The following is a 248,936-nucleotide window of genomic DNA, read 5'->3' as shown; positions in this document are numbered from 1 at the left end:
TGTGTTGTCCCAAACTGTCCTTTCTTAATACCAGAAGATAAGGAAAACATGTGGGGAGTAATAGGAAGAAAAGCTGACAGAGCAGCTCTGATTTCGCAGATGGTTTTTATAATGGATTTTATCTAAGCTAAGATTTTGAAGGGATCTAAGCAACTATGGATGCCTGATCCTCTTGTATTTTCAGAGCTTCAGGTGTTCCACACTTCCTGTTTTTCATTCCATCAAGTCCTTTGTCCTTCACTTGTAGTTTGAGAAAATGAGACCTGTTTTGCCTGTCAAAGTTTGCCTTACCTGGATTCCCAAAGCTTATTGCTGCATCCGTACTGGGACTGATACTATTTAATGTCTTCATCAGTGACATGGACAGTGGGATTGAGTGCACCCTTAGCAAGTTTGTGGATGACACCAAGCAGTGTGGTGTGGTTGACACACTGGAGGGAAGGGATGCCATCCAGAGGGACCTGGACAGGCTGAAGAGGTGGGCCTGTGTGAACCCCATGAAGTTCAACAAGGCCAAGTGCAAGGTCCTGCACATGGGTCGGGGCAGTCCCAGCACAAATACAGGCTGGGCCATGAGTGCATTGAGAGCAGCCCTGCGGAGAACAACTCAGGGATAGTGGTGGTTGTTAAATTGGACGTTAGCTGGCAACGTGTGCTTGCAGCCCGGAAAGCCAATCCGGAAGGCTACATCAAGAGAAGCATGGCTGCTACGCATCTTGGAGGGGGCATGCCGTATATTGATTTTAGAGTAATATTTAATATGCTCATACTTGTTACGGAGGCTTCCAAATAAGCAACACACCACCAATTTAAAAAAATAAATAAATTTATTTTTTTCTAAAACCACCAATCAGCCCTCCGTAGATTACAGATCCAGATGTCCGCAAGAGGAGGACAGAATAACTTTCTGGGGTTTAACAATAACCCCAGAGACTTTACAAAACCCCACTCCCCAGAGGTTTAACAAGAACCCCAAACGCAAATTTCACTTCCTGGGGTTTAACGGGAACCCGAAACGTAAACAAAACCTCACACCCCAGGGGTTTAACAACAACCCCAAGCGCAAACTTCACTTGGTGGGTTTAACGAGAACCCAAAATGTAAAACAAAGCCTCACAGCCTAGGGGTTTAACGACAACCCCAAACGTAAACAAAACTTCACTACCTAGGGTTTAAGGACAACCCAAAATGCTCTATCACTCACCTGGAAAGTGAGGGCTCTCAACCTCGAGGACCTGCTCAGGGCAGTGTCCCAACCCAAGGCACCTTGAGGAGTTTCCCTGGGCGGCGTCCCGAACCCAAGGGGAGAGTCCTCTGACCGCAGCGTGCAGCTCCAGGGGGACAAACTCAAAATGGCTCCCCCAAGGGACTCCGTTTATACCCAGACCGAATCTGACCTGTAGTCAATAGCGGCTCCCATTGGTCAAAGGTCTCAACTACCGTGAGACACTGAAAACAAAGCCAAAAGCTGCCACGTTTCAACAACCAGGAAGCTCTGTTTTCACTGGGCGGATGCACCTGCCACAATACTTGAGACAGCCTCTTGTTGTGGTAGGTAGGGGTTTTTTTGCTCAAAAAGGTTTTGCCAAAGACACGTTTTCCTGATTAAAACCAAGGACCAGAAGAACTCCAGAGGTCCTGTCCAACCTATATCATTTTGTGCTTCCAAATGATTCAGCAATGTTTCAAGACTATTTTAAAGTGTAAGTACATGCTTGTGTTCATCCCAGTTCAGCAAATCGTTCAAAAAAAATTACTCAAAATGAGTGCAAAGATGACATAAAAATGCCCTGAAGTGTTTGGCTCAAGCCGGTGATTCTCAAGACATACTTCACATTTCACTGCAGAACAAGAATACTGAAGTACAAGCCATCAGATGGTTTGCCTTCACTAGATGCTGGCCTGTGCTAATGCAAAAATTATGTTTGTAAGACAATTTCAAAATTAAATAGTTCTGCTTTTTAAAAACTGAGTTTCAGAACATTCTCTGAATGCCACCCCAAAAAACAAACCCCACCGTGACTGATCTGTAACTATCTGTAACACAAAATGTAAAAAAAAATTTTAAAAATTATTTTAAAAAGCAACATTTCATTCTGGAAACACTGTCTGATGTAGCAATTGGCCTTTGTAGAAGAAACTGAAGGGACACTGATGAAAGGAAAAGAAAATTCTATAGGCTGACAGGATTTCATGAAGTATTTCAATTTTCTTAGGAGTACACATTCTAGTTGGACACACAGCTATCAACATTTTCCCATTTGTCCTACATAAAAGGCACATTCGTAACCCAGCATCAGTGAACACAGCTTGTCATCTGGATTCCTGACAATCCTTGCCACAATTAGATAATTATTTCACATACTGCTTTTTCTTTTAGGGTGATTCCAGTAGCACTAATGAAAAGTCAACATGTTTGGTTGTGTGATTCACAACCACACAGCCATTTAGACATCACTGCACTTTCAATAGGTAGCTGAGAGTTTAATCATATAAATCCAAGATTAACCAAACTGAGTTGTTTTCAAGAGATGCTCTCATTTCATGAGAACAGAACAACTCACACTAGATGCACTTTTGGATTATTCTAATACCCTATCAGCCTTAACCATCTCCAAGTGTCTCCTTTACATCTATTAAAGTCACAACATTCTCTAACAACTGATTTATTTCATAAAAGCAGGAGCAGGCCCAGATGTCTAGTAAGGGTTCTAATAATCATGCCCAGGGTGTTCACGAGTAGGCTTTTAAGACATACCTAAATGACTTTTTCAGCAGCACTGACTGATTCAAAAACTAGAGTATCTGATAATTCATTAGACACTTATTTTTACTATAGGATCTGTACAGAGAACTTAATGCCACTTGCTTGTCCTCAGGACCAGCAGTGTTCATGAGGTACAACCCATGCCTCAGAGCACAACAGATCCAGTTATCATTTATCAGCAAAAGCACAAACAAGAAACGTATGCCTTCCACTCTCAAATGGAATTAGAATCAAACATCCTTTGCCACAAGTAAGGTACTAAGTTTCCAGAGTCTCATGCTTTACAAGCTGCCTGGTCACATTACTCCTAAATGCTCATAATTCCCACACATCAAGCATCCTCGTTAGCCTAAACGCCATTGATTCATCTTCTTGTACTGCTCTGCTTTTAGACAAATACCTCAAATTATTGCTCAATAACATGGAAATCCAAGTCAACAAATCGTTAACTGAAATTTGTAAACATATTTCTTTATCTACATTTGGGCCTGATAGCATTTTAAAAATAGACTCTGAATGCAAATAGACTGAGTTTTCCAAATGGACAGCACTTTTTAATTATTATGAGTACTTTTCTATTTTTTGTGCTTTACTGGACACTTATACTGCCTACAGATGTAATACAGCAGAGCAAGCCAGCTATACAACACTGTTGTCACCAAATTTGATACTGCCATACAGGCTCTAGAAGCTGAGGTTATTAAGTTTCTTTCTGCTCCTCCCTTCCCCTGCCAGCATTGCCATTTAGGTAGAATAGTAAATTGCTGGCATCTGTACTCTAAATCCCTGCAGTGGCAGTCCTCTCACAAAACATACATTTGGACTGTATTCAGGATCAAGAAAACTTCAACAAATGCATGGAACTGGATGAATACCTCTTTGGAAAAATACAAGATTAAAGAAGTATAGGGAAGTTGGTAGTTACTGGAAGACACAAGAGTCTCAAAAGCAAGCTTTCCCTATGACAAAGAATAATATGAAACCAATACTCGTTGTGTCAAGAGCTCTTTATTGACATCAAAAAGAAACTGCCTGGAATAGGAAAAAGATCATGTTAAAAATCGAGATTGGTTGGGAATTTGAGACATGTTACTAAATAGGGAAGTAAAGTACATAGATGACAATGATATGGCTAAAATCCTCAATATATTGTGTTGCCTCAGTTTCTCTTTTAAAGAAAAAGATTAAGTGTGTTCTCAGGCAGGACACAATGGACATGAAGAGATAAAGATCATTACGCAGCCATTATCACCTGCAGCTTGCTGTCTCCCGCAGCCAAAATACTCACATATTGATTGTCTGGCAGCCTCTTCGGTATCCACTAACTTTTGGTGACAGCAAAGACTAAACTCCCAAACTGAGAGGTATAAATACATCAGCTTATTCAAAAGATTTTTGAAGCAGATCTAACAGCAGACAAACTGCTAAGGCCTTCATACTTCCCAGTATGATATAGGGAACACCATCAGCTAGAGTACCATGAGACCACCTCCCATCATTCTTCTTCCTCTGTGGATTGAGTCACTTGTGTACTTTTTAACATCAGTGTCTAAATTATGATTATTTTATTGCATGCTGATTATTAAGCATTTGACCTAATCTGCAGAGGGTCCAGGTGACTGAAAAGTCTGGGTAACTGAAATTTTATGTAATAGGAAAGCTATACTAATTGCTAGAAGGTCTGTGTAATGATAAGATACATTTCTTGTTAAAATCTTTATATAGTAATAAAACTCTAATTATAACTACAGCCCTGTGGTCAGTTGTTCTCATTCTACCAAGGATCCTTAAAAGAACCTGCCTGTTCCCATAACATCGGGTTACAAAACCCCAGAAAACCATCCTCCCAAAAAGCTAATGGGGATTTGTGAAGTACGAATCACCTCAAACTAATCCCACTGAAACAACATTTAAACACAGGTCCCGGCCCTTGCCTGAGTGATGCTGTGGGTGTGCTATATCGTACTTGGCCTTACTGACCTTGCTTGGCTTCAGACCTTCCTCAGCTACAGTTACGTATAAACTCTATTAAGAAGAGTATGCATTTTACAGTGTTTTCTGTTTACTGTAATGAACTAAGGAACAGTAGTATGAAGGAAGTAACTTTAAAATCAGTGACACTGGACATTGACTCAAAAGTTGTATTCCAAACTTACTTATCAGTTGTTCATACTCAGTGGAAAATGTTTCAGTTTCTGATCACACAAAGGTCTGCCCAAGGTCAAATCTACTAAAATATTTTTACAAATTACATTGATCATGAAAAATATCCTCTTCATTATAGATGTGATTTAGTCCTGAAATCATTTGACAGTTTATAAGAGCAAGGAATAAAAATTATTTTAGACAACAAAGCTTTAGAAGATGGTACAATATCCCCATTCAAATATAGAAATTGTTCAAAATCAGCAAAGATTAAGTGTTGCATAGACGATGGCCAAACAAAATGTAAAAATACAAAATGGGATTACTCTATATAACAATATTGCAAAAATAGTTCTGGGCATTTTGGTGGGCTAAACTGGAGAGTGGTGAAAACGTAGTAACAGTAATGGTGTTGCAAAAAGAAAGGTTAATATTAACAGTTGGGAATGTTATCAGGACTGCCATTCTACTCTTTCCAGCACCAGTACGATTTGAGTTGGGCACTGCAACTTCAGAAAGCTGAGAACAGACTCAAAAGAAGTCAAAAAGACAGCAAGAGGGAGGAGAGACTTGGAGAATATCATTGTAAGGGAAGTCCTTAATCATGGAAATCTTTGACTTCAAAGACTTGTGCTTTCTAAGAGAGAGAAGATGGAAGATGGGTAAAGGACAAAATAAGGCATTCTTCCAATATTTAAAGATTGTTGTAGAGGAAATAGCAAACAGTTACCTTTTCTTTGCATGGGGGGTACAAAAAGACAGAATATACTTAAATATGGAACAATTTAAACTTTAAACATGGTTCAGATCTGGACCTGATTGCTTAGAAAAAAATCTATAGATCACTTACTGTATCTCCCACCCCCCACCGAAAAAACATCGAAAACCAAAAAGCCCCAAACAGATAAAAAGTTACATCTATTTCATAGAGGGGCAATAGTTCCAGAAAACATTACAATATCAGCTTTCAAGGTCAGTGTAAACCCTGTTGGGTTTTTTTTGTTTTTTTAAGAAAAGAGGGTATAGAAAGGGAGAGGCTGAGCTAACCCTAAAGTTCTGCCTATGTGCACAGAGATACATCACAAGAGGCAGAAAGCTGAGACCAGTCTAAATGAATGTATACACACTCTTAGAGTCTAGTGTCTGTGCCAAGTGGGTACGGGGGGCAAACCTTCCTTTGCCCAAGTAGGAGAAGCTGGTGGTTTTGGAACCGATGGATTTTAGCTCTCCTGTTAGTAGTGACGCACCTCTGTTGGGACATAAACCACAAAATGAAGGCAGAATGAAGAATAAAGAGCAGGAAACAATGCAGAAGATAACACAGGTTATCTGACATTAAGGATAAAGAAAGGAAGCAGTTTGAGAGAAAAGGTTTTGTGGAGGGAAGGCATTTGGCAGCTGTTCATGTTTGCAAAGAGCAAACCAGAGTTTGACAATATGAAGGAGGCACAAGAGGTGGGGCTGGAAGCACTGAGATAACTGGAGTAATGACACAGACCTGTGACAAGAGAGGCTGCAGTTAGAGGTCCTGGAACTGCAAATAAAAACTCTATTTGATTATGGAAAAAGTAAAAAAGCCAGGAAGGACTTTGAAGAGGAGAGACAGGCAAACTGGGAGGCGAAGTCAGCTAGACAGCAAGTGGATTCAATAGTCCAAGCAAGTAAAAATGTTTTTAAAGAAAATAAAAAGATCTTGTCAAAATCTTTTTCCATTCCCATCCAAAAATAAAATTGCAGGCAGTCTCCATGAACCTCAGGAACCCAAGATCCAAAAGCAGTCCATTTCTCCCTTCACTGTCTACCTGTCTCCGGGCAATTATTCTTTTGCTATTACAACTTCTCAAAATTCAAATGAAGAACTAGTGTCGGTAGATTTACTACTAGTTTTGATCCCACACCAGGGAAAACTAAGCAAGACTGAACTGTACTTACTGGATCAAACCTAACATTCTTCATAATCCATTAGCTCACAGAAAATAAAGTTACTTCCTGCCTAAAGCCTCAGTTCTGCAGGTCAGATGACACAGCATATTACTGTAGAATAAGTCCTAAATTCCACCAAAAATATGAAGGATTTCCTGCCACATAACTAGAAAACTGCCCAAGTCAAACAGGATGGAGAAGAAATCTCTTTGCACCCACTAAAGACACTGCTCTGGAATTGCCAAGTTCTGGGTCCAGTCATGAATTCTTTATAACTTCACCGACATGAATCATGCTGGAGAACTCCATGTCCATGACAGTGCACCCACAAGGATTTCTTCAAGTGATAAAAATGTTTGGGTGCTTTGTTCCTTGGGCATTTGAGACTCTCAGCAGGCTCCAAAAGTGTGGAGGCAGCCTAGCCACAACTCAGTTTTGAAAAATCTTGGCATGAATTCACAACCACTGCCCTTCACAGGAACAGAAGTCCAGTGTCACTGTCACTGAAGCCAGAAGAGCCAGAAGAGCTCTGCTATGCCACTTCTGCACTGGCAGGATTGGCAGCCTGCAAATCTATAACCAGTTACAGTATCCCTCCTTTTCTTGCCTTCTTCAGCAAGAGCAAATTGGTTCTGGGTCATTGTATTTCCTGCAGTTTTCACTTGCCTGTAGTGGTAAGAGAGATAGCATGGAACCTTTCCTCAAAATCCCAGGCAGACACATCTTTGGAAGGCTCCTCTGATGCAGAAAATTTCTTTATTTCAGCATTCCTTTGGGAGACAATTCATTTAATGTGTTCCCCGTTCATCAGAGCCCCAAACCACAGTATGGTAATACTGCAAGGCTATAGCAGAATCCTCCTGGCCTACCTTTTGGTTCAGATCTTTTTTTACTGTGGCTTTGCTGCTGTCTTTACATACAGCTGCCAGTTTGACTGAGATGTTAAACTATTTGTGAACTGTTCCTCAGAAAAGGAACTGATACTGAGGCAGGGGGGTACTCAGTATCCCCCACATACTGCTGTAGGGTCACAGCAAGGCTTGCAGGTGCTCAGCCCCACTGAGTGTGTTGGTGCTGATGCCTCACACAAGTAGTCATACAGTATTTGCCAAAGATGAGGAGATCCAAGCCAACAGCTTCCATGAGAATAAAAATGCTGGTCCACCACCTTCCGTATTTTAAATGCTAATTATAGAAATCACTCTCTCTCAAGAGGAAGAAAAAAGTCCCAAGTGATTGGGAAAAGATACACAGCTATCGACACGTGACTTCTCCGATGAACAGGGCATGGAAGTAACAGCTGTATTTGCATTTCTCTAACCTCCTGCTTTCTCACCACAGGTGCATTTTAGACTTGGCATCAGGTAAGCTTCAGTTTCCAGGGATGAATCAATATGTTTATTACATCAGCTTGGACTAAACTGAACTAAACACTGTATATACATTCTGGCATTATACACTGTATAGCACTCCAGTCTGAATTTGCAGCACTAGCTGATAACCAGAAAGAACTGCCTGAAAACTATAAAAACTATACGCCCCACCATGGGCAAGGAGTTTTCTTAGAATCTTCCGTTTCAAAGATGACCACAGACACGTTTTCTATGAAAGGAGTGAATAAAAAAAGGAAGAAAGAGGAAGAAAAATTTCCTACAGCTATGCTATCTCTTCACAATTTTAATAAAGACATTTTTGAAAGCCAGGGAGCATATGTGGTTTACCCACACTGTAAAACTTCCTGTGCTGTGGTTTAATAAACATTCTCAGTTTGCAAATACTGAGCTTTCCAACAGCTGCCAGACAGAATCATTGGTTGTTCCAGGGATTGGAGTAACAGCAACCACCTTCTAAAAATATGAATTAATTTGGGTGTCACCAAACATCCAGTGGCATGGTACACATCCTTCTCTTACTCAGCACTGCCTTGAAATAATTTGTATTTGCTAACAGTTCTGAGCTTTGATTTCATCACCAGCTGCCACACAACCCCACTTCCCCAACAAAAACACACTCCTCCTGTTCTCCCGGTATGTTGTAGCAGGGGCCAGCAGAGGTGGAATAGAGAGTTCAGCAGAGGAAGAGCACCCTGTGTTTCCTCACCATGTCTCACTCCCACATTGTTGCTCTGTCATAGTCAAGGGACTGTCATAGTCAAGACAGACCTTTAGAAGAGCTGGAAAACACTTGCCAGTTCTGTAGACAGAGAAAAAGCCTCCAGATAGGTATTTTTACTCTAATCTGGTAGACAATGCTTACAGGTGTTAAAAACCTGGTAACTGCTGTCAATCATTTCTGGCTATTCAATTAACAAGAAATCAAGTCTTCAGCCATTTGTGCCAGACTAGCAGATGCCACATAGAAATAATTCTCTAATCTCCCCTTTGCAGTGCTCAGCGGCATGCTTTTTTTTCCACTGACAAAATAATGAATATTTCATCTTCTTGGACACATGTCTCCAAAGTTGTTGGCACCCTGGCTCCATAAATGGAAGGGAAACATCTGTCCCCATAGCTTGGCCAGGGGCTCAGGCTGCATTTCTGTCCCTTTACTTCAGTCCTCATGTCTAACCAACTGTTTCATCCAGTAATAGAAATATTATTCTATCCCATGCTCTAGACCTTCCACGAACAGTCAAGACAGGCAGTAATGGACAAAGATTCCACAAAGCCAGTACTGCCCGCTTTCTTTAGCTTACAAGGTACAGTGGTACGCAGACTGATGGCAGAGTTCTGCTGGTAGAATGGCTTTCATTTCATTTGTCAAAGGGACCGCAGGAGCACCAGGCATCAGCGGACACCACAGATGGCAAACCATACTCTTTGCCACTTGTTTGGCATGTGCCTGCACATGTGTTTGCTCTGTGGCACTGTCACTGCTCTACCCTAACAGCCAAGTTACATGGAGAGATGTAGGAGGAAGACTTAAGGAATGGACATGGCATTTGCAGAAGATAAATTATTTCCAATCCACTGTAAGGGTCTCTCTCAAAGTGGTGGAAAACACTACTCCCTACGTTCATTCACTGAACCATATCCTTCTGTGCTGTGCTGGAGTTCTAGGCTCAGGATACTTGCCTGGAAAGCATCACTTGCTTAGAAACAGAAGTGCAAATTGCAGCAAACACACAGCTGGTTACAAAGCTAAAATATCTCTACGAAGGGACAGCAAAGCAAACCTACACTGAGAAAGGCCCTGCATCTTGCTGCAGCATTTCAACGTTGTCAGAAAACTGCTTTCCTCTCTCTGCTTTCTGCTACTTATCAGCAAAAATCTCTCCTGCACCAAGTCTGAAGCTGGAATTTTATAGTTACACACCCTGTTCCTAATACCTCATTCAGGGCCCTGGGGATACTGCTATCAGCAGTAACTTCCAGGACACTCTTCTACAGATGCTATCTTTGACCTACCCTGCTGTCCCATCACTGCAGATCTCTAGGACCAAGCTGTCTCTCTTTACTATGGAAATGAGCTGTCTGGAATTCTCCTTCTCTTTCCTAAGGTTTTCTTCTTCTCACTTTCACAAGCAGCTCTCTTCTGAGGACTTGTACTCACTTGTCATCATTTTCTATTTAAACCCATGCCATAAAAATAATGTTCAGCTTTCATATGTACTCGAAACAAGATTCCACCTCGACTTTTCAAACTTATCACAACCTCTGCTGCCTTTATCTCACTGCCACTGTTCAGCAATTTTCTTCATGACTTGAGGCTAAACCGGGTGAGGCAATTCCTTTCCCCATGCTCTTTAATTGCTGATAAAAGGTAATCTCTTCAGGAAATGCTCGGTACTTTGTTTTTTCCTTGCAGAGTTTTTAGATCTGCAGATTAGGGCTGTTAGTACCAATGGTTTCTTTTATAGTTATCCTAAGAGGCGTCTCTGAATTCTGCCTCTCTGAAGAAGAGAACTGCGTTGCTCCTCTTGGGTCAAGAGACTGAACCTGGTGGCATCCAGCCAAGAACCATATAACTTAAGTCAGGCCCTCCGGTGGGGTGGGGAGCTGCCTGTTAGCTGGCAGAAAAGTGGAACAACCTGGAGAGAGTCTCATACCATTCACAGGTGTTTTAATGACAGTAGATCAACAGCAAGCTCTAGAAACCACACTGTGCCTTACTACTACTGGATGGAGGGAGACAACATATAGACCTGAGATGATAAAGGATGAAAACTTCCCTCTTTCATGGAAAAATCATATTAGGACTCTGGCTTAGACTCTGAGATACACTTGGATTCTCCTTACCAAAGCTCTTGAAGCACAGCAAGGGCTTCCCAGTGCAAACATGATGTCTCTGAAGCTTCTATTCTGTAGCACTTAAACTGAATCTCTAAGTTGGAGCAGTTTCAACAGGGCAGGTGCTCTTCTTCTGAGCTGAGCAGGACCTGTAACAAGAGCAGCAGCAGGTATCACAATGAAGGGGCTGCAGCACATAGATTACAACACCACAGGCGCTTGTGGCATCAAGTAGGGATACTGCAGGGCATTCAAACTAAAAGATGTACGTGGACAAACCCACGACTGAAGGGGTCATGTGACCAGGACGCATTTGCTGACCACCAAAAATGACTTGAGTCCACATATTGTATCTCTTAATATGTGATGTCTCTGGGACTCTTATTAAAAAGTGTCCTGCTTTCCACTTGTCCCAGTGCTAGAAGGAGTTCCAAAGCGAGTGTACTTTTAAGAGCTCAGAATCCAAAAGGCAAATAAAAAGGACTCAATGCTTCTTTGGTTTTTAGAGAGAAACAAACTGAGGATTTCTCAACATTTGTCCTGCCCTCTGCACACTCTCAACTGATGCTAATGTGCTGTTCTGGGCTTTCTCTCTCAGGTACTGCATTCATTACTTACCTGGGGCCTTTCCATTGCAAGCTTTTGGGTGCAAGGACTTTCTTATTAGTCATCTCTATGTTGCCTAGTGAAAGAGGTCCTCTTTCACACGTCATTTGTAGTCATACTGTTAATATTAACAACTGACTTGTTACTATACTGCTAGGAAATAAGGGACAATTTTCCCATCTTCCAAAAACTGAATATTTCATTGCCCTTCCCATTTGAAAAATAAACAGAATCTGTCTTAGGCATTAATACTAAAATAATTCAAAAACCACTTAGCAAACACCCTGCAAATCTGAAAACCTTAACAAGGAATTCATGGTCCTCCACGCAGACACTTATTGCTCTCCCATTCTGCTGAGAATAAGAAGGAAACAGCTACAGTTTCTGCCATAAGGTAAAGGCAACATTATAAAAAACTAAGTTGATGTTAAAAAAAAAAAAGGATGCTAATTGGCAGAATAACACTGACAAGGAAAGTAAACATTGTTTCTGGATAGTGAAAAAACCAGTTCATTATAATGAAATCATCCAAAGCCAGCAGAATATCAAGGGAGTAAAGCAAATTATGCAGTAATAAATGTGTCAGAATCCTTAGCAATGATGCCACTGTGTTCTGTTTCCCTTTCCATTGCTTGCTTTTGTTTACCAAATTAAAATAAAATAGTTTTCCTCTAAATTACTATTAGACAACATCAATTTCTTTACTGCTTAACTTCAAAAGAAAAACATATTTCACTGAAGTCTGGCTTTGTAAGCTGCTCTTATTGATTTTTAAACTCCTTTCTAAACCTAAAAAAAAAAAAAGGCATTAAAAATCTTCAGAACCAACAATGTATGCATTGTCAAGTAATTCCTGCAGAGAAGGTGAAGAGAAAAATCAGATACAAGCCATGTCACTTAATGTACCCAGATAATACTTAAGTGAGAGCAGCAATGAGAAAATTGTAAAAGGGAGGTAATGGAACTGCTAATTGCAGTACAGACTGTTTGAATTTACACTGGTGTATTGGAAATCCTGTGCTTCAAGATAAATTTAAGTTTCTCCCTTACCACCAACACGTTACCTATAAGTTTGAAAAATCTAATCCATACTTTTTTGTGGGAGTGAGGGGGTAGGGGTGGTACAGTTGGAAGGAGAATGTATTTTTCACTGAGAAAAATAGCTTTTAGAAAAATTTAGCCCCTTTCATCAAATGAAGATTAATATTATGACAGCTCTCCTAACACCCCTGTCAAGATTCAGCTATATGCTGTACCAATGACAGATTACTATCTACCATCCTACCTCCAAAAAACATTTGGGAGAGAGGACATCTGTGTATTTATGTAGGTCCTTTAATGCTAGAGGAATCTAACAGTTGAATTTACATACTGATCATGCCATCTGGGGACAGAAGAACAAACAGGTGCTCTGTCCTGGCTAGCAACCCTTCACATCAAGTCCCTGGAAAAAGGCTGATAAGAAGCTCTGTGCTGTCTCAGCTGGACAAGCACTGTCTGAGCATTTCTAGCTGTCTTGCAGTCATCTGTCATTGCAATAATTTATTAAAAACTAAACACCAAGCAGTTACTCATTATAGTCAGTTACCAACATAATAACATACGTGCACATCCATGTCCAAGTGGATGTCCTGCTACAAAAGGACCTCATGTGTGCGTCTGGATGCAAACAACATTGCGTGGATGCAAAATGAGTCCTCCTAGCTGCAAATAAAACTCATTAACTGACACTAGTCCTCTCTTCAGACATTACATTTCAAAGGCCAAAGAGGCCTCAGCAAAGTCTCAACTGAGCACGGAAAAAGTGTTGTCAGCTTTCAGCTCACCCTAGTAAAGGTTCACAGTATTGGTGCTAGCTGGAAATGTCAACAGCATCGGGAGAGAGTAGACTGAAAATACTCATCAAGGCAAATTTTCATAGCAAAGGAGATTTTTAGTAAATAAAATATTTGCTTCGTAAAAGTTGACTTCATTTTGCAGACACTGCTACCTACACCCCATCCGCAGTCAAAAGTGATCATTCCCACTGGCTCAACAAGGGCAGAGACAACTTCTGCGCTGTGGGAGATGCACCCGTGTAGGAACCTGGCCTCAAGAAGAAATCGAGGTCAAGGAGAGTCCTGCATTGCAGTTCTCATGACATGCCATGGGGACATTTCCCAATGGAAAATTTCCATTTTGGAAGTTTTCAGATAATAATTTGAAGCCCTTTGAATTTTGCTCAGCTGCTTACTGCTCCAAACACATAGAATAATATTTGCTACCCTGACTACCCCACACCACTTCTGGGTGTGAGAGAGCGCTTAACCTGTTTGTGAATCTCTGCTCTTTCATAGCTAAACAGGCTGGAAATTTGTGGACCAACAATCTGACACAGTAAGTGCCAGATGGGGGCACTCACTGATATCTGATACAGACCAATACACTGCACTGAGGAACAGAATTACAACCTCAGAAAACATCTCTCAATAACATCTGAGAGGAAAAAAACCCAGAACTTTTACAGAAAAATGTTTCACAGCCTGGATGACCTTCATGCAGATGACAAAACATTCATGAGCTTCATGTACTGAAGCCCAGACACATGCTGGAGATGTCACTGGTTTTATTACACCTGTTTCAAAAAGCAAACAGGAAAGAAGTAGATAGTTGAGACTCACTTACAGACACTGGACTAGATATCCAACAGCACAAGTCTATTTTCAGAAAGAAAGTCACCCTGGCTATAAATAATTGGCTTGCTATAACATGCATTAAACAAACAGAAGAGGAAAGTCCATCTTAATACTAACCTTAAGCTAGGAGCTGTAAGGAATTCATGCAGCAAGTGAAATGACATAAGGGAATATCTGTAAATTCAAAGACAGAAATAAAAGCTCTATCAGCAGAAAGGCAGAAAAAGGGAAAGTTTTCAAAAAACATTTCTGCAGTCTAATTAAGAATTGCTTCCAATCTTCCAAGTAAGAAGAAAACTAACTGGCAGCTATTAAGTCTTTACTTTTTTAAGATCCAAATAATTTATACTAATGTGTTTTAGGAGAGATGAAGTGCTCTCTGAATTGCAAAGAATGCTGCTCAATTACATATTAGAGAAGTAGAGCAGGAGCCAAGCACCAGTTTGAGGAGAGCATACCTGAGAAGGCTCTTTGTCTGAAGGAGGAGTGATGTTGTGGGCTGCTGTACTTGGCAAGGCACCAGCTACAACGGAGAAAGCATCAGGCTCCGGCACAGACTCTGACCTCATTACAGGAGTTTATTCTCTGACTTAGCACAATTGTCTCTATGGCCACACTCTTACCCAACAACTCCACTCTTTCTGTGAAGTGTACTCCCATCAGCTGTATTCAGGTCTTAGCCTAGTCCTGATTCTACTCTAAATTTCTTTTATTTTCTGTTGCTTTTCTAGTCACTTTTACTTCATACTTTATGGGTTTGATGCTTCTTGGAAATGTGAGAACAATTTGCACTGGCAAGGAAAGAAAATGTCGTTCCTCGAAGAAGGGAGACAGAAGGAGCTGGTGGTCTGTGCAACAGGCATCTCAGCACACCTCTAGCCAGCAGTGCCCAGAAAACTACTAAGGGACCTAGGTGATCAAGAGGACAAAAATATTAATAGAATTGTGTCTTGGAGGTTTTTTATGCCTTTTTCAGTGGCGAGGAGGTAGTTGAGTTGGCTCTGCACCCAAAACCAGCCAGCTCAGTTTCTGTATTGCCTGCCCACTGCACCTCTTTATGTCACAAAGTAAGCAGAAATAACTACATGCAGGGAAGATGCTGGAACTATCAGCCCCAAATCACAGTAGCCCTCTAACTGCTAGTTAAACTAGTTTTATACCTGGGAGTGAAACTACCACATGCATCAACTATCACAGATATTTGTGCTGAAAGGAATAAACACATGCATATGGATGCTTATGGATACTGTCTCTTGAAAATGTGATCTAGTACTATCAGAGCAAGTAGAAAAAATTCCTCGCCTAGTACTTCCTTGCCTGCTTTCTTTTGCCAAATAGCTGTCAGATGGAAAGAAACAATCAGAAATAGGAATGAGCCAGTCATCACACTCTGCCAGGACTTAATTTTTTTAACTGCAACCCATCTGATTGATACCCAATGTGATTCTTAGCATCCTATGGCAGTTTTAAGAACCACAGTTGAGCAGATTGACAGTCCATTGCAGCAAGAACTCAGCACGCTTCCAGAGAGGCAATTTCATTATCTAAAAAAGAAAGAAAAATTGAAGGAAAAGGGGATTTTTTAAAATTTTAAAGTTATTTCAAGTTATTCAATCCAGAACAACATTTGCTTTTGATTTTTGTTATGGGAATAATGAGTAGTGGGCACAGGTCATATCATATTCGGTTGCTGAATTTAGCACTGATAAGCAAGTATATGCCACCAGAACGACAGGTAAAGTCCTTAAGTTTATGGGGAACTTAAAATAAGACCCATCTGCCCAGCTAATGCCTCAAGCTCGGAGCTGAGTTACTGGGTGATTTTACCCAGGGCCTGGTTGCCTCCAGCTCCCCAGCGTCACACACTGCCTTATGTGTTTGTCCTGCTTTACTTCAGCCTCTTCGGAGAGGCAGCTCCCCCACAGCTTGTCACGCCACACTCCACTCTAGCTCAATCAGACAGCATTAGGGTTGATAAATAAGTTATGCAGCCTGTGTAATTCCACAGGAAGACAGACTGCATGGTCAAAAGGGTTTCTCAGAATGTGAAAATTTCTTCTAATCTTTGCAATTACTGTCTAGAATAAGAACTGAAGTGTATGAAGTTCTGAATGAATTTTTTTGTCTGTGAACTAAATCAAGAGTTTAACATGCTCATCATAATGTATAAGTAGAAAGTTAATACACTAGCTCTGCTGACAGTAGTTAATTTTGTGACTCGATATGAAAAGGAAATGTCTCAGGTTAAAAAGTGTAGTCATACTCAGAAAAGAGTTTCTTTGTGCACAGCAAGATATTGCCAGAATAATGGGGAAAAATTAAAAAGACAATATGCTTGTACTGAGGTGAATTATCTAAAACTCAGAAACTCCACAGCTTTCTTCTTTAATAGATTCTCTATTCCTAGAGCTAGGCAGTATTTTTGCCTAAATTTACTGTACATGTTCTGTTAAGGTATTTCATTTAAAAAAAATGCTGATTTGAAGGATGCTTTTTAGGGGAAGACTAACTGATTTTCTAAGTGGTTTGCCTACCCAATTTCTGAAAAGTAAATATTTTGACATTAATTCATTTCATTAAGTACTGAAAATAACATTTTTCATTCTGATAAAATTCAAAAGCAGATTACAAAAATTAAGAATTTGGGAAGTAGAAAATTTAGCCTTGAACCAGCCTGGTCCATGGGTGTGTTACTGACCTGCTGATCTTAAAAGCATTTGCAAATAACAGTCATGGGTTTTTCTCCCCATTTTCCCACTTATCACTCTATAAAAATTTAAAACACCAGTTAGAAAAAGCCAGCTATTTATACTTTCAAAGTAATCCAAACAATCATCAGAAAACCGTGAAAAGATTTGAAGCAAAACTCTGGTATTTGGTGACTGATTTGCAAATCAGAAAACCTCTTCAATGAATTAATTTCATTTCATCTAATAATATTTGACTAGTCTTCTCGTAGGCTATGCAGTTATTGCAATATTTAGGTTGCACAGGCAGACTAATCTGTCAGCACTATCTTCTCAAAATGGAATTATAGTCTTCTTTTCAAATTGCCCATGTAATTTGGTTTTCTCAAAGAGAAATTAAGAAATTGCTCATGGCAGTTTGGAGATTAAGCTATCAGAAAGGAAAGTAAAGAATAAATATTCATGTAATAGCCTTTGTGATCTGCTAAGCTGAATTTAGAATGTTAAATTATCTGTACTACAAACAAATGAGAACCTCAAAGAGAAAACAAAGACTGTCAAGTGGTGTATGAAAGCACCAGTTTGACAACCTTAAAGTTATCTTTTTTAGTGACTTTTCAAATCAAACTTTTAAGCTGACAAGCCTAAACTTTCATCCTGCCAGTGTGGAACAGTAAGAATATTCACACAGATGATGCATTTAAAGCACACTTCCAGAAAACACTCAGAGGCAGTATAGAAGGCACAAAGGTATGTTGTGTTTCAGGCTGTAAATAGCTGCAAGAAGCACACGACTTCCCAGATGAGGTGGCATTTGCAGTGACAGCAGCTCAGCTTGTCTCCAGGCATGAAGTATGAAGCAGCACGAGCAGAGCACACAGAGCATTTACATTTTCCGTGGCCTTAAATGTCAGGCTTACAAAGCAAGAATTCCAGGCTGGAAGGGTAACACCAGGGGCTGTTTTGCTACTCTTCAAAATAACCACTGCCAGACTTGTGAACAGAAAATCACCCCTCTTCAGCTGAATAAATGGGTACTGGATGCAACTAATCAAATTAGACTGATGCACTTACTTCCTTGTGAAATAAAAGGTTATATTCATCTTATAAAGTTTTGCCAGCAGAATAGTAGAGAAGACCTTAATAATAAGTGAGAGCATTTGTAAAACTGTAGCGTAATTACCTTAATTTTAGTACGGGCAATGACAAAGGCTTTAATCTATGTCTAATACACAGTATGACCTTCACTTTTTAAATCTCTGTGCAAGCAATCAGCTAAGTGACTGTGTACACAGTACACTCAATTGATCCATGAGATTTGAGTTTGACGATTAACCTATTGACTTCTTGAACTCGAACTCCAGAAGGAGAAGGGAATATTTACACCATGTTGGTCCAGCTCACCTGAAGGTGCAAAGCAGCTCAGAAATAGTTTGTGTGTTTTAGATTCACAAGGCAGTGAAAAAATGATCGGAAAAAAAGTCCTATGTGCTAAGGTAATGTTTCAGTGACTAAATAGGTTCTCCACGTTCCCTAAGACAGACTTTCAGTTGTAAACATTTGTTACAGGTTAGTATTGTTTCAGAAGTTACTTTTAAACTGGGCAAGTTGGGAGTTTCAAGGGTGATGGTTGCTGCTTTTGCATATATGCAGCAAAAAAAGGTCTTATTTTGGACAACCATCATGACAGCCTTCAAGCATTGATTCTGTTTCAAAACACAGGGTCCTTCAACACCAGAAGACAGTGTGACCCATATTGACCCCCATGCAGGATACACACCAAGGAACAGCCAATTCAGCACCGCTGGCATGGGTATGGGAGAGCTCCCTCACCTGATCCCCAAGCTAGCCTCCACCTGCACACGCAGGGCACCCCCTCCCTCACTCCTTGTCCACTCTTCAACCTACTTCAACTGTTCTGCTTGAATTTCCAAAGCACTAGACAGACCCAGGGCAGGCCAGGCTGCTCAGACTTCATGGTGTCAGTAAGGGTCACAGACACAGCATACTAAGATGCTCCAAGACATCTAGGGAATAGTGTTGCCAACTTTTCTGCAATTACACAGAATTGTACTTGGAGTAAGTATTTTCTGCCGGTTCAAGAGCCAGGAGGGAATGCAGGACACTGGACTTGTGACTGGATAAGCACTGTTTAAGATTAGGCTATAAAATACATACTAAATTCTTCCACAGAAATAACATACATGGAATCTTTCTGCCTATATTGTGCTGTGCTGTTCACATCCACAGAAACAATGATGCCACGAAATAAAGTGGCATAGATGGAAGTATTTTTCAGAGAAGAAAACCAAAGACACTGGAACTGTATACATATTTTAAAGTGCTTCACCACATAATCCAATTTATCATTGGACTGTTGACCTCCTACCTCCTTTAAAATAGTGGGAGTCCAACTAATTCCTGCTTTAAATCTACAGATATTGGTGAAGTCCTGCCAGAGATTAATTGTGTTTCACACAAGTTTCTCAATAGCAGAATATCTTGTTGCTAAAGTTATCATGAAGCCTAAAATTAAGTCCATCTCATTTCTGACAAAGCTGCAAGTTATCTGGAAAAAGATAATAATTGCACAGGAGGACAGTTCTCTTCTGGATGCAGTTAGCTTATTTTTTTTATACATTTAAACTGTTTAGGAATGCACAATTAAAATCAATCACAGACTGTATCTATAATCATGAAGTAGATATATATCAATATGGTCCATTCTACTTTACCCTTTTGTCCCACAAGGACAAAGTACAGAGATGGCAAAAGCAGCTTTGCCTTGTAGGAAGCTTTTGGAAGCCTCAAGTAATTTGGGAAGGCTGGTTTAAAAAACAATTCCTTGGCTATGAGCTTTTGCATCCAAAGGTTTAATTCTTCCTTCTCAACTGGAAAACCTTGCTAAGTTCTTGGAGGGGAAAAAAAAAAGCTAAATATTCACAGTCATAAAGATGTCTGAAGAGAAAGTACTTCATAATATTTGTACCAAGCCAGATTGTTAAGTGGTACTCGCTCTCAAATGCCTTGAGTCAGAGCAAAGAGAGAAAAAATCCCAACACAGGCTGTAACAGCAGCCGCTGCCCAGACGCCCTCCACAAGGAGAACACGGCTCTTACCTACCAATGACCTAAGGCACATAGCAAGAGTAGTACTTTACCTGAGGTGACAAGTAGCCTAACCACTGAAGAAAGTACATTTACTGTTCCCTACAACTGGCTGTACAGTACCAGGAGGACTACAACAAAAATTACATTTATTATGACATTGTTTATACTTCTCATGTTTATTACACATCCACATGAACAATACAGCTATTTCACAGGAGGAAGGGAAATTGCTTTCCCTGGGTTTTTTTTCAATATATATACTTCAGCAGCTGCAACAGAACTTGGCAAAAGAGAACTGCCCCAGCATTTCCAGCCTTATTTTGCAAGGAGTTATCAGCCCTCTGTAAACTCAATGAAATGAAGACCGAAGCAGCTCTTGGACATGAGCCAGCCATGTGCCACAGAACAACCAGGGTATTTTGGCACTTTCAAAATAGATCAATAATCATGCATTCAAGTCAAAGTGCCTTGATACAGTAATCAAAAATAAACCACAAAATGCAATACATGTTGTTGCTCTGCAGGCTTAGCAGCGGATGCTAAGCCTCTAAGAAACAGTTGAGCCTCCCCCATTGCCTCACTTAAGGCTTTGGAAGAGGTCTTCATCTGCCTCACAGGTACCTCTTCCTTGTATTAGCAAATCCAAGAGATTTCTCTGGTAAAAGCTGCAGCACTTGTTGTCTCTGCATTTATAGTTGCTACTGTTACAAGGCAAAGTTAAGCAGATAGGATTATATGACACAGCACCTTTTTTTTTTTTTTTAAGTGAAGAACACAGAAAAAAAAAGATACCACCCTTTCAGCTTAAGACATTGAGAAAATTATGGTTCTTCCCTTTTCCCTGCTCTCACACACCAGTATATTGGATAAACTGTATATTGTTTCCAATGGCACCTGATATGTCATACTGTGTTGCCAGCCAAACAGTCTGGAAAAAAGGAGAAAGACAGGAACAGAGAGATACAGACTGGCAAAGCACAAGATTCTTCTTCTCAGGTGAAAGAAGATGCCATCAAGCTCTAAAACTAGTTCTCAACTCAGCTTTCACCAGTGTACTAAGCAATCGGAGCCTTAGGAAATGAGCTGTGCAGGCAGGAATTGGTATTCATTGCAGTGCTGGGAAGCAGCACAGTATTAGCAACAATGTAATTTCTAGAGGTTGCTGTGACATCCCGATATGACAGGCAAGCAACTGGGTACCATGACACACCAGGAGTGCAAAGGGACTGTGGAAGACTATGCCATGCACCTTGCTCCTCACCAGTAAAAGCAAGCATGCCCCCACGCTTCATTGCGCCACACAAACTCCTGCTAGGAATGAGGCCGTGTCCTCCTGGATGCAAGAAGTCTTTTGCATCTGCGAGAGCCACTTCGCCAATGCCCATGTGAACACAGCCCTGAGACTTGCCCATCCCATCCTGCCACTGCTGGAGCTACACATCAGGAGAAGTTCAACCCTCCTCTCCTCACCATCTGCAATTTTTCCTCTGCTTTTTCCACACTGTTCAGTATGCCCTGCAGCAGTCTATAGGCTCATGGCACAGCCTCCTCTTTACACTAATTTTATCAGCTGACACAGCTCGCTGCACATAGCAAAAGGTACCCAAGACCATTTCCTAACAAAGAGAAAAACACATAATCTAACAAGCCCCACAAGCCCACAGAGCCCTTTCAAGACACGATAATAAAGGAGCCAATGCCTATCAGCAGCCTGTGGGTGGTTAACAAACCTGTCATGCAGATGGTGGGCAAATAAGAATCTAAATACAGCTAAGAAGAAAGAAAAAAAAAAAGAAAATTCATTAACAAGAAACATGCTGAGCACGTTAACAGTGCAAAGTAGAAAACCAAACCAATGCTGTTATTCAGAACTGCACACTACAATACCAGTGTGAATGTAACAGCTCCTGAACAGTTAATACTCCTTCTAAAATACTGAATAAATGGCATATAATTTTTCACAAAGATTGTTTTGCAGCTAAGGGTCACATTCCTCACCTCAAGAGCTATACTCGGTTCTTCATGGGAGTCAGTGAGAATTGGTCCTGAATGCTGAAATTGTGAGCCAAGTCAGGGACATAACTAACACATCTGAGCAAGCCCCCTACCCAGCTAACAGCTCATGCACTAATTCCCGTCTGGACTTTCCATTTCTAAAGACATACAGAAAACATTATTAAACCATGCATTGCTTTTTACTCAGTGCTTACTTTGGCAATCTAGCCCCACTGGAACTCCTGGTACTTGATATTCAAACTATTACAATACTGATGGCACCGAGCAATACTGTTGCACAGACACCATTCCGAAATGAGCAGTCTAATCCACAGCATAGCAATCGCCTTAGCAAGGAGCAGAGCCAGCTCTGCTAAGCATTTCATCACACAAGTTGACTTTGCATGTTTAACCTTCCCAGCATTCTGTGAAGACAGAAGATCATGCTGTTGTGGGAAGGTTGCCTATGTTTTACTGCAGTAAGGTTTACAGGCTCTCCGCTCCAGCAAGTGGAACTAGCCACTACCAGACACAGAGTATGGGGCTGAAAGGGTCATTCCATGCTCAGGTATGGGACCTGGCTGTAGACAGCTCCTTTATTGTCTTCCCAAAGGCAAAGAGACACACACGCACTTGGCAAAGCACTTTGGCTTATGCAGTCCAAGGGGAGCCTAAACACCCTGTCCCATGGGCAGAAACCTTGAGGGTTCGGAACCCATCTGACTCCATCTGTTCCTGGCTTTGTGCATAGCTCTCTTCCTCTCTGACTCATCTTTTATTCTTTCTTTGTCTGTAAAATCCTGTGATTCTCATTGGGCAAAATTTCCACTATAACCTGTGAGCAATCACCAAAACCTTATTAATACAACAATTATTCTGTAGCAGACATTACTAAAGACAGAAATATGAGAAAGAGTAATCCTCATACATACAAATGAACACAAGATATGTAATGATTGAATTCAAAGATGGTTCATCCATGAGTAAGTCTAAACACTTTAAAATTTCTTGGTGGAGGTCTCTATCTCATAACATCAGACTGAACCTACTGACAAGTTACCTTTCACAAAGCATGTGATCACAAAGCAAGGATCTCACAAACCTCCAGAGACCGCAGGCTACAAGTCAATGCTGTGCTCTTTAAATACTTATCTTTACTGCAAGGTGCATTTGAAATCTCAAAAGTTGTTTAGAATCACACTTTGAAAAGGCAGAAATAATCACCATCTCAGTTTTACTGATGGAGTACTCAAGTGCTGAATGTGGACACACTGACATCCACACCAGAGCAAGAACAAAAGCTACACAACACCCGACTTCCATGACAAACCTTTCTCAGAAGGACAGGAAAAAGGAGAAGCGACAGGAGAGCAGAAAGACTGTTTCAGGGGAAAAAGGTCCAAAGTAGTATTTGTCACCTCTGCGGTCCCTGCCAAACTCTACGGGTGCTCATTTAAAAATGTCTTTGCCTGACTCAGGCTGTTCGACTGTAGCCTGGCAGTATCACAGAGGAGTCTGGTACCACACAGGCACACAGCACATGAGATAGGACTCAACATATTGCACTTCTGTGCACAAAGGCAGCTCAGTCTGACTCCATGCACAAAATCCAGAACCTTCTCCCAGCCCAAGGGAGAGGTTTAGCCAGAGCTGACATGCTTTGACATCAGCAATGCGATTTTGAGTTTAGGGCCTTTATCATCTAGGGAACAGATTTCAAGCTCATTTGGTCTGAAAAAAAGCTGAATATTTCCCCAATCTGACAGCTGTGAAAAGCTTGACTTGTCTCAGTCCTGTTTCCACTGAAATTCATAGCATGTGAGACACGCTCATAGGTGACAATCCCCTGATCATCACAAGGTGGACAGTGATGGACAGGCAAGCTAAGACAGCTTGCTTCAACTCCCAGCCTTCCAGGCTTGCCTGTGTGAGCCTGGGACAGCAATTCACAAGATTGTCCCATTTCGTTTATTTGAACTGCGGGGTCCTCCAAACAGGGGCTGTTTTCAAGTTGACAAACATGCAGTGCCTACACAATTCCTCTCAAATGTGAGAATATGCAAAGACACCACTGATCTCAGTTGGAGTTTTTGCCTCGGCTGGAAATGTAATTACCCTCCCACAGCCTGGGAAGTGGTTTCTGTGACTCAGCCAGGGCATTGCAGAGTAGCTGAGCTGCAGGTGTTCCTGTAATGACAGCCAGGGCTGAGCAGCAAGACTGATCTCTTCCATAGTGTCTTCCCAAATATTTCAGAAAAATTCATTTGCAAAGAATAAGCACGCACATAAATCAGCACAGTTTTAACATGCCTACTTTCGTACTCTGCTAATCAAATATATATTCTGTACACTTTTTTCCGACTTTCCTTACAAATGATGTAAATATTTATCTCCTCAGTAAGACTCCCTGAAGAAAGCCTATACTTTGAATAATGACATTCTTATTGGCTTCAAACGCCTTCTAATGCTTTTGCGCTTCTTTGTGCTCAATAGCCCAAAGGTTCAGATGTTTGCGAGATGCTAATTATTTTCTACTTTGACATCAAGCATTTAAAAGAAAGGCGATCTGCATGTAATGTATTTTTCAAACTGACAGATATGATGTTGTATTCTCTTAATGACACTCTACATTAGACCTTAAGGTAACAGTTTAAGAAAAAAAAAACACATTAGTGGGCATGAATTTCAGACAACTTGATGAGAGCTAGCTTTATTCAAAAGAAACCTTAATGACACTCTGCTTCCAACAGGAAATTACTGAGTCCATAAATCTCACTCTGGGCAATAGTGGCCGAAGGAACGCTAAGAAGGGGGGCTGAAGAAGGACTTGTCCCCAAGTTTCACAGTAGCAACGAACTCCAGAACTAGTTATTGTGGCATTTTTTCAACTCCTGACAAAGTTTCTAGGAAGAGTTTACCTTGAACTCATCTAAAGACTGCCTTCAAGATTTCAATGCTTAAGTCATCAATTTTCCTTCCAAAGAAAATGGAAACATTCTACTACCCTCCAAACAGACCATGGGTTGCAGGGTTCACTGTATGGCATCATGGTCCTTTCAAGAGTGCTGACCTACACTCAGGGCTGCTCTTCCACCCCATTTGAGGTTATGGAAGTTGGGCTTCCCTGTCCTCCCGAATAATGGTGGTAAGAGTTTCTGTTTAAGCCTCGGGCTTACTTAGATATCAGGGATGGGCTTTGGCTTATTCTGCCAACGAACAGAGGGATTGTCCTGCAGCGAAAGGACTGCTTCCTGGATGCGTTCAGAAAGAAGGAGAAGAAAATAGGCCCACGCACCTGACTATGGCAAAGCCTTCTACCTCCTGACACATGGACTCATGCACATAAAGTCTCTTCAGCCAAAACCAGGGTGAAAGGCAAAGGGAAAGGAAATACACCTAGAATTTATGAGCAGGTCTGGGATTAAAAAGAAGATGCATCACAATTTGTAGCCAAGACTGTTACAGGGTGCACCTAACCACATTTATTATCCTGCACTTCAGCCAAAAGCTTTCAGTTGCTCCCACCTAACCGGCACTCACGGCACAGACTGCTCTTCCCTGTTTTGTTGGAAGGACACTAAGTCAGAAAAGTCAGGGAGGTGACAAGGGCACAGACAACCCCTAATAACTCCACACAGTCTCCCTTTAGCTATACATGTCATAACCCTGCCTACTGACACAAATCAAACTTATTTTCTCTATCATTTTTGCTGCACTGAATAATTCTCCATTAATATCTAATTATTCATTTTTTTCTGATTGGCCTTTTTGCAGTACATGCGATCAACTTTTCTGCCCACCATTAAAATTCTGCTTTGAATATGGATGCATCCATTTTTCTGCCAGCTTTCTGACAGTGTGAGCACCACACCATCCAACTGGTCCACAAGCATTAATCATTTCATGCTCACAGAAGTATTTCGTAGCTTAGGAGCCAAAGCACAGCGATAGCAGTTTTACATATGCACACTAGTTGAAGCATCCAGAGTGAAGCACCTGTGCTCTTTTTTCTTTAGAGGACTCTTTATTATTCTTTTAGCAGCTTAAAGTGTATCCACTGACTTTTAGCTGTGACTGCTCTTCACAGCCATCAATCAGACCCCAGAATAGTCACTCAGACACCTAGCAAATAACAAACGTGTTGCCACCAAATATCTACAAAATTAGCAAGACTTGCCCAACATCAGACAAAGACCACAGCAAGAACAGGTCTGTTTTTTCATCCTGATCAGCTTCTGCTTTCCATAAGAACAAGGCATCCCTAGCTTCAGAACACCCTTTTACCCAAAATGAGCAAACGCCAAGTTTTGCACGGCTGCCTTCATATCATTTAGGCTTTTTCTCTCCATAGCTTGCTCTCTCTCACTCAGATTTTTAACATCTTTTTTCTGTTAAGACATTCTCTACTGGCATTTATTTTTAACATAGGCAGCATTAGGTTCTTGTGCTTACAGGCATACACACACACATTAAGAAACATAAGTGGTTTCATGAAAGTAATTGCACTAAGTCTTCAAAGTGCTATCCTGAAAGATGCCCTGAGAAAAAGTGTTAGCTCTTGAAAAGCAGATCATCAGCTGGTTTTTGGTAACCTCAGCTGACACAGTAATTGTCATACCATCTACTGCACTCATTCCCATAGAGCAGACATTTGACTTCCAACACGATAGCCAAGAGGAACCTGGCAGCTTTCAGACCACAAATATTTTCTTCTTCTCTACTTGCACAATTACAATTGAAAAGTTGTAAGGGAAAAACATAGTGATTCAAAGCATCTTCACTCATCATTACTAGCCGCATCAACTGCAAAACAGTATTTTCCTTGTGACATAAAAATGCACACTGCTGCCTGTCGGAGTCACCATTAGCTGGGGTCCTTATTTCTCCGTGCGGGAACAGAAACGACGCAACACCAATGTGATGATCAGGTCGTCCATCTTTTTATTATATATTATTGTTCTCTTCTATTCCTTTTCTGGTTACATTTATACTCTACTAAGTTCCGTACACGCACTCATCTATCTTCTAATAGGCTACAGGTCATCTACACGCGCTGTTCATGCACCTCTACAAGCATTTGCATTGGTTAATTGCAATTAGCACGTAAAGCCCAAAACTTGCCAAAACTCCCTTATCTCATACCCTGTTTTGCTCAGACTTGTGTGCTTTTGCTGACCACAGGTGTTTCTCACTTATCTGCTGTCTTGTGTGTTTTTGCCAGCCTTATTTTGCTGGCCTTGTCTTCGTCCTTGCATTCTTCTGTCTGCACTAACTTTCTCCCAGCGTGGCCCAGACTCCTACAGCTGCCTTGCACTGACCAAAGCTATGCGATACATAGATGTCTTAACCACATTTACCAATACTAGTGTGTGCCTTGCGCTCTGTCACGACAGGAGCTATCTCTCCACATTCACCACTTCCTTACTAGTCACATCTGCAGAGGTTTCTCTAATGGAACATGAAGAGATGTCAGCATCTGGATTTCCCAGTGTGTTTCACTTAACTTTACTGTGTCAGCCGATGCACTGAAGAGCATCCCTTAAATATGTGCCTAAGATATCCGGACCTTCAGATGCAGAAAGAGAAGCCCTGGCTGTGTCATTGCTCACACCAGAGCTGGCTCAGCGGCAGACAGAGGTGCAGTATATCAGATAGTTCTGCTCTGACCCCTTTGCCCTGGACAAAGGTCTCCGCTTCTGAAACCGCAAGCATAACAGGCAAGCCTAGAATTACATAGTTCAACAGGAAAGGGCTTGTTTGTCAGTCTGAGCTAGGGAGAAGACACACACACCTACAGCAGGGCTGGAGCGTATCTTGCCACACTGCCCAGATGCCTGATGTAACTATCATTAGGAAAATAAAGGGCTGGTTGCAGGCCAGTGCAGTCAATGACTGACCCAGTTAAATCACATTAAATCCTCCAATGGTGCCTCTACTGGGAGAGTGAAAATGTACATTCTAAGCATGTTTCCCTTTCCCTGTTTATCAAGCATAGGACAACTGGGATTTGCTTTCTTCACATGTGTAACTGGACATAACAAGATCTCCTCTGCCATCTTTAGAATCATAGAACAGTTTGGGTTGGAAAAGACCTTAAGGATCATCTAGTGCCAACCCCCAAGTCTAGTTCTTTCCCCCATATTGTTTAAACCCCATTAAGCTGATGAGAGTTAAAAGCAAATCTCATGGTACTTAAGGAATATGCCAACTTCCAATTTTCTTTTGCTAATAATAAAGCATTGTTATTTCCACATCTTTTTTAGAGTTTCAAAGGCTTCTTTAAAGCAAACTGCCGCACATGGATGCTAAACGGGACAACAGTAAATCCCAAAGTCTCCAATTTATTGGCAAGGGAAACTTTACGATTTGTCCTTTAAATCTTCCTAGCAAGGGAAAAGAAGAGATTTGTTCTCTTCATCCCCTGTAGAATTTTACTAGGAGCTTTTCCGATGGAGGAATTATAGATTAGAAAAGACACAGACTCTTTCTAGGGCATTTTGTTCTGCCCGTCAGTGACCCCAGCTCACAATTAAGAAGTACAACTTCCCTGCAAAGCTGTCACTTGCTAGAAGCTAAAGTCTGATTGCATTGCCTGACCCTTGCATCTTCCATAAAGCCCAAAAAACTTGTGGGTGCTGGGGCTGGACAATGTAATTTGAAACTGCATTTGGAAGAGGATTTGAGTGCTGAGAAAGTTGCCCAAATCCCTTGCTCTGTAGCAGAGATTTTTTTACCTGGCAGCCAGTCCTTCCCAGTCCTCCTTAACACAGACCAACCTGAAACTGGCCTCTCACGTGGATGTATCATGTTAAAGATTTCCATACAGGGGAAAGAATTTTCTTTGTTTCAGACTGGTTTGATTTTCCTCTAAAAATAGCATTATTTCTTTTGATAGCTGTTTTTAACTTCTTTGTTTTTCAGCAGTACTTGTTGCAATTTTTTCCAGACCAAATTGCCTACAGATGGCAAAACACAAAACAAACACACCAGCAAGCCCTGGGTCTCTGTTCTGTTCACTTAGATGCAGACATCATCCTCCACAAGAGCTATATACCGGGAGGAAATCTCAAGGTGAGACATAAAATCTCAGGATGCAACAAAATGCAGCTGTTCATCTTTGACTCAGCTTCTCCATTAAAAAACAGCCCCCAAACTCATCCAGCAGATGAAACAAATTCCCATTCTTAGTCTCAACAGCATAAGATGGAAAACAAAAAGAGAGAGGGAGGAAACATACCTTTATAAAACCTAAAGTTTGGAAAGCATGTAAATAACAGCCTGACTGGTAAGGCATACCACGCAATGCCCTTGCACCACTGCAATCCAAACCAAGGGAACCTTGCTGAAACCTTGCAGGGCAAGGAGCCGACCCCTCTGTGCCAGTGTGCTATCACATGTTAGTTGGAGTCTAGTCTATGAACTACACATTTACTACATGCTAAGTCAAACGAGAAGCAGTGTCTGACCTTGGCTCCTGATGTTGAAAATGTTTATTTCCTGATTCATGATTTCCTAATTTACAAAGCAATTATTTGGTTAATAGCATTTATCCTAATACTGTTTCAAATCAGCGTGTGGACCCAAAGCTTAAACCTAAACATTGACCCTTAGCCTGAATCAATCTTAAACACAGCACAGTAATTTCCATCAACACAAACCTTTACATATATATAAGCACAAAACCCACAAGTGCCACATATTTCTTCTAGTACCAGCATTAGGTAGTCCTCATGTGTCTAAACATGGTACCTCAATTCCTGCTCAAGTAAAACCTAGACCTATCCCTTAAACTAATCCTGGACTTAAAACCTGGCCAGTCTGCACGCAGCTCACCAGAAACCACTCAGTTCCATCCCAATCCAGAAAGAGGAAAAACCCAACATACCAATCCCTTACCATAATTCCAGCCCTAATTCTGATCTTAAAGATGGTCCAAGGCATTACACCAAATTAATCAGAAGGCAGTAAAGGCCACTTTGGTAAGCGCTATCCTTTCTCTGTAGGCTTTACGGACTGCAGCAACCAAAGCACTTCAGCATGTATAGCCCAAAACCAGAACATATCTCTAAAGTGAAACTCTGTATTAGCAATATGCCAGTTATAACTGGAAAAAAAAAATTATCAGAATCCATCAGCCTCTGTGGCTGCTACTTCATTTAAATCACACAGAACATGCAAAACTTAAGAATGCAGCTCCTCAGTCCCTCTTATCATAAAGCCTAGTTCTGACCCCAAGTGTGATCCTAGAATTTAATCCAAATAAGAACCGTGCCCAAATACCCACAGCAAAGCTAGAAGAAAAGGGAGTCCATAGCTTGGAAAGCTCTATGACTACAGGACAAATGTTCTCCTTTAGGAACAGCAGACCCCACCAACAACCTTGTTGCACATCCATCACAAGGACTAACATGTACTCATCAAGAAACACAATAATAATTTTGTTCTACTTTTACAAGCTTTCATCTCAGTTTTGCAAAAAGTAGTAACTGCACAGTCCCTGCTTTCCATAACGCCAGCCACAGTATGTGACAGTTACAGCCACAGCTAGGCTGAGCAGAAGGCAATAGGCCTTACTAGTAAGAGCCCTCACCTGATTGCTGCAATTTGAGCGAGATCCAGCTACAAATGGAGAGCTTGAAATATCCTTGAAAACCTTCCATAATCATACCTTTAAAATAACAAGACTGCTCAAAATTGCAACAACTCCAGTAACTCAAGAGTCAAGCTCAGTAACTGCAAGAGTCCTTGTCCCAATCCTGGAAGACTTACATACACACTTATAAATAAATAAGTCACACAGTCCTTGCTTTCAGAATTCCTAACCCAAAGCCTTGTCTTTCCTGCCCATAGCTGCAGGAAAATCTGACATAATATTAACAAATAACCTTTGCTGAGAGCAGTCATTACTCCAGTTCTTAAGGCTTTGCAAGATTTTGTAGTGAACAGCCCCAAATTTCCAAGCCCCAAATTCTAATCCTAAATCTAAATTTCTACCACATTTAGCAATAGACATATACCCTGCAGTTTGACATGAATTACATAACATCACAAAAATAGGCACTCATTTTAGTGACACAGATGATGCCTTGAGCAACAAGTAGAAAGAAATGTTCTGTTACACCTTTTGAGGTCACACTGATATGATTGGTCCGTGTTTGCTTAACATGTATCAAACCTTCAGAACAAGCAGACACTGGGCTCAGAGAACCCTGCAGTCAGAACCAGCCAAAACAAGCCAACTGTATAGAAGAAAAATAAGTGTTTAGATTAGCCCACAAAGCACATGCTCCAGAGGAGAGGTCAACTAAAGGACACCCCTGAAGACCACCAAAGACCACCAGGAAAGACCCTAAGAGACTCAAAGTGCGTGTGTAATTAGGATGTGTATATTGCAATTAGTTCCAGGAAAAAGAATGAATATGTGTAACTATTCTGGGAAATCTAATGCATGTGTAAATCTTTGTGCAATATAAACTCTGCATGTTGCAACTTGCATCATGCACATTGGGCAGAGCGATCCCCTGTGCATGTGGCCCTGTAATAAAGAATGCCTGCCTTCTAAAACTTCAAACTAAGTCTTAAAGGGTTCTTTTGCAACCGAATTTACGGTAACACAGACTTTGCATCAGGTACCGCAAGAGAGGGCTCCCGTGTTCTAGGACTCTCAGTCTCTAACTCCAATTCTAAAACAAGATCCAATGATGGCAGAGCAGACGGGACTTTGGCACAGCCCAGAGTCCCCCTAGCACTACAGGCATTACATGATGCACCAGTAAATAGAGATCTTCACTTGTTGGTTTGACAAAATCTAGCCCTAGGTCAAGCTTTCTGTAGAGTCTGGAGATACAGGGAGAGATCAGATTTTGCTTTGAGCCGGAGATCTTTGTGGGGACTAGTCTTTATTGAAGGGTTACAGACCTTGGAAACAAACCTCACAATCCCACTTTCCCTTGGCCTCCTCAGCAGTGTAGGTGAGCACAAATACACCAAACCCCAATATGAAAATTTTTCCCATCATTAATGAGAGTCATTGCTAAGAACAAATTCTTCATCAGAGTCCTGAAGTTTGCGAAGATGTAGCAAAGAAGAGACCGTCATTCCCAAATCTTCATCCACAGCAATAATCATTCACTCATTCTAAAACTTACTCTGTTAGCATCTGTCAGGTCTTTAAAAGGCTGTGTAGTTAGAGCTCATCTTTTCTTTCCTTACCATATTCTAACTCTAATCCTTGCTTTCTGCAAAGCTTGCAATAACTCTTATCATTACCAGAGGTGTATCTTCCTTTTGCTGCCATAATTGATATATAAAGAAATAACTGTGCTCTTTAGGCCTCTTTATCTGTACTCTGACCATATCCATTAGCTGTGCACAGCACCAGATCTCATCCTACCCACCTAAGGCATGATATTTTCAGTAATAAGCAATAATCATCCATTGCCCCCACAAACCAACCCTGAACTCTAGTTTTTAGCTTGCCACAGAGCCTCTAATTCACAGTTCTACAATATGTTAGTAGCTAACACAAGATCAGCCCTTCCTCTAGATCTCTATCCCTGCATCAGCTCTAGTTCACTTTTTCCCAGCTTCTGAGTTTGGCTTTAACAGGGACCACAGAACTGTGATGAATCAATACCATGAAACATGTCAGTCTTCTACGTCACAGCATGCCTTCATCTTAGTCCTGAGAATCTTGCAGCCTTTCAAGACACACTGCTCCCTTTCTAGTCCTAAAATGTTTGAATGTTGGTGGGTATTTTTTATATGGTTAAACAAAGCATGCTTGCAATAGTGTTTCAACTGTTCTTTTGTAAGACTTCAAAATAAGTTGAAACAATTAATAAAGCATTTCACATCAACATTCAGGTTAATTTAATTTTTCCTTCCCCACTATTTTAATGTTACTTCAATTAAGTGCAACAAATCAAGAAGCAGCAGCTATTGTGAGAGTTTTTGGCCAGAAACAGATTTCTTACCATGCTACCAGAGACATATGCCAAAGACAGCTTAAAAAGAAAACAAGAACATATTAACAAAAGAATCTTGACAGTAAATCATACAACATAATTAAAAGACTGAACAATGAATAACTGCAGTTCTTCCACGGCAATTAGTTGGCTTACCTGAAAAAAGAAAAAATAGAGATGTTGAATATGAGAATAACAGTAGTTCTCTAATAGGTAGTGTTACCATGTTGTGTATAAGAGAGCCAGGACATATTTGTTGCCCCAGGAAATATACAGATTTAACATATTACATTTTTGACAATACATTCCTAAATTTTACAGCCTTCTGAGCTTTGGAGCTGTTACTGTCTTGGTGAATGCAAAAGTGAAAGGCACTAAACCAGCTATCTTTCCCACACAGTCAGTGTCCTATTGCTATTTTTCTAAGTGCAAGGGGAGCAGAAATTGCACTGGAGCCTGTGAACAAATACTCATCTCAAACTCAAGCAGGAGAAAAGGAAGAAATAAGCTTTGTTCAAATAATTCACAAGACATTTCACCAGGTTTCTGCTTCAGACTTAACAATTTCAGAAGAATTAACAAACCCTCAGGTGCTCAAGAGCACCACTGGCTATATTGAATTAACAGGACTACTGGACTACCGCCATGAAACTAGACATAACTAAAGCTCCCCGCGTCGTTTACAAATGCTTTGGTGTGTGAGTATGAGGGTCACAAAATCACGGGAAGTGGAGAAGTGGCCAACTAGTGAAAAATTCTTCCTTTCCTTCACAACCTCTAAAAGATACTAAGAGACAATTTTTTTTCCTGCTGAAAGGAAGCAGGTGGCAATATTACAAATAGAACAGCAGTTCCAAGAGGCTGGCAGGAGGTAATTGACAATTTTAATGAGCTAGATTTGCTATTTTGTGTCTTATTAGAGCCCTAGCTGCACATCTCCTCTCACAGTTTCAGTTCATTCATTTTCTTTCTTCCTCAGTCAGCTTCTGTCCGTCCTTTCCTCACAAGCCTCAAACTATAGGACTGAATCTTTGCAATCAAGTGACAATAGAGTTGTTATTAATACCTATGTCTCTCAAACTTTATCAGAGAACTGTGCTAGCACTGAGCTACTCACATATGCCTTGAGTGATTATTGGAAGGCAATTACTAGCAATTTCCTCTTTTTAAAAAAATTGATGACTTTGTTCGCTGTTGAAATATTTGACACATCCGTTTAGGTTTCGGGGGGGGGGGGGGGGGGGGGGGGGGGCACGCTGATACTGACAAACCTAGACCAAATCCAACTGCCAACATCACTGCTCCACAGAAAATTTGGACAAAATATTTATATAGCTTTATAAATACTCCCCTTTCATGCTACTCAGCCCTTATTGCACAAATTCATTTTTTTATTTCTCATCTTGACTTTATACATTGTTTATTGTCAGACCTTTACAAGCTTTGTTTTTGTCTTTCGCAGTTCTTGCTTATACCTACAACTGAGCACATGAGATATTCCATAGTTGGCTGTTCAGGGCTTTGTTACTATTCCCTGGGCTCCCAGCCTTCAATGCAGGAGACCCCCACTTGACTCCTTTGCAGAAGTGGTTCAGTTCAGGTGGCTGCTGCTAAAGCAAGTGGTTTGGCTCCTGCACACCTCCTCACACTGGAGCTCTGGGCAGGAGCTGCACACAGTTCAACTGCGCCAAAGCCAACAGACAGGAAAAGCAGAGAAGCTGGTTCATCAGGAGGATGGGCCTCACCTGACAACAGCAGGTTCTCAGTAGAGCCCCTACTAAGTCATTCATCAGGGAAGCACCTACACCAGACAGCTGGGTAACAAAACTGTGTTTGTTGCCTCTCTAGAGGCAGCCTACTTCCCTAGCACTGAAAGTGTTAAGGGATAATGGTTCTCATTTACCTGTGCTTGTGACCCTGTCAGGAAAGAAGCTTCACCAGGAAAATTAAAAATTAAGAGAAAACTAAGCTGTAAAGCTTCTGAAACACACTTGGAGTGTCAGTCCCTCCAGTGCGTCACTGCAATGCTGCTGCATAGCCAACGTCTTCACATACTTACAGACTCAGTGATAAGTAATTGATCAAAGTAGATCTGATAAAACACAACTCTATAGTTAACAACAAAAAATTAATCCTAAAATACCCCTAGCTCTAATGCGCTCAGATCCATGTGTGCAACGAAACTAATTGCAGCCAGGCTCTCCTTCAAATAACTCTCATCTTCACCATACATACGTCAGAAGCCGAGGCAGTTGCAGACATCCTGAGTACCCGCCATTCAAGAATGAAATTGCAACACCAGTTTTACATTTAATACCAACTGTAATTGGTGAAGTGAATGCTACGGAGTTACAAGCCAGTTGCTTGAGATGACCAGCGCTATTCTTCTCCCAGAGGCATTGCAAAGTCAGGGAGCAGATTTACTCCATCCTTTGTTCTCAAACAACCTCTCTCCAGCCCAAATCCAACTTCTCACAGACACAAACTAAGCTAACCTAAGGCAATTGTTCCAATCAGCACCTGGAATGAAGAGTTCCCTGTTAACTTGATTGCTCATCAAAAAACTCATAGAAATCTTGACAACTGTCCCAAGACCTCTATCTTCAAAGGAAAATGCAACTTGATATGACACAGTTCTAGCACCAAATTTTCCTTATTTCTGGGGTCATGGACACACAGAAGTAAATATAATCCCTCAGACCTTGCATCCCTGAACACAGCTGCTAAACACAAGGCTAACTTGAGTATTGATGAGATCCCAAAAACCTGTAAGTCTGTGTTAAAATGAGCACAAGTCAATCACTTCATCCAGCACTATCACTCCTTTTCAGTGGTCTAACAATAGTATTCTTCTGTCCTGCTTCTCTTCCCAAACCTTAACTAAATCTGTTTTCCCATGACCACTGCTTGCACCAAGCCCAACTTAGAGGCTGTCAACTATTCTTCCATTCGCTATCACCCTTGTAAAATCTGAAAATAAACAGAGAACTTGGGTTCGTGCTGTCCTAAACCTTCAAACCAATTCTTAGACTTTCTTTCACAAATAATTAGCAACCTATACCTCTTAGCACAGCTAAACAGAAGGCAGTTATCCCTGTCTGACCAGGCCTATAGTCTACTCCTGGAGGCTTTGCAAGATTCATTTCCATCTGACTGTAACCCTAATCTCAGCCCTCACCCTTCATTGCTGCTCAGTGATCAGCACTTGCCTCAAAACTAATGCCCGCCTTGCCAGCAGCAGGGGATATCTGCAGGTTCAGCCAGCCTGGTCTGCCCCTCAGAAAGGTTTGGCTGGAGGACAGACAGAGTAGGTTCAGTGAGCAACTTCTAAGTATACCTGTCAGCAATGGACATGTCAGGGAAATGCTGGAAGTTCTGAGTATGACAGAGCATGAAAAGGGAGTATCTTCTGAGCCAGGAAGGTTGTACACGAGCTGTAGACTCTTGACCTGATCGAAGAAGGTATCACAGAACATAATTATCACCACTGGGGAGAAAGGTAGTGTGATGCTACCACTAATTTCAGCAAGACCCTTCACCATCTCATGACTAGTGACCTGTGTTGCTGAATTTGACTTAAGCATCCACCAAGAAACCAAAAAGAATGAGTCATCCTGCAAGACTGGTGCAGAGCAGACTGTGTCTCAGGCCAAAAGGGGTCTGCAGAACTGAAAAGGCAGAAAAGCAATTAGCTAAAGTTCCTACATTGCCCCAGTAGGTAAAGTTCCATTATAGATAGGTACAGATATATGGAATGCTGTTAAAGTAGGCACATGCTAAGTGTACATAAAGAGGAAGCATATTCCTGATGTTTCACAAACAAGTACTATTTATTGATAGTAAGAACAAAGACTGCTTCTTAACGTGTTGGGCAGATAAATCCATGTAATGTTAATTAAATTTAAGTTTTATCTCATGTAAAATACACACAAAAGCTCTAAAAGTATTTTGCTCTTGAAAGCTTCCCACCCAGAGTCATCCTCTGGACAGACGTGATACAGTCAGGCAAGCTATAATGCAAATTCTGTTGCTATTGAATCCTTCATCCATAAATGACCAGCCTCTATTAACCCAAAATTAACTTGGTCATATGACTCTTAATTTCAACCATTTTTCAGAAAACACATGTAGGACCAGACTGCAGTCTTTAAAATGTCATCTTCATATTGAGTTAATCCCAAGCAAAAAAGGAAAATAGACATGTACCCAGTAAAAGCTTCCCTCTAAGTTAACCTATACCATCGTTAGAACTAGATGCCATTTCAGCACAGGCAGTCAGGGCATGGAGGATGTTGGGTTTGATCAAACACCAAAGTATTTGGCATAGCTATGTTGACTTCACTGATTTTTCCTGTCTGGAAAGAGAGGGGAAAAAGAAAAATAAAATTAAGTACACTGTGGAAGTCAAAAGATCCTGGTTTTCACACTTTTGTTCTGATTTCTCACTATAGGAGTTTTTTTCCATAAAAAAATAGAAATGACAGCCAAATAAAATACAAAAGTGACCTATTTCAACATATTTATGCATACCTCCTTCAGGCATAAAATTATGCTAAATTTTCTTATTGTATTTTTAGCCTAATTTTAACAGAACTATTTTCATTATATACCCCACCTTGTTAGTTATCCATTCCTTCACCATTTCAGTTTGGACAAAGTAAGATATCTAGTATGCTGCACCACAAGAAAAGCTTAATGAGAACTGAGCCAGCAACAAAGAGGAACAAGCGCACCCACCAGGTGAGGTGCCTGGGCAGCACGCGGCAATAACCTAAGCTGTCAGAAACAAAGGAAGACAAAATCAATGAGCAAAACATGAGTTAAAAGTTATCCCTCTGACAAGAGATGACAAAAACTTCCTGCAAATGCTTTCAAGTCCTTTAAAACACCCATATTTGAAAGCTGTGTGGTTGGTCACATAGCTGTGCTACTAGAATCACAGTCAAAGCATTTTCCCATCCTTCTGCAGAGATTGTTCAGTCAGGGAGTTTCCACATCATATGCCAGCAAGGGAACAAAAGCACTTTCTCAGTGAAACTGATGACAACACCTCTCTTTACAATCAACTCAATTTAATAAACATCCCAGACTTTGGTGTCTGAACCTTTTCTGTCTGAACCATTCAAGATCGCAAGGCTGAGAAAAAAAAAACACAAAAAAATCCATGTTAGAATCCACCAACATAGATTATACAGAGAAATCATGATGAGAAATACCTCAAAAATATGACAAAAAAACATTTCAAGACATTTCAGAAAACAGAAATATGTTCATGCCTTGCCAGTCCACATCTGCTGTGTCAAATACATCCGACGTGTGCAGATAAGGCTCAGCTTCCTCTAGTGTAAATACTGTGTAACCACTTGGATGCTAATCCTGGACAGCACCTATAAAGAATGGTTAAAATGTAAAATTAAAATGACCTTTCCTGTTAAAAAAAATGAGTGCTTAAATTTTGGAAAATTTAATAACATAACTTTCAGATGATAACCAGAGGCTACGCATGTCTCTCCAGCCGAGCTGATAACAGGAAGGATAACTAAAGGGAAATGCATGCAAACATAGTTATTTCCACTTATTTCCTAGAGACTTCTCTACAGTTGTATGCTCTTTTTGCACTTTTCCCCTCATCTAATTGATTCATCACCGGATGGTGATCAAATTAGCTATTATACTGAAGCAGTTCTTTGCTTCTCTCAAAAAAGGATGGTACTAAGGCCTACGTACAAATGCAAAAATGATTAATTAAGGACAGTGATCATGCACTAGATACATTCAGCATTGCATGTTCTCAAAGTTCACATAACTAATGAAAGTGGACAAGTAGTACATTTTTGCTTTCTTCTTATGCCAACATAGAGCAGTCTGGAAAAAACAATACCGATTCAATAACATTCTCCAACTCTCCCCTCATACCTCTCCTAACGTTATGCATAATGCACTAAGGCACTGTATCTACCTTGCTGTTACCCTTTTGGCTCATGATCTGTTTCCCATCTTATGTGGGTTGCATCTAATAAAATATGAGCCTGAGACTTTTAGTGGAGAACCTTAGCAGCTACCACACCATTCTTTTAAAGAAAAAAAAAAAAAGAGAAAAACCACCCCACACCCCTATCCCCAGAATCAGTTAAACAGCACAGAAATGAAGGTATAAGCTGTGAACACACTGGCTTGTAAACACCTTTAATTCTGTGAACAGTTTCAGAGTTCAGTGAGGACATGGACCAAAAGAGAATTATGTGCCTTGATGTTACAGAATTAAGCCTTAAATGTACCAATTAAAAAGCAGCACCAAAAGTAACAACTGTGGGCCAAGGTGGCAGCTGGCAAGCTGCACATTTCCATCCTTACATGTTCTTCCTTAGTGCTTAAGGAACAGTCCAAGTCCCAGCCTCCCAGACAGCACTTGAGACAGGTGAGCATGTCCTAACCCAACTCTGCTGATGGCTGCTGTGGTGGTGCAGTACTGCAGTTTGCTGCAGCACAGTTTCTCTCCACACATAGATACTACTACACAGCAAAAAATAACATTTAATCATCCTTTAATTTTCACTTGTTTATAAAAACATAACTAATCATTTTAATCTCTTCCTTGTGAAATGTTTCAAATACAGGGTCATTTGCCAAGCTGCTGGCTGGTCATGTGAAACAGTCCTTCTATTTTTCTTCTCACAGTGGGCATTAGTGTGGTATAGAACTAGTTATACACTTAAAAATTCCTCATCCTGTGCCTTAGCCCTTTAGATAAACTAGACAAACACTATGCTCTACCCATTTTAGTAATTAGAATCAAGATTACAGTAAACAGCCTGTTATATAACGGGTATCTGATGTAGATACACTTATTCTGCAGTAAGTAGGAAGAGTTACCATTTAATCTCATTTTTGACCAAAGCAAAGTAACTGAAAGCAAAGTATATTCAGGGAATAGTTTAGAGCAATTGACACAGTAGGGAAGCAGTTTTATTACATACAAAAAAAAAAAAATCACACACTGTGAACACTGGAATTGACTTTATTGAGCTGCAACACAAAGATATCCACACTAGGCAATTGCAAGAGTTGAGCACAGGACTATAGAAATAGCATCTGGGGCTTGGAAGAGTAAAATGTTATCAGGTTACAGAGACAGGGGACGATGTTTGGGAACAAGGCCTTGCTGACTGGAAAGGATTCATGCGTCAGGGCTAATGAAGTCTGCAACAAGAAGTCCTGCTCAGCCAGCAAGTGAATTCAGACAGTTTATCAGCAGGAGTGGGATCTTCCACCTCTTACTCAGTTATCATGGAGTTAAACACCAAGTCTTGCATCACTACCATCAGAGGGTGGTCCCTCTGCTCCAAGCCCATCAATGAAGACTCTTTACTCAACCTTTTAGCAAACCCAACACATGCCCATCTGGCTACCAGCCAGGCTGAACAGTGAAAAACAGGCCATCCACAGCAGCAAAGAGCCCTCTAGACAGAACCAGCCCTCTGGAGAACAAACACCAAGAAGCAACTACTCTGCTTGGCATAGGCATACTTGCATCCTAGTCAAGGCTATTTTCTTCATTTTTATTCTTTCACCACAATTATTCTAGCAAGGGAACTTTCCAACAAGTCTATACAATAGGAAAATGTGTCCTGCAACAGATACTCCAGATAGATTTGAACTACAGAAAACCTTAAGCAAGGACCTAGAAGATGCAAGTGTGATGTATTATTATTTGGAGTACAAACAACTGAGGTTAAGGTTGTAAACATAAGTGCCATAAACAGCTTCAGCTGCTTCTCACTCTTGCCACTGCAGCAACTGGAGCTTTCCTGGAATTTCATGCCAAGTATGTCTCTTTCAAGCTAAGTGACAAGTGAACAAACAGGTAGTCCAAGATTTATTTTCTTTGTACTTCAAGTAGCACAGACCCGCCAGGGGGAATTGGAATCAAAGGGTAGATCTAAAAAAACTGTTTTCCTGCCTGCTGCTCTCTCCACATTTTCTTCAGGTAGTATGTATGTGCCATTCACCAGAGACAGGAAAACTACCCTTTGAGTTCATTACAAAACCTGTCTTAAAAGACAAGGATGCCAGGGTCCAGCAGCAAGTTCTTTCTATTTCTGCTTACATGAGTTTTAGTTTTGTTCCACAGACTCTTTTCTGCCAAGCTCATTTCAGTATTTTTTTCATCTTCAAAAGTGTTCTAGCAAAGCTGACTTTGTGCTAACTGTAACCACCATCTAAAGAAACAGAAATCATTCTAAACCATTAAACGTTCAATACAACTTAGGTCTGATCTGTGGAAATACCCACAACATAAATAGGGATTACTTCAATGACACTTGCAATTTACAACAGGACTTCTATGTTTGAGGTGTTAAAAATTACATTTGTTAATATTTTAAACATAACTCATGTAAGCAAGGCTGCTTCTCTTAAGTTTAGGGGAGAGAAGTTAGATCCTTGGTAATTCCTTCAGAAAAAGAGCAGAACAAACCACCCCACTGCACAGCTAAGTTTACTGTTCATCCATACAGGTTCCAGAGAAGAACATGAAGGGCAAGTGCTTCAAAATGAATGGAAAACCTTCTGGCCACCAAAAGGTCAGCCTCCTTCCACTGTTTCATTTCAGACTACAGAACTCAACTAGCTCTCAGAAGCTAAGCATGAAAACAACTCAGTGACTGTGCCAACCAACTAAATTATTCAAGATTCATTTCTCCCCTCCCAAAGGCATAGTGTTCACAGACAAGGTGGAGGTAGCAGTGACCAGCAGTCAGATCATACTTGCAGACATGAAGAGCAAACTACTTCTTGAACTCAAGTGTATTTAACTGGAAGTTGAAGCCAGGGTACACTTACAGACCTGTGAGATGCTAAGGGACTCTGCAGAGTCCCATAAGGCCTCAGAAGGAGGACCACAAAGTACCCAGTGAAGAATACACAGCCAGGCAGGAATGAACCAACCTTCTCCACTGCAGTAGTCACTTCTGAGCCATCCGCATGCTGACAACACCACAGCAGTCTCATCACCACTGAGGAGCAGATTGGAAGTGTGAGGACAACGTTCTATAAAATCACTCTGCATCAGCCTTGAAATGCAGGCTTACATAGAGTATGGACTCTGATTCAGGGTAGAAGTGCTAAGATTAAAGCAATATAGAATAATTTTAACTAGACACTAGTAGGCTAAAAAAAGGCAATAGTCCCTTATGTTCTTGTAGGGACGCTGACATTTTGGCATTGCAAGTGTTAAAAGGACCAGGAATTTATGGTTTTCTGATGTTTTTGAAGTCATTGGTTAATATCAAATTATTCCTCTGAAGCCAAAGCCTATTTATTTTCCTCAAAAAGGCATATTCAAATTCAGTTATTGAACTACACTACAATTGCACGAGCAAAGCCTTCCAAGTACAGCTCATGAACACAGATTACAACTTCACATTTATACCATGTGGCTAAGTGAAGGGTTAAAACAAAATCATGCAGGATTTCTTGGTAGCCAGCTTTTCTAAACATTGATATTCTGCACATAAAGCCCCACAGTCATCATTACTTTATAAATGTAGAGGGCAGGAGACATGCTTAGTTATATGCTGGATGCAATACTTGGAATTTAACAAGCAGAGAGGAATGGAAAGCTTTTCAGCACTAGTTAGTAATGGCAGTGTATTAGTAGATCCAATACCAGGCAGAGTCAGGGTATGTGTTGAAAGCATACTTAAGCTAGCAGCTGTGCTCCCTCAAAACATTGAATTACACACACACCTATTTCACTGGTCTCTACTGAGGCAGAAAGAGCACCAAGCATGTAAACAGCCCAAAACTTAAACTCTCTGGGGAAGATACCACCCTGTGCTGAATTTTTTAACCCATCCCTTCCTCTTCCAAACACCTGGTAAAAACACATGGAAACTGGCACTGTCACAAGCTGACCCAGTCCAGGAGTCACGCTCATTTGGCACCAAGAGGAAGAGTTGAAATAGCAGGCATAGCACCACAGCAGAAGATCTGTGTAGCTCCAGGACTTCAGCCAGCTTGACTCAACCAGACAGCAAGCACAGGCAATAAGCCTGAATTCAACTGTACCTGCTCTGTTGGCACAACTGTACAACTCACACTAGGCCTTCTGCTACAGGAATGGCTGTACTTTCTGGCCAACAAGTTCACAAGTTAACAAATTTTTTTCTACTATTGCCCTTGTTACATCACCTTTGCTTCTTCCCATGCCTCTCATTGTCAGGAGAAAAGATTAATTATTCATGTTAAGGCCTGCAACATTTAATCTCAACCAAACATAACTGTAGTTGCATCTGTTGTGCAGCTGTGTATCAAAGTGTCATTCAGCAAGTACTAATGCTGAAGACTTCACTGCACTGGTGCCTCAGAAAGGATGAATTAAAACATCTAGAACAGCTGAAGCAACCAACCCTCTGCCCCCACGAATAGCCTTTGCTCCACTGAACTAAGGTTGCTTTTTTCATAAGAACTGGTTCATTTTTCTTCTCACACTTGGAATATTCTGATGCTACACTTGCCATGCTCCTTTTGGCAAGTAGAATCTTACAAACTGCCCCAAGCCTTTGCATCCAATTTTTACTTTTCTATACAAGTTAGACTATTTCACTATCCTTTCAGAAAAAGCAATGTAACAACCTGAGCACTATGGCCTATTGTGCAAGCTCAGCATACCATATAACGAAAAGGATTACTATTATCTTTCTGAAGCCAGAACACGCCTGGCCTTTGCTTTTCCATTAAATATTCTGTTACCTATGCAACTAAGGGCCTTCCAGTATTTTGCAAGTGTCAACCAGGAAATTAAAAATAATCCTGTCAGTGAGGGTTGTCTGTACAACATGAAGAGGATTCCAAGCCTGTCACTGTTAATAATTTGCTTCTGAAAAAGAGGTCAGACCACGAGATGCGTTGTGTAAGAGGACAATGCCAGGCAGACCAGCAATATCACTTAAGCACAGTCATGGATAGCCCAGTTGAAGGCTCTGCCTTGTGGAGGTTACAGAGCTGAGAAATTGCTTGCCACAGAACACATTTTAAACACTGCATCCACCAGTGAACTGTCGTTGCAGGAAGAAACGCTAATTTTAGGAACACCACAAGTCATCTATAAGTTATCACTGGAATTGCATCTACAGTACAAGTTGTGAGAAGCAGTTAACAAAACTATGACCTTATAGGTAAATAGCCATAAATCCATAATGCCAGTATCAAATTTGTCTGCCCACCAGGTCCTACACCAAGGACATCCCAAACAGGAGGAATATCTGCCACTCTCCAAACAGCAAGACCTCCTCACTTCAGCATCCAGTTCAGGTAATAAGGACTTAGTCCTGGACTGTGAAACAAGAGATTGGCAAGAACCACTTAAAAATCACCCCATCTCAAGGGTGTCCAGGCCTGGAAGAAAGTCCTTCCCACCACGGTCTTTGCATTTCCCCTCCGAGTCATTTGTCTCTGCTTCCGTTTTTGGAAGCATCTAGCTCAAGCTGCATTACATTTCTGCTCAGTGCAGACATCTAGTGGTCAAGTTGGTGACGGCAACTGAACAAATAGTAATGCTGTCAAAGAAGTGACCAGTAGACTTAGGTTCACTGTCCACTTGAAAAACAGCTTGTGCAGTTTGTCAGCTCATCTCAGCAGGGGTGCAAAGTCTCTTCCCCTCACAGTGGCAGCTAGTGGTAGAAAAAGAGATTTAGGCAGTAATGATGTGTTGCCTCATCTTTCCCCTTCTACCTCAACTCATTTCTTCTCTTCAAGGTTCAGGGACTTGCTGGCCCTGGGTCTTCAGGAGATTAAGCGTTGAGCATGTGGTATACCCAGACTGAATTACTCCTGCAAACACTTACCAAGCCCAGGAGAAATCAGGCTGTGATTTTATCTGCAAACTGAACAGCACCTCCCCAAGCAACATCAGCTTCATAGATGTTCTCTATTGCAATTAACACCCTCAGTCAATCTTGCACAGTAAAGCAAAGTGTTTTTTAATTCCTCCTTCTAAGAGAGGAAAATCAGCTGTCAGCAAGTACTGTTTCCAGCTGACCTGGCCCTCATGGGCAGATGCCATCCCTGAAAGGGATAAAACATAATGCCTTACTCTATTACTGTAGGCTACTGCAAGCCCTGTGGTATTAGGATTTAAAACTACATTTAGGTCAGCAAAAAGGTCACTAGCTGGTACAATTAACCAGTAGATCCTGGAATATATTTCTAAGTGCATAAAAACCTAAAGGAAAAGGTGTTGAACACACTGCAGTTAAAGGTACTTAAAACACAGGTTACCTAAACCACTGAGAAATGGTCTTCAGTCCGGTTTTTGACTGCTGCCACCCCCCCTTCCCCACACCTTTTTGTTCTTTCCAGAACAGCTATCATTTCTGGTAGGTCAGGAAGAAGGGGTGTTAGACCTGATCTGGGAACCCCTAGTCCCATTTTGTGACTTGTAGCATCTGCAGCCACCACCTGAACTCATGTCACTCAGATTGTTTCACGAGACATCTAGTTAATGACCTAGCTACACAGACAAGCACAGAAAGCTCTAGTACACAGACATTATATTGGCATTAGCCTTAGTACTTAAGTACATAATTGAGAGAATGCAGATAGCATGGAAAAAAACAAAATTATACCAATTATCTTGCTAAGTGGTTTTCAAGTGGTACTTGAGCACTATTTCATTGTAATCTTGAGAGCTTCAAGGAAAAATCTTTTAAGCTACCAACCAAGATGTCAATTTTATTACACTCCTGTCATAGAACTATTCCCAAGCAGGTTTTCTGTGGTAACCTTAAATATTTGCGCATTTCAGAAGCTACACACTTACAAAGCAGTCACTTAGTAATGTAAAACTTAACACATGTTGGTCTGTTAGTTTCTAATTCATACTATCAAGACATTTAAAACATTTTAAATCAGAATGAAGTTACTTGGTAACAGGACAGCATTAGCTCAGGAACACTGAGATACTCCAGAAAATATTCACTATGGACTATCCATTCTCATCACTCGACCATCTTTAGCATCCTCTCATTTTTTTAATATACTGACTTCTATTTCAAGGATTTCCATCAGAAAAAATGCTGTTCCTTTCACTGCTGTTAGCAGAAGCAAATCACCAAGTTGATTTTTACCACCTGCAAATAGGTAAGACTTAAAAAGGACAGCTGCTTTAACAAAAAAAAAAAATCAATAGCATTATGATGATCAGACATCTTTAACTGCAAGTGTTTGATTTTTTAATTTCCATTTGTTAAAAGAAGTCTAAAACCTCAAAAATATATGTCCTCCATGAGCACATATGCAAGACCAGTGATAGCTCCTTTAAAGGAAGCAGACCTTCTGAACTCCTGTTCCAAACAAAATCAAACAAGATCCACATTCCTAATTTAAGATAAGCTTGAGTGCATTTCTCATGAAGAGAAATTATCAATTTGTTTTAGATGACTGTGCGGTAAACAAGTGGTGTTATTTGGACAGGCCTAGGAAATTAAGCTCTCTCATCACCCTTGGAAGAATAGCACCATGTACATCACAATTCTACATACATCATCAGCTTTCCTGAAAATCTGGTTGCTCATATTGCACAGCATTCACAGCTCAGCTCCACAGTGAAACACAAAGGACAAAAGAGTGAAATAAAGCAAAAATGTATACGGGTGACTCAGATCCAAAAGCATCACTGACAGCTATACACAAGACAAAACTTAACTGACAAAAAAAAGGAGTAGCAGCTCTTGGTCTTTTGGTTTATTTTTCAGCTACACTGCTTAGCAAGTGAATGATGTACTCACACTCTCAGCCACAATTTGTTTGAAGAGCACCACACAAGACAAGTATCCTACAGAACATTTTTACAAGTGTTTAAGCAGTCCACTGGAAGACAGACAGGAAGCATCTGCTCTGAAATGCCTCCAGGCAGCTTCACCACAGCTTTTTATTTTTGTCCATCTCCACTTCTGACAGGCAGCACTAATACTACATCTGTTGAACACCCTGAGTATTTAGGGTTAGAGTCAGACCAAGGCCTACCATTTTCTGCAGAATAGCTTACTATGTTTTAGGACTTAGTTTTCACTTCTTGAGGAATAACTTCATTTCTTCATAACTTCAAGTGATAATCATCTGGTAATACTTAATATTAACCCAAAAGTTACAGTTCATCTGTTTAATATCTCAAGAAGATCAGTTAGTCTTTGTGTAAGAAAAACTGTACTGCATCTGAAAACTGACTCTAATTAGTGTTACCTGAATTATCTAGGTATTAGACAAAAGTTCAAAACAAAACATGTGTTCCTAAGTGAGTCATCTGATGTGGATCTGGACAACGATAAGAAGCTCTGCTATGAGCTTTGTAGAGTTCATTGATGAAACCAGTAATTCTAACCCAACACTCTTCATCAGCATCTGGTCCCACACTGTTGACAAACAGGAATTCAACCATCAACCTCAGAAAGCAAGGAACAAGCTCTGCATAGCACATGATATATAGAGACTTTAACACAGCTCAGACAAGAGAAAACCAGCTGCAAGTGTTGCACCCAATACCTGCATGTTTTACTGCATGTCATTGTGCGTCTGTATTTACATGTACCTGTTAGAGATAAGGTACATAACTGCACCTTATCCTCATTGCCAGCCAGCTGACTCAGACAAGCTTTGGGCAGTCATTTAAACCAAAGCTTAATTGGAACTCCTGGGCCAATGAGCAGAACAAGTGGGTCAAGGTACCAGGTGAGACTGGACAAGACACCTACTAGTGCCCTCAGGTCTCCAGCACACTCCTAAGCTTTTCTGCCTCCTGTGGTGATACCTAGGGCATGAATCAGCAGCAGGACAAAGACTGCTACATCACATCACTCAACAAAAAGCTATCAAGTGCCCTCTTAAAGGACTCCTTTAAGAGAGGAGTTTTTCACTATGTTTTGAGACAAAGAGGAGAAGAATCCTCAAAAGGCAGTTCTTCATGCCTCACAGCACCTTCTGCTAAAGACATTTCACAGAAGTCCATGATGAAACAACTGAGTGGGTACTTGAACTTGGTGTCAAGCCAGGGCTGCTCCTGCTTAAAGACAGCTCAAAGCTGAACAAGAGAGCCACAACTCATCCTACCTTGACACAGCCAATCCAATTCTAGCAATTATGTACAGCTCACATTCCAGTTACTAACTTAAATAACAAAAAATAGCAGCTATATGTGCAAACCAGTATAGAAAGGCAACTACCAAGTATAATAGCATTTTTACAGGCTAAGCACATTTTATCGTTTGAAATTAAATCCAGGATTTCATCTACAGGCCTTAAACACCCTGTCTCTGCCCAAAAAAACATTCTGTGGGCCAGATACAACAGAAGAGAAGCCTCAGAGCAGAGAAGCTGAGAGCAGGACTAAGAACTAGTCTCATAACTGAAGCACAGCAGCACCAGACAGGGGGCAAAAAACCACTTTACTGAAGCTTGTGGAGACCATGACCACTTGTAAAAAACATAGAGCTCACAAGCTGCACTACGTCTCTCACAGAGCCTCTACAAAGCACAACACAGCCCTTGCCAGTTAATCCCTGTCAGCACTGAGCAAGCTAACCCAGTCATACAGGCGATACTGCCATATGAGTAACTGCAACAAGGGTTAGAGCGCCCCACTGAGAAAGCTCAGCACAGTATCTTCCTAAAAGAAAAGCTTATTCCCTAAACAGCACCCCACAGCATTTAAGCTTAGCATTACATCTCATAGGTCAGTCTGCACCAGGCAATTAAACATGCCCTACACAATTAGGACAAGATGATGGTTTAACAGAGTGATTTGGAATTACTCTGCAATCAGAGCAGTTTCAAAGAGAGTTCATCAGTATGGTGATAGACACTTTATTTGAATGAAGACAAGTTTATCTACATACTTATAAAGCATTTTTAAAAATACTATGTTTCCAAACATTTTTAGTTTTTGTGTTTAAATCAGCTTGAACTCAATACACAAATTCTCTTCCCAGTTGTACTACCAAACTTAAAGAATAGCTCAGTTATTATCATCATTACTAAGGGTAAGACACCTTGAATTTATGAAGTTATTAGTACAGATGAATGGAAATAAATGGTTAGTGAAATTAGAGCAAGATAACCTCTCTGGCTCCTACTACCTGCCAAAAAAACCCTCCAGTTCCTTATTACAGGGAGTCCTGCTCTTAACAGTTACTTCCCCCCCACAACAACTACAGTCAGCACACTACCTTACCAAAAGAAAAACTATAGCCACACATAACACCAGAACTTTTAATATTCTCACACAAAATAACTTCCATGTCCAACTAAGACTAGAAATTGAAACATAGTAAGAAAAAGGCCTTAACAAAGTCCCAAAAAAGCAAAAACTTAAGTAAGAAAAAAGTAAAATAAGCCTTAGTTCATATCATGCTAACAACCTTCAGGGCAAAAAAATAACACCTTACTAGTAAACAAACTCAGAAAGCAAATACCCCCTCAGCCCTACTACAAGTGCACCTGGGGTCACCCAGTACCTGCTACTTCATATGTTACTCATTTTAATGTATCTATAATCAATGTATTTTAAAAAATATAAAATACTATTACTATATTAAATGAAACAAACAAACAAACAAACAAAAATCTTAAAAAAATTACAAAAATCATCTGAACTAACCTTCATGCGACAACGACCATTATGTACTCCCGCCCTGGGTCACGATTGGCGGTTCCCTTGTGACGTTCGCAGCGTTGATTGGACAAAGGGATCCAGTCCCCGCCTCCTTCCCCCCCTTGCGGCAGGGGCGGGGCGGCCCCCCCGAGGCTTTAAGAAGTCCCGTGAGGCGCGGGAGCTGCTGCAGTACCCGCCGCCGCCGCCAGGGGGCCTCACCGCGGGGCACAGCAGGAGGGGCCCAGCGGCACGGGAGGCTGCGACGGGAGCAGGTACAGGGGAGCTGGGCGGGGAGGGGTGTCCCGGTTACTGTTGGAGTGTCCTCTGACTGCAGGGGGGAGCCCTACCGCACCCAAGCACCGTTTCCGGATGACTGAGGGCCCCGCCGTGCCCCTCGCGAACCCTGGGCCCGGCCACAGTGAGCTGTGACGGGGCCCAAGCAGGGCTGGGGGGTCGTTGGGCCCGGCCGAGGCTTAGGGGTGGTGTCTGGGCCTAGGTGGGGCATGAGGGGGTGTCCGGGGTGGGGGGTGGTTGGTTGCCCCCTGGTTGGGGCATGCGTGTGTCAGGGCCTGGCTGGGATGTGGGGGCAGTGAGGCTCGGGGCTGGGGGCGGTGGGGCCCGCCGGGCTGTGGGGGGGCAGCTCCGTCCCGGAGCAGCCCCGTGGGGCTCAGCCCGGGGGTACAGGGCCTCCGTGCGCAGATGCCGCCTCGCAGGGAGCCGCTGCAGTTGCACGTCCCTGCTGGGGCCATGGGCCCGGACACGGGTGTCCCCCCCGTGCGGGATCAGGGATGGGGGCTTTGAGGTGTGGGCCATGGCTGTGGGTGCTGCCATGGCGGGGGGACTCTCGGGGGCTGGCGGATGCGGGTGGGTGCAGGCTCTGCAGTAATGCCCTGTCTGAGGTTTCCCTTGGTGAGTTAATGCATTTTTGGTGCAGGTTTTCTGGTCCCCGTGTAATGGCGGTACTGCTGGATTTGCCACGATCCCAGAGTGAGACGTTTGACCTCGACTGCTCTGGGCTGCACCCATTTCCAGCCCCGGCCAGGCCAGGATGGTTTGGGCTGCACCGGCGGGGCGTTCCCTGGACACCAGGGCATGGTCTTGGCATCCAAACCCCCAGACTGGATGGCTGGTGGACTGCCTGAATTTCCTGGGGTTCTCCAAAGAGGGGAAACCGAGACAAGATGCTTGTTACTACCCTGATCACTGTGAGTAACAGGAGGCAGGAGGAGCTGGAGGCACCTGTATTGGCTCCACCTGCCTTCTGCTGCCTGGGTTTGTCTGCAGTTTCTTCTGGTTCTCAGCTTCAGGTGTTGGCAGTTACTTGGAAGAAGAGTTTTTGTTTCTTCCTTCAAAACCCCAAGAGCTGCAGCTGGTTCTGGGCAGGGCTGGAGGGGGTCAGGTCCCCTGAGCTGCTGGGGGCAGTGGGGCTGGGACCAGAACTGCTGCAGTGGTTCTTCAGGTCACCCAAATGAGAACAGCCTTTCTGCAGGAGTTCTGGTGAGTTTCAGGGTGTCGTTATGTGCATTTTTATTTCCTTTTTTTTAATGCAGTTTATTAGCTGATGTGTTTGAACAGCAGTTTACCAGTCCCCTGTGTGTGGTTGCTAGGCACGGGTTAAGGTTAAGATGTGAAGTTAAAACTTAATCTTAAAGGTTAAAGTTTTGACTTGGTGCAGCAGTTGTTGTATTTGTGCATTGATTTTTTACCATGCTTTTCTTTCTTCCCCCTGAAAACAGAGTGTTTTATTGTCCCATGTCCTTCTCTGAGCCCTTCCCGTCCATCTGCCTGGCCCTGCATTCTCTCAGCTGCTGGGTTTCTGCCAGGAGCCCATGAGTGACCGTGGCCAGGCGCAGCGCTGGCTGTTGGCCGTGCTGTCTCCTGGCTGCCATCGCCATGCTGCCTGTGCTCTGGCAGCTCTGTGGGACTCTGTTGTGTGCTGGGCACGAGGGCTTCTCGCTCACAGGGCCACCAGCGTCGGGGCAGCTGTGGCTCAGGGGAACTGGCTGACGCCATGGCTGCTCCCACTACTGGTAAGTGGGGACTTTGGTGGCTGCTGCGGTGACTTTCCTCGGGGCATGGGAGAGGGGAGTGGAGCTCCTGGGGGCCTGGGGCTACCACAGGTCCCTGGGCCAAAGTCCCAGGGGCTGACATCTCCCTGCAGGACTCGCTTGGAGCGGCCTTGGGGGCAGCCATGGGGGCGGCTCTGGCAGTGGCGTGTGCTGCCCGTGCCCCCTGCCCAGGGGGTGTTAAGAAAACACCCTTCCCTAGTGATGGCATCAGTTGGGTTTTATCATATGAAAACTTATTAACTTTGCTGCTCTGTACTAGTTCCCGTTCTGCACCGCAACGTGATGGGGTGGTGGAGTTCACTGGAGGTGCAGGCAGTGTTCACACTGAAGAAAACAACCTAAAGGACAACCCGGCCCTGGACATAAGGACTTGGCTTCGTGGAAGCTGAGAGCTGTCCCTGAAGGATAAGGGATGCCAAGAGGTAATGCTGGTATCCCAGCCCCTCTGATGTGGTTTGAACCCCTCCCAGTGCCTGGCTGGGGCCCAGTGACTTTCCTGGTGGGTTTCAGCACCAGCCCTCTGGAATCCTCTCTCGGGGGGGCAGTGGCTGCAGCTCGGCCTGTGGGGCTGGGGGTCCCTGGCAGCTCCCCATTTCCCCATGGGATCAATCCCTGCTCTAGGATGCCGGCGGCTCCTGGGCCTGGCTGCCAGCCGTGTGTGCTGGGGGAGAAGGGGACTCTGCAGCGCTGGGGATCTCCTGGGGTGCCCCCTCCTGCCGCTGGGTTCCCTCCTCCTGCTGCAGGCACCGGCTGGTTTCTTCTCCACAGCTCTTTCTCGGAGCAACTGCCGGCAGGACAGGCCCCTCCAGCCTGGCACTGGCTCTGCCAGAGCTGGGGAGAGCTCAGACCAGCGGGGACTGGTTTCCACTGGGTCTCAGCCCTTCAGCCCTGCCCGGCATCATCTGCACAGGCAGATGCCCAAGGACTGGAGCTGGCAGCATTAGGTCGATCCCGTGGCAGGGCCTTGGGGCGGCTCTGAGCTCTGTTTGAAGCTGTGGTTTTACCTAAAAACTTCTTTTTCAGCTAAAAACGTGCTGCAGTGCGAGCAGAGGCCTCTCCAGGGACCCGCAGTGTCTCCTGCAGCCCCATCAGTGAGAGGGCAAAGCTGGCCTGGCCAGGCACAGGGAGCAGCAGCTGTCCTGGTGCTGCCGGTCCCTTGGGAGGTGTTGGTGGCCCCGGCGATGCTGCGTGGCCGTGCCTGTGCCAACAATGTGTGGGGAAGGCTCATCCTGGCACCAGGCGAGGTGCATGTGCCTGGTGGGGTGAGTGTCCCTGGGCGGTGGCCGAGTGGTGGGACCGGGATGCTCAGCTCCCAGGGCTGGCTGAGGGATGGGGAAGGGGGGTGCCATCCCCTGGCAGAGCTCCCCATGGGGCCCATGGCAGGAAGGCCGCATGTTTTGCGGGACCATGGCTGTGAGGGGCGTTGGGAGCGGGCACTGTTGGGGTTTGGCCCAGACCCTGCTGGCACTGGTGTGGTGCCAGCCCTGTTCCCAGTCTGGGGCTGCTGTGGTTGGTCTGTGCAGCCGCTGCTGCTGCGCAGGGCAGGTGGGTTTTTAGCCAGATCCTGGCTCTTGCCCGCTCTTCCGAGGAGAAGTGGGACGTTTCTGGTGTCCTGTCCCCGTTTCACCCTCCCCTCCCATCTTAGGTGTGCAGTACTGGGTTGCTGCTTCTGAGGGGTCGGGCAGAGCTGCCAGTGCCCAAGAAATAGCAGGGTTTGCAGTGCAGCAGCTCTGGGGGCTCTTTGGGCCGGGCTGCGCTGCCAGGAGCTGATTGTCCAACATCCCCCTGCTCAGGGATGGATGGACGGACAGACAGAGGAGCCCCAGGAAGAAGCCAGGCTGCCTGCACCTGCCTGGAGATGCTGCAGGGACTGCACAGCTCCAGCACAGCACGGCTTCAGGTTGGTTGTTTGGGCCCCATTTGTTTGGCTGGTTTCTTGTTTTGGGCTCCTGGACAGCTCCAGCTCATTCACAGGTTGGTTGTTTCTGGTCCAGCCTGTGAACAGCTCCAGTTTGTTTGTAGCTTCAGGTCATTGTTTCTCTACCTGTTTTTTTCAGGTCTGGCTGCAGCTCGTTTTCATCTCCAGTGCAATTGAGTCTCCAGCTTGTCTTCAGTTCCAGTTTGGTTGTGGCCCCAGCTGGTTTCCATCTCCAGCCATGACAGCTTGTGCTTGTTAAAACAACCTTGGCTTTTGGCAAGGTCGTAAATCAATCACTGTCATGACTGTACACATGTTGACTAATTAGTTTGTGTTTATTGTTCAATGACTATTCTGGTGCTTGTACACCCCTTGAATAAAGAGTTGGACACACAAAGATGGTGTGAAAAGTGCCTTTTGCCCCAGAGACTATCTCAGACATTTAATTCTGCCTGGTGCATGCCAGCCTCCCTGGCTTTGGGGACCAATGTGACCCGACCCCCACCTCCGGTGGGGGCCTATGCACCCTGCCCACGCCCCTTCCTGCCCCCCACCCCAAACCCAGGCGTTACCCTCCCTCTGGAGCCCCCTGAGCTCGTTCCCATCTCCCCAGCCCAGCTCCTGCTCTGGGAAAACCCACGACTGGGCCCAGCCCTGAGCCCCAAACCACCCCCCTGGGCCTGCTCCGAGCCCCAGGACAGGCCCGAGCCGGCGGCCACCTCTTCCAGCAGCCCCCGCTCAGTCTCTGCTGCTGTCACCCCGAACTGGCCCAAGGGTTCGAGTCCCCAATACCCCGCGGCTGATCCCCGACCCCCCCCAGACCCACGTGTGGCGGCGGGACGGGCCCGGGAGCCCCGGCGGGGGCGGGCGGTGCTTGGGAACGGGCCGGGGGGACCCGCGGGGCGGGCCCGGCCCCGGGTGACCGCGAGCGGCTCTGCTGAGGCCGGGCGGCGCCGGGCTCCGGCCCTCCGGGCTTTATTCCCCGGCGCCCCGAGACCCGCCGGCTCCTCCGTGGAGCCGCCGGCAGCGCGGCCGGCAACCGGCAGCTGCCCTCGGGCCTCCGCTCCGGTGTCGCGGCCCCGGCCCCGCCTGCCGGCCCCGTGCTCCCGGCCCGGGCTCCCCTCGTCTCACCTGGCCCCACCGGGGGAAGCCCGGAGCGGACGCCGCCGCCACGGGCAGGAACCCACTGAGGGCTCAGACGCGGCCGCGGGGACTCAAATGAGGTCGGGCCCGCCCCGCGCACGCGCGCTGGGGACGCGCCCACTCGCCGCACCTGTCTCGGGCCCCGCCCCGCGCACGCGCATTGGGACACGCCCCTCACACCTGTGCCAGGCCCCGCCCCGCGCACGCGCACTGGGGACACGCCCCTTCGCGCCCCGCCCCGCGCACGCACCGCCTCTTCTGCCGCCAGAAGGACGCCAGCACCGGCTGCGGCGGCGGCTGATGTTGCCGGTACGCGGGGCTGCAGCGTTGTGTGCAGCCTGGGGGCCTCTGCTGGGGTCATGCAGAGCCCCGGGGCGGTGAGGCGGGGGCTGGGGGTTGGGTCGGTGCCCGCCCTCGCGGGCGTGGGGGCCTCTCGGCGCTGCTGGGAGCGGACTGGGTGGTGTCCGCGCCTCCCCGGGTGAGTGGGGCCCGGCCCGGAGAAATGCGGCAGCGCCGGGACCGGGACCGGCCTCACGCGCGGTTCCCGAGTCCGGCCTCGCTGCCTCTGTCCCGGTGCCGCAGGCAGGAGGAGCCGCGCTCCGGGGCCGGGTCCCGGGACCCAAGTCCCGCGCTGCCCGCTCCTGCCCGCGGCTGCTGCCTGCCCGGGCGGGGGCTGCCCCGCTGGGGCTCCGGGCACGGCCTCGCCTTGGCGGCGGCGGTGGGGGGAGCCGGGGCTCTGCCGGTGCCGCGGCCACGGAATAACGGCGGCGCCTCCGAGCAGGCGCAGGGTGAAGGCGGCGATGGCCGGCGGGGTGGGGGGTGGCAGCCCAGCCTCGCCCCGGGACCCAGCGAAACAGCCCGGGAAGCCCTCTCTGTGCCTGAGCACGTCGGGTGTGGGCTCTGCTTCAAGGTCCCAAGCATATGACTTGGTGTCTGTTTCTGAGGCTTAAACTGGCCTATAAACCTAGTTTCAAGCGCCAAAACACAGCACTTAAGCTCTTTCTTAGTTCTACATTGGCCACAGGAGCCTTGTTTTGAACCCCAAAACACAGGACTTAGTCTCTGAGCCCAAACACCCAGGACTTGGTCTCTGTTTCAAGCCGCCCAAATGCAACATTTAGTCTTGCTTGGTGACCCTGCTTTCAAGACCCTCAACACACATGACTTAGACTCTGTTTCTGAGCCCTAAATCTGGGCAAAGGAGCTTTGTTTTGAGTCCCCAAAACACAGCACTTAGTCTCTGTTTCCAGACTTGAACATGTGTAACTGTCTCAACTCCTGTGTGCTTGAGCCCTAGACTTACTTTCTCTTCTTAAACTCTAAACCTGGCCAAATGAGCCTAGTTTCAAGCCCCGCAAAAACAGGACTTTCAGTTTCTGGTTTTGTGCTGCAAAACAAAACTTTTAGTCTTTCTTTCCAAGACCTCAGCATGTGAAATGGGGTCAAGTCCATGTGCCTGAGCCCAAACCCCATGGGATTCACTCACTATGAGCCCAGTTCTGCATCTGCAAAATGCAGGATTCAATCCCTGTTTTTAAACTCTAAATGTGGCCAAATGAGCCTGGTTTCAAGCCCCCAAAATGCAGCACTTAGTCTGTTTCCAGACTTGAACATGTGTAACTGTCTCAACTCTGTGTGCCTAATCCCCAGACCAGCCACTAAGCACAGTTCTGAGTCTGCAAAACGCAGGACTGCTTTAGGCTCTGTTTCTGAGCCTTAAACTGACCAAATGAGCCTGGTTTCAAGCCCCAAACACGCAGGACTTAGTCTCTGTTTCCAAGACCTGAGCATGTGTAACTAACTGCCTCAACTCTGTGCCTGAGCCCCAGACCCCACGGGATTCACTGTTTATGAGTCCCAAACCAGCCACTGAGCCCAGGTCTGAGTCTGCCAAACGCAGGACTTGGGCTCTGTACACCAGAACTGGCTCAGTGAGCCTGGTTTCAAGCTCCACCACACAGGACCTGGGCTCTGTCTCAAGGCCTCAAGGCTTGCTCTTGGCACCACAGCACCCATCTGGGGCTGGATCCCTCCTCCCAGGCCCAGCCCTGGCTCCACTGAGCCCCAGCCCCTGTGGGCCAGTCTTGGAGCCCCAAACCATCCCCTGGCCAGTGCCCACAGACCCAACACGACCCACAGCCCCGGCTCACCAGCCCCTTGCCCACACTGACCCAGGCAGCCCGGGGCTCACGCTCTGCTCTGCACCCCCCACAGCAACCCTGAGCCCAGCCTGGCGCCCGGCACGGCTTCTGTCTGAGCCCAAAGCTGCTCCTGTGGTACAGGGTCAGCAGCACCTGAGGGGGGGGAAAAATAAGCAGCTTATTCATGACACCACAACGCACATGGGCTTTGGGTTGAGGTGCTGATTTTCTCAAACAGCTTTCTCCACATCTAATCATGTATAAGGGACAGTACTGAGACTCTAAATCACATTTATGGCGTCATTCTTGACACTGACAGCTCAGGTCTGGAATAGAATAGAATAGAATAGAATAGAATAGAAATAGAAATAGAATAGAATAGAAATAGAATAGAATAGAATAGAATAGAATAGAATAGAATAGAATAGAATAGAATAGAATAGAATAGAATAGAATAGAATAGAATAGAATACCATCCAATACAATACAATAGTTGTGATGCTTTCCTTTATCCAGCACATCAGCGGCTTGAGTCACCGTCCCCACTCTCATTTCCACTTCTCTTTCCTTGCTCTTCAGGCAAAACACATAAAGCAGGGGGGGTCAGTGGGGACGTGCCAAGTCCAAAAAACCCCCAAAACTGGTTTTTACATTGGTTTCAATCAGGGCTACTCAGTTGTTCTCATTTAAACTCAGCTGTAGCACTTAGGAGAGGCTTCTCCTCTGCACCAATTTCAAGTATAATTAATTGCTTTCTCTTCAACTCCCTGCTCTCTTTGCAACTCGATGGCTGCTTCCAGCTTTAGCAAAGACTCTGCCTCCCTTTTTTGGGAGATCTCCTCCCGATGAGGTGAGCCCCCACCAACTCGGGCCACAGGCTGAATGTGACCAAATCTCATGGCAGCCAGCACCCGGCAGTGAGGGCCGTGGGGCTCTTGTGGCCCTGTGCTGCGGGCTCCTGTCCTGGGGCCTCGGGGAGCCACTGTCCCTTGCTGGGCAATGACAGGCCGAGCAAAGCCAGGGCTGGTGGCACCAAGAGCAAGGGATGCCCCAGCCTGGCACTGGCACTGCAAAAACCCACATGACAAGAGCTCAGCCAGGAGGGGAGTCTGTGTCCCTTGAGCAGATGCCCATAAGCACAAAATCTTGGAATGGACTGGAAAAAACCAAGCTGGGAAGTGCTCAGCTGCAGCTCTGGCTGGGGGTTGCTGCTGGTTCAGCTCAGCCATCAGCCAGGCAGGTTACAGCTCCTGCCCATTTGGAAATGCAGGTGTATGCAGAAAACAGCAATTATTCCAGGTTTCCGTCGGAAAAGCAACACCGAAGGCAGCAAGGATGTGGGTAAATACTCTGGGTCTGTTCTTCTCCCTCAGCCTGGGGGAGACCCCGACCCTGTGGCCAGCCGAGCTGGAGGCCAGATCCACACGGCAACAGAGGCCAACGCGTTACAGAGGTGCAAGGCACAGAGCTGGACCTTCCGGAGCCTCCTGCAGCCAGAGCCTCATCTCACAGGCACCTCGGGGATGCTCCTGCCCACGGTCCAGCCAGAGCCTCATCTCATGGGCAGGGCCAGGACCAAAGCCAAGTGTTTTGCCATGCATAAGCCCTGCATCGCCTGCTGCAAAGCCCAGCCTGCCTTCTGCCCGTCCCCTCCCGCCCTACAGCGCAGGGCACGGGGGTGTCTGGCCAAACAGCTGTGCAGGCACAACCCTGTTGCTCATCTCTCCATCTCCCCATCAGCAGGGACTGACACCTGGGGACACAGCAGCAAGAATGACGCCGCTTTTCTGTGCGTCACCCTTGAAGAAATGAGGCTGAGCTGGCGCGAGCATCACTGCTGTCTGCCGGGGGCATTGCCCGGTTTTACAGGCGCGCGTGGCAAAGCAGGCGCCGTTCAATTCGGATGCTCTTTTCACTGCAGGAGCCACAAAACAGCTCTCATCTCTACCTGCGTCAAGGAGAAATTCTACCCTGCACAAAACACCTATAGATTAATGCCTGTGTTGCATGTTGGAGCTATAGAAAAGCTGCCATTACAGGTGAGCAGTATGATGACGCAGCTTTGAACACACATCACATGTGTCACCTCTGGCTCCGAAAGACTCAGCAGAGGCTGCTACCTGCTGCTTTACAATGGAGGTTGAAATGGCTGCCTAAAGGAGGCTGAAAGTCTGGAAACCAGAGGAGGAGGAGATGCTCCGGGGATCAGGGAGGATGCTGTCGTGGCACAGAGCACTCCCAGCAGCACCGGGAGTCGGGGCTGAGCGCAGTTTAGCTGTGCTGCATGGCCATGGGATTTTCCATAGGCTCAGCCTAAACCAGCTTGCTGGGAGAAACCGCTTCACCTTGTTTCAGCCTGAGCCTGGTGAGATAAATCCCACCAGTGCAGCCACTGGGGAGGGGGAAAGGGGAACTTGAGCGTGGGGAGAGAAAGGTTTGGACCTTGAGCAAAGCCCCTGAGTGGGACGATACACCCCCAGCTATTTACTTTTATGAGGAACATGCCTGGAAGGGGCTTTGGGGGTTTCTCTGCCGGGACACCCCCCTGGGAGCTGGGAGGCTGCCCATTGCCCTGCCGGCTCTGCCCTCCCACTGCCCCCACAGCACCCAGGCAAGTGAACAGCAGCACCCCGAAATCAGAGCGATGCTCTGGTCAGGAGGGGTCTCTGCTGGCACCAGCTTCAGAGTTGCTGTTTGTGGGAGCCAACCAGTTGCAAAGGCAGTGGCATCCACTGGAACTGGGAAATGGTGACCAGCTCCCCCCGACTGCCCCTCTGCCGGCTGCTTTGCTGCTTCTGGCAGCGACACGCACCGAGGGGCACGATTTAAGCAGCCCCCTGCAAGGGGGACATGTCTGCCTCTTCCCTGTTGTTCTTTATCACTGTTCAATTATTTTTTAAATCCATCTGAGTGTGTCAGTGTCAGAATCCCAGCTACCAGAAGCAATCCTTTCCCAGAAGGGAGAGCAACAAAACGTCCCAAAGCCCAGCCCATAACGGGGTGGCAGCACTGCAGGCGCTGCCTCAAAACCCTCTCCGGGAGCAGAAGTCGCTCCTGTTTCTCCCTGCTCCATCGTGGCCCACAGCTCCATATCCCTGCTGAGGGTGGGGAGGCATTTCCCGGGGTCAGGAGCAACCGGGCTGATCCCCACCCATGGGTGCCGGGCGGGCGAGGGGGAGATTGACACCAGCCCAGACGGGCTGAGGGAGAGGTTGGAGATGAGGGCGTAACATGGAAAAGGACAGAGGAAAGAAAGCCCCAGGTTGTACCCCATGCCAGGCTGGGCAGGGAGATCACAGGGGGCTTTTGCTGCCCTTTAGCCCTTTGTGCCATAAACCTCCCCCCCATCCAGCTTGATTTCCCAAACAGGGGCACACACACCTCTGGGCTTTCCATGGAAAACCCACATGCAATCGCCGGCAGGCAAACAAAGTGGGAGTGACTCTTGATTGCCTTTGGATGCATTTATCTGAATTATTTTAGCAATGACATTATTCACCGTCACTCAATGCAGCTGCTGCAGCCCTCCTGGGAGGCTGGTGCTGCTGCCCCAGGCAGCTCTGTGGGCAGGGAAACCCATCCCACTGCTTCCTGGGAGAAGCTGCTCTCCATCCATCAGAGGCAGCACCAGCTCCAGGAATGCGGCACAAGCTTTATTCCATACAACATTATTATTACAGAGAGCCCAAAGCAGCAAAACCAGGTACAAACTCGATCCACACAGCATGCTGGGTCACCGGCATTGGTACCAAGTGAAATACAACCCAGCAGCCCCATCTCCAGATGATGCCAGCCACGGGCACAGACACGGCCAGCGGCTCTTCATTTCCAGTTGCCACACAGCGCCGTTTTCCCTACGCCAACCTGTCCCAGCTAAGCCACTGGATCAGTCCAGTTGGCTTTGTTCTTTTGCCAGCAATAAGAGAAGAGAAATCAACTGGTTTCCTGGAGAGACGGTCGAGGTTTGGGAGGCAGACGCTGTCGTGCCCAACCCACCCCATACCCACCTCCCAGCTGGCAACAGCCCCCAGCCCCGAGTCACCCACAGCTCGATCAGAGGCCGGCAGCGAGCTGAGGGGCTCTTGGTTTGGCTTGGTGGGGTGTTTCATATGGCCTGAGTTTATATAGCTAATGAATAGAGCCCTTTCTGCATTTCAAGCCTGAAGCAGCACTCCTCTCAGCAAAGAGACACAGATGTGCTCCATCTTCCCTGAGCAGGGTTAAGCAAACTCCGCACCTTACTTCCCATCACACCATCCCACATCTACACACATCTACAAACACACACATAAACTTCCGTAGCCTTCGTGCAATGCTAACTCCACTCTGGCTGCTTGCCTAGGTTTGGCTTTTGCCAATTCCCTCACACTACTTAACAAGCTAGCTTTAATGTATTTTTTTTTTTTTAAATCACTCAGAGAAGCACATCACCAAGGCACAGCAGTCCCCAGCAAGGCAGAAGTTGGGCTGGTGAAGGGCAGTGGCACCCTGTGTCCTGCCGCAGGGGCACAGGGCAGCCCCCCAAGCTCACGCCTGACTCCTTACCGTGCTCAGGAGCAATGGGGCTGTCACTCTCCCAGGGGCTGCAGCAGTGCTGGGGAGCAGAAGGGCCCCTCCCCAAAGCCCAGCCCACCCCCAGCACCTGGGCTGAGTCCTGGGCAGCTCAGGAGAGCCACCTACAGCTGGGGAGAGCCTAGAAATCAGCCCTGAGAGGCTACTGCTGTAATTAATGAAGAATTTAGGCAGCTACTCACCAGATGCCTAATTTTTGAGTGCTGGCTGCAGGTCTGTGCTCCCCATCCACACAGGGAAAGCCCCATCACCCCTAAAGACAAAGCTTTACCCTGCTTTGGGCTGGGGGTGCCCAGGCTCACAGTGCCAGCAAAGCACGAGTGTGTTGGAGAGCGCAGAGGAGGGACAATAAACTCTCCTGTGCTATGAACGTCCCCAGAGGTCTCTACAGCAGCAGAAGGGACCCCTGGCTCTGTGCAGCCACCCCAGGCCCTTTGCCAGGGGGATCCTGACAAAGCGAGTGACAGCAGCCTAGCTGGTCCCCGTGTGTCCCTGGTCCTGCATCTCCTTGGCACGATACCAGGGGTTCTGGAGGAAAATCCTATGTGGTTGCATCAGCAGCTGGAGTGCAACGTGCCAAAGGAGCATCCCAGGGCTGGAGGTCAGGGCTGGTGCTCCCAAGCGCTCCCTGGAGCAGGGCCTTCCATCCTGAGTAGTGAGCACCTCGCCACATTTTCTCCCCGCTGGGCAAATGGCTGCCCTCACATCATGTTGGCTGGCATGACAGGACGCTTTCCATGGCAAACGCCAACAGCGAGGTAATTAGCTCGCCCCAAGGCTGGTCCCACAGCATCAACGTGCAGCCCTGGGGCTCAGTGGTGCCCCGGGACGAGACCCCACAGTGCGGCACAAGCCCAGTCAGCCCCGGGGATGCTCACAGTGATGCCAGGGCATAAACCCACGGACCAGGGCTGCTCTCCTCCGTGTGGCTGGCCTCCTCACAGCTCCTCTCCAGGGCCGCCTGCCAGCAGCACAGCCGAGCTGGCAGCTCCAGCCCCACAGTGGGGTAAGGGGAGCTCCCCATGGCCAGCATGGGGACCCTCAAAGCTGTCACGGGGAGTTGCTGCTCTGGGGATGGCCGCAGGCTCTGTCCGCACCCATTGTCTGGAGCTGCCAGTGCTGAGGGCAGCAGCAAAACCCAAACCCACCACAGCTTCTCTACACCCTGGGGGGCTAAACAACACCCAGCCTCCTCCCTGCATCCCCACTGCCCAAAAGCACCCACACCCACCATCACATCCCCTTCTTCCCTCTCAGGTGTGGGTCCTTTCCCATTGGCCAGGGAGTGCCCACACCTGTGGGGCTGCCCCAGCTTCTGGGAGAGGCTGGGAGCAAAACAGAAAAAAAAAAAAAGAAAAAAAATGAAAAGAAAGAAGGAAAAAATGATGGGGAAAAAAGGAAAAAAAAAACAGGAAAAAACAGATTTAAAAAGAAGGAAAAGAAAAAACAGGAAAAAATTAAAATGTAAAAACCTAGAAAAAATAAATAGAAAAAGAAAAAAGAGGAAAAGGTAAAAAAGAAAAAAGTGAAAAAGGAGAAAGAATGAAATAAAAAAGCACAAACATAGATAGTAGAGGTGCAAGAGGAGTGAAATGAGCAGTGTACCCATCTGCCCTCCCCCTGGACAGCTGGGGGAAAAAAACCCCAAAACAGTGAAGCAGTAAAACTGACCCCACAAAGCCCCTGCCTAAAAAAAAAAAAACACCTCACACCAAAAAAACCCCCCAACTCAACCATGCCTGAAACAAACAAACAAACAAACAAAAGATGCAAGTGGCAGCAGACCAACTCATGGCAATAATTGGCCCCTAGCCCCCCTGGCAGACCCCTGGCCCAGAGCAGGGGGGTTGCTGAGGGACCCCCTCATCAGAGTGAGAAGCCTTGGGGCTCTGGGGCCAGGTGCTGGGGGCTCCCCAGTGTGAGCCCTGTGGGTGCTGGGGCTGGGGCTGCTCTGGGAAGGGGGCAGGTTTGGGGGAGGGCTCTGACTGCCTTGGAATCAAAACCAAAAAAAAGAAGCAACAGGCGATTCACCAGCAGCAGGGCAGGTTATGTGGCTATGGGGTGAAATACAGGGGCTAACCTGAAAGGCAGTTTTTATGTTTGGCAAAAATTCAGTAATTCCTCCAGTGCTGCTGAGCAGCTGGGGGGGGCTGTCTGACACAAAAGGACCATTGGGATACCCCTGGCCAAGGCGGAACTTTGGTGCTGTTTCCCTATGGAGATGGGCTGGGGGGAGTCGAGGAGCCCCCTGGGGCTCAGAGCAGCCCAGGCCCCTCGCCCCTGGCTCCGGTGCAGTCCCTTGCCCCACAACTTGCAGCCCAAGGCTGCCAGCCACCAGCGAGCACCCCAGTGAGGCAGGACCAGGACTCTCAGCAATTATTGGCAGGCTGGGGGTGTCCACAGGTGTCGGAGTCACCGTTAGCCAGGGTCCTTATTTCTCCGTGCGGGAACAGAAACGACGCAACACCAATGTGATGATCAGGTCGTCCATCTTTTTATTATAGTTATTGTTCTAGTTTTTTTCTATTCCTTTTCTGGTTACATTTATACTCTACTAAGTTCCGTACACGCACTCATCTATCTTCTAATAGGCTACGGGTCATCTACACGCGCTGTTCACGCGCCTCTACAAGCATTTGCATTGGTTAATTGCAATTAGCACGTAAAGCCCAAAACTTGCCAAAACTCCCTTATCTCATACCCTGTTTTGCTCAGACTTGTGTGCTTTTGCTGACCACAGGTGTTTCTCACTTATCTGCTGTCTTGTGTGTTTTTGCCAGCCTTATTTTGCTGGCCTTGTCTTCGTCCTTGCATTCTTCTGTCTGCACTAACTTTCTCCCAGCGCGGCCCAGACTCCTACACACAGGCAGGCGGATTTTGCCAGGTCACTGGCTTTCGGGAGCCAGCCTCAGCCCCAGTGACTGAGCTGGGAGCTGTGTGAACAGCCCCACACCCCTGGGTTTTACAGCCCGAGCAGGGCAGAGGCCTTTGAACAGCTCCAGTGGTTTATTTTCTGATGGCAACACCCTACAAAGGGAAGAGGGAAACTTAAGGCGGGACAGTGACAGAGCCATGGGCACCCGAGGGCTGAGGACTCTCTGCAGAGCTGCCGCCGATGTCCCCTGTGTGCCTGCTGTGGGGGCCGGTTTGGCAGCAAGAGCCTGTCGGGCCCCACAGTAGAGTGGGTGAAACCTTCACACTGCTGCAAACTCCACGGTGCTGCTTTTGATCTGGCAACGTCTGTGCCGTGAAACCACTCCGATGTCAGCGCTGCCCTGTGAAGGGATCTCCTGGCACTCCCCTGAGCCTGCAAAACTCAAGGGGAGCGATGCTGTCCTCTCCCACAACAGGGCTGGACACAGCAGAACTGTATTTGGCTCCCCCCAAACCCAGCCCATGCATCTGCCCTGAACGTGGCTTCAGCACATTTCAACAGCGGAGCACTAAAACACCCGCCAGATGCACATCCCCTGTGGTGGAGGGTACAGGCAGTGCTGGGCTGCATCAGGGCTGCAGCGGGGCAGGGAGCTCTGGTTACAAAGACAAGGTGGAATCAGGCACCTCAGCTCCTCGGATTGTCAGCTGAAAATAGCTCCTGCTTCTCCAGTACAGTTCTCTCAGCTGCCCTAGCAAACCTCAAGCCAAAGACAAATGCAGAGGTGTTTGGTCACTCCAAGTAGACAAATACAGGGCTCATCTCAGGGGGTGGATAACTTCAAAATGAATTTTCAAAGCTAAACTTGAATATCTAACCTTGAATTTTTTACTTTTTATTTTCCCCAGGTTAACATGCAGAGACCATATTGTTTGAGAGACTGACAGAGTATCATCTACATTGTTACTTGAATGTTCATCAAATGCTTTTGGGCAGGCTGGATATGTTGTTTTACACATTCAGGAGTGATCGCACTCAGTAAGGGTGGTGCTGGTTCTTCTTTAAACCATTTATCCAAAGAAAGACACGCTGAGTTGCTTTACTCAGTGTCTTCACAGCATCAGCAATATTTCAGGCCAGGCTCGTTTTGAGTGCTTTGTAAAAGTAAATATTAGTGGATTGTTTACAAGCAATATCTATAAATATTTTTGTGGAAATGAACATGTTTGTGAGCAAATATGCACATAGTGCAGAGTGATTGCATTTTATTGTTTAATATGTGTCCTGGTTTAACCAGGATAGGGTTAAGTTTCCCCAGCAGTGGGGGGGAGCTCTAGCCGGGTTATTCAGATACCATGCAGATGTCACATCCTGGCAGGTCACATTTTCCTGGCGCGGGAGCGCGGTGCACTCATGGTTTTGTACATCGTGCTTCCCACTGCTGTATTTGGTAGCTATTTTGCTCTGTTCATTGCTATCACTATTACTGTTATTGTTATTGCTGTTGCTTGTTGTGTTGCTATTGCTCTGTTGTATTAAACCTTTCCTTATTTCAGTCTTGGAGCTTTGTATTTCACTCCCTTTGTGGGGGAGGGGCAGCGGCTGCGTGGTCTCAGACCCCGGCAGGGGCTAAACCACCACAATATGAAAGGGAGATTTCTTCCAGTAGCATAGAGTGTTCCAATTACATGATGATTCTCTAATTACTTGTTTTCACCTACATGTGTCATGCCCTTCATGCATAAAAAAGAGAATGCCGCATCAGCAGGCAAGATCTATTTCCCAAGACACTATTATTTCTGCTTCTAGAGTACTATGGAACATAAAGGTATTGGTACTTCATATAGGTAGCAAAGAGGAATAAACACGTTGTAATCACAGAGTAGTTGCAGACTACAGAGGTTGTGTCCTACAATGCCCTGACCCCGGGTGCTCCAGGACATCTTGTTGCGCTCAAGATAGGAATAACTTTATTGTGTAGAGGGGAACATACTAATCTGTATCACACAGAAATCCTCACTGGATTGATGGCAATCCATTACTTGGTTACCAGCGTGGTTCCTGTACACCATTTCAGCAAGCTGATGCACAAGAACAAGAGATTTTCTCTACTCTTTCAAGATGAAGTTCAAATGTGTTACTGTGTGGTGGGAGTGCTCTTGATTGCTTCTCTCCAGAGGTCACAGAACTGGTATGAAGGAGAAGCACATCCTTCATCCCCTCCGTTCCTCTCCTGCGTTCCAGCTTTGTCAATGCCCCATCGAATTTCACACCCACTATGAACTCCTGTTTCCAGGAAAGGGCAGGCATGGCTCCCTTTGGACTGTCAGCAGATACTCAGTCTGTGGTACTCCCATCAGAGTAAACAGGTTGGGAAAACACAACCTCCTGGTGCCTCTCTGTTCTGCTCCACATGATGAAGTGCATGGTGGGGAGAGATTAAATAGGAATTTGGAGAGATGGCAGTGATGGGCTGGCCTGCTTTGTGAATGTCTTGGAGAGGAAGGAATATTTGTTGTATTCTAAGGCATGTACTGTACAAATTCTTACTGTACAAAAAAGCCGTGGACAGGCTAGAGAGGGTCCAGAGAAGGGCCACAAAGATGATCAAGGGACTGGGCAGCCTGCTGTGTGAGGAAAGGCTGAGAGAACTGGGTTTTTTCAGCCTTGAGAAGAGAAGGCTTAGGGGAGATATTATCACCATGCTCCAGTATCTAAAGGGTGGGTACAAATGAAATGGAGACTCCCTTTTTACAAGGACTCACACGGTAAAGATGAGGGGTAAAGGGTACAAGTTACTCCTGGGGAGATTCCAACTGGACACAAGAGGAAAATTCTTTACAATGGGAACAATCAACTGTTGGAATAATCTCCCCGGGGAAGCGGTGGATTCCCCAACATTGTACACTTCTAAGATTCAGCTGGACAGGGTGCTGGGCCATCTTGTCTAGACCGTGCTTTTGCCAGAAAGGTTGAGCCAGTTGATTCTTGAGGTCCCTTCCAATCTGGTATTCTGTGATTCTATGATCTTCTGCATCCAGCTTGCCAGCTGCTGTGTGGGGCAGTACGAGGGCATGGATGCATGTAGATGCTCTTTGGAGCATGGCAGAAGCCCAAGGCATAGAGGATGAGGGCATCTCCAGGCAAGGGGCTGCCAGTCCTGCTAGTCTGGTGGCAGGCTGTCCCAACCTGGCGCATGAGTTTGTCTCTAACCCCCATCGCCACTGCCCACTGCTTCGTGGCAAACATGCAACTAGGATCTAGTTGCTTATCAGAAGGAAGTGTCAAAGTGCAGAGAGGGAATGAGGTGGCAGGAAGGCCAGTCTTCACCCTCATTCTGTATTCAGGATCCTGAAAGGACCAGTTTTCACACCTTTACATCCTTCCAGGTCTCCCCAAATCAAGAACAGCCACCGCATTGGTGTCAGACTTATATTCAGGAGGAAACTTCCAAGCGCTCAGAGTTGGAGGAAGGTTACAGGAAGAGATCAAGACAGACATAGCTGTACACTTTTATTTTTCCAGCATCTAAAGAACAAAGGCCGAGGCTCCTGTGAAGATGCTTTTGGCCTTCCATGCTTATTTCTTATTCCAGGTGAGAGAAAGATTTGGATTTGCATTTGACTGCAGAGGTCTGGGTGAGCTGCCTGTGTGTTTCTCATAAGGGATTTTACTTTGAATAACTTTGCTTTTAGCCCTTCTTCACTAATGGCTCATTCCCCATGTTAAGTGCATCGGGACACTTTGGAAACATCTGAGTGATTCTAGTCCACAGCAAATGGTGCGGGAGAGTAAGCCAGCCACTTAGGACTTTCAAAATGCATTTACTTAGGCTCAGAATGCACTCTTCAGTTTTAAACAGATTTCCTATGCTGTTGTCAGTGATTTATAGTAGTACCTCTTTCCCAAGTCATGGGAACCTGGAAGCATGTTAAATGTAACAAGTTGCCAGAGAAAGACACGTTGAAAGCAATTGCTTTTCCTCAGAAGCATAAACCTCCTCAGGTGGGACTGAAATAACTTGAGCCACCTGAGCTGATGTAAAACCACTGGGGAAAGAGAATCTGGTCCAGCACTTTCAGATTTGGTAATTCTAACCAGAATTTCGTAACGAGTTGTGAATACACCACACATGGAGGGAGAAAGCTATCAGGGAATAGATGGCCATTCTATGCGTCCCTTGCTCATTCAGTCTTCTTTAAGTGTCCCTTATTGACTACAGCCAAAAAGATGCTGGGCCACATGGTCAGTCTGTTCCAGTGTGCCTGTCCCCGTGCACTAGTTTTTCCTAGGAAATAAAAGGAGGACAACTTTCAGTTCCTACTTTAGGTTTTTAATTTTTTTCTTTAATGCTGTCAGTAAAATGTGTTTGAGTTTCTGTGTGAGGAGTCTTGACTCATAGACCAGCTCTGGCATGGAAAGCAGCATGCTCCCTCATCCCTTTCAGCAGCGGGGGCAATGGTTTTGGACAAACTGAGCATAGGAAAGTCTGTGTATTACTTGCGTTGGGTTCTGCAGAGATGGTTAAGTAATTTGGGATTGGTACTAGAATCTAAGAGATCTTCTTGCACCCTTTTGAGGGTGATCATAGTGTAGAAGTCTTGGTATTTGGGTCCAGGACCTACGTACCATGAAGCACATGAAATCTATTTATTTAAATGTACTATTATAATTTTGATTTCATGAATACCCATGCAATCGTAATGTTCAATGCAAAGCAGCCATCCTAAAAGGAGGGAAAGGAGTAGCTATGACTCTTCCCTACAGAGTAAACCACTGTTCTTGTACACGTGTGTACGTTTGGATTGATCACCTGTCAGATTTCAAAGGGGATTTGCATTTTCCTTACAACATGGAACAAGGGTAAAAGTAACAGGCTAAAATATTGTGCATTGTACTCCAAAGAAATTCCACAAAACCTTGTAAAATTCACACCAAGTGACAAAACGAAAAGGCTTTGCATCTCCTTCGGTAGTCTCGCAGGCGTCACACCCCCACTGCTGTCCCAGGAGTTGGGGTCTGCAGCATCTGTGACTCCTCTAGTCATCCATTCCACCACATTTGGAGCTTGCTCAGTGTGGGGCCAGCCAAATCCTTTTGAAACTGTGCTGAACTCCAAGTGCTGTGAGCATCCCTGGTGAGCGTTTTTCGGCTTGACTCCAAAGGAAACAATCCTGAGAAGCACCCCCCAGGGACTAAGTAATCCATGTGTCTCTTAATGAAATGTACAGTATCTGTGTGGGCTGAAAAAAATGGCATAAAAAATAAAATGCAAGTCCCCCCTCCCCGCCCTTTTTGTTTTTTTTTTTTTAGAAAATGTTATTTAGTGTGACAAATTGCCGTAACTAAAAGGAGAGAAATCTCTCTCAGAGCAGCTTGGAAATCATCTTCATCTATGCAAAAGAAAAGAACATGCTCCACAAATAGGGACGGGGATTTCTCTTCCATGTCAGTAGTCACCTGGTTCTAAAACTAAATCATTCCAGAAAAGACCTAATGCTCAGAGCCTGAAACACAATAAATAAGTAAGAGCAGATATTTCTGTGGGTTCGCAGATGGTGATTTATTTGTCTGAATGAAGATGTGATTTTGCTGATTGATCCTTCTAAAGCATTGTCTTCCTGCACAGGATCTTTCACATACCTCTGATTTCCCAGTTCTGAAAACCCAAGACTGCTCTCCCACCCGCTGCCATCCCGCTGAAAAGGAAGAGGACTTCTTCCATTTTGAATATAAATGGTCGGCATCTTCCTAAGATACTGATTAAAGCTGCTGGAATCTCTGCCTCGATTACAATCAAAGATACCTCTCTCTAATACTTTTGTAAAGAGTTAACACCTGAATTTTGTCACATGAAAAACTACCTGCTGGTCTTGCAGAATTTTTGAAACAGTATTTTAACAAGCTCTCATCTGGCCACATGTTGAAGTTGCAAGAACAGTTGAAGTTGCAGTTTCCCCTTAAAATAGAGTACCACCCAGGTACTGTCAATTCTGTGAGCCATTCCAGAAGTGGAAAATCAGTGCAATTTACAACTGTTGTTATTGCCAATTGCAAGCCATTTACCCTAACAGCTTGCATAGTGAACTTTAATAGAGCTTTTTAGCACTCTCAAATGGTGCTTATCTTAGAATTTTTTAGAGACTCTTCCTTATGAAATGTTAGTATTAGTGCTCTCTACAGGAATTTTAGTTCAACTAGACACTTACTTTGTATTTACTTGCTCAGCTTAAGACTGTCAAGAACATACTTTGAGAATGTAATTCTTAGCAGAATGCAGTAAAACAGAGGTTTAGCTGAGACCTGAAGCCAAACTGAGTGATACAAACTTCTCTTGTCAATGCAGTGGGTTGGAAATTTGGCCTTTTAGTATTAATGTTCTGTTTTGCTTTGATTTTTTTTAAAAAAAAGTCATTTAGCATTTTTATGACATCATTTAGCATTAAACATCAATAATTATAGACCAAATACCAAAATACTACAGCAAATTCTGGTGCAAACCACCACACCAGGAGCTACGCCCCACCACAGGTATCTGTAGCTGAGGCAAAGGCTGTTGCCTGGATAAAGCTGTGCTGCTCTTGCAGGTCTGTGAACACTTCGTTTACCAGCAGCACTGCGAGGCACAGCAGAAGGCCCTCCTGTCCCCAGGAGGTACCAGAGGTGACTTTACCTCTCAGTGGCCTCTCGGCCTCAGCAGAGCTGTGAGGAAATCTCTCCTCAGTCAGGCTGCAGGCCATCAGGTGGGGCTTCCAACCATAAAATCCTTACTGGAGGGACATGCATGACTTAGGCCATAGAATGGTCATAGAAGGGTTTGGGTTGGAAAGGACCTTAAAGATCACCTAGTTCAACCCCCCTGCCTTGGGCACGGACACCTTCCACTAGACCAGGTTGCTCAAAGACCCGTCCAACCTGGCCTTGAACACTTCCAGGGAGGGGGCAGCCACAGCTTCTCTGGGCAACCTGTGCCAGTGTCTCACCACCCTCACAGTAAAGAATTTATTCCCTATAGGTCACTCCTTGCTGTGTCTATACTTGCTAGGTCATAAACACTGGCATCCATTTCCTGCCTTCTTCATACTTGCTATGTGTGTATACACAACAATTAGATCTCCCTCTCAACCTCTCTTCTGCTGTGTTAAAAACCCCAAGTTTCTTTAGACTCAGTTAAATACCCAAAGTTTCTCTAGACTTCACCTCTGAGATGAAGACCTCCCTGTTTTCTTACTAGATTAGCGTTTCTCTAGAAGTTCCGGTCCGGATCCACTGTTCTTGAAAACAGGCAACCAGAACTGCAGAAAAAATGTCATTAGCTTTCTGGAGCAATATACCAGAAGGACCTACCTCAGGCAGGGAAACTGGAGCATGGGCACTGTGACACAAGCTGGCTTTCCTTCTTCAAGCCTTAGAGTGACTCGACGGGTCTGTGTGCCTGCCCGCAAGTACATGTGCCCATCACGTATCCCTGCTTGCCCCCGTGTCACACCATCCTGTGACTACAGGGAAGTTGTGATGTTGGGTAAATACCAGCTACAGATGCAAGCCTGTCCTTGGCAATGAGAAACATGGCAATTAATTCAAAGGATGCATTTTAGAGTGGATGGTCTCAAAACTTAGTAAGTTTAGATGGACCAGAAGGGCAGACTATTTTTAAAACATGCACCTGTACTAAAATAATGTGGGTGAAGTGTTTGTTTTTTTTTTTTTTTTTTTTTTAATGTCTGGTTCAGACCTGAAATCTTCTCATCAACTCAGAAAACATTCCTAGGTAAAGGAGAGGAGAGCAGCTGCCTCCTCTTCCAACTGGCACAGAATCCCTTTGATGCCCTTTCTCGAAAAGCAAAGCCCAAAACGTTAACATGTTCTTGACAAGAGGGTTGGAGCTGCTACCTGGTCACTCACACGTGTCCCAGGACATCTTTGGATCACTGGAAATGCACTCCTTCCTTTCCCACAATTTCTCTGCAAACCACACTCTCCAATGGTAAAAGAAGGACCTCTGTTTTTAAAAATCAAGTTAAATATTTAATTCAAATGAACTTTTTTCCAAGACAGTAAAGGTCATGTAAAGGGATGTATATGGCCCTTCATTTTGCAAAAGATGAAACTTAAAACTGAAAAAAACAGACCCTCCCATGTGAATCAAACCAGAGAAAGACTTGTTATGTTAAAGATTTTATTGTTACGTGCTCCCCAATACAACAAACAGTATCAGTAGTGGACACTTTATAGAAAGAGAAATTAGCTTGGTAGAAAAGAAATCGAAAAGGTACAAGGATTATCTACACCCACATATGTAAAAGATAAAGAGAAAGGAAAGGGAATTTGACTTTTGGGGAATTTTAAAGAAACAAACACACCCTATTTGTCTGTTTGAGGCTCAGGGATTGTCTGTACAATCTGTTTAATACTAATTTCTTGGACCTTCAAAAGCCTTGCAGAAAGGTAGCAGCAATTCTTTAGAGGTGTCGAGTCAATACTTTAGTGGATTAGATCACAGACATCACGATGCAGGGTGAGTCTTGCATAGCGTGATCCTAGACTTCCTCGAACAGGATTAACCTACCTACATTCTCATTTGCTTTACATTTTACATTTACTTCTGACAACAATTTTCATCCTTATTTCTTCCTAGTGATTCTGCATAATCACTACAGGTGTTTCTAGAATTGAATCTTTGGGGTTCTAATGTACTTTATAGCATTTTAGAGGTACATATTCACTGTTCTTTTAAATGGGTCGATCACAAGAACTTTTTACAGGGAAGCAAAAATTGCACGTGAAACTTTAATAACCTATTTAGAAATTAAAGATGTCATAAGACTTTTTTTTTTTAAAGAATAAGATCAACAATTTCTCTACAGTAGTTTAGTTAGCTTAAATTTCTGTTCTATCCATATGACATAGCATGTACAGGTATCTAATTACATCTCTCTATTTTATCTTGGCAAAAAGAATAGTCAACTGCCCTTAGTGTAAATATTTAGTACATAAAATACTATCAAGAAATCAACTTTTAATAAATATCTTTAGTTCTCAATCCTATATACAAGTACTTTACAGCAACACACAGGAGAGAGTGCGATTGCGTGGACTGTGAACAAGATGGTTATTGACATAAATTACTAGTACATTATTGCAGTCAGATGCATTGTGGTTGTGGAGATTTTGAGGTGAACATGCTGAAAAATAAATATCTCTCTCACCTTTAAATCAATGCTTCCAGTAGGAAAAAAAAATCTATTTTAAGTCTTGCCACAGCTATTTCTTGTTAGCGCCTATTCTACCTCCGTGATGCTTTTTCAGCTTCAGAAATAACAAACAGATCACCTGGAAAACAGAACTCATTTTGAACTTGTGAATATTACAGTACTTACAGTATATACATGGTTTCCTACCCTGGCCTGACCTCTTCACAAAAGGAGACCTGAGGGATGGCACTGCTACCCCGAAACTGCAGCAGTGCCTGCTCAGTGCAGGCCGCAGGTGTCGGTGTTCATTTCACAGGCACGTAACGTCATTTTTTCAACCTGTGCCTGGAATTACACTAAAGTTTCTAAACCTACTTTTAATGGGCGGGTGGCTCTAAGTAGACTCGTACCTTTTGGTTTACGCTTTTTTTTCCCCTATTTCAAAAGAAAGCATCACATTGTTGATACTCAAAAAAAATCCCTTTCCTAGTGTCAGTAGATGTAATTCATATGAAAATGGACCTCCTCCTTTTATGATAATGCTGCTTTAAAAATCAACTTTTGGAATGTAAATAAGGCAGTATTCAATGGCAGGCACCTAGCAATTGTCCAGAATGCAACATAGGTAAACAGTTGTCTGACAGCACAAAACTCTTAAAAATAATACTGATTTTCTGCAATATACAGTATTTACACAACAGCGACAAATCTGCTTATACAATATGTTTATATAGATAAATTAGCAAAACAAGTCTTACGGATTCAGTTGTTCCACTGCAAAAGTATTTTGTATAGTGTAAACGTTTGGTACCTCTTGTAGTGGGGCATTTTCTACATGTGAGTGTTTAAAACCAAAAATAATGAGGTGAGTGCTGAGATCAGGGCCACTTTTCTGTACTAGAGCTTGACTGATGCCCTCAGCAACTTCTGCTCACTGTTAGGAATATTCTTTGGTGCTTTCCTCCATTGCGTTCAAGCTAGCCAGGTAACGCAGTGTGGGAGGAGGACGGGAGCAACTAGAAAGTGAACCAGCACTTCTTGTTCTTTGTATTTACAAGGAAAATGAGTTGATGACCTGCAGTGTCCTGCTTGTGGAAAGCAGCATGCACCATAGTGTCCAGAAGTAAGGAAATTAAACCCAAAGTGCCAAACAAAACCTCTTTCAATGGCTATCCTCCACAAGGCATTCACGTTCATCTTTCCACAGTGGAGGACCTCAAAGGCCATCTCTTCTCGACGTGCTTCTCGCTCTTCCTTGAGGTTCTCAATGGAGAAGGAGCACCCGCTGTGGTGGTGTTAGCTGGCACCACAGGAATGGCTCCTGCCAATGCAAGGGCATTACGAGGACTGAGGCTGCTGCTGTTGGCAGGTGACTGGTGTAGGAAAGCAAACAGCCTAGAAGTCTTCCTTGCCTGAGGAACTCTCCATTGCGGGAATTCAGCACCTTGGGGCTTGTTGTTGGATGGGGAGACATGCGTACCTGCATCCTCTTCAGCAAAAGGAAGCCTGCCCAGTGAACTTCTGCCAGGCAGGAACTGTGCGTAGCGGGGCACTACAGGTGTTGGCACCATCAAAGCCCTGGGCAGATCACTCTGATCCAACATCACCTCCTCTTCGGTTTCAGCAGCTTCGGTGAGGAACGGTGGTGGGAGGGTGCTGCTGCGCTTGCTGCAGGACTCACAGCACAGCTTGTTGTAGCCAGGGATGGAACAGTAACGCGCAAGCACTTCCATTTGACAGAAGATAGATTTGTCTCCCATACAGGGCTCATCTGCAAGACAAACATAAATGTTGATTGTTAACCTAGTGAAGAGCACTGAAATGCCTGGACAGCGTTTAGATGGGCATGGATGAAATTTTGCCCGTGTTTCATAAACAATGGGCTACTCTGAATAGACAACCTAAGATGATGCATCCCTTGACAGAACTCACCACCACCCTAAAAAATAACCCTAGTTTGGAACCAATGAAATCAGCAGTCACTTTGAAAATGTCAGCATCTGTGCACATCAGAAGCGAAGAGTTGTGGAAAGGCATGTTATATTTGTGGAGACAATTCCCAGTACTAATCCAGTAGAGCTCCCACATACCAGGCCAGATGTAGTTCTACCCACTCCAAATCACCTTCACTTCTAGCCTGAGGACATTATCCGTCAACAGCATTAAAAACAATGAAATCTTCCCTTAAAGAAATTAAAGTCCAAGCAATATCTCTCAAAGATGCCTTTTATATGATGTCTTAAAATAAAATGTTATAGTTGGATAAAGCTTTGTTTGGATGAAGTCTGAGTTTTTCAGTGACCTGGAGAACTGACGCAAAGCTTTTAACAGATAGGTCAGACATAAGATGCCTTGAAGTTAAGTGTGTGGCATCCTCTTCAGTCAGGGAAAAGATCTTAAAGAGGTCAAAGATCTAGCACAGATCCCCAAAATGTCAATGTTTCTTTGAGCATTTATGGATGGTCCACAAGTAGAGATGCAGTGGTCATGCTGGACAACATTGGTAGAGAGGAAAGCAGCAACGCCAGAAGAAAATAAGGCTTTGATACTGAGCTAAGAGCACATCAGCACTCGGGCTCCTTCAGACTGTCACATGAGCTCAAAGGTGAAGTCCTAAGTTTTACTGCTACCAGGACTGGGGCAAACGCTGAGAGTCTGTAACACTCATGAGTAGGTGGCACTGTTGAGAATTTCTGTTCTTAATCTTGCAGTCCGTTGTACTGGCTATATCAAGGCACAAGTTCCCTGGGTAGTTTAGTATTCTGTACGGGAATGTGACTTTAACTTAAAACTTCACTCTCATTTCACAGAAAAACTCAAATTCATAGAATCAGAATGGTTTGGGTTGGAAGGGACCTTGAAGATCATCTAGTTTCAATCCCTCTGCCATGGGCAGGGACACCTTCCACTAGACCAGGTTGCTCAAAGCCCCATCTAGTCTAGCCTTGAACACTTCCAGGGAGGGGGCAGCCACAACCTTTCTGGGCAACCTATGCCAGTGTCTTGACACCCTCACTATAAAGAATTTCTTCCCTATGTCTAATCTAAATCTTCCCTCTTTCAGTTTAAAACCATTACCCCTTGTCCTATTCCTACACCCCCGATAAAGAGTCCCTCCCCATCTTTCCTGTAGGCCCCCTTTAAGTACTGGAAGGTCACTATAAGGTTATTATATAATATTATTTAATTCTTAGCTAGCATCTGAGTAGAGCTGTGTCAAGGCACAGAAGAAGATGGGAAGTTGGCTCTGGGCATTTGAAATGAGCTCCACTATTTACAGATTTTAAAATGAGGAGATTTAATACTTCCTTTTTATTCTCCTCACTGTGTCTAACTCATCCTACTGCTCATTTATACCGTTACTTATCTGTGTAGTTTGGCATATCATGTGCCTTGGCAGCATGAACACCCAACAGAGTAATGCAGGAAGGGTGCCTTCAGAAGGTCACCTCGTCCAGCCTTGCAGAAGGGTCAACACAATTCAGAAGAGCATCTTGGTATTTTAAGGTCAACTTTTGAGAAACACGTGGCGTCTGTGTCTCCCCTCAGCCTCCTAAATCAGGTGCTAATGCCCTGGCAGCACCCCAGAATCAGACCAGGAACCTACAAACACATAACACTTCACAGGACACAAAATGAGCAACGGGGACAAATGAGTAGCTCGGTGCATCCAGTAACTATTCAAACACTTTGGGGAGAGACCAGCAAAAAGTTGCCCTTAGCAGAATTTTCCTAAGATATCACAGCTGGCTTGAAATGGTATTGATGAATTTTACTTAAAATAGAAGTATGCAAAATTATAATGTGAAATGTCAAAAGTTAACCGCAGCTATTGAGAAGATCTGTTCCATGCCTAGTCCTCCATTCATAGTTAGCAATTATGTATCCAACATTTTAATAAGTAACAGATGGCATGTAACACCACTTATTAGGCTCTGCAATTAAATTAGCTTTCTGTACTCTGATATTTTTTCACCTGTGTACAGATGCTGCCTCACCACATGTCAACAGTATGTTAGGCAACCAAGTTTTCCTATTTTAAAACATTAACTGTAGCCCAACCTCTCAATCAATGTAAATCAGCTTAATTCCACGGAACTCAGTAAAATTACACACACGTACATCAGTGGGGCTGTGGGATGTTGTTTATAAATAGCAAATTATATGACTGCGGCATGTAATATAAAAATTTTCCTTTCTCCTAATCCCAATGTGCTTCCTTGGATAGATGTTTGTTGGTTCTTGACAAACTTAGCATTAAATCTGCAGCTTTGCATGGGAATATACGTACTCCATGAAGGCACTGTACGGCTATTTTCAGCAGGAATTTAGCATTCAAGGGCTATATTTATAATTCACCTAAATTAGAAAAGCTAATATTGAAACACAAATCTTTGCATCATATATAGAACAATCTTAATGCTTCTGTGTAAATCAAAGCACCTGATCTGGAAAATTATGGCAGTTATTAGCAAGATGACTGTGATTTATGTCAGTATATAAGTCAAAGCAGAGAGTATCACCTAAAGTGACAAAACAAAAAAGAAAGTACCAAACAATTATTTTTGTCTTTCCATAGTGACAATGCATCTTATTTTGTACTTTTCTCTCACGGCTGATTTTTGTGATACAGGTTTGTGATGGTTTAAATTTTGTGACTCAAGGGATAGTGCAAAGATTTGGTTTTGTACCTACCTACTTTCAGTAGGTTGGTTAAGTACAATCTTGGAGCTGTATACTCACATAATCCCTTTAAAAATTTTTTTTAGATTAATTCTGCACAACCTAGTCAACCATTTCCTATTCAGTATGTAAGTGCTTGTATCCTTCTGCTGATGTTCATGGTAAAAATTCTCCTCACAATTTGTTACTTGCTTCACGGTAACTAAGAGTAGAAGACACAAGAAAGTGTATCGGCTCCCTAGGGAATCTTTAGAAGCTGGAGCTACTAGAATATAATTTAAATCAACTAAAAAAATTTCCCATTAGATTTTAGAATTGACACAGCTCTTACAGAAGGCATCACTGTAACTTTAAGTACCTTGAGAAATCTCACTGAAAGTTGGTATTTAGGAACTAAAACTTAAAACAACAGTGCTTTCTTCTTCATTCTGTATCTTGTGTTGCAAATCAGGGATAGCTCCTATAAAGACTTTTCTAGCATCTGTTCTTACATGGAGCTCATCTATTTGTCTAAGTACCACAAAATCCATTCTTCTAATCTGGCACAGGCACAGAAACATGACTCCTGCTCAGATTATTGCTAGGGACCTGCAGAATAAAATCTTGGCTCCTGTTTCTTTCTAATCACAGAAATGTATGAAGTTTAAGTGAAATATCTATGGGAGGTGTTCTCATTTCTCCACACTATGACACTCAGCTCCACTGAGGCACGTGGTGGAAGAGCTGGTGGCTCTTCTCCTACATGCAGACATATGTTTTTTCATGAAATGCAAGAGAAATGCTAATATGCCACACAGCACAGAAGAAATCACATCAACTGCAGCAAATGTTCATGACAACTCCACTAAGATTAAACTCTCAGCAATCTTGCATGTAGGTAGTAAATCATTTATCAAAACCACCTGATACAGATTAATGTTTTGCTAAGTCTAAAGCCTTGAAAATCAAAATAGTAACCAAGGCGGTACAGATTTAAAAGTAAAGGAATGCCATGCATGCCCATGCATACAGTTTATCTACATAAACATTACAGAACACTATTGATATTTTAGCTGTACTTCCCCAAAATGTAGAATGCGGTAGAAACCACATCAGAAAACCGTTTTCATAAAGCTCAGGTCATGCTAGAGGTTTGTTGCACCAAGGCCAGATATATATATATAGATATATAGATTATATATATATCAGTGGCCGTTAGTTCACGGTTTTTTTGATAGTTGTTGTGATGTGTTGCAGTGTCCTCTCTCTTTAGGAAACGTACCTAGGGTCTCAGAACCCCGTTTGGCACCCCCTACATGGGACCACAGAAATCCTCCATTCACTGGGGCATGCGAGATGGGGTGCATATAAAAAATCCCAAACCCTAAAAACCAACATGATTCAACTGCAATTTGTAAAGGGCCTGTACAAGGCCATTTATTGCTTATATCCCACATAAGTGGATCCTAGGTATTACAGGTCAGTGGCACTTGGCTCTGAGTATTACTTACGGTAAGAGAGACATAGTCCTCTCACATGGAGAAAAAATGTGTGCTGCTAAATTTGGAAAGATAGAAATTTAACACTGACTCTTCAAGAAAATCCCAACTGATGCTTAAAGTACAGATTCTTTAAGCAGATGCTTAAAGCACAAGATCAAAACTATTTGAAGAGTTTTGCAAAGATGGAGCCCTTCTTTCTTTCAGTTTTGGTAATATTTTTATCACCAGTGAAAAACAGGATTTTAAATTCTTGTACTTGTTTATAGAGTCACAGATAGTGATTTGCTCCCACCTAGTGGGAACAGTGGTTTGTAACTCTTCATGGCTCACAGAACTGTTTTCTGCTCTGACTTCTTTCCTTGGCAGAAGACAACTAAGAGCAAAAGCAGACACCTTTATCAGACTTGTGGGAAGCAGTTAGATTCACTCTGTGGGAAAACACACTGCACCTTCTAAGAACTCTTACTCTATTTTTTCTACCAGCTATTGATTGGAGTGTTAGGACTACCAAGAGGGATTTAAAAAACAAATAAACCCCAAATCTCAGAGAGTCATGGGCCCAAAGGAAGAAAGGCTTGTCATAAAAAGCTTAAAAATCTGTTCAAAAAACTTTATGAGAACAACGTAATGAAATTCCCATGAACCTTATTAATGGTCTGTGATCCCATTTTTATATATGTACTTTTTTCATTTCCTCAATTGGCAGGCTTGTAAAACTTATCCTGGGATTTAGAGGTCGAGCAGGGTTTACTTTGGATTGACCTTCACCTCCAGCACAAATTTTTGCAAATGCAACTTAGGCCTAACACATTTCAACCCCTATTTCAGTATGTTTACAAGAGAGACCCTGGTGTGCAAGAAGCACTGAGCACCTGGAGCTACAATATCAATAATGTGCTGGACTAAACAACAGGGCGCCTTTACCTGGAAAAAAGCAGGTGAATCTTCAAGGAACGGTGTATTTTCCAGCATCAAGAGATGAACAGTGTTGTCTGTTTGTCACCTGACAGTGTAGTATCTTTAAAATATGGCACAGTACAAGCTTGGTGTACATACTACCTGTTTGTAAGCACAGGCTCTGCCTTGTCTTAGAAACTCATACACATTAACACAGAAACTTCACAGAAAGTTTAGCTTTTATTTAGACCTAAATATAAGCCTTTATTTTTCAGCGGAGTTCACTCAAGGATGAAATCTGCGTTCAACATCTCTACCCAGCACTGTGTTATCTAGACAGGCTGCGCTGAGACAGGAATTGCTACCCTCATCGACTGCAGCCATTTTAAGATGTTCTCTTACCGTTACAGGGAGCGAGTTTACAAACCCTCACTGTTTCTGGCTTTTCTCCATCGCACCGGTCACCAGCACGGCACATGATCTGCCGGGTCTCCGTTCCCTCCCCGCAGGTCACAGAGCACTATGAAACAGACACAAGACAATTCAGGACATTCAGCTTTCACAGCAATGTGCAAAAATTAATGTGTCTAAAATAGCCCAAGGTTGGCTCTCAGGTCAGGCTATACATTCCAGCAATTTGCTTTGAAAGCAGACTCTAGTGAAGACTGATGTTATGGAGGAATATGCAGAGGAGGGTTTTTCCCTTGATTCTTGCTTTCTGTAATGGTAAATTTATTATTAAAGCATACTATGAATTTTGCTACTTATTCTTCCTGTAGCCAATACTTGATCTTGACAAAGAGAATACAAAGGGCAGAGAAAACTGTTCACTGAGTTAGCTGTAGGGTTCAGCTGTTTGTTCCTAGGTCATTATAACAGTATTGTCACTTCCAGAAACTCTGTGATTCCACAACAGTCCAAGTTGGTAAAAAATGATCTGCTATCCTCAGAAGCGGGGAAATGAGAAGTTGGAAACTTGGAGAAAAACAAGCACAATTTCAACATTGGTTTTGCAGGATTATGTATCTGATATTTTATTTTCCTTTGTTTTGGAGAACTGTCCAGTGCAGCCGGGAGCTTTCAGCCCAGGTGCAGATCTGACTTGGGAGGCATGAGATGTTAGCAAAGGCAGGTCCCTCTCTCACGACGGGTGCTTGCCTACCTCGGACCAGGGAGCAGCTTTCCACTGCGCGGGGCACGGCAGGCGGTTGCAGGGCCTGCGGCTCTCGGGGCGATCTCCGCTGCAGTACTTGAAGTGGACAGAGCGGTTTGCGCCGTCGTGAAGGGGCTGAATGCAACGCACAGTGCGGATCTGGTAGCCCGAATTCCCACAGGTTTTCGTGCAGTATTCCCACTCATCTGCTGCCCAGCTGGGAAGTAAAAAGAATACAATACCATCACAACTATTATCCATACTGCTGCCAGGTCAGGCAGCCCTTAGCATACAGTATTTTTGTGATGCAACCACTCAATAAGATCAGTAACCATTCTTACATAGGTAGAAAAAACCATCCATAACACAGGAACTCCAGTCTGGAAAGCTGTCAGCACCCTACCAAATTTGGCTCGGGTTAACTTCTGCATCTACCACAAGGAGCAATCATTTATATCTCTTTACGAGACATACTTACAGAGGCTGTGTGCATTCTTGAAGATTGCACATTCTACGAATGGGCTTTGGCTTTTTGCTGGCTTCACAGAAGCTGCGATGAACCATTTTGTTATCACTTTTCCTGCGGCACCCGTATTTGGTGTACTGAAACCCTGGAAAATATTTCAGGAAAAACAGATCCTTGTTAGAATTTTTGGTTTAAATCTAAGTTTCATGGCCTATTAAATGGTTTTACATGACAGATATAAAGTAAAGATGCTCAGAATTTGTTGTCAGCCACGAGATTGCTGCACAGTGCTCTATGGATGCTATTTATAACATGACACTGTGACAGGTTTTTAAGGCCAGAAGGGACAGTTATGACCCCTTAGTCTAACCTCTGCATTACAAACAAATCATGGCACAGAGAGGGGAGAAACTACCTCCTTAACATCAAGCAGCAAGTCACTGGCTAACCTGGGAATGAACCCAAGTCTCATTTTAGTGTTTTTGCTACTGGAACACATCACCTGCTTGTCTGTTAAGAGTTAAAGTAATTTTGACATCTGCATTCCCCATTCTTTGCATGAGAGCAACGTACATACTGTAAGTAAAATGAACACTCAGTAGCATCAATGTCTGAGTCTGTACTTCCAAAGTGGCTTTGGGTAGTGAATTTAGCACCTAAAAAGGACTTTTTCTTTCTAGGCTGGAAGTGCAACACTTTTGAATAATCAAGCACTTCAGGTATTTTAAGCTTGGGCACCCAAAATAACAAACTGCTTTTAAAAAAAGGAAGGCCAAGATTTCTAAAGCATTCACTTCCCCCACCTTTTACTTTTCCAATTTTGGTAATTTGTCATTCATTACTAGAAGGTCTGTTTACCTCCACCACAGGGTTTGGAGCAATGCGACCAACTCTTTAAAGCCCACTCAAAAGTATCTATTTCTTCCTGTAGGACGTTGTTGCTGTTGATAGTTGGTACTGAATCCTCATGAATGATGTATTTGTAAGTCAGGCTAGATCTTGTGTCATTCTCCCGAGGAATGATCTATTAATAATCAAACATAAACAGTGGTACAAAACCAGAGCTATTATTTATTCCTTTGCAAAGTAAAGAAACCAAGGCCTGGCTCTTAGGGGAAACACGGAAACTGCTAGTTAACTCACTGGGGAAAAAAAAATGGTTTTTGTCTTCACAGTTAGAACTAACAATAGTAAGATCAACGCAGAGCCATTTAAAATGAGATACATTTCTAGGCTAGCATTCTTAGCTGGCCAAGTAGGACACCATCATCTAGGACGAAAGGATGGTGTGGTCACATCATTTACTTGGCTAAAGAGTAGGGCTGGTTTCAGATATGGTTTCACATGCAATGCCCTTTTTTGGTCCACTGAAAGTGTCCCACTGATGTCTGACAATGCAATATTGGGCTTCTGACTGACATATTACCACTTCATGAAGAGGCAGCAGTTTCCAAGAGCCGGTTACAGCTAATGAGAAAAGGGCTTCAGGCTATCAGCTGTCTCATCCGCACATGTATTTCAGAAAGGTGTTACACCACGGTGTTTTATCTCAGAACAAGCTCCGTGCTGGCCATGCACCTTTAATGAAAGACAAACTCATCATATTCCCACTGCTTGACATGCAACCTACCAGCACCACCACTGCATCGTGCAAGGGCCCAGCAGTGTGTAGAGTTTCTATGTCATCCTCTATGTTGTACTCCCACTCCACGCCCAGGTCGATGAAAGATCGGGATCTGGCCTCCTCCCCTTTCCCATTCAGAATATAGTGTCCTGTAGCCTGGTTCTTAATTGCTAAAAGGATTGAAAACAGTGCCAGTCGTGCCTCCCATCATATCACCAACAATCATGGCAGCTTATGTCAAACTTGACAGGAGATATTATAGAAGGCCTTTTGCAAGAAAAGCCAACATACTAGTAAGTGCTATATTTTCCTCAGACTATGAAAATGACAACTTTTTCATCACATTTTAGTTTCTTTTGCACACATATGTATGTACCAGATGCTAAAGTCAGTAAGCAAAGAGCTGAGGCATTTGAACCCCTGAGAAACCACTTGGTTTTGTGTTCCTGCACCACACCTTAAAAGTCACATCGTGTGGGGATTATTATCACTATGCTCCAATTAGAAGCCAATACATTAGAAATCTGAAAGATAGACTCTCTTTTTTTTTCTTTTGTCCAACTTTTTCCAATGCACTATAAAACATGATAAAAAAAATTATGCAGAAATCTTACAGGTTTCTGTGATTACAGTAATCCAAATGCAGGAGCTCTGCAGTACCTAGTGAGTAGCTTCATGAAGCCACTTGCTGTCAATGCAAAGCTATGCTTCTCTGAAAGTTACCATCAGGCTATACTTGGTCCAAAATGAAGCTCTTGGACCTCAAAAGCCAAGTTTCCCCCTTTGACATTATCATAGTTGAAACAATTTTTTTTTTTTCTTCTTTTTTATTCCTACTTCTTTTTAGTAACTAATCTAACTCCGCCTGAAGGGTTTGCAACTCAGACACTGCCCTAGCACATGAGGAGCTGATTACAAGGCTGTTAAAACCCACAGAAGCTCTCACCCCTCCTCCCGTGAGCTAAAAATCCCCTAAATGTTAGAAAATAGTAAGCAGTAAGATACAAACTGATTGACAACAGTATGAACTGTCCTACGTAAGAAAAATCTGAAATGAAACAGACTGCAAATATATCACAAGTTGCCCAATCTTCTTTCCATTAAAATAGCTGTTGTTTACAATCTGCAGCAAATAAGAATAATTAAAGATACTGAGTTTGTTCACATAATAGAATACATAGTTTTTACCCTGGCAGTGCCCATTTACATGTGAGCGATGACAGCCTTTTGTTAGTAAACATGCAAATTGGGATCAGGTTAATATTCTGAAGAGTTCAAATGAGAAGTAAATACTTGTTTGCTGAGTTTACGCTCTAGGACTTTGTCCCTAACATGCAATTTTGAATGCACATATTTACCCAAAACACTTTAATTTGGTTATCTCATTTCTCAGGTTCTTTTGCATGACTGCCCCGTGCTTCTCATCATGCCTCAAAGCCAAACCTGAGGAGAGAAACACTTACCAAGAAAGTGAGGAGAAGCCTCGTCTTCTTGGATAAACACATGTCGAGCACCAGGAGGGATATCAAACATCTTAAGGTACCCTTTGGCATGTGTAGTAGTCAATGGAGAAAGCAGAGATGGAAAGAAAAAGTAATAGCCATGGTTAGGAGCACACTACATGACCCAGCTTCTACTTGCAGAAGAGGGCATCCATCATCAACTGAGAAGCAGTGCCAGAAAGAAACGGAGCAAATAGTTTTGTAACGTATTTGACAGGATTGCCTTGTGTTTCTTCTCTTTCAGGGAGAGAAAACAAATGAGTTACAAATCTATTTCTCACCTGTCTAGCTACACACTGCTATAGGCCATATCAATTAACAATTCAGGCAAAAATATGTTTCCTATGTTCCTTAGAATACCCGGGGGGGGGGGGGGGGGGGGGGGGGGGGGAAACACAAGTCTTTCTGATTATTTTTTCCAAATTACTCATCAGCCCAGCTGTTAGATTCAAGTTTACTTATTGTCATGTTAGATGTTTATGTCTTAAGTGTGTCTGCATACTTCCAAGACATCAAAGACTACAGGAAGGTGGGTGTAGTACAGAGTGTATTGTCTCTACGCATCAGAAAAGGCTTGTCTGTATGGAAGTTAACCCAAACTATTTACAACTGTGAATGTAAAATGCATCAAATTGCTACTGCTTAAGTGAAAGGGCTGAATTCAACTCTCTACAGCTAAAAAGAAAAACCTGTTCCCAAAGAAAATGATTCTTATTTTAGATTTCAATTATTTATCAGCCCAAACCACAGGTAATTAGTGTAACATTAAGTAAATATTGTCATTAGGAAGACTAAAATCCCTCCTAGGGACCTGTCAACAGGCACTTCTATATCCAGTTTTAATCAAGAGCATCGTAAGCATGCTTAGTGCATGGTATTTTCATATTGCTATTATTTTCTCTTTAACAACTGGAGATTTAATTCTGATAAATCACTGTAGATTCCTTTTTAAAGAGCTGAGTTTCTCTCTGTTTTGTACTCTGCTATGCAATCTTCCCGAGTAATCCAGCCCTGCTACAGAAGTAGTGCAGATGCGACAGGAGTTTTTTTATTTGTGCATTGCGAACACAAGACGTAACATTTAACTAATTCTGTTTTGTCCCAGGGACTTCGGGACTAACAAATACTTTGGTAGTTTGTCATGTAGCTGACGTACTACAGCTCCTTGGAAAATCTAAGTGAAGAAAAAGAAGAGGTAGGAATATGTAAAATCATAGTCTTGGCTGATGAGTGACTGCGCAAACAGCGTTTGTCAATCTTTTCATTGATCATCTCTTGAGCATATGAAACATAAAGCTTTTGCCTGATTTGGCGTTATCTTTCGATGTCTGAATGGAGATCAGAACTGCAGCAAGAACTCTCGAGTTGCCATGGATGCCTCTCTTTCTACAAGCACTTGACACTTACCCAGTGTATTTTTAGACTCCTTTGTTTCAGAAAGGGAAATATTGCGAGCTCCTTTGGGCAATGTAAACGCTCCTCTTGTCTTCCCTTAAATAGAGCATCTGTAATTAGTGCTATGGGAGCCAAGTCTTGTTATTCATTGACTACGTTTGTCAGCCAGATGGTCTTTACAAGTGTGAAGTATAAATTACGTTATGTGTTCAAATGCATTTAAAGTAGAATTAGACACATCTAGCAAGTGTTAGTAGTCAATGAAAGTCAGACCAGTGATAATTCAGGTAGGTGATTTTAAGTTGGATACTTGCAGATTTCATTTTCCAGAAACTCGAATTCTTTTTGGCACCTCTTGCTTAAATGTTTTCCTGTTGGAAGAGGTCAATTAGTCTTTTTAATGACTAGATTGCCAAACTCACGGTAAAACAATAAACATTTCATAAACACTTCTATCACTTTCATGAAAGTTTGCAGATAAGTGGCTGATTAACAGCAGTCTTCCCTGACCTATCTCCTAGGACTGCCTGCCACTTTTCACTGTCATGCTTCCCAGACACCAAAAATACTGTGCAAACACTCAGTTGCATGCCGACACCCTGTCAGACAGGCAGTGGCTCTCAGTGGCCCATAGGCAGAGATGCTGAGCCACAACGTGGTGGAGCCAGTAGCATATTTTAGCCTCTGCTGGCCTCTCGTTTGTCCTGTTAATCTCCCAGGGAGTAAGCCAAACCACAAGCTTAGACAGTACGTGGGCTGCGAGCTACAAGCTGCAAACCACTGGTACAGAGAACAGGAACCAGACTCATTAGAGAAAGTGCTTATTGGACTGGATCCAAAGTTTGACATGAATATCCTCTCAGCCCCCAAAATTCCAATCATTTTCTTAGTGACAAAATCATAAATGCTCTTAGAAGGCTGAGCACTTATTTCTGCTGATTACTTTTTTTTTTTTTTGGTAAGAAAAGCGCAGCAGTTGCCAGCTCCAGAAATATACAGGCTTATCTATAAGGCTCAAGTTACAGTCTTAAATCCATTACTCCTAAAGTTTGAACGATTCTTGCATTAATCCGTGTCCAATCCATCAGACTCCAGGGAACCATTCCTTTCAGAAAGGCTCTCTACTGTAATTTGATAATTACAATCACTAAACTTTTCCTGATTGGTTTGTAATAATGAGTAAATATTTTCAGCAAAATATTTAATGTATTTTATTTCCAGTCACACATGAACTTATCTTTTCCAAGTTTAGTTTGTCTGCTCACTGTCCAAATTTAAATACTAATGCTGCAGTAAAGATTGCTTCATGTCAGCGATTACCAGCCTCTAAACTGTTGATGCAGATATCCACATTATCTGTCCCTTAGCCTTTCTCCGCTTTGTCTTAAAACACCTAGTTCTATCAGACAGATATTCCTGAAATAACTGCTCCCAGTCATACAGGAGATATACTTCCCTGAGTAGCTTTCCCAGACTGAAAAAGAAAAGCAATAGAGGAAAGCCTTAAAATACAAAATAGTCAGAGCAAAATGTACAGGATAATATTGCCTTGGCTTAACAAATAACTGACTAAATATAAATTTCTGAAAAAGTCCAATGAGATCTTGAATTATTATTGATATGGAATGTGTTGCAAAATACCCCAGACTGTAGTCTGAAAATTTTAACCTGGTCATTCTTAGTTCTGAGTGAGCAGAATGCAATCATATGTTCCACTGGATCTCAGTCACACCACTTAAGGGGTATGAGAAATCAGGATTCCTGCCAAAACATTTATATATTTGGTTCAGAATTCAGCTGAATTTATTTTTAATTTGTTTATTTGACTAAAGGGCTATAATTTGTGAGAAAGCATCATAAAAAAAAATTTGACATGAGGATCCATATGCTCATTTCATATGCATAGAAATTCAGACTTCCACTTAAAACTCCTAAGTTTTGAGGAGCTTGAGAAGTCAAACTTGTGAAAAGCTTAATCTTTAATGGGAGAAAAAAAATGTTTCCTTTAGTACTCCTACAGATAGAGGCATGCTACACTTGGTGTCAGGCAAACTATCTCGATTTCTTCCACATTTCACTGTGAGAAGAACAGTTTGTTTTTGTTTAACAGAACTCAGTGTATCCCCACTTATCAAAACATTGCCTGGCTGGGCTTCAGCATTTACCAAGAACTAAACACGCTCTTCATGGTATTTCTTGATACACTTGACTGATCAAGCTTTCTTCTAACAGGTCCTTCAAAGGACGGAAATAGTATACTTTTCAAGATGCCCATCTCTTTATCAGAGAGTAAACTGTTTCTGCACATCAGCTTACAACCTGTGTTTTGCTACCTTAAAGTAGGTTGGATTTCTGCCTGGTCTGCAAAAGCAGTAAATATGACAGAAACACCAGAGACAACAGAAACTATACCCAGAGGCACGAAAATGCTATTCCTACCAAGCTTTTTGGGAGTCCGGGTAAAGGTTCCCTTCACAGTTCGGCAATGAGAGTTATCCCCGCCACAGACACCACACTTATCTTCAACCTTATTGGAGCCAATTTCCTTGTCACAACCCACTTTCTGCAGAAGGAAGAGCAAAAGAAGAAAAAAAAGAGAAGGCTCTGTCATTGGTTGTCAGTTTTAGTTATGGTGGGAAGCCATTGCAAAATTAATGCACAGAGGAAATTAGCACCCAACACTGACCTGTTTTATTTAAACACAAATTACTTGCAAATCTGGTGCTGGATAATGGTTTTCATGTGAAAAACAGGAAGTGATTCTTGCTTTATATTCACTGTACTTCAAGACTAAGAAGGGTGGGCAAGAGAGAAAAACGGACACAATTCTATTCAGTCACGAAACTAAGTGCAAAAAAGGCAAAGGAAACTAAGAGATGTGGAGTGTTTCCGTGGAACAGGTCTGTGCTGTTGGTCTAATTTAACTTAAATCTCAAGGAATTACGAGGAATGTGATGCTGCAAATATTTAATTCAGAAACATCTGCAAAGCCTGTCTCGGCACCTTTGACTGAGTCGTTCTGATTGAGTCTAACCAGAGTTGCTCCGTAACACAGCACAGCTGAAACTCAAGGGTGACCTTGGGAAGCCATCACTCACCACGCATTCTCCACGAACACAAATGCTGTAGGGATCTTTATAGGAACAGCGAGTCCCATCGTGTGCCAGCTGCTTCATATAAGCAACGTCTCCAGTTTCTTTGGACTGGCAGTACAGGTGACATCTCTTATTAGCTGTGTAGGAAAGAGAAGTAACTGCACACATGAACAACAATTCAGATGTGCTTCAGAAAAATATCCCACTAAAGGAGTAAAGAGAATACAATAGAGATAGAAAGGACCTTTAACAGACAGCTGTGGGGGAAAAAAAGCAACTAATTTGCTTTTCTGTGAATTATGGGTCTATCACTTTGTGATATTCTCACAGAAATTGTTCCCTTCTAAAGAGGCTCCTAGGACTGGTTTCTTGACTATTCTGACAGCAGCTTTTGCTCCAATCCTACTGGGAACAGGGCTGAGTTTACAAAATCACAGGGATGCAGAAAAATGACAGCAGAAAAATGAGTCCCTGAGAAGATGGTGCTAAAGCCAGGTGAAAGGCACAGAGGATTTGGATCTCTAACATTCTTTATCCTTTTTTGAAAATACCAGACAAACACATATTTCCTGGTTAATGTCTGAATCTAACTCCTTAGCCAGCTGTGTAAAGGGTATCTCAGGGAATACCTGGGGAAGAAATGTCAGCAGCTCTGCAACATCTTTCAGTAAACTAGGAATCTGTCTTTGGGCTTGAGGCTGTCCTTGTCACTCAAGATAATTACTGGGCTAGATTAATTAGTAGTGAAGACTGACAGAATCAGGCCAAGGTGGATGGATCTATAAAAGAGTGGGAAAATACGAAGAAGGACTTCTCAAGCGGTGCCATTAGAAAAACACTGTTAATACTTTCAGCAGCTGTGATCAAACATGGACCCTTTGCACTTGGGCAAACGAGCAGCTGTATGGGAGAGAAGGCAGGAAGAGTTTTTCCCAACCCAACCAGCAGGCTTCCACACTTTGCCCCAACAATAGAGAGCCAGAGCTTGACAGTGCAGTGCATTAAATGCTACGAGCACCCACCAACTATTCCAGCAGGAGCTGAGAGCCTCAAGCCTCTTGATACATCTTGTTCTCACCAAGAAGAGGATGAAAGTCTGGGGAAGCTAGCTGGCCTAGGGTTGGGGAAATGACAACTGTCTCGCATGGCATCGGTTCTTTCCTTCTGGGGCCATCCTTTTTTCCTGCTTTTCAGTCTTGCCTACACACTGATTACTTCTGGTCTCTGCATGGCTGGTGAACAAGACCCCCTCCCTCCAAGCTCTAGGAGATTCCAGGATTGACTTGTCATAAAGGCAAATAACAGGACGTACAGTCAGGGTGCTCATACGGCAGCCAGTGGTGCTTGCTGTCCTGATACTCAAAGTGGGAGTTGCGCTGCTGACATTGCTGCGCTCTGAAGTCCTCAAAGTGCTTCGGACACTCCTCAGTATTGCAAAGTTGAAACTCAAAATTGACACCAGCACAGTCTTCACCTCCATTAACGGGCCTGTGAAGAGAAAACATTCAAGAGATTCTAAAACCCTCTGGACGTTAGCTCTGGGGACTTTGCTTCTGTCTTAGGTGAAATTTCACACTCTTTTAATAGACAATTTTTCAAAAAAGGCATGTGAAGTGACAGAAATGGAAACAGAGCAGTTCCTCTGCACAGAGATACACACTCGCAGTATAACCTCCGTGCTTGCCCATGCATCCCCAAGGCATATGCTGAAATGCAGAAGTAATACATGTGCACATACATGCTGCCAATAGTTCATTTACAATTAGAGGTTATCTAAATTTATCCTGCAGCTGGCTGAGCTCACTCTTCACTCTCTTACACATCAGCTAAATCCTTTGGATGGTTTTCGAAAGTCTTTCCTCTGGAAATTCTTGGATTCTCCAAAAATGATCCTGGCTCCCTGCAAAAAGCCATAATTTCAAGGGGCTTGAACAGAATGTGTATTTTGGCAGATTCCATCCAAGACGTAAATGCCATTTAAACCGACACCTGTAACAATTCCCAGTTGACTGGAACTACCATCTAGCCAGAAGACCTACATTGGATTGTTGCACTGGCGTGTCCGAAAGCGAACTCCAGTTCCACACGTTCGTGAGCAGGAGCCGAATTTGGTCCAGGGTCCCCAGTTGCCATCCTGCTTCAGCTGGTTAGCATTCTTCCACATGCAGTGACCTTTATAGCACCACTGAGAGAAATCGGGCAAGGAAAACAAATGAGAACAGAAACAAAACCCAAACCAAATGTATAATTGCAGTAAAATTAAAAGTACGCAGAAGTGAGCTCATGGGCTGAGAAGGGACATCTCAGAGAACTTTCCTGGGTGCAAAGGGGGTGAGGGTCTACGTACTCCCGGCCCAAGAGTACTTGATCCCCCTCCCTGAAGGCAGTCTGCTCCATGAATGAGCAGGCAGCCCTGCCAAACCTGAACCTGAACCCTTCCATGGGCAGACATATGAAGCTCAACACGTTCTACCCTCCCCTTCACTTAATTTAAATAAGTATTTCTTTCATCTGCATCTTAGTCGCTACCACATTTTTGAAGGAATTGTTATGTTCTGAATATTAGCAGAATAAAGTTTTTGCTGGGGATTATTATTTTTTTTCTTTTTTTTCCTCATACTGGTGAAATATCACACTTATGCAAATAGGCTGGAACAGAGGGCTAGTCGCTGGGCAGGGTGTTGTTTTGCTGCTGGCCAGGGCATACTCAGATGGTGTAAGAGGCTCTCCTGTATCTCAAAATACATGGAATTTGCTAAACAAACATTTATTTAAGTATACTTTTATAATTAACAATGAATTAGCAGCAGGACACCCACTAATGGGGATATTAAAAGGGAAAAATAAAGAGCTAATCCTAAGCCTACGCATTTAGCCACAGGATGTCTGGACCACAAGCACTAAGCAGCTGTCCTACAGTAACAGCATTATCTGTTACCATGGATTTCTAAAGACACTTTATGCACACTTTGCAGATGAGACAAGAATCCAAAAAAACATAACAAAAAGGTCACAGAAGAGGCTGAGGATGGGTTACAGCTCAACTGGGGTTTCTATGTACAAAATTTACTTCGTGCTACAGCAAACCTTGTACGGTTCACGGAATATCACAGTGGGAAAGCACAGCTCCCTCTTTTCCCTTCCTCTAGCTCCACCCAGGGGATGCCGGGCAATTCCCTGGTTTCCTCTCTGCCCTTCAGCCCAAATGAATGCAACTGTTTGGTGGTGGGTTTTTTTTTTTTTTCAGTACAAACATAGCAAAAACACAATACTCACTTTTCCAGGGGCACATTCTGTCCCATCAAGTGGAGGCCCTTTTTTAGTCTTACAGAAATATGGGTTATCTGGATGGCTACACCACAACTGCTTGCATGGGTCAAAGGTTCGGAACTGAAATGCAGAACATTTATGAGATGAAATTTATTAATACTTTTCAGATAAGGATTCAACCCACCCAGTCAATTCATCTCACACACACGGCTACCAATAAGTACAGTATCTTCAGAAAGAAAGGGGCAGTGCTTATTCCCTGCATTCTCTAGCCCTGAGCTGGTGAGAAGAGGAAAGGAGGAGACACCCAGAAGTGGGAGGAAAAGGACATTTTTCTCCCTTCTTCCTTGGGATCACTACCACAAGTCTGTGTGATGTGGACCACGCTGCCATCCACTTGACCATCAAACCAAACGACCCAGATGACTGTGTTTCACCCGTAAATCTTTCTCGCTCCTCTTTACAGATCTGTTTAACTGTTCTTCAATTATGAGAAGAGGTGTATATTGCAGCTCTTTAATAAGACCAGACACCAACTTGCTGAATGAACGTTTGTCTTCACAATGACTGCTTTGGACATACCGCTGTGCACATTTTATAGCCAACGCCAAAATCAAAGCGGCACTGTTCGTCCATGGAATAATTGATGCCTGGCAGTTCAGGAAGCTTGGGCCAATCATGTTCGAAAGGGTCATCAAGAAGACAGTCATAAGAGCTGTGGACAGATACACAGAAAAAAAAAAATCAAGAGAAGATGTATTAATTTTTGGTTTTGATCAAGATCAAAGTACTTATTCTTAGTAAGGCAATACTCCTTTTCTCCAACCTGTTTTCTGTTCTGTTTACATAGTTGTTGCTCTCCAAAGCACAGACAGTCCCTTCTGTAGGAATATTGCCCACTGCAATATGACTGAGCATTGGGTGGGAAGATCCTACAGCAAAATCCCTGCATTTGCTGGAGACTGTGTAGAGGCATCTCCAGCCCCTCCCTGCTCTGGCCTAGTGAAATTTGCACTTTACTTTCCTGTCACCAGAGGTAGAAAACAAACACTTCTCCACTCTCAGTGCCAAAGGGCAACATCTCAATGTGCTTTGACCTGGTCTTAATACCAGGCCTAACACAAAGCCCACCGTAGTCACAGGGGGCCTGTCTGCTGACTTTATGGCATTTCGAAACAGGACAGTAGTCTGAGAACAGGTTTTCTGACCTGATATCCACTGTATTGACAAGGATGAAGCCCTGCCTATGCAAAGGGCAAGAATATGGCTTGCTTTTTTCTCATTCCTATTTAACTCTGATGTCTTAAAATAGAGATACTGGTGAGCTGTTCCTCCTGTACTGGGATATTTCACTTTAAGCTCTAAGGTCTCAATCAATTACTATTTTATGCTTTATGTTACAAATAGGGTTCCTTCTGTAAGAGATGTGGGTCAATTCATGAAGTTTTCACTCAGTTTTGACTGGCAAAACCAGCTATTTGCAATGGAAGAGGAAGCCTGGGTAAGAATTGGATGAAGAGGTACATACATGGAGGGAGACTAGAACCAGCAGAGTAGAGATCTGTTCTCCTTTTCTCCCTAATTCAGACATGCACATGCATGCCACCTTCTCCTTCCACAACTTTTCTGAGTTTAGGGCTTCATCCTGCCAGTTTCACAGCATAAATCCTAGTGAAATAAAAAACCTAGGGAAAACACCAGCTACCTGACATAAAGTCTGCCAGAGAGGCTCCTGCTACCATCCCCCAGAGGAGGCAATGTGGCTCTAAGTACAGCCCTTAGTAAGGAAGTGTTGGTCCTGGTTTATAGCTTTTCTAATATAGATTTGAACAGAAAAAAAGAACAGAAGAGAGAATGGCGAAAATGGTGATCAGAAAACTGCTCCACCAGAGGCATGGGGACTGTACTGAAGCATGGAGCATCCCTCTGGAAGCCTCTGAAGGCTGAGTCCCTTTGGGGAGCAGAGGGCAGGCCACCCCAGAAGACCCCACTCCTCAGTACCGCTGTATTTACAAAAAGGGCTTCCACAGGTTTTGGCTTACACAGTCAAAGGTCTCATTTACAACACTTGTGCCTGGTCTTCAAGCTGGGAATGCCTCTCCTCTCCTCTCCTCTTTGCTGCCTAGCAGACGGCAGCACACTGGCCCCACACCCAGGAACTACAAAGATTTCTCTTTTCTTTAGTAAAACAACGGCCGCCGAGTGCTGACAGGCCCTTACTGTATGTATCTTTTGAGTTCTTGGCCGCTGCATCTGGACCAGTGGTAACGATGAAAGGCAGCCTGCACCAAGGGAGCCATAACACTCCCCATCGCTGTCTCGTCCCCACATCTGTTCCCTTGCCCATCGTGCTCCATCCCCAGCCTGTAACACAGAATTGGCATCAGAGCCCAGGCAGTTTCTGCTCTTCAACTGGTAAAACAACTGTAAAGAAAACAGCTTCTCATGCACACGTAAGCATGCAAAGTGAAATTGTTCTTTGCATTCTACAGATACCACCTGCATTTCAAACTGATCTTCTTTGATGACAAACCATTAGGGACTCTCTGGATACTCTTTCATCTATATTTCGTTTATTTGTAATACCTGGAATGAACTAACTAGATGATGATGACTTCTTACGCTTCAGATAAAGGAAAACAACAATTCTGCCCATTAGGGAGCAGTTCATTCAGACACTGATTGCTCATGTTTGTATATTCATTTATCAAAAGCACCTATTTAAACACAGAGCTAGTTATCATGTATCTCAAAAGAGACAACATGGTAGCACGTTACGTCTCAAAGCATGCACCTTGTACAGCTTAAAATGCAAGTGTCCCAGTCATCTCCAGTGGGGCTGAATTCCTCCCAGTGGCTGAACAAGTGGCCTGCACTACTTAAGGAAGACAAAAATCAGATCCCCAGTGCCTGACATAATTAATCCAGACAGCTAACAGAGATCTCTGCTTAATCAGTTACTCCCAACCTAATATTTTATCACTCTTGAAGAGGTGCCAAATCTAACAAATCTGCACTTTCAGTCAATGAGAAGACAGAAGTCAAGGATGCTTGACAAACTACTGCCTCCACTGCCTGGGCCTTCCAGGTTTCTTACTGACCTCTTCCCCACCCTAGAGGAAACAAGTTTCCTGTCTCTCTTCCCCTTCCTTTCTTCCCCCACCTATCTCTTCACTGCTTAAACCACTGATGCATTCCAGGGGGATGGAAATAAAATTAGGATAGCTTTCATATAACCATTAAAATTAAACCACTTGAAGCAAGGAGGAGATGCAGCACCATATTTTGCTGGTAATCTAATTATAAAAGTTAGACTTACACGTGACCAGTTTCATGAGCAACGACAAAAGCCGATGAAAACCCATCCTCATGGTTGAGAGTACAGCTTCGGACCGGGTGACACATGCCAGTAACAGGAGCATATCCTAGTGAGAGAAGTCATGTCTGATTCTTTTGCTCATTACATTTATTTTAAACAAGACCCCCCAATAAATTTACCACTTGCGAAGAACCTAGGATTATTTTCTTTTGATTGTAAATTTTTTCTCTGTCTGCAATTGCTGTCAAACAGAGTAAATGGCTCTGACGTGCTTGGATCAATTTCACAGACATCTGTGTTACTTCAGGCACTTACACTTTTATCACCAAAAATGCACAAGATTCCTGTTCAATTAGAACGTAGAGCTATGGGTTAGGATTTCTTGCATGTGTTCATATTAATACCTTCATCTACATACAGCCTGGCGGATACTGCATGCCTTTTCCTCAGTAAAAGCTAAAATCTTTCTGAAGACACGGAAGTCTACCTAACATCCCAACCTAACCAGTTTCACTCCAGGCATGCCAGCCCAGAGCTGAAGGAGAATTTAGATCCTTATCTCTCCCTGAAAGGTGAAGGGAGCATGGAGGTACTGAACACAAATCTCTAGACATCTCCAGCTAGACAGCCAAAACATGGTCTCACCCAGACTCTTCTTTATCTGCACTAACATAAATCATACTTTGTAAATTTACTGCCCATTATCATTACTTCTTTAAGTCATAAAGATTAATGCAGGTATCAAAGTAGGTGGTATGCTATCTATAAAAAGAAAACTACAGTGAACAATGCAGTAAAATAAAAATTGAATGCAAAGTGCATTGAGCGTTCCTAATGATTCCTGCACACACAAACACCTGGTGTTTGAAGAAAGTAAATAGATATTTACTTACACCTGTCAAGTAAGAAAATCTGCTACAGTTAGATATAAATGGCAAGGACTACTTGCTTTTTAAAAAGCATGTAAAATTAATGGGAGGCACTACTTTCTCTCCACAACAGAGTCATGCGTACATGCTCAGGCTGTCCATGTGAGCCTTTGCTAAAGCCAGAATAAGGAACCGAAAATGATGATGAGTGTACATGCCTTCCCCAACAGGACCAGATTTCAGTACATCTTTAAAACTGAACACTTCCTTAAGTATTTGCTGAATAAAAGCCTACGTTGCTTATTGTCTCAGGGTCACATAACAATGCAATTTTCAAATTTTCCTCTTTTCTGGTGGATGCTAGCCAAGAAACACCAAGTCCGGATAGCTTTGCTCCAGGTCAGCTGCATTACCTTGCATACCAGCAGGCCCAAAATCTTGCCTGGTTAAGAAGATGGCATGATCGTGGTGCTCAGAGTGATTGGGGTCCGACTTCTGCTGCTGATACGCCCAGCGGCACACGTTCTCCAAGCTTCTCGAGGGATTCCCCCTTTCAATCAAGCTAATGGACTGAAAGAGCAACAGATTAGACCCAGAAGCTCCTAAAGGTAGGAAATTCAGACAAGTTCTGATTTTCTTGGGGTATCAACCAGATCCCCGTTTCTCTCTTCCTAATAGCCTATCACTCTTAAGTCATGACGGTCTTCTTTCCTATGAGAAAAGAAAATGTGTATGTTAATAGTGACCATGCATGTGTGATAGTACATCTTTAGGGGTTTTTTTGAAGACCGTTTCATGAGTGTTCACATCATCTATGAAAATAACTGCCTGTAACATGCAAAAGGAACACAGAACTTGATGTTAGGATTGAATAAGGACATTTTTATTTCTTTTGCTGTAACTTGCTTACATTCTGGAATGCCAGGCGACAAAGTGATTCAGTTGAGATGAATGAGCATGTAGTGACACACACAGCCTGTGCGGAGGAAGTGAATAATATAAACATATGGGACAATGCCTCAACTGGTGCAAAACACTGTAGTGTCAATGAATGTGTACTGATGAACACAGCTTAAACATTTGGTTCTGTGAGACTTTTTGCTACAGCGTATGCCTACAACCTCAGTAAATTTAGTTACAAGACAAACATCAAATGGGTCTTTTGACTTGCCCAAATTCAATGTCTGAGTTAAACTGAACAGATACGATCTTTATCAAACCCTAAACAGCATTACTGCTTTCCTCTTATCCTTAACAATTTAACAAGCATTTGTTTCAAAACTCTCTAAGTGTATTTTATCAGCAAAATCAATGTACTGTTACAAGTACTGCCCAGAGTACAAAGTGGAGGAGTGTGCTGTGCCCCAGTAACAGGGTTGTATACAAAACAAGAAAACGGGATAGTTGCACTAGCAGACTGCTTGGAGGGGGGGTGTGCCAGCAAGCTGTGTTGGTCAACCAAGATGACTGCTTCCACTAAATTGATTTAATTGCTGAAGGACTCACAAGGGCAGTAATTCAGTCTGCAAGCCTGAGCAAGCAGAGACAGTCCTGAACCTGTGTCACAAAAGGGACACTTGTGGTCAGCCTCAGCAATGAGGGCACAAGCACATTTAGCACATACTAAAAAAAAGGAGTTCTCTGGAACTAGCTCTTCAGCAGACTTCTGTTTTCATATCCCTTCATGCGATTAACTATAATTACAAAGAAGACAAAAGCAGAGAACTGATTCAGAGGCTTGCTTACCTTTGCATAGCCCAACATGATCATTCGGACCAGCACAACATTTATGTGAACACCGAGAGATTCATCGTGGTAAATTTCATTCACCTGAGAAAAAAAAAAGGAAAAACTAAAAAGGGGACTTCAAGGCCATGTATATGTTATTTCAAGTGCTTATATCACTACAGTCTACTCAGAAAAGGATTCAAGCCTCAAATCATTTCCATGCAGGGAGAAACGTAGACTACACTTCCCATCACCACATACTCCCTCACACAGAACTTTCTGAAGCACACATCAAGACTCCTCTCAAGTTTAACAGCCTTTGGATCAAGGCCAATAAAAAAGGGGATTGGGGAAAAAAAAAGACTTCAAACCCTGCAAATACTTATCTGAATGCTTAATTTCACTCATTTGATAAACATAATGAGGGAAATGAGGCTGTTCCTGAAAGCAAGGTTATAGCAGTGTGTTCAAGTTCACTGAAGGATTTAAAGGAGATAGAGTTTGCTTTAACAACAGACAGACCCATCACCATCCATCCACGTGGCCACCACTCTATGACATCTGGCCACTCTAACTGTGGATGAATTCCGAATTCTGTTCCTATTTGCTTCATCAACTATTTGGCTCACTTTGATTGGTTTAAACACATGGGAAAAGTATTTTAGTGGGGAGAGTGAGTGAGCATATTTTTGTTCATTTTCTAAAAGATTCTGCTGCCAGTAGCTCTAACTCAAGGAAATGTACCGTTAACTTCAGCATAGGTTTGTCCTTGGAAAACACTTGAGCATTTGACTTAAAGCCATTTTTGCATTCTGCAGCTTTAGGCTGGGAAGGCAGAATATTTAGACAATGACATGAACAATGAGGCTCCATTTCTGCACACATGTAGGCATGTGTTTAGCTTTAAAGATGTGAATAGTACTCTTGATTCTAAATCAGTCTTAAAATTAATGGGCAAAGTGTTTCCAAATCCGAGAATTGCTTTGGAAATTTTCATCTGAAAGTTCTAAAGTCAACATCATTGCCAGAGACATAAATGCTGTAGTATACTTTACAGGGCAATGGTATCTCCAAATATACTTGATTCCTACAAGTCAACGCATTCCATTAAAAAAATCCACCAGCTGCATGGAAGCATGTAACGTTTATGTGATCTGGAAAGACTTACTACATTGAAAACAACTGCTGGCCTGAGAAAACACCCATCGTAAGACAACCCCCTGAGACCTCGAAACTCTAGTCCTCAAGGACTGCAGAAAACATACAGGGAAGAGCAAACTTCAAAGCCCAGAACGAGTCCTCATAAAACAGTCCATGGCTTTGCACCAAATTAGGTCTGCAGAGGTCTCCTATGAGATCTCTACATATCATTTCAAGGCAGAACTTTGATACAAGTGTTTTTAGTCCCATTTCCAAAGGAAATAAAGATTAGATAATCGCTCCCTCTGTTAGTTCTAATGCCCCAAGAAATTTTGGCCCTGTTAACCACTTTCCAGCAATGCTTGCAAAACAATAAAGACCTCAAAGAAATTAAGTATCCAGAACTTTTGTGAAAAGAAGCAGGTGATTAGAAATAACAGCCTTATTACTGCTCACAAGGAAGGAAACACTGCATATCCTTTTATCACACATACATACAGGAGCTCAGGGAACACTCCCAGCACAAGGGATGCTTAAGTCCCATTAGAGAGCTCAGACACAAGACAGAAATCCAGAGATAAAACTGCGGCTCCACTTCTCACTGAACAACTGAAATATTTCATGGTGGTTTTTGTTTTGAAAAATTATTTTTTTTTTAGAAGCAACTAATACTGCTGCCCTACTTTTTAGAGATAAATTAGAATTATGTGGTTACTTTTGTACTAAAAAGAGTATTTGTGGAACTGAAATTAAAAAAGCAGAATTATGCAGATGGGTCAAAAATTTTCCTCTTGAAGACCCTCCTTGTGTCTGGGAAGGTGAGAAATGTCCTGCCACCAGAGTATAAATTAGGGGGCTAAAACAGCTGCAGATCATCAATGAAGTTACTCATCTCCCTAAAAACAAAATAAATATTATGGGTAATTGGTGAAAAATAAATACCACTGTTCAGAGGCTGGTATATTTGAGCAGGATTTAGAGGTTTTTTTTTTATAGTCAGGCTAAACAGAACTTTCCCCTTCCCTGCAGGGAAAAAGGTCATTCCGAGTTGTCCAGACTGTGGGACCTGGCACAATGATTTTAGCCCATGGTTTTTAAAAACGCAATCCCTTTGAGGACCAGCTGAGAACAGACAGTCAGCAGGACAGTTTTACAAGGAATGAGCACATAACTCAGACTGCCTGTCTTCTGAAGCAATTATTCCAAAGTTCAATTATTCATCTCGTATTTCCTCCCCATGAATGCAATAGCATTGGTCCCTCAAAGGTTTGTGTCAGAAAAAATGTTCACAATTTCCCTTGTGCCATGAAACAACAAGCTTCCCAGGAGTGGCTTTCCTAGAAACAAAAAGGATCCTGGAATTGACCTAAAGATTCAAGTCTTCTTCAAGATTTCTCCTCGACACAATTTTTTACACCATTGTCTGTGGATTGCTTTGGAGGGCTCCACTACAGGATTCCCATGAGGAGCAAGTTTGTATATACTATTGTGACTGAAACACAGGAAATTTTGGAAACCTGTAACCTCACCAGAAGGACACAAATCTAAAAAAAAGTGCTGCAAACACCAGTGCAGACTGCAGCACTTTCAGACTGCTGTAGCTGCATTTACACTGCAGTTATAATAGCAAAAGAAATTACATTCCAAGATACTGGTACAAAACACATAAATAAGTCACATCCCAGGAAGCTTGATTTGCCTGATCTGAACTTGTGAAACATATCACAGATGACCAACTGGCCATGCAGCCCCTATCACAGTATTCAAGAGTAAAAAGGGGTTACACTGAATTCAACAGTACTATGCACAAGAAGTCAGTCATCACTGTCCCAGGGAGAGTGCTGACAACTGTGAGACTCCACAGACAAAGTGGGGAAGTATCTGCTTACTGAATGCATAAAAAATTGTTCAGACAAAATAAATGAACCTGGCAAATAAACTGTCAGACCGCAGTGAGGAGTACTGGAAAGGGGAGATACCTGCTAATCAAGGGACTTCAGCGCTTCTGTGGAAACACACTCGTGCTTACACACCACGAATGTCAGGGGTGAACCCACATTCCCACACTGGTGTACTCATAAGACAACAATGAGGAATTGAAGGCAGCCTATAGCCAGACCTCCTCCCCAAATGCAAAGTGGCTGGATCCTCACCTGGCACAGAAATTGCTGCCTCTTGAACCACAGTCAGCTGTACATCCCCACGGATCGGTCCTATGAGCATCTCTTGCAGTATGAGCTCTCAGTAGCTGGCCTTTCAAATTCAGACAGTGAGCTGCAGCTGCACGGCTGGTTTTGCACAAGTACTGTACAATCCTCTGGCAGGGTGGCCCACCAGTGCCCATCGACCCTACCTCTGTGGTGCCCAGGTAGCAGCTGCAGGCTAAGCCAAGGCAATCGGCAGCCCTGCCAAGGGCTGAGGTCCCAAATGACCTAGCAGGAGGTAAACCATTTGCCCAGCAAAGCCTCCCCCATGACCACAGTCATGATCACAGGAGGGATGGCTGCTGTTGGGTCGAAGCTCCAGAAGCCATGGGAAACCTGGACTCTGCCCTTGTTCCTGGTTTTACTACTGGCTGACCAAGACTGCGTTTGGTTTCCTGTTCTGTGTTTCAGGTCCTGCCTGTAGTGACCTCCTTTGATATTTTTTGATGAAAAGCCCTATACAAGAACAGTATTACCTTGATTACCAGCTCTTCATTTCCTTCTCTTAGAATCTATGGCGTCTCTGATCACTTTTTAAAATTACCAAGATATGTCAACAGAAATGATTTAAGAGTAATTGAACTGACTGGGAAGGTTACAGAAGTTTCTTTGATGACATTTCCCTGCCTCTGCTCACTCAAAGCAAGTTCCTCTTGGCTTACACCAAATACTTCATTTGACTCTCCTTGCGTTTTGGCGGCCATATAGCCTCAGACCTTCTGTTTCTGCCTTGATGAAACTACTTAACATTTCTGTGTCTGACTTGCACAGGGGAAAGTGCAGATTCTTAACTAGTATTCTACAGTGAAGGAATGTTGAGTAATTCAGAATTTAATGATTAATGCCATCAGCTGCTTTACTGTTCACATCACTGGAAATGAAACAGCTTTGAATAAAATTGTCAACTACTGGTCAACTGACCATACGTGGGTATAAATCACCAGAATAAATGGCAAGGAGTGAGTTGTGCTCTTCTGGGTGACACCTTCGCATGCTGTTAGTCTTTACCACAGACTGAGGGCAACATGAGATTAAAATTGACATAAACTCATACATGGGAGAAGTGAGTGTGTGATGACTGTATGCTATAGAGACAGCTCCCTAACTAGCAATCTTGACAGACAACAAGGTAAGTTATAAGCCTGACAAAACCAAATATCAAATGTCAGGGCTGTGAAGAAAGGATGGCTTTGAAGGAGAAACAGCTGTCACAGCCTCTGTGACGAAGAGAGAGGGCCTGGGACATTCTTGAAGCCCCGCAATTCAGCTCCACAGTGTAACCCAACAGCTGGATGAGTGGCACGGACAGTGACTCCCAAACTCGTAAGAAAAATTCACCACCTACAGAACAGGCTATTTGCCCATAAAGAACATCCCTCAGTGCTCAACATGAGATGTTGAAATGTGAGGAAATAAAGCAGAGATTTTCTTCTGACCTGTGCCACTTGAGCATGCCTGCTTGCCACAGAAAGCTGGGCTGGGAGAGAGGACAAGCGAGAGGACACAAGGTGCCTCCTCGTCCAGCTCAACACCCAAGCCACAGACTAGCCAAGCCAGCTGCAAGACTTGGGCTGCCTGCTGCAAGGTCTTCTGTAGGTGTCCAGGCTTCACAACACAGACCAGTCTCTGGGAAAGTCACCAAGTAAAAGCACTGGCAGGAACAGTGCTCAACTTGGGCTCTTCTGGCAACTTTGTCATTAAGAGAATTTTTAAAAACTCCATACTCTTCTTCTATATCCATCATCTCTCCCTGCATTTATTTTGCATCATGTTTTCTTCTAATTTCCTGTTTTACCTGCATCTTGTTTAGAAAGTCATATAAAAAAAGACTACCATTGTTAAAATCTTGACAGGAATGACTAGATTGTTACAAAAGCATTCCTCCTAAAAGAGGTAACCATCTTCACTGCAGCTGACCAACAGATTCCCAGGGAAGCAGTGTTTCAGCTTGCACAGGCTCTGTATTGACATCCACTCCCAGAAGATGGAGCCGCTGATGTTTAAGAAAAGATGGAAGAGTTTTGGGACAGTGTATCAGCTCTGCTGTTTACAAAGTTAAATGTTTTTAAAACTGAAAAGACAATATTCTGACATAATCTAATGAAGATTTATTGCTGACATTTCATGAGGTATGTGGTAAAAAGAAAATTATTTCCTGCAAGTACTGTATCAAGAATATTTTGTTCCTCACACGAATAATAACTTTTTATCTCCAACTTTCTGGATTCAAAAGTTAACTTGCTTCCATGATTGCCAAACTACATTAATTCCTATTTCACATTCTTCAGCAATACAAACTACCCGTGCAGCTTAGCACAGCCACAAGTCACTGCTCAGCGGAACCTGGCATTTCTGAAGCACTGCTAGCAGGAACAGTGAAATGCTGCAGATTACCTGCAGATTATGCATGCTGTAGTCAGTCACCAGCATTAACTCTCATTTCCTTGTAGAACTGCACAAAGAAGAATAAGCACTGATCCGACCTTTCTCCTTTATCTGAGGAAGCAACTATCAGGCAAGTGATTGGGTTAGAGATGCGAAAAAGTCAAGAGATCTCTCAACTCAATAATGTGTTTAGGCCCTGCTCTGCACTTCTAGGCAGAGGCAGAGTGAATGAAAAAACGAGAGCAAGTGATGGAGAGATAAAGAACTGCAGGTAGTGTGTGTGCATGGAGACCGTGGCAGAATTTCTACACATATCTGGCACTGTCTGCTGTTATGTAAGCTAATCATAAAGGTCTCATTGATTTCAGCATGTGGACAACAAACTGAAATTGTTATTTAGAAAGAAAGTGATACCCACAAAACTGCAATACTGAGTGGACAGTGATCACCAAAAGAGGTCAAAAAGCAACTTGCAATTTGAAAGATATAAATACTGCCAAGTCCAAACCTGCTTAGAATCCCTCAGTACATCCTGATGCCCTCCGTGCATATCTCTCTGATCTCAGTTACTTTATTGCAGAGAAGCTTTGTCTTAAGTAAAGGAGTAACAAGTATCAGTTGCCTAATGCAGGAGACCTTTAACTTCAGATCTAACACCACAGTGCTGAAAATATCCAGCTTTTTCTAAGTATCCACTTAAGAAAGTATACTAGCTACCTCTTGCTGAAAGTGATCAGTATGAATGTTTCACTGTTTTGTTTTTTGTTAGCTGAAAAATGAAATTCCTCTAAACTGAATGCAGTGCCTTCAAGATCCTCTCTTTTTGTTAGAGGTTTCACCTTGGTAGCACAGAGGAGAGGAAAGCCAGGTTATGAGAGACAACATAACACAAAAGAAGAGCTAGCTGCAAAGCACCAGATGTACTGACAGTGCCACATTCCCATCAAAGATTAAACACACAGTGGTGAAAACTGATTCTCCTCTTAAAAGAAGCGACCTTAACACCAGCATAGCACGCCACCATGTCACAGAGACAGCACCCAGCTTCCAACAGACAGGGAGTCACTGAAGGGCTGCCACGGAGCATAACTGTGGTGAGGTAACAAACAGGGAGAGGAAAGTGGGGTAGGCTTTTTCAGTCCTACTTGCAGCCCGTTTCCCACTCCTCTGCCAGTTTTCGCTCTACTTGCTTTCCTGCTGTATTTCTGCAGGTTCTCCGAGGGATGCTCCACAGGGGATTAGGAATGGTGCTAAGTATGGCAGGGTTCAGGAGGCAGAGGCTGCAACTCCTTATATGCTCCTGGTAAAGAAAAATGGACAGGCCACTGAGCTACCCTAACAACCCCAGAGGAATGACATTGTCTCCCACGGGTGATTTTAACCCTTCTGGAAGGCAGGCTGTCAATGAATTTGGCAGTTTGTGCTGTGAAGCAATGGTAAAGCTTCATCTAAAAGCTAGAGACCACACAAGATTTGATTGCTTTGGACTAGATGTGCCCATCTGGGCTTCTGACTTCCAGCACTGACCCTTAACAGCTGTTTCAGATGCATCGCTGGTGCTGGGTTTTCCAGCCTGTTTCTCAAGCCATGTGTATGTACCAATGTTAAGTATAGGGAAACATCTCGGGCATTTCTTTAGCTGAAACTACACCATCAGCCCTGGAGCTCCCAATGGCATGGCAAGGCCGTGCAGTGCTCGGTTCTGGCACAGACAGCCATACAGCTGTGCCAGCACAGCACGGCACCAGTATAACCAGGCTTGGCACAGGGTTGAATGAATATGATTTAATACTGCTTTTTTGCACTTGGGCAAAATAGTGTTGCATATGATGCCTGTATATATTTGCTCTTTTGAAGCTACTCTGGAGCTGTCTTGTATATGCTGCATTACATGTGGCCTTTAACTTCCCTGCATGGGAAGGCGAGTCTTAGCAAGTTACCATCAGCCTTGCCAAAATCCTTGTGAATGCTCCTAACATCCACCACAAACTCCTTCTCATCTAGAGCCTCCCGTTTTTAGGGAGAGTAAAAGATACAAGTTTAGATATGCAAGGTTTGGTTCTTGGACCTTCACACCTCTAGGTCCAAATCTAAACCTGAACCTAAAGTCAGGTTTATGTCTGTCAGGCAAATTCAGCTGTGCAGAGCTGTGTCTGCTGGTGTCAGCAGTGGACTGGACTGCAGATGCTGCAGTCCTCGCAGCTGCTGGTCTTCTAGGAACAAGCAAAGATTTGCTCATGTGCTTTCTGATTCCCTCAAGCCTAGAAAAGATCTACTAACAACAAAGATACGCAGTTACTAGGTGTACATGCACGGCCATGAAAGCCTTGCTGTTGGTTCAGCCATGTCTCAGAGATGATCCCCAGAACAGCCCCGGTTCAGTGGCTTGTTCCTCCCCAAAGATCTTCACACCCAGCTTCCTAACACTTCCTCTGTGCGTGTCAGAGGAGGGGAGGAAGTTATGCCTTGGGCTCCCAAACTGAATGCACAGACATTACTCAACAGCCCCTTTTCATCAAACCGAGATTCTACAGTATCCGTTCACTTATTGTTAGAGAGCAGCTCCCCTGGCATGCTGAAATACCACAGTGACCTAAAATATATAAGCTCACAATTACAGAAACAGTAGGAAAGGCGTAAGACTGAACAAAGCTCCAGATTGTAAACCTAGCAGACTAAATTCTGTTTTTCAGTTACAATGTGTGTGTATGTCTGGGGTTTCTTATTCTAGATTTATAGCACAGTATAATTCTATACAGAGTTGTTATAATTCTACACAGAGTTATGCTGGAAAAGATATCAGTTGGTTTAAATTCACGTAGAGGGTTTTTTTTTTATCTCTCAAATTCTATAAATTAAATTTTTGGGAGCTAGAACAGGTGGGGCTGATTTTCAAAGCTGCTCAGCATGTTTGTGCACTTGGAAAACTGAAATGAGATTGTGACAGGCAAAAGTTGTGCAGTGCTGAGTTGTTTTTTTTTTTTTTTTTAAAAAGGACCTGGCTTTAAACATCTAAAAGGTAATGGGGTCTTATGACAATGAGACCATACCTGTGGGTACACTGCTGTCCTGGCCCCTCAATATTTGAGGGGTCTCCTCTGTACCTAAGCAGTGTAGTTTTTCAGACATGTAGGATTTGTGTTGCTGGCAGCACAGTTCCTTATGAAGGAATAGCTTATTTATCTGACTGAGGAGCTTGCAAAGAGACCTTCTCCAGATATGGCAACTCATTTTCAGTCTGAACCACAAGAGCTGGCGTTTCCAGCCTCAGGTGTCAGCCAGGGGTGGGATGAAGCCACTGCACAGTGAGCAGTACATGGAAGCTGTATAAAACAGGATGTGTTATGATACAAGCCATGTGGATCAAAGTTCAGGCCAAAGGCAGAAGGCATGGGAAAGAAGTAATGCCTCAACCATTTTGAATGCAGCGTTTCTGTCATTTCAGAGGTCAACATGAGGTCTAACACAAAGGCATTGTCCCAAGAAGTCCTGTATATAACGCTGAGTCTTGCTACCTGCTTTCCCACCCCTTCACGGCATCATCGATCTCACCTCTTCCATCCACCCATTGGGAGCAGATTTTCCACTGGCTGGCTTAGGTGCCAGAGGATTGCTCCTGTCACCCCAGCAATTTTCAGTCACTCCTCACATAATTTGGGTTTAAATGAACTAAGTGAAAGAGTGAGCCTCAATGAATCTTTTTATGCTTGCCACTGCAGTCAAAATGGTACAGAGTTTGGACCAAGAGAAGGCATTAAGAGTACAGAAAATGTCTAAGAAAAAATGATGAGCACAAGCATATGAACTAACCATAAAACAAGGAGCGAAGGCCAAATTCACTGTATGTGTTATTCACACTGGCTGTCTCTCCTGAAGTGGAATGCTATGTGCTAAGGAGAGCTGGAATGGAGGGTTGGGGATGAGGGTGAGAAGGTGTTTCTGGTACTTTGCAACAGGGAAAGGACTGATTTCTCTCAGTCAGGAATGATGGTGGCTGATGTGATGCAGAATAAAGAAATACTACAAAGATGATTTGTAAGCCTAAGCAATCATTTAAAAATTATTCCAGAAATAAAAAGGTGAGTATAAAAAGTACAAAAATAATTTCTACATTCATCAAATCATTATTAATTGTAAGCCTATTTTCTTATAATCTGTCCTTAGGATATTGGGTTTTTTTCCTGGAAAACCTTATGATCCCCAAAGCTTCTAAGATGTATCTGTATGGGTCTGACACATACATGCATTAAGAAAAGGCCACACATTACAAGGGATTATACATCTCCTTTGTATTCCTTTAATGTATTGGTTTTAGATTTCTTCTAACATAGAGAAAACAGAAAACATTTAAGGTTGAGCAATTCTGGCAGTCAGTGCTGGTACAATATGAACTGTGTTCTTCTGTAATGTGCATTTCCACAGAATCTGACCGTGTGGTTCAAGACCGTATCTTTAAACATAGTATCTTGCCACTGATTTTACAGCCAGAAATGTCTATGAGGACAAAAAATACTTGCTAACCCTGTAAGATACACTACGATAAAGCAGTTCTATGAGTCTCTGTTCCTTTGCAGTTTCTATATAAATATGGATATTGCCACACGAGATAAGAAACAGACATTAGTAGAAGGTTTGCTTTCTTTCAAAGCGCCGTTGGGTGTTTAAAACACTGTTTTGATCTGCATGTTTATTCTTTAACCAGGTTTCCTTCAGAACTGTGTTGCGGCAGAAGTGTATCAAGTTTACATTTTTTCCCCACTGTTTTTCAACTATTTCCAAATTCTTGGAATTACCCTAGAATGTGCCCTAGAAAACTATTGCAAAAAAGATCAATTAAAGGAACATCTTGAAAAGAGAACCATCGCCAACAGCAGACAAAATGATCATATTTATATTTCTATCAAGCATGGTCTCCTAGATACAGTGCAGCACGATGGAAGATACTCACTATGTTCATGAGGGTGAGGAGGTAGTTTTGAACATGTTCTTTGCCATGGAATCGGACGACAGAGTCATCCACACCTAGCAGCACCTCGATGTTGTAGTCATCATCTCCGGCATGCCTGCGTCGCCTCAGGGTTTCATTCAGTTGCTGCTCGACGCCACCATACAGGGAACTCAGCTCTCCAAGGCCGCCAAGAAGAGACTCTACAAGAAGGAGTAAGACATCAACATCTACTCCAATTCCATTTCAGAAACATCCTCCTGCACATCACCCTCACCTGTAGAGTCACCACTTCTTTGGATAAAATAAACTCGGGAGACTGAAAAGATTATTCTAGTGGCATGGGGGTAATCACCAGATACCAAATCAAAAAATTAATTCAACCATATGGTTCTATAATCACATGGTTCTTAGTTCAAGCATAAAATACTTGGCCAAATACTTCACTTTCCAACCCAGAATTTCCCCCTGCCTTTTTTTGCACCACATCAGGCATTTGTTATGGAGTACCAGAGACATGAGATGCCTCAGCATTCACTGGGGATGCTGTACAACATTTGTGGCTTTAGTGCTCAAAAATAATGCAGTCAGCCCCAATTCATGTTGAAAAGATCTCAAATAGCAGTGTTGTGGGTTTCCCCCTCATACTCCATCACTGGAACAGCTAAGCTAGAACTTCTGACTGACTTATTATTCTTGTAATTCTTTGTTTAAAAAGTAGCTGTTGGCATATCCCCTCCTGTGAATATCACAGAATACTAGAAGGGTCCCTCGAAGACACGGGTCAAGGGGCAGAGTTCAGATGAACCATTCTGAATTGGCTTTTAAGGGGATGCATTCAATAGCCTACATCTGCAATGACTCAAAAGCTATTTCTTCCACTTCTGACAGTAAAGCAAAACATCACCATAGATTTTTGACAGGAAAAAAGTCACAGCTGTAGGCTACTTAGTTCTTCCTAAATCTAAGCCAGCACACCAACAGGCTCTAAGCAATGAACAACAGTGAAGAGGCCCGTTTGGAACATCTCACAGTGTAAACCACCAGCTATGTACTGCAGTCCTCACTAGGAACTGGGCTGTTCTTCTGTCTGTGTCTCTACAACAGGCAGTGAGCATCCCCATTTCCCATTCTTCCATGTAGAATGAAGAGATGGTACAGCCCTTAAACACACAAGGATCCTCCCGTTCTATGAACCCAGCAAAAGCAACCAGCGTCCAATGGACAGAAAGGAGGGCACAGTCCCGCCTTCCACCTGCGTTGACTTGTACTGTAACGGGGCATTTCCCCAAATGATGGTACAGCTTTGAAGCCCTTCTTCTCTACACTGCAGCTGATGAAAGCCAAGGTTACGAGTACACAAACTGGCCCTTCACAGGCATGACTCGCAGTAAACTGGATGTAAATTTTGCTGGTGGAAGGACAGCAGGACCAGGGCCAACGTTGCAAAATGTGCTGGATGGCCACACTGTAATTCATCTTGAGCAGATTCAACTACTGGCTGAATTAGCTGGGATGCCTCTCCCTCCTAAGTATCACAGTGGTTCACAGCAACACATAAATAACTCTGCCCAAACCCGACATCAAATGGCGAGGTTGTCCCCAGTTGTTTTCAGAAGCTTAGCCTGCCACTGTGGGTGAGAGACCAGGTCTGCAAACAGCTTTACAATTCAACCGCAAGTCCTCTTGCTCTCAAGAATGCGAACCCTGTGATGGCACACAAGTGGGAAATTCATAGACAAGCTCCAATTCTAAAAACTGCTGCAGCTGGCAAAGCTGCCGAGCACAGTGTCCAACGGAAACACACCCGTAATGTCACCATATTGCTGCACCCACGGCATGAATGGAACAGCTTGAGATCACTCCAGAAAGAACCAACTATCTGCACGGTGCAGCACCTTTGGTTTGGCCGTCACTTCCCTTCTTAAATAGGCGGTTTTGTGGTTCCAACGAGGAGGAGAATCTCTTTTTAGTGTGCATGTGAGCATGAAGAGCAAGTCAGAAAGGATTCCTTTTTTCCCACCCCTCTCTAATATGTAACCATCTTCTGCACACAGAGGCCATTCTGAGTATGCCAATATTTTCCACACATGCACCCACAGAATATTTTTCAAGTGTGCAATCCCAATGAAGTAAGAAAAAAATAACTTCACTCTAGGAAGAAATGTAATGACCATTTTTGGCCAAGATTTGAAAAAAAAAGAAAAAGTAGTACTGGAAACATTTTCAAACATTGAGCCTCCCACTTCCTGAAATGCAACTTGCATACTGCTTTCCACAGAAACCCCAAACCTCCTCCTGACTGGTCTCAGTGGTGAAAACCCAACCATTTCACTCAGCCTGGCACCAGGACTTCTGAGGATATTAAATAGTACCCACTCTAGCTGCCATTCTCCTGGTGCTGACTGGTTTTTAATTTTTTATCTGTTCTTCTTGGCACTACTTAAGTGCGTTACTCCCTAACAGAAATGCTAAACATCGGAAAACAACTGTCGACTTTAAGGCTGATTTGAGCTACTTATCAGCTAGTAATTACTTTGCAAGCTCATTCTGTGTGTTGCCTTCCCCCATACCTTACTGGGAAGTAAAGCAGTGGGATCCTCTCCCTAAATGTACCCACTGTACATCGCTATGTCCTGTCCAAAAAATACAGGGTAATACAAGTCTATTACATTACCTATTCTCTTGCTTGTCCATTTTCTATAATCCAGCACTTAAGTGACTTCAGAGTCAAACAATCAGAATCAAACCCAGGGTGTAAGTACTAAGGCTAGCTCTGTTTGCAAATGATTCAATCTGCATCCATTGACAAGCACTTAAGAGAATGTAAGGGCAAAGGGATGATGTGTGACATGTGAGAGCAGCAGTGCAAAGTCAGAAGATGCCCTTTCTTCATGCCATTGCTCATGATTCAGCTAAGTACTAGGGCACTGTTGGAAATTTCAGAAGAGCTCACAGAGTCAGTGAATCTTTCCACAGCATCCAAGTCCCTTCCAAATACCTCAATCAACCTGAAGTTATTTAACCTAATTGATCATCATTAACTTTGGCTAGTTCTATAAAGTTTGTTCCGTGTTCACTGGCTGTGGCAGAGGCACAGGGAAGGGGGATCAGCAGACATCCTTTCTGAGCAGCAGATAAAGCGTCCTCAGATGCATTCTGTTGAGGAGATGGCATTATTACTCTTATAAATACAGAATACACACATGTAATTCAAAACCTCCCAGGCAGGGAGACACAGAGACAAACACATTAGATATTTTATCTAATCCACTCTACAGAAGGCTGTCCAAGTTTGTATCTGGTCTATGCATCACATTGCTCTAAATGAGACTAATTATTAAAGCCAACCCCTGTGTTTACTGTGAAGTTGTAGTGAAAACCATCTTCTGTCTCCTTTCTGTGCTGAGAGCTTCTCGGCTTTGGAAGGGTGAGCTTTTCAGAACACCACAACCCCTACAATTCAGCATTCTTTCAAAAATGTTTGAATGCTGCAGCAGGAGGAGATATTATGGAAAAATCTTAGTGGAGAGCTCTTTACTGTGGTATGAGTGCTACAGCCAGTTAAGACATCAGCATTCCCCATTCAATTCAATCATTAGGTACTTACAGGTACTCAGAAGGGCAGAGTTCAGTCTGAATGCTTCTTGCATAAAATCTTTGTTAATGCACAGGTCAGACTGTCGGACTGTGCTCGGCAAGCCTTCACAGACTGTCTGTATTGCAACAAATAACCAACGCAACCATTTTGCCTTTTGACCCTCCCTTTTGCCAAAATCAAAAGATATGCAAATTGTTTCTTTCAGTCCTAACTGTGCACTCAAACACATCTGCACATGCCTGCTGACTTTCAGGGACAGACAGACAGACAGACATGTGCAGCACCAGTAAATGTGTGTTATCTATTGGTAGTGCCACACACTACTGAAACTCAGGACACAAAACACAGCTAAGTCTCTAGAGATCATTAGGCAACGGTTAAGAAATGCACGTGCTGTGACTTCCCTTGTGAATGATTACAGGCTTTGTGTGTAATGGACTATAAAGCAAATTAAAAAAAATGCATCATAATCTTTGCATGTTAATACAGGGCTTAGAAAAACCTGTGGTGCTTGAAGCTGAGCATATCATCCGCAAATATTTAAATGCAGGGGTGGTTTCAGCGTTGAGATGAGCAATTTACATGTAGGTAGTCCTGCAGATCTGCAAGTTGAATGCTGCAGAAGTGCCTTTGGGAACACCCCTTTACCTGCATGTTGAAGCTGGTCACCAGGTAATGGAGAAATCAATCTTTCCTTATAAAACTCTTCTCTAGAGCACAGAGCAAGTAATTCAGACACAAGCAAAAGTTGCAGAAATGACCCCCTTCTGAGTGGGAAGAGATCACAGCAATGCTTACTGAAGTGAATTATTTAAGTTAATCATCTGAAGACAAAGGTTCTTTGCAAGTTAATCTACAAAGCCTACCCGGCAGCTTTGAGTACATTGTCTAACACAGTAAATAGAGACGGCTGTCACTGAATGGCAATATTCTCTGTTACGCAGAGAGGAAACTAGTCTGTCTGTTTGTGGATTTGTGCTAGACAGACTAATCCTTCATAATCTTATTCTGGAATTAGCTGGTTCATTATCTCTTCCTTTTTTATTTTGCTAGTCACCTGCATCTTCTACATCAGGATCCTTATCTGTCAGAAAAAGATTAATCCATGCTCTTTCACCAAGTGAAATGGTTATGCAAACATTTGGGTAGGAAACCAAAACATACAGCATTGTATGCTCATGTGCAGGTGTGTTATTTTTTTTTCTTTTTTCACAGCACACATCAGAGCCTGTCTACTATGCATCATCTAGCAAAAATGAGGAGAGCAAAGGATGACATCTTCGTCCAGTCCAGCTCAGATTCCTCTGCCAAGAAAAGGCAGGAGGAGTTTTGTGCTTGTAGCAAATGAAGTAGTGGAAATGGAGCAGAGACAGACAAGAAGGAAATCTCCCCCACATGCTTTGTCATCATATTTTGTTGAAAACTGCGGCTGCTAAAGCTCGCCTTGTGCCACCTCTAGAGACTTGGAACCATGCTGCTGGAATCAGACTGCAAGCTTCTGTCAAGCACAAATATATCTACAGAGCCTCTCTGTGAACCCAGACGTGCGTATTCTAAAAGCCATAACCCCTTTGCAGACCAATAAAGTCTGCCTCCCTTCTAAATCCTTTTTCAGAAACACTGAACTTCTAACACAAACACCTATGTCAAAAAATGGGCATAACTGTACCCCTCCTAAATGCTTTCCTGTGTTAAAAAAAACTATTCTGGGTTACAACATGTATCTTTCCTGGAGTGTATAAAAGAATGAAACTATAGCTCTTTCCCTACTATTAAATAAAGCTGTGATCTGTCCAAGTCTAATCTGATCAACACTGTCATCAGTCAAACCTCTGAGTACCTAAAGAAAGCCCGAAGAATTTCTCACATGGAAGATTCTTACAGTCTTATTTTATATGGCAAAATACATGGGCTGAATTCTGTGATACAATGCCATGAATAGCAGCAGCATTCCTTATACCTAACTATGTATATATGTTCCTCATACGTGCTTAAGGAGTAACAGGGTATCTCTAGATGTTGCATCTTTTCTTTAGCCACATTTCACTCGGTGTAACCGAACGAAGCGCGAGATATTGACACTTCACTCCCTTTGAGCTGGCACTGGAGACCCTTGGAGACCTCAGCTAGTGGTGGCAGGTGAGGGAAGGCAGGGATTGCTCTGCAGCAGCAGGAATGGGGTCATCTTCAGAATCAGATGGCTACAGCCCGGTGCCTCCTTAGTCCCTGACTGCTTCCCTTATGTCAAAGAAAACTCAGCAAATATATCAATACACAGGCTCCGAGATTCACAGTGGTAAGTACAAGGCGGAGGTGAGTGCAGGGTAACTACAAACCTGCCCTTGTCAAGGTACTCACTCCAAGTCACACCATGCACCAAAGAACAAGATGATGCCTCTCCAGGACACCAGACTCACAGACAAGAGTCTGCTGAATTGATACCACAGCTGCTACTACTGCACTTGTGGCCTCAAGATTTATGCCTTTTCCTGCGTTTCTTTTGGAGGCACTCAACAGATGTTTGAGCTAGCAGACAAGCGGTTCAAATTCATTAGTGCACAAAAAGGAAAATGTCTCAAAACAGCAAGATGTGACTCATGCTCCACTCCCAAACGCTGACCGCTCTCTGGAGAGAAGTCTGGCTCACCGTACACCTGCAGTCACACTCCTGAATCTGTAGATCTGGAAAGCAACAGATTCAGTGGGCAGGGCTGTCTTGACTTATGGTGATCTACCTTGTTTACACATAGGTTTAGTGTCCAGTATTAATAGCAATGTTCTTAAAAGGAATTGTGTTGTACTGTTTCCTGAGAAGAAGAACAAATGGAGAAGGAAGAACTGCATTTCAGGAAGGATCCTAAGTATAATCCTGAAAACTGATCAACAGAGATCAGAACCATGGAGAGAAAGGAAGCATAGAATCATAGAATGGTTTGGGTTGGAAGGGACCTTAAAGATCACCTAGCTCCAACCCCCCTGCCATAGGCAGGGACACCTTCCACTAGACCAGGTTTCTCAAAGTCCCGTCCAACCTGGCCTTGAACACTTCCAGGGAGGGGGCAGCCACAGGTTCCCTGGACAACCTGTTCCAGCGCCTCACCACCCTTATATCTATATCTTCCCTCTATCTAAATCTACCCTCTTTCAGTTTAAAACCGCTACCCCTTGTCCTATCCCTACACTCCCTGATAAGGAGCCCCTCTCCATCTTTCCTGCAGGCCCCCTTTAAGTACTGGAAGGCCGCTATAAGGTCTCCCTGGAGCCTTCTCTTGTCCAGGCTGAACAACCATAACTCTTTTAGCCTGGCCTTACAAGGGAGAGGCTCCAGCCCCCTGATCATCTTAGTGGCCTCCTCTGGACACGCTCAAGCAGGTCCGTGTCCTTCTTCTGTTGGGGACCCCAGAGCTGGACACAGGACTGCAGGTGGGGTCGCAGGAGAGTGGAGTAGACGGGGAGAATCCCCTCACTCGACCTGCTGGCCACACCTGTTGATGCAGCCCAGGACACGGTTGGCTTTCTGGGCTGTGGCAAGCACGTGAGCGAAAGCAGAAAGAAGAGATTGGGGGGTTGCAAGCATGCAAGTGAGGCTCTTCTGTGCCTGATGAAGACCCGGCAGTGGTGCTGGAGACGGACAACGCTATGTTGGGGTGTTCCGGTAAAACTGCCCACAAGGCCAGCGGGGGAGCCGGGATGCATGAGCTGATCATTGGCTGGGAGAGCTGTGGCTGGTCCTGGCATGGACCCACCACTGCACAACAGGTGTGCCGGCCACACATTCAGAGTCCCTGGGGGCAGGATGATGTCACCAAGGCAGCCATAAGCTAGAGTTTCTTTTTGGCAAAAGATTATGACCCACTGAAAAAATTTAGGAGAAGCAAGCATCCATCTGCCTAATTTAGCCTTTTCCTGGAAATGCAGCTGGCAACAGTATCTAGGGAGGCTCCACAACTTCACTAATTCAAAATGAAAATAATGAAAAATCAGTTTGGAACAAATTGGGATCAATGTATATCCCTTCTTAACGAGTGTGTTAATGTATAAAATGTCCCCAAGGACAGCTGTATTCTGTAGCAACTAAAAAATTCCATTATGCTGTTTTCAAAGAAAGGAAACTAGGCCAGCTCATAATGTCACTTCTAAAGTTGCATTAAGTAGCCATTGCACATTTTTCTACTTGTTAACCACTGGATGAATAGGAGTTTCCATGATTGCTTTCTCTCCTAGTTATAGTTTCTTGAAGCTCTGTGTTTTCTTCAGTTCTCAAAACCTGTGTTACCAGGGTGGAGACAGGCATTCTCACCAAGTTTTTCTCTGACCTTTTTCCCAGTCTTAATGCTTAGATCTTTAAGGCTGCTATAGAGCTTCGTCTGTTTATTTTATTTTGTTGAACTTCTGTGCATCTGCATCCAGGACAGTGACAAGAGAAACTACTGGACACAAAAAATGAGCTGTAAGCTCCTCTCATGGTCAAATGCAAGAAAGGTGTGGAGAAAAGGATGGCTCACTTAAGAAAGGCAGCTGATGATACCAGCAGCTGTATTATACCCTGAAGATAATGTTTAACACCCTTGCTCAGGTTCACCAAGCACAAGATTTAAAAACTGAAGCAATTTTGTGAAGTGAACAGTGAAGGTACTCCAAGAAATTCTGCTTTTGAGGATATTTTTCTTTGTGATACAGAATTCTCCACAGAAAACACATGTGGAATAAACTGTGTACAGATAACTGGTGTATCAGGCTGATTTCAGTATTTAGCAGGTTGTCTGGTCAGACCCTGCGACTCCTGACTGTCAAGGGCCAGCCTTGGTGATGACATCTCAGACCCTTTCCAGAGAAGTCAGCCACTTACAGCTTCCACCTGACTCTGAGGGAAGGCCATCAGCATCTTTGACCAACAGGTCGAAAAGACTGAGTAAGGGCAGAAACAGAGCTTGGTAACCAAAGGAACTAGCTGAAAATAACCTTTCCCCACCTTGCTCTGAGATTCACTGGCAGAAGTACTCGGGTTGGAAGGGCTCTTGGAGGCCACTCAAAGCAGGGCCAAATTCAAGGTTACAGCAGGCTGCCAGAGACCTATTCTGGTCACTTTGAAACTCTCGATGGATGGATGTCCCAGCACCTCTCTGGGCCCCAGTTCAGGGAACCACCTTCCCTGTGAACCATTTTTTCCTAGTATCTACTCATTCCCCCTGTTCCAAGTTGTGACAGTTGCTTCTTGTTGTCTTGTTGAATGTTTCTGAGACGTCTTCTCTGTAATCCCTGTATCTAATATGATTACCATACTCATACATTACTTGTCTCACTCTTCCCAGGGGGTCTCATAAACATGACTGTCCTCAAGACACAAAAAAGCCATCGTGAAAAAGTTATCCTGTAGCTTCAAGCCTATTAAAGCCAAAGACTGAGATTTGCTCCAGATTTTATATATGCTTAATGCAGATCAGATTGTCAAAGGTCCTCAGCAACCTCCTTATACAAAGACTCATCTGCCATGTAAATGCACCCATGGAACTCAGACAGATAAAGAAGCATTTCAAGTGTTACAGTGGATTTTTAACAGTTCCACAATATGCTTTGTTGACTGTTTTGTTTGTTCTTGACTAACTACCTTTAAAGAACAATTCAAGATGTTGATGACTTCTGAAGATCTGGCCCTTTAGATGTGGAACAAGAAGCTACCAGGAGTGGATGGACAGATGTTTTGGCAGCTGGCTCCCACACACTTCAGCAGGACCACAAGAATACCTGTCAGCTTCTGTGCCAAAAAACATAACAGGTTGTGTAATTATAACAAAGGTCAGTACGTGCACTTCAACAAATCTGTGAAAGCCCCTGATTTTTTTGCCTACTAAGGCTTATTTTGAAGTGTGCCTTTGGAAAACCCAGGGAAGAAAAGAAGAATCATGTAGGTCAATTCTTGAAGAATTGTATGAAATTGCCTTTTACTCCAGAAGTATCAGAATGACTTTCTAACAGTCCCACAACAGCTTTTGTGTCATGAAAAGAATCTATACTCAAGTGTCACTGCCCTGAATCCCCCCTTCTCACACAAAACACCTACACCAGGACTTGCAGTCTTGACTCTTGAGATTTGGTTCCTTAATACTATTATTGTCTTTGATGGAATGTGTACACAAGTTTGTTATTACTCTTACTTAACTGTTGTCAAAACTTCTTGCTTGTTTTTGGGGGCTAAGCAAAAGGGAGAGTTTGTATCTGAATCAAACCTAACCAAGTGAGGTGGCCATAAAAATACCTGGTTTCACTATATGTTTCACTGTATGTTAAAGGCCCAATCTGTTAAGTGCTTCCAGGAGCCAGTGTGCACCCTACAGGGTATGTCTCTAAGGTATTTCACAATAAATACATATTATCTATGAAATTTTGATACCACAAAGCAAGCCAGTTGTTCTTCTGCAAAAACATAGTGCAGTTACATGGAGGAAAGAATCAGATTTAACATTTCCCTCAAGGGAGGCAGAACAATCACTTGAGCATTAATAAAAAACAATTATTTAGTATAATTTAGTGGGTATTTAGCTTGCTTTTGATAGCCCTGCTGAAATGGACGTGAAGCATTAGTGATTGCCAGGATCCTCATGGCTAAGAGGGAACATGGGTGAGATTTCAGTGTTTCCTGCTTTAGGGAGCTGCTCTCAGCATCATGTCAAATGTGGGTGGAAAAGGGACAGATTGAGAAATATTAGAAAAACACTGGGCTTTTTCTTCATGAGCATGAATGACAGAGGCCCTGACATGTATAGTAGTGAGTGGATAGTGGAGAAAACTGGGACCACCAAGATGCAAACCTTTTCTATTAGAAAAAATAAATGGTTTGAAATGTTCTACATGTAACTTTCCATAGCAATGTTGTTTGCATTGTGATAAACATGGAGATCTGCACACAAAAATCAGATTTCATACAAAAACCAGAACCCTACATTCACAAGGCCCAAGTTCTTTCACTGGCATAACCAGGCAGAGAAAACCACTTTAAAAGCCATGCCTCCCATGTGAGAACTGCAACCCTACGGTGAATACAGTCCTGGATCTTTAGATGTGTAATTTCTCCATGCTTTTTGGGCTACTTTTTGAATGAAATCAGATTAAATTCAAAAGTGAAATAAAAACTCAAGAGACAACCATACAGCTCCTGCTGAAGCAAATGACACCAGGAATAGTGTTTGAGCAAGCAGTCCTGTATTTGTTCCTACTTTTTTTCCCTTGGGTTCTCATTTAAATGAAATGTCGTGGATAATGTTTCTCACTGGTACAGCCCCAGCTTGCTGTGCAGCCCAGACCAGCAGCCGTCAAAACACTCTCCTCTTCCCGGGGCTGCTTCTGAAAGCAGTTATGTGGCTGCTAGCTATCACACAGAGGAGTAGACAGGACAAATCCTTACCTACCCAAACCTGCACCATAACAGGGACAGAATTTTAAAGAGGAGGAAGTGCTTCCATCACTTCAACATGCATTGTACTTTGTGGACAGTTTTAGGTTAAATAGAGAATGTATTTAATTTTGAGCTTTAAAAAATACATCTACTTTAAAAAGAATATGAACTTATTTGCATTTCAAAACCTACATGAACTAAGGGGTAGTGTAAATACGTTTACAGAAGGTACTCTTCACTTGAGGGTAGCCAAAGGGGCTTCAGAAAGGCCAAAAAAGCAACTTGTCACACAGCACAAACACAGAAGTAGTCTGAAAATACTGAAAACCTAAACAAACACAGGCATCACTTTACACACTAAATAAAATTTAAAATATTAATTGAAGATATTTAGGACTTAAAGCATTAAGAAGAAAAACTCGAGATGAATAAAAGTTGCCCAGGAGATGCCAAGAAATGAAGGCATGGGAAAGCAAAATTAAAGACATGAACAGGCACCAGGTGTTCCTTCTGCTGTGTGTTGTATGCCATGAACCAGTATCCCATTGAGTGCATGAGTTTTTTTACATAGTAAGATTATGAACTTTTTTTTTCAGGCTCATCTTTTTTTGAAGGTCTCCCTTGAGAGGGAGGATATGACATCAGAGATGGAATGAAGATATTTTTGAGAACAGCCTCCCACCATCCCCTCACTGTTTCTGTTCTCCATCAATGGTCTGTAAGACTCCTTCCAAGTTGGGATGGATTATTTAAAGGGTGCTTGACTGGTGTTAGAGATGGGCTAAGGAGGAAGCACCAAATGTGACCAAAGACAGTCATATGATGAGTGTGGCTTGCTGTTAGAGCTGTGGTAATGCAGCAAAGAGTGGAAGGGAAGCCTAGGAGGAAGAAACACCACCAAAATGGAAGTAGGACCTCCCAGCCTACAGCAGGACTGCAAGGTAATGCTGACTCTGGTCTGATGAAATAGTCTGTGAAATAAAAATAGTAGCAATTAGGTTCAGACACAAGTTCACTTTCACTGTATCTTAACCACACTGAGGAATTAAGAAAAGAGAGAGAAAAAAATTTCTTGTGACTTCATATGCAGTCTGGATATCTTCCAGGCTCCTGAGATGATTAAGTAAATTACAGCTTAGAGCATTAGCTCTGTTTATATTCTCTGCAGTGGGACCCTTAGAGTGACAGTGACTGGTACAATTACAAACAAACAGGGATTAAAGGAAGGTCTGAATCTCTGATTAAATGCATGAACTCAATGGGCCACAAACACAAATCTTACTTTGCTGTTAGACTTGAAAGAGAAAATAAAGTATTTTGAAGTGCTGACTGCTTCCATAAAATATTTGCTTCTCTGGTACCTTAGCAATTTCAGCTGCAGAATAATTCTGGGAAGGATTGAAGATTTCCTGCTCTGTATTCCTTGTTGGCTCTGCAGAGTCAGCTTTGCTCTGATGTAACGGGAAGGATTCTTCCCTTCCACGCGTCATCAGTGAAAACAGTTCCTAGCGCTCATTTACATGATGGATCGACGCCAGTCACACATGTAGAAAGCCACGTAGAACCACCAAAGGCATAACTCTGTATATATTTGAGTAAGTTTAGAGCCAACTCAGGATAAACTTTTCCAATGGAAATGGCTGGAATTTTACCCCATAATTTTATTGTCATCACTTCCATACCTGGCATGAGGGTTTTCTAAAACTGTAGGTTATCCTTATCTGGCAGCAAACATACACAAAACAGAGCCAGAACTTAAATGCAATTAAGGAAACTATAATTAAATATGTCTGAATTTGGGTCAACTATTAACTGTTCTTCTTCCATCCCATGACCAGAAACTGGTCACACAAAAAGTAAAAGAGGAACTTCATCCAGTTCCTGAGCTCTCACTACCGGAGAACAGGAGCTTGCTGGTGCAAACTTACACTTGACAGACAAGCAGGACACTTAGTTCCCACTGCAACAGCTCCACATTCAGTTGATTCATGGTGAAAGCACTTGGAGATTCGTCTGTGGACTTGCCATGCTCTAGGTCTTAGAAAGCATGTGAGAAATGTTGCTGGAAGCGGAGCTGTCGCTGTGAGGTTCTAACACATACAATCATACTGAGATAAGCAGCAGCTAGAAAACATAGCTGGGTGAGGGGTGTTAGCAGGCACCGTGCTACTAAAGTAACTGGATATCAAAGTTACTGAATAAACCTATAGCCTTTAACTTCCAGAGCCAGAGTGAGTCTGGTTAATATAAAGCAAGCAGGAGGTGTATGTCTGAGGCATGCCAACTTTAAAAGACTTGAGTTGTTTTTAGAAAAGAATGAGGCCCACGGCATGCGCCAGATCTACACCTATGAGATCATTTCTCTAACAACCTTCCTTCCATAGTCCTGACATGATATAAACTGGTTTGGTATTTATGCATGCTGGAAACTCCTTCGATATGTTTTAGAGCTTTAAGTAAAACCAGCTGTCACCGCTCTGGTGTGAGAAATACTGCAAGGACTCACACAACGCACTTGTCAGGTTCTTGGACAGATTTGCAGAAAGTGCCACAGGTGCGGTGAGATTTAAAACACAGGTCATCTCAGATACTCCAGGTTTAGTGGATGACTGTCAAAAAGATGATGAATAAGTCTCAGGATCAAACTGAGCTTGTTTTGAACATGCTGCCATTCTTTGCTGAAGGACTATTGGCTTCTACTTTGACAATCAGATGCTTAAGGGCACAGCAAGGATGCTCTCCACATCCACTACTGTAGCAAAGAGGAAAAGTAACAGAGAGTAACAATGCACAGCTTGCCTTCTGTATGGCCCCATGGTCTAAGGAACACTTTAACACCTTGCCTTCCCACCACTGATATCAGATCACAGCTCTGCATTAGCTTAACAGAGGCTTCAGGACTCGTCTAGCCTTGCCCTGGCTCATCTGCTCTTGACCTTATTTTTAGCCTGGTTTTATCTGTAACAAGGCATTGCGCATGGACAGGTGACTACTGCCTGGCTTGCCTAGCCATAACAGCCAAGTCAGCCAGAAGTCTGACGATTAACATGTGCCTTGTTTTAGCTGTAGCTTCCCTTTGTACAGTATTACCATAAGGAGTTATGCTATATATACAAAAAAAGCTAACAAAACCTTAGTTATGATCACAGCATATCACTACCAGCAGACCAGTAAGAAAGAAGAATGAGAAACAGTCTGCTTGACGACCTGTATCAATAACAGAGTGGACACAAGACCAACATGGGAAAAACTCCACTGTCAGGAGCAGAAACCTCCAAGTGAGGAACTGAGGCCAGAAGTCACCCATGGCCACAGCAGCAAAGACAGGGGTAGCAATTGGCAAGTTCCCACTTAGAAGTTTTAGATGCATTTTTTAAATAATTAGATAACATGAATTATACGTGTTAGTTGCATTGCTACTGTACCACAAGTAACTGAACACACAGAAACTCCGCAGCCACAGAACAGACTGCTTGTAGAGAAAGAGTCTCAGTCTCCCCGAAGTGAAAGCAGGATCCTTCCAGCCACCTTCCAGAAAAGTAACTCCGCTGCTTAACAGTTTAGCAACCAACTCCTGCTTTCAAAAAGGAAGTTCTGACTAAAGAAGAGATTTATCCATCAACAAATCCCGCAGCAAGTACTTGTAGGAGAGGAAACAGTTCATTTTTGTTTCCTTCATCAGAGAGTGAGGTAGTGAAATATATATGTGGGTTTTCTCAATATACTTTGCTGCTAAAGTATGGCCTTGGCTAGACATCCAGTGCATACTGGGCTGTGGCAGGCAGGCTGCTGGTAATCACCTAGCAGAGCTGGGAGCTGGCATATTTGCTTTGCACGAATGACCTGAGAACAAGAGCTGAAAGTGGAGATGGGCAAGAGGGGGCCACAGAGAGAAATGATCTTTGCACAGTCTGAGGCTTGTTACCATGAGCTGGGATACTGCTAATAAACTGACAAGTGACAACTATACCTTTTTCTCTTTTTTCTCCAGATTAGTGGAGTGAGTTGCATTTATGCCCCTGGTCAGTAATAAATTGAAGTTTTTGCACTTTAATTCTGTCGGGTAAGGGCCATAATTTATTTGTATACATGAAGAAGATTTGAGCATTTGGGTCTGGCTCTTTAAGAGACCTGACTGATACCTTATGCTGGTGGTTACATACAAATACAGAATACGTAGCAGAAGTTTGCACGTCACAGATATATATAAAGCAAGCAAACCCATTCCTTTTTTGCTTTACACAACACTAAGTTCTTCAATTAAATGTCAGTGTATTAGCATGACTGCTCATGTCATAATTGCAGACAAACATCACAGCTTCATGTACTACCCATACAGTCCAAAAAAGTCCAAGACCAGAACTGTGCATTTATACATAATGCTAAAATCAGTCATGAAGTGAGCCCTTTAAACACAGCTGTAATAAAAGATTAAAAATATCAAGGAAAAAAGCCACATTTTGCAAAATCATCAGATGTATCAATGTCTAAAAGTATGGAAAAAGCATCTTTAGAGGCTCTGGTATTCAGTTTGCAGATGAGAAAAAGTCAGCAACAATTTCCAGACTGGTCCAGTGCTGAAATGCATACCTGGATACCTGGTCTACTAGAATGAAACACATGTTTGGGTATGTGAGGACTCTCTTGGTTTTTACAGCTCAGACTAGCCAGCCCCTTACTTACAAAGTTTCCAGCTAGGATGAGCACGGAGTGAATGACTTCCAAAGTCACTCTCCCAGGAACATCAAAGAGCTCTGCATTAGCAACCCTAGAAGTACTCATGGCTTCATGTGTCATTAAATCAGTCTGAAAATCATTTTCTTTCACAAAGAAGCACACTTAAAGAGTCCTTGGATTCATAATTTGAATAATGCATTATAAAAGGACAGGGAAATTCAGAAAGGGGGTGCCTTTAAAGTCCACCACATTTTAACAACATAGGGTTGCATTCATAATTTATTTGCTGACTCGGAACTTGCTGGAAGAAGAGATGCGGGATGCTTGAGTTGTCTGCAGCTGTGGGCAGCTTCTCTGAGATCCCTAAAGGCTTTAGAAGAGTGCCAGGGCCTAAACTCTTTAAACAGGTATTTTCAGTAGCAGACCACTATTACGAACTTTCAATGCTCTAGGAAATTGCTTTAACAGAGATGTAGCCCCCCAGTGCTCATTAACTAAGCTGTTATAACAAGGTTTCAAAATTATTTCAGTCCTGCTTTGGATTCCTTACTGCTAGGCATCTGAGCCAGCTTCTGTCAGCTGTTCAAAACCACAGAAAGAGCAAAGCTTCCTACCTGGAAAAGAGGGCTGGAGAGGTTGGCAGGAGCTCAGTCCTCTGCAGCCTCAGGTCACCATGAGATGGACTCCCATTCAGAACAGTCCCACGAAACATCATGTGCACGCACCACTGGGCACCAGGGAATGGAGAGCTCGTTGCAGAGAGCTTCAGATAGGACTAAAAGTCATACCTATCACGTGCCTTAGAGGAAGATTATTTCCTCATCTCACACCTTGATACCAGGTATGTTAGCAGCACGCATCCATAAGCCAACCTAGAAATTTATATGTCACTAGAAGCAGAAGCACATCCACCACACAGCTGGCTTCTGGCCACCACTCATCTTTAAAGTAAGGTTAAAAAAACCCCCAACACTCAAATGTCAAAGCATGGGGGTGGGGGAGGTGGACAGCAGAGGAACAGTCCCCACAAGCTATCAGTAAAAACAGGAATAACTGCAGCAGAAAAGAGAGCTCAAAGAAAGAGAAATCCAGTCACACTTTACAAGTCCCTGCATATATAAACACATTTGACACCACAGAACTTACATCAAAAGCTTGTATCTTCTAGCTCCAGAAATATCGCTAGTATCATTTAACAATTTAAATTGACCACATCATCTGCTTTCCCACTCCTGGACAGAAGCGTGCCACAAATGATGCTCTTCAAACACATTTCTCATTAGAGAAGAAAGGTTCTGCTAACCTCCAGTTCACCAGCTGCTCTTCTTCTGTGACAGAAAAAGTAAATTAGTTTCTACAGTGTGGCATTCAACAGCATCAGCGATTAGCCAGTATCTTCGTGGCTGGTCATCCCTTGTTTATAGACATCTCTGTGTCTAGATTTTTAGCTGCCCTCTCCCCAACAGAGGAAAAGAGTTCCTCAGATCCATTCAAATGAATATTTCTCAGTATTTAGCTTTGTTAGTTAATTTGTTATAAGGAATGCTGTTGTCAAGGATGCTTAGAGTTACTGTCTGTAAAGCTAGTTTACAATTTCCCTCCACGATCTGGACAGCTCAGGATGCAAGAGGCCTTTCTCGATGGATTGCATTCTCCTCAAAGCAGTGACAGCTGGCTGCCGATTGTCTGATGCTACCTCTGTTAGTCAAAATGACATTTATCCTGTTTTATTTCAACTCTGAAATGTTGAACTTTCTGGTAAACTTTCTAAGCCAATGTGAGAACACATCCATGCAAAGAGGACGGGTAGCAGTGTTGGGATTGACCACCACTGCTACCCGAGACCTCCCACTGGTCTCAAGGTACTGACTGGTGGTGGAAACTCTAAACCTCTAGTGTGATAGAAGCCAACAACAAGAGACGATTTTCCTACCAAGTAATAAAACCAGGAAACTGTATTTATAAGTAGATAAACTGCAGGTGGCATGGGAAACAGGAAAAGCAAAAATCTGCAAAAGAACAGTTTCTTTACCATAAAAGCCTAAGAAAATTCCACTTGGAATAGACTTTCTTCATAATTTTTCCTTATGTATAATTTTCTTTCATCAAAGTGGCTCTTCCATCTTCTGTTTGGTTGGACACCTAACTACTATGTTGGTTGTTCACTTCACTTAGATGAAAGCAGAGATGCATTTATATACAGTTCCTTAATTTTAAATGCTGTGAAAGGAATTTGTTTCTGAACATGTGGAACCTGTTCTTGCCACCATAAAGGTGTAACAGGAGCGTGGCATGGCCTGTGCTCATCTGTACTCCCAGCCACAGCCATTATCTTTACCGAGCAGCTCACTGTCTACTGTCAACAACAATTACACTCTAATCATCGCTTTATCTGTCTTAAGCCTCTGAAAGTCTGCAAAGCCTGCTACACTGTCCAGACAGAACAGCAAGACATCAAGACAGAACACAGCTCCATTTGATAGGAGATTATTCAGAGCAGGGAGGCATGCCTTGCTAAAAGCAGAACAGTAGTAAATAGACAAATGACTCTCCCTAGCTCTTGTTGATGAAAGGTGTGGAGATTGGTAACTACCGAGGAAGGATTTCTATATACCACCAACATGCAATTTAATGGTTCACCTAAAAATATGTATCTTAAAATTTGTGCTGTGGACCAGCACCACAAATGACAGAAAACCCCTGTCATGGAGGCCTGTCAGTCTGATCCATGCAAGGGGTAAGCACTCCCGTCGGCTCAGGGAAAAGCCTTTGTCCTTTTCCAGGATGGCTTTTGTGCTCTTTTGCCTATGGAGAAGCAGAAGGGATGGCTCCCTCACTGAGGAGCTCCAGGCTGAAGGGCTGTGTGTTACTAACACACCCCGAGCCAACTCTGCTGTCCAGCTGGAGAGGAGAGCTGTGAAAAGCTGAAGCTGGTGCGGCTAAGCTTTTCCATTAATGTAATTACCAACACTGAAAACACATCGTAAAATCCAAGGAAAAAATGTCAGTTGTGAAGAGGTGGGGCACAGTAACCTGCTACTTTAAAAATGCTGAAGTACGAGAACATTTTGATGGCACCACACTGGAAAACCCAGTAACACCCCAAACTAGCACTGATGACCAGTTAATGCTGAGAGTTTGGTACTCTCTACTGCCTGAGCAGCCTTCCTCTGATGTGTTGCTAACTGTAAAGACGAAGCTTGGAAATCTGGACGATACAGCTGGAGGACACCGGCTGGAGCGGACATTTGGCCTGATACAATAAAACATCTGAAGTCTAAAAGGACAAATGAGAAGTGGAGGAGGGAAGAGATGCAGCTCAGTCAAGATGTCAAAGCTAGAAGCTCTGCACATAAAGAAATGAAAGAAGATTTCCAAATTCATCAGGGCTGAAACAATCTCTTTCCAGCTCTCATAAATTCACGTCTGTTCACAGAAGAGGCGTAACAGAAGGAATAGCTGAGCCTGTTTCCCTTCCAAAATGAATGAACCTCTTTACAGGTATAAAAGGCAAAATTATTCTTCAACATCTTCAGTCTCTCTTCTGATGTGGTTACAACAGACAAAGGGCTGGGTTTGTTTTTTTTCAGTATTTCCAGGTATCAGCTGTCACTGACGTGGTTGCACAGGCATGACACTTGTCTTCCTTTCATCCAGGAAGGCTGATGTGTCTGCAAAGGAATAGCTTTGGTAGATTAGGTCATGTATGTAAGGCGTTGGTCACCATAAATGAGCATCCCTGCATATTATTAAACACCAGATTTTGTTTCAGAAGAGCTATTTAGTGTTGGCATTTTAACAAAACAGTCCTTACAGAAGTGAATGAGATAAATTATGTGATATCCGTAAGAACAGCCTACAATAGCTATCCAGCAGCTGCAGGAGCAATCATATCCCCATTTAGATTAGGAAAAAATATTGTGTTTGGCCAATAATTTTTCACTTCCATCACACTTGAGATTTAGGCTTATTTTTTGTGTTAGTGAATTTAATGAAAAGAATTCAGCTTCATTTCTAAGGGAACATACAAAAGAGAAAATCATTCAGCTGAGCTGGTAGAGCTGAAAAGAGAAAATAGTTAACCTAAACACTGAAAAAGATGTTCTTGTAAAGTATGTCAATATGGAAAGGGTAGCATAAGCAAGCACTGCAGCTTGGCTAATGCCTTCTCAAGTCCAAATTTTAAAACAGAACTCATCTACCAATCGGTGTTGTCTTCATGTCCACAGGTAAACACTTCAAACTGTGTTTTCAAGTGCTTCACTCAAGTCATCGCCAATGAAAAACAGGCATTTTAAGAGCAATATATAGTGAAGTATTCAACTGCAGAGCTCTCCTCTCTGACAGAGTTAAAATGTTGGAGCATTACTGCTACAGATAAAAACTGCTTATTATACTAAGTCGTGAAATTCATTAAAAAGACAGAAAAGACAAGACATAACATCCACTTGGCAGAAGCTATAAAATGATGACATGGGAAGTGCATTAAACAGTTTCATTAAACAAGCTTCTTCCGTGCTTTTCAATTAATTCTATAAATAATTTTGAGACGGTGTTTGGTGCGCAGTAACTTTGCTGGGAAACTCCAGGCCAGAGATGAGCGCTTCCTGCCTTGTGAGTGAACTTCACCTCCTGAAGCTTGATGTGCTTCTGCTTTACCAGTCGCAACCCCATCCCAAAGAGTATTTTTCCAGAGGAGGTTTCAGGGAAGAGCACTCGCTTCATGACTCCAGGTGTGCTTTCCTCATGTGACCACCAGTGCAGACTAAAGCCAAGGCGGTGAACATAATGGGCAGACTCAGCTGTTAGATGGCTTATGCAGAGATAAACATTTAAAGGAGACAGAAGAATGGAATTTACAGCCACATAAAAGGAATAACGAAGTGTGTAAAACTGGAAAAAAATGTGGGAAAATATTTATGCAGTCCATATTACCAAAACAAAGAGAAGTTCAAACACCCTTCCAATGATGCCATGAGTCACAAATTACGAGGGTGTTAGACAACGGCTCATTTCCTTCCAATGTCTTACTACTGAGTTACTCGTTAATGTAGTTGAAAGCATAATTGTCCTTAATTGTTCAGTTGTCACTAAGTGGATTCCAACCTTCTGACATGACAAAGCCCAACAACTGTTTTTTGGAGAGTGGCCTGTCGGATGAGCCCATGCACCTGCAGCAGTACTGACCCAAACCCAAGGCAGGCTTCCTCCACTGCAAGCGACCAACTGCTGGGCAGCGTCGGGAGCCAGGACTTCGATAAAAGTCTGCATGCATGACAGGCTGCTGAAGGACGCAGAGCTGGGAGCTCGGTGCCTCTACCCCAATGGATGGCAACCAAGGATGATCTTGGCAAAGTTTTCCCGGCAGCTGAACAATGGTTCCTCGGATGCTTCATCTGCAGTGTGGCAATTTCTACCTGAGAAGTCCCCAGCAAACTCTGCTTTGGGCAAACCTGTAAGATTGTGGATCTAATCTAAAGCCTGGTGACTTCAATGCGAAGACTTGATGTGTTTTGGTCAAGATTATCACGGATTATCTAAGATACTGAGTGATGCATTTCAACATCCAAACTATCAACATCTCATCCTCTAGTAAACACTGCACATCAGTATTACACTGTAAGAAGGAAACTACATACACACAAAGTCGTCTTTCTTGCAGAGCACCATCTAATGTATATATACGCACACATATATAAATTATGTTTAGATAGATATGTTAGCTTATAATATTTAGGTATTAAGGTGTATGAAATTGAAGTTTTGAGCATGTTTCATTTGGCCATCAAGCCTATCTCAAGCTGAAATACTTCCGTTGTTCAACTAACTCGTACACAAAAGCTGGCTGGAATAATGAAGATAGAATAATTTTTTTTTTTTTTGAAAATAATAGTTGAAGTGGGGGATTACAAATATATTCCAGATAGCTGTTCTGGGTTGACAAGTTCTGATTCCTCATTACAAAATATTATTCAATGTCACACATGCACACTACTGTACTACTGTATGTGAAATCACAGCAAGTCAGTCAAAGCCTCTCCTGTCTCCTAGTCATACATTTTCTCTAAGAGACAATTTTAAAACTGGAAGGGATAAAAGGGGAAGGGAGCAGTACTGAATTTAAAGCCAATTCCCAACTCTCACAATTCCTTATGAAACAAAACCTCTCCTACCCACAGCCCTGGCTATAGTGATTTAGAATATGACCCAAGTGTGACATACTTACAAAAACCATACAGTTTGACATTACATAAATACTGACGTCACAGAATTTTCAGTGAAATAAACAGCAAATATGCATCTTACAAGTTTTAATTTTGACTGTCATACCACAAAACTGGTTTAGAAACAGAAGAGAATCCCATATTAGCTTTCCTGTTTCCTTTCAGGGAGGGGAAAAAAGTCTTCTGCAATGCCCAAAACACTGTGCCCTCAGTAACTGCAACAGAAGTTATTTCATTATGGATTCATTACCGTTTGATACTTTCCTTTTTTTCATATAGACTCTTATACAGAGAAGCACTTTTTTTCCCCCTTCCATCTCACCAAATTCCTATTAGTGAGCCAACCTTGACTGCACCTCGCACAGATGTGTTATGAATATAACTCACAGTGTTTCCACACAGGATATTTTGATCATTCCCCTTTCCTTCTCCCCATCCCGATCCCGTCCAAAATAGCACAGCATCATAAATTCTCCCATTCTGACCTCCATCTCTTTCTGGCTTGAAAGATGGTGCCATTTACGTTTACCTGAATAAGCAGTAACTAAGGAAAGGGAGTTTTTTCAGAGGTTCATTTCTGCTCTGTCTGTGCTGTCTGAGATCGGAGGTGCAGTCAGCTGGAAACACCTTCTGTAGGAGATTACTATGCACGCTGTTAACTTCTTGATGCCCAGAACTGATCTCCCCCCCGACACTCACAGTTTGATTTCAAGACCACTCAGATAAAACCGTAAATTTCATTTCAGATTAATTTGAATACGATATTTGAACATTATTGATAGAACCTCACCATAACGTGTGAATAACCAAAATGCCATTTATTTGTGGCACGGCATTTCAAGCAGCATTTCGTGCCCTGTATGCCTCTTCAATAGCGCACTCTCTCGATGAAGCCGTTCCTTGAAGCCAAGGAATTTCCCTGTTAGCGAAGAATTGCCAACTTTCCCTATTTGGCGAGCAGGGTCCCATTCTTGCGCCTCTCTCGATTTCCTGTACAGTACTGCTTTAATGAGCCCTCCAGTCTGGTGGAAAGCTAACAGAGACGGCAAAAAAATAATAATAATAAAAAAAAGAATAACCTGAGAGGGGAGAAGATTTAGGAAGAATTTTCCATGGAATATACAATGGGTCTGACTATAAATATGACAAAAAGAGACAGTCCTCCTCAAAAGGCAGATCAAATGGTAGAGGGGAAACAGTCCTGGTGTGCACACTGTGGTGGGGCAGGCAAGGGTGAAGAAGGGGGAGAAAGGTGGCCAGAATATGACAAGAACTGTTTTAAAGTGTACATAAGTGATCTCTGGACCTGAGTATAGAGCAGGTTTCACTTTATCAGACAGCCTGGTAACAATCCTATACTGAATAAGGATGGTTAGGACGTCCAAATAATACCGAGATAAAACTCACAAGGATTATTTCTGACTTTTTGAAACTAGAGGTCCAGATTAGACAGCACTTTATAGCCAAATTTGTTACTCTGCCCCTTCACAGTTTCAGACACATAGAGGGACCTCTTAAGCTAATGCTAATCAGCAAATTTAATGAATTTCAAACAAAATTACACAGAAAAAATGCTTTGTCAAATACTATTTATGTTTCAGGAGCACAGGAATACTGTATGAATAGCAGCTAGAAAGACAGTCCAAGGCACCAAAAGAAATGAGGCTGAAACGAGTGTTAGAAGAAAACATACGGTGAATAGAGGATAACTGCTTTTTGCACAGCCGAGTATCTTGATAGTTTGTTTGACAAAGTTATGTCAGTGGACATGGTTAACAACACAGCAGATACAGTCCTGATGCATTCTGTGATTAGCAAAGAAGCAGCATGTAAAACTAGCTGAAGGACTTGTAGAGGGATCTTGTCATATAGATTGATTAGGAGATGCTGGAAGCTGAAATTCACTGCTGGTTAAGTACTAACTAGCTCCCAGAAGATAACATAACAAAGCACACGCATATGCACAGCATTGAGCTGTGCACAGGCTAAAAGAAGCCTGAGCATCAGGAATTTTGTCCATGCAACAACACTACAGCTGCAGATGTTGGACCCTTACCACCAGCCATTTCGCTCTGCAGCTCCTCTCCCATTCAGCAGCACAACAAAGACAGCCTCTTTCCACTCGTAAGTGAATATAGCGACTTGATTTATCAAATCCAAGAGCTGGTTATTTCATCCCTCTCCTTCCAGAGGGATGCCATGCTGCCCTCCCAAACTCCGAGCAGCCCGGGACACAGACCCCGCTGCATTTGCAGAACAAGTCCATTACTTGCTGCAGTTACAGGAGTTGCACTACTCCGAATGCCTGTAGCAGCACTAACATCTTTCTTCTCCTGATGAAATGTTTCCTGTGTCCAAAACTGCTGTATGCAGCATCATGCTGTAGCCAAGTACCATTTCTCTTTCAGTTGCAAGCTGGGGACTCCCCTGTGCTGAGCTGCCCTTTTGCCTTTGTGAGGCAGAGAGACCACTGCAAAAACAAGGATCTTACCCTGTGTAACAAGTATCTACTGTCACTTCCATCAACAGGAGCATGAACTGCCTAGCGGCATCCCTAACAGAGATAAAACAGAAGAAGAAAAAGCAGTTTTGTCTCCCCTAGTACATTTTGACAGTGCTGTCACACAGTTACTTTTTCACAAGGGCTTAGAGACCCACAGAAGGAGAAAAGCTTTTTAATTTGAGTACAGGTATATTCTCTTTTGGGAATTTTTGTGGGAAGGATCACCCGATTTTTATCCTCAATTAAATTCCAGATAATACTGATAAATGGCAAAACTACATTTTCAGAGTGTTGCACATCAACACAGATACAAGCAAAGGACTGTCAAACCATACAAAATAAAGGCAGCTGGTATTTGGAAAGAGGAGTACTGCTAGATCTAAAAGTAAATTGAGATTCTGAGTTACAGGAAACCATTTTTCTTTTCTGACTTAAAAGTTACTTTAAAAAATGGGACTACTTGATCTTGAAAAATACCTACCTTGAATGAGCAAGGCAGACAATAACCTGAACAGGTCCATATGGTATTTCTGCTCTTTGTTTTTGAAAGACTTCATATAATTTCAATACTGTCATCCAAAAATGCAGACTTCAGCTTGGATTCAATTACTAACTAGCACAAAGGCTAGCTTACCCCTACTACAGATTCAGATTTGATAGTGTGGTTGCACTGGCCAGATCCCCAAAGGAAGATGACAGAGTGAGTAACATAAAAGTAACAATCAAAACTAGAAGAAAAGCTGTTTAAAATGATGAGGCAACTGAAGCAACCAATACAGCAAAAGTGTAGAAGTGGCATGACAGCAAATAATACCAATTTTTTAAAAATGCATCAAAGCGTTAGTCACAGATAATAAACCTTTCTTTCTTGCCACATGGAATTTCAGCCATTTTTCAAAATTCCACTGGCATAAATATAAAGGAAAAGCTCCAACTATAAACTATCACTGAATGTTGTTGAACTTGAGTTCCTGCTTTTTTTCCATAAATGCACTGTAAGTCAGCATTCCAAGACCAACAAACATCTCCAAACTCAAGCTATTTCCAAACAGCACATGTACCACGATATTGTCCAAGATAATGGCAAAAATATGTATGAACCCATTCTCCTCTAACACCACATAAAAAGAGGAAGGGAGTGCACCAACAAAACATGCTGATCTGCACAAATGAGGTCTTGGGTTTAAATAAGACAACAAAAAGCTTCAATAAAACAACTAGAGCAAAACCATCATGATATTTCTGAACTGAAAGAAACAATGTGGAGGTCAGCTCTCAATTATGCCAGTTGAAATTCAGCGTAGCCATTAGTCAGACACAGTATCTACATGGGACTTGGGAAGTGTAGATATGGTTTTAAGCTCTGCCACTGACTGTGGAGCAGTCTCTTCCTAACCTTGGGTATCAGTTTATCCACTTCCAGTTGGGGTAACAACTTGCATTGTCTTTGAAAATCCCCCTTAAGCTGTAACTATTATATTCACCCCAAATAAATCTTCACAAAAGGCGCTAGGTGCAACTTATTATGGCCCAAGTAATTAAAAGGTTTCATGGAGGCTCTTGTTCAACTCTACTCTTCCACGGAAAAGGACCTGACGGAATTCCCTGCTCAGCAAAGCAGCAGGCTTTCCTTCTTGGAATTTGGCTTTTCCTGCTGTGGAAAGCCAGCTGATGCCTCAGTTTCTGTGGCATTCGAGCCAGAATCGTGTCTTTTACCTTTGCAGCAGTTTAAAACAGGTCAGGAAACTGTTTGCTTACCTTGCATAGAAAAAGGAAAGGAAAGCAAATACCCACCTCCTGAGGAAGAGACAAATTCTTTTGGCTCAAGGATAACGTGTCAAAAATATCAGTGCTGTTTAGAAGACCTCTCTGTCACCTGGCAGGTGGTTTTCATTTTTGCCTCTAAAGTCACTCAGCAAAATCTTACTTCTCCTGCTCTCTCTCATTTCACCTGGACATGAGCAAGCACCCAGGTACTCAAGTCCCAGAGTACACAAATGTACCAGCCGCTCCATTCTAATTGTTGATAAGCTGCTAATAGGCTAACATTATCAACGGTGACTAAAGTGGGATGCTACAGTAAATTTGTTAAATGCTGACAGAACAAACTTGAGGTTCCAAAGGTCCCTGTTATTTACGCCAAATTAGTAATATCTCATAGTCTTCTGATCTACGGTGTGAGTACTCTTCTGAACACCCATGTGCATGTGGACAAGCCCTTGTTCTCTATAGGGCACCTTGTGCCTAAAGGGGACCCTCAGGACTCAAGGCAAGGAGAGTATGAGAGCTGCAAGCTGCTGAGACTTGCTACTGACTCAGGAACATCACTGCAACTGTGTGATGCCCACAAGGCACAGGGACAAAGAGTAGCAAAGCTCTACTAGGGATGTTTGCTAGCCTGTAATATTAATCGCTTTTAGGACTTACAGTGTGAGTCAGATCGAGGTATGTTTTTATCAAGTAATTCGAAATGCTTGTGTTTATTAAATAGTTAAAAAAATTTATTTCAGTGCCACATAAACCCTAACCCTAACCCTCGCAGATGACACCAAGTTAAGCAGGAGTGTCAATCTGCATGAGGATAGAGAGGCTCTACAGATAGACTTGGATAGATTGGATCCGTGGGCCAACGTTAACGGGATGAGCTTCAACAAGGACAAGTGCCAGGTCCTGAACTCGGGCCACAACAACCCCATTGCCCCAAGCTACAGGCCTGGGGAGGTGTGGCTGGAGCTGTCTGGAAGAAAAGGATCTGGGGGTTCTAACTGACAAGCAGCTGAACATGAGCCAGCAGTGTGCCCAGGTGGCCAAGAAAGCCAACGGCATCCTGGCTTGTATTAGAAATAGTGTGACCAGCAGAAGTAGGGAGGTGATAGTCCCCCTGTACTCCGCACAGGTGAGGCCACACCCTGAGTACTGTGTCCAGTTTTGGGCACCTCAATACAAGAGAGATATCGAGGTGCTGGAGCGAGTGCAGAGGAGGGCAACGAAGCTGGTGAAGGGCCTGGAGAACAAATCCTATGAGGAGCGATTAAAGGAGCTGGGACTGTTTAGCCTGAGGAAGAGAAGGCTGAGGGGAGACCTCATCACTCTCTACAACTACCTGAAAGGACATTGTGGAGAGGTTGGTGCTGGTCTCCTCTCACAGGTAATTAGTGATAGAACAAGAGGGAATGGCTTTAAACTCCAACATGGGAGGTTCAGACAGGACATTAGGAAAACATTTTTCACAGAAAGAGTGGTCAGACAGTGGAATAGGCTGCCCAGGGAGGTGGTGGAGTCACCATCCCTGGATGTGTTTAAGGGCCGTTTAGATGAGATGTTGGGGGATATGGTGTAGGGGAGACCTTTGTAGAGGCTGATGGTTGGACTCGATGATCCCAAGGGTCTTTTCCAACCTGAATGACTCTGTGATTCTGTGATAAATGTGCTTTCAAAGTCATTCCATGCTGTTTCTGAAGTCAGAACACAGTCTGTTCAAACTGCGATATGGAAGAAATGGTTAAAAGTGGAGAAAGCGGGAAAAATATAATTGCATGCTACCTGACAGAGCATTTGAACAAGAAACAAAAAATACACAAGAATTTCAACATCATCGTTTTGTAAGCATGATGTAAACATTATGATTTTGTTTTGTTTCATATTCAACATTACTTGTTTTAAGTTAAAGGCAGACCCAGTGAATGCTTTAGAGACAGAACTTGGACCATGCAGCAGACTTCTGGTAAAGAAAGATTTGCTGACAACACTGCTGTCATAAAAGGTGTTCTATGACACCACAGTAAACACCAAGTAACGTAGAAGCACTCTACACTCAAATAGAAATAGAATTCCATTTTTAAATTCTCATCTGTGAGCCTTCAGAACGAACTTAATTTTGAATGTAATTGCTTATTGATCTTTCCTTCCTCTTTGGGGAAAATCCCAAACCAAACATTGTTAGTACATCCAACAAATTCAGGATTAGCCTTCAAGCAATGAAATAATTCTACAAAACAATATGTCATTTCTCTGAGGCAAAAGCTCACATCAAGCAGCAGAGATTTGAAAACTTCATCCAAACAGCAAGGAACCGTCTGGGTGAACCTTCGCCACAGCAATCTATCTTCAGCCTTAAGAACGTGACACTTTCATTTCTCCATGACCAAAAGAAAGGTCCAAAAAGAGCTTTCAAGAACAAAGGAGAATACAGTACATTCTTCCATAGATGGTACAGACATTCCTAACACCACAGAGTAAGGAATAATAGTTCAGAAATTTATTTTTACAAACTATCCACAGGCTTCAATTTGTTTCTGCTGTAATTCTGAGCCTGGTGGCTGTTGTAAGCATTCCTCAAGCCTTTTTCTGTGAAGCTGCTTCGTATACAGCTGGTGCTGTCCTTACTGGTGCATGGGTTTGTCCCAGTCCAGGAATGCCACTGGCAACTGGGCTTCTTACCTGCTCACAGTGATGGTGTGCAGTGTCCCAGTCTGAAGGAAAGGCTTTTACTGATCAGTACAACACACTCTGCTCAGCTCAGTGCTCATCAGCGCAATATGCTCTAGCATATGGACATTTGTTCCTCTAGTCAGTGACATCAAGATTACTGTGATATATATTTATCAAATAGCAAATGAAATGGAAATAAAGGGTCTTTTTTTGGCACAGCTGAAATGACACAAGCAGCTGCTTGGGAAAAAACAACAAATAAACTTTATTTTACACCCATTTTATCTCCAAACCACCTAATTCTTCCAGTTGGTAGTTCAGCACTCGTGGTATATTTAAGCCCATAATTGATTTGAGATAGTCTATCTCTTGATGCTACATACCCTCACGAGGATTTCTATTCACCATTATAATGCTACCCTCACTTCCCTTCCATCATTTCAAATGCTTTAAAGTCACACTCATGTACTCCATGTCTTATGAGTTAGAACACACCACTCATGTCATTAATACATATCCAGTGTGAATCCTGCTCCTCAGCAAGAAGAATAAGTGTATTTTAAAATATGCTAAATAATGTATGAAAGGTCCGGACATTATGAATGAAAATATGTGACAGCTAAGAGCTCACAAACCAACCAAGTTACTCTCTTCTGAATTTGAGTTCGGTCAGAACAATTCAAAGAATGATTTTACCACCAGGTAAGTATCTTTTAATATATAACCTGAAATACTTAGCTCAAGTCTCCTCTAAGGGCAGTCCCACCAAAAGGCGTGGGTTTCCATTCACCTGCCTGAGATCTGCCTTTCATCAGTCAGTGTTGGAAAGGAATCCGCTCTCTGAACAAAATTCTGCTCACCATAAAGGTTACAACAGTTTGTTCATCCTCCCCAGTAAGAAGAATTATGGTTCTTTGCAAGGCACTGTGTATAAAATGTGAGCCAGGTGGTGTGTACTGCAATCTCCCTTCCATGTAACAGCCACTCTTCTTAAAGAACCATAGAAATCTGTGCTGGAAGCTGGCCTGCTCCAGATATTCACCAGTTATCTGGAGAAGGTAATGCACATGAAGGTAATAAAGTTTCTGATTATTAAAGCAGTGACACCTAAAAGTAAATGAAGAACTTGTACATAGATTGCAAAAAGGAATACTAAATTAAATGCAATGTCTAATAACAACTCTGTTCAACTGACAAGCCACAAAGGCACCAACAGTTACAGGGGGCACAGAAGTAAACATCATACCCCTGCACAAACCCACAACGTGTCTACACCCTGTGCACTGCATGCAGCCAGCCACACTGCCTGCACCCGGAGGACAGGGATGGAAGGCTCCAGAGATGGTGGCAGGGATGGCTACAAATAAGGAACTGCTTATAGACTGTGAGTGATGAATAAAGTATTTCCCTCTGGGCTGGAAAAGAGACAGTGAAGAGGGATAAGCAAGATCAGTACAAAACCCAAAAAACCAAAGAAACGCTGAAGAATATTCTCCTAACATAGGAGACAGGGTGAAGCAAATAAAATGTCCAGGTAACAGGGTTAAAAGGAACAGAAGTCCTCCACAGTACCTAACTGCATTGTGTAGGCCATTGCTACAGGAGGAGTTCTGAAAGCATCAAACACGTGGAGGTGTGAGAGACCGTGGGTGAAATGGGCACCCGGGCAAGTCAAACACTGCCGAGGGCTGGGAGGATGTGCTGGAGGCAGGAGGGCTTTCTCCAAATGCCTTGTGTCAGCTCCTGGCCAGTGTCAGAGACAGGTTACTGACCCAAATAGCTCTTTACTAGAATTCAGTACAGACAATTTTTTGTTCCTCTAAATGATTCAGTGTATACAGCCTGTATCACAGTTAAAGCCAAGCTTCACCAAATAATGTCTAGTTGTAGCCACTACAACTCAGCAGCTCTCCCATATTAAGCAAGGAAAGAACAATTACGGATTTTTTTTTTTTTTTAATTAATGCAGATTTCTTTTGGCTTTAAAAATGGAGAAGGGGCAGCTTGAGATAGAGGACTCTGGGTTTACAAGGAACATTACATCTGAGGAACAGCTGTGAATCAACCTGCGTGGCAAAGATTCAAGAATACAAGTGCTTAGCTTTTTAAATCCTACAGATACAGACAACGAATAACCTGAAGGAGACACTGCTGGCTTTTCTCCATCACTTCCCCCAACAAATGCCACAAGTTTATTCTTTACACAGGAACAAACATTAAGGTGTCCTAAATATGAGCTATTAAAAAGCCCGGTCAAGAAACACCTATTTAGGTTTTAGTGCCTGTCAAATTTCTTTCACTACCAGCAATCGTAAATCAGCCAGAAGATGGGAAGAGAATGCATCTGCTCAATGCAGTGCTAGTAAGAAGTTCCTAATAACGATGCAGATGTTTCCAAATAGAAAGTGGATGGGATGCCCAGATGTCTTTCATTGTCATATTTTTCCAAGCAGCTTGACAAACTTCAGATGTAAAAAAATAAATATGAATGATGAGCCTGTCTCGCCAGCAAAAATAAAAAGCATGTTTGACAAAAAAGCAAACGAAGCAGATCTGCAGAGGTCAGAACTTTGTCAGCCTTTGTCCAATTAAGTTAGCATATGATCAGCCACCAAAACATTGCATGGCATTATGTGAACTGAACGCTGGTCAATTACCAGATTGTTTTAACTGATTTACCTCACCTTGTGTTCCCTATTAAAGAGCAACTGCTAACTAAAGGAAGACTTTGTTTTTCTTCTAATAGTAAACGTTCTGGGCATCAGAAACTTGGAAGCTTTGAAGTGTGGGAAGTAATGAAAATATATTGTTACTTATTCTTGGCAGGGAGAACTGCAAACTGATTAAGAAAAAGGACTTGAAATAAATCAAGAATCAACCCTGTGAAAGCAAATTGAGAAATACTACTAAAATACCAAAGCACAGACTCAAATGCATCTGTTTGCAAATTCACTTGTAATTAGTGATTAAAAAAACCATTTAGTTGGCTGTGGAAGAACCTGAGCAGAACCCAGTTATATGGCAGTGCAGTTTCAAGGAGTACTAAGGACAAACTATTTACAATAGTTATCAAAATTAATTACATGGTTCCTAGATACCGAGTGTTGGTTAAAACTGAGCATTCTGAAAAAACCCTAGGTCATAAATTATTTTGTGAACTGGATTTCTGTTGCTATCACAGATCTAAAAAAGAAATCCAGGGCTTTCACTGAAAATCAACAAAATCTATGATGTTATTAGTTATATAATCTGTGATTATGTTAATTATGTTTTACTCATAAAACGCTGAGCATAACAAATTACCCTTTCATCGTAAGATATTTTTCAGGGATTTTCAAAACAGCTGTTGCCACAGATCAAATTAATGCAACAGATATAATTTGAATTACTCTCAGTCTAGAAGTACTAGCTGAATTTTTCAGAAATATGGCAAACGGAGCTTTGGTGAATAGTAAAAGAAGCCTAAAACAGGTAACCTATCAGGAAAAAACAAAGTGTGAGAATGAAACAGCATTAGGAAAATTAACAGGCATGCTGTATCTGACACTTGGAATTCAGAGCAACTGAGTAACAACACTGCTTCCACACAAGAGGGGTCATGTGTGAGTGTTGAGCAACAGAGACTTTTATACAATCTGGAGAAAATCAAGTGAATGACATTTGACTCCCAAAAGTACAAGGGTGCAAAGGAGCAAGTATCTTGAACTTACTGCATCCAGAAATGTTCAACAATGTGATTTTTAAGTTAAGCTTTAGATATTCACTCAAGGTTGTGAGAAAACTTGGAAGATCAGAATGCGGTTTTACTTAACCTGACAGCTGTTCCATGGAAGGCATAAGGGGATTTTTCAGAGCTTTCTCATCCTCCTGGGCAGGTGCTGCCCAGCCCTGTTTGCTCAGGTGTTGCTGGCAGAGGCAGCAGCACCCAGCTCTGCCCCAGCCAGAGCTGGGGAACAGCAAACAGTGTGCACTGCGGCTCGGCCCACTGGCATATACCACTTGCGAGTAGTCTGTGGTACGCATACCACTGTTTGTACACTTAGCTTTGGAAATAAAAAGCTCCAGTTTTTCTCCAGGATTGCTTCCTGAAGAACTGATCTTGCAGACAAAAAATGCTAAAGGCCTTCCTTTCTGCCCTAAGCAACTGAAAAAAACCCGCAAAGAATCTTTATCATCAGATTACCGATGCTCAAAAAAAGTCAGATGAAAACCTGCATCCAGAAATGGTAGAAGCAAAAGACACTAATTTCTAGCTGGACTCAGTTAGGAAGTCCAAGACCTAAGTGAAAAATAAATCAGCGAAGACAAAAAGCATCAAGCACTAAATGCATTCTATATTATAAGAAAGATAATGCAGATGTGATTTGAAAGAAATTTTTGAAAAAAACGTGTTGTGTTTTCAACTGCTTTTGGTTGTGAAAACTACAGATTCTCAAGCTCTTAATAAAATTAAATTGTTACCTTCACAATTTTTTCCAACAATACAAAAATCTTTCCCTTTCTTTTGGTCAAAACCATTTCTTAACAACTTACATTTCAAAAACATTTTAATTAAGTTGTGACTATGTCATTTATTCAAGCTTGTCCTGTAAACTGGCTTCTCTGGGCCTGCCTCTTGCCTTATTCCTGACGAGCTTTCCGGGGTAACTTCTCGGACATTAAAACACTACAGTGAATGTCCCAGGCACCCTGTCGCTAAGCTGTAGAAGTAGTTAGGAGATGACTGCTCTAGGGAGCAGGGCAAACAGATCTATCCCTGCAGTGAGGAATCTCGTTACCTGTTACTGCTATGAAAAAATACTGAAGGATCAGACTCTATTCAGCTATCTAAAGGAGTACTAGAGAGACAGAAAGGCAGGCTTTTCTGCTGCCAGAAAGGTTTGTTGGTTGTTTTGGTTTTTTTTTCCTTTTAAGGGGCATGCCACCCCAAAACCACGGCCTCCTCGGGGCCAGCCATTCTTGGCAATTTTTTTTTTACTAAAATAAAACTCTTTCAGAAGCCAGGAAGGACTGTGATATTTGGCAGAGACTGAAAACTTCTGGCCCAAAGGATGAATGAGATGATCCAGGGTAGGAAATAGCTGCAAACCTGTCACTGTCACACCACTCTTTGACTTTTGTAAATAATTAACAGAGTTACTACTACCTGTTGCCTTAATATTGCTAACAGATTTGTTGTTGAGGAGAGAAAAGCACAAGTGCAATTTCTCCTGGAATGAGAACACTTCCTAATGTTGTCTCCTACCATCAGGGCCACAAGCGATCAGATTGTACTGATGTCTCCAACATGCTTTTTAATATGCAGATGACACTAATTTGGACCACTGCATTTAATTCTGTAAGACAATTTCATTAACACAGGGCTGCAGCAAGTGGTAACCCTTTTTAGCTTATCTGCTCCATGATTCACAGTCTCTGGCAGCCTTTACAAAGACACGAGCAGAATATCTTCTTCTGTCTGTTGGGACAAAAGCAGCAAACAACCCCAAAGCTTTATTCAGGAAAAAATCTCCAATTCTGTACTGTTCCTGCAGCAAATAAAAAGTTACTTAAAGGGCCAGAACCCATTCTTGTTTACCAATAGCTGACCAGTTCCCAGGTAGAAACAACAACACCGGAACAGCTGCCTGGGCATTACAGTGAAGAAACACAGCAGACATAGGCTCTTGAATTCACCAGTGGGTGTGCAGAGCTGTTTTAAGTGTGTGAGCTGGTACATCACCTCTCCCTCAGATAACCAGGCTTTAATACGCAGCATGTTTTCTATAAAGTTTCTTGTAAAAGAAGCAGGGAGGGTGGGAAGAGCATGCAAAGGTATACAGAAAGTCTGGTTTGGATAAAGTCATTTTTAAGATCTGACCAAGATCTTTCTGGCAATGTGTCTATCCCAGCATCGACCTGAGACAATGGTGCATCAGAGAAGCACATCTAAGCCCTTACACCTCCCCCTGCTCTCAGATCAGGGCTGATATTAAGCTGGACCAGCAGCACAATACCCGTCCCTCATTCTGGTCCAGCTATCTAAGCCCCTGAGCCCATTCTCCATGTCCTCCACCAAGGATGTGAGTGCATGAATCCACCCTTCTCCAGGTGACTAGGTCCGCAGTTAGGTAGCCCATGCAGAAATATGGGAGAAGGAAGAAAATCTTACTGTTTCTCGCCACCTCATGGACAGAGTCCCTTGCCATTAACAAAAGAAAGGAGAGATTTTACCTACTGATGTACGTCGTGAGCCTAGCATAAGCAAATAATTGAGCATGAGAAAGGCCTCTGAATGGCAACACCAGCTGAGCCTCATGCAGTTGTTTTTCCCTGACTTACAGAAAGGCGGAGAAGAAAGGCAAGGACAGAAAACTGTCTGTCAACTCTACCTTCGTTTGTCTTACAAATCACTTAGCTACTCCATCCCAGTCTGGGATAAGCCTGCTTTCTGGCACGCATGCCTCTCTCCAGCTTTCCCAATGGAGCAGCCTGCTTGTTATCTGGGTGGAGTGTGAAGACTCCAAGGGACACACCAGAGAGGCACCTGAGTCGTTAACTGTTATCTCTCCTCCAGACATGTCCTCACACTTTCCCAGGGAATGTTTAAAAAAAGGCCCTGCCAGTCATACTGAAAAGGAAGGCACACAAACAAAAAGCTTTCTTTGGCTACTCCTAAAGGTACAAGCCACTAAAGCTCTTCACTGGGTTTTCTTCCCAAACCACACAGTATTTGACAGTCTAACCCAGATTTCCCACAGGTCAGTCTCTCCCTGTCACTATGGCAGAAGCCAACTTCCCTTAGATAGCAATTCACCCTTTTCCAACTCAAACTGCAGACTCAGACTTGCGTGTCTTTTAATAACCTCCAGAATCCTAACTATCTTGATGATCTTATCCCATGTTATTAGAATACTCGAAAGAATTATTAGGCAAGGCGTTCTGGCAAAAAACCCCCCACTGTTTTCATAGCAAACAACAGCTGGGTCATGCTGTTACTCTGCAGTGTTTTACTATTGCATTTTGGAAGGATTTATGCACTTCTGTAACCCAGAGATGGATCTGAAGAAACATGGTCTGCTGGGAGCAAAATTAACTGCACTGATGATGTTCTCGCGTTAGCCACTTCCAAACACAGTCTGATCAGCTTCAGTGGCCCAACAGTCTGTCATCCCACCTAAGATGAACAAGTTTACTCTTTCTTACCATCTACACAGCGCTTTAGAGGGACAAACAGAAGCATGGGGTGAACTCTAGGAGACATCTTGGTGCAACATGCACAAGGAAATGTGCCACCAAAAAAGGAGTCTCTGCAAGCATCCGCATTGCTCATTTGAAGGACACAAGATCAGTTTTCCTTCTTCTCAATCATCAACCCTGGATGACTACACTGTATCCATAAATTTTTCAAGATACAAACTGAATTAAGGTGCCTAGTTTCCCCTTAGTTTGTATTCTTACCTATTTCTGCATTTCTCAAATCCTTCTAAAAATATACTGAGCAACAAATCCATTAAAACCAGGTATCTCACAACGGGGAAGAAAGCCAAAACAGCACAAAATTCAGGGAAAGAAAATCCAGCAACAGTCATATGGTATGAAAACCACCATTTTATATTATGACACACACTGTTACATTTTAATTCATTTTCCCATCAAAGGATGGTTAAAAAAGTCAACTGGAGAATGTAGACTGATTAAAAAAGGATCTTTCACTGAAAGAGAGTCTCTTGGTGCTTTCACAGTATCACATTTCAGTATTAAATTTGTATGATGTGCATGTAAAACACATAAACAAGCATCAGCCCCTGAAAGCTGTGGGAGGATTAATTTCCTCATGTTCCTGACCTCTAACTCACATAAATTCATCTTGATAAGGCATCTCTTCTGTTTCCCATCAGTGCATTTTCTCTGACAGGGACTCTCCTGGTACATCCTTGGTATGACGGCAAGCGGGGCTTGGAGAGGGCAGATGGCTGGTCGGATCTCACAGGAGGCATTGCCCCTGGATACCACCATCCTGGTCCCACAGCTCTCATCTCTACCTTACCCAGCCAACTTCAAAGCATTTTTAACTGTCTCACATTATCGTTCTTCCTGCACTCAGTAGCAGAAATGAGTTATTTCTCATCTGAGCTAGGGAGCTCAGTTCTACAATGCTGTCCAGCACTTCCGACAGTTACTATTTACCTACATTAACATTATTCTTCCCTTAAAAGCTTCTACTCACTTCCCACCTCAAACAATGGGAATGAAACCGGCAGCAGAGAGGAAATCTCTGCAAGAGCTGCTTATTCTTTCACTATATGTTTAGCTGACACTATGAATCTCATTCTGGGAATCACGCTGCTCCAAAAAGCATCATCTCCAGTTAGTTAGCTACTCAGAGCTGCCACACAGCACAAAACCAAAAGCTCTGGTGACTGTTGTGCTAGGGAGAAGACACCAAGTGCTGGCTAGTGTTTACTATTACAGACAAAGCACCATGTGCAGGGTTTAACATCTCCTTATCCATTGGAGGCAATGGCGAGTCCCGTGTGATGCTCTTCTCTGACATGACATCAGAACTGTCTGTTCTGCTGGACACGTGTTGAAAGGGCACAGAGGGTGGTCCTCACCTTGGCATCTCTTCACCTCTTAGGACTTTAAGAACATAATCTGTAAACAGAACAGGCTCCCTTCACATGGGAACAGCTGCTTACGGAATATTAAAAAAAATCTCTGCTGTCTGTTATCACCACTGTTCATTGAAAGGTTTCTTCTTCCTACGTAATTTGGGGGCATAAGGAGTTTTTACTGGGAAACTGTAAGCCTTGGAATGGCTGCAAGTTGCATGTACTGATCTTTCTCCATTTTTTCAATTTTCCCTTCATACAGATTTCTGTGTGTTTTACTACCCTGGCTTTGGGTGCCTGCAGTTGGAATCAAGCCTTTATCCTTGGTTTTATTTAAGAATAATTTTCCTTTGTTATTGCCAAGAATTGAAGATGACTTAAACAGATGGATGTCCCTACTCCCATCATCGGGAGGTAAGCACAACCTCCCTGACATACACAGAGTGCCTAAGTCACTTTCTAGCACTTTTTGATCCGTTCCTACTCAAGTCTCTTTCTGTCTTAAAGAGATTTTACAAGCTTTTCCTCAGCTATGAAGGCTGGGTTTTCTTTTACTTATACACATTTCAGAGCAAACAGGATAAAGCCTGTACAACAGAGACCATGGATCTTATGTTTAATTTTTACAATTATCTGGCTACCATGAAGGGCCTCTTTCCCCAAGGGCACATCACTCTGAATCTCAGCTTCATTATCATGGCCTCACTGCCAAGCAGTGCAGCAGGTCTAAAGCAGTGCACTTCATGAATATAATTTCTTAGATGCACCTTGAATATAATTTCAATACATCTTACTGTAACTCTTACAACTCTTTTTAAGATGAGGGATGAGTATTTGCAGCAAACGTGTTCTATTCCTAGCTTTGCCACAGACCTCCTTGTTTGATAACAGCAGATTATGTTCTCCACTTGTTGACTACCTGCACTTTTCAGCCCTGTTGTCTAACATGCCCAGTTACGATTCATGCAAATGCTTTTCATGTATTAACTCAACCTTTAATGTAGAGCTATTACTAAATCAATTGTGAAAAGTCAAGTCTGCATAGTGAATCTGCCAGGAAACACCCAGCTATCTCATTGCCTACTGAATATCTGGACACAGTGATCATTACTGTTCAAAATGTTTTTACTGGATGAGAGGTAATGGACATTAGTCGGAACAAGGGAAATTCCAATTAGATAGGAGGGGGGGAAAAAAATCATAATGAGTGTAATCAAACACTGGAACGGGGGCCCAGAAAGGTTGTGGAATCTCCATCCTTGGAAATATTGAAAACACAACTGCTGAGTTACCGTGTTTGATTCTGTGAAACGTTGAGCCATAGAGGCCAAACAGATAGGTGCACAAAGGGAACTGAGAGATGTCCCAGAAGACAGTATATAATTCACAGTCTACAGACAAGCACCTTAATTCTTCTCCACTCATGTCAAAATTTTGGATGTTTATCTAAGGGAAGAATTGGATTGGTTTTATTTTTTGAAGCTGGATGTATGGAACTGCACACAGGAAGACACTAGCATTCATCACTGAGCTCTGACAACTAATTGCTAAATTGCACCACCCAGCACATTACTGGAAATACACAACATTGAGTTGACTTGAACTGGGAGGAAAAACACCTCACTAAGCCAACTTCATACCCAACTGTCCAGTCTCCTTGTATGCCTCTGGTGACACATACCATTAAAAAAGAGAGGACAGACAGGAAATACTAAAACAAACACACTTTCCAAGTACAAGATGAATCCCAAACTGCACCTGAAGACAAGTGGGCCAAGCCCAGCTGTGAACTCTTGAGGGCAATGCAAGCAGATCTGAAACCTAATTGTGGGCCAGCCCTCAGTACCAGGACACACAGAGGACATGCATCCCGGGCCACATTCACCATGGGGCATTCTGGGTTGAGACCAAAGCAAGAGTGGCTCTGTAGAACCCAATACTACACATAGCTTCTTGGTTATGTTTTGTGGAAATCTCAGTTGATTCCACAGTTGTACTGACTGATACTGATATTCAAGCAAGGAAGGTTAAATCTAGTTCAGGTTATGCCTAACCAGGCTAAGAGAACACTTCCATCTGTGGTGCAAACACATACTCAAACCCTTGGAGAGAGCTCTAATTCCGTGGCGCTCAAAGGTATTACTCATCTACTTCCATTTCTAGAAGTGCTTGATGGTTTTCTCATTATTTTTCCTCCCACTTCTCCTCCTCCTTAGATCCCTTGTCTTTTTTCCCCATGTATTGTAAATACATCCACCACCAATACTCATTTTCCTTTGTACCATGCCATGCTGTTCCTGTTTGCAAAGTACTTTATTGACTACCTTTCCTTTGATTAAGCAAACTATTACCTGAAAAAAATGAAAAAAAGCCTAACCCCACAATTCAGTATTCAATCAAGAACTTCAATGAATCCTACTGAATGTCAATTTTATAGAAGAAGGCTGATTTAAAAGCAAAAGCTCTAGCAGTTCTGGATAAACAGGCAGGATGTCTTTAGATGAGCACATACACAGGTTATCACCACCAATACAATTTACACAAGAATCCCTATAGTGTAATAGAGCATGTTACAAAATGTGGTGTACTAAGTCTCCGCAGAAATCAGTTCCAGCCTTCCTGTTATTACTGATGCACAAACTTATGTGTTGTGCTGTGCAGCACCTAAAATATCCTTCACCAGAACACAGGTCATGAGAAATTCTGCTGGGAAAGAGTTCAGACACCTTCTGGTATGACGACGTCTCTAAGAAACACTAATGTGCCTGGGGAAGTGCTGAGGGAGGTCTCCAAAGCAGGCAATAGTCTTCCCATTCTTCTACCTTCTATTCCAGGGTTTCATTCCCAGGCAACCAGGAGCAATTCCCAAATCATTTCTTCCTCCTACATGTTTCCCACCTGGGACAAAGACACTTGAAGCCAGTGCCATGGCAACCCCATCAGCCACACAAGCACTTTGGTTCTTTAGGGAAAATGAAAATTCTGAAAGGAAGCTGGGAGATAAAGGCTCTTATTCCTTGTTTCCCACTGTTAGGAAGTAATTACAAAAATACTTTAATTTCAAGTGCTCTCTGGGTGAGTAGGTTGTCATTTAAAAAAAATACTATGATGGGAAGAGGAAGATAAAACAGGATAACTTTGAGTACATTAACATGCTGTGTAACCTCCAAGCTTAAGGTTGGTTGTCGTCATTATACTATATGAAAAGAAAGTGCATGGAAAAAATAATAAATGAATGAACAGGAGGAAAGATAAATCAAACTCTCTGTGATCAGCTCAAGTAGAATATGATCCAAAATGTGCCTCATCAGCCCACTGACGTAAATCTGAGTCTTCTCAAAGACCCCAGTGGACTTGGATCAGGCTTTTACATTTCTGAGAAATATAATTTGGGTTTTATTTTACCATACTCCTGAGCCTGATTCAGTACGACTTGCAAAGAAGGCCTCCTGGGTGCAAATCTGATTCTAAACGCTACAGTTCTTTGCCTGTTTCTATTGTTTCTTGACTGCTTTCAAGGAATAAGGTTAATGATCACACATCTTGGTGATGTTTGTCAGCTTATTAACAAAGGAGAACAGATTCTTTTCATCCTGTCCAGACAGAATGATATCATCATTATACTTTCAAAACCTTCCAACTCAGACTTGTCCAGAGAGCATTGCTTTCCTTTCCTAAGTGAAAAGCTACTTTGGTGATAAAAACTTAAAGATTTATTTAAATGATGTTTTAACATCACAGCCTCATACATTATTCTAGTTTTTTCAGCTTTGTATGCATAGCTCGTTTGCTCTCTGTCCCCCAGACCCTTCATCCTCAATATGGAGTCTTTTGATCTTTGTTTCTTCTTGCCCTTAAAAATAAGCATTTTTTTCTTTAACAGATGGTATTTGGGAATAACACTCATGATGTGAACACTGATCGCGAGTACCTGTAGTACTCAACTAAAATGAGAAGCACAGATGTTCAGTGTCTTTAGGACCAAGAGTTAAATTACTGGGGAAGTCAAGCTTACAAAATGTCATCCCAGGGCAATCTGATATGGAAAAGCCGTTAGGAGACAACCGTGCATATTTACACCCATGAAGAACTCTAGAGATCGTCCTGCTCTGTGATAGGATTCCCAGACTGTACCTAACCAGATACTCATCACAGATGTTTAAAAACAAATGTCCAGTGTCTTAAAAAAAAAAAAAAGTCTAAGGAGCTATACTACTCCCTTTTCCTGACCCAGCACAGCCTTCTCCCTGAGCATTGCCACTCACACTGCAAGCAGAGCCTTTTCTGCTCCCCATTCAGATGGGTGACCCTATAGAGCAGGCAAATGCTATAGCAGAGCATGTGCTTGGTGGCATCCTGCAAACTCTTGCCCCACAAGCATTAACAGGGGATGCCAAGTCACAGAGCTTTTCATATGGCTTCTACAGTACAGCAACTATTTAAAATATTTTCAGGAACAGTGTAGAGCCTTGCATAAATTGCCTTCATGGTACAGTACCAGACATGGATGATGCTAAAGTAGTAACACTTCAGAACAGGGTTATTCTCTGAGCAGCTCACTCATTTCAGTTTAACAATAATCATTTGGTAGGTTAAACACGGCGACCCATCATAGCTCAAACTAGGAGTTCCCCCCTTTTCATACTGCTGGATTAATGGATGGTCAGAGGCTATTGGCTGTGGAAATAATACCTCCTCCTCCCTCTGTGCATTTATCACCTTTTCTAAAGCTGAAAAGATTCATTAGGATTGCTGGGCTGCTAAGTCCCCAATGTCAATACATGCATTTCTGGGTTGTGTTTCTCCTCCAGCACAAGTCAAACGAAAGCACGCTGCATTAGCTGGGAATTTCTATGAAATTCTGAGTGCCACCTGTTTCTCTGCATTCCTACCAAGCCTGGTGAGAAGGTCCTCTGTAGTCTGAGCAGTCTGTCTCAACTCACTGTCACTTGCTGTAAGCACGTACCTGTTCATTCATGTTCTCCTACCAGGGTCATGATGCTTGATTCCACCTCACTTCCAAGCACGGATATAAATTTTCAATCATCTTCTCAAATTCAGACAAAAATTAGGACAGTACATGTATTTTGAAAATGTGGTATGAGGTCATGATTTCATTAAACATTATGAGCTGACCAGTTTTCACATGGTTTTCTCTGTGACTCCTGTCTGACCCAGTTCTTCACAAGGAAGAATAATCAAGAGTCTTTTCTGTTCCCAGGGGAGAAATCCACTTGACATTTGTTGATGCAGTGTCATATCCTACTACATGTAAGTGGTTTTCAATAGATGAGACTTCCCATGGGAGGCCTTGGCTACCATCCTGCAGAAGAGGAAGAGCTTCCTCTGTTCTGAAGAACTAACCCAGGCTCAGCATTTAAACCAGGCTTACCCAGGACAATGGAGACCGCTGATAGCAATGAGGTAGTTGGTTTTTTTAAATGATTTTAACATTAAATGGTCAGGACCTACTACTTCTTTCAGGTCCCTGCATGACCTCACATTGGCAGAAAAAAGATCAGGTTCCCAGAAATACAGTAAAACAAGATCCTTTGGATTAGCACATGGATTACCCATGAAATACAAATAACCACTTCTGCCACCAGTCTGTCAACATATGGAAAATTACCCACATTTCCCTGGTATCACAGAGTGAGAGCACAGGCATTTTATATGCATAAAACAACCACCAAATATTCAGAGCCATTTATATGCAAGAGATCATATTCACACCAGAATGACTGAAAAGAGTGAGGTATAAAAAGGCAATAATTAACAAAGGGTTCCTTCAAGAAGTCTAAATCGGTTGCGCACACAAAGAACAACAAACGCCCACCAGTTCAGAGGATATCTGTACCATCTCTTTAAAGGCTCAGCCTCTGGTATATTTTTCTAGCTCCTTAACTTGAGAGATGATGAAATTTTAAAGAAAAATTACAAAAAAAAATGGAGGGGGGAAGCATATGCTATCTTATCACTTCACTTTTCTTTCTGAAATAATCACATTTCTTCCCATTTTCTGCTAAGTGTTTTGAGGTGCTCTTCCCTATGTTTAATGGAAGAGGTAAAAAAAAGAAAAAACAACCCAAGAAACCCCTACTTAAAAAAAAAAAGGCTATGTAAGCATTTCAGTGTGTGAAAATGCAGAAGCTCCCCAGCACTCCTCCTAGCACAGACATGCAGAGGGAAGGAAAACCAAGGCCTATCCACAAATGTTAACAGGTTTGTCATCCTACAGCATTCCTCAAATGAGTGAGGCAGGATTTCCCAGCTGATTTCTTGAGTTTTCATGTAATGCACTTCTAAGGAAACCAATCTCAACACAAAGCAAATGATGAAAACACCAGGGTAGTGCATGCCATATGCCATCATTCCCTAAAGAGGCTATGGATAGCCATGGATACCATAAATAGGAATCAGCACAGGGTGCTGCTTCAGGGGTAGGCTTATGTTTCTGCAAAAGTGCAAAGGCTAAACCCACACTACCCAGTAGCTCAAGCATCCTAATACCTTCTCCAGAAATGCAGATTTCTAGTTCCAACCTTTCTAAGAAAGCTCTCTGCCACTTCATCACAAATAACTGCAATAAAGAAAAACAAAGAGAAGTAGATAGATCATATATGTGTGCTTATTTCTATGAGAACAGGAACCAATAAATGCTCCACATTGTGATCATTGCTAAAACCCTGCTTTTAAGATGGTATTTTTTTGACTTAGAACTCCTATGCTCATTCCGTTTGATTGTCTGAAAAATGTCCAACAAATTCCTAAATGTTCTAAAATCCTTCAGGAATACCAGATGTCCTGTCAGACTGAAAGCTTCTTCCATATAGCTGGAGTTGGAAGCTTTCACAACAATAGTATCTTAGAAAACTGACTTCTTGTAGAGAGAGTACAACGCAGTATGTCCTGTTTAATTATGGAGGAAGGCTTTTACACACTGCTTCCCAGTTTTTATAACAACGTCACTGACAACAACAATTTTAAGTACATTTTTATCTTAATCTCTAGTCCTTTGAGTCATCTGTCATCTTGAAGGCATAAGGATAAACACAATACAACTTACTCCTTGGCTTTGCCTAATCTGAGACAAGGTGGAGCTACCAATCAACAGTGCAGACAAGACTACAATCTGCTTTATATAGTAAGGAAAATAGTACAATAAAGATCAGGCTTTACCCAACTGGAAGTAGTCAGTAACTTGGCCTAGTCAACGATGATGAAAGGTGGCTAAAAGCAAAGAAATCACTCCCGCTGAAAAGTAATCAGGAGGGAAAATTAGCCAGCCTCCATCTAACTTTTATCTTTGAAAAACAGGGAAGATCGGAAAGCCTTCTAGTTTCCACAACACACTGGTAAGCAGAGACCTTTAGACACGTCTGATAATTAAAGACCAATGGAAGCTCACCTCTAGAAGAAAACTCATCTAACACACTTAAGAAACCCTCTTAGGAGAAAGTTCAAGATACCAACACTACAAACATCTACAACATTCTCACAGAAGTGCAGGCACACCATACTGTTACCTGTGCCAGGATCAGCCAATGCTCTTATATGTGGGCTGTTGAGAGGTTCTCTGGCCACTTTTAAACTGAAAATGACCTGTATAAAAAAGCAGTTTGTCTAGTACATTGAACTGTTCAGCAAGGCAATAAACAAGAGGAATTTTTCTGTGTATAATGTCCATTAGAAAGAAGGTTAAAAGTCTTCTGTAAAGACAAACTTTAATAAGACTTGCACACTTGTTTTAGCTCAACAGGCACGGATACGAACATGCAAACACCATTCGTCTGTTGTCATAAATGACCTTACAGATTAGCAAATGACCTAATTGATTAGCAAAACCAAGACAGTGCCAGAATACAGAAATATGGAAGTCAAAAAGCCCATACAGTGTTTTCTATTTTGTAGTGGCAATTCTTTCACGTTAGGTAAGGTTTTACCCAAGAATATAAACTTTTGGGATGGAATGGTCTGTGTCTTACAGGAGTAGAGCTTGGTTAAAATATGGCAGCAGTCTAGGCAGTATAAAACATCCCCCTTTTTCTACCATGATAAGCTGCAGGTTCTACAGGACTGGACTGTACCTTGGCATTACCAGGCACCTTCAGCTAGGCATGGTTACACACATGAGTTATCTACAAATCTGTGGCTACTGCTCTAGGAACTTTAAATCAAAAACATATCAACAAGTTAGTTATAAGCACAGTGGTACAAAGGAGGTGAATAGTTTTCCTTTAATGTGCATTTCAAATTATGAAAGATGGGGGAGGGAGGAGAAACCCTATAGATAATAAATGCTAAAATACTTGTCACAGAAAGCACGATAAAGTGTCAGAGCCTGGTTTGAGCTCCTTAATCAGCAGATTTTGCATCACAAGTTGAAATATAGACAACTTTCATATTTATATGTGTGTGATACATCAATGAAACACCTACCAGTGCATACAATGGACACAGACTTCTGTACTGTACCACAGCCAAAAATTTGTTAATTTTTGCTAGGGGTAGAACAGGTTGGTGACCCAGCCTAGCTCTCTAGAGACCAGCTGGGCTTCAGAGCACTCCCAGGAACATGACACTACCTTCAGCTGTTTCAGGACAAGACTGGTAAGCCTTGTAATCCAGTGGCAGACACAAGCACCTCTCTTCTCTCATACCCTCCACTTCCATTTGAAATAAAAAGCTGTACCTTTCTCAGAGTTACATGGGATGCAGCAAGTTCCCTTAGTCTGTCTATGTTTGATCAAGTTCTTGTTCCTTTCATGTTGCTCCTTTCTCACTAAACGCCCTCAAGGTATTCATAGCCATCTTTCTGGTTCTTGGTTCCACTTGCCAAGATGACCTGTATTACATACTGCATAGATCTTTTCCAGACAAATGCTAAAATAACAACGCACAGCATCATAGAAACAGATCCCCTCTGCAAAGGATGGAACAAATCAATCTACAAGAAACAAGCCTTTTCAGTTGGAACTTCTTGATGAACAAGAAATCAGCTACAGACAAATGGCTCTGATACTAACTAAAAAGATGGCTATAAGTTATGAAAAGATAGCTGCTGTTCTGCAGCACTCCCTCTGAACAAACAAAAGAAGATGGGGAGACGCTGAAGACATTAAGACCCTCAAAGAACTGACAAAATCCCAAACAACATTCAAAGAATCTGAGGTAGGACTCATCATTTAGATGTTTATCATCTCACTAATCTTCATATATTATGAATTGCAATTTAGAAATTCCTGAATAACTCCCGTCAGCTATTGCACACTCCTGCTGACCTTCCCCATGTCGTAGCTACCTGAAATTTGCAAAGGCTTCCATGGCTTCAAAACACGTACAAGTAAAGTCTGTGAGAACATGAAATTTGTCGAGGAAAGAGATGCTGAATTCGCTGGAGGAGACCCAGAAGGTCCATCGCCAAGTACGCACTGTCTCAAACAGTGGTCTGAGTCTGCCAGCCTCACTGACCAAGTGGGTTCAACGCAGAAACATCGTGCTGAGTCCACTGCCACTACCACAAAGGGTTATTTAGCACTGTTTAGTCAATCACACAACAGAGATGCACGAATGACCTTGAATGACCTTGTTGGGGTACCAAAAGCAAGGTACCTTTGGCAGCAGAGGTCTCAAAGAAAAGTCAGGTTGATGAGCCTGCACAGTTCAGACTGCTGCTGGTCCCCAAGCCTGCTGCAATACTGCCATGCCATATCGCAATAGGCAGCATGGACTTAATCTTCTGAAACACTAATAAAAGCCTGAAAGGATTTTTTTTCAAAATGGCTTTCAAATTCCTACCTGCTTTTCCAGAAAAAAAACTCTAAAAAATCTAAGCTCATGAGGATTGGCAATGAGGGACTGCTTGACTCCTCTCTGTTTAATAACTGTATCTAATTCTAGCTCTGTGTGTTGTATGTAGTTGTTCTTGTTCTCCTCAAACCCCTTTAAGTTCCAAGAACATGTGAACACAAAGTACAAATAGGAATTTGAGAGGCTGAGAGATGTTGAAAAAGAAGCAGAGCACTGAAGGGGAATGGAGTTGCTCTTTCATTCTCAGCCCATAGTGTCAAAAACTTCAGCATTCACTATGCAATGCATTGGCTTGTAAGGATTTGTATATTAAAAGCCAGGGGGAAACATACAGGCAAATGGATCAGACTACACTATAATTATTCTCAGATGGACCAACCACATTATCTTCACGACGGAAGGGGATTGTTGGATATGTCAAAATATATCCAATCAAGACAAGTGCCTTCAAACTGCATTAATTGCAACCAGTAGAAGGAGGAAAACAGTATCAATCATTGGCACAATTTAGCTATTACTCAGAAAGGAACAGGACCCAAACTTTAAACAGAAATTGTATGGACAGGAGAGCCTTAATAACAACTTAGAATATTAAAGTCATATGAATATTTCTATTAGGATCTCATGTCCCACAATATCTTACCAACTTAGGTAGAGCTCATACTTGTTTCCAACTTAAAGCAGTACAAAATTTGCCCTTGGTTTAAGGAAGGAAAAAAACAAACATATTGCCACATTTCTTGATGAGAACACTTCATGACTGAGTTCTGTTCTCCTAGATGAAAGCACAAGTGTGCTGCTCTGGGCAGAGAAACTGCCTGTGTGACCCTGATGCTGTATTTCAGCAAAATGTTCAAGTGCTTTCTTTTCAAACAGCCCAGTCAAAACTGCCTCTTCCAAAAGCTACCATAGGCTAGAGTTACCTGGGATAAATTTGTAAACAACCAACACAGGAGTACTATACCTTCTGTATGGACATCAGGGAGCGTGTCGGTGGGATGTTGCACTACAGCCGATCGCCTGTACACCATGTGGATTCTTCCCTTTTCCTCTTCCATTTGCTTTCCTCTTTCCAAAGGCTCAATGAAGTATTCATCCTTATCAGTTCTTATCATTCCAGCCTGGTGAGGAAGAGAGAAAACATGCCGATATGTCATTTGAGAGCCTAAAGGCCTAGCCTGATGCTTTAAAAACAATTATCAAGAGGGGTGAAGCATAAAACATTCAGTAAGACTCAAATTACCACTGGGTTTCCTCTGCATGGACTTCTTGCCAAAGGCGATACCCCTCTGCAGTCTGGGGATGTTCATCTGGCTGAGGCCACTGTTCAAAGGCATTCAGAGAAGATCGTGTATATGTATGAGATACATTATCCCTTCAAAAACACAACTAAGACTAAAGTCATACAGGAGTTGGCCATTTGATGTTATGCATAGCTATTTTATAATCTAAGCATAGCACACTGAGCACTGTGTACTGCAATGTTCTGTTAATCCTTAACCCATACATATATATTCTGAACTCCTTACGACTCAGGCCCTTCATTTTACTTCATTAAAATCAGCAGAAGCCATATGGTTTCCTACTTAAACAAACACATACTGCCCCATCCTGTAACTATGTCGCTACTGATGATTCTTCAAATCCCTTTCTCTTTACGTCTTCTGCCTGTAAAAGCTGCGGGACAGCTCTGCAGACAAGGCAGATTTATCCTGGTGATTACCACAGTTAAAACTCACTGGAGAAGTTGCACCTGCATTAAGTCCGGTTTAAGGAAAGATAGACTCATGCTCAGGAAGAAAAATTTCTTTGCTAGCACTCAAGTATAAATCACAGTAAAGAGTGAAGAAAATCTGGCAATATGCTCAAGGAAACAGTCACCCTGCTTATATCTAAGGGCAGCAAGACTAAACTTCTTCCAGCACAGCCAGTGAAAGCAAGAACATCATGTAGGGGGAAAATGGATACAGAATATTTGAAATTACTGGAAAATACCAATAGAATATGTATTTTGAAGCATCTGCAAGTTATTATCAAAGACGTTAGCATACAAAACACTAACATTTGTATAAAATGTAGCAGAGCAACTACTAACAAGCATTACCCTTATGACCTTCCTTTTATAAAAATGAAGATGTTGGACAGAGCGAGCCAGACCCCTGTCCCGCACAGCCTCTGCTGAGGCTCTGGGACCGGCCACCCTGGCCAGCATGTCCAAGCAAATGCTCCGCAGCCAACCCGCAGTGAAACTCTGGCCAACTTTTTGCTCTGGAGTGGAGGCACAAGTTCTGCTCAGCTAAAAACCAAGGCATGCGAAACATCCTGTTCTCATCCCACCAGCATCAGTTCCATGGGTGAGCTCAGGACTTGTACACGTATATGATAGGGCAGGATATACCTGCAGTTACAGCTGCCACTTGCTCACTCTCAGCTGAGCGGTGCATCATTTTTTTCCATAAACCAAAGAAACCCCTACGAAGGCTCAGTGACTGTAATGCTGTAACTGAAGATTTCACTACAGGTAAGGTAGGAATTACAGTTATGGCTTTGACCACAACCGTAGACACATACAAAGTATGAACCAAAAAAAAAACCCCCGAAACCCCCCAAAGGAGACAATTCTGACAGTTCTGCAAACTGCTCCAGGGCCTCCCCAGCCCCGCTGGAGGAGGTACAGCTGCAATCCCAAACTCCAGCTTTGAATGCCATCAAACTTAGTTATGGCAATGCTACACAGATCTGCTTTTTGGGGTTTTTTTTGCAACAACTAAAGATTATCATAGTCCAAGCTTACATAATTTGTCAAATACAACTAGACAGAATTGTGAAGGCATACGACAGAGTATAAAAATTAACGTTGTAATAAAAATACTCAAAATGTCACACACAGTACTTCACCGCAAGCTTTCCATGCTCTGTATGTTTTCTTACATCTACACTCAAATTTTCAGTTAATGAATTTCTTCAAATATTGGCTAAACTACATAAATCTAAATACTACATTCTTCCTTTGTTTTCATTATGTAAGTAGCAGTAATACATGAAACTTTGGTTGAAATAACTCAGGTTAGCATCACAAGTCAGTTTTTCATGTGGCTAGTATACATAATTAGACTGGGAATTAACAAATTCCCTTTGCATCTTAATGGCTTATTTGCTTGCCATTTTTCTGAGCAAAACTAAGTTTCATACCTACAGTTGCTATGCTACTGGTGTAGACCTTGTCTTGGCATAATTTTTTTTTGTAAATAACCCATTTTCTATGCAGCTGTTGCCTGTCAGTTGAAGGTAGTTCTACCCAAAGCAGTGCTCTGTGCAAAAGCGAAACTTTGCTTTGCTTTCCAGCTTCAATGTGTATGCTTTTTCTTGTCTGTGTTAAATCTACAAAAAAAGAGGCACAATTATATTTTTGAGAATAGTTTTCCAAGCTGGATCCCACATCAACCAGATTGTACCTCATACCCACCTTTTTTTTCTTTTAAAACACCTTCTATGGATGATTATTTACAGAGACATAAGGTGCATCTCTACTGTTTGTTCCTCTTCATGGTAGTGCCTAACTTCACCAATTTCAGTGGATTTGAACTGTGTTGAGGGGATATGCGCCCATAATCATGAACAAACGTGACAATTTCTCTGCAAAATTTGAAAATGTAGCTAAAGGGCTGGATTTCCAACCAGTTGTCACCAACATGGGCTTCCTAGAGAGAAACATCTCCCACAGATCCAGTGTGAGAGCAATGACCTGACCTCCAGTATGACTCGCAACCTCCCGTGCACAGCAGAGTTATTTAAAATACAGAGTTAATTAAAAATACACACTGTCAAACAGCTCGCATGGGCTGAAGGCCGCATGCACAGACCATTTACCACATGCAGCGATGGACTTTTTGGAAGAACAGTGTTCCCCGCAGTCCCAAGAGAAAGGAAGAATTACAGTGGAGACCAGGCAACTGTGGCTTTCTAGTCAAAAGGCCAAACCTAAAGGGCTGATGAAGGAAAAACACGGATTTAAAAAAAAAAAAGAGAAAGAGTGCACATTGGTTATACTAACAAGAACACAATCGGGTTTTATTCAGTATCATTTCTCACTTACTTTGTTCCTCATCCCTCACACACCTTTTAGCCTTGTTTTACTCTTTGCTTCATTTGCAGGTATGATTTGGTATCACCTGTGTGGACGCTGAATACATTTCACATGATTTTGAATAATTAATTTGCATGAGCTTTTGAGATACCCTTGCTTTGCTTCACCACTACAGTAAACAGTACAAATACTAACACGCTCTGCCTGACACTTCAATACATAACAGTTAAAATTGCTATAGTGGCATTATCTTACAAAGCATGTTGTAAATGACAGCAGACAAATTTTTATAAACACTGATTTATTTTTTCCTTTTATTGGACAACGAGATTTAGAATCAACAGGGACAGTTTTGGTCTATTTTAACAGCCTACTGGCAAGCATGAAGGCAGAATTCAGCTTGCTTTTCATTTCGACTTCCACCCCCCAGATTTCATCAATAAAAAGAGCTTGAAATTTTCCAAATGAATGGAGAAAGAGGGGCATAAGAAAGTATTGCATTTTCAGGTGAATGTTCACTGTAAACTCTACTGTCAACCCAGCTTCTTCTCCACCAGCCAGAGAGAAAAGCAAGCAGGTGTTTAGAGAACATTTTTAAAGGCTCACTTGGAGAAAAAACTGTGGTGGATTTTCAAGAAAGAAGTATGTAGTGGAAAATTTTTTTTCCACAAAAGCACATTTATAAAGCAATACAGGAAAGCATAGTCTGAAATCTTGGAATGCTATTAATTTTACTACTTTTTCTTACAAATTAACAATGTTCAAAATTTCCATCAACTGAAGGATGCAGTTTGAAATCTGTGCTTCTGTGAAGTTGATCTAGAACTGTCCTTATTATTCTTAAAATGTGAAAAAGGGACACAACAAAGCTACCAAAAGCAAAAAGAAGCCTTTGTGGCACAGGGGCTGGAAATAAACATGCCTGTTCTCGGCAACCATTTCAATCTTGCCCGAGACTTGGGGGAAGTGGATTAACTCCTCACCTTTCCTACAGATGCACTTTTCCCATGTTTAAAAGGGCAGCAAACCCCCCTCCCTGAGGAGTGTCACAGGGGAAACCTGCAGAAGGTCTGTTTAGCACCTTGCGTGGACCCCCTTTGCTGCGTAACATCTATAGTTGTCTTTAAATGACTCACGACCATTAATGCATTTCATCCCTGCAGATCTTTTCGTCCTCCTCAATCCAGAAGCAATGGTGCATAGCGAACTGAGGGAAAACCCTTCTGCTGAATTAAACTGATGCAGGAGCAAGTTCTGCTTGAGTTCATAATAAAAGGTAACTGGGAGCAAGGCCAAATCCAGTCTGGCACAGGCAGCCCACCTAGGAGGAATTCCCAGAGGACAGCAAACGATGTATTCTTTACTGGACAGTTCAAGGACAAAGCAAAACCTGAAAAAAATGCCCCTTTTTTTTTTTTTCCCCAAAAGATGCAGACAATAATAAGGCAATTTCAAACAATATAAAGCCTTGAGAAAATAACCTACAAGGGCAGGTTAAAGTAAGGAATCAGCTCCTGAGCCAAAATCAACAGCATTTAAGGAGGAACTTGATTCCATATAAATATGCATAGAGTATTAGCTGCAAGAGAGGAGAGAACCATTCATTCAGAGAGCACAACAGGGAACTGTGGTGTGACCATTAAGAATGGATACATTTAACTTCAATATTAGAGTACACATTATGGGTGGAATTTTCAAAAGTATTTTAGGAAGTTAAATGCTCCACTTCTAGTGGTTTGCAATAAGGGCAAGCCATTTAATTCTCAGGTGCATTTTGAAACGCCCACCCTCAAATGTCGGAAAGTGAAAGAGTTTGTTTAGCAAGGCAGCAGAGTCACACTATTGGCCATTATCAAGTCAAGTGCTGCTAATACTTGCCACCAAGTGTTACTGGACAGTGGGAAATGCTTTTGGTTGTCTACAGTGCATTTCTTTTACAAATTAAACCTACAACAGAATATTCCCATCCTAACTATCATCTCATGTTCAATGCAGCGAGGTCAGTAAATGCTCTCGCTTTTTGATGCTAGTCTCCACTGCCCACCTCTATCCCAAATTCTGGTTTTCTTTCCTTCTTAGTGCCCTCCAACAGACTGGATGTGGTGCCCCCAAACACCAAAGCTGCTTCTTCTCATGCAACTCCCTCTGAAAAATACTCTGAAAAATGCCTATGAAAAAAGCTTGACAAAAGTTCGGTTTCTAAAGTGCTCTGACTCTTGTTAGCTGTACTCCTCAATCACATCTTACTCTTCCTGCCTGCCATCCTGTCTGTCTCTGCTCCCTCCTGTTCCTCATTGAGCTCCGGCCGCTCTTCACAGCAGAAGCTGTCTTCATGACCTGGGTCTGCACAGCATCCAGTGTGGTGGGATACCTGATCCATCAGTAGGTACTGCTATACACCAAATATACTACAGGCACACTGTCAATTGAAACCAAGTATTACATGCATCCGTATCTGTATACAATGCTAGAACACCGAACAACTAAGCAGATGTGACCAAAATGATTCAAGGAGTCCATGTTTAGAGTAGATCCAAGCATGTGTGCTATAGTACCAGCAACCGTGGGATCCTCTAACACCATCAGAGCATACTGGTTTGATGCTAAAGGAGTCAGGTTCTGGGACAACCAAGCACCAACTCACAGACTTTTCTGTCATACAGCAGTGGCCAATGCAGGCTCCAAGGGAAAGAGCCGTGAAAGCAAGATACGGTGTGGTGAGTCTTCCCCCAGGCACTTTTCTGGCCTCCAACCTAGGACCTGCCTCAGCAGGAAACTGAGACCGGTTTAGGTTTCAATCAGAACGGGTCAACGCTGGTGGTGAAGCACAGGGAATCTTAAAGGATACCAGTGGGAGAAGTCCTCCATTTTTCAGGTTGGCCTGTAAGGGTTCACGATGCATTTCCCTGATGTTATTTGTAAATGAGCAACTAGTTGAAACCACAGCCAGGCATTCAGATTCCTCTTTGCCCCACCAGTGAGGGTGACACCAAAACCATCACCTCTGTGAGCTCTACATGATTTCATCCACAAGAGTTTCTCTGCTGCCCATTTCCATACCACTAAAAATGTATACATTTAAATAAAATGACATTGAATTATAGCTAAATACTAACAGGTCAAATTATTCTCCATTGACTTAAAGGCAGTGAGTGAGTGCACAAGATAATAATTATTTTCAGTGAAAAATGCTTTCATTCCAATGTTTTTGTCGCTTTGCTATTATTTTCATCTAAGCATCCACTTATCTTCACAATAATCTATTTCAGCTAGTATCTGTATTTTGAAAATGCTGCAATTTCATAAGACATAATAATATCTACCACAGAAGAGGTAATAATATCAATTAAGTTTTTAAATTGCCCTTAGTGCCCTTGTATTACACAGAAATAGTTTTTAAAACATTGACATGATACTCTGGGGAACTGAGACATTAATTAGCAGCTATTCCTCCTAAACTAGCTTTGAACAGTGAGAGAACTGAACATGCAAGGCTGCTTTAAGCAAATCAGAAATACAATATTGAAATATTTGCAAATTGTGACATGGTAGCACAGACTGATGCAGCATGCATGGGAGCAAAGTGTAAAGACTAAGAGCAGTTCTGTTGCCAAGCTGGTTTTGTAGGCTGCTCGCATCAGGTTTCTCCCTCTCGTGGTTGGATGGTTTTTTTTTAATATCTTCCTTTTTTACTTAGGTGAAAAAGAAATGAGATCACATTCCAGACCATCCCTCGCAAAGATAAACTGTTTCTTGCACCACACCTGCTCTCTATGCTCTGTTCAAGCTTTTCTAACCAACTCATTTGTCACCAGACTTGTTCCAGACTTTAAAACTCTGACTTTTTTGTTTATTTTTCTATTTTGTCCTTTCTCCCCTCCCAGCTAGAAACTAGGAGCGATATGTAAATAGTTTTCTGGCAGTTAATCGGGATTACATATTTAATCCTTGTCTTTTACAAACCGAGGACAAACACCACCGCACTGAATCAGATAGACCAGGCCCAGTAGGCTGGCATCAGCTCTGGAGAGCGGCCTGGCAACCCCTGTCTCACAGTGCTCACCCATGGGTCTTCAGAGGATAAACATCAAATGTTGCTTTCTTCTGACAGTACTGAGCACACAGATACATGACATGTTGGGCTCACTAGCTTTGTATTCCTCTGTAAAAGTTCATGCTCCAAGATTAAAAGCCTTATTTGCCTGCTTTCCGTTGCTTTTATGAAGACACAGAATCTTTGCGCTACGCTGAATACAATGAACAAGGAGTTCAGGTCCTTCACAGTTTCCAAAAATGAAATGTTTACCTATATGATCTATCTTTCCTGCAGCTAACCATTATATATATAGGCGTCTCACAAAATGGTAATTGCTCCGGCAGAATACACAACAGACCTGCTTTAATCTGTACCCAAGGCATAAAACTTGACAATCTAAAAAAAAGTCAGTCATCCAACCTAAATTGATTACACTGCACCGCAAGGGATACGTGATCAACAGGGCTTCACTGCATCCCGCTACATGAGAATCTTCATTTGTATTGCAGGCACCTTTTATCTGGCTTAGGATACGCACGCCCTTCTGTAATACAGAGTAATTTGGAAATACCACGTACTGTGTCTTTACTATGAAGATTTGAAATAGGGGAGATTAAAAGCTTAAAAAATTGAAATTTATCATCACGTTCAAGGTTCTATATTCATCTCTAAATGGAGTAAGTTGTCAATAACATAAGAAGCAGATTAATAAGCAGGCCGGAGTCTGCCTAGCAGTAGGAGATTGTCTGCATGAAGTCAGGCTGCAATAATAGTCCTTGGTAAGAAATGGGCAAGCTATGTAAAGAAAAAAAAACAGCATAAGCACAAGAATCCAAGGATGCAAAAATCACCTTCCCTCTAGAAGAAAGTTCCAACTTGGGACCCTTCAGTAGTGTACAGGTGCAAATAAGGAGTAATAAAAACGGGCTATGTTCACTCTACCTAGGAAGGAAGTAGAAATAAGAAGAAGATAAGAGCTCTCACCAGAGCACATGTGGAAGCAGGCATGTGGCAAAGAGCCAGTTACCTTCCAGTCCAAGGACAGCTAAGAGTTCAGTGGGAAAAGGGAAAACTGCCTGCCCAAGACAGCCACCCCTGTTTTAGGAGAGAGACTATGCTCAGGAGGATGCATCCGCTTGCTCAGAAGAGCAAGATCTAAATCCAATGACTGCAACCAACATGGGCAAACACAATGACAAGTTTTGTCTGCACGAAGTACAGTAAGACTTCTAGAGCCCATGACTCTTCAGATCAATTGTCATCTGTGTGTGAGCAAAGGGACTGTAACCACCCAACTTCAGGAGAGTAGCGCCCAAATACACCTGTGAAATTAAATACTTCACTGTTCTGTGAGTGCATATGACAGCCATAAAGGATTGCAGCTTGTGTTCAAAGAGGAAACAAGCCCACTTAGATGTTCCTCCACCATCTCAATGTCTGTCCTTATAGAAGGAAACTCTTCTTTCATGTGACAAAAGACAGGGCCTCTCAGGCTACCTGTCAGTCCAGGCTATGTATTAGCCCTCCAGCCTCACCTGGTATAACTGTCATCTGCTCCCAAACCAAGACATTTCTCCAACTGGAACAGTGTAGGCCACAGAGTCCTTAGACATTCTTTCTGAATAAAAGGAAGAGAAGTAGGATACTGGCAGCAGCAAGTCAGAGAAAGAATCAAGACGAACAGTGACATATTGTCCAAGCTCGCAAAAATGCAAATGCATTACTCCCCTCCTCCTGGAGATTTCTCCAAATCTTTTTTTTTTCTTCCATTCTTCGAAGTATGTGGTGGGGACACAAGAGGGCTTTCTTTGACTGAGAGAGACTGAGTACCATTCTCTCTCATGGAGACCCACAGAGGTACTATATAACAAAGAGGGACACTGCATACGCCAAGTCTAGTTTACAACTTCCACCAGCATTTTCTAGGAGTACCCAAGACAGGCTCCCAACACTCTGGTTTCCCACACAGTAACTAAATTAATCCATCACCACACATGCCTTAAAATGCAGAAATTCGTACAGCATCCATAAGTGTCAGAATTGGGATACCATAGAATCATAGAATGGTTTGGGTTGGAAGGGACCTTAAAGATCATCTAGTTCCAACCCCCCCTGCCATAGGTAGGGACACCTTCCACCAGACCAGGTTGCTCAAAGCCCCGTCCAACCTGGCCTTGGATCTATTCTATACGTAAATCTATTCTCACTTTGGGCCACAAATCGCTTGTTCAGCTCATAATAAAATCTCTTAAAAGATTCTCCACTTGTGATAAGTTAAAATAAGTTGCTTGTGCTGACCCACATAGTTTCAGCTAGCATCACCTTTTATTTCACCTACCACGAATGCCAACCGAGCCAGAAGCGCAGCAAAAGGACTCAACAGTCAAACCAACACAAAGCTGTTACCTCCCAGAAAATGCTTCCTTCTGACCATTCTATTGATGAAATTGGAAAATGTTTCCAGGGCTCTCCTCCCACCCCTCTTACTTCTCCCTTTTTCCCTGTTGGACAATCACAGGTGGCTGACAGCTCTATCCTGCCGCTAACTAAATAGAAGCCCTATTGAAAAGCATCAAGAGCTCTGTGTTCCCTCAATTTAATATCCTAGCACCAGCCAAGCAGACACTGCATCCTGCCAAGACAAACATATGGGACTTGGCAAAAGGGGAGGGGGGCAGTTTCTGGAGACAGCCCTCCAGTCTAAACTTCTTAAGGAGTCGATATAAACATGCTTTTATAAAGAAGGTGCTGCCTCGTCTAAAAACACAGATTCAGCGCAAAAACACTACTACCTTTCACCCTCTCTGTTAGTTTAAGGTGTGTTCAGTTCAATGACTGTGCAAAACCTGCGTCACAGCTACCTGCTGCTCGCTTTTTTAATCCAGAGACGAAAACTTTTTGGAGTCGCACTGAACACTGGTTGATTTATTGGAAGAAAAATAAAAGCAAAGAAGCATGCTTTGCCTACAGCACATTTCCCTTTGCCTGCCTCCACCAAAACAGAGCTTTGGTTGGTGGGAATCAATTCTAAGTTTCCTACAATGTGTAGCTCCAGGGTTATACCTTCAATTCACTGGACGGATATTATTTCTCATGCCACATGGGATCCATATTTTGTCAAGAATCAACTGATTCTCCAAGGCTGCTTCTTCAAAAATATTCTAGAAACTGAAGTTGTAGAGTTTGCCCCACGATGCCCCTCTGCAGTTCGTAACTATCAACTGAGTGTTATTATCCAGAATTTCTTCATGTGCCAAGTACGCATCCCTCTATTTCAGTAGAGGCACACAACAAAATGCCTTGCATGACATTCACTCACTCAGCGTTACGAACGCAGGCTGTCACCTTGCAGTATGTGGACGGTGACTTTTTTCAGCCTCTGCTGCAAAGAGGCACCCTATCTCCGGGGTCAGGCAGGCAAGCTGACTCTGAGCTGGAGCAAGGCAGCACCCTGCATGTACCCCTTGCTCCATGGACAGGGATCCATGCACCACACCGCAGAGACAGGCCAGAGAGCATCAACTTTGAGAGACTTAAGGAGATAAATAAATAAAATAAGACACAACTCACATACATCAGGGCTATGTGCATAACCTGGCAGGATAATTCACCTGGCTGGTGAATTCACTCACTTCCCTGGCTTTTGTTCCTTTTTATCAGGCATGACTGTCAACTCCTGCAAGAAAGCATGAATTGGGCTGGGATTTTGACAAATTATTCTGGTAGATCCAGTGCTGACGGCTAGCTGCAGCCTTTTTGCAAGGGGCCTTTCTGTCTGCCCCATCGTGCCACAGACTCGCGCCACCAGATGTGGGGGGAAGGCTGACCAGTTCCCCACAACAGTGGGGACCAAGAACAAGTTGCATTAGGTGTCGCAGTACCAGCAGCCCATCCCTTGACACCCCTTTTTCCTGGGGCAATTTACCTGATCATATGCACTGTGTAAAGCATGCACATCAAGTATCACATCTGTTCAATAAATGCAGCGGAGCAAGCCATCCCCTTGCTGGAATAGCTGTGTATTCCTATGCAGCCAACGTGACACCCACATTAAAGAGAAATCAAATTTTAGCAAAGAATATATCATATGAACAAAACAATGACAGTAATAAAAAAGGAATATCAGCGTACAGCCTATCACTGAAGTGAACTGGCAAATAGAAGCACATCTGCATAGTCCTGTGGCTTCAGTTATTAAGCTAGCACAGATATGCATGTATTGCTCTCATACTATAGCATGTCCATCATCTACTGGGATTAAAATTTGTGACAGAATGTCTATAGATACCTTTCTGACAGCACAGATACATTTTCCTGTTAGATAAAAGATTTTGTAGATAGACAGCTTACTTTTCTAGCTTCCCAAAGCATAATTTTGTAGTCTGTATCCACAATCTTAGTGCTCAGCCACCCACATAATACCCTCACAGCACATGTCATAAATCTCAATTCTGCGAGACTTCTGTGGATAGATGGAGTCAAGTAACTTCATACGTACAGATGAGTCCCATTACTCATATACAAAACACATCTGACAAACCAGGGAAGAGATTCCCTTCTGCTTGCAATTCTACCGAGATATCTGTAATGATTATCCACTTTTTTCTCTTTTCCCATTTACTCTATTTTCTGTAGTTATTGCTTGCCCAAATTGCATAGGTCAGCATATATAATGATTAATCAAAATAAAGTGAAAGCAATTAAGTATCACACATTTTTTTCTATTTATGACACTTCCAAGTAAATTAGACTCATTGATCTGTATTATTTTATCACAACGTTGTGTACAATATGCAGTACTGATCTGATAGAAGTGGCTGCAGACAATATAAAAATTACGTAATATAATTGGAAATGATTTGGTAGCAATATAGAAAGCTTACCAAAGTGACCATAAATGGCATTAATTTCAAAATCCAAGCAACTATGCAAAATTACTAATTTTTTCTTAGCCTCACTAAAAATGTAAAGAGAAGAGTCCAGCCAAAGAGAAAGGTAGAGGCCATCACTCTGCCCAGAGTGCGTGTTGCTGCAAGCTGCTATCAGAGCTGCAGCTAAGCGAAAAAGAGAACAAACTGCTCTGTCTGTGGGACAGAACGTGGAGACGGAGGGCAGCTCCTGGGCTGTCCCTGATGCTGCCACGACTGTTGTTCCTTGCTGCTGTGAAACCTGGGCAATGGTAGCCAGCATGGACAGTATTCCATGGGTTGAGTAGGTGACAGAAAATTAAACGGAAAAGCAAAGACCTAGGACCATACAGACAAACAGCTGGAGGGACTTAAAAGCCTGCAGCATGGGTACATGGCCTCACTCTTTGATGCTGATCCAATAGGCCCTTCCCTCATGCATCTGCTTGTGCATCTGTAAGCGTGACATATCAGCACCTTGACGATACCAATCTAAATACATTGCCACCACATGAAGTTACAAGCAGACCAAGGTACACACTTAACAGAGCCGTCTCAGGAGGAATTTATGAATCCAGGAGATGGCACCACGAACCAAGCAGGGTTTGTAGTCCCTGTGATGGCAGCGGCTGTCCACAGGCATGCCGGGTGGGTGGCATGTCACTTGGAGATTGCCACCTGCACCTCTGGCAGAGCCTGCTCCTCCAGCACGTAAGGGGATCCAGGCCCCTGCCGAGGTCCGTCTCGGGGAGCTGGCAGGGAAGGGGAAAAGCTGTCCAAAAGAACATACTTCTCTCGCTGCACATCTTCTGCATGTTAAAGTATTTATGGCCTCGACATACTTGGCGTATAAAAAAATACTACACATTAGAAGAATGCTGGAAAAAAGTAATATGGCAGCGCTCTGCACATTTTGAGAAACAGATGTTATTGATACAGTTGCTGGGTGCCTACAGAGGGAGCGGGGAGGTTTGCCGATGAAACTCCTTCTTCCCCATGGATGGGCCTCCGGCCCCCATGGACCCTCCGAGCCTTCCAGGGCTTCGGGCAGAGACCACAGCTTTGAGGCAAAACATCCGTGTTTGCCGGCTCCTTCAGCACCAGCACCCTTTGAGCTATTTCTGGTATAGCAAGCAGGAATTCAACAGCTCATTTTTTCTCTTTGGAAGATCAACGTGATATAAAATCCATGTCGTATCACATGTTTCATCTGTTGCAGAACTCCTGGCAACGCACTTCAGAATTAAAGCAAGAGCTCCTGAATCATTTGAGTCTCAGTTCTTGAAGGCTATTAAACACAGACGGCATAGAGCAGTGTTAAGATTCTTCTGATTAGATAAGTGCTAAGAGTGAGATAGTATTTATTTAGAGACATTAAACCCAATTTTGAATCAAATGAAATATTCAAACAGTACACACTGCTCAGGTTTCACAGCCAGCTGAATTATTCGCACAGCATAAGTTTGTGACTAGTCATCTAATATCAGATTTTTAAAACAAAAAACACTTCTGCGGCTACAAAGAACAATATTATTTGTTTGACTGAATACCAGGATGAAGATTCAGAAACAGGATGAAAACATTGGAATGTTTAATATCCTCTCCCAAACTACGGATGCAATTTAGGAATAAGAAGCTAAGATACACTCATACTAAAATACCGAATATCAAGCTGACCAGAAACAATACACTCATTTCCTTAACTAAGGAGAGTCCTTCCTGTGGCTAATAAACTAATTTTAAATACAAACATGTTCTTAATTTTAAACACGTCTAAGCATGCTCAATGTAATCTGAATATAAAAACATTGTTATGAGATTACTAATCTAATTTAACATGTGGTGTGAAAAGTAATCTAGTCAGAAGCCACACACAACTGACCATTATGCAATGGACTAGAAAAGTAAGAATTAAGAATAAAGGAATGGATCATGGTCCATTAATAGAGTAAAAAACGAAATAAATTAAAAGAGAGAATAGAGATTTAAACTACGAATTTGCATTGGAATTCTCAGTGTCTTTCATGTCTGTTTTCAAAAATGAGGTCTTAATCAGTGATGAAGCTAAACCATAGCAGAAATGGTAGGCTTGAATCCAGACAGACATCCCACCAAACTCTATAGCCTCCTGCAACCAAGGACTCCTTGACTGGTGGCAAGAGTCTCTTTGGGAAACGCATGGCCCACAATAAACAGGATAATAAAAATGGAGTGATGATCCCACAGAAATCTGCAACCACATTTAAAACGTACCATACTTCAAATTAAAACTACTCCTTGTTAATCTTATATCCCATGTGAGAGCAGAACCCCTTCCCACAATTTCTGCTTGCTCCTCCGAGGAATTGAAGCCCTCTCAATACATTAATTGATGCACCGTTTTAAGGAGCAAAAGACATTTAGAAGAGTCACCGAACTAACCAATATTCTGTTGAATTTGCAACAGAAGAAAAGAAAATGGCAACATATTAATGGGTCATTGCACAGGACTGAAAGTAAGCTTTTTAGCCTCCTCTATAAACATACATAAGAAAATTCCTTTATGCTGAAATTTCTCATGCTTGGTTTTAATCCAAATGTTTGGTTTCTTTTTTCCCCTTTCAGAAAGTCTAAGAAAAAAAATCAATGGAACCCCTTAAGAGTTATATGGAAGCAAAAAGAAAAAACAAACTTTGATTTTATGTGGAAAAATGTGTCTCTATTTTTTGTTCTTGGAAAACCTACACAGATTCATTTTAACGGCAAACTGCCGTGCAAAATTGGCATGCAAAATGCTTTGTCCTTAAAGAAGGAACTGTGGTTTTAAAATATCAGTTATTAAAAACTTAAAAGTATGCATGGAACATGCTCAGTGCAGTCAAGTATCTCCCCAAGCCCAGCGTATCTCTGGAGAAATATTTACTGAGTACAAGTTTTGTTTTTGTGGCAATTACAGAAGCCCTACGCTAGTAACTATTTTATGGTGAAACGGTCTGGGCAATTGCAAAACTTGCTTCCGTGAAAGGAGCCTGAAGTGGGTTCATGGTAAGGGGCACTCAAGGCCCTTTGCCACAGGCAAATTTTATATGCACAGGGTTGCCAGTTCTTGCAGTAAACCTGGTGTTTTCACAACTGCTGGAGTCATGAGATTACATGAGAGTCATATCTTCCTCTAGAAAGTGGAAAGGAAAACAAAAAGCAAGGACATTTGATAGCCTTCAAAGAAGGAAAAATAAGAACTTCAAATCAAGTGCTGAAAAGCAAATAAAATAATCCCAAAATATGAACATCTCATGATCTGGAGGATGGGAAAGGGGACACTTGAGATCAGCAGCACCATGTCTACTGCAGCGCACAAAAGTCACATTTATTTATCTGCTGCCTGTACACAGCAGTCATGAATGACACCACAGAATTATCATGAATTACAAATGTTCAGATATGAAGTAACACCAACTACTGCATTAAGCAATGTGCTCTGCCCACGCAGCCTTCATGACCTGGCTGACCGGGTCCCAGGCTGCCACTGCCCCAGTTAACATAATGTGCTCTGCACCACACAGCATTCAGCACTGTGGAAGACAGGCCCATCTGAAGGGCTCCAACGTTGACAGCAACTCTACCAATTCTACAGGGCAATGGGTACCTTAAGTCCCAGCATACAGCCATTACGAAACAGGGAGGTACCCATCAGAAATGCCAGCAGAAGTTTACTTCAGGTGACCTTTTAGACTCCTCCTGACTCTTCTCTGCTGGATTTATAAAGCAGGAATTCCTTATTTTTTGCATCATCTTCACTGAATGGAGAGGCAAGCAGGCTTGTATGGGGACTTCCCTGTGGGCTGCTCCCTCCACAGTTGCCTGTAGTTTCTCTCCCCATGGAGCTACTTCTATAAGTCATTTTCACAAACTGTATAGATGGCTAATTATACAGCTCTAAACTATCAAATCACATGCTCCTGAGAAACAATTAAGACACTGGACAGCTTGGCTTAATCTTAATAAAGTCCATTTCCACAGTATCAACTTAGAGGGTTTACTAATTTATGTTGAAAAAAGCACATAAATCAGTTCTGCAAAGCGCTTGGCCTTTCACCAGAGTTAGAAGGGCTGCACTCACAGGTCCTTTGCTACACAGGACTTAACACTATGGTCAAGCTACCAATGTAGATAACAAAGATGTTCCTACTTAAAAGGCCTAATAGAAAACTCAGTCAAAACGAAGGGTGAAAAACAGTCATACCCTCAGATACAAGTCAGAAGAAACAGAAAACTGATGTATTTTACTCAGAATGAAAATATTCTGTTGATCAAAAGCTAAGAAGCACCATTTCAAAGCATTGAACTGGCAAAGCTAGTAATATTTACATCTAACTCATTATTTTAAATTGGTTCTACATCTTTGTGCAAAGAAACCCTGTGGTAAAATCTCTCAAAGGAAAAGCAGTTTTACACATTAGTGATTTAGTAAGGTATAAAACAAGAAAGCCAAATGACAGTGTGATTTGTATGAGGTTAGAAAGTTAATTTACTGTTGCATGGTTGCTGCTTTTAAAAAAGATGAAGTAATTTATTAAAGCTATCAGCCAAGTCACAGAGATAGTTTATGAAAACTAAGCATCAGTTTAAAATCAAAGTGAAAGCAAATATTTCACCCTATTAACAGGAGCAACAGTGCTGCAGCTTTATCCATCATTTCCAGAAACTCATGATGAAACATGAGGTCAGGAGGTCAAATTGACTTACTTTTATTTCCATGAGCCTGAACTAGAGAGCAGTGATTAGAGTTGCAGTGCAACCCTCCGAAAAAGCTAAGAACTGGTATGCAGATAATATGTTCCTACAACAGGGAAAACTATCTTGTCTGCCTTCTGCTTTTCCCTTTTTTCTCAATAACTCTGCGTGTTATTTTCTGTCCAGTCTTGTTTCTTGTCCCTTTTGCAAACCTCAGACCATGCGGCTCTGAGGTCAAATTCCAGATACAAGTAAGTACAGCACTGAATAAACAAGAAATATCAAAAAAGGCATTACTGAATATGGCTTCTGTATCTCTACCCTACAAAATGCAGTTTCAAATTCAGTACAAACTCTACTGTCAATAAGAACTTTGAGAGAGGTTACAAGGATTAAGTTTTGAGAACATTGGCTATTTCAGTATCTATTTACTTTCTTTTACTGAGACACATACTTTACCACATGTGATATGTGAAGGCAGAATGTGAATGAGAGCCCAATTCATGTGCACTATGTGTGTTATCAAGGGTCCACAGAAGTTATACAATCTGTTTCTTATTACTAAAACTATAAAAAAGGGTTGTACTTAGTAATTTTAATAAGCTTGGGCTATTTTATAAACTGTTAGCTGTGAGCCTCCAGGAATAAAAAAAAAAAAATTAAGCAGCATATTGGTAACAAAAAGCAAAACTCCAGAAAGGAAATTATTTGTCAAACTGCCTTAAAAGCGCTGTTTTGTGAAAATATGTAGCCAAGACTAAAAGGTGTGATTCAATCACAGCTACAAAACAGATATCCAGAGCAGCACCCAGTCACCAGTGATTTGCTTCAGACGATTTTTTAACCACCTACACTACAGACAGTACCACTTAACCGAGCTCAGACACACTCACCGACAGCTCTCCACCTCTGCAAGTGTGGGCTTACCTTCTACACACCAAACAGGGAAGGAGTACTAGACACCCTCCTTCTCGACTCTAGAGTAGGACTTCACACATTAAATCGAAGATAACATGAAAGCAGCAGTAGCTAGAGCAAGGAAGCTGCAAATGGGGGCAACATGCAAATCACTGATTTTCAGCTTCACAGCACCCTTCAGGCTGCTGTACTACCAGGGACTGTTTCTGCTCTTATGAGATTGAGCGAACTGGGGAGAGTTATACTGACCTGTAAATAGCAGTTCAAGCCCCTGAATATACTGCTTAAAAGGTATGAATTACACATAAACCCATGCTGTGTCGTAAAGAAAAATTTTGCAAAATCAGAAAAAAACTATAAAGTCTAGAAGTTGTGGCAATCAAAGCTGAGGCATTTTAGTTTTATGAACAGTTGGAGATTTTTCACACAGACTTCCACAAATCCTGTTCCTAAATCCCTTTCTAGAGAAGATGACCTGATTAAAACACCTCTATATTCAGCATTAGCATAACCAGTGCAGCTTAAAATTCGAACTGTCTGTTCTTCTCACCTCCACCTAACTCACAAGATACTGTGAAGTGTCTTAACCTTCGAATATTCTCTCCAATCTAGAAAAACAGAAAAAAAGAGACTAGTAACAGTGTTAGTTAAACTTCTTTGCATCATATTTTCCACTTGTGGCTATGTAGCACATTCACAGTTTGGCAAACCTGGGGTAGTTCTTAAGTTCTTAAGTGTTTTGGGCTATTCCCACTGGACATTCCAGAGAGCTCCCAGGAAGCCCCCACAGTGAAGTCTTCCTCTTCTGAAGTTCATAGCCAACTTGGATTTCATCACTTCAGGTCACTCAGATGCCAGCCTGAATGGACTTCATTTCCTCTCTCCTTCCAACCCCCCAGTATACCACTTGAGGCCAGCAGCCTCCTCCTTGACCTTGTGCCTCCTGGCTCCCCAGCACACGAGCAGCACGTTCCCCATCCATCTGGCATTAAGGCTTCTGAAAACCCAGTTGCTGAGGTAAAAGCTGCATCACCTCATTCAGCCATTTGCTTCTGATGGACTCTTTGTTCAGGCCAAAAGGTTGGTCAGTTTGTTATGCCGACGGTCATTCTGGCATTTCAATTTTCTATAATCTGATGAAATGTTATTCAAAGCCAGCTGAACAGTTATGCCTTTCTGTGAATTCTACTTAAAGCTGTTTTTCTAGTTTCCAACCTGCTTTCTGTTGTATCATAAAACAGTGTTAACTTTCACTTTTTCAAACATGCACTTTCAAGCAAGACATGTTGCTGCTACAGCAAAAAGCATGCAGAAAGCCTAGGAAAAAATCAATACTAGTGAAGCAGTGCCTAGAAGACACAGCAGCAAACAGTTTTGGTGCCGGTCATTTTATCTCTCCTTAATTAAAGGATGAGGAATTTCGCAGGACTGTCAAAGCAGATGGGATTGATTCTACTGTCATCCTTGCCTTCAATTATTTAATAGCCTGCTGTCACTCTCTCTGAACAGAGAACAGTGACCTTGTTTTAAGACAAATATCAAAACTTTACTTTCAGTTACCAAAAAGCACCTACAAATGCTTCCTCTGAGCTGTTCCAAAAAAGCTAAACCACCTCCACTTTTTTGAATGGATGTAGTTCAAGGGAGAAGACCGCAAGATCTCTGGAAATGGACTTTCTCCAACACCTACAGAAATACTTAATAGGGAACTACCAAGACACTAAAATTGTGCCTTCCCCCTGGACACAGCAGAGAAAAAACCCACCCCTTTCCAAAGACACAAGGGAAGGAGTGTTTCCCCCTGCTCCTGAGATCCCTGGAGGCCAAGAGCCTGGTTTGCAGCACAAAGCCTTTATCCATAAAAGTTGTCCACTCGGGCAGAAGAAAGGCTTACTGCTCTTGTCAGCAGCCATCACAGCTTACCAGTCAGGTGAGAAAAAAATCCGATCTTGCACAGATTTGGAAGGAGCCTTTTCCCACAAGTTGGGCTCTCTGCTACCAACCAAGAAAATCTCATCTCTGTGTTTACCTATAAAGGGATTGCTGGTCCCCAAAGCTTCATAACAGTTGTGACTGGCTGATCCTCTAAGACATGAAAAAGGCATGTGCTCTCCTAGGCTCTAAGCATTTGCTAAATAGAGTCATGCTTGACGAAATAAGGTTATCCCCCTCTGAGGTGCCAGCAGGTGCTGAGGGCTTTCAATTCTTATTAAGATTGGACACAGCAGAGCAGGGGCTCAGCAATTCACTCAGAACATTTTAACAGACATTAATTACAATTTATGTGGACTTTTCAAAAATCTTACAGGACAAATGAAAGGTAGCAAGCACAGTTGTACGTAAAGTAAGGGAACTGATTTAATGCAATGAAGGAAGCCTTATGCATTCACAAATATTTTTCATGTCTGTTTCCCTTATTTTTTTCCCCAGGCCCCAACAGCTGTTTCACAAGCAGTCTTAGTCTCTAATCTCTTATTTTCTTACTGCTACTGTTCATCTACTGGATTGCTGGTGTACCACCCAACTCCTCGTGCAGTACAAGGATGGAAATAATCCTACCTGAAACAGAACCCTTCAGTACCACTTTGGGAAGGTATTCAAATAGTAAGATCCTTCCCCAGAAAAAGATGTATTTGATGCAGCTGCTTATGGATAAAACAACACATTCTTGCCAAAGACACAGACGCAGGAGGGACAGTTTGTTGACTGGGCAGAAGCCCAACAACACCTCAAAACCTGACAGTGCTGGTAACGTTAAGAGCAGTCTGCTGGAAACCATTCCCTTACTCATTCCAACCTTAATTCATTCTATGAGGATCCATCTGCAGAAGGGACTCCCAAGAGGGAAATATCCTTTCAGCCTGCCAAGAAAAAAAGGGCAGTAATGACCCCCCCTAAAATCACTCCAGCCAGAGCCCCACTGCCCAGGTGATCTTTCAGAGGGAGCTGGAGATGAAGGAAAGCAACAGCTGACTATATGTGTCATTTCTATACATGTCCCATGAGAAATTTGCAGTTTCCACTCCATCTACATTCTGAGTTTTGTCCTGGACTGAAGAAATAAGCTCCAGAGAGGGCAGAGAAAACAGGAGAGTTTGGAGGCAGCATGCCAACCATGTAGGGTATTTCCAAGGGTATTTCACTTCAGGAGCTCACTTCTTCAGTCCAAAGCCATCAGAAGAACAGGACAAACCTTAGACAACCTTGGCTCTGAGGTCTCCAAATGAAGTTCTGGGTCAGGGAAAATAATTCGGAGGCCAAATGCTCCAAGGGACCAGAATTACATAGTGACATGAAATCCAGAGGCCAAAATATCATTTTGACCTATTTCAGATATCTATTAGACTTTATCATCAAAACTGCCAAAAAGGTATCTTGTCAGTCATTTCTGTCATTTGTGGATGACTGCTCCCAAACTGGTCTGTTGCAGCAAGGAATTAATTTACTACTGTGGAATGAAAATGCCACGGGTAGGCAAGCAGTGCCCAAAACCCAGAGCCTACACAAGGCTGCCCATGCGGATGATGGAACCTCTCCATGCAGGGGTACTGACTGAAAGGTATTTGTGACACAGGACTATTTCCAGGAAGGTACTGCAAGACACTTGTGCTGTGGTGTGTACGAATGTGCACACACAGTTCCCTTCCCTATCACACTCCTTGGCTCCACTGTCAACTGCATGTAAGCCATGATCATCTTGGTTTTCTAGTTATCTAGTTTCTGCAAGCAAAGTAGGGCAGCAGATGAAAAGGAACCTACTGAGGGAGGATATCAGCTTGGACTACGGTCTCCTAAGGCTTCTACAACCGCGTTATAACAACGATTTAAGGGGACTGTGGCAGAACCTGAGTCAGGCTAGCAAGGCTGCTTCTGCTCTGGCAGAGCATTTCTTCTTTCTGGAAGCCTAAGGGACCTTCATTTGAGGCCTCATCAAAACACTTCTCGTTAACAGGAATGGATGAGTCTGTCTGCTGGTCTGAAACGCCTGCTCTGATATCCTAAGCCAAAGAGAGGCAAGAGCAATCCCATTAAAAAGTGCAGCAAAAGAGATAAAAGTGAAGTCACGCTCTGACTTGCTTCTGATCCACCCAAGAGCTAAAACCTGGAGGATAGATCCAAACGGCAGTGCCCTGGACAACAGCAGCAGGCTTTAGCAGCCAAAGCCTCCTGCTGCAGATGGGTCACTGGCCTGCTGCCTCCCCACGGCAGGGCCACATGTTCCTCTAAATCCTGCTCTACATCTTGAAAAGCAGAAGGTGGTATGGTGTCAGCAAGGGAAGACTAACAAAGGACACATCCTACAAAACCCTTCCATCATTGCTTTTGCCATGGAGTGACTGTAAATTACTCCTGAGGAGGCTAAAAGGTTGTTTGGGATGCTACAGAAAGTCATTGCTAAACCCTGAAAGCCTAATGGAACTTCTTCTAGTAAGTGGAAGCAGCTCAAGTGTCAGATCAACCTCATTTTTCAGCCACATGCTACCTATCACAAATGCCAGCAGAAGTGACACTTACGGAATAAACGCTGATGAAATGAGTACTGAATTTCACTGTGTTGCTATTCATGGAACAGGTTATTTAAGAAAAGCAAGGGACAGGATGAAGACACTCAGTATCAAGGAGTTTTTGAATCAGATACTGATGTGACACCAAAGTTAACACTAGTAATGCCAACTCCATTACACCCATCGCTGCCTGCGACAGGGACTGTCAAGTGTTCGGCACCTACTCCTGCTCCTCCTGAGCTCTGCACAGTCTGGAAAAATCTGGACTCAAGAGCACTCAGTGGTATTCTAAGGGTGAAATGAAGGGATTATGTTTTTGTTGGATTATACAGAAATAGGGCAATGGTTTTTTTTTTTTCCCTCCTCTGCAGAGCACTCACACCACAGAAATGCTAGTATAGGTGTACTCTACACACAGGGGCAAAGGAGCAGCTTAGCAAAATTTATTTTCCATTAAGATTAGCTCAAGAAGGGCTGTAAAACCACAACTGTTCTGTAGGGACACACTGTTGGAATATATATTCAAACCTGTCCAAATCCACACGAGGGATGTTTATTTTCACATATTCATAGCCATAAACAAGCATCCCTTTCATAGCTTAACCACTTTCTCACCTCTGTAAGCTACTTCATCAGCAAAATGAAGAGTAAGCAAAGAAAGATGATAAGAACGCAGTCATTCTGCTTTTTAAGACACAACACCTCCAGACGGGGACGGGTGGACTTAAAATATGCTACTTCACACAGACTTCCTTTCCTTAAAATATGCCACATGAAAAAATATTTTAAAATAAACTAAAGAACTAATAAAAGCTATTTTCAAGTTTAACTGCTACACTACCCTTGAAGAGCAAAAGGTGTCTCTCCCTCTAAAACATTCATACATGCACACAGACACGCATGTGCCCACATGGTCATCCTCAAACACCCAAGCAGGGAATGTGGAAGTGACCAAACACTACGGCTTTACTGGAATAGGGCAGGAGAACTGAGTGGGGAAGGGATTCAAGGGCAATTAGAGTACCAGGAAAAATTGCTCAGTAGGTTTGTACTTAAATACCTTCTTTTCTGATAAAGCAAGGGATGTGAAGCTCTCTCCTGAGACGGAGGTCCAGGAAATGCGTTTGTGGCAATGTAATGCTTGCCTTGAACTGTGCAAAATGCAACCAATCCCAGGATCTTCATAACAGAGGCCGTGATCTTAATAAAACCAGGCTGGGACAATCTTCTAGATTTAAGACAGATACATACAAAACTATTATCTAGTAGGTTTATGCACAGTTTAAATCTGTGTTATCTTGGATTTGTTTGTGCTGCTAAATGGACTACTCTGACACCAAATGCACACAGCATTAAGTGATGTGTTAGGACATATTTTACCTGGCTAATAATGTGGAAAAATTCATAAATACATTAATCTTCAAATGGATGTGCTGTTAAGTACAAAAAACCTCATTTCGCAATCCAAAATATACACAAACACTATTAAAACAGACATCTTTTTTTAAGTTGGCTGTTATAAAGTGAACAAGGGTTTTTTCCCCTCCTTTTTTTCTGATCAAGCATCACTTGCACCACGGCATAAATGAAGAAGGAACTTAAAGCATTTAATCTTTGGACAGCTTATACAGGAGACTGTTGAGCCCTGTGAAAAAAAAACTTTAAAAAAATTCTGCAGTGTTGTGTACAGAAACCTCGACTAATTTCAGTGTCCGTATGACAGCAGTGCTGCACGTAAACCCTGGCTGGGGCCCTGGGGGAACCATGTAGGCTCCAGCAGCCCAGTGTTTTGTCAGGAATCCCAAGCCCCAGTTTTAAGCAAGGAATTACTGTAATCAAAGCAATGAGAGGGAAAACTGAGTTACTTCAAAGGTAGACTTCAAATACCTCAATGAAGTCTGCTTACAGTCCCAGTGCTTGCTCTTTCCTTCTCCCCCTGAGAAATCATGCTTGGGGAAGGACAGAAGAAGAAAAACTCCTCAGATTTGTCCACAATTCCTTTTCTTGGAAGGGATTTTCTTGGTCCTGATTCATAGTCCAAGGCCCAAGAGATCTGTAACCCCTCTGCTGATGTTCCCCAGCAGTCCCCTCACTCTTTGCCATGGCAGGAGCTGGTCTCTGTTCTATCATCAGTCCAACTGACAGGAACCATTGTGTGGGGATGCGCGACATATGTCATCTATTTTATTTATTTAACCAGATCAGGCCACACTCTCAGTTTTTCCTTACCCAGGACTCTTCTCAGCACCTTCTGCAGGGGGAAGCAGCAGTGGACAGGGCTACATCCATCTCTCTCCAGACAGGAGGAGAGCAGCTCTTGCAGGAAGGATTTCTTCAGGTCAGTGAGACCGTGAGGCCTTTTGCTTCTGTGCTCCATTTTAAAAATACATGACATCTTTTTCCATTTGGAAAACCTATTACCCAAACTGATCACATATTTCCGTGCTACGGAAGATATTTGTGTGGCTCCTTATATTTTGGCCCACTTTGGTCTACATTAAGTCCATAGCAGTACTACTGTATATCTATTCAGTTTTTCCTATGACCACGCAATTCTTGGAACAAAGGGAGAGGGAGCTGCAGCCCATAGGAAAATTATAATTTCAGAGGAGGACTTAGCAGTTCAGTCAGCCTTGAGAACATAAAGCATACAACCAAGTGGAAACTTTGAGCATAACCCTTTTCACTACTTCCTACTTTGTACACTAAGTACAAAGCATCGAGGTTTCCCCCATTCATCATCCTTGAACAGGCAGCCAGAAGTTGGTATGAACAATTGCTTTCTAAAACTGTCTGCTGAAGCAGAGATAGTTTTGCTCTGCACCTCTAAAAAAGAGCTTTCTTTTTGGTTGGCTTTAATCTTACTTTGGTCATGGGCTGAGGTTCCCTGAGGAACAGGGCAGGAGGCAGAGAGGAGCAAGAGCTGAGCTGGGACTTGGAAGGCCTCATCTTCTCCGTGCTCACCTCATCTCTTGCAAATGCTCCCTCAATGATTCACACATCTACCTATGGTATCTGACTTGCAGACACAAATTCTTTGGCATTTTACTGTGACAGAGAAAACTTCACAAAATTGAGTTTTGATGCGAGCTTTGGAAGAAAAGGGAGGTTTTACATGGGAAAGGGCAATTTGTTCTAAGCAAGAATGGGAGAAATGCAAGGCAGGAGGAGAGGAGGAGATGCAAGAGCTAAGTGAGGCAAATCTATCACTAGTCCAAATCTGGCCCCATTAGAAAAACTTATAAAAACAAACAAGAAGAAATAAATGGAGCTTGAGCAATCATCTGCATAAACTCTGACTACACAAAGTAGAAGATGAAGTACCTGCTTGTTTTGAGTGACAAGTTCAAGGAAAAGCAAACTAGACATATAAAGAACTTCTATATTATATTATTTTACACTAATTTGACATTTTACTTCAATCACCATCACCTCCCTTCTCAGTACTCCTTCCCTCAGTGTTTTATGCAGAAACACCATGGCATTGCATTTTTCCAAGTTTCTGCAGCTTCTGAACTTTGAGAAATCCTCTTTATAATGGATTACTACCTCTGAAAGGTCTGTATCAGCCTCTAGGAAGTGCTACATACTGGAGAGGTGACAGTGATGAAGTCCAAGCCCAGCCCAACAGTGACCAAAGGCTGTTCAGTCAAATAGGGAGGATGGGCTGAGGTTACCAGATGGGGCCTGTCTATCCAAAGAGGCAGCTGCAACCTATCAAGCCCAGTTAATAAGTCTGCAGGGCTGCCAAGTACAGCAAAACACACGTGGTAAGAACAGGCATGGCAGGTTAAGGGAGTTCACTGCAAGGATGTAATTACTGTGGGAAGCATGCAACGGGGCAAGGTAGCACAAATATAAGGATGTTAAATCAGCCTAAGACACTGCTGCCATCCATGCAGAGCAGCATGTGGACAGGGAGAGACCTCCAGGGACCAGGAGACAGCCCAATTTCGAACCTCGATGCACAACCTGGTCCTCCTGAGAGCACCCACTCCGACTCCTGCCACAGCTGCACCCCTCTACATGCTCACTGCTATCGCACCAAGAAGCCGAGATGCTCCGATGACCACAGCAGCCCTGCTCGACACGTGGGTCCCTAATAATATTCTTCTTTAGGACACTGGAATTAACCTCGTCAAGAGTTTCCCATGTGCTATCACCAGACGCTCAGCAGCAGTTCAAGTGTTCGTGTCCAAAATGCTATCCTAGTACACTGAGATAAAGTATCACCATCTCCTAGAAAGCTGTTTCTCCATTTAGTAACATCACCTTGCCAGCTTGGGGGAAATCATGTTGAAACAATACATTCGTATCAACACACAAACAAGAAATAAGCCTTAATACTTCAGTCTTGATGAAACAATGGTAATAAAAAAAGCATTTGAAACAAATCAGAACAGCCTGAAACTGCTTAGATCCTGATATGCACTTAACCCCATGCCTGAACTTAAAACATATTTTTAAGGCTTTTCCTGAACCAAGGCTTTGTACAAATATCATTAGTCTGAGATACTTCAGCCTGTATTTCAAACTTATCTGCCAAAGGAAAGTAACTGTGCACATCTCTGTACACCCTTCTGCTCAGACACATCAAATAACTATAATTATTAATGAAAAGAATGCCAAAACCACCAAGGGTAGGAATCTCTCATCAGCTTCCTTTCACAAAGGCTGACATTAGGACACGAAGTCTTACTACTTTCAAGAGGCCTGTGTGAGTGGATTGTCATGTCAGATAATCAAAACCAAACTCTGAGGATATGTTAAAACTCCCAAAATATCAACAGCTGCACATTAACTTGTGTGAAAATACTGATGGTAAAGACACACACAAGTTTCTTCATGTCTTGATATCCTTAGGAAAAAGGGATGACAATAAGCAAGCGAGGAATAATCCATCACAAATGATAGATCTGAGCAGGTTTGGGTTTTTAATTCTTGACAGTTGGTCTGTCTTCAAGGATTTCCCTGGTTTGACAGCTGAACACTAAAAGGCAGGAAGACTACTGACGATCTTTCATTTGCAAACAGTTGTACTTTCAAATGAGTGTATGCAGCCCTGGACTTGAAGGCCATGGTTTTCCAATAAACAAAACAAGCCACATTTTACTTGGTATCTCAAGTTAAAGATTCACCATACTGTGTCTGGCCCTTCCATTTAAAACAAGTAAGGTTAATGTTCTGTAAGAAATGGAAGACAACATTCACGCTTGACATTGCATATATGTGAATATAAACCAGTTCACAACCTAAACAAGGAGGCACACGTCTATAAAAACGTAGTTCAACGCATAAATACAGTCTAAAGGAATCGCATACCAACACCTGTCTGGGTTTTGTTACAAAAGCAAGAAAGCTAATTGAGAAACTGGAGTAATTTTCTCTACAACAAAAGGTAGAGACTAATTTAAAACTTTGATATTTCTAAATGCTAAGTTTGCTGTGTTCTGTTTATCTACAATCTGAAACGTGTAATTTTTTTTGAGGCTGGTCATTTTCTGCATCTTCCACAGCAGATAGAGCATTGCACCAGGCATAAGCAACCTCTGAGAAGTGCCGCTTGCCAAATCTGCCTTGAACTTAGTTCCACTTCCTTGAATGTCTTGCAGTTATTTTCCCACTTTTCTAAACCATATGCTCCTCTAGATGCATACCAGTATTTTCTTAGCAACGAATTACAACGTCAGATAAACTTTAGTCACTTTTGAATAGTTAAGCCACTAAACCTCCTGTAGCATCTTGGCATCTTAGAACAGGAAGCCAACCACACGAGTGGTATAGTGGATGTCCAGCATGTGCTCACCTGGGAGTAGATTAACTGCCTTGCTTAGGAATCTACATTAGATTAAACATTTCATTTAGTGCAGAGACACACAAAATGTATTCCCACAGTCATACAGAAGAGAAGCACCACTAACACAACCTGACATGCTAAATCAGATATGTTATATTAACTTCTTCATGACTGTTTGAATATCTGATCTTTATAAGGAGGACAAAAAGGAAGACACTACTCAGATGTAAACAGGGAAGGGGCTGGGCCACTCATGCAGGAAGGCTTGCCATAATCTTTAATAATACTTACTCCCCCCTAGTAAGTCTGAGTCTAATAAGATAGGACAGCAGAAGAGTACAGAGGCAAGATGTTACTGTACAAGCACTAAAAGGAAGGAAAAGCAGGATGGAGGCTGAACGAGACACAGGAACACAAGAATTTAAGGACTACGCATATGTGAGTGGAGCACATGTACCCCTCAAGCACTGTCTGTGTAAGTGGAGCCTTCTGCCTGGTCTCACCATGCCCGCACAATTGTACGGCTGTCCATTGTTACAACACATTCTGTCTCTGAACATTTACAAATCCAAGCCAAATAAAGAAAAGGCAAGGGATCAATCAGTGGACTTAAATCTAGGCTGCTGCCTGTGCAACTACAATTTTACCATCTGCAGATCATAGTTATTAAGAGCTTTTCTCCTTAACCCTTCCCTGGTAAGAGATCATAGAATTGCAGAAGCCCACAGAGCCCAAGGATGCTGTTACTTTCAGCTGATGAATGTCCGCATGACACTAGGATAAATGTCCAGAAAAAGTACCAGGTTTTTCATCACTGTTCTTCCCAATGCTGGGTCAACCCTTCTGCATTACAACAGCACCATCTGAACTTCAGAAGACTGTGACTGCAGAGCAAGCTTTAGTAACATGAACACAGGGAGCAGACAAAAGCAGCAGTAACTGTAGTAGGTACCAGAGATCAATTACCAGAAGGCCAAATTCTGCGAGGCACTACAAACTGCACAGTCCTCCTGAAGCGAGACAAGGTAGGACTCCTCTATGTCTATCTGAACCATGGAAGGATGATTCTGCTTGATGACTGATGCTACAAGTTTTGCTGCAAGCATTTGACAAACTCTATAAATATTGTGACAATAAATATTGCCATTTTGACCAAAACAACAGCAGAAATATACAATAGAAACCTGCAGAAGCACCAGCTTTCCAAAACACAGTCATAAAAACAACGGTCAGCTTCTACATGACTAATTAAGTGTTCTTTTGCTATGACAAGTGCATGCACATGCATGCGATTTTTTTAAATAAATAGGGTTACTTTCAAGGGATACTAAGCACATGTGAAGAAAGGAATTTGCAAAACTAATGGCATGCAGATGACTTTTACTGCAAAAGTAGATATGCAAACTATTTCAAAACAAAAGTGTTCAGGTATTTTGGTTTTTAAATATAAGTTTAGATTCAGGAAGAGACCATGAGCAAAATCTTGCTTTACTAGTGCAAATGCCAATTAGTCCATATATTCACAATCAAGCGATCAAAATTTAGCACGCTTATGTTCTTCAAAACCACTCACCTAGTGCTGAGAGCAAACACTAAACAACATAAAATGCAGCAATGTCTATGAAGTACATGTTAGCACAATACACAATTTTGCCCCACTATCAATAGGTGTCTTATGAGTCATGATGAAAAATCTCCTTATGCACAAAATAAAATCTGCAAGGTGTTTCGCTACCTTGTGGCAAGCCACGTGTTCTTTTTCTGTTACTTACGATATCAAACTTCTTTTATAAGCTATACATTGCATGAATTGCTAACACAGCGATTCCCTTTACTTGCTTCCAAAAGGTAGCAACCTAGCTGGCTACACCGGAGAGTGTGTCTAAATTCCTTTGAAGTCAAAAATAAATCTTCCCAACAGACACATGGCCCTAGAATTTCTCACTCTTGTTCCAGTTTCTGTTAAGCCGTATTATCTTACTCTTCACATCTTTAGGATACACTGAGGATCAAATATTCTAGCTTGGTTGAGAGATGCATAGTACAGCAACAGAGAGGCCAGAATTGCTAACTTTAAGTTACTTCTGCTAACCTTGGAGCTGGTGGGAGGAAAATAAAAAATAAATCTGAAATCCCATCAATCTTCAGGATTATTGACTTATTTCCCACTCACTTGCTTAAAGCTCCAAAAGACTGTTATAACAGCAAGGTGAAGTAAGCACACAGAAGTGCTCAAAAAGATGGTTTTCAGCATGTGAGCTGTTCTCAAAGCCCCTCAAAGACTGCATGAGACAGCTTGGGTTGAGATGAACAAAGAGAACAGTGACTCAGGAGCATTTACCCACTCTCCTCCTCAAACAGAAAGCACATGTTCTCCTAGTCCAGTCCCTAAAACCATGGAAAGCACATGAAGGACTTCTCCTGGGTGCTGTGGGAAAAGAGTGGCAATAAGCCACACAACCGAGAAATCTCCTATTCTTTACTTAAGACCCCTTCAGAATCTGCTGTCATCTTATACCCATGGAGGGTTGTAAAGACAGCAACTATTTCATTTCAATTAACTGAAAACACAACACAAGCAGCTTGTCAGCCACATGGCGATCTCTGCTGAAGCTGCTGTACTCCTTAATCTATTTAATCCAATTTATTGTCTTAACGTGCTGTCTCAACACAAGAACTTTATTCAGGATTACTGCTAAAATACAGCTCTCAGTTCGAGGGTCTCCTTCACTGTAAGAACTACATCGGAAGCTGTATCTATCCAGGCAGATCTCCACACGGCCTTTGTAAACACTGCACACTGCCAACAGATTCTCCTAAAAAAACTCAAAACCCAAACAATACACACCAAACTGATGTTAGTTGATCACATCAGATGTAACCACCAGTAATCCCTTTCTTTAAGTAAGGAAAGTCAAGGAGGTTTGGTTGTGAGTAGCCTGAAGCTCCCAGCCGGGAGTTTGAGACATTTATGCAATTACTCCTGCAGTGACAGAGGCACACTGCGGGGTGGGGCGTTTTGCTAGTCAAGAGTTTATCACAAAATGGAATCAAATCATTAACATGTGGCATGTGACAGGAAGAAGAAAAACTATTTCCAAGAAGGGATACTTGTTGCAGACTTGTTCATATTATTCCTCTCATGAATAGCAGTAGAGTAACCACTACATTAATCTTGCTGGATGTTGCAGTCGTGTTCCACCACTGCTCCTGCTACTTAAAGAGTACAAGGTAAGTATTGTTAGCTTTCTTTACCGCATGACTGAATTAACGAATGGTATGTGTGCTCAATATACGCCCAGTCTTTCAATATGGGATTTGTGTACCAAGCCAGTCATTGCATCTGCTGAAGCCACAACGAAATACCACGTGTTTTCAACCAACGCAGCAATCAGGCCAGCAGTTTTGAGAATGAACCGTTTATAGATGTGAACCACTCAATTCTCATACGATACCTTCTGATGAAACAAAACTGCATGTAAGAAAACAAAAACCATGCTTATTTTATAAATAAACCCTTTAAAACTTAAATCCGTTGCTATTCTTGGACTACAGGGAAGGCTGTGATTTTGTACTACCCGAGAAGTACACAGTGATGATTTGGATGCCAAATTCTACATTCACTCACCAAAAGGTCATCTTTTAAGTCTTAAAATGACTTTGTTATTAATTTTCCCATTTGTGACACCTCATGAAAGCAAAAAGGAAAACCAGCAAAATGTAGGTTTGATTTCCCTCTCTCACACCAGTGACATTAAGGACTTTGCTCATCACACTCAGAGAAATTATCCCAGAATAAAGCAGTAGGACTGTATACATCAATATGTACTGAGGCATTTTCTAAGGGATCTAAGAAACGTAAGTTCTTTAAATGACATCGTTAGCCATGTGTAGTTAAAAAGCAACAACAGTTGTGTACAAAGTAGTAAAATATTGGACATTAATGCCATTAAAGTAGCCTTACCAGACCATCACAATTGCTAATAGCGACAGAAGCTCCAGGGATGTCAGTTATGTCTCCCACATACGCGCAGTTGGTCCACAGAGGTTCTCTTTTCCATAATTGCTCTGTAGCAGTTCTAGTCCGATTCGTGTTACCAGCATCGTTTCCAGTTTCCACAGAGTCTTCGTACCACTCCACTATGGCCTCGGGAGCCACTAAACGCGTGTTGGGTTTCAGCCGGAGATGGAATTCCCTTCCAAATGCAGTGACATTAAAATACAGCTGTTTGGGGCTTTGGGATACCTCCCGCGTTGATCTTCTTTGGTGACTTGCAGAGAGGATATTGGAGATATAGCTTCCATCTGCATTGGTACTAATTGGAATCACTAACCCATACGGTCTCGGTCTGCTTTTTCGTGATTCTGCCAAGAGAAATACCCAAAACCAAACTAAAATTACAACAAGAGCATGGAATGAGGTTGAAGACTTTAGAACAGATGTGCAGTGACAGAAATGCACGTCACTGGGACAAACGGTGAGTGCAAGGACGCAACAGGCCATTGCCTTGCCTGTTAAGGGTTACACTCATTCTGAGAGCTCCAGCTCACTGACCACACAACACACCACCACTACTGCACCGTCATCTGTGTAGGACCTCGCCGCCTCGCATCTCCCTCTTCCAAAATTCCCAATTTAGGATTCCTGTTAGAGCTACCCTAAATCACTCCATTGACAAGTTCAGCTGAAGAATGATAAAAACCTGTGTGGTTTTTAAAAGGAGAGGGGACGGTGCCACTTACCACACTAATGTGCATTAAATTATCTACTAGATAGCTAGTCTGGATATAAGCACACCAATCTAATGTAGGCAAACGTAAGGTACGCGTCACTACTCTCTCTAGTTGGAACACTTGGGCTTATAAATCTTCACTTGGGTACCCTACAGCAAGGCCTTTAATACGCTTAACACTATTGTTATTATAAAAAAGCTTTGTACTACTTTTAAACAGGCTCTGAGAGGGTGTGTAAGAAAGAAGCAGAAAAGCGTCTGACACATCATCACGTTAAGCAAGGTACGACAAACCAAGGGTAATGTGAGAGGAAGGCCATTTCAGCTTCAGAGACAGCACATGGATCATGCCAAGGTGGACAAACACAAGAAGCTGTGCCCAGTTACGCATCTCAAGTAAACACACATCACAGATGCTGGGATACACATTAAGCGCATGCAAAATACCCTCCACATGCCAAAATTTTCAAGAAGCAGGTCTTTCATGACTCTATTTTCATAAAACTTACAGAGAAAACCCTGAAATATTCATTTACATTTATCTGAGGAGTTTCCTGGGGTTTAGGTTTGCTTAATAGCCACAGAAGAGGCAGTGACCCTTTTGAATTCTCTTGTAAGAAATGCCATTCAACTCCTTCATACACCTTAAACAGAATTGCTTGCTCCTGTGTCAAGACCTCCATTAAGATTTTGAAAATGAAGTGCCGTGCTTGGTTACAACTGCAATTTGCATACATATTTCCGCAGAAAATTGGAATAGGGAAAAGAATCCAGTGGATATCACATACCACTGATAAATTAATCTATGTCAGCAGTGGTACAAACAGTAACTTTTCCCCCTACAGATCTCCTTTAGCAAATCCCCTTACCCAGCAACTTGCTATTGCCCTTCCTCTTTGCATAACTTGAGCAACAGAGTTCAAAATGAACAGATGAGCTAATTATAAAAAAACAAAACAGAGAACTTTACAAAGTTGTACCTAAATCCTGCACTTCACGGCAACGCATAGAACCTATAGAACCAGCAAAACTGCAGTCTGTTGATGGCACTAAAGAACTCCTCAAGTAATACCTCAGAAGCTCCACGGCACAATCCTGATTCAAGGAGATTCAAGAAGTCACCTCTAATCAGTGCCAAAGCATCCACGGATACCTGAACAGAGTGGCCAGACAAGGCTGTGGGCAACCAATCACTAGCAGAAGTTTTCCCAAGGCTAACCTGCTTTAGCAGAGGCCTTGGCCAAGAAAGCAAAGCTGCGGGAGAAAAAAGGTGACAGCAATGAAAGCCCCATTTGCCTATCATTTTTTTGTGGTTCCCAGCAGTCAGCTCAGGATTCCTGCCTAATTAGCAGCATTAGCTGACAGGAAACCTTCCAATTTGCCTAAGAGAATACAATATGCTCCCACCCTCAAAAAAGCTTCTTTCTGTGTAGTCCCTTACCCATATCCTGAAAATAGCATTATCAGCCTAAGAGAATTTTTTTTTTCCCTCTCCACTCTCTGCTATTCTTAGGCACTGATGAGAAAAGGAAAAGAATCTTCTCTTTTGCTCAGAGAAGGGTCTTCTCCTGTTACGACATCTGCAGCCCTGCATCAGGACACACACACACGTGTTTCCCGTTGCCTTAAAGTAATCTCACATCATTGTAAAACAACTCCATCAATGGAGTTTATCTCGTCTGCGAGACCTTTGTAATCTGGAAGTAATCATGATATTCAGTGTCCAGTTTTCATCCTGTAAAAGGAGAAGGAGACACATTCTTGGGCCAGGTCAAGCTGCAGGCCAAACTGCTGCTAAGATCTGGACCAAAGCCTAAGTCTTATTGCCTGTGATTAGACTACGTGAGAGTTAAAAGGACACTCAGTTAGCATGGAAATAATTATTCCCTAGCTCTTCTCTTCCCAAGAGAACTGGCTAAAGCAGTATTAGAGTGATATTACTGATACTTTTCATTTAAAAAAACTCCACAATTGGATAGCTCAGATGCTACCACTAAGTGCCACTGAGAATTCCTCAAATAAATATACTTAATTAAATGAGCTAAATTTTACCCACTCCCAGTGTGAATCACACTTGAACTGAGAATTAATAGAGGAAAAAGCTCAGTAGCTAGTTCCTCTCTCCTCATAGCAGTGGCTGCTTTTTTAAGAGACTCAGGCATTCAACGAATAACTTTAGTAGGAAAATGTTCCTAACAGCTTCATATAACTGTTTTTTCTCCAATTTTCTTTTATGCCAGTTACTGAGGGATTTGACAGAAAAAAAAAATTATGGTACTAGTAGGGCATACATAGACATTTAAATTCTTGCACTATAAATATCTTTACACAATACACCAATACTATATCCCAGGCAAGTGAAAAGTTCCTTATCATCTTCAAGTCCGCTGTTCTGAAAACGTACTCCACGTCCTACAGCTAGCAGCCACAGTGTGTTTTTCCGCAGTAGCCAACTCAACCTATTTTGCCATGCACCTACAAGATCAGGTTCTAAAACAGGTATCCTAATTAGAACATTATCCTTAGGATAAGTCCCATCTAAAACACTGGGAATTCTGACTGAGGATTGCTCATCTCTCTCATTAGAGAAGGGACCAAATTAAAACTCTAAACTCATTTTTATTAATTAGATACTAGGCCACAAAGAGGAGACAGAGCTGCTGGGTTGTATATCCTAACTGGGTCAAAGTAAAAATCTAGATCCTCACATTCCCCACGCTTCAGTGATGAGATTTCATTCACAGACTGACATTCCTCCTTCTACCTCGTCGAGATTCTTCGTGGCTTTTTTTTTTTTTTTTTAGAAGCAGGATGTTCAGTGCCAGAGACCACAGTCTGGTGATCAAATTCTGTGTTCACCGCACAACTGACAAATTGCGTTGCACATCTTGCAGCAGTATTCCCAAATTTCTACTTGTGGGGGCAAAAAAAAAGTTATTTTGCTAATAACAAGAACAGCCAGCTAGCCACAAGAAGGTAGGAACAAAGGATGGAAAATAAGAACTGTCAAGTTTTTGAGTCAGCAAAAGCCTTTTCCAGAGTCTCCAAATGCTGAGCTAGAAGAGGAAATGCCTTTTGTTCAAAGGCAATTAAAATTAAATGTGACATGACTGAACGCTGAAGACATCTAAACTCCTCCACTGACTTATATTACCCTTTTTCCATAGACTGTATGGTCTTAGGAAATGCTATTCCAGCTGTAGGTGTTCCCTTTCCTATGCTAAAATTTCAGAGTTGATCTGTTCTACTAATTCAAAGCTTACAGCAATGATCAGAGAAGAAACACAGAGCAACAGAAAAAGCACTTAACGTCAAATTTTCTTCATTTTTTAAATCTGGCTTTAAACTGCTGCTCCAGTTGCACAATGTTTAAGTTGAAAGGAAGCACTTAAGACAGAACATCACATTCTTTCATTGTGTGCCAAAACACAATTAGCTGGAGAATGTCTCTGGAAGAGGGCTGTCCAAACTTTTTTCCCCTCAAATACACATGAAACTGAAGAATTAACGCCACTGGTTCACAGTAGTTGCCTGTGCACTGTACAGCAACCGTGGACAATGGAGGTTCAAAAGTTCGAAACTTCTTTTTCTTTTTTATCATCACCTGCGTTTGGAAAAGCGTTATTTTTCCAAGTATAAGATTCTGAGAAATACATTGATCAAAGTTGTTCATGTGGTTGTCCACAGCAGAATTCCAAATGCATAAACATCCACTCAAGAAAAGAGATTTCAAAAGCACAGTCTAAATTGAAATCAGTGGAAGCAGTGGAAAAGGAGGAATTTCTGAAAGTTCAGACAAATTATTTCTATGTCTAAAACAAGCTACCCAAGTTTGAAGACATTACTTTTTTTTTTTCCTTTTAAAAAGTATTTAAACCTCATTTAGTGTTCATTATTCTGATAACATTTTTACTCACTTTGCATGTAAACAAATTTTGATAACAGGGCCCTCCTTTTTCCAGCCTTCTGTGTTGCAGCCAGAGGACCAACTTTTGTGACCAAATTAATTTTTTGATCACAGGAGCTCCTTCACCTGCTACCGTGACCTGTGAAATTACGTCCACCGAGTCAAAGGGTTGGCAGCATCATTTTTGCCCAAACATTTTCTGAGCCATGGCAATGAGATGTAGATTAATTACTATGTGTAGTACACACCTGCCTCTTTATATTGCTAGCAAATATTTCAATAGGAATAGCAATGTGGAAACCTATTAATATTATACCAAAAGCACAACTGTTTTGGCAAAGATGGTGCTGGGTATTGAGCAAGGCAACAAATGTGCGGGAACTCCTGATAACATCCCATCCATGCGGGCCAAGTCCCAGACTGTCCCACCCTGACCTGATGGGATGACCAGTGAGCTACCATCAGCTTCTAGAGCTCCCTTGCCTCTCCTGAGGGATGTATCTGAATGCACTTGAGGGTCAGGAAGCTCAGCTACCTCAGCCAAAGGACTGGATCTAACGGAACACCTCCAGAGCATCACTGTGCCTGCATCTTCTGAAGGGAATTCACAAGCTATGATACAATCAGACATCCAGCTTTGCAGTGGAAGTACTGGAAAAAAAAATTACCTGCTGCTGTAGGAATTAAGAGGATGGTATTTCAATACAAAGAGTGTTCCATGTTCTGAGAGACTACCCTTCCATCCCTCAGGTGACCACAATGGCGATGAGCACAGAGCTGTTCCAGTCACTCAGCAAAGTGCTGCTTAATAACAAGAAAAGATGGTGCAGTGACAAAGGGACAACCCTAGCAGGGGTTCTGTCATCACTGTTTTCTGCCTTCATTGCTGGTTTCCAGAAACTAAGAAGCAGTTTTGGTCCCTCTCTTTCAACAATCTGGCTCACTTGAGAAGTACCATTCACTCTGTATTTGGCTGCCTTTAGGTGGCAGAAATGCCCAGAGAGAAAGACAAGACAGAAGAGGGAGGTGGGATTTCTTGAGAATTCCCACACAGCTTTGCACCTGAATAGGGAGGAGGCTATGCAGTAAGCTTCAGTGCTAAGCACTGCAAGTTGGATGTATAAAAGCCAGGGGCAGCCTGGCACTGCTGCTTTGCAGGTTAGACATTCCAGTTTTCTTCCAGAAGTCGCACTGAGCCACAATGGAGCTCTGCTGTGTGGGAGGCTGAGGCAGGAAAAGCAAAACGTAGCAGCAGCCCGAGTGCTGGCACCTTCAGTGTTGCTATTTCACTAGTGACAACAGTACAGTTTCCTCCTGACAGTTTCAGGCATTTGCAGTACATTACATGTTAATGCAGTTAATTAAGCTTGGGTAACTCTCTATCTCTAGAATATATTCCGTACCAATATTTTAAAAAAATAACATTTTATATGTTTTAATTTGTCCTAAGTGACTTTCCAGACTATGAGAAAAGATTAGCTGCTGACAGCAGCCAGCCCTGGGCCAAATCAAAATATACAACACCGATGCAAAGTGACACTTAATATGACTTAAAAGTAGGACAACCCATTTGGAGGCAATCCTAATGCAGGTTTTACTGCCGTCATTAAAACCCTAAACTGAGTAAGCCGTACTTTTTGAATCAGAATTTACAGGATCAAACATTTCTTGAAACATTAACAGTTTAAAAATCACAAAGCATAGGACAAATGCCAATGACCCTAAGTGTTAACTAGCTATTTGTGCTTTGAAAACACAGATTTCTGCTCAGCAAAACACCCTCAATTCCTGAAAGTCAGAGGTACTTGCTGACAGTCTGGTCTTGGTAAGCCATCACTCTCATTGGTACTGCTAGTCTGAACCAAAACCCATCACAATGCCCCTTCCTGGGGAGAGGAGGGTGAGATGCCATCAGCTGCTGAAGCTCCCAAGGTGCCCCCAAAACCAGGTGAGAGCCTGTCCCACACCGATCACACAGGCCTGGCACGGGGGGCTTGGCACAGGGGGCCCGAGTCACCCTCCACCATGCCATGTCCCACGGTTCCTGTATGCCTCAAGTGTTCCTGACTACAGCAGTGCTGGGACCGTGAAAGAAAGGAAGAAGTTAAAGGAAAAAAAGTTATTTTCCAGATTAAGGAATTTTGTCTGATGTACTGTATAATTTAAAAGAACACATTCCTGTACAGCTTCTGGTTTCTGAAATTCAAATACAATCCATTTCTCATGGAAACGAATAGAAATAAAACACAGGATCAGCATACCACTGGAAAAAAAGTCTGTTTGCCAGTTAGATTTAAACCTACCTAACTGTCTCAATTCCCATTATTCACTGATCACAGTGGAAATCAACCTGAGCTGGGAAGAATGCAGTTCCAGAACTGAAATTGAGACAAGACCTCCAAAATTTAGAGAAATACTTGAAATTCCTTTTCTGAACAGTATCTCAGATCAAAACCTGAACCAAAACCTCAGAATTGGAGGTCTAATGGCAACTGGAAATAGAATTGCCTGGGGTCCATTCCCATTGCTACCGCTCCTCTCGTTGAAAAGCTTCTCCAGAGCACACTCCAGAGCGCGGACACCAGCACTCAACAGCAAATTGTGGAAAGGCTCATTTCACAACTGGGCAAGCTGAGGAGCGTGTAAGATGGCATACCCTTGCACTAATGACCTGGGAGAGAAAACGCCAGCTTCTGCATCTTTCTACATCCTCTTCCATCCCATAGAGCACTACATTATCTGCTGGTTTAAGCAAACACAGATCTTCTGAAGCTAAACTGTGTGCGCATGCTCCTAATTATACGAGGCTTCCTGTCTTAGGAAAGAGTCAGAGAGGCTTAAGTTTTAAATATAAAGCACCCTGTGGGTGCTAACAAACACCTTTCACTTCAGTACCCTCATTGATCACAGACAACGACCTTGCCGCACTGCACTTTCTTACGTGTATTATAACGTTTATTGTTCAGCATGCAGCATGCACCCCATGCTATCAACAGAATATGAAGAGGCCTTGGCATTAGGCACATTTCTTCCAGCTAAAAGGAAAGGTTGCATGCTTCCAATATGGACGAGAAATGGTATGAAGACATGGTCTGCCCTAGCCAAACAGTAGGCATTTCCTCCTTGATTCAGAAACACAGAAATGAAGACAGAGTGTCTGACCCAGAGCTGATCTGCTGTGATATTCAGAGAGCTAGTTTAAGCACGCTGCAATTTTTAACTTTTGTCGGTTTTTATTTAAGAAGGGAAGCACAGACGTATCAGGATGCAAAACCGCATAATGAGAAGGCATGCAAATTCAAGTCATGCCACATCACTGTGAAACTACAAATGCTCCTGGGTGGTAATGGTGTGGGGGTACACAAGGGAATGCTTGCCTGCATACAGATCATTTTTCCAGAAAACAAACTAGTTTGGTGAGCTTACTTCTTTTATTTCCATTTTGATAGCAGCAATAATAGTTAAAAAGACTTACCTATTCGGATCTGTTGTTCTTTGCCAGCCTGCGGAAGAGAAAAGAAACACATGCACAAAGTTGTTAGCGTAATTACTATGCAACGTGTGACAGCAAAGTGCTTCTAGAAGGCTGAAAAATTACTTGGTGTGTGTTGCACCGTTTTCTACATTTCTGCTTTTGGTTTCCAGGGCTGGCATTTCTCCTTAACTGAATAAACAGCTGTTCCCACCAAGATACTAACAGAGTCCGTGGAAGTTCCGTCTCATCAGCAGAGCTGCTACGAAACCCCGATTCTGAAGGACCCCCTCCACACATCGTGACACCGTGCCAAAAAGTTCGTCCGGTGGCCAAAGCGAGGCCGGAACGCCCGGGCAGGCGGCGAGCCCGCGCAGGACGGGTGTCGAGGGCTCTCCCCGGGGGGGGGGGGGGGGGGGCGGGAAGGGGTGACAGCAAGGACCCCCGAGCAGCACCGCGGTCCGGGGGCCACCGGCGCGGTACCCCCGGATCGCTCGCCCCCCGGACGGCCTGGCTGGCCCCGGCCGGGAGCCCGCGGCGGCTCCGGGGGCCGCGGGCAGGACAGGGCAGGGCAGGGGCAGGCAGGAGCGGAGGGGAAGGGCGGGAGGGGTCCGGCCCCCTCCCCGGCCCCGTCGCCACTCACCTGCCGGCCGGCCGCGGCGCGGAGCCCCAGGAGCGCGGCTGCCACTACCCACAGGGGCAGGAGCACCATCACGGGGACACCGCCGCCCAGCCACACCGCTCGCTCCCGGCGCCGGCCGCGCTCCTCCCGCCGTGCGCCTTCTCCCTGCCCCTCCGGCGGCGGGTTCCTCCCCCCCGGGGCCGTGCCTGGGGAGCGCGGGCTGCACCCCGCTAGCCCCGGGGCCGGCTGGGCGCGGGCGGCGGTGGGGCGGCGAGTCACCGCGCCGCCTCCTGCTGCTGCCTGCGCCGCGCACCGCGACCTGCGGCGCTAATAAAGCCGCACCGGCCCCCGGGCCCGGCCCCGCCTTCGGCCCGGCCCGGCACACCGACGTCAGGGGCCGCCACCCCCGGCACGGCACGGCCCGGCCCGGCCGGACTGACCGCCCCGAGCCGCCTGACCCCCCCACTCCCCCGGGCTGCCTGACCTCCCACCCAGGGTTGCGTGATCCCCTCCCCAAGGCTGCCTGACTCCCCCCCCCCCCCCCGCCCACCAGGGCCGCCCGACACCCCCGTCTCGGCAGCGAGGGCTTAAACATGGAAACTTCATGACTTCCCACAGAGAGAGAGAGAGAAATAACTTCATCCACCGACCTGTCACCAAGCTCCTCACTAGCCACGCTGGGCTCCCCCCCTCCCCGTCTTTTCCTCCATGTGTCTGAAATCCACAGAAAAAGAAAAAACTTTTCCCGCCTGTTCATCCTGCCAGCCATCAGCGACCTCGACAGGGATGCTTCGCACCGTGGCGGTGGTGACTCTTGAGAAGATGACGACATCCCCGAGTGTCCGTACTTCCTACCGACCCAAGGCAGCGCCACCAAAGCTATGGAGCCCCTGAGACTCCCACCGGACCCGAGGCCAGTTGCAAAGCAACTTCTCTTCCCCTCCGGCCAGGAGCTCAGCACAGCACTGGATCTCCGCTGCACAAGAGGCAAAGCTGCCTGGCCTGGACAGAAACCAAAATCCACTCACGCAGGGCCTTCCCCAGGCAGAAAAAATCTTCAAGAACACGCTCTGTACGTTCTTGGTCCCTTATATTTGCCTAGAAGATGTTATGCAGTTGAGGCTATGCAATAGCAAGCTGGTAATGGATACCATCCTGGGTATCCCCAAGGGGGAAACAAAAAGCTTTACAAATACTTTTTAAGAGCCAGAGAGAAAACACTCCTACATCCTCGCACTTTAGCAGTATTCAAAGTGAGGGCTGAATTTTGTCAGGGTCAGGATTATCTAGTGTTACGAGAGATGGGAACATCTGGATCCCAATTCAAAATCACACCGTTCTGTTGTACCTTTTGTATTACCACTCGTAGTATGTCATGACCAACCACAATAAGTTTCTATTGGCTTCCATCTAGCACAAATTAAAGAATCTTTGCTGCTCAAAAGGTTTTCAGAATAAATGTGTGAAAGCCTAACTATAATAATAATTGAAGTTGAACCGCCTGCCAGAAACCATCTACATGAAAAAGAAAATACTGGTTCTACTAAACCCAAGTTGCCTCATTTCAACATTTAAGAGGAGGAGACCTCCAGCCTTGATTTTCAGGAGGTATCTTGAATATTTAAACCATACCAGTCTGTGGAGCAGCCCTGCGGCTTCAGAGAACACAGGTCCTGAGCTGCATTATGTTCCCTCACAAAGCAAAAAAAATAAAAGGAATTTTTCTGAGAAAGTGACAATGCCTGAATATGTATCTGTTATTACAAGATCATTTCTGTACATAAAATACACTAAGCAGCCTGTGACACTCAACATGCTGTAACAGCAGCCAGCTGCACGCTGCACAAGAGCCACTTTTTGCAAGGACCAGAATCAGAAAGACTATGGTTCTGTAAATTGCTAGCTACATAATTATACATTATAAGGCAAGTTAAGGACAGTAAGCTTGCAAAGCCGCAGAGACAGAACTGTCGATTCAGAATCACCAAACTCCGGATGCCAGCCTAACCTTTCTTTCATCTCCACATTAATTAAGGCACTGACTGGCACTACTTGATAACACACCACTTCTCCCTCATCCAGTGCACAAAACGGGTACCATTCACTTCATGTGCAGCTATTCCATGTTTTATTTCCCTCACTGATGTTCATTATGTGACCTCAGACCTTATTTATTGCACATTATTCAAATACTGAAAACAACAATGTTGATTTCCTTATGGGTTCTTCCATAATAGAACATACCTGAGTGCTTTGCATACCACCCATTTTCTGCAGTGAAATGATGGATCAGCACAATCTCTGGTGCTTTGTGCAGGCTAATTATGGGTGCAATTCATGATTTCATCTCATTTTCTTCCATTTTATCTAAGTTCCAAGCCATGCTCTTTCGGATTTCACAGTTTTACAAATGTACAAAGTCAGGCTCCCCGCCATGTGCAATACACAGAAGGAGCTGGTTTAAGCCGTTCGCACCACATCTCACAGGAACTTGCAGAAAAAGCCATGCTGATGTCTCCCAATCATCCAGGTGCTGCATGGACCACAGCTGACCAAAACTTCGAAGGGAATCTCTTAAGTACAGAAAGCCAAGACAGAACAGACACAGGGAACAAAACTTCTGGCATTTTGTAATGCTGTTTCTGTGATCTTAAAAACATTCTTTCAATAAAGTTGTGTGTGTTGCATCATAGTTTGTTGAAGTTTTCCCAAATAGCTAAAGTAGTTCCTAAATGTCAAAGAAACAAAGATATACAAAAGACAGACCTGGAGGCCAGGGCACATACTCTGTTTGGTGGTCTTTGAGAGAAAAAAACCAAGGTTTGACAGAATTGTAAGAGAACAGAAAAAAGGTGGTAAAGTTAGATGCTTCATTAGCTATTTCTAATAAGAAACAAGACTGAGTACCTTAACTGTAACAAATGTAAATCAAGGCAGTATTTGAAAGTTCAATTAAAGACATTTCTCATCTCTAACAGCCAAGTTTGGACATACTATTATAAAAGAAATCATACATTTTCTTGTGTGTATTTCAAGTCTGATATATATACAGGTATTTACATATGCATGTACATATATATATGTGTATCTGTTAAAGATCTGTTAAGTATTTGCAATTCTAAAGTTATTATTGCTAACACTATATCACATAGGCTTTCTGCATCGGTGCAGTTTCTGTTGGTGCACTAGAGTGACAGCTACAAATATTTTATGAACCTGAGGTTAGGCCCTGAAGCAAAGAGGCACTGAAGTCTAAAAGGTTTTGCACAGGGCCAGATTCTGTAGTGTGAGGACTGCAGCAGTATTTGCATAGCAAGAATAATACTTATGGAAGTAAGTACTTAATTCTGAGAGTCAAGTGTAGCATTACCTGATTATAAAGGCTCTGGAACATGGTCTCTATGAAATCTCACATTCTCTCACCACAGAAGTGCCTGCAACACAAAACAATTTCAATGCAAGTGTTAATTGGAACAAGAATTCAAACTGAGAAACTTTAAAGAAGAATATTCTCTCTGTGGAACCAAGAGAAATTAACTGAACAGGAGTTTCTGCAATGCTATTTAATACAAGCTTTCATATATTAAATTTTTTTCAAGACAAGCCCTAGTAAACTTAACTATCTAGGAATAATATCTATAGTCTAGACAAATCACAGTCTTTACTGTTCGTGTATGCACAGATAGTTTAATATTCAGTTTTTCAGTGACATTTCCGGATATTTAGGAATCATTAGAATTTACAGACTTTCTGATCTACTGTGTTCTTTGCTGGTCTGCATTTGATGACCTTTCTTAATAGTGGCCAGTTTGGAAAGCATTGATTCTGTTCTTTCCAAAACAGACATATCACTAAAAATTAGCCAGGGGTAAAACAAGCTGCCTATTTAAGATGAAACAGATATCCACTTTGAACGCCTGTTTTTAGTTAGAAAACTAAAAATATTTTCCAAGCATCGTGCAGATGGTTGCTTATTTTCATAGGAACTGCTGTAGCAGTGGGCCATGGAGGACATCTTTCTTTAAGAAGGGATAATGCAGCTGGTTCACAAAAAGGTACAGGACAGTGCAGATAAGATAGTTATTTACTTTCTTTGTCACCTCCACAAACTGAAGAACACATCCCTTACACAATGCTTGGGCCTTTTTTTTTTTTTTCCTTTTAATCTTTACCATTAAAACTGCAGTTTGTTATTTACTTCCAGATACCAGCTCTGCTGAAATTTGGCTTTGGTGTCAAAGCCTAATTTCCTTTAATGATTGATACATTGGGCGTCAGGTTCTCCTCCTCAATGAAGCATGCTCTGATCTACATATAAGCAAAGGGGCGGATCCTCGGTGAGGCAGGGAGACCAGAGACCCAGATCTTGTTCCCGTGAAACCAGAGTATGTGTACATGACCTGGCCAGGTTTTCAGCCTGGCAACCATTAGCTTAATGAAAAGTAGAAATAAGTTTTTTTCCAAGTAATTAGAGATGCAGGAGGCCTACAGTGTGATCGTTAAACCTAAGGCAATATAAATCAGTTTCTTAGCACCGGATATGCCTGAAAAGAACGCCTGCGCCTCATTTTTAAAATTCGTTACTATTTGCATTTCAGTAATGCCTGAGGTCCCATTCATGGACCGGAGCCCCATTGTAGCTGGCATTGTGAGCGCACACAATAAAAAGGCCATGCAAAAAGACCCTTCAGTTGAAGGGCTGTAGTCATACTAATGCAAAAAAAAAAAAACCAAACCCAAACCACCCAAACCCCAAAAGCCTGGATTCACAAGAACCAAATTATATGTTCTTAAATGGAAACCCATCCCTTCCTGCACGCTGGTGCGGTTAGTTGCACAACTACTCTGCCGCAGCAGAGCCTCAGCCACAGCTGAAGCGTCTCTTTTGCTCCCTGGGCAATTTGTCAGCATCATGGGTAATGAAGATGCCACAACCGGCTCCAGACCGTGCCACTACTGTCATGCGGGTGGATGAATATTGCCATTACAATCCAAAAGACTACCTCCTTGAGCTCCACTATATGGCAACTTGGGTCATGCATTCCAAAGTTGCAAAAGCCTTTTTTCCTGAGATACCACGTTTAAAATTTCAGCCTTATTTACCGCCCAATAACTTCTGTCCTTCGATTTCCAAAACTGCGCAAGAAGCTTTTTTTTTTGGTATTACTGTTCTTGTGTGTTTACCACAGCACTGTAAGAAACGGTTTTCAGTACCAAGGTGTCAGACAAGAACTGCCAGACAGCACATGAAATGCAAGCACTCTATAAAATGAAAATGGCTATATTTTCTCCTTCATGGTGCATTAAAACGGGGAATATTAAACCACACAACCATATTTAATTGTTTTAAAGACACTATTAATCTAGCAGATTGTTAAATGAAACAACATAGTAGACCTATTATTTTTAACAAAGCAGCGTAAGATTTATGGTCAAGATTTAACCACAGAACATAGGAAACTGGAGAGAAAAATGTGAGACATGAAAATTACAGTTGTAAAATATGTTATGAAAAATGAAAAGTAATGGAAAGAGGCAGTGCTTGTGACAATTTTGTATAATAGATACATTCCATAAAATTGTTCCTATTTTAAGGTGGTTAATTTTGAAATTATGTGTGCCAAATAAAATGCAATTAAACCCACCTCAAATTCTCACAAGAAATGAATAAACAAATACTCATAAATCATTCTAAAAATAAGGTCCAGTAAGACCAAGCTTTTAATGGCCTGCAGTACTGATACAGAAATCAGCGCTTCTTGTGTTGCAAGAGGTTCCTGGAACTGCCGAGGCAGCGACCCTAACACTCAGTACAGATTCTGACAGCATCCAAGGGCCGTTTAAATGCTTGTGCTTACCTTAAGGCCTCCGAAGAAAATCAAGATGGAAAACATCTTTCTCATCCTGCATGGCCAGCGCATGATATGCATGTGCTCTGCCTTACAATTCTAGAGAATTGCCTCTACGTGAGGGATAGACTTACTTGAATTATACCTGTACTCTGGAGGTATGGGAATTGTGTGCTATCCAAGCTTATTTTTGCTAGCCTATTTCTGGTTGTAAAAATTCCTGATTTATACTTTTATACGTATGCCCTTCTGGACAGCAGGGAGCTGTGCAATCTCCTTGTATATCCAGACAGATAGATGATATATACCTATAGATAACAGGGGAGGCTGAGCACTTGCTGGATGCTCACACACTCTCAATAATTTTTTCACTGATAAGAGGAAGATCAATTATTGACTTCTGGGAATCTGCACTCAGAGGTCTTAAACAGGGATTATAATTGCCAGGGATTTTTTTACTTCCCATTTCCCCTTTTATATTCCATTGACTGGGCAGAACAGTACCTTTAACTGGGAAGCACTCAATCCAAGAACTTAAGTAATGCAGAAAATGCTGCCCAGTGGTCTCTTTGAAATGGAAATCTCCTCCTAGTTATGCAAAATGGGAGAGATGCTACAACTATTACGACCACAGAATAGCTGTTCTTTCTGTAGTGTTTATTATAAGCTGAAGTGTGACAGCATGTTTGACTTTCTGGAATTGTCAAAGTAAACCTTTCTGTTAGGGCAGCCAACCAGACCCGAGGAACTGGATTTCAGTAACATTTAATTCCCAGGACTTCATAACCAATGAAGGGCATAAGTAATGAAAGTATGACAAATGTTGCAGTGCTGCTAATGTCCTAAGATAACCGTTTAGGCACAAACATTTATGACTTCTGTAACCAAGCACTGTCCAGCAAGACATCCCTGAATATGCTAGAACACTAGAATTCTTAAGCAAAGGTGATCAGTCACATTTTACAAAAACAGCACATAAAACAGTTACTGAAAAGAACAGGGAATGAATTCTCAGTATATTAGCAGGCAAAGTTAAACTTGTTAAAGGGACAGAAGAGGAAGATCTCAGAAGGTCTGAAGTCCTCTCTAAGAAATCTTCTGTGAAAAGCAGTGCCATCCATGTTAGCTTACTCCAGGGGGAAATTACACTGGGAAGTGTTGGGTTTTTAGTGTATGGCCAACCCTGTCACAGAACAGAGATACACCACATAATTTAAAGTCCCCTTCTGGTCAGGAGAATTACAGACAAACCCTTCAAATATCTATTTCTTTGAAGAAGTTTGTGGCCAGCTGAAACAACCATGCTGAATTCATGGCTGACCCTCCCCTAGCTACTACCAATCACCAAAAGACTTGTTCTCAGTGAAGACGACAGATATTCACATTCCACACTGCCAGCTGACTGGCTGCAGCTTCTCATTTTCTGCAGCTTTTTTTTTTTTTTTTATCATTTGTGCACACCAGCGTAATGTCTACCTTGAATCACCCTACTCCAAAGCACATGCTACGTACATTTAACCTGTGGCAGCCTAGACAAGCTCTTGATTGACAACAAAGATACTGTAAAGCCTCCTCATAAAGGCCTTTCCCTCCATGAAGCAGCTTGATTAATGAGTAATCCCATAAGGCTGTAAGATTAGACAGAATATAGCATGAACCAGATCAGCGTCTTACCCTATTACATGTACACCTCCCATTGGCTTCATTGGCTTGATGCTTTTCCTTTGTAATTTATTAGCAAGTGCTTTGGGTTTAGTCACATTCTGACAGAATTTTTGGAGGAGGGGGATGACTGCAGAGAGAGGAAGTCAATATTATTTCAGTACTGCAATTCCTTTTCTGTCATTGATTCACACACAAAAACACATTTCCATAAGGAGAGAGGGAGGTTGAATACTTCAGCATTCCCTTACCTCTCCACCATAATGGAAATCAGCTATCCTGGCTTGGCTCCCTAAAACCAGAAAAGACAAAAGCTGCACCACAGAAATGAAAGATGTAATGTAAAAATCAATAATATCCTGTTCCTTAAGCAAGCCAGTGAGATTGTCTGATTCAGTTCCAGTTTGAAGCTGCCTACTCCGAAGGGTTATGATGTTATCTGATTATCTCAAAAAATACTTCCAGTCATGTCAGTAGTTTGTGTTACTTCCATTTCCATGATTCTATTACAAAAGGTCATTCCATGTCACAAGAATAAAAACAACAACTTGAGGATGGTTGCCAGTAGTCCCTTTTGTAAGCATTTAAATAATGACCACAGTTGGAACCCAAGAGACACCACTGTTCCTGTAAACTGCCAATGGCTCAAAGGGCATGTTAACCAGGACCATGTGAAGTCGCAGGCTACATCTCAGCCCCTACACATCAGCTTTGCATGATATCATTTCAGTGGCTATAAAGAAAAGAGGCAAAGAGTTTATGCTGCTATCTTTGCATTAAATGCATTTTGCATTACAGCTGAAACCCAGCAAAGTACTAAGTGGACGCTCAACCTCAAGTACACATAGCCTTATTTCCATTATATTCTTGAGCTGAAAGACATAAAACCAGCCAAAAAACCCCTGGGCCTTATTAGGAATTTAGACCATCTAACAGTGATCCCTGTGTACTGTCATTGTGGTTGTTCTCTCCCAAGTTGAAAGAAAATTAGAATAATTTAAGCTCCAAGTCAGCTTTAACTCTCTTCTATTAAGTTCCCCCACAGTTAGGACGGGTAACTCTAATGTAAGGAAGGAAAAGCCCCCACCCTTAGCCTCCATGCAGACTCAGCATGCAATCGCCTCCCCTGGAGCGAATGCAGAGCTGTGTGCAGCTTGGGAGGCCGAGAACACGAGACATCGGCTTGCTCCCTGCATGGCGGCCATGTCGCCATAGCTGACACCCAGACCAGCGTGCAAGTCTATAAATCTATGCTGAGGACAAAGTCAGCTTTCTCATCAGGTGCTTTAAATGCTTTAGGTTACTCTCCATTAAAGAACCACCTGCTTCTTCCTTGTGTGCAATACGTGGGAGTTGTGCTGCTGCAGATATATATGCCATCCATCTCTCCAAGGTCAGGTGCAAACCATTCCTAGCTGTTACATATATTTGAACAAGGATTCTCCAGAAGGAATAATTAAGATAATAAGGAATTAAAATTTCCTTCAGTCCAATATCATAGGTAAAGTACATCTGTGCGCCATCATGCAAACTGAAGTCAACATCAAGAGTAAAAAGCTGAACTGAGATGCTGCGTTAAAGAGCGTGCAACATAAAGGAGCTGTCACTGGATGCAACAGCAGGACCAGGCCAAGCACGGTTATTTCCAGAAACCCCAATTCTGGATGAAAGCAGGAAAGTTATCTGTCACAAATAAACACACTAGAACTACAGTAAGTAGTGCTTTCAGTAAATCTTATGGATATTGATCCATTCCATAGGGTTCACACAAGAGAACACCACCTGGATCAAAACCAAAACAAAAAGGAAGTTTCCAGAGCTGCTACCACATGTGACCACTCCTAGCAGACCTATCTAGGCATAAATTTGAAACACCTGATAAAAGTACTTATGAAAATATTGATGGCATATGAGAAACTTCAATAACTATACATAGATGCAACCAGAAAGTTGAAATGGTAATATTATTTTAGGATATGCATGTATTGTGTATATGCACCTATGTAATCACTTCCTTCTTAACTCTTATAATTGACAGAAGACATTATTAAGCCTCTATTTTCAGTATGGAGCATATGTGACTAATTTGGAAATAGATAATTTTTATTTAGAAAGCCTCACACACAGGCTATAACAGTGCTGGAACTTCCTGGATGATGTTACTATAGACACTTGAATAAGACTGCTTAAGTTCAGTGAAGCTAGAGCATTACTTTTCAACTGGGGGTGGGGACAGCTCTTTTTGAAACTCTTTCTTTTTGGTACCATCATTATTTAGGTATGGAATGAGTGCTCATATCTACCATCTCCAGAAACCTTAATGGTCTTTTTGGAGTAATATCAGCCTTAAGCCAGAAGTACTGGCTATACTGTTTGTTGAGCTTTGGGATTTCTCCCCCACCCCAAGTATAAATGGGCTTGTAATAGGGAAAGAAATTGCTTCTTGTGGATTTCTGCATCATTGTTGCTCTCGTGCCAGCTTACATATTGTACTAGTCCTTACTTGTACCAGATGGTGAAATCACAGTCTAACTCTAGCACTATCAGTTGTATTTTATCTAAATAGACAGTTTTATTCACAGACCCACCAAACTCTGGTACATATTCCACACTGCACACTGACCCCAATGCACATGGAAGGCTAGCACAGGCAGGATTTTCAAAGTTGAAAGAGGTTTGACCTAAGGCTCATTTAAGTGCCATACTCAGTTAAGTGTTCAGGCCATCAGGACAGAGAAACCCAGCTTTCTTAAGTCCTCCTGAAAATCCCCACCATGAGCTTCAATCTCTTACACTGCGTACACAGATCATTCAAATTCACACACTTCATGGGAAAGTATACAAGCAGGCAAGTATTACCACTTTGACTTGAATTTGCTGGGACACTTCCATTTCCAGAAGGAATTAAACAGGTGCTTTGTCTCTGCAAAGCAGCTTAAGCTAAAATCCCGATACCACTTGCTGCTCTCACATGGGGTCATGGTCACTAAATATTTAAGCCAAAACAACAATAAGTTGAGATGAGAGAGTAGCAACATTTAGCAGATAAACCTCTGCCTCTCTGGACTCCACTTCTCCACTCTCTCTCTCTGAGAGGATCAATCTGCTTTAAGAGATCAACATAACCACAAGGGACAACTCCAAATACTGTTTAAAAACCGCAAGCTTAAATGAAAATGTGAACTGAGCTACTGACCTTACCTAGGGTCATCTTACCATGTCAAGGCTGGGGTTATTTCCAGGGCAGCATGCAAGAGCTTTCACTGCAGCTGCTTGAATAGTACTTTGCCTGTGGATTAATGGATGACTTAGGCTTCTCATTCTGACCAGCCTTTACAATTCAGGAGAACACACAGAGGATTTCTTCTGAAACAGCTGAAGTAAAAAGACAAAAGTAAGCTAACCTCCTGACCTGTAAAGTAACCTTGTAGAGAAATCCATTCAACATAGTTGTTCACTGTTTCTGGGAAAAGGAAGAGAAGGATTTTGCAAGAGGGAACAATAACTTGTATACCGTTTAAGAGGGAAAACTACCACAGCAATCTGTTTCTGATGAATTTATGTGGAGTAGAGGAGAGAGTAAATCCAACAAGGACCAAGGAGAGATTAAGTGTGTCACAAGCAAGGACTGACCAGATTTAAGCAAAGCAAGAACTTCTGCTGTTCTTACTAGCATTTAAACCAAGGAAACACTCAAATAAGATGGGGAAGCAGCTTTTTGAAGATAAACCACCATTGGCCTTCTCCTGTAAAACCTCTATCCAATGAATATTTTTTCACTCCAGGAGTTCCTAGCAAATACCCAGCTCAAAGGAAAGTGAGATCTGCTCTGGGTTCCTAGGAAAAGCAGAGCTCCCTGCAAAATTTCTTTTTCTGAACCTCATGTCTCTTGAGAGATGTCATGAAAAAGAAACACAAAATCCTAGTCACTGACAAGGTGATGGCAGTATCATTCAACATGCAATCAGACACAGAAAATGGCAGGTAAGACTATGGCAACATAAGAACAGCCACACACATCAGACCAAACATCCGTCCAACCCAGTACTTGCCTCTGCAAGTGGCCAATAACCAAGGAAGATTTAAAAACAGAGCAAGTCTCTATTGAGAATTCTTTCCCAGCTGCCAGACTGAGGAAAGGCTGAACAGTGGGAAAGAGAGTAGTGATTTCCAAACAGCCTTTGCTACAAACCTTTGCTACAGCATCTCAGAAGCCCCCAGCATGACACCCTCTGGTGGGAGCACGTGCTCAGACACAGGTAGAGGGAGTCTGTAGCTCTTGTGCAAAGCATACTGCCTAACTTAGAAGCCAATATTTCTGCTCAGCTTCTAGGCATAAGGGCTGCAACACCAATATTTTCTCCATCTCATGCCTGCCCAGAAATCCCCAGGACAGCATGGGATGGCTGAATGTTCTTATCTGCATTTTAAAAAGTATTAAAACACTAAACAGGGTATTCTTTTAGGACTGTTCAGGGTTGATTTCATTTACATTCCAGTCTGTTTGGAGCAAATTGCAGGATAATATCTGAAAATTCACCTCAAGTTAATAGTGCAGTTACACACAGGTATGCATATATATATATATACACACATGAAAATATATGGGAGAATACGTATAAAGAGAGACTCTCTTCATTGCTTATTGTTTCTTTTCTGTCTGTTAGTCAAGCCCATCAGTGTTTATGACATAACACACAATGGACATGCATGAAACACTATTACAAGCAGGAATAGTTAAAATAAATTTTAAAAGCTGAACACTGAATTTCAAAGGTGAAAAGTTAGCCTCTACTAAAACTCCTCACTGCAATAGCAGTGAACTATATTCATACCAGGTAGATATTCAGCTCAGAGTCACCTGGAGGGAGAAAGTACTCCCTTCTTGTAACTTCTCCTTTTTTCTGTAAAGATTACATTCAGCTGGGATGAATCCTGTCACCAGTTTGGAAGTGCGGACTACCAGCAGGTTTTCCAGCACAGCTCAAGGGGAAAACGAATATCTAATAAAAAACAGGAGCTAGGAACTCCAGTCCAGCTTCACTATCAAACCAGCTCTCTGTCTGTAGTTAAGTAGTACACACACATCCTGAGGCATCCTTTTCAAATAAGAGAAGTGCTCTATGCAGATTTATGCAAGTTGGGGGTTTCCCCCTCTCTTTCTGGGATTTTAAAGCATAGCACTTTCACTTTTGTATGGTAACTATATGGAAAAATACTTCAAAAATATAGTTATTTACTCAATTTATTTGGTTTGCACGCCTTGATCCAGACTGGAATGCTTGGTTGTATAGGCCTCTGATTAGAGGAAGTACCCTACAGCATTGTCTGTCCCAGCAACATACAACACTTAATTGTTTTTAAAATTAAAAATGGCAAAGCATCTGAAGACTAAGAAAACAGTCAGGTTTACTTATGTCCAATATAATTTCTAAAAGGATATCACAGTATCAAGATCAGCATAATTAAGGGATATTAATCTCTCCTCTTTCCATCTTTATTTCACAAACAGAACTCAGACAGCAGGAAGTTATTATAATGTCTCAGATACTTACTCTTCAAGGGAATACTGGGTGATGAAAAGCAAATACATACCCATTAGGAACAAAAGTCTTGCTGGATCCTTACCTCCATAAACATTTCTCCACAAAACCCCATTCAGATCTTAAACATTTCACAAATGAAATCACGGTACATTTTTCAATTTCTAAACCTGCTGCCAAAGGCTTGTACAGTAGGCTTATAACTTACTAGGCTTTATCTGCATTTCTTCCTAGCAGTTTCATTTCAGTTCAGTTTAAATTCAGAGCTACTACACTAACTAGAAACAAGATGCCTCATTTTTAAATGTAGCTCTAGTCTCAGAAGTTTGTTGTCTTCCAATGTTCTTATTTCTCCACTTTGCTGAGGGAGCCTGAGAAAAGCAGGAGAGAAGAATGGGAAGAAATGCGATTGCCCAAGCACTGGAACTAATCAAGCCTGATTTCCCGCAGGTTCCTATCACATGCTTGCTTGTGAGCACTGACTGCAGCTTTTCCTTTGGAAATATAAAAAGGCTCTTTCTCAAGTCTCAAGTTGTGTGCAGTAATGTGCGAAGTCACACACCATGTGTCATTCGTAGGAACTCTGATACCTGTGTTGATTTATCAGACTCAGCTCAGTTGAACCAATGAATTCAGAAGTTTTGGATGAACATGAGCAACCATGAGGTTGTTGGGGCCTCAGCATTCTGCTTTTTTTAATGGACTTTCAGGAATAATGAAGCAAGTATGATTAAAACATATTCCTTACCTTACAGTTTCCAACTTTAATTTGATATCTTAGCTTTCCCAGTGTCTGTCTTCGGCTTCCCCTCAGCCTCCCATTCAGTGGAGCAGGTTTTGTCTTCAGGACAAGTTACAGGAGGAGTTTCATAGGTCCAAAACTCAAGTGTAGCATTCAGCCTCAAATGGGCAAGTTCACCATCTAAGGAAATTCAAGAAAAAATTAAAATATCAGTAACTGCTACCATCCATTCGTTTCACTCACTGCCATCATCATTCACCTAGCTTTCCCTTGTCAGATCCTGAGCAATAGTGCAATGTCCTTTATTAAAATATCCAAATAATTGAATTTGTAAACTTGGATTCTTATTAGCAAAGAACTGCATCCTACAGAAAAATACATATTTAAAATCTCAAAGGAAGAAAAGGGATTAGCTAATCACTACTCAATATAAAATGCCTTAGGTAAACTCATCTAATGATTCTTCTAGAGTGCCCTGTAGCTTGAAACATGATCCTTTTCCTATTCTATTAATTTGCTATTTGTTCCCTTGCTGCTCTGTCGGAAGAGACACTTGATACCACAACCTTTTCACAGGTTTCATTCTACACTCAACTAGTACTTTGAATTCAGCACAGGAGAAAGAGAGAATTCAATACACTAGGCAGAGTAAAATTGCCAGCTTACAGCTCGACGATTCCACATTCAAAACAGAACAAATGCTGCCGCAGTGAACTAACAAATGCTTAAGGTCTCTCAACAGTTTCCTTCATTTCGTGGAATAGTTTTTATCTTTGCTGTGTTTCCATTCATTCAAATAGAAGTAAAACTAATTCATAAACATGGCGGGGGTGGGCAAAGGGGCAGGCTTACAAAAGAGATGCAAATTACAGACCTATACACAGTCACTGGCACAAAAATATAACAAAAATTAGAAATCATGTTTCAATGTTTGCCCAGCTGTTTTAGCTGGGCATGGAAAATGGTCAATTCTACCAGCGCCAGGACATCGGCTGATCCTTTTCACTCATTACTTACACAAACCACCAATTAAGAGACGCCAGTCAAACAGCTGAGCCCTTCACTCTTATTCTTCCAACGTAATAGCGTTAGAGCAAACTTTGCTGAATGAGATTGTCCAGCTCCAGCTGCTGGAGCAGGTTCAAGATTAGCCAAGCAGAGGCATTGCAAAAAAAGAGGTAATGGAAGAAAAGAGCAAGGAGTTACAGACTGCCAGGTACATGACAGGGAAAGCAACAGACAGCTAAATGTTTCACTTCATCTGGCAGAAGGCGAGGTTAGATACTCACTCAGCCAGGAAAAGCAAGAGGAGTCACCACTTCAGAATGACAGAGCACTGCTACCTGATGCATCCTTTTCATTCTGCATCAGAGCAGATATCTTCACTGGAAATATGAAGGGAGCAGTTACTGTAAAATTTCCTTGATGTGTACCAAATAGCAAATAAAGTGCCTTTCAGTCATCCTCAGTATTGGCAAGTCTCATAGGACATGGTGTTTCTAATCACCCTCGAAGAAATACAGGCATAGACTTTTAATTTTCCTTAATGGAATTCAAAAGGCCTTCTGAACTTTAGGCTCACATGTTACAACTTAAGTATTTAAACCTTATAGGTGGAAAGCCTAAAAAGCCAACACATAGAACACTAAAATATGACAGGAAATCTCAGTACTTTTTGGTCACTCTCAGGATTTTTTAGCGTGCTTCTCAAACCCTCTGGGCTAGCAGCAGCATGTTCTGGTAACTCCTCTTTTATCTTTTGCAGTACATTAACTCCTTCTCTTTTGTAAATGGCAAATTATTGTTTCTAAGCATCCCAAGTACTCTTCCTCAACCAGGAACATGCCTCCTTTTTTCGATGCACAGAAATGAATGCAATGCAGCACTGCATCCAGGTTAGCTTCATGTTAACTCAGTTTTATCGAGAAGTCCAGCTGCAGCCACATAAAGACTAGATAAATTAGTGTCAGCTGAGGTTCAGACTGCAGTGCCTAGGCTGCTCACAGCATCACAGTTAACCAATTTAAAACTAGCTCATGAACCTTTGCAATACCTTGCAGTCAATTCTGTTACCACAGCATAGGCATTCCCTTCTAGACAGACAAGGAATTTCTTCTTAGAGCAGTTCAGGGAGATAGTCTGCTGACCAGCGTACAAGTCACACAGATGACTTTTGGTGGTGATCCACATGGTTTGGCATGTTCCCAGTTTGATTTGAATCTCAGGTTTTACTAAATCTAACACCTTAGAGACAAATATGATAAAAAGTGCAGCATTTGATCTGGTTTTTTTTACAACTATGTAAAGCTATTATTTCATATGATTTAAACAGTAAAACCACTTGTCAGCTCAGGTCATTTAAAAGGTTTTCAAGTATTAGATCAAGATTATAGAAAAGCTTTCCTAAGTTGAGACCATAATGAAATCTGAATGAAGCATATACAGTCAGCGGTTTAATTGTATTTTGTATAGTTCTAGTTACTACCAACAAGTGGTGCAGGATAACATTTCTCTTTACATAAACCAAATTCTGTAAAGATATGAAGAGACAAACATTCAAAAAACCTCTTACATGCAGACGAGCTTGCGATTGCACACACAGACTCCTCAGCCAATCTTTGTATGTCAAATTGAATCTGTGACTGTCTATCCTATATACAAATACAACTTTTGCTAGTGTCAAAAACAGGTGTACATGCAAATTTGGCATATGCCCATGCAAAAGACACTATTTGCTCAGCTGATCACTGAAAACACAAGCAGCAACATTTCTATAGTTACCTGATGCTGGTTCTTGAGCATATTGCCCAAATATTGGTCTTGAAAACTGGCTGAATAACAGATAATGAAATTGTGAGTTCCACATACATGAGGAGTACAAAACCAGCAGACAAATTTGCGCACAACTGCTCACCTGAATACTGGGTGACCACTATGACCGACCTCAGACATAGGTCAGTATCCCTCACTCAATGCTGGCCAAATCATAACCTGCCATTTCTTTGGCTCTGCTTCAAGCTTTAAGTTGTTTTGCATAAGCCTGGAAGGAAAGCATAGGCTTTCTTCCCTTCTTTGTTCTCTCCCACATACCAGCAAGGTCCTCAATGGCCATAGCAAGTACTGGGGCAAGTGAAGCCATTAGCCCACTTCTGGCCCAGTTCAGAGTACACTCTCTTATTGCATTTCTTTATTTAATTTGTTTTGTCTTTGTTTTCTTACAGGAACAAAGTGTATAATGAGGAGCATACTTTGTGAATTAGCAATTATTTCTCACATCTTTTGAATCATAGTAGTAAGTTTCAACAGGATTGTTAATTTTACCTTGGTAGGAAAAAGAATGGCATAGATTGAATGAGTGTCCTTCCCCAAAGTCTTTCCTTCTCTTATGTAATTAAATACCTGCAACAAGTGGTGGCTTTGCACTTTGGACATCTGAGAAAGCAGAAGTAGTAGTAGTTTAAGGGGTCAGAAAATGAGGTCAAGGAAATCCTCATATGCATCTCAAGGCAGATGTTTCTTTTCTCTTGAGTGGCTGATCTGTTTCAATAGGCTTGTACAACATTGACAGTACCTGCCTGGAGCTGGGGGAGAGCACCAATCCTTAGGATGATAAGAAAAGAAAGTACATCAGCTTTGCAAAAATGATAAGCAGTACACCCAGTTACTGCTTACTGTCCCTAATTTCAACCAAATACAAGAAAGATGTTACAGCCTCCTTGCTAACAGGTTTATCTGTTTAACAAAATGTGGCCATCAGAAGAATCACTGAATGGCTAGTAGAGGTCATCTTGTCCAACCCCTCTGCTCAAGCAGGGCCACCAACTGCCAACTGCCAGTTGCCCAGAGCCATGCCCAGACAGCTTTTGAGTATCTCCAAGGTGGGAGACTCCATAAACTCTCTGAGCAACCCGTTCCAGTGCTTGGTCACCCTCACAGTGAAAAAAGCATTTCCTGATGTTCAGAGGGAACCTCCTGTGTTTCAGTTTGTGCCTGTTGCCACTGGTCCTGCCACTGGGCACCACCGAAAAAAGCCTGGCTCCATCGTCTTTCCACCCTCACTTCAGATATATATCCATTGATCCCCCCAGAGCCTTCTCTTTAGGCTAAACAGTCTCTTTTTTACCAACTCTGCCTCTTCATATTTTGGCTGTTTTACCCAGGATGCAGCAATGCAAGCTGATTAATGAGACACAGACTGGAACTAATCCCATAACAAACCAAAAACACAGCTTTTGAATAACCTGACTTGGCCGGCATTACAGCTGCTTACCTCCAAAGGGAGCTGATGTCTTTTCTTAATGTTTCTGTTCTTACATACCACCCAGCTCCTACAGTCAGAACCTCTGGCTCTAACTCACAAGCACTGGCAAGGCATGTGCAGATGATTGAAATGTTACCTTCCTCAGTCACCTTTGCCAGAAGTGAGCAGTCCTCCTCTGATAAGGGGCAGACTGGAAAGCAATAAACAGTAACTCCTTAAAATCACCCCAGCGGGAGCTACTAGAGGTCGGGAATCACAGCCCTGCTACTACTGAAGCCCTTCATTTACTGTCCAATGTTATACGTGTGAAGAGATGTAGGAGTTTCTCTGTTTTGCCTACCAAGTCACCTTTCTATATTTAACACATTACTGTATAAAACACTTTGGTATACCTCAAGTCTGGGAGCCTCCATGTAAAATTAGATTCTACCTTCAATCCTCCTGGCAAAGCACCCCACGCCCCACTTCTTAAGAGTACTGATTTTTAACTCTCTCTGCTCAAACCTTCCAGTAGGCAAACATACCTGAATGGTTCAGAAGAGAGCACTGAGGATTTGACTGTACTGCTTGCTTTGACATGTTCAGTCTCCACCTGCATTTCACATAGTTACTCTATTCAGCTGCAGCAAATTACTCGGCTGCCAGTCCAAACCCCAAAGAATCAAAGTAATGGTTTGGCATCAAGATAAGTGGTGAACATAAAAAAAACCCCTGTGACAGTGTACAGAAACACTATCCTTTCAAGCAGCTACAGTAAAAAAAAGAAACCAGCATTAAAAATATCCTGAAATATTCTGGACTAACAATTACATTTGTCCAAAAAAATATTTGTCCTTTTGCCCAAAATAGCCTCTAAAATAGCTGAAGGATAAGAACTGCCTTTATACCTAGTCATTGGAAGCAAAACTGAGTCCACTTGGTGGGCCCCGTCCGAGACCAGAGCATGCAACCGGAGGCTATTAACTTCCCTGGACTCTGACTTAGCTCTCTTGATTGCTTTTAAGTGCTGACAGCGCAGTGATGCTTTATTCTCATTTTTATTTGTGCTATAATATCATTCACAGTCCTTCTCTTGTCCCAGCCCAGCATCCTTGCATTTTTTTCATCTAAGCTTTCACTGATGTTATCCATCTGCACTTTTGTTTGCATCCAGCTGGCCAGTGATAACTGTAACTGCCCACCCGCATGAGTCAGCAACTCATCAGTTACATACTGCTCTATTTCAGATTACTTTTCCAAATATCAGTGTAGTATTTGGATTCCACTCTACCTATACCAAAGCACTCACATTTTTTATACAATGATATAGAAGAAGGACAGATCCTCAGTCAGCATACACTAGCGTAGTCCCTTAGAAAACAACAGATTGCTGCCAGGCAAGTATCTGATCTCATGAAATGCTCATTATATCAAAGGGATAATAGGTCTTCAGCACCCCAGAAGAAAGATTAACAAAGGATGTTGTTGCAGCAAGAAGAAACAAAAGGAAAAGAGGCACTACGTGAAAAGAAGTATGGTAAGAAAGAAGACTTCTCCATAGACAGTTAGACAGAGCCCAAGCTAACACACCTGGAAAACCTTCTGCTGATCTGTGCAGCTCCTTATGAAAGGACCCTTGGCCACCTTGGGATTACTGATGAGATGAGCAACCTTCCACTTCCTATTTAAAAGAATCTCTTTTTAAAGTAAGTAGCTTTTCTGCCAGTTAGAATACAACCCAGGGTCTATTTTTCTGAAACTATTATAGCAGAGCCTGGGCCTCTCCTATTCTTGCAGTTTCATGTTTTGCCTACCATCTGCCACCAATAGAAAAAAGATCTTTGTTTGTTTGGCTTTTTAATAAAAATACAGACTTGCTAGAGTCCTCTAAAATAAATACTTGGTCTAGGAATATATTTTACAACAAGGACAATATTAATATCTAGGAAAATATTTTTCCAATATCTCCCAGTGACTGGAAAACTTCAAAACATATGTACTGAAGCCTCAGAGCTCCAGAATTTGTCTAAGTTAACAATTTTTGCCCTCAATGGCTTGTAAGGGGGAAGCTCACTTCTGTTCATTATTTTGAATGGAGAGGTCTCTGTCTCACATTAAGGGTGGCTGTTACTGCATTCCTATTAATCTCTTTCCATACACCATTGCCAACATTAATTCTTCATTCCTTTTCCCAGTCCTCTTTTCCACTGTATTTCACATTCATGTGGACTTCTGTATGGGCATTAAACTTGGACAAAGGCACAGACACACAAAATGGTTTTCTAGATACTTTTTTCCTCTTTTTAACAGGAGTTATTAGGGCAGGCTCACATCATGCAGAAGAAGCTTCAAGCTAGCTAGCAGAGGTCACTCAGACATCTAAAACTCCTACGGAACTCCAGTGCAAATATAGCACAGCAGCGGGCAGGGGCTTCAGCACTTCATGAAAAACTAGAAAACCCTGCACTGTAAGGAGGAAGGGAGACTCCAAGAGGGATAGCACAGCAGGCCTGCTCATGTTTGAAGGCTGAAGAGAATGTATGGGGAGTGAAGGAGAAGGACAAAGTCGTGATAGAATTGAGACATTTATTACATGAGGGATTAGAAGCAAGAGCTTGTTGTGCCCGACTGTCCTTTTTGGGGGGTGGGCTGAGGCAGGGAGCAAAGTGTTCAACTGGAGTGGATCCAAGATTGCTGCACTGTAAGAACTCACCAGTGAGACAAGCAATTTGTTTCCTTCTGTCTAAAGCTAGTGGAAAAAGATTTTAGGTCTTACTCTCTTCACTTAACAGATTTGACAGCATACGTTTTTGTCTAAGAACAAAGGTAGTGAAGACATGTCACTATGAGCTACATTTTGAAGTTCTTCATCTTCACAACTGCCACCAGTTATTAGAAATCAACATATAGGCTACTAAGACCTCTTGAAAACTGATTAAATGGAAGCTAAATGATTGAAAAATACAATTTTTTTTTTCTAATTTACTACAGAAACAAGACTTCTTTTATCACTGTGTATACATACATATGTGCTTCCTTAATAAGTTTTGGTCTTGCTGTCCAATTTTAACAGAATTTGACAAATGGATGGAGGTCTCCAAGATAACCAGGTTCTTGCAAATTTTACAATATAGGTGGCAAGGCAAAGCAGACGTCTGTCCAAGTGCCCTAAAAGAAAAGCTGCAACATCGCCCTCACAGGGAAAAAAGTCCTAAAAATGCCATACACACTGAAAAAGCTTCGTTTCAGACATTGTCTTCTTAGCCTCCAAAATCAGTCATCAGTGAGACACAACTCTGTTAGAAAACTAGGCTTGTGGTGCTCACAGAACTACACATTTAATAATTAATTCACAGACAGCACAACTGGTGAGCCAAATTTTCCTGCAGTTGCGATTCACGTGCTTATCTTTCATCATATGGCTGCATCTCACTGATAAGGAGTATGCTTCAAGGTAACACTACACCAAAAGCTTACTGCAGCCCTATTTTTTATTTATACATAAATCTTTTTCATTTTTACTTACACATTTAGTCATAACCTCTTCTCTGAGCAAAAGAACCATCTTCTTTAAGGAAATGAAATCGCTTGTGGTAGATCCAGATGCAGATTTTAGAAAGCCTCTGATGGGGTTCAGGAGCACACTGCCGATTTTAAACAGACTTTAGTATTTACTCATTACATCCCACCCTCACTGTGTGCCCTAACTGTACAGTGTAGTTTATAATGGGAGTTTAGAAAATCATGATCTTGGTTTTCTAAGTATAACTGATTTATCTTCCTTGCAAGAATTATAATCAGCAGTCTCCTTTTTCTTCAAAATTATCAAGAAAATAGGTGAATTACTGATCACTTCTAAAGAAATCTAATGTTCTTATTTTTTAGTTACTTAGGAGAAAAGCTTCAGAATGAGCTGAAAAAGAGGAGTGTCTGCTGCCTAGTGAAGTATCTGTCTGCTTTTCTCTTAAACAGTTGTGTTTCATCTGTGTAGCTGAATAATAGGTGAGAGAAATCACTGTCCACTTAGGTTAGCCCATCCCTGCTAGGGGAGTGATGAATGGGAACAACTCTACAAATCTGCCTCTCATATGCCACAAAATGATGCCCATGAATTTGTATTCCTTCACATTTCTTCTGTATTTAGCACCTAAGAAAAAGAAAGGACAAGGTTCTCCCTTTGACTGTCATTTTCACAAAATCTGTTTAGGTTCTGTTGATAAAAGACAAGCACAATTATTTTCATGCACTATGTGCATGGTTTTGCAGTCTTTTTGCATTCCCACAGCACATGCAATGAGGCCAAATCTTGCTTATGAAAAAGACAGTAGCATACACAATTCAAGCACTGGAGTCAAATGCTTAAAGAAGTTGGCAAACTTGCACTTTCTCATTGATCTTCAGAAGGGTTTGTCCTGACACTTTCTTTCCTGGAAGAATACATACTACTTATAGCAGACAAATTGAACATGTAGTTGATTTCACTTTAAAACCCCCCCAACAACAACAAACAGATTAAAACGCTCAGTGGAAGCTTGCTAATTGAATACTGCTACAAAGATTTCTTCCTGTTTTTCTCCTCTATTCTGAAATCTTGATTTGAGTTACTCCTCCAGATAGCAAAGACAAGCCACATTCAATTTTGTCAGCTCCAATGTGTCCAATATGCTTGCTTTTCCATGAGAGAAATCTACACCTTTTAAGAGATAAAATAATTTTTTTATTGCCTCAACAGACACATGCACAACCTATCCATAACCTTAACAACAACAAAAGATGCTCCCTCACATGTACTGCATGCATGAACTTTTGTTCTCAGTTCTCCCAACCAACTATGGATTTTAGGGTAAGAGCCTGAATCTGACCAAGAACTGAATTTAGGATCCAAGACTGAGGTTTCTGTAGCTATTTAACAAATTAAAATACATTTTTTTTGAGCCATAATGTGCTTTCCCATTCTTCCCCCATACAGACATAGAAATGATACCTACTTGGAGATACTGAAGAAGAAAAGAAAACACCCCTTCAGCCATTGAACTAGAGGTCTATATGAGCTACAAGTTAGGTTTTCCCATTAGGATTTTTATTCACTCCAGGCATATGCCATCTCAGCAGGCCACCACAGACTAGACAGAAACATGAACTCCTTACTATCATACTGTTGATGTTGGCTGTCAGTCTACCATGAAACCAGCTCCACAGGAAAGTCTAATATTTGAACTTTTCACTCTTATTTCATTTTATTAGACAGCAGTGAAGGTTAGCTTTGTAAAAAAAGACTGAGCTAAAACCTTGAAATCCTGGCAGTCAGAAAGCAGCATTTTTACCCCAGTCCTTGGTAGGAGATGGCCTTGCCAAACAGACTTGATCTTTTTAAAGTGATCATGTCTGGTGGACAACTTAAAACTTGCTGGCTACACAGGTGGAGAGTCTGAGATTTTTAGGGTGAAGCCATAAGCATACACTGCCCACACAGGACAGAGCAGCAGATTTTTCTGGACTTTTCCATAATTCACACTGTAACTACATGACTGAACTGCAGAGCTGGCATTGTTTTGGAGCCTCCCACAATATCAGGAATTTAACTCCACTCTTCAGAGCACTAGCTTGAAGAACCGGATCTGAGGTTCAGACCATGACCTGATAAGGTGTTCACTAATGGAAAGCATCCAGGTGCCCAGAAGGAAGGCCTCCTTTCCGGAGTGATAAAGTCACATGAATATTCATAACTACAGTTTGGGACACTAGAAAGTGTAAAACCAAGCTCTTTACTATAGACTGTGCTTCAAAATAGGCATCTAAAATCCAAAGTCACTTTTGATAACCTTGGGAGACATGCTTAACACTTCTGTGATACAATTTAAGCTAAGTACTTATATTTTATTGAAGCAATGTCATCACATGCACAATGAAAACTACAAAGGTTCAGTTTTGACTACACAGGTACACCTTGAATAATAATTCTGCATTAAATGCTAGAAGTACTCACTGTGATGTAGATAAAACAGATTACCCTTAAAATACTTGTCAAAGGTTTTCCTTGGGAATCTATTAAGTCCCGTGTCACAGTAAAAAACTTAAGCACATGAAGAACCTGAAATATATATAATCCCATATAAGTGCTCTTTATTTTTTAGCTTCTTGAACGCTTTGTGGAAGAAGGCCTAACCTAGTTGGTGTACAAAACATTTGAATTCAATGTGTAAAAGCAGGAAGTGAGAAAAAGGAATAATTTAACTGTTAACCTTTTTAAAAGATGCTGCCTTAAAGATATAATGTTGGCTTTGAGATCAAACAAAATAAATGGAAGTCCACATCTGTGTCTAGCAGCTGACACTTGCAAGATCTGGAAGAACAGAGCTAGACCTGCAAACAATACTGCCAAAACCAGGATCCACAAGGTTATGAAGTAAGATATATGCTGTTGCATTGAGAATTTGGGTGAGTGATGGTTCTAGACTGGAAGCTCAAGATTTCAGCACAGGAACGAGACCAATATGTGTAAAAGCAATAGCTTTTATGTCTATCTGTCCTTCAATGGCAGGTTAAAGATGTTTGCTTCTTCAAGTCTGGCAAGCTACCTGTAACTTCAAGTACCTGACATTCATTCAAGACTTAGTAAATCTCTATTGGTTCTCAATTTTTCTCAGATCACAGGCTTTTAAATATTTTTCCTCCATTTTTTAATATCCTGTCATTAAGCTGTTCACTGTTCATTACCAAATTCAGCTCCTGACCCAGTTTTATGATTACTACAAGAGTGGAGAGTGAAAGACACAATTTTCAACTGCCCTGCGCTTCCCTGAGGTGGGTGTAGGAAATATGCAGCAGGAAGAAGGCCGGAGGGGACTGGATCTGGGAAAATGCTGAATGGCTTTGCTGTGCCCTTGTGTAAGTGTTTGGGGACTGATCTGTCTGCACTGAAAGAAAAAAGGCAATCCTTCATCAGCTTTCTAGACAAAGGAAAGCAAGATGAGTACTATTAACAACTCTGTTTGCATTTTTTTCTAGGAATCATCCTAGGAGCAAAAATATATAAAAAAACCCACGAAGTCTTACTGATTTTAAAACCTATCCTAGGGATTTCCTAATAAAACTGGGGCTCCAAATTAATCAGATCATTTTTAAAAAGGAGTTGTATTTTTTTTTTTTTTCAGTTTCAATACTAGTTAGAATTCTTCCTTAGAATTAAATCCTAATTTAGGGTTATAATCTAGCAAGAAGGAGTTGAAACAAAAAATGCAAATATAAGCCTGCATGTCCAGAAGTGACACATTTTAATATTCCTCTGCCTAAAGTTCTGAGAAAATTTACAGCTACCTTTCCAGGAAATTAGTTTTCATCACTTAAGAGCAAAGTTGGCTTGCTGTTTCTTCTCATATATGCACTACAATATGCTCTGCACTTTAAAATAGAATGTGTCAGATACTCTAGGTATAATCACAACGTTGGGTGCAGTCCAATCTATGAAACAAAACTTACCACAATATATTTGGTGCCAAGAGTGTGACTTAGGAAAATCCTGAGTTGAAAACACCGTTTTTTGAAAAGTAGCTAATGGTTGTGGCAGTTGAATGAGGGTGTCCTGGTAAGGCTGCATTTTGAAGATAAATATTCCTGGTTCACACTGCTGTCACAGCAAAACCCTTACACTGACTCAAGGCAGGCATCCTTCAGGAAGATCTAACACAAGACTAGGGTTTTCTGGCTTAAATCAAGCTTATGAAGGGATGCATACAAATTTATGGGGACAACTGTTATGCAAACTGAAAGTCTATGTACAGAGTAGACATCAATAACAAGATTGGTTTGCTAGTGCTACGTACCTTACAATTTCCCACCAAAATTAACACAGAAAGATACTGGGCTAGTACTGTCTTTAAAAAAAAAAAAAATTCTAAAAATCAGAGCCTAACTTTATTATCCAAAGGAGCTAACCATTCTTTACTTCTCACTAGACTAAAGATCATTTAAAGTACCTAATTTCAAATGGGGAGGTGATACAGCTGCTTATGCAAACTGTGGCCATAAAGGCACTCAATTATCAGGGCGTACATAGCCATAGATGGGATGTAACAAGCGGGCAGTGCCAAATACAGCAGCAGTGGTGGCTGCAAGTAATTTGGTCAAGCTGGGGACAGTTGTTTAAATCTGGAAGAAGCCAAGAGAGGAGTAAGAAATATCTCATCATAATTCTGCATGAAAAATTGCCAAGTGTGTTAAAAATCTTGTACCTTAGATTACTTATTTCTGTGAACGAGGCAAAGACACTTGAAATCAGATGCCTAGCTCCCTTTTTACTGCTTCAGTCCCAAATCAATAACTCCGTCTCTCTCTGTTCCTCACTCTCACCTTCTTCCCGACTTTGTTCAGCAGCCAAAGTGTTCCAGCGATGACCGGCTGAAGTGCTCCTGTGCACCACAGGCAGGAAAACCACATAGTGTCTGGACAGATTCATGAGACATTTTGATGCTTACCTGCTGACCTGTTCCCTCCTGTGATGCCTTTCCTGCTGCAGCCCATTCCAGCATCACACCGGCAGAGCTATTTCTTTGTGATTCACCACAACAGAAGCCATTCCCATCACTGTGGGACTCACTGCTTGGCAGCACTTCCGCAGGGCTTGACTTATGCAATGCTTTTGACTTATTTTATGTCCTTTCCTCAAGCTACAGAGAAAAGAAATAAGTTGTTCAACAGCGAAAACATCTGTAAAAAACACCACTCAGCAATGTAAGCTGTGAATTCTGTTTTCCAGGAAGAGGAAACATGCATGTTTCCAGATGTAAAGGCTGTATTCAGTACTACATAGCAGTTTTATATGACTATATTGCAACTGATGGTAGCATCTCCATGGGGACAGGGGGAATACAATGGTGAACCAGATCTATATGAAAATTCTCAAACAACGTCTATCTTTTATCATGTTTTGGTAAATGCATAAAGATGACGACTCCCAAACACATAAAAGCTCCAACACATATAGCAGAAGAGAGGAAATTAACTCATGTTCATCAGAAAACTACTTTAACATCTCAAAGATATATGAACTGACATTTAACCACATTTGAGGAAAGTAATACATGATTATTCATCTTCATTAGCACTGTGGCTAGAGCTGCTAGCCAAGACGATGCCTCTGTTGTGCAAGTTACTGTACGTAAACACATGACAAGAGACAATCCTGTAAAATTTATAGGTAAAATACATGAAAAGAAAGAAAATGGCATTAGAGGTGCACAGAATTTATGTCTTCAAGTGCCAGGCAGTTTGCATAGCAGCCCAAATCTTGTGCCAGGTCTGTCTGGTTTTCCAATTCCTGTTCATCCAGAAAGGTGCCTTGTCAGTAGGGAAAACCAACACTTGATGTTTTTTAATTCTTTTTTTTTTTTTTTTTTTTAGAAGAGAATAGTCATTGGAAGTTCATGTACACAGGCTGCTGAATGAAAGCAAATTACATCCAGTTCAAGTTACGCTTCCAGAAACATAAGGGCAGCTCATTCTCTGTGACTACTAACAATGGACTGACAATGCAGGTCTCAGGAAGAACTGAGGGTATCAACAGTAAAAGAAGCACTGGCTAACATTTCAAATTTATGCAGCATCACATTATCTAAAGGAAAATGACCCTTAAAAGGTTGCACCAATATCGTAAGTGATTTAATGCCCACAGAAACTCACAGTGAAGGAACCACTGACACATTCTGGTTCCTTCTGGAAGGAGAGCTCCAACCTGTCAACAACAACAAAAGGAACAATGATGTGGGGGCCCATCACTGTAAAGCTCTGGAGAGGGAAACAGCTTCTCTTCCCAACTGAAATGACTTGAAGAAATTAATTTCAAACTTCCACATACTTCAGAGGAATAAAAAGATACTTGTTTGAGGAGGTGGTCTTCAAATGAAATGCAGACTCACATAGACAACACTGAAACTATCCAGCATTTCATGCAGCATGCCTGACTTTACAACAAGGCAACTGTGCTGGGCTTCTCCAGGATGCTGGTTATGATATGGACATTACTGCATTTGAAAAGGTCCTTTTTAATCCCTCAACATACTTCAGCTTTGTTACTGTACTACCCTGGATGTCCCATTACAGTTAATGGGATGAAGCATGTACACAGGGTGACCAAAATGCCAAATGCAGAGAAAATTCTGCTCTAAAAGCAACACTTCAGCATACTTTGACTCTTCATACTAACAAACCCAGATGTTACTCTCAGATTTGATCCTTGCTGTGTACACCATCTTTCTGTTACTGTTATAACTGTGGTTTACTACTTGGAACTGGGAAATGGTTCGTTCTGAAGAATGTAGTCTTAAATGAAGACTGCATTTTAAGTGGATGTTTCTGTCTGGAAAGCAAAGCTTCAGCAAATAAGGCAAGTCATATAATGGAGAAGCACTTATCAAATGGCTACATTGATTAGACTGCAGCAGGAAGGAGCAGCACAGCTGAAAATAGACAAAACAGAGAGTAAATATGAAACCTCTTTGGGCTGTTTGACATTGTGGTCTCGTCCTGGAGCCAGTTAATAAACCCAAGGGCTGGGAATGCATTATCCAAACTCTGACCCCAGCTACATATAATTATTTGAACAATACAAATTGGAAAGAGATTTAATCTAATATAGTTTTGCATGAGATAGAGATTCATAGTTCATAAAGTATTTATAATGAATGGACTTTGCTTTCTCAAAGGCATTACAATTATCAGCTTCGAGCAGCTTTTTCATTGAAAGGTGATGGTATTTAACCTACTTGGCAGCACGCTACATTCAAACGTAAGTGATCCAAAGACATTATTACATTTATTGGCACCTTTGTTCCTTCCCGTATTTCTGTAGATCACTTGATTCAATCCCTTCAAGAGACACCATTTTTTAGGAAAGCATTTCCAGTATGAAATACAATTGAAGAAATCCCATTAACTCATTATGGTTTAACAAATATATAGGTGCAACAAACATGTTTTTCTAGCTAGTCTTAACATGTCAAAATTATGTCAAGAAATTGCACAGTAAAAAGGCTCTTGCTTAAAGACTTTGAGATAGTCACTTAAAATACACTCAACTTGAAATGTTTAAAACTGCATTGTGATCTCATGAACGCAATTTCACATCACTTTAACCCCATTAAATTCAGGACAGTTATTCCATTGGTATGAAGAGGTTGTGCCCACCTTTTTATTCAGTTTGAGTTTCAGGTTCCAGGCTCTGACTGGTTCATTCCCGGAATCAAGTCATCTGGGAGAGAGGCAGAATCCAGCAATGAAAAAGGTGAGTGTTCAGGCTGCAAAAACACGCGTGCAACTGTCTCAATTACCCTAGAATGGACAGAAGATAAGGTTAAAAAAAGCTACAGAGATCATCTGTAGCTGTACCCCTTTTCCCAAGGCAGTGTCTAAACCACCTACACAAAAAATAAACATTGAAACTATTCTTGACATGTAGTTGATTGACAGTTCAGAAAATCTGCAGTGGTTCTCCTCTCTTACAGTCTTCTATTTCCTGCTTTACTATTGATGTTGCAAGTGTCACAATTCAGCACTGAAATCAGGTGTCTGCTCATGCAGGTAAGTCCTAACAGCCATTACACAGCTCCATGATGTGCTCTTTCAGTCACAATAGATATACATACTATATCCTTTAAAAACAGTGCACCCAAGTATTTAAAAATCAAGTCTGCCACTATGTTACCAGAGATACAGACAAATGTATGGAAAAGTTAGTCCCAGAGGAAAAAAATAAATAAATTTACTATAACATAGCTACTGTGCAGAAATAATATTGTTTATTAGTAAAAATCATACAGTGAAAGAAACGTAACTAATGGAGTGTCCTTCAAAAAGGGCCTCCTATCTGATCCTAGATTTAGACAAATAACATCTGGCTAACACACAAAAAGCTTTACATAGTTGCCATTTTTATTACTACATCAAGTCAAAGTGAAACCCAAATCATTAACATTTGCAGAGTACAAGAATAAAACATGCAGAATCTCACAAACAAATAAACCATAGTGGGATGCAATGATACAGATTAAACCTTCCACAGTAAAAGGAATTCATCTGTCCATGCTGGAACCAGAACTCTTCTAGTTCCACCAAAAAATATATACTCTCAGTACTCCAACCTCCTTGACAGGTTGGTTGAGTCCACTTTGCAATGGATTTAAGCACTCAGTTATTTGATTTTGTGCATATAAATATCTACTGATACTAAACACAGACTTTGTTCTAAGTCAGCAGACACATTGACTTCAAGCTAATTCTCAAAATACTTCTCTCTGAACTCTGTACCAACAGTTTTCCCTTTTCCCTTCCCCCCTTCCCTGCTGACACCAATGGATCTGAAGATAGAGGGGGAAACATTTAAATACCACTTACTAATTAGCACCCATTGTGCAATCAGCTTTGACAAGAGGAGAGCACTGGCTGATAAGGGCCTAATATTTGTTACAGTTACCACTGCAAGAAACTGATTATTTGGATGTTTAAAAAGTTTGAGTTTGTTTTCCAGTTGGCCAAAAGACAACATTTCAGGTTGACACACATGATCAATAGGAGCAATCCTTTGGGCTTTGTGTACTTGTCTGCTGCTAACAGAGTACAAGCTAAATCTTTACATTTAAACATCAGCTCTTTCTACGAAACAAACTGGGAGGGTATTCCGAATGTAATACTTCCAACTCTATAGATACTGTTTTCTTCAGGAAGGACTGAGTATCCAAATATCCTCAGCTGGCATAAACAGATGTGAATCTGTGGCATTCAAGAGAAAATCTGCATTCACTTATACCTTATGAACAGTTAGATGTCCCCCTGAAGACTCCAGCAACTCTGAGGTGAAAATAAGTTGAGTTTTAAGATAAGCACTTTTGCAAATTGCTACCTAGGAGAAAACACAAAACAGCAGCAAGAAGCAATGATATTCTGCACAGAACAAGCAAATCAGAGTTACCAAGAAGCACAAGATATCTTCCTTATTTAGAAAATAAGAATGTGCCTTCCATGTTAAATTTTGAATTGAAAAATTGCTCTATCCAACAATCCTACATGGAAAGTCACTTGACTTTGCAAGTTGGTGCCTGGTTTCAAAAGGATTAGTTACCTTTCTAGCTTTCATATTCAGCTCTTTATTGGTCTCAGAATCACAGTAAATCAACAGATGGATGTCATCAACGTATGCAGTATGCAAAACATCATAAAACAGAGAAGCAAAACCTAGCTAATTTTGCAAGGAAGGAGGTGCCAAAAGACTAATACAGGTGGCCAGGGACACGGTTCCGGTACATCAGAAATCGGTTCCAGGGCACCATTCCAGGCCATTCCAACTCCAAATGAGCACCGTGCAATACCAGTAATACACCACTGTTTCAAACTGCTTATCGGTGTCCAAAAAACTGAGAAAGAACGGGAGATAAAGTTTACATATCATCTTGTAACAATACCTTCTAATTTTGAGGGGGAAGCAATAGCAGAGAGTATTTGAAAATTGCATTTTTTAGTATTATGAACAAAGGGACTGGTTTGATTTACAATTCTATAACTTCTTGCCATATCTGACAGTATAAGGCTAGGGAATTTTATGGGGAAGGAAATGCCACTTGATGCTTTTGTAATTAAAGCAGACGATATATAGATAGTTTACAGAAAGCAACTATTTTCTCTGGGAACATCCACCTAAAAGTTTGTGCCAGGAACAGTGGGGAGACTACATTCAAAATGACAATACAGATTGCTTTGGACCTTCATTTCTATGCTTTTCATCATCCTGAATGGTTCACAGCAGAGACTAAGATATGATTTTAAATTCCCACTGCTCACCTGATAAAATTATTACAGGAAGAAAAGTGGGGTTTTTTCAGAAGGAGTAACGAGTTCAAAGGTATCTGAGAATATGTGTCCATGGAGGTTGATTTACTGAAGAAATATGAAATGTTTCACATATTTGATAATAGCATCTTACAGCTGGAGGAATTTAGTAACACAGTGAGGGCCATACCTCTGGGAGAAGTCAGAAAAGCCAAGCTGAACTGTCCCAGTGGAAGCTGCTTTGCTCACAGTGCCTTCAAAACTCTGGTCCCACTGGTAGCTGCTGAGTCCTTGAAAACGAAGGCACAAGTTCTTCAGAAAATCTAACTGAACATGCCAGAAAACCACATGCGCCTACTCAGGCCCATGACACAAAGCTGAGTTTGCTTCCATCCATGCACAAAGATGAAATTCATCTCTTACCATCCAAGCATAAAACGAAATTCTTCTCTTTACTCTGTCCTCTTGAATGAATCAGATTAAGCAGAAACATTTTCTGATCACTGCCAATCTAACCAGCCATTTGTTTGTAGGTTATGAACTGCTGTGTACTCTCACAGAACAGTTTCTCCCTTCGAAAACAGATTGGGATTACTGTGAAGACTAATACATAATCATTATATGACAAGCATTTAACACATCTAATTTGGCTTCTCTTTATTCCTTTGAATAGCTAATTAACTTTCTTCTAAAAGCAATGTTACATTCTCCTGGAGAATTCCTCAGCCTATTTGTTCTTAAAAAGCAGTCACCCAAAAGAACATCTCACAAAAGATTTGTCTTTATAGGAGGGGACCCCGTGAACGCTGTTTCATCCTTGGAAAGCTAAGCAGGTTTTTTCTGTAAGCAATGATAATGAGAATTCAAGTCACCACTTCAGACGTACATAACTAAAACATCATACATATGCTCAGCAAAGCCAAGACAGTTTCTGCTCTTACCTAAGCATTTCGTTTAAATGTTATTCTGAATATACAGCTAGTGGAGACAGCACTGCAGTCCTTCCACTGCAATCTGTTCTGGTTAGGAGGCTCGTGGGAGCCACGCGGGGGGTTCTTGTCCTGCATGCATAGAGGATCAACAACAGTGGGGTCTTGAGAGCTGTTGGCTCCATAGGACACTTCTGTAAGAGCAGTTCCAACAGTGAAAGACACTGGCATATTCACAACAACTACAAATCCGTGCTTATGACCAATGTATCTACAGAAGCCTAAGCAGTGTCGGACCAACCCAATAGTGCTGCTTCTACTGTTGACAGAGGTGCTGTGCGCTCTGTGGAACCTGAAACCAGAGTACTTGCTAACAGTGTTGATTGTTTAGCCAAGATAGTGTGTTTTATCTGGACAGACACTGGTCCTTAAATTTGTGCAGGTTTTGGGAAAAATTCCAGATCAACTGAAGCAGTTTGAGCTCTTAGACAGAATTCATGCTTCTAATTACTATCATTCACCATAATAGGCCTCTGAAGGCTTTCCGTTTTTGGCTAAGTTCTTTTAATGAGGCTCAAGTTGGATCTGTCTGTATTACATCTTAAAATATTTTAAATAAACACACCATTCAGAAATCTTACTAATCTTTAGGAAAAAACGAGCATTTGTAAAAACAACAAGCTGAAAAACCTGTAATACAAAGAGAATAACTTCAAAAGAAGAAGGGTAAGTATTGTCCTAATGAAGATTTCTTTTACATCCTGTCAAAGTGTCATCTGTTTCAGCTGGATGTTTCTACTAGAATGATGGGGAACTGTGCTGAAATGATACAACTGTGGATTTTACTCTGGCTATATTAAGAATGTATATTGACCAAAACCATTCAGGGAAGAATTTGACCGAGCATTTGACTGACAATAAATCTTGAAAGACTTGGCTAAGGAGGGATGTATTTGAAAGAAAAAAGTTTGCATCAGATACTGACTTCTACGGAGGTCCACAGCAGAGAAGTCTGGTTTTTAATATCAGTTTTCAGAAGAGGGAAGTATCTTAGTAGGTTGAAAAGCTTCACTTATTCCACCTTCTCACTGACTGCTGGGTGCAAAAGTAGATCACCACAAAATCACAACATAAATAAGGCTGGAAGGAACCTCTGGAGATCTCTAGTCCTACTCAGAGCAGGGTCAACTAGAGTCAGTTGCTCAACACCTTGTCCAGTTCAGTTATGGCTAGGTTAATGAAAAAATTTAAGCCAAATTCCACTGTTCTTATGTTAAATAACTGCTTACCCTGTGATCACACAGAAAATCAATGCAACTGGTCCACACAGAAGATTTCATCAACTAGAGGAAAGCAAGGGAAAGCTGCAAGTTTAAGAGCTGAAACTATAATGCTAAAAATCATTCGTATTAACACCTGAATTTTCATACTTTCCTAGGAAGGGAGTATCAGAGTAGAGAATAGCAAGGAGAACAGAAATATCAAATGGAGTAAAATATGAAAAAGGTAGAGATATTTACTTAGAAGGTAAGAATCTAAATGTGAAGATGAAAAGAAAATGTCCAAAGAAAAATAAAAATTAAGACAGCTGGTATTTTCCAAAGTACTCCTACTGAAAATATTAAAAGTGAGTATATTCAAAATGTCTGAACAGCCCCTACAGCACTATCTATGATTCTTGGGCAGGAATTTCTTAAGTCTTCAACATTTGACATCATTGAGATTCCACTAAAACACAGACATTGTCTCAGCAACTCCAAACTAAAATAAATTAAGAGAAAGCAGAACCAGCTTAGGTGCTCCTGTACCATGATAGCTGAAGACTCTGAAATATGGGTTACTTTTCTCAGGGTCTGCTTATGGCAATATTAGACTACTGAAAGATTGGACTATAAATGGCAATAGTGGACTTTCTTCATTCTCATTAAACTGGAACAGGCTTGTTTGCTCTTAGGGATATATTATATTGTGTTTAGCTGCAACTTAATCCAGAGTGAATGGAACATTTAATGAAAAATTCATGCCATTCAAACTGGACGTCACTCAAAAAAACTCACAATACTGTCACAATTTCCACTAACTAAGCAGCTCTGAACTTTTAGGAATAAAAGGGTTGTATATGCCTGATTGCAAGAAATCACAATAGAATTTGAGGCTCTGATACAGCAGCAAAAGGAGGTGGCAATGGTGTTGCTATTTCTGTAAAGGATTACAGCATTCATGTTTTTTGATGACTCTAACTAACTGAAAGTAACTCTTCTACAAGTTCACCTGCAATCACATACAAACACTCAGATCTGTATGTTAATGTACTAGGCGACTCAGATAAGAGACAGACATTTCTGTCAATTTTGATTTTACATCAAAGAATGGATTCCAGTCAGCTCCCACTGCACACTATGTTTTGGAGTCCCACCCACCCTCATTGGGATGATTACTTCAGAAATCCTTGCATTAGCTCTGCAAAACTAGATCAGATGCTGCTCATAAAAATTCAAGAGAACAACACTTTGAGCAATTCCCATTCCCTTTTTCCCCACAACAGCACTCCTGTTTTCTGACACACACTGATACTTGAATCTGATGGCCTCAATCCAGTAAAATTAATAAATTCTGGATTTTTTTCAAGACGACTGACCTCCTCTACCCCCACTAAGGTCAGTTTTACTACACACACATTGATAAATTAGTATTCCTATTACCAGAAACCAAAGTAAGACAGCCCCAGCCACTCACAGGACAGAGGTAGCACAATCAATACAACACTGCACTATGGACTAACATGGGGCAGAGCTGCTGAGGCAGCTTTGCTGCTCCTGCCTCTTTCCTTTACACAAGACACAGTCATTGATTTTCTCTCATTTGTGTGGCCAGCAATGATTTCTTCTCTTACGTTATTAACCTAAAAGAAAAGTCCCAACCCCCCCATCAAGTCCGAACAAAGCGAGGCAGTGACAGTCCCACAGAATTTGTTCTTCCCACAAGAAAGGCACAAACCAGAAAATGGTCTTCTGTTGGGGAAGGACGCAAGACGACTCCTTCTGCACAGAGCCCAGGATGATGCCAACAGCAGTCTCCCTTTGCAGGAATGGGGTGAAGCCTGAGGATGGAAAAGGGATGAAGATGAACATGTCATGTGTCCCACGCATGACGTAAATATTCTGCAACATAATACGCAAAGGGCTTTCTGTCCAAAAGTAATGTATCTCTGTGCCTCTCCTACAGCAGCTGTATGCAAATATCACATATCCCACCCATAACTCCCATCCCACTAATAGCACAAAATCACTTATATTAAACAAGTTGTATAACCTTGATTAACACAAACTCAGAATTTGCCAAGCTGAGTCACATAACTTATTTTCCTAGTCCTCTACTAATGTTGGCTGCTGGTAAAATTGAGCACTGTATACTCCAGACAAAGGCGGCAACTATCCTTCAACCCACACACCGCAGAAGTCACTTAGGCATTCCCTAAAGCTGAGATTGAACTGTCCTCCACATCACAATGTTACAGACATGGTTAGTAATCATCAAAATATGTAGCCCATTAGAAAACCTAACCTCAGCGTTTCCTTTTATTATATGATGCTTAAGTCAGCTCCTAAACATCCCACAGATGTTTAGTCAGCATCTGTTCAAAGCCCATTGCCCTTTTACTGTAACAGGTATGTCTTTGTTCTCATCAGCTACAAAAGGATGAAAGAATGAAAAAGTAAGCATTGATCACTTTATACACCATCATTTGCATCCCATCTAGTATTTATCCCTTCCAGACTAGGCAGGTGAACTCTAGGTTTATACTCCCCTTCACCCGCTCCCCCTCAGTATTTGAATCCTGTCCTCCTGGCTGCATCCCAGGAATACAAAACAGTAGTAGCCTCTTCAGGTTTCATTGAGGTTTTCTGATTTTGTAACTGATTCTGTCACTCTTACTCCTCTTGGCCATGCTCTGGAACTGAACTTAGACTTCAGCTGCAGTAATCATCTCAGAGCCTGGGTGGTCTACGCATCAAAACACAGCCAGGGACAGAGCTGGGCGAGGAGATAGGAAAATATTATTTGTCTAGTAATACATTAATGACACTGTCCTTATTGCTATTAGTACTAAAGAATTTCACTCCCAGTCCGATAGGCATAACAGAACTGACACCTCCGTTTTTCCTCTGTGATAATCCTATCAGCAGCCTTAAATTTTGTCTGCTCCTGAAATGAGTTATTGCTCTGTAAAAATGAACAATACTGCTGCTGCTGTTGTCTGTTAATTATCATCAATTGGTTTCTGGAAAAATATTATGCTATCTATCTATAAATATATCTACAAAGGTGTTTTTCTAAGGTTTCCCTTCAGAATCAAACAATTTAATGAAGTCACAGCCATGAAGGATGAAAAGGAGCCCTTGGGGAGCTGATCAGCTGAGATAGGTCCAAGATCTTCATCAGTTTCAGCAGTTTAAAATTAGAACTTTCCAATTTAAATGAAGGCTTTATGATACACTGAAATGTAGCCCTCCTTACTGGAATTCTTCCCAAGAGGCTAATGCCTGCCTATTACTCTTTTTTTATACCACTGCTTTCTTTACCAGGTTTAATCCTGCTCCTACAAAAAGCCAGGGCAAAACTCTCAAGGCTCCTAATGCTAAAGACACAGACAAAATAAGAAATACCAATAAACAACTAATGTGCTAAGCATTTTTTTAAAAAAAGAGATTACTCTCTCTGACTTATTCTGAGGTAAAAGATCAGGCTTGTTAGATTTGGAAGTCTTCAGCATACTGCCTGTCAAAAAAAACCCAACCAACCTATCCACAGAAAGGAGGGAGGGTTTAACTCAGGAGACTGTGATAATAAAGAGAGAAGTACCATAATATAAGTGATCACATATAAGCACCATTTCTAGAATTTTTACTATTGTAAAGTTACTATTTCCCCATCCATGCTTCTCCCTTCCTGTTTCTTTCTTGCAGCCTCTGATTATCCTTGTCCTTCCTCTGTCAGCTCCTACTCTCTTCTTCCCTTTGCACTCTCATCTATTTTTTCCTAGGCTTGGTCATTTTTGTCTCTTCTCCGCTTCTAATCTCTTTTGCCATCTTCTCCCATTAGACTATTCCCCTCCCAGTCTCTGTCCCTCTAGTTGTCCTCTTAAGTGAAACGTAATACCCTGTCTGAACTGGAAATCAGTCTTCCAAAAGCATGGTATTTGGGTGACTTTGAAGCCAGGCAGAAACACCTTCACATTTAGACAGCTCAGAGTGAGCGTGATCATTTTGCACAGATAGCAGGGCTTTCAGTGGTGTCTGCTTGCCTTGTCTTCTTCCACATTATCTAAATTGAAACATGCAGTAGGGAAGTGTCAGCAGATGGAAATGATGTACATGTTGGCAACATGTTAAAGCACATTATGAAAAACAAAATAAGGGAACATTGGCTTCTGGATACATAAAGCCTCTGGCTTAAGAGGGACAACAGCCGACATTCTTGCACCACTGCTTCAATGAACAAAACCAATTTCTGGGATAGCAAGGTAAAAGGGAACATGTGTAAAAGGGGAAACCATCCAAGTAAAATTAAAGATTAATTCAGTGCTTGTGCAAATAAAACTATTATAATGCACAGAAATGCTGTAACAGAGAAGGTAAAGGAAATCCAAGGCAGGAAACAGAAAATACAAAGCTACAGCTGACCCAAACCGGTCACTGTCAACTGCAGCATCCAACTTGATCAGAACCCCAAGACACTCAGCCAAGAGCCCCAGGGCTCCTGGCTGGACCTCTGGAACGAGGGGCCGAACTGCACAAACGGCATACCCATGACTGCTCTCTCCCGTCTGTGTCTGAACCCATCCACCAGTACAGGTATTGAGAGGTTGCAGACCTCAGAGAACTATCACCTTCCCTCTCCACACAGTCTTTGCTTTCCACCAGTGAGAATGGCATCCTGAAATCCCGCAGTGGAAGGTTTTGCTCTCTGATTCCGTCTGGTTCAATTCCTTATATTTTTGCCTACAAAAAATAAAACCTGGTCCATATATTGTAACTCACACAATTTTTCAACATTAGTATCTCAGAGGCATAGTAGTATAATTTCAGTTTGCTAAGCACAGCTTTGTACTTAAATCCTAGTCTGTGGACTGAGGTGAGGATATACCCACAAACTGTCTCACTCTGGCTTTTCAGAATATTTAAGTCAATAAACTACTTAGCAGTTGTTTTGTAAAAGAAAAAACAATAAAAACACAACCCTTTACAGTTTCTCCATCTCTTTCCTACACCTGGCAATTCTTCTTTTGACTTCATTCCTTCAGTCCTCTCACCGCCTGCCCCACCACTTCACAGCAAGAGTATTGCTCATAAACCGTCTGTTATACGTTTAAAGCGTCTGTCTATTATAAGCAAAGAAAATGTATTGAATTTCATCTTTGGTTTGGGAAATCTGTTTTTGTCTGTTTTAACCAATTACAAAATTTTCTCCAACAAAAATATCTATTTGTGTGTTTTCTATTAAAATTAGCTGTATACTCCACCAATGCAAAATGCAATGAAGTCAGTTAAAAGTATGAGCCAATAAAGTCTCCAGCATGTTGATCTTTTTCCTTTGTGGAATTAGTTAAAATAATTATATTTATTGATTCCTTAAAACCTTCTTCTAATAAATGGACTAATTCTGTTGTAATGTATTTCAGTTTTTATAATGATGATATAAAATGTCTCCTTTTTTCCATTTTGGAAGAATTAAGAGTAGGCAATGCGTTTAAGTACAGTAAAAATCAAGAAAAAACATTAGAAGAAACAACAAAACAGGACACATTCATGCATGCAGCAGTTTTATTGCCAATGTTTGTAGGGTAATTCTATTAAAAGTTGTAACTGATCACACACTATCTGTATATGCTGCCCTTTAAAAAAGTTGAGTGCATTTTACTACAATGGTCTCCAGTGACCTGCTGGCATACAAATCAAATCTACGGTTACTGGCTATGGGCCAGGTAAATTCAAACCATGTGACGAGGCCTCTTCTAGATTTTATTGCTTCTTTTTTTTATCCCAGGTTTATTTAAGAAAAAATACTTTGCACATCTCCCACATACAGCTTGCCTTAGTATAAGAAATGTGTTTTTTCACCAGCACAGTTCACAAAAAAATATCGTCTTTAAATTAAGATTTATTATATATTATTATTATATTAAATATATTCTATTTAATTTGATGCACTATGATTAATGGTATCACTATGATTACTTGATGAACTAGAATTATGCATATGAGTGAAGATCAGTAAGAAGTTTAATATCACTGCATTTTTGACAGCCCTCTCTCCATAAAACAGTACAATAGTAAATACAGTAGTAATTGGTACATCTGTTAAGACACTCAGCTGGTCTAAATCAAGACAAATTCATTGACTTTAATGGAGTGGTGTTAATATATATTATTTGATTATTTGGGTCATTGTTTCTACTACTTGAGAAGAAATTATTGGGCTGGGGTTTTTTTTAGGTCTTTTATATCCTCATTTTTAAAATAGTGTAAGAAGACAGTATTTTTCACACTGGCATTATGTATTTTAATGTGGCATTCCTCCAGCATTTTCCACTTTGCTTGTTAAAAGGACATGACTGAACTAACACCATAGCAGAGAGTGAAAGAACTACTGCTAAAATACATCTTGACTTCAGCACAGGCTGAGATTATGCATCGATGCTTGAAAGAAATCACTCTTGGCAGCTCCTGTAATATCTGGTGTTGTTCCTAACAGTTTCTGGGCTGATGTAATTAGAGGGCACACAACTGGCATAAGCTCTTACAAGTGAGTGCAAATGCTCTATTTAAAGATCAGCCTTGGACTCTTAAACAAAAAAGTTCAATTACAAAAGTAGCCTCTTACCTTGACTTTCATCTGGCATTGGATGAAAAGCCAGGTACTCTCCTTCACAAAAGTAAACAGCTGAAGTTTATGCTATGAAAAACTTCTGTGTCGCCCTAACTCTAGAGAAAGATAGTTGCAATCATCTGTGGGGCCACCGTGTAATCCCTTTCCTGAACAGCAATAAAGGCCTGACCATATAAAGGCACTTTCCACAGCCTTGCACTGAAGGCCTCCATTGAACAACACTAAACATCATCATTTTTCTGCTGACCTGCTGACTTACAAAGTTGACGTTGGTCGGACACAGAAGGGACAGCAGAAAATCTAGAGGCAGAGGAAGGGAAATGAAGTGACTGAAACAGTCTTGCAAGCACATCTCAACTGTGTACTAGGACTTCCATGTTCAGCGCAGGCATTTGAAATCTATCCACAAAAAGCGAGTCAAAAGACCACAAGGCTGAGACATGTTGACTCAAGAGGAACTGCTGTCTGGACTGACAGATGACAGTCTAGAAACTGAAATTAGTGTTTGTTTTCAAAAAATCATTGTATATCACTTCCCATTTGTGTGTACTTATATTCAACAATTTTCTTCATGTACAGAAGGAACATCAAGGAGTCAGATTGCTATATGAAGACCCAGGGGAAAGAAGAAAAGTTGTTAAGCATTGTAAATACACTTAGCATTACAATTTCAAATTCCTTGTTGGAGGCTCAGCAAAGAAGCTAAACAAATAGGGTGGACAAGTTTAAGTTTCATGAAACTCAGCACTTAAAAAACCTTACAGGAAACAGACCAACAGTGACACAACTGTCTGTGGACTCAGTGAAAGCAATTAGCTCAGCTTGTTGAAAAAATTCTTTGATCCCGCAGCCTTTTCGACAGCATCATATAGTCAGCATTGCTGAAGACTCCTCAAAAAAATCTAGTAGTTATCTCAAAGAACACCGCACTGCTCACAAGTCCTCATCCACCCCTCCTCAAATAATTTACAAAAAAACAACTAGCTGATGGTTACAGAACTGGAAGATGGCTGATTCTGTCAGAGTCGGTCAGCTGCCACTTTCTCAGAAGTCTTTCCAAGAAAGGAGAGCGCACAGACAAGACAGGAGTAAGCAGAATATTACCCTCCAGAAGACTTCTTTGCAAGAGCTGGACTGCTCTAAAGACTCTTGTAGAAATCTCTCCCTACAGGAGATCTGAAATAAGCTCAGAAGATTTCAAGATTTCTAGAGGCTCCAAGAGGAATACAGGGCATTGGGAGTTTTAACTCCTTGTGATTTTAAGTCTTGCTACAACTGCTCCTGAAAGCTTGTTCGCAATTAATACAAAGCATATCATGAAATTTCCTCAAAAGCGGTGAGCATCTTCCTCGGAAACTGCCTGGCAGGATTAGAGGATTGGTCTGTAGATCCTACAGCAGAGGAGCAGGAATCTGAACAAAAGCAGCCAAACAAACAAAGAAACAAAGTTCTTACTGGCAAAGCTGATCAGACTGATGACAAACTCCTTGCCAGTGCTACCTCATGTGCTCCTTGCTACCTCACAGTGCTCTCAGGGAGAATGCCTGCGCCTGTGGGAAGGAGACTTGCTGTGGTGCCCTCAGGGAGCCTGTACTCCTGTCAGGACAGACGAGTCAAGTATAAAGCTGCATGACAGCTGTAACACAGTGGGAACCAGAACTAACCGACTCAAGACAAAATAGGCTTTACCATAGGAATTATGAAACCATGAGTAAGTGAGGAGAACTTTCCCTGGAGTCTGCATTTCTTCCAGTTCAGCCAGACAGCTGAGCTATGACTTTCAGAAATAGGACTGAAATGAACTTCACCACACAAAGGGAAGACAATAATTTTCTGATTCTTCAAGTAATGTATGCAATGGTGATAGATTTTTTAACTCCAAGCCCTTACATTTTTACCAGCTTCAGGTGGATTTTTGCAACCAGAGATACCCGTATATTGAGAAGTCCAATTGGTCGTCTCAAAGAAAACTATTTGGACTTAAAATAGCAATGCAGGATTTCATCAGATGCAAGGGCTACTGAAGTTCCAAATACCATATCACACTTAATCACCAATTCTTTTACTAAAGGCAAGTGATTTCATTTTAGCATTAATACTAGTGTCACACAAACATCTAATCACACAGCAATTTTTCATCTCATCCCAATCAGAGGAAGGCTACCTTATGCTTATAAATACCATCTCTTGAGGCAGCAGCCTGAAGATCTTCATTCAATTTGTCTGCTTTGCAAAGTTTCTGTTTTTCATGTTTCACAAGTTCTGCAGCTCCCTCACTGCTACTTCTGGATCTGGTTTTGATTTAAAAAGAATTTGGAAATGTACATTGATTAAAATGGCATTATTTAAAACTTCACAGCTTTTAAAAAAATCTCATTGTTTCTGAATTAGCATTATGTAAACATGCACAAAAGAACTCATAAAACCCCCCTTAATTTTAATAATGATTGCCTTTTGATATCTCCTCTCCAAAAAAACCTTTGTTTGATTGGCAACTGTTAAAATATCTGCCCTTAAAGTTTCTTCCTATACCTTTTCTGACAAGGTTGAAGATGGGGTGAAAAGATGATGCTTCGACTCTCCTCATAAAATTTGAAAGAAAATCTGCAGTAATTCCTAAAATTCATTATATTACACTATATATCACCTTCCTTTTGTTCACACTGTCAAGTAACATATGCTAAAAACTCAGCATGAAGTAAAAAGCATTCATGGTCTGTCCATGTAAAGTGTATTATTATAAGAAGTGAACAAACACACACAAGCTGAGCAGAAATGAGATTTCAAACACACCCACAGTCAGACTAACACTGATTCCACTGACTTAAATGAGAGAAGCATTAGGCCGAGGGCAAGTGGTCTGGAAATCCCACCCATATTGCTCTGCCATGACATGCAAATTTTGTGGGAGAAACATATAACTAATGCCTATCAAAACAAGAATGAAAGAATGCATTCCATATTACAAGGCCTGAAGGAAAAAGTTTTTTAAGTCTGAAAAGAAAGGAATAGAAAGTAAATTTGGTTAACCAAATTGCAAAGAGGGGTGGATTTTTGTTTGTTTGTAATTGGCATAATTTTTAAATAGAGGAATCTGGAGAATATTAACATTTATACCTGAATCTATGCTGAAAGTATTTTTGTAATTTTAGAGCCAATCCTCCTGCCAAAACCTGTAAAATGCTTTTAAAAAAAGGAAAATTAAAAAAAGCACCTTCCAAATGGAATTCACAATTCTCATGGGGAGGTGATCATCAGCTCCAATTAGGCGCTGGCAGAGGAATCTGAGCAAGACTGATAGACACAGTGCATCCAAAAATGTTTAGTCTAGACTAAACCACGCTGGAATTCTCCACAGACTAGACCTCAGCCCTCTGGATCTGGGACAGCCATCTATATTGGCTGCAAACAACACCACAGCCTGGATCCTATTCCAGGCTTTGCTCCCACCTCTCCTTATCTAGTCCTATTGCTATTCCCCCTCCTGACTCTCCAGGCACTCAGGGCAAAATGATAAAAAACTATTGCCTGTTGCAAGTATTTCAAGCCTGGTTAATGAATGTAGGTAATTCCCACCTCCCCCCAGCTCCGATCATCTGTACAGTAAGCATGTGAGCCAAACCCAAAATAATAAAACCAGAAAAACACGTTCATCTGCTAGACAGCAGCCAGAACCAACTGTTGCCAAAAAGAAGAGAGTCTGGAGCTGCTCTTTATAAAATTTTGTCAGCACAATTATTTCTGAAATATGCTCTGAAAATGTGGAACATGGCCCATATGTCACAGCTCCTCTTGTGCATTTAATGTCTTATTGAGAGGGTCTGAATATAAACTCAGTCCTTTCAACTATAAACCTAGCTTTCCTGCACAAAGGATTCAGCCAGTAGTTAAGAATTTTCTCCTTTCCCAAACTCATTTCTAAGTGGAGCCTCTTCATCAGAAGACAGCCGCTAGCTGAAGAAGTCCTTTGTCACCATCCCTGCAGGAACATGTGTCTCAAGGATGCCATTGTGGCTCTGCGGAATCTATAGGGAGGGCTTACTTTCAGCACTGTGGGATCAGGCAGGCTCCCTTACACCCCTAGGTTAGAACAGCTGGGCCTGGACTAGACACCAGGTTAGTCTTTTGGACCCCTCAGAACGCAGCAATGCAATCTGCTATCCCTACTCACCCTTACTTGTTATCTCAGTGAAAGATTTTGTCACTTAGCCTGATGTCTACCTGCAGCAACAATGAAATAATGATGGAGTATTATTCTTCTTTCTTTATACTAGAAATTGACCACTGGCATTAGCAGACATAATCTGGCATAAACAGTGTACTTCCATTTAAGCCTGGGAGCTGCACCCATTCCTCCAGCAAAGCAGAAAAGTGACTATCAAATGTGAATATATGGTAGTCTCTATTTACATGTATTGCTTGAATTGCACCTCTTCTTTGGGAGAATTCAGACACAGTTTTTCAGTGTATTTTCTCATGATTCCAAGTCCAATTTAATGATCACCAAACTAGGGAGAAGTTCAGTTTGATTCAGGTCCAGACCTGAAATCCATGGCAGAAGCCCTTCACCAACACATTTTCATAAAGAAACATCTATGTTTACTTATTCCTCTTAATTCTTGCCACCAGGCACATAAAGTTAAGGAATGGAAGGAACAGAAACATAAATAATTAGACTATCTTGTCATCCATTCCCTAGGAAGGCCATCTGGGCCAGTTCTTGAAAAGTATTCAAACTAACCTGAGAAAGAGGAAAGGGCAGAGAAGGGGCAATCTGGAAAGCAGAAAGGAAGAGTCGCTTCAAAATGTAGCTTTTGATAAAGCTTGTATTCAAAATGCATCCAAAATGCAAAGGAAGAAAAAACATTATCCTGTGCTGGTCTCACCAGCCATATAGAAAAGACTCCTCAGCTAGATATTCAGGAGTGCTCAGTCCCAGGTAAATACTGGAATGACATCCAGTGGGAGGTACAGAGCAAGGAGGTTTCTGGAAAGCCCACTGTCTCCACTGAAATGCCCACATGCTGGACATCTAGCAGGTCCTTTGTAAACAAACCCAATGCAACAGGAGAAACAAGAGCTCGTTTTTTCCTTTCTACTGAGACCAACCAGGTAAGTAAAAAAGAACAGATATTTAGATCAAGCTATAGATCCATAGGATTAGCTCCAAACAAATGCTTTGGGCAGAACTAAAGAGGTCTGAGACCCAAACCTGCCTGCCCAGAGATGAGCTGCTATATCCAACTCTCAGAAGATTATTTCTCCTCTAAATTCCAAGAGGAGCTCAGTCCGCTAAATAACCTGGACTGGTGTTTTACACATCAGCAAGATCATGCACTTAAAATACAGTGGTCAGAACCTTCTTGCAAAAGATGTAAGGAACAAGTAATACAGAAGGTCACATAATTTTACAACAAGAACTATCACTCAAACATGTGGCAAACAGGCTGGCAATTTTAATGGACTAGTATTAGATCAGTACTGAGTATTTTGGAATTTTATCCTTCATGAGGCAGTTAAAATAATTTTCACTAGATGCATATAATTCATTGCACTTGCACCAAACCATGAACGTAATCCATGAGTATTTCCCAAGATTCTATGTAACAGAAGTTATATGTTACAACATAAACTAAGGTAACAGTAGACCCTTAAAAGTCTGTATGTTTAAAGTAGTACAAAAAAATATCTCTTACAAATATGAGTTTTACATTTTCAGAAATAAACTAAATTGTTCTAAGCACCAAAATAGCAGGGTTTTAAGCAGACAGATTTTTTTTTTTTTCCAACTAAACAAAACACAAACATCCCACTGTCACCCCAAACAGCATTATGGCCACAGCCCCACGATGGATTAAGCAGAGATGGGGTAAATGGATCTTGCTGTTTCTGCAGTGCTCCAGCAAGGCAACTTTGGTGACTGAATGGGTGAAACAGGCTTTAACAAAAATGAACCAACTGTGGTGACAGTAGCATAATGCTGCACATCATCCTTGACCTGATTTCCTTAGGCTAATTTAATTCTCCTGAAACACTATGGATTGAATTACATTGGATAGAAGTTATTCTTATTTCACACACAGGTGAAATCTCTTTATAAATCCACAGAGTTTTGGAGTAAGCCAATGTAAATCTTTCTGATGGAATCTGTTTGGGTTTTTTTTTTTAAAAATTCAAATCTTAGCAGTGGCACAGGGTATGACTAATGGTAGCTTCTAACTTAAAAAGCTGTTTTTGAAACAAATCACAAATTTTCTGAAATGTTTTTAATATTGTTATTTTAAAATGTCTTCAGCTCAGGCAGGAAAACATGGAGATAATACAGCCTTCACAGTAATGAGTTGGGTTATCCTGGCTCATGACAGATCAGTAATGGAATGGGTAACAAGGTCCCTAAGTAATGGATTTGCCAAAAATAAAGTGTTTTGACTTAAACATCCTAAAACACATTTATAAGAGCAGCTTTTTAATTTTATTTCTATTTCTTTCAATTTTTTAGACATCTGCAAGCTAAACAAGCTTTGATTGGAAGTATTAAAGAACTTTAAGCATAGTACAATAATAAAACAGACTACTGCATTTGCACAGATGAGAACATTACTTGCAATTTTTAGCTGCTGAGACTGAATAACACAGAATTTGTGAAATCTTCTGGTTAGTATTTTACTGTTAGCTATTTCTCTGGATTCCAAGATGTGAATTGTGAAAATATCTACCAAATTCCCATTCTTAGTTACAACCATGTGAACCACCAGTAATTATTTCAAACAGCATTTTGGATTTGCTGTTGTAAACTAGGCTAGACTGGCACTGTGCGCTTTGATTTGATCTTTTTTAACGTATGAGGGTATCTAACATTAAAAAAATATATTGAATATGCTTTGTCTTAAAGGCTATGTTTGCGCCCTGAATGTGACCATTTTAAAAAGTTCAATACTCACATGTGTGTTCTAAGCTTTTCAAATTGAGACTTCAATGAATTATAAAATTTGCTGGGAAAACAAGCCCTGAATCCCATTTTGGAATGTTGAATGGATGCATTTATTTCGCTTATAGGATGCATTTAACTGCTCACATTAAAAAGATGGCACCAGGTGGACACAGGAATCATGGTTAACCCAGCACCCATCTCTAAATACAGTATCACAGCAGTCACACATCACCATCTCTAGTGAAGCCAGAACAGATGTTTAAAGGGATTCTCCTGAGATTTGAGAGTCCTTGCAGAAAAAAAAAATACATCTTGAAGCAATCAGGCAAAGGACTGTAACTCTAATTTAAAGATAATCACTAGCAAATTAAGTATATTAGTTAAGCAAACTTTCCTAAGGAAGCAATGCCTACTTTTCTTAGACTTACAGGCTTATCCTCTTGCCCTGGGCCAGAACAGACAGCTTCTATAGACCAGCTATTCTAACATTTTTAGATAGGCTCTTCCTTCTTCTCTGTACTAATACTGTGCCCTGGCCTCTGCTCACACTTACCCCCACATGCACATGGCCTGTTCTAAGCCTCTACAACATCAGTTACCAACACATAATGACTTACACTGCCAAGACAAGAAACAAACCAGAAAAGACTTCCTACACCACTTTCTGTGCCAGCCAGCTGTGCCTGGCTTCCCATCTTGCGTGCTGGGAAGAACATATCATGCTTCACGTGGCTGCCAGAGAAAAGAGAACTTTCAAGACAGAGACAGAAAAGTGGGGAAGGGGAGGATGGAGAGCATCTGGAATTTCCCTGGAGCTCCCCAGCCTCTGCAGCATGCTTTCTCCGTAACTTCTAGGAAGCTCCCTGGTTCTTCCCTCCTTAGCTGTTGCAGAAATGGACAGACGTAGTCTCAAAATGTGTGTACAAATTAGTGTGTACATCAAAAATTATAATCAGCATCCATGGTACAATACTGAAGTTGCACATAAGACACACATTTCTAAATGTGTTTTTCATCCACATGTTCCTCCTGGGCAAAAACATCCAGTAGTGTTGCTACAATGACAACAGAGCTCTGTCTCACGATAATCTGGTACCCACTGATTCATAGAATATCTGGTACATTATAGCTCTAGAAATAACGCAAATTCCAAATAATTTTTATATATAAAGACTCCAATCAACAATATGCTTCGTCTTGTGGCTGCTGCAGTGGGGCAGGGTGTCAAGAAAGACTGTCCTCACTAATGGCTAGCTGTGTGACCTTGGGCAGGTCATTAAATCTGTGCACCTCATTTACCTATCTTATAAATAGAGACTGTCACCAAGCTCAAGGGGACCTTTATGAGACTGCTACAGAAACATTGAAGTTAGTATTATTCCTGTATGGACTGAAAGGATAAAAGAAGACTCACTTGAATATAAATCCTCCAAGCTCTCTAGAACACAACCAACTCTGAGGATATACACAAATTTCAAATAAATTAAGAACTGGAGTTCTTACTAGCCTGAAAAGCCAAACCAAAATCACAAAAAGCTCTTTTCAAGTCTGAAGGAGTTTAGGAAACCAGAAAGGCTATTCCTGTTATGCTTCCAAGCCTGTCAAAACCAGGAGTTGTTAGAAATCTTGTTCACCAGCAATTTTCAGTGTGATTTCTCACTGAATAGATTCATATAAATTTAATCTAGAGTCGATTCCTAAATTATAGCTTTATACAATATCTGTAATAAAAATAAAAATAGCTTAAAATCTGCCATAAGCTTTAGAATTACATTTTCCGTGGAGGAGTCTGAATGTCCAGGGCAACACAAATGCACTTTCTTGTGGAGTATCTATAAGTTTGATTAAAGATCAGGTAAAATTTGCCACACATTCTTTAGTCAGGTTTTGTGACTTGCTGAATCTATGCAGTAATATCAGGAATGACAAAACAGTCATATTACCAAAAACCAGAGTACTACAGAAGAGTTTTCTATTTCAACATGCATACACATACACACAGACATAAACAACTTTGCTGGGGGTGTATCAGTGAAGAAACAATGATTAGATAATTTCTCTCTCTCACAATTTTGGACCATCATTTCCTAATGAGGATAACCATTTTCCTTTCCCTAGAGATGCCCCTCTGACAGCACCTATACCATTTCTAGAGGTCTAGGGAGGGCCTGATTAGTTTTCTATTTGAATTTACCATGTGCATGAGTTTAACTTTCTTATCTTTCAGTACTGTAAATTGGCATAGCTTCTTTAATAATATTTAGCATAGTCTAGGTCAAGCATATACTCTAGTAATGACATTGGAATACCATTTCCATTATCAGCACCGTGACAGCAAGACAAGGCTGCCAGAACAGTGGAGTGGAAAGACCGGCATAGCATATTGACTCATATCTGTTATTTTTATACCTCTCTTTTTTTCTTCATACAGCAAGAAGTCATGCAACCATTCTTTCAGTAAAATAAAAATATTCAAACCCATGGAAATAACAGTTACCTTTTCATGCCTACCATGGAGCTTTAAAAATGAAAGAGAAAAAAGGACAGATATTCTCTATAGTCCTGGGACAGCTGTTATGCCCATGACA

At 42.2% G+C, this 248,936-nt stretch overlaps 1 protein-coding gene and 1 long non-coding RNA gene across 2 annotated transcripts; one reads left to right on the top strand and one right to left on the bottom strand.

Moving 5' to 3' along the window:
* Nucleotides 1-49,929: 49,929 nt before the first annotated feature.
* On the top strand, nucleotides 49,930-53,826 carry LOC141922331 (uncharacterized). The gene is made up of 6 exons (XR_012622956.1): nucleotides 49,930-50,021; nucleotides 50,684-51,246; nucleotides 51,486-51,779; nucleotides 52,078-52,240; nucleotides 52,842-53,080; nucleotides 53,612-53,826. It is a non-coding gene; the product is annotated as an uncharacterized LOC141922331 (long non-coding RNA).
* An 18,803-nt stretch (nucleotides 53,827-72,629) lies between these two features.
* ADAMTS3 (ADAM metallopeptidase with thrombospondin type 1 motif 3) lies at nucleotides 72,630-199,006 on the bottom strand. Its single transcript, XM_074823377.1, has 22 exons — nucleotides 198,769-199,006; nucleotides 198,129-198,156; nucleotides 189,978-190,378; nucleotides 158,015-158,171; nucleotides 109,821-110,020; nucleotides 99,162-99,245; nucleotides 97,829-97,985; nucleotides 96,547-96,652; nucleotides 95,448-95,591; nucleotides 93,810-93,942; nucleotides 93,234-93,347; nucleotides 91,997-92,142; nucleotides 91,270-91,445; nucleotides 89,961-90,094; nucleotides 89,302-89,425; nucleotides 85,429-85,509; nucleotides 83,972-84,135; nucleotides 83,200-83,365; nucleotides 82,354-82,486; nucleotides 81,885-82,092; nucleotides 81,125-81,242; nucleotides 72,630-75,432 (listed from the first exon to the last, which is right to left on the bottom strand). Exons 1-22 carry the CDS (start codon nucleotides 198,835-198,837, stop codon nucleotides 74,855-74,857), a joined length of 3,621 nt encoding a protein of 1,206 aa, XP_074679478.1. The 5' UTR covers nucleotides 198,838-199,006; the 3' UTR covers nucleotides 72,630-74,854.
* Between the last annotated feature and the right edge of the window lie 49,930 nt (nucleotides 199,007-248,936).

This window comes from Strix aluco, chromosome 4 (assembly GCF_031877795.1).
Source record: "Strix aluco isolate bStrAlu1 chromosome 4, bStrAlu1.hap1, whole genome shotgun sequence".
NCBI classification, from domain to species: domain Eukaryota; kingdom Metazoa; phylum Chordata; class Aves; order Strigiformes; family Strigidae; genus Strix; species Strix aluco.
Note: the sequence above shows the minus strand (reverse complement) of the source record. Positions and strands in the feature narration are given on the sequence as shown.

Coding starts and splice junctions, on each gene's coding strand:
- ADAMTS3 (XM_074823377.1), bottom strand. CDS start 198,837: ATGGTGCTCCTGCCCCTGTGGGTAGTGGCAGCCGCGCTCCTGGGGCTC. Junction 90,095..91,269: donor GCCGTATGAGCACCCTGACT/GTACGTCCTGTT, acceptor TTTCCTACACAG/CTAATAAGAGATGTCACCTG. Junction 75,433..81,124: donor TAAACTCGCTCCCTGTAACG/GTAAGAGAACAT, acceptor TTTGTCTTGCAG/ATGAGCCCTGTATGGGAGAC.